The 283,896-nt window shown below is 36.7% G+C and overlaps 27 protein-coding genes and 1 pseudogene across 47 annotated transcripts; 14 read left to right on the top strand and 14 right to left on the bottom strand.

The window, feature by feature from the left end:
- Positions 1-9,527: 9,527 nt before the first annotated feature.
- Positions 9,528-10,768, bottom strand: LOC110609874 (F-box protein At1g30790). The gene is given in 2 exon segments (XM_021749699.2): positions 9,528-10,631; positions 10,634-10,768. Coding segments are annotated over 2 exon segments (1,239 nt in total).
- Positions 10,769-22,140: 11,372 nt separating this feature from the next.
- LOC110608990 (luminal-binding protein 5) lies at positions 22,141-25,611 on the top strand. Its single transcript, XM_021748281.2, has 8 exons — positions 22,141-22,353; positions 22,834-23,101; positions 23,191-23,405; positions 23,505-23,747; positions 23,884-24,363; positions 24,497-24,651; positions 24,734-24,816; positions 24,898-25,611. The coding sequence occupies exons 1-8, from the start codon at positions 22,299-22,301 to the stop codon at positions 25,391-25,393; spliced, it is 1,995 nt and encodes a 664-aa protein (XP_021603973.1). The 5' UTR covers positions 22,141-22,298; the 3' UTR covers positions 25,394-25,611.
- A 2,179-nt stretch (positions 25,612-27,790) lies between these two features.
- LOC110609637 (glutamine-dependent NAD(+) synthetase) lies at positions 27,791-34,269 on the bottom strand. The gene is made up of 13 exons (XM_021749373.2): positions 33,889-34,269; positions 33,511-33,816; positions 33,187-33,410; positions 32,893-32,996; positions 32,586-32,720; positions 31,808-31,976; positions 31,142-31,277; positions 30,486-30,624; positions 29,882-30,058; positions 29,060-29,227; positions 28,456-28,551; positions 28,244-28,372; positions 27,791-28,160 (listed from the first exon to the last, which is right to left on the bottom strand). The coding sequence occupies exons 1-13, from the start codon at positions 34,080-34,082 to the stop codon at positions 27,936-27,938; spliced, it is 2,202 nt and encodes a 733-aa protein (XP_021605065.1). The 5' UTR covers positions 34,083-34,269; the 3' UTR covers positions 27,791-27,935.
- Positions 34,270-35,869: 1,600 nt separating this feature from the next.
- Positions 35,870-40,418, bottom strand: LOC110608555 (glutamine-dependent NAD(+) synthetase). 3 transcript variants are annotated; one of them, XM_021747813.2, is made up of 14 exons: positions 40,205-40,418; positions 39,920-40,121; positions 39,462-39,767; positions 39,151-39,377; positions 38,882-38,985; positions 38,562-38,696; positions 38,262-38,430; positions 37,653-37,788; positions 37,430-37,568; positions 37,097-37,273; positions 36,747-36,878; positions 36,576-36,668; positions 36,357-36,485; positions 35,870-36,272 (listed from the first exon to the last, which is right to left on the bottom strand). In XM_021747813.2, the coding sequence occupies exons 2-14, from the start codon at positions 40,111-40,113 to the stop codon at positions 36,132-36,134; spliced, it is 2,082 nt and encodes a 693-aa protein (XP_021603505.1). In that variant the 5' UTR covers positions 40,114-40,121; positions 40,205-40,418; the 3' UTR covers positions 35,870-36,131. The 3 variants fall into 3 exon arrangements, with proteins under 3 accessions (XP_021603505.1, XP_021603503.1, XP_021603504.1); XM_021747811.2 differs by having other exon boundaries at positions 36,576-36,878; XM_021747812.2 differs by having other exon boundaries at positions 36,576-36,878; positions 39,920-40,115.
- A 4,466-nt stretch (positions 40,419-44,884) lies between these two features.
- Positions 44,885-52,575, top strand: LOC110609139 (ABC transporter F family member 3). 2 transcript variants are annotated; one of them, XM_021748499.2, is made up of 18 exons: positions 44,886-45,230; positions 46,435-46,647; positions 46,920-47,109; positions 47,273-47,481; positions 47,590-47,748; positions 48,071-48,199; positions 48,316-48,417; positions 48,507-48,653; positions 49,190-49,252; positions 49,339-49,385; positions 49,510-49,569; positions 49,845-49,927; positions 50,091-50,185; positions 50,527-50,613; positions 50,807-50,894; positions 51,164-51,249; positions 51,980-52,042; positions 52,139-52,575. In XM_021748499.2, the coding sequence occupies exons 1-18, from the start codon at positions 45,027-45,029 to the stop codon at positions 52,259-52,261; spliced, it is 2,148 nt and encodes a 715-aa protein (XP_021604191.1). In that variant the 5' UTR covers positions 44,886-45,026; the 3' UTR covers positions 52,262-52,575. The 2 variants fall into 2 exon arrangements, with proteins under 2 accessions (XP_021604192.1, XP_021604191.1); XM_021748500.2 differs by lacking the exon at positions 46,435-46,647 and having other exon boundaries at positions 44,885-45,230.
- Positions 52,576-58,640: 6,065 nt separating this feature from the next.
- LOC110605391 (trehalase) lies at positions 58,641-62,762 on the top strand. The gene is made up of 11 exons (XM_021743957.2): positions 58,641-59,357; positions 59,593-59,712; positions 60,367-60,482; positions 60,554-60,654; positions 60,763-60,872; positions 61,020-61,092; positions 61,179-61,346; positions 61,438-61,525; positions 61,878-61,977; positions 62,050-62,263; positions 62,379-62,762. Exons 1-11 carry the CDS (start codon positions 58,813-58,815, stop codon positions 62,460-62,462), a joined length of 1,719 nt encoding a protein of 572 aa, XP_021599649.1. The 5' UTR covers positions 58,641-58,812; the 3' UTR covers positions 62,463-62,762.
- Positions 62,763-67,174: 4,412 nt separating this feature from the next.
- Positions 67,175-69,526, top strand: LOC110610003 (short-chain dehydrogenase TIC 32 A, chloroplastic). Its single transcript, XM_021749858.2, has 8 exons — positions 67,175-67,582; positions 67,681-67,912; positions 68,020-68,099; positions 68,174-68,330; positions 68,424-68,505; positions 68,654-68,741; positions 68,973-69,019; positions 69,123-69,526. The coding sequence occupies exons 1-8, from the start codon at positions 67,462-67,464 to the stop codon at positions 69,318-69,320; spliced, it is 1,005 nt and encodes a 334-aa protein (XP_021605550.1). The 5' UTR covers positions 67,175-67,461; the 3' UTR covers positions 69,321-69,526.
- An 8,112-nt stretch (positions 69,527-77,638) lies between these two features.
- Positions 77,639-79,096, bottom strand: LOC110609171 (transcription factor MYB1). Its single transcript, XM_021748558.2, has 2 exons — positions 78,687-79,096; positions 77,639-78,566 (listed from the first exon to the last, which is right to left on the bottom strand). The coding sequence occupies exons 1-2, from the start codon at positions 78,817-78,819 to the stop codon at positions 77,935-77,937; spliced, it is 765 nt and encodes a 254-aa protein (XP_021604250.1). The 5' UTR covers positions 78,820-79,096; the 3' UTR covers positions 77,639-77,934.
- Positions 79,097-79,238: 142 nt separating this feature from the next.
- Positions 79,239-83,263, bottom strand: LOC110609170 (WD repeat-containing protein 44). Of its 2 annotated transcripts, none has more exons than XM_021748555.2 (8): positions 82,853-83,263; positions 81,332-82,542; positions 81,103-81,193; positions 80,795-80,952; positions 80,649-80,700; positions 80,425-80,504; positions 80,230-80,323; positions 79,239-79,992 (listed from the first exon to the last, which is right to left on the bottom strand). In XM_021748555.2, exons 2-8 carry the CDS (start codon positions 82,514-82,516, stop codon positions 79,421-79,423), a joined length of 2,232 nt encoding a protein of 743 aa, XP_021604247.1. In that variant the 5' UTR covers positions 82,517-82,542; positions 82,853-83,263; the 3' UTR covers positions 79,239-79,420. The 2 variants fall into 2 exon arrangements, with proteins under 2 accessions (XP_021604247.1, XP_021604248.1); XM_021748556.2 differs by having other exon boundaries at positions 81,332-82,412.
- Positions 83,264-92,248: 8,985 nt separating this feature from the next.
- On the top strand, positions 92,249-94,675 carry LOC110609848 (dof zinc finger protein DOF4.6). 3 transcript variants are annotated; one of them, XM_043953868.1, is made up of 4 exons: positions 92,249-92,494; positions 92,899-93,316; positions 93,422-93,734; positions 93,936-94,675. In XM_043953868.1, the coding sequence occupies exons 1-4, from the start codon at positions 92,471-92,473 to the stop codon at positions 93,967-93,969; spliced, it is 789 nt and encodes a 262-aa protein (XP_043809803.1). In that variant the 5' UTR covers positions 92,249-92,470; the 3' UTR covers positions 93,970-94,675. The 3 variants fall into 3 exon arrangements, with proteins under 3 accessions (XP_043809803.1, XP_043809802.1, XP_021605364.1); XM_043953867.1 differs by having other exon boundaries at positions 92,252-92,494; positions 92,899-93,734; XM_021749672.2 differs by having other exon boundaries at positions 92,255-92,494; positions 92,899-94,675.
- A 1,354-nt stretch (positions 94,676-96,029) lies between these two features.
- On the bottom strand, positions 96,030-99,805 carry LOC110602629 (ORM1-like protein 2). Its single transcript, XM_021740200.2, has 3 exons — positions 99,378-99,805; positions 97,589-97,737; positions 96,030-96,456 (listed from the first exon to the last, which is right to left on the bottom strand). Exons 1-3 carry the CDS (start codon positions 99,552-99,554, stop codon positions 96,318-96,320), a joined length of 465 nt encoding a protein of 154 aa, XP_021595892.1. The 5' UTR covers positions 99,555-99,805; the 3' UTR covers positions 96,030-96,317.
- An 8,612-nt stretch (positions 99,806-108,417) lies between these two features.
- LOC110610111 (transcription factor LHW) lies at positions 108,418-113,954 on the top strand. Its single transcript, XM_021749984.2, has 10 exons — positions 108,418-108,844; positions 109,372-109,461; positions 109,634-109,733; positions 109,861-109,902; positions 110,004-110,063; positions 110,521-112,158; positions 112,574-112,675; positions 112,783-112,929; positions 113,022-113,147; positions 113,245-113,954. The coding sequence occupies exons 1-10, from the start codon at positions 108,750-108,752 to the stop codon at positions 113,431-113,433; spliced, it is 2,589 nt and encodes an 862-aa protein (XP_021605676.1). The 5' UTR covers positions 108,418-108,749; the 3' UTR covers positions 113,434-113,954.
- A 1,448-nt stretch (positions 113,955-115,402) lies between these two features.
- LOC110608607 (aluminum-activated malate transporter 10) lies at positions 115,403-118,626 on the top strand. 4 transcript variants are annotated; one of them, XM_043953865.1, is made up of 7 exons: positions 115,403-115,580; positions 116,456-116,771; positions 116,863-117,003; positions 117,100-117,372; positions 117,451-117,545; positions 117,642-117,785; positions 117,880-118,626. In XM_043953865.1, exons 2-7 carry the CDS (start codon positions 116,657-116,659, stop codon positions 118,351-118,353), a joined length of 1,242 nt encoding a protein of 413 aa, XP_043809800.1. In that variant the 5' UTR covers positions 115,403-115,580; positions 116,456-116,656; the 3' UTR covers positions 118,354-118,626. The 4 variants fall into 4 exon arrangements, with proteins under 4 accessions (XP_043809800.1, XP_043809798.1, XP_021603568.1 ...); XM_043953863.1 differs by having other exon boundaries at positions 116,220-116,771; XM_043953864.1 differs by lacking the exon at positions 115,403-115,580 and adding an exon at positions 115,728-116,330.
- Positions 118,627-119,225: 599 nt separating this feature from the next.
- On the top strand, positions 119,226-121,676 carry LOC110608610 (zinc finger HIT domain-containing protein 2). The gene is made up of 5 exons (XM_021747878.2): positions 119,226-119,494; positions 119,569-119,641; positions 119,717-119,873; positions 120,376-120,417; positions 120,631-121,676. The coding sequence occupies exons 1-5, from the start codon at positions 119,409-119,411 to the stop codon at positions 121,500-121,502; spliced, it is 1,230 nt and encodes a 409-aa protein (XP_021603570.1). The 5' UTR covers positions 119,226-119,408; the 3' UTR covers positions 121,503-121,676.
- A 340-nt stretch (positions 121,677-122,016) lies between these two features.
- On the top strand, positions 122,017-125,846 carry LOC110608608 (plant UBX domain-containing protein 10). The gene is made up of 4 exons (XM_021747877.2): positions 122,017-123,118; positions 124,567-124,737; positions 124,917-125,120; positions 125,378-125,846. Exons 1-4 carry the CDS (start codon positions 122,282-122,284, stop codon positions 125,603-125,605), a joined length of 1,440 nt encoding a protein of 479 aa, XP_021603569.1. The 5' UTR covers positions 122,017-122,281; the 3' UTR covers positions 125,606-125,846.
- An 846-nt stretch (positions 125,847-126,692) lies between these two features.
- On the top strand, positions 126,693-130,211 carry LOC110608612 (annotated as a pseudogene).
- A 1,731-nt stretch (positions 130,212-131,942) lies between these two features.
- LOC110608611 (protein yippee-like At4g27745) lies at positions 131,943-133,548 on the bottom strand. 4 transcript variants are annotated; one of them, XM_021747879.2, is made up of 4 exons: positions 133,390-133,546; positions 132,949-133,004; positions 132,701-132,846; positions 131,943-132,426 (listed from the first exon to the last, which is right to left on the bottom strand). In XM_021747879.2, the coding sequence occupies exons 3-4, from the start codon at positions 132,791-132,793 to the stop codon at positions 132,199-132,201; spliced, it is 321 nt and encodes a 106-aa protein (XP_021603571.1). In that variant the 5' UTR covers positions 132,794-132,846; positions 132,949-133,004; positions 133,390-133,546; the 3' UTR covers positions 131,943-132,198. The 4 variants fall into 4 exon arrangements, 3 of the variants coding, with proteins under 3 accessions (XP_021603571.1, XP_021603572.1, XP_043809801.1); XM_021747880.2 differs by lacking the exon at positions 133,390-133,546 and adding an exon at positions 133,214-133,356; XR_002486902.2 differs by having other exon boundaries at positions 132,372-132,426; positions 132,673-132,846; positions 133,390-133,548.
- Positions 133,549-136,289: 2,741 nt separating this feature from the next.
- LOC110604745 (oligopeptide transporter 7) lies at positions 136,290-140,938 on the top strand. The gene is made up of 7 exons (XM_021743036.2): positions 136,290-136,797; positions 136,901-137,445; positions 137,552-137,649; positions 138,969-139,538; positions 139,625-139,880; positions 139,981-140,163; positions 140,242-140,938. Exons 1-7 carry the CDS (start codon positions 136,737-136,739, stop codon positions 140,851-140,853), a joined length of 2,325 nt encoding a protein of 774 aa, XP_021598728.1. The 5' UTR covers positions 136,290-136,736; the 3' UTR covers positions 140,854-140,938.
- Positions 140,939-153,672: 12,734 nt separating this feature from the next.
- On the top strand, positions 153,673-158,711 carry LOC110609534 (N6-adenosine-methyltransferase MT-A70-like). 2 transcript variants are annotated; one of them, XM_021749159.2, is made up of 7 exons: positions 153,673-154,933; positions 155,216-155,314; positions 156,179-156,262; positions 156,820-157,226; positions 157,316-157,532; positions 157,744-157,823; positions 158,219-158,711. In XM_021749159.2, exons 1-7 carry the CDS (start codon positions 153,785-153,787, stop codon positions 158,496-158,498), a joined length of 2,316 nt encoding a protein of 771 aa, XP_021604851.1. In that variant the 5' UTR covers positions 153,673-153,784; the 3' UTR covers positions 158,499-158,711. The 2 variants fall into 2 exon arrangements, with proteins under 2 accessions (XP_021604851.1, XP_021604852.1); XM_021749160.2 differs by having other exon boundaries at positions 153,675-154,933; positions 156,820-157,175.
- Positions 158,712-158,890: 179 nt separating this feature from the next.
- LOC122723098 (mavicyanin-like) lies at positions 158,891-161,318 on the bottom strand. The gene is made up of 2 exons (XM_043953862.1): positions 159,993-161,318; positions 158,891-159,863 (listed from the first exon to the last, which is right to left on the bottom strand). The coding sequence occupies exons 1-2, from the start codon at positions 160,183-160,185 to the stop codon at positions 159,472-159,474; spliced, it is 585 nt and encodes a 194-aa protein (XP_043809797.1). The 5' UTR covers positions 160,186-161,318; the 3' UTR covers positions 158,891-159,471.
- Positions 161,319-161,564: 246 nt separating this feature from the next.
- On the bottom strand, positions 161,565-167,797 carry LOC110609535 (molybdate-anion transporter). 7 transcript variants are annotated; one of them, XR_002487053.2, is made up of 10 exons: positions 167,510-167,797; positions 166,855-166,999; positions 166,595-166,763; positions 165,990-166,260; positions 164,388-164,653; positions 164,087-164,302; positions 163,816-163,924; positions 162,919-163,058; positions 162,563-162,829; positions 161,565-162,012 (listed from the first exon to the last, which is right to left on the bottom strand). XR_002487053.2 is itself a non-coding variant. In XM_021749161.2 (8 exons), exons 1-8 carry the CDS (start codon positions 167,658-167,660, stop codon positions 161,957-161,959), a joined length of 1,383 nt encoding a protein of 460 aa, XP_021604853.1. In that variant the 5' UTR covers positions 167,661-167,796; the 3' UTR covers positions 161,565-161,956. The 7 variants fall into 7 exon arrangements, 1 of the variants encoding a protein (XP_021604853.1); XR_002487055.2 differs by having other exon boundaries at positions 162,563-162,817; XR_002487054.2 differs by having other exon boundaries at positions 162,942-163,058.
- A 2,112-nt stretch (positions 167,798-169,909) lies between these two features.
- On the bottom strand, positions 169,910-172,905 carry LOC110610145 (MYG1 protein). The gene is made up of 7 exons (XM_021750018.2): positions 172,542-172,905; positions 172,120-172,266; positions 171,911-172,009; positions 171,365-171,556; positions 171,088-171,207; positions 170,689-170,760; positions 169,910-170,340 (listed from the first exon to the last, which is right to left on the bottom strand). Exons 1-7 carry the CDS (start codon positions 172,827-172,829, stop codon positions 170,116-170,118), a joined length of 1,143 nt encoding a protein of 380 aa, XP_021605710.1. The 5' UTR covers positions 172,830-172,905; the 3' UTR covers positions 169,910-170,115.
- A 2,130-nt stretch (positions 172,906-175,035) lies between these two features.
- Positions 175,036-176,458, top strand: LOC110609474. The gene is made up of 3 exons (XM_021749064.2): positions 175,036-175,544; positions 175,664-176,003; positions 176,104-176,458. Exons 1-3 carry the CDS (start codon positions 175,143-175,145, stop codon positions 176,289-176,291), a joined length of 930 nt encoding a protein of 309 aa, XP_021604756.1. The 5' UTR covers positions 175,036-175,142; the 3' UTR covers positions 176,292-176,458.
- On the bottom strand, positions 176,403-185,454 carry LOC110609475. The gene is made up of 6 exons (XM_021749065.2): positions 185,225-185,454; positions 184,931-185,140; positions 184,769-184,848; positions 177,008-177,083; positions 176,764-176,892; positions 176,403-176,668 (listed from the first exon to the last, which is right to left on the bottom strand). The coding sequence occupies exons 1-6, from the start codon at positions 185,324-185,326 to the stop codon at positions 176,528-176,530; spliced, it is 738 nt and encodes a 245-aa protein (XP_021604757.1). The 5' UTR covers positions 185,327-185,454; the 3' UTR covers positions 176,403-176,527.
- A 488-nt stretch (positions 185,455-185,942) lies between these two features.
- Positions 185,943-194,196, bottom strand: LOC110609075 (serine/threonine-protein kinase BLUS1). 2 transcript variants are annotated; one of them, XM_021748404.2, is made up of 21 exons: positions 193,895-194,195; positions 191,932-192,186; positions 191,697-191,821; positions 191,575-191,619; positions 191,066-191,147; positions 190,876-190,944; positions 190,509-190,679; positions 190,363-190,428; positions 189,812-189,880; positions 189,625-189,699; positions 189,175-189,515; positions 188,769-188,905; positions 188,522-188,616; positions 188,414-188,452; positions 188,269-188,328; positions 187,785-187,886; positions 187,597-187,648; positions 187,450-187,505; positions 186,961-187,025; positions 186,829-186,880; positions 185,943-186,617 (listed from the first exon to the last, which is right to left on the bottom strand). In XM_021748404.2, exons 1-21 carry the CDS (start codon positions 194,066-194,068, stop codon positions 186,549-186,551), a joined length of 2,199 nt encoding a protein of 732 aa, XP_021604096.1. In that variant the 5' UTR covers positions 194,069-194,195; the 3' UTR covers positions 185,943-186,548. The 2 variants fall into 2 exon arrangements, with proteins under 2 accessions (XP_021604096.1, XP_043809796.1); XM_043953861.1 differs by lacking the exon at positions 188,414-188,452 and having other exon boundaries at positions 193,895-194,196.
- A 46,593-nt stretch (positions 194,197-240,789) lies between these two features.
- Positions 240,790-241,943, bottom strand: LOC110608450. Its single transcript, XM_021747670.2, has one exon. It carries the CDS (start codon positions 241,720-241,722, stop codon positions 240,922-240,924), a length of 801 nt encoding a protein of 266 aa, XP_021603362.1. The 5' UTR covers positions 241,723-241,943; the 3' UTR covers positions 240,790-240,921.
- A 3,449-nt stretch (positions 241,944-245,392) lies between these two features.
- Positions 245,393-253,539, top strand: LOC110609732 (metal-nicotianamine transporter YSL1). Its single transcript, XM_043953860.1, has 8 exons — positions 245,393-245,860; positions 245,952-246,124; positions 246,321-246,415; positions 246,502-246,636; positions 246,734-246,923; positions 246,989-247,106; positions 247,189-247,249; positions 252,024-253,539. Exons 1-8 carry the CDS (start codon positions 245,497-245,499, stop codon positions 252,889-252,891), a joined length of 2,004 nt encoding a protein of 667 aa, XP_043809795.1. The 5' UTR covers positions 245,393-245,496; the 3' UTR covers positions 252,892-253,539.
- LOC110609731 (protein HLB1) lies at positions 253,261-260,058 on the bottom strand. Its single transcript, XM_021749512.1, has 14 exons — positions 259,581-260,058; positions 258,796-258,921; positions 258,454-258,523; positions 257,942-258,055; positions 257,418-257,501; positions 257,102-257,152; positions 256,941-256,970; positions 256,686-256,748; positions 256,475-256,540; positions 256,218-256,346; positions 255,946-255,981; positions 255,251-255,370; positions 254,213-254,395; positions 253,261-253,538 (listed from the first exon to the last, which is right to left on the bottom strand). Exons 1-14 carry the CDS (start codon positions 259,901-259,903, stop codon positions 253,428-253,430), a joined length of 1,506 nt encoding a protein of 501 aa, XP_021605204.1. The 5' UTR covers positions 259,904-260,058; the 3' UTR covers positions 253,261-253,427.
- Positions 260,059-283,896: the final 23,838 nt, after the last annotated feature.

The raw sequence follows: 283,896 nt of genomic DNA, 5'->3' as shown, positions 1-283,896 counted from the left end.
CGACGTGCCTCCCATCGGATACTCTGGGCCCTGTGGAAAGGGTGGATAGCCAAACCCCGAGGCCTGAACGCCTCCCTGGGACTCCCCCATACCTTCTTCTGACCTTCCTACACCCATGCTTGCATCTCTACTCTGATCCTCTTCCCTCACACCTCTTTCTTCTACTGACCTTCCCCCTCTGCTTACTCCTCTCCTGCTCTCGTCAGAAGACCTTCTAGGGTCTCGTGACGTTCCTTCCCTGCTTGACCTGTGAGATCTTGCCCTTGGCAAGGCAGGTGGACGAGCAGCTGTACCCTCACTTACAGGTGGGACTCCAGTCAATCTCGTGGATCGACGAGTTCCTCGCATCTTCACTCTCTGGGAAACAACAAACACATAAAACATAAGCAACACATCAAAAAAAATGCACATGCATAACTCATGGCATTGCACAACAGCATCTAGACAGGACTGACATCCTATCCTAGTGGACATGTTTTCCTATGGTGCTTGACCTGCTAAACCTCTCTATGAGCCCAACTCTCTCTCTATAGGTCCGACCATATGAACCTAGGGCTCTGATACCAATCTGTAACAGCCCGGAAACCGAACTGCCACCGGCACTAGGATCCAGATCGACTTAAGGTCGCCGGGACCCGTAGTAAGCCTGCTAACCTGTCTGTATACCTGTGAAATCCCATACATGATCATACATTTGCTGTAAAACATAAAACTGTTCTTCATTCCAAGGCTTAACCTGTGCATGCACTCTCTCTGTGCTTTACTAATCCCTACTAGAGCTCCTCATGGCTCTAGGCGGATCAAACTCATAATGTTAAGCCTGGTTTTGCTCATAAACATACAACAATATATGTAAACATAAACTGATCATGTGAAAAGAACAAGGGATTACAACTCTTATAGTCAAGCACCATTCTATACACTATACATAAACCTTATCTCTTTACATTTACATGTCCACACTAGCTATTACAAGACTCTGTACTCTTCCTGTACCCTGCTGAGTTCTCTCTGATCTCTGAACCTGCACAACTGGAGTTAGGGGAGAGGGATGAGCTACGATAGCCCAGTGAGTAGAATAGGTAAATATAGGTGATAAAACATGCTCTCATGGAATGCAACACATAATCACATAACCTCGGCCGGACGGATCAAAACTCCCTCTATCTCATCTGGGGTACCTACGTACCATGTGCCTGGTCCCCGTAGGGCTGTTCCAGGTCTTTCTGTGTGTGCCTGGTCCCCGTAGGGCTGTTCCAGGTCTTTCCTCTGAGGGCTAATGAATCCTCACGAAGTCCGTGCCGTCTCACATAAGCAATGTACAAGGAGCAATGCCAAGTACAAGGATATATGCAATGCATCATCTTTGTGTACACTAATGCACTCACCCTAAAGCATAGTCATGATGCATGAAGCATGAGAAAATATCAGTTATCATATTAAAACATTAAGTTAAATTCCACTCACCTGTAGTTCTCTCTGAACTGACTCTGCAGGTTCTGACTCTGGACTCACTGCTGATGTCCCTGATTCCTCTGGTCCGTACCTACACAGGTGGACTCAAATGAGGGACTAAACTCACTCAAGAACATCTCTAAGAAACTCCCCAAAACCCCTCTAAACAATCCTCAAACCATCACATAAAACATGCAAAAGGAAGCTGGACAGGGCACTTTCGGCGGCAGGTTCGGCGGCCGAAACCCCTCTCCAGAGACGAAACTCATGCATGTTCGGCGGCACCTTCGGCGGCCGAAGGTCTCGTCCAGAGACGAAACTCACACACTTTCGGCGGCCGAACTCCCTCTTTCGGCGACCGAAAGTCTCTTTCTAAACCGAAAGCCTAGCTTTCGGGGGCAACCTTTGGCAGCCGAACTGCCTCCACAAAGGGTTCGGCGGCCGAACCTTCCTTCGGCGGCCGAACCTGGTTTTGCCCGAAGGGCAGAACCCTGCTCTGTTTCATGCAGACTTTGCCCAAAAACCTACCAACATGCACATCAACTACTCCCAACTAGCATATACACATAGATATGCACAAAGGGGTCTAAAACTATCCTAAAACCCCAAACAAACATAACACACAACACTTAATCATGCTGGAACACCACAAATCACCAAAAACCTCACCGAAACCTAAACATGCATACTACCCATACAAACTTCATAAAACCTTTCAAAATCAACAAAGAAGCTCAGGATCTTCACTTACCTCTTACACAACTTGAGGATGAAGGATCCTAACGTGGAGATATGAAGAAAAGCTCTTCCAAAGCTCCAAGCTTCAACACTTACTTCTTTTGCTCAAAACCTTCATAAATCACCAAAACTCTTAAAACTCTTGAAAGATTTGATGAAAATCATGGAAAACATGAAAGTCAACGTAGGAGAGGCTGAAACTCACCTCTGGCTGCAAGTGGAGGAGAAATAACCTCCTTCCACCGACCCTTGGCCCTTTTATAGGTGGCTGGCCAGACCACCTTCGGCAGCCGAACGTGAAGCCGCAACCATGCAATGTTCGGCGGCCGAAAGTGACCTTCGGCGGCCGAACCTTTGCATTTCTCCCTTGTTGCTTTTCTTTCAAAACTCAAGTCGTTTAACACTTCAAAACATGAAAACAAGTGAAAATACCTTAAAAACATATGTATTACCCTTCTCGAGGGTTCCGACACCCGAGATTCCACTGGACTACAGGAATTCCGATGCCGGACTCGAGCCGGGTATTACACGAGTCGAGTGCTTCTCCAGTTGAGCTCGGCTCTGTTACCGTGGCCAAGTATACCGCCCTTGCTTCTTCCTGGCTGCCCCGGACCATTCCCACTCCTTCTTCCGTTGGGAACTTGAGTGCCAAATACCTGATGCTAGTGACAGCTTCAAAGTCGAACAACGCCGGTCTCCCCAAAATCGCATTGTAGCTCAGTGGGAGTTTGACCACCAAAAACACCTCATGATGGGTGCGAGCTCTGGGTGCTTCTCCCAAGGTAAGAGCCAGCTTCACCTTTCCTTCTACAAGTATCGGTGCTCCTCCGATCCCCTTGATTGGTGACTGGTCCCGAACCAGCTGTTCCTCTGGAATTCTCATCTGCTGAAACACTCGGTATGGCAGCAAGTTGACTTTACTCCCATCATCCACTAAGACCTTCTTTACCCGATAATTATGAATGACGGCTTCAATGACAAGCGCGTCATCATGGGGCATTTGAATACCCTGAGCATCTTCTGAGGAGAAAGTGATGATCATGGGAGAGTGGTCAACGATTTGCATGACTTCACTATTGCTGGTCTCTCCTTCCTGGTTTCTCTTCTTTCCTCGACGGCTCATCCGTCCTCCCGTTCCTCCAACAATCATGTGGATGGTCCCACTGGACCCGTCATTCACTGGTCCAGCTCCTATTCTCCTAGGCGTCTGAGTTGTCGGACCAGGCTGAGGCCTCTGTCCCTCTGGTTTCTTCACAAAGTTTTTGAGGTGCCCCCTTTTTATCAGCCTCTCAATCTCCGCGATTAACTGAAAATAGTTATTCGTATCGTGCCCATGGCTCCGGTGGTACTGACAATACTTGTCAGGATTTCTTTGATCTGCTTCCGACTTCATGGGTTTGGGCCACTGGAGGAATTCCTTATCCTGGACTTCCATGAGCACTTCGGCTCTGGAAGCATTGAGGGGGGTTGGTTTCTCGGGAACCCAAGGAGGGAGCACTCTTGGTTCAAGAGCCCGAGGAGGAGGAGGAGGCCTTTGATCCCTTCTCTCCCAGGCCTGTTTGTACGGCTCAGGCCTCTTTCCATGTTTCTTCTCGTGTCTCTCCGGCCTCCTCTCCTCCGGGGCTTTCTCTTTTCCTGCCATCCCTTTGGCAAATCTACTCGTCACTAAGGCGTCATCCTGCCTTATATACTTCTCCGCCCTCTTCATCAACTCAGCCAGTGAGGTCGGAGGTTTCCTGCTTAAAGAACCAAAGAACTCAGCAGAGGTTGTTCCCTTTTGCATGGCCTCCACCGCCCTTCCTTCATCTAGCTCGGGAATCTGCATGGCCTCCATATTAAAGCGGGCGACATACTCTCTGAGTGATTCACCTTCTTTCTGTTTCACTGTTTCTAGATAGCTCGTCTTCCTATCTGCTGGCACCCCGGCTATGAACCGGCTGATGAAGCGGGTGGCAAGATCTCCAAAACTTTTAATGCTTCTGGCCTCCAGGCTGTTGAACCACGCCCGCGCTGGTCCCGAGAGCGTTGTTGGGAACACCTTACACATTAAGGCATCTGACAGGGTTTGCAACTCCATGAAGGTCTTATAGTTCATGACATGCTCTCTCGGGTTACCAGCTCCATTATAGGCCGCCATCGGCGGCATCATAAACTTCTTGGGAACGGTCTCCTGCTGCACTATCTTTGAGAAAGGAGAAGAGGTGGGCAAGGAGGTTTGGCTCTAATCTTTCTTACCTAGCTCGGCTAAGAGCTGCTCTTTCAACCTTTTCAGCTTTTGGTTCATTTTCTCGTCTTCCGGGCTGGATCCTTTGCCCAAGCTGTATTCCTCCTCCTCTGTTTCAGTTCCTGTTTCCCTGGTTGTTCCGGCAGAATAGTTGTCCGCCTCCTCATTTTCTATCAACTCTCTTACCCTTCTCCCATGGATTCGGGCCTCCGGTTCTTCCTCTTCCCCGGCATCGTGGCTGTTAGTTTGGAGGCGGTCAGAGGTAGGTCGGGGCTCATTGGTTCTGGGTTCCTCCACTACTGGGAGTGTATTTACTGGGGTGCTAAGGCCCCTCTGTTGCATTATCTGCCCCAACCAGTGAGCAGTAGTCTGTAGCTGGAGAGCCATGGTTTGAATGTCCTGGTTAGACAGAATCATGGTGGAAGTATTCCCTGCCAAGCTTAGCGAGGGATTAAGAGGAATAGGCGTTTGGTTATTCAACGTTGTAGGGCTAGAAAAGGAGAACTGCTGCCCATCTTGGGCAGAGCTCAGGTCATTTGGAGTGTTAAGGTTACTTTCTTGGTGGTTTGCCATCGTGGATCTCAGTGGGTTTTGAAAGTGAAAACTCCGGTGATGAAAAGATCTCCTTCGTTTCCCACAGACGGCGCCAATTGATAATCTGAGATCCAATAGAATAGGGTTTTACAAGGGTTTTGGTATTGAAAAAATAAACTTTTTCTTTCTGGGGAGGGGACTCCCCTTTTATCCATTTCGCTATGCTTGCTGGTGACGTGTAAAGGCCTCTCCATGATTGGGACACGCGTCTTTGACATACAGATTCGGGCGTACGAGGGTATCAGCCGCCTGCTCCATGCGTAACGGCCTCTGATTCTCCCCGTGCGTACACTCGAGCGGATCTGCTAGGCTGTCTGGGTATGGCTCTGGATACTGGGCTGGGCCGAGAGTTGGGCCGGACGCTGAGCCTGAGAGGAGAGGGCCTGCTGGTCGCGGACTGGGCCGGTCTGAGTAAAGAAGCTTGATTGAGCCCGGCCTTGAAGGTTGAATGAGCCAGGCTTGTTGTGCATATCAGGTGCGTGGGCCTCTACGTTATGGGCCTTTGATTGTGGTCAAGCCCCTGGTACGGAGTGAAGAAATCCAGCGGTCATCAATTTCATTATCCAACAATCACCCGCACAATATGTAAAATAAAAATTAACCAGCAATTGAATCTATTTCTATGTCTATATTCCTTAGCCCGTGGGAAGGAGAGGGGTAAATAATAAGAATGCCAAAAATACCCATAGTTAAATTTTTTTACTTACAATTTTTTTTATTTTAGTTGGTTAAAAGTTATTATTTATAAAATAATCCTTAATTGGATAACTTATTTAGATTATTTTGTTATTTAAATTAAACTCTATTCTACTAATAATTACCTATTTTTTAGAAATTTTTTTACAATTTATTAATATATTTTTAAATTTTTAGTTTTATTTATTATTAGTTAAAAAAATCGTTATTATACTTAAAAAAGAAATTTTTATTAAAAAATTAAAACTGTTTAAATTAAAATGTTAGATTCTATTTTAAAAAGTTTTTAAATAATTTTTTATAAAAATTATTTCAAAATAAATACTTTACAAATTTTTATTAAAAAAAGTGGAGTGAGTCAGTTACTAAAGGTGTGAGTGTAGTACCAATATACAATTGTTGCGTATATATTCCACAGCAAAAGAAGTCGGCTTTAAAGGTTTGTGGAGCTGAAAAAAGGCGGCATTTGTTTTGCTACTCCAATGATTTTAACGGCTCATATTGTATAATTTTCAATCATATGTAGGTTCCGTGATACTCGTGACTGATATTGTAGTAGAAGTGATTTCATTTTTTTGATTGGCAAGATTGGTTGATAATGTGCCCACGAAACTGATGGCGGCAAATCAGTTAAGTTAAGTTAGCTCTGACTCGGTTGTTTTTTCTTACTTTTTTTTCTTTAAAAAAAATATTTTTTATATAAAAAAAACTCTTAAATGCAAGTTTTTTCTCTTTTTTTAATCATATTTCTATTTTAGTTTTGATATGAATTTAACTTGGATATTGTTCTCCAATATTATTTATCAATATAAAGTATTTCTTTCATTTTAGATGAATCATATATCAAACCAAAGGATTGTGGTTGAACTTATATATATATGAATGGATTTAAATTTAAATTAAATATTTTATTTAAAAATTTTAAAAATATATATATACAATTGAATTTCATTAAATTTAATATAAATATATAGACTAACTACATATTTAGATTAATTTAAATTTAAATTTAATAATACACAACGTATTCATGGAAAGAAAGTTGAGTGTTTTAAACAATTAGTCTAGTAATTCAAGCCATACATTGTTTTAACAAAAAAACCAATAGATAAAAGAAGACATCTATAATTAAAATATCGTGACACTGTTCTTAATTAGCATAAGTTAATTTGAAGTTATAATTATCACGAATTAGACTAGTTACAATCTATTTATTTAAAAATCTCCCCTCTGTCCCTTAATCCGAGTAAGGCTGCGATTTCATTATCCAATAATCACCCTCACAATATGTAAAATAAAAATTAATCAACAATTGAATCTATGTCTATGTCTATATTCCATAGCCCATGGGAAGAAGAGGGGTAAATAATAGGAATGCCAAAAATACCCATAGTTAAATTTTTTACTTACAATTTTTTTTATTTTAGTTGGTTAAAAGTTATTATTTATAAAATAATCCTTAATTGGATAACTTATTTAGATTATTTTGCTATTTAAATTAAACTCTATTCTACTAATAATTACCTATTTTTTAGAAATTTTTTTACAATTTATTAATATATTTTTAAACTTTTAGTTTTATTTATTATTAGTTAAAAAATCGTTATTATACTTAAAAAAGAAACTTTTATTAAAAAATTAAAACTGTTTAAATTAAAATGTTAGATTCTATTTTTAAAAAGTTTTTAAATAATTTTTTATAAAAATTATTTCAAAATAAATACTTTACAAATTTTTATTAAAAATCAAATTTTTTATAAAATATTAATTTAATGAATATAATATTGAACAATGAATAATTATAGAAAGAATTGAAAAAAAAATAAAATTTTACCTTTTCTTTAAACTTGCACGTTCATATCAAAATAAAAAATACTTTATCCAACTTTTAAAAAAAATAATTTTAGAATATATGGAATTTTTTCAAATCCGTTTTTTAAATATCATTTTAAAATAAAAATATAGATAATATATATTAATAAGTAAGATAACATATGATTCTATTTATTATTTATAAAATTAAGAACAAATCACATAATTTAACTTTTAATAATGTGTTATTTCTTTAATAATTCATGATATTATATTTTATCAGTAATATATATATATAAGTAAGAGAAGAAAATAAATAATAAAATTAGCAAAAATGCTCCTGATAATTTTATAATATAGAAATGAGAGAATAATTTTATTTTTAAATTATTAAAATTAATTTTTATTTTCTTAAGTAGTAATATAAAATTTTAATTTAACTTTTTCTTAGGAATTTTTGCATATTTAGAATTGAAAAAGAAAAAATTGGGCAATTGGTCCAACTTTAATAGTCAAAATTCCCACAACAAACACTAAAACGAAGCGCTAGCCCTTAAATGCTCAGCCTGGCAGTTTTTAAAGAAGCGCTAGGTTGAAGGCTTTAACTATTACCTCTCGGAAATTTATGGGAGGTAATCATTGGAAATATTTAAAAAATTATAATATTAATATATTTAATTATTATTTTAATATATGTAATTGCTATACATTTTAAAATTTATTAAAATCTCATAAATTTTAATAAATTAATAGTTTGAGTCATTTATATTTATTAAAATTTTAATTTATCAATTAATTCATAACATTTCAATAACTAAAATTTTATAATAAAAAAATAATAGTCAACATAATTATTTTAATAAATTTAATTTAATAAATAATAATAATAATAATAACAACAATTAAATTTAATTATATAAAATTAAATATAAAAATATTTTGAATGACCTTCAACGATGACTATAAATGATCGCCCATATCACACTGTTGTGATCTCTTATTATGAGAGCGCCTTATATTGTACCAGTAACCGTCAAATGATGGCACTTATTGAATTTTCTCAAAATTTCTAACATTATCGTTTGTTATAGATAAATTTAAATTAAGAGATTGAGATCGAGACCTAAAAGTTTTTCAATAAATAAATTTGAGTTGTAAAGTCAAAATCTTCTGAATAAGGAGTTGTTTTCAAGAAAATCTGTTAAGATGACTTGAGAGATCATTCAGTGATTATCGAAAAATGCAGAAAAAATAAATTATGATAAAGTATGTGTATACAGGACAGAAAAAGTCAAACCACCTGCTAGTCATGCCTTTCCTCTAGTCTAATCGTAATTATAAAAAATTAGAGTAAATAACAATATCATCTTATTCATTAAAAGATTATAATAAAATATCCAGTAATTATATTATTTATTATTATTAATAATTAAATATAAAATAAATTATTAAAAAATGTTTTTAAATATTAAATAATTGAAATAAGTATTATCAATAAATTTATACATTTTATAAAAAATTATTAAAATATTAAATTATTGGAATAAGGTTGAGACATTATATAGGTTCAAAGTTAAAAATTCTTACTACTATTATAGTTAAATTTTATATAATTTAAATTTATAAATAAATATATATAAATAATTCATAAATAATATAAAAATGTGAAATACACATTGAATAAAGCTAATTAATTTAAAACAATGAAGAAATCGCATTTTAATAAGTTCAATTCTAGTACCACGTTAGTAACATTAAGATGAACGTAAATTTAGTAAAATTAGAAAATGATTAATATAAATATATTATAATAATACTAATACCAGAACTCGAAGGCAAACTCCAACAACAGCTTATATATATTCGTACAACACCCACATAGTTTTGCAATTAAACTATACAAACTAATCATAGCAAACATGTAAGAGTCAGGCAGCTATCCGCGGTATCCTTGAAGCCAAAACAGTTTGTTGCTGATAAAGAATGACTAGCTAGCTTGTTACATTAATTAAGACAATGGCAGAATATTCTCGACATAATTAGTGATAGCGACATTATTACTAGACGTATCAAAAGCATCATAATCAGGCAACCCAAATATTTTGACACTTATAAAATGACCTCTTGATAAATTACAGTAGTACACATAGAAGGGTGTAAATGGTGCGGATAAGCATTGTGGTGCCATTATGATCTCACCTGTATCAATAGATCCAGAGACAATAACATTGTGTCCGGTTATCGTTTTCTTCAAACATAAAGGGAAGAAGACGTAGTGTTGGGTCCAAATCTCATTCCAGTAATCCTCTACCACCCACAGACAGTAACCCTCACTATCGATTTGATAATCAGCTATAATCAAACGCCCTTTCAGTTGAATTAAAGAAGATGTAGCTACATTGTATGGTGCACCTCTAGGAAGATTAATTACTCGAAAACTTTCAGTTTGGACATCAAAAGAAACTAGAACTGCCAACCCACCATTGGTTCCTAAGGTCGTCCAGCTCCTAAAGAAGATAATCCCACCTATGCAAATGCTTTCTCTTTGAGCAAAGAAAGCGGGGCCACCATGCACTCGTCGCCATTTTCTTGTCCCTAATGTGAAAACCCTATATTCCGTCGTACCCAAGTTGTAATTCCCCCACGAATTCAACACTTTGTACTGCTTGTTGTTGGGATTGAACCCTAAAACGTTTACGCAGAAGTAGGTGTTGGAAGTAATGATAGAGGTTTTTGGACAAAGGAATGGGAGACTAATAGCTTGTCTAGTACTGGGATTGCAAATTGTTGCACAAATGCCAAAATCCATGCACACTATGCCATTAACTGATTGTGTCGTATAGCGAGAAAATCGAGGAGGGACAATTAAGCAGCAAGTGGCTGGGCCGCCATTCTGACTCGCAGTCGCAGCAAAGAAGGTCTGAGCTAATTGGAGTCTGGTGGCACAGGTGAAGAGGAGACCTGGTTTTGGCCGGGGGTAGGGTTGGTGCACAGTTACAAATGATGGGTGGGATATGGTAATGGAGCAAAACTTGGACACGCACCTGAATCGGATGAGGGATTTGACTGGAAGTCTTGTGAAAATACCAAATATGAGATCTGGAGGGACTGGTTTGATGATGGTGATGAGTTGTTTCTCACCTCTGATATTGATTTTGATGGTGAATATGGTGTCGCCTTTCTTCTCTTTGTTTCCCTCACTCCAATGGCTGGAGCGGTAGGCTGCTTATCCGACTTATTCTCTAACATTGCTACTAGTTATGGTGCAAATATTCTTTAATACAATTTGTGTTTTATGAGTAAGAAATTTATAGGGAAAAATCAATGAAATATATAATTTGTAAATAGTTACCTTCTAATTATCAAATTAATGGTGATAAATCGGTTTTGACAAAAATAATAAATGGCAGATTAACGAGTATGATATATTGAAAAAATTATTTTTTTTTTTTTTTACAAATTGCTATATAAGTGTGGAGCTAATTAATGCATAGGATATTATTTTATTTAAGTTGAAAAACTAAACTGGATGGTTTAATTTTATGTTTTCTTACTATTTATCATTTAAATATTCAACATTTTTATTATTAATATATATATATATATATATATATATATATATATATATATATATAAATTGGCTTTGATACTATAAAGATGTATTCATTGAATCAAGCCAATTTCATGGTGTCATATTATATCATAAAAAAAAAGTTACCATATATGTAGATCCTAATTCCAAACATCAAGAATACACTTGATATCTTATTTTTCTCCTCTTTTCCTTTATTCTTTTAATTTATTTATTTTGACTTACATATGAATTTAAAAAAAAAAACAAATAATTGATATCGTAGTTGAATAAAGTATAGTAGGTTTAATAAAAAAAAATTGGCAGGTATTCAATGAATGCCAAGTGATAAAATGAATTTACACAGCAGCAATCCATGTATGGTAAATGCAACCAATTTTTTCGGAAACATGGCAGGTGGAATTCAACATTCCCATAACTAATAATTTTCAAACTAAATTATTCTTTTATATGAAAAATATTTTTAAGTAGTATTACTTTTTAAGAAAAAAATTTATATGAATATCAAAATTTTTAAATAAAATTTTCTTTTAACAAAGTAAAGCTATTTTATTTTTCAATTTCGTAAGAGAATTTATTTCATAAGAGAATTTACACTTAAACAAATCAACCTTTTAAGTTGTATAATTTGATTGCACTAAATGATCACACTCTAATTTTTTAATAACTAATTTGATCAGAATTAAACCTAAAACTTCACAATTTTAAAAATAACTTCAATACTAATAAATTAAAGCAAACAGACAATAACCTTGTAAATTTTGTCTTAAAACAAATGTGTAAAAGTTATTTGGGCTTTAGTATAGCCCAAATATGCCGGCATCTCTAAAAATTTCCAACGGCAAGGAGAGGGAAGGAAAGTAAGGCAGCACCTAACGATTTTTAGCTGCAAAATTAAATTAAAATTTTTATTTGTTGTTTATTACTGATCAAGCATAATTTAGCCACATTTTTATTATATTTATTACTGTTTATTTACATATTATTTAGCTTAATTTATAGTTTTTACCTTGTTTTTACAGAAAAGGAAGAAATTGGAAAAATGGAGAAAAAGTGCAGAAAATGACAAAAAAGTGATTGGATCAGTGATTTGCCCAAATCACTGCCCAAATCAAGCTGAAGCAGAAATCTGGAGGCAACAGGCAGAAGTGATTGGGTAAGTGATTTGCCCAAATCACTCGTAGAAACTGGTCAAATCACTCGCAGAGACAGAGACAGAGACAGAGACAGAAACTGGACTGAATCCCAAAGAACGATTGGGGCAGATTGAGCGAGTGATTTGCCCAAATCACTCGCAGAAACTACCCAAATCACCTTGACAGCAGAATTTACAGCAGAGGCGGGAAAAGAGCAGAAAATCTAAATTCAAAGAAAAGAAGTCCAAATCCACTTCAAACACCACAAGATCAGTCCCAAGAGCCACGCCCTTCATTTAGAGAGTTTCATTCTCAATCAAATACAAAATCCAAAGAGGAATCAAAGACTACAAAGAAGACCAAATCAAATTGAGATTCCAAAACCCTAATCAAATTGGAATTGGGATTCTCCAGCTATATAAGGGCAGCATCCAAACCAGCATATCATCATCCCATCTTCAACAATACTGCAGAAAATTACAGCAGCTTTCTTCCTTTCTTTTCATTTCTTTCTTTTGAGATTTTGTCCACCATGAGTGGCTAAATTCCATCATTTTCTAGTTGAAGTTGGTGAATTTCAGATTTTGTGATGAATTTGGAGATTTAAATCTCCATTGTTAAACTTCTATTTATTATCAATATTTATGCAATTTGAGCTTTCCATAATTATTACTTTTCTTTTAGAATCAATAAGGGCCCATTGCTTTTAAATTGCTTAAGTAATATTGTTTGAATGATTTAGGTCTGTAATTGCTTAGGTTGTTCAAATACACATTTAATCAAATTGCATAATTTAAACTTGACCACGCGGTTGGCAAGGATAGAATTGGGTTTCTCTAAGTCTTAATGCAGTCAACAGTTGTTCGATGCCAAAGGCCCCAAGGACGTTCCTTGGCAACTTGTTAACTAGTGTTTGATTAGCGAACGTTTCCTAATCAAACTAGAACTAAGGAGGAATTTGGATTGTGAGAAGCGTCTTCCACATCCTAAACTAATTTGTTGAGATAAATAGGAGTATTAAAGAATCAATGATCAATTCTAAACAATCTGAAAAATATCCATACTTCAACTAGAAGCTTTTCTCTTATTGATTTACTCATCTTTAAATTATTGCTTTCTTTTACTATTTAGTTTTAATTCATCAAATCAAACCCCCCTCTTTTATTTACTTGTTATTTACTTGACCTAGTCATTATTAGGAAAATCATTGGTGTCAATTCTCTGTGGTTCGACCCTATTGCCACTATCTACAAGTTTATTGTTGATTGTTTAATAGGTTTATTTTTTACGGCTTCGACAACCGCTATCAAAAATTGGCGCCGTTGCCGGGGAATTGATCTAACTAACGTATTTTTCCCTTTATGACCAGGTCTGGCCGTAAAGACACTCTTCTTTACGATCCGGAGATTGAGAAAACTGCCAAGAGCTTAAGGAAGCAAGCTAACTTGAGGAACCAAGCCTCAAAAGCATCTTCATCAGTAACGCCATCTCACATATCACCTACTGCCCCTACTGCAGAAATTTCTGCACCAGCAGAAACTTCCCTCACCGCACCAGCTACTGTTGTATTTACACCAGAAACTGAATTTCTGGCTATGGCAGAAAATCCAGCAATGGCTCAACAACCTGCTGTCCGTGAAGAAGCTGAGAATCTGCTTGTCCCTGTCCAAGCACCACAGCCACAGCCACGGGAAAGAACTCTCGGAGAGCTAGCTGAACCAGCAGGAGACCTAGCACCCTTATGCATTGATTACCCCCCATTGACAGCACCTTTTGAGCTTAAGACAGGTCTGATTCATCTCCTTCCCAAATTCAGAGGCCTAGAAAATGAAGACCCTCACAAGCATTTGAAGGCATTCCATGTTGTGTGCTCAACCATGAGACCCCAAGGTATTCCCGAAGATGATATCAAACTTAGAGCCTTCCCTTTTTCCCTTGATGACTATGCCAAGGAATGGCTATTCTATTTACCACCCGCATCCATCACATCATGGGCTGGTATGGTGAGAGCATTCTTGAGAAAATTCTTTCCTACCTCAAAAGCCATAGGCATCCGTCGAGAGATAAGTGGCATAAGGCAAAAGCACTCTGAAGGCTTGTATGAGTATTGGGAGAGGTTCAAAAAGTTGTGCACAAGCTACCCTCAGCATGATATTTCTGACCAATCTCTTATTGAGTATTTCTATGGAGGTCTGCTACCCTCAGAGAGAAAGTTTATTGATGCAGCTTGTGGAGGATCGATTGAAAGAAAATCACCTCGAGAGATGAGGGAATTAATTTCCACCATGGCTGCAGCTTCTCAGCAATTTGGAGACCAAGAGCTGCCACCAAGGAGTATAAATGAGGTGAGTACATCCATTTTAGCATCCCAAATTTCTGATCTCACCAATGCTGTCCGTAGCCTTGTTGTGGGTCAAACCCAACAAGTTCAGCAGATTCAGCAGCCCAAGCCATGTGGAATATGTGCCAACAACCACCCAACTGATCTATGTCCATCCCTTCAAGAGGAGGACCAGCAAGTCAATGCTGTTGGAGGTTTCAATGGGCAAGAAGGTATGATCCCTATGCAAATACTTATAATCCAGGTTGGAGGGACCATCCAAATTTCAGTTATGCAAGGGGAAATCAATATCCAAGGGGAAATCAATATCCAAGCTACCAGCAAAGGAATCAAGCTCAAGCTGCACCTCAGAACTCCAATGCACCTTTTGAAGAGATTGTGCAGAATTTAGCAAATACTGTGCAAAGTCTTGAGAGACAAGTGAGTCAAATAGCCTCTTCAATGAGCAAATTTGAGTCTCAAGGGAAGCTACCCTCCCAAACTGAGATAAATCCAAGACAAAATGTTAGTGCCATCACATTGAGGAGTGGAAAAGAGCTGCAAGACAGCAAGGTTGAGAAATTGAAGAAACAGGCCATGGAAGAAATTCTGCCAGAAAGTGATCAGGGCAGTCGATTTGCCCAAATCACTAACCCAGTCGCTAGGCAGACTGATCTGCCCAGCAGTGATTTGCCCAAATCACCAAACGAATTGCCCAAATCACCAGATCAGGCAGAACCCAGTCAAGGGCAGAAACAGCAACCAGCAGAGAAATTCAAGGTACCTCCTCCCTTTCCAAAGAGATTTGCAAGGTCCCAAAAAGAAAAAGAGGAGAAAGAGATACTTGAGACACTCCGCAAGGTGGAAATCAATATACCTCTACTTGATGCTATCAAACAAATACCAAGGTATGCTAAATTTCTCAAAGAGCTATGCACCAATAGGAGGAAACTTGCTGAACATGAAAAGGTAAGTGTGGGGGAGTGTGTTTCAGCTGTTATCCAAAGGAAACTTCCAACCAAATGTAAGGATAGAGGAATGTTTGCCATTTCATGCAAAATAGGCAACATAGGGATAAAGAAGGCCATGTGTGACCTTGGGGCATCAATCAATGTTATGCCACTTTCCATCTTTAACTTGTTGAATGCAGGTACACTCAAGGGCACCAGCATAGTAATCCAATTGGCCGACCGATCGGTTGTTTACCCCAAGGGAGTCCTAGAAGATGTGTTGGTACAAGTTGACCAACTAGTCTTCCCAGCAGATTTTTATGTGATTGACATGGAGGAGGATAAGGGCAACATCACCTCTGACATCTTACTTGGGAGACCATTTTTTAGCACAGCAAGAACCAAAATTGATGTGCATGATGGCACATTGACCATGGAGTTTGAAGGGAAAGTTATCAAATTTAATGTTTATGATACCATGAAATTCCCCAATGATGTTTCTCCTGTTTATGGCCTTGATGTTATTGATGATTTAAGTCAAGAAATTTTTGATTTTGATCAAAAAAACTTACTTTATGAAGGTCTTTGCAGGAGAGAAGAAGTGGACAGCAACACCAATACAGACCAGATGGAGTACTGTTCACAGCTGGTGGCGGATGATTTGTCCAAATCACTGGAGTAGACAGACTTGACAGAGAGTGATTTGCCCAGATCATCGGATGATTTGCCCAAATCACCTAAGCAAACAGACCCCGTCTCGCCCAAGTCACTGGAGCAGACATGTAACGACCCGAAAATTCGGACCGCTACCGGCGCTAGGACCCAGGTCGGCTTAAGGCCGCCGGGACCCGTAGCAAGCCTGACATGTAACCTGTAAACCTGTTTAATCCCATACATGATCAACAACATACATAAAAATTAAAACTTTTCTTTCATACATTCTATCATACACCAAACTCAACCTGTGTATGCACTAAACATAATCATAATCATAAACTTGACCCCTCTGTGGGATCTCATCAATGCCCCCAATGGGCGATACATCATAAGTTGAGTTGGTTTACATCTACATCATAAACATCTAAGATCATGTATTAAAAGGGATAACAATATTCATAGGGTCAAGCACAACTTCTAATCCTCAATATTTATATACATAACATGACTATTCAACTTTACATCATTATACGATTTATCATGTCCACTTTCTATCTATTACAAAGATAAGACTTTACTCTTCTTGACTTCTCTGTCTAGCCTGTACCTGCAATCCTGGGGGATTAGGGAAAAGGGGTGAGCTACTAGAGCCCAGTGAGCAGAATAATAGAAAACAACATTTAAAATCTCATGTCATCATGTAATGCAACACATCACAACAAATCACATCTCGGATGGTATTGTCACCAATAGTCCCCTACATTCCAAAGTGCCGGGACGTAGAATGGGTACAACCGGTCTTTCTCTTAACATAACATATCATAACATTCCAATGTGCCAGGGACGTAGAATGGGTACAACCTGGACTTTCTCTTACATAGTGCCAGGGACGTAGAATGGGTACAACTTGGACTTCCATACCATATCATGCCGTAACATCATCATATCATATGAGGACTAAAGGATCATCCAATAACCAATCCACATCAACATCATAAATGCAATGCAACATATTCGTGATTTCTAATGCAAACAACCTAATTCATCACATGGCATTCATGATGCATGAACATGCTCAACTGTATAATTCATTTGCTTTAAAACATAAAGGTTTATTCTACTCACCTCTGGCTGAAGCTCTACTGACTCAGAAGCAGCTGAACTCACTGCTGGGGTCCTCGGTTCCTCGGGTCCGAACCTACACAGGTGGACTCAAATGAGGGACCAAACAACTAGAACATAACTCTAAAAACATCCCCCAAAAACCCCCAAAAACACCTTAAACAATCATGCAAAAACATGCAAAGGAAGACTGAACAGGGCAGGTTCGGCGGCACCTTCGGCGGCCGAAAGTCCCTCCAGAGCCGAAACCCAGGCAGGTTCGGCGGCACCTTCGGCGGCCGAAAGTCCCAAACAGAGACGAAAGTCTCTTTTCGGGGGCAACTTCGGTAGCCGAAAGGCCTGCCTCCCCAGCCATATTCGGCGGCCGAAAGTCCTTCGGCTGCCGAACCTGGTTTCCGCCAAAGGGCAGAAACTTGGTTCCCTTTGCACAAAAACTTCTCCTTCCCATTCCAACATGCATATAACTCATTCAAATCATGCAAATATACATACATTGGCTCTTAGGGGCTTCAAACCATCATAAACCCTATCTACAACACATCAAGCATCCACATTGTTCAAGAACATACATTTATACCCATAAACATAACCATAACCTAAACATGCATTATAACCCATAGATCTACTTAAAACTTACTTAAAACATGCAATGAGCTTAAGATCGGCTCTTACCTCTTGAAGATCGAGAGAGAGACGACCTAAACTCGGAGTTGGGAGAGATTGGGTTCTTGAACCTCCAAGCTCCAAAACTTTGCTCAAAAGCTCAAATCTTCAAAACAAAGTTAAAACAAATGAAAATCTTGAAAGATCTAGAGGAAAAACATCAAAGATTGGTGAGGAACGGCGGAGAGCTCACCTTGGCCGAAAATGGGGAAAAAGCTCGCCCGTTTTCGGCTAAGGGACCCTTTTATAGTGGCTGGCCAGGCCACGTTCGGGGGCCGAACGTGCCTCCGCATGCATGCCATGTTCGGCGGCCGAACCTGGACTTCCTCACTTATGCCTTCGGGGGCCTAAGGCACACCCGAAATGCCTGTATGTTCGGCGGCCGAACCTGAGTTTTCCTCCAAGGTTGTTTTTATTCAAAAACTCATTTCCTCTTTACTTAAAATCATAAAAAACATTAAAACATTTTATGAAAACATGGTTTTACCCTTCTAGAGGTCTCCGACATTCGAGATTCCACTGGACGGTAGGAATTCCGATACCGGAGTCTAGCCGGGTATTACAAGACAGACTTGACAGATAGTGATTTGCCCAGATCACCAGATGATTTGCCCAAATCAACACCAAATCTGCCCCCATCAGCAAGCAGACAGCAAGCAGAGTCCCAGACAGCAACTACACCAGATCTGAAGCCCTTGCCCAGCCACCTCAAATATGTCTACTTGGGAGCTGGAAATACACTTCCAGCAATTATTTCTAACCAGCTCAGCCAAGAAGAAGAGGAAAAGCTCCTTGATGTATTGAAGAAGCACAAGAAAATAATTGGGTGGACCTTGGAGGACATAAAAGGCACTTCAAGACCATTCGGTGGAGGCTCATCTCACCAGAATCAGAGACAGGATGCAGCACATGGAGCACCTGCTGGACCTATTGTAGACCATTTTCTGCCCAGCACCGTGACAGATAGTGATTTGACCAGTGATTTGCCCAAATCACTGGCCAAATCACCCACAGGCCAGGAAGTCTTTTTCCCTTTTCTTCTTAATTTTTTATATATATGCTTACACATTGAGGACAATGTTTGTCATAGGTGTGGGGGTATTGTTAGGTTATTTTTGCATTGATTTGCGTTGATTCCATCATCTTTTAATTTCTATTTGTTTCTTTTTGTTTCTTTTTTTTTCTCTATTTGTTTCTTTTTGTTTCTTCTTGTTTCTTTTTGCATTGTTCTTACCCCTTTTTGCACACACCAAAATTTTTTTCACACTTTCTGCACACACACACAAAATTTTGTCTTAGCTTTTGCTCTACTCAACATAGATAACAAAGTTAAAAGAGTTTCCTTGTCTCATGACTCCATTGATTTGCCACCCCTTTAAGCCTAAATTGAATCATTCACAGTATGTTACCTTCACTTAGGGAGTTTTTATCTTGAATTGAATCCTTAAATTTGCTAAGGTCAAGGGAAATAAAAATACAAATACATGCAAACACAAAGTTAGTGTAACTCCCTATGAGCTGATTTGCCCAAACTATCATGAAAAGAAAATAAAAAGAAAAATCAGCACAAAGCACAAATCATAAACCTGTTTCAATGGCCAAATAAGCTATGAACAGAGCTAGTAGCCACTTGAACAAGTAACTAACTGAGTAACCGGGGGTGTATCACCCATGTACACAATCGCGTAAAAAGGTTAGTGACTTTTTCAGGCAAGGATAAGAATAAGTGCTGCTGAAAATAAAAATAAAAATAAAAATAAAAATAAAATAAAAAGGAGAAAGAGAGAAGAAAAGATGGCAAGTCACTCCTAGGGGTTGCATTAAACCTAACATAAAAGAATAAGCATGATTGAGTCAAAAACTTTTCTCTTGACCATGGTAGGTGAGGGGAAACAAGGAAAAGAAGAAACAACCTTGGTGCATGTACTCTATACTGTGATACTTCAATTTAGGAGTCTAGGGGGGCTGATTAAGTGGTACTTAGGCTCAAAAGAAAAAGGAGCTTGATTGACTAAGTTATTTGTTGCTTGAGGACAAGCAAAAAGCTAGGTGTGGGGGTATTTGATCGAGCATAATTTAGCCACATTTTTATTATATTTATTACTGTTTATTTACACATTATTTAGCTTAATTTATGGTTTTTACCTTGTTTTTACAGAAAAGGAAGAAATTGGAAAAATGGAGAAAAAGTGCAGAAAATGACAGAAAAGTGATTGGGTCAGTGATTTGCCCAAATCACTGCCCAAATCAAGCTGAAGCAGAAACCTGGAGGCAACAGGCAAAAGTGATTGGGTCAGTGATTTGCCCAAATCACTCGTAGAAACTGGTCAAATCACTCGCAGAGACAGAGACAGAAACTGGACTGAATCCCAGAGAACGATTGGGGCAGATTGGGCGAGTGATTTGCCCAAATCACTCGCAGAAACTGCCCAAATCACCTTGACAGCAGAATTTACAGCAGAGGCGGGAAAAGAGCAGAAAATCTAAATTCAAAGAAAAGAAGTCAAAATCCACTTCAAACACCACAAGATCAGTCCCAAGAGCCACGCCCTTCACTTAGAGAGTTCCATTCTCAATCAAATACAAAATCCAAAGAGGAATTAAAGACTACAAAGAAGACCAAATCAAATTGAGATTCCAAAACCCTAATCAAATTGGAATTGGGATTCTCCAGCTATATAAGGGCAGCATCCAAACCAGCATATCATCATCCCATCTTCAGCAATACTGCAGAAAATTACAGCAGCTTTCTTCCTTTCTTTTCTTTTCTTTCTTTTGAGATTTTGTCCACCATGAGTGGCTAAATTCCATCCTTTTCTAATTAAAGTTGGTGAATTTCAGATTTTGTGATGAATTGGGAGATTTAAATCTCCATTGTTAAACTTCTTCTATTTATTATCAATATTTATGCAATTTGAGCTTTCCATAATTATTACTTTGCTTTTAGAATCAATAAGGGCCCATTGCTTTTATATTGCTTAAGTAATATTGTTTGAATGATTTAGGTCCGTAATTGCTTAGGTTGTTCAAATACACATTTAATCAAATTGCATAATCTAAACTTGACCACGCGGTTGGCAAGGATAGAATTGGGTTTCTCTAAGTCTTAATGCAGTCAACAGTTGTTCGATGCCAAAGGCCCCAAGGACGTTCCTTGGCAACTTGTTAACTAGTGTTTGATTAGCGAACGTTTTCTAATCAAACTAGAACTAAGGAGGAATTTGGATTGTGAGAAGCGTCTTCCACATCCTAAACTAATTTGTTGAGATAAATAGGAGTATTAAAGAATCAATGATCAATTCTAAACAATCTGAAAAATATCCATACTTCAACTAGAAGCTTTTCTCTTATTGATTTACTCATCTTTAAATTATTGCTTTCTTTTACTATTTAGTTTTAATTCATCAAATCAAACCCTCATCTTTTATTTACTTGTTATTTACTTGACCTAGTTATTATTAGAAAAATCATTGGTGTCAATTCTCTGTGGTTCGACCCTATTGTCACTATCTACAAGTTTATTGTTGATTGTTTAATAGGTTTATTTTTTACGGTTTCGACAACCGCTATCAATTACAAATTAGAAAATTCCGATTTTTTATTTTATAATTAAATTTAATTAAAAAATTAAACTAATCAAATTAATTTATTTTCATCATTTGAAATATCAAACATTATTTTATGATTATATATATTTATATATTGCATGCGTCGTGCTAGTGCCGTTTCCACTCTCAAAATCACGTCTTTTCCCCGCCCCCTACCTTGGTTTTGAATCGTATAATGGCGAATCGCAAATCTTTTTTTTTTTTTAAATTTAACTGTATATATATACATATCTTTATATATTTACGTGTGTGTATATACATATATATTTGGAAAACAAGTACATTCCGTAATGAAAACATCGGAATTGGGCTTAGTCTGTAAACAAAGTAAGCCCATCCTGAAAATTGTTTTTCGGGTTTAAAGAAGTTTCAAAACGGAAGCAAGGGAGCGAAAGGCAGACACGTAGACCTGTCCAATAATCATGAACGGCCACGATTCTACCAACACGAGGACCAATTTAATTGGCTGGACTCTCTCATTTCGAAAACTGATTGGTCCACGTCATCACAGATGACATATTCCTTTCTCTTCCATTTCTCGCAAAAGAAGCGGCATCGCGCTCAGTCTAATTTATCCTCTATAAGAAGTTGAAGCCTCTCACGCGCTATTTTGCAGAGAAACTCGCAATCAAAAATAGCAATAATCATTGAAACACAAACACACGGCTTGAAGGTTGAAGCTGAGATACAGTGAAAGGTAAGGGGGAAGAGTTGCTCTCGAGTTACTCTCGATGGCCGGCTCGTGGAGATCTCGTGGAGTGGTTGTATCAGCAATCGTCTTGTTCGGTGAGTGTTGCTTTTCACAGATCTGATTTTCCATGTTTCATTTTCGTTTGTTGTTTGTTCTTGTTAGAGTGAATAACTGTCACAGGTCGGATTTGATTTCGAGTGTTTGATTGCTATTTTCAGCTATTGACTGATTCAGTAATGCTTTAGATCTGTTTGGATTTAGTTGTTTATGTTTGACATGTTTGTTGTATTTACAGTAATAAATAAGGTTATTGAAGATACATGCGATTACGGTGTTATGTGTCGTGCTAATAGTGTCGATTTCCCCTGTTTTCAAGAATTTTGACTGAGTAGTTATTGCGTGCTTGATTTAAAACGTAGTGGCTGATATAAAGCCATCATGAACGCGTCTTTCTTAACTTATGATACATATATATATTTTTCAATTTCCCTGTTAACGCCGCTGCAGTTAATAGTTTTAAGTTCAGTGTCGTTGGAATTTGTCCAGTTTTTAACGTAGTTCTGTCTGAATTTTAGGATGTCTCTTTGCAATTTCCATTGCAAAAGAAGAAGCTACCAAGTTGGGAACAGTCATTGGGATAGATCTTGGCACTACTTATTCCTGTGTTGGTGTTTACAAGAACGGTCATGTTGAAATTATAGCAAATGACCAAGGAAACCGTATTACCCCATCATGGGTTGCTTTCACTGACAGTGAGAGGCTTATCGGTGAGGCTGCAAAGAACCAGGCAGCTGTCAATCCCGAAAGGACCATCTTCGACGTCAAGAGACTTATTGGAAGAAAGTAAGGATTTCTACTCAGTTTTTTAATCTACGTTTATGTTTATGGGAGATTGCTGAGTTGTATGCTTATCGTGGCTTCTCTTTTTGAAGGTTTGAAGACAAGGAGGTCCAGAGGGACATGAAGCTGGTTCCATATAAGATTGTGAACAAGGATGGCAAGCCTTATATCCAGGTTAAGATAAAGGATGGGGAGACCAAGGTCTTCAGTCCTGAAGAGATCAGCGCTATGGTACTGACCAAGATGAAGGAAACGGCTGAAGCATTCCTTGGGAAGAAAATCAAGGATGCTGTGGTCACCGTTCCTGGTTAGTGCAACTTTATTCATACTTTCCTGGTCAGAAAAGTTTCAGTCAAATGTTCTATCAGTTTATTTTACTAATATTGTCCTCCTGTATATTGTGCAGCTTACTTCAATGATGCCCAGAGGCAGGCTACCAAGGATGCTGGTGTTATTGCTGGACTGAATGTGGCAAGAATTATTAATGAACCGACTGCTGCTGCTATTGCTTATGGTTTGGATAAGAAAGGAGGCGAGAAGAACATTCTTGTCTTTGATCTTGGTGGTGGAACATTTGATGTCAGTATCTTGACAATTGACAATGGTGTTTTTGAGGTTCTCTCGACAAATGGAGACACACACTTGGGAGGTGAGAATTTTCTATGCATATTTTCAGTTACTTTTTTGTTTTGGCTCTATTATTACTAGGCTATGCATGCTTTTATAATCTTATTGCTATAATTTTCAGATGTAATGAATGTTCGCCATTGTCTTTTATCTTCCAGGTGAGGACTTTGATCAAAGGATTATGGAGTACTTCATTAAATTGATCAAGAAGAAGCATGGGAAGGATATCAGCAAGGACAACAGGGCCCTTGGAAAGCTCAGGAGGGAAGCTGAGCGAGCAAAGAGAGCTCTTAGCAGCCAGCACCAAGTCCGTGTGGAGATTGAATCACTTTTTGATGGAGTGGACTTTTCTGAACCTCTCACCCGAGCTCGCTTTGAAGAATTGAACAATGATTTGTTCAGGAAGACCATGGGACCTGTGAAGAAGGCCATGGAAGATGCTGCATTAGAGAAGCGCCAGATTGATGAGATTGTTCTTGTTGGTGGCAGCACTAGAATTCCAAAGGTTCAACAGCTCCTCAAGGATTATTTTGATGGAAAGGAACCTAACAAGGGTGTAAACCCAGATGAGGCTGTTGCTTATGGTGCTGCTGTACAGGGTGGCATCTTGAGTGGAGAGGGTGGTGATGAAACCAAAGGTAAGTGCTCAGTGGTTCTCATTTAGTGCTCAACAATAGCGTTGCTTATGAAAATAATGTTATCTTATTGTGAACTGAAGACCACAATGTTGACCTATGACTGACAATAGACCCTGTTACATACTGGATGCAGATATCCTTCTTCTGGATGTGGCTCCCCTTACTCTTGGTATTGAAACTGTTGGTGGGGTGATGACCAAGTTGATTCCTAGGAACACTGTTATCCCTACCAAGAAATCTCAAGTTTTCACTACTTACCAGGATCAGCAGACTACTGTCTCCATTCAGGTATAACTATTGTTTTATTTGCTTGCCTTTTGATGGATTGTGTGCTTGAACCTTACCTCTGTTGCTTCTTGTTTAATACCAGGTCTTTGAGGGGGAAAGGAGTCTCACAAAGGATTGCAGACTGCTTGGGAAATTCGATCTGACTGGCATTCCTCCGGCTCCAAGGTCTATGTCCCTCCGAAGTTAAATCTTTTTGAACAAGTTCTCTTGCTAGGAGTTTAACATTTTATTTCTTTGACTAAACAGAGGTACCCCGCAAATTGAGGTTACATTTGAAGTTGATGCCAATGGTATCCTAAATGTCAAGGCCGAAGACAAAGGCACTGGTAAATCAGAGAAGATCACTATTACGAATGACAAGGGTCGTCTTAGCCAGGAGGAAATTGAGCGAATGGTGCGTGAGGCAGAGGAGTTTGCTGAGGAGGACAAGAAAGTGAAGGAAAGGATTGATGCTCGTAACGGTTTGGAGACCTATGTTTATAACATGAAGAACCAGATCAATGACAAAGACAAGCTAGCTGACAAACTTGAGTCTGATGAAAAAGAGAAAGTTGAAACTGCTGTAAAAGAAGCCCTTGAGTGGCTTGATGACAACCAGAATGCTGAAAAAGAAGACTATGAAGAGAAACTTAAGGAGGTTGAAGCGGTTTGCAACCCAATCATCACTGCTGTATATCAGAGATCTGGCGGAGCCCCAGGTGGTGAGTCAGCGGAAGACGATGATTCACATGATGAGCTCTAAGAATCTTTGGTTCGGAGGGGGAAAAATGAGGATCTAGGTTAGGCGAGGTTTAATTAAGATGCTGCAATTCTCTTATGGTAGAAAGGTGAAGGGAAAGGAATTTTCCCATTCCTCGCATGTTTTTTTGGAGGTTAAAACACATTGAAGAGATTCCTTTTTATGTTCTTTAGTCTAATTTTATACTTTCTTACATTAAAATCTGTTTCAATTTGATTTGAGATCTCGTTTCAAGTTCCAAGCCATAGGTTTGGTGGTGAGCGAATATATAATTGAATGAGCACCATCGTTTTGGTTTAAAAGGTTTGTTAATGAATCGTGGCAGTTCACCTAGTTCATTCAATTAATGATTAAGTTTTGAATTTATTAGATTTATTTAATTGGGGTAATCAAATCAAGAAAGTAGCATTTGATGCTATTTTAAATTAACTTTCTCAAAAATAGTATAATTTAATGAGACTAAGTTGTACTTTCTTAATTAGGAGGATAAAATTTAGTTTTATAACTTAATTATAAGTGATTGATTGATTGATAAAAATTGATGTGTTTAGTTAAAAATAATTTATAAATTATCATTTTATTAAATGAGAGTAAATATTTTTATTTTGAATTTTTAATAAGAATAATAATTTAATTAGAATTATAACTACTTTTTAAGTATCGAAATAAATAGTTGGAACCAACTTATTATTATTATTATTATTATTTTGTGTTGGTAAACTTATAAACTTGTGCTAAACATTTTTATAAGTTTTATTGCTTTTATCAATTTATTTTTACTAATTTATCTTTTAATTTATAAAATAATAAAGGCAAAAAGCAGTTTATTGATATCATTAAATAAAGAATGCATTTAGCAATTTTTATAAATTTTTTTTAAAGATCTATTCTAATTGAATACGCTATTGATACCACATATTATACTTCCTTTGTAATAATGTTTATAATTAGTAACAACACAAGGGAGCAAATTATTCATAAAGTTTCTTATATGTATAGTTTTTGTAAAATTATGAAGTGTATAGAGGTTGGATAATAATTTACTTTACTATAGAAATTATATATTTTTTATTATAAATTTACATAAAATGAATTTTGTTTTTGCAAACTGATCATTTTGCATAAAATATGTAAACACAGTGAGAATCGAGGTTAAAATAAATATATTTTTATTCAAACTAAAATAATAAAAATTATATTAAACAAATAATAATATTATTAATTAAGAATAATATTTTATTCTATTATTTAGAAGAACGTATTATTATTTTTATATTTAAGTCATTGTTTTAGTTAGAACATTTTTTTATAAAATAATTACTTTATATCATCGTATATAAATTTATAAAATCTATAATTCAAATATTATAAATTTCAATTTTTAAATTCTTTTAAAAATATGTGTATATAATCTTTAACATTATTTCCGATTTTGATATCACATATTTTTTGTAATATGATTGATTATGAATAATTAATTTACTTTTAAAAAATTTATAGTAAACTATAAATTTTTTTGTGAAGTATGAATTATTCACATAACAAAGTAATTGTAATTGTTCCTTTGTTTTGAGTAAAGTCCTATATTAATTATAGGCATTTACATAAAAGTATTATACAAAATCAAGCAACTTTTTTCTAAAAACAAAAATGAAATTATTATTATTGTAAAAGAAATCATTTCGGTGAAACTGCTCGACTGATTTTTCAAATATTATATTTAGTTTTTAAATTAAACATTTGGCAGATCTAAATTGAAAGTCCCGTTTATAGTTCATAATCATAGCACATTTATGAAATCCGGAATGCCATTCATTTAATTACTGGGGCAATAATTTGATTAATGGATCACTAAAAATCAAATACGTCTTAATTAACTTACATTTATTAATATAATAAATTTAATATTTTTTTTTTGCATTTTTAGAATCAAATTTTCAATATTCATTAGATTATAGATATACGCTAGAATTTTTAATTACTATAAAATGAAATAATAATATTGTTATAAATAATTAATATAATATTATAAAATATTAACTATAAAAAATAAACATATCATTTATAAATATTATAAATTTTTATTTCTGAAAATTTATAAACTTATAACAATTCATTGATTCAATAGTTTAAATCTTAGATAATAAAATGTCAAAATTATAAATAAATCAGATCATGGAATTATATATTATTTATTTTCAAATCATCTTCTTATTAATATTCACTAAAAAAAAAAAGGCCTGCTGATTTTATACACGCATCAGCAATTTACCGGGTCAGCCTGACAGGCCAGTCCGGTTTTTTACAACAGTGAAATACACTGCTGAAATTGATAGTTTATCAAAATGCCCGAAACGTTGAAAAAGAAGAAAGTTGGGTTTGGCTTAGATAGTCGAATAGTGGCAAGAAAACTATGTTGTATGCCTTTGATTTAAAAAATCAAGATGGACACTAATTTCATCACATTTTCTTTTTGAATGAAATGCTGCAAACCATTTTTTTTTTTGCAGATTATTAGCTGTGATGAAAGCTACTACCTCGCTCTTCAAAATTGAAGGCCAGCTTTGGGATCACCTGAGCCTGCGGCTACAACCCCCATCCCTACCCCGTTTGAAGAAGCTCCCAGTTTTTCCTTGTCATCTGATTTGAGAGCAACTTTGTGCCCATCTAATTCCTCAACAATTTCATCAATCTTACGGAATTGATAGGGCCATCTCGCATTGTACAGAAACTGACGAAGATCAAACCTATTATCCTCTGGTGAATAACTCTGCAAACAATAACAGGTGTAAATTCTTTGAGCAAAGATTTTGATAAATGAAACATTAAATACTCTCTTTGACATTGAAATACCTCAGCATGATAGGAAGGTGTTAAGACGGTCATTTTGTGGCGATTAATGGAATAGTACTTGAAGAAGTGTTTCACTTTATTAGCCACCTCTAATGGAGTTAATCTTGAACCCCATTTGTAGCAAAGATTCTGTAAGTCACCATTATACCCATCAAAGTGAGATTTTTAGCACAATAAGCCATTCATGAAACATGGTAAGCTCAGAACCACACCTCAAACATTGACACCGGTCCACAGCGGAAAATTTTTCGCAACCTTCCATAAACTGAGAGTTCCTCATATGTCATTCCCATGTCAACTTCATCAAGCTGTTCAATGCAGCATACAGTATTAGAGCTACAATTACTCCTTGACTAAAAAATGATGCTTCTGGAGTGAATAAATTGCCACATTAGCCAATTCCAGTAAGATGATATACATATATATATATATATATGAAGGGATGGATGGAAGGGAGAATTTTGGCTGTTGAAGGACAAAGGAATAATCCAACTGCCATTGATTTCCCCCTATTTGAAAAATGATGGTGAATAAGACTAGCAGCATGTGTGAAAGTAATCACACCATCTAGCTAAATTGTCCATTTAACCTCGTATATGCTGGCTACCAAGGAAGTTCAGCCATCATTTGGTATTGAACATAAAATTTGAGCCTGATAAATATGCAGATGCAGAGAATACCCTATAAACAAGTAAAATTTTTTAAATAGCAAGGGAGTTTTGTATGGTCGGACTACAAAGAAAAGAGCAAACAAGGGAAAGGGAATGGGCAGATAATGATTCTTGACACAGCAAAATAGTTGAGGATAACCAGTACCTGACTGTAGTTCGAACGTATAGGCTCCAATTCAGCAGTTGGAGGTGCTGCTTCAACTTCTGCCAAGGATGAGTAACCAAGATGGATGGCAGCCCATCGCAGAAATGATCGAAGATCCTGCTTGCTAATACTTCCAATTGGATTTATATCAGCCGAGCTACAATCATACTGGAAAAATAAATAAATAAAAGTAAATTCTTATCAGAAATTGTTGCAAATTAACTATTGATTGCATCAAAAATAATATCATGATCAGCCAGAAAAAATCAATGCCCAACCAATTCGGCTTATTTTCAATTTTTCATCCATGGTAACTCATCTATAATGTCGTTAAGCTTCAATTTGTATCAACAAAATCACTTATCTTTGATTTTGTTTAAGATCATGACTGCTAGATCTTTACATGATCAAGTATTTTTCTTTAATATTCCAAAAATTAAATATCGATTTAGTACTTTGTCAACACAACATTTTTATTTACATTTCTATGAACAGTGACAATACTGACTCTACTGAAACAAAATCAAACTTTAGTATTTTGTTGATACAAATTCGGGGCTAATGGCTGTATAATATTTTATTGATCTGTTTAGTGATCACAAGTAAAATTAAACCTACTAATTTTTTTTTAAACAACTTAGAAAAATTGAACAAGATATTTGAGGCAACATAAGACATTTAAATGGTTAAAAATATTTGTGAATTATATCCATCAATATGTGCGTTAGAAATAAAGTGACCAAGTTTGCTAACAAAGAAAAGCAATTTGGCTTCGAACCAAAAAACAACTGAAAATTATTCAATTATTAAATTGGGTACTACCTTTGTCAGGTAACCACGCAATCCTTCATCCACATTAGAGCTACCCAAAACAAGATAAAATCCTGTTTTATTATGAGCCCAAGGCAAGAGTGAGGCTAACATAAATGCTAGCACCATTCTGATCCGAGCTTGAATATTCTGCAACCCCAGATTCTCAGTGTTGGAGCCACCATCTATCTGTGGAAAAAAAATAATAAAAAACTTCAATGCAAAGGTTGATGAATGATGAGCTCACCCTAAATCAGGCAACCATGGCAATGATTGAAACACCATAACAAAAAAAAAAAAGGAAAAATAAAAGGTTTTAGTTCTCAGAAAGAGAAGTTTGAAAACAATGTTCCTATGTTTAAGACTTCTTTGATGAAATGAATAATCAGTGGATGATGCAGTATACACACATAAGAACCATAAGCTATACACAATTAGAAGCAAAAGCATGAAAACAATGACTAAAAAAGTAATAACCTCCAATCAAGCTAACTAATGCTTAAAGAACCATAAGCTCATAGAGAAGCTCTTGAAGCATAAGCTCTGAAAGAACTTTAAAATGTGGATTGGGTTGGAGAGAATAATGAACTGAGGGATGATCTATAAAGATTTTTACCTTATAACGGGGCCGCTTTCCAGTTAGAGTTTGAAACAAGGATAGCAATGTAGAAATAACACCATCTATTGACACATCAAGGTGCCATGAACCAATCTCATCTGCTAGAACCTTTGCCCGCTGTCTTGTAGCTTCAGAACTGCAGAAAACAAATTCTTTTACTGCAAATTAATGTCATCAGCACATTGCAAACAATATAAAACCAGAGAAGTTCTTCATTTAGCAACACAAGTATAATACAAATAATTAAAAAGTTGTGTGGTTGTCTCTGATACTATTTTGATAACTATGATATTCCTAATTTGAATGCAAGTCTAAAAACACCACAAAATAATATAGAAGGAAGAAATGTGAAATATACTGTCATCAGAAATGCAAAAAAACCACAATTAATTAATGTCATCAGCACATTGCAAACAATGTAAAACCAGAGAAGTTCTTCATTTAGCAATACAAGTATAATACAAATAATTAAAAAGTTGTGTGGTTGTCTCTGATACTATTTTGATAACTATGATATTCCTAATTTGAATGCAAGTCTAAAAAAACCACAAAATAATATAGAAGGAAGAAATGTGAAATATACTGCACGTCTTAAAAAACCAAAAAATAATATAAAAGGAAGAAATGCAAAATATCTGTATGCATGTACCAACCTGTTCTCAGACCCCATAAATACAGTATAAAATATGCGCTTTGCAAATTCTTTGCTGTCGGTAGGAAATTGCCCATTGGTGTAATGTCCAATTCGTATTGCATCAGCTTTGACTTGTTCATCCCCATTTGCAATCTCTACAAGTCATTAGGCCAGCCAATGAATAATAATGATGAGATTCATAATTGAAGATCATAGAATAGGAATAAGCCTTTCTATCTCTGCATTAATTGGTAGTTTGGTACTCCTGTAGCAGCCTCACAAACAATAAATTCAAGGCTCTTATCAGCTTCACCAGAAAGCCAAGACTTTATTCTAAGTTACTAAAACTGGACCCAAGAGTTTTTCTGAATCATTCCTCCTATTATCCCTTCCAAATTCTCCCTCACTGGTCCCCTACTTTCAAGGACCATCCATTAGTTTGGATTAGCTACAAGGATCTGTTCTGCCTGCTAGTTGACTTGGCTTCTGAGTTCAGTGCTTGTAATCAATTACTATCTAGCCCTTAGTTCAGTTTATCTTGGCCATAGCATTGCTCCTAGGTTGAAAACTCAATGCAATGCAATGCAAGCCCCTAGATTTATAAGTTGCTCCTAGGTTGAAAACTCCAGAAATTAAGATTCAGTACTAGGACACTTAACCAAAACATTAACTTTATACAACTGACCTTTAACAACAAGTTGGCACATGCAGCCAACAATAGCAGCCACAGAGGAGCTATCTGCTCCGCCAGAAAGAGGAAGCAGAAATCCAGAAGCTCCACTTCTTCGCAGATAGTCCCAGAGCCAGCAACCAGGGCCAAAGGCTATTTCCTCTTCAGGAGAATGATAGTTGATCTACAGATCATAAATCATAGGTTATTTTACCACACTTTGATTGTTGACTTACAAATGCTATAATTACTATTTTATTGGTTGGTGTAAATGAAGGATTGTTGAACATAATAATTTCCACATACAAGGGAACTAAAAATTATTCAAGATTACAGTACTTTTAAAAATTGATTCTTCTACTGTCAAACAGTACATTTCTGTGAAGGCTTCAAGACGTTATATACATGATCAGTTTCTGTAGTTGGTCTTACTATATCAAGCAAATAAAGAGTAGTGTGGCCTCTGTGTTCTATTGCAAACAATCTTTTTTACAGAAATTTTAAGTTAGCACTAAAGCCAAGTTCTTATCTTTTTAAATGGGTTTGCAGTAGGAAGGACCAAAAACTGTGAGCCGTGTCATTCCTAAAGCATCAGCCAATGCTAACTCAGAAGAATAGATGAGAAAAAAAAAGGAAGAAATTTTATAATTTTCAAAAATTACATTGGAAGGCATGATAAGGACAGTAGTTTCAAAAACAAACTTGACTAAGAAATGTAGAGAACATAGTAGCAAAACATTTTGGGTGCGGCATCAAGTAATCTTGATTTAGCAATGTTGCATCAAGAACAAACCTTAAGGGGACTGGAAAGAGACATTTGAAGGTTAAAGGGCTGACAGAGATTGTACGGCACTGCTATTGATAATACTCTGGTTTTGCAACTTGCTTGTTCTTGAAAACTACTTATAGATCCTCTTAGGCTAGCAACCTGCCATCAAACAAGAGACCAGATGTATTACAGCCAAATCTTAATATCAATCATGAAAATATTACAGTGATAAGTCTCAAATGTTACAAAATTGCATCCAGAAAATTTCATTGACAGTTTTATGCTGCAAGATCTTTAGAGAAAGCAAGCTCTCAAGTAGCATATAGCATACCGCATCCAGATCTAATTGGGCAACTACGACCTCAACATCCCTTAAAGAAAATTGTGATCCTTGAGCAACCACTTCTCCATTTACAACAATGCAAGAACATCCATCTACAACAAAGATACTGTTAACATGCTGATGCATTTAACAAAAGGATAGTTACTGAAGGCAATAAATGGCAGCAAACCAAAAAACAACAAGGATGTAATGCTTGATCGACAATGTGTTGTAGAATTTTGAGATAAGCAGAAGATCAACAACATGAAATAAATATATGCCCAATTAAGAGCATTTATATACCATAATAAAGGCGGCCACCATCGCATCCTTGGTGATTACTGTACATGTAAACTCCTCCTCGGGTATGAGTAGCACCTATAAAAGCACGAAGACGTAGATCAAGCTTCCTCAATTGGTGGTGACTCCCACTCGCATTCATAAATACTTCAACCCCATTAAGGGCAAGCTCAGCATGAGGAGGGATAGGGGTGAAAAGTTCTTCACAAACTTCAGCAGCAACAGCTCTAAGAACAGAAATGACAGTAACTTCTTGCTAAGCAGCCATCAGCATATGAAAATAGGAAAAACAAGAAAGAGATTCTCAAGATAATCTTTATTGCTTACGTATCTAAAAACTGAATGAAAGCATAACCAAAAGGCACTGAATCCTGATTTATAGCCTTTGAAACTTCATTTGGGAGATGAAAGTTCACAAGCTGATCATTGTGCTTCCACGCAGTGAACCATCGAAGCTCCCTGTAATTACCATCATTAGCAAGCCACATTTTCGGGCGTATCATTATAATTTGCCTGTTCAAACACAAAACTTGACAGTTGTAACGTTCTGATCCCATAATAACAGGCATCCCGAAGCTGCACAATATCCCATCTGTCCAATCCCCGAGCAGAATTTCTTTCAAGCAATCCCATCTGCAGTCAAAATGACCCTAATCAAACATAATACATAATTATCCATTGAGAATTATTGCTTAATTGACTTACGCGTGAGTGACAGTATCGAGCTCCAAGAAGTGATCTTCACATCCATAGCCAGTGATTTCAAGCTCAGGTCCGAGTCTAATAACGGCACCAGCTTCTTTGGCCTTAGCAATGGAGTCCTTAATGTTCTTTAAGTTGCAGTCGAAGTCCATCGCCCACTGGTTCAAGTTACAGGTAGCTACCCTCAACAGCCTCATCTTCTACTCCTTAGAAATGGCGATTTTTGGCTGCGGATACGAAATTTGAGGGCTATATGGTGGGCGGTAGGCCTCAGCGTGTAGGAAGAGAAAATCAGTGGCCTTGTTTGCTTGGAATCGTTAGAATTGCATCCGATATTGGGAATTTTGGAGGGACTTCCAAAGCGTTATATAGGAAAATTTTGAGACCCTGCATTTGATTTAATTTGATTTTAACGGTGTTTGAAATCTGGTTCCCGGACCCTTGGGCGGGTTTGGCCAGAAGAAGATTTGGGCTTTTTTGACACGTTTTGGAAGGTTGAAACGTGTCAAACTCGGCATTAACTATTGTTCTATCAGCTTCTTCTCTTTCTTTTATCATGGAATATTTTCATTGAAAATAAAAAAATAAAAATCTAATAAGAAAAGAGATCGAAAACATTACCAAGAAAGATAAAACGTATCCATAAAGTAAATTAAAAAAAAAGACATATTTGTGACACAAACTTTGTGAAGTACATAAAAAAATAATCCGGACTTTTTATTAATTTGGGATGAATTAAAAAAATTATTAATTTAAATAGCATGATGCAACTGTCAGAACATTATTTAATGTTTTAATTATTAATATATTATAATAATATATTTATATTATATTAATTTAATAATTTTATTTATATTATATTTTTATGATAATAAATTTTTTATAATATATTTTATTAATTTTAATATATTATTATAATAATATTATAATTAAATAATATCAATTATAAATTTATTTATTAATTATAAATTTATTAATACATAATTATTATATTTTATTATTTTTAATATATAAAAATATTATAAAATTTGATAAAAAAATTATATAAAAAATATTTAAAATTAAAATATTATTTTGTTATTAAACATATGTATAAAATCACTTAATTAAATAATTAAAAAAATTAATTAATTAATTAATATAAATATTTAAAATTATAAAATTAAATTTACATTTTAATAAATTGCTCTTATATCACTGTATACGTCTAATCACATAATAATATTAATTTTATACGTCTAATCACATAATAATATTAATTTTATAATATTATTATGTAGTGGTATATATTTAATCATAAAATAATATTATTTTATAACATTAAAATTATATAGTATTAATAATATTTTTTATTTCAATATTAATAATAAAATATATTAATATTTTATGCTTAAAATATATTTAATTATATTAATATATTTTTATGCATTTACTTTATAGTATTTTTATATATTAAAAATAATAAAATATATAAAATATAATAACTACACATAAGTAAATTTATAACGACTATTATTTAATTATATTATTATTATAACAATATATTAAAATAGTACTTCTATACTTATTATTAATTAAATTGATAATTATTTTTAAATTTAAATATGACATTATTATGTGATTGTGTAAATATAATATTTAATCACAGTATTAATATTATTATATTAATATGTTAAAAATAATAAAATATATTATAAAAAATAATTAAAAAAATTATATTATCAGATAAATATGTATGATATCACCAAATTATTTTTATATATTTAATTGTAATATAATATTAATTTTATAATAGTAGAATTATATAGCATCAATAATTTTTATTTAAATATTAATAATAAAATATATTAAATATTGTATATTAAAAATTATAAAAAATATTTGTTAGTATAAATAATATTATTAAATTAATATAATACATATATATTATTATAATATATTTATATTAAAAAATAAAAATATATATATATATATAAACTTTGTCTTGGCGCAACGTCGGCCAGCACATATATTTGAAAAAAAAAATATTCTAACAGGCGTAGGCGTCTCCAACTCCAAATTTATAAAAATTTTCTATCTGACCCTAAATTGATAAATTATTTTCTCCTCGACCCTTAAATGGGCAAAAAGCCCAAGAAGCTGTGGGCAAGCTTTTGTTTCCTACAAAAGGTCGGTTTAATAATGCCCTATTAGCCTGCTGCCACAAAACAGTCCTGTGATCAGCCAGAAGAAGCTCAAATGTCTTCCTAGTTACTTGATTGCGTGATGCCAACTTTATCACCATCCAAGTCCTGAACAATTTCATCAATCTTACGGAATTGATAGGACCATCTTTTATTGTAGAGAAATTGACGAAGATCACATCTGTTATCATCTGGTGAGTAACTCTGCAAGCCATTGGATGGTTGTAAGTACGAGTTTATTGAATAAGAACACAAGTCTCTGAAAGTTGACGTTCGACTTTGAAATACCTGAGCATGATAAAAAGGTGTTAACACTGTCATTTTGTGCCGATTAAGGGAGTAGCACTCGAAGAATTTCTTCACTTTATTAGCAACCTCAGCTGGTGTTAATGTCGAACCCCATTGGTGGCAGAGATTCTGTAACAAGCATTGTATATTTATTAAGAACAGCACAAGTCTTTGAATGCCATGGGCCTTTCAGAGACAAAGGGCAAAAAGGCACGCCACCTTAAACATTGATACTGGACCACATCGGAAATTTTTTCTCCATTTCCCATAGGCAGAAAGTTCTTCAATTGTTCCCCTTTCAGGATCATCAAGCTGTTTTATGCAAAATGTAGTTTTATGATTAGCAAATGGGCGATTGATTATGCAAATCACAACAGGAATTTTACTGACAGTTGGTAGAGCTGCGTCAATATCTGCCAAGGATGAGTAACCAAGATTGGTGGCAGCCCATCTCAGAAATGCCTGAATATCCTGTTTGTTGACGCTTCCGATTGGATTTATATCAGCTGAGCTACAGCCATACTGCAAATCAAATAAAAAGTGAACTCTGCTTAGGAAATATTTAGGACAGATTAAAAGATGCATTGGTCACATCTACATTAAAAGGAGAAGATCTACCCAAGTATAACAAGTTAACAACATAACTGGGAGTACCAAGACACTAGTTTAAAACAAGAATCCATCTGGAGTTGATCAAAATGATGGAGAAATCAAATTTACTGAATAAGATAAATGAGTACCTTTGTTAGTTGCCCACTTAATTCTTTGTCCATATTAGAGCTGCTCAAAACAAGATGAAACCCTGATTTCTTGTGAACCCATGGCAAGACTGAGGCTAAGGTTAGTGCTAGTACCATCCTGATTCGTGCTTGAATGTTCCGTAACCCTCGATTCTCAACATCAGAGCCCCCATCTACCTGTGAAAAAGCAAAACATATTAACAAAAGCTAGAAAGATAGTGTTTACTATAATTCAACCAGCGACGATGGCAGATGGCACGTTGCTTGAGAACTTCAATATAATCAGAGGACAGCAGAAAAAGCTTCTAAAGCCAATATGATAATTTCTTTTACCTTATTTAGTGTTTGCTTGCCTATAAGCGCTTGAATGACTGATAACAGTGCAGAAACAACAATGTCTATTGAAACATCTAAATGCCACGAACCAACCTCATCTGCCAGAACCTTTGCCCGTCGTCTCGTAGATTCAGAACTGCAAAAAATGGAACCTTTTCTGTAATGTCATGTCAAACAATGTGTTCATCAAGTATATTCTTGTCTGCATATGCCTGCCAACCTGTTTTCAGAGCCCATGAATACAGTATAAAATATGCGCTTTGCAAATTCTTTGCTGTCTGTGGGAAATTGTCCATTGGTATAACATCCAATTCGAACTGCATCAGCTTTGACTTGTTCATCCCCGTTTGCTATCTCTGCAAGCTATTAACCATTGATTACCAACCATAAGATTGCAAGAATAAATTTTCCAAATTCCTACAATGTGACAGAGCTTTCCAGTGTCTCTACTGCATGCAAATGAACTCTATAATACTTCACAGAGATAAATTCAAAATTATCAGTTTAATGCCTTTGCTAGAACTATTGAGAACCGAAATTCGCAATCTAATTCAATATTTTGAATTCAATGATAGTTTCTTAGGACTTGCATCTATGTGGGACAATAGAAATTTCTTTATCATTTATTTACTTGGGAGACAGCCATCACATGTCTGCCACTAGCAAAGAATAACATGATAACTATCATCTGCTCCACCTCCTCACAGTAAAAAATAATTTATAGCATAAAGAAACATATGCCTCTTGATTAATAAAGTTGATAGGAATGAAAAGAAAAAAGGACCAGGGTTAGATTAATAAAAAAATACATGAACTTCATAGAGCTGACCTTTCACAACAAGCTGGCACATGCTACCAACAATAGCAGCCACAGAAGAACTACCAGCTCCACCAGATAGAGGAAGCAAAAATCCAGAAGCTTCACTTCTTCTTAAGTAGTCCCACAGCCAGCAAGCAGGGCCTAAAGCTAGTTCCTCCTCAGGAGAGTAAGGACTGATCTACGAGTAATAATCAAGACCAGTTCAGCAAACTTGGATAGTTGATTCACAAGCGTCAGAATAATTAAAAACGAGAAAAGATTGATCAACTCAACTAAACTGTCCCAAACTAGTAGTGCATTGCAACAAACCTTCATAGGGCTAGAAATGGGCCTTTGCAGGTTAAAAGGTTGACAGAGTTTGTATGGTGCTGCTATTGATGGTACTCTGGTCTCACCACTTGCTTCTTGTCGAAAAATACTTAAAGAGCCCCTTTTAGCAGCAACCTGCCATTAAGCAATAGACTAGTGGACATAAAAATGGTAGGTTTTGAAATGCTAGATGTTGATGCTTTATGATTTTTCACTTCAAACAATTCTAATTATCCCCATTCATTTCGAGTCTACACCTATCCAAATTCTAAAATCCATTGATAGTGTTTTCAAAGTATAGATATTTAAGCATAGCATACCGCATCCAAATCCACTTGGGAAACCACAACCTCAACATCCTTTAAGGAAAACTGTGAGCCTAGAGACACCACTTCTCCATTTACAAGAACACAAGAGCATCCATCTGCAATAGACAACTATTTACAACAACATTCAAAAAGCATACTCAAATAAGGATTTAAGGAATGAAATTCCTCCTCCTTCCTCTCACTCATTTGATGTCCAAACAAGAGAATTTAGAGAAAACTTTTCATCTCAAACAAAAGGCATAGCTCTGTATAATGTGTACCGTAGTAAAGGCGACCACCATCACATCCTCGCTGATTGCTGTACATGTAGACTCCGCCAAGGCTGCGAGTAACACCTATCAAAGCACGGAAACGAAAATCTAGTGCCTTTCCCACTTGGTGAATGCTTGCACTCGCGTTCATGAAAACTTCAACTCCATTGAGTGCTAGATCATCATGAGGAGGGAAAGGGGTAAACAGCTCTTTGCAAACTTCGGCAGCAACAGATCTAACAGGGGACACAAAATACAAATCTGATATTACCTTACTATATCTGTAAGCATATCAATTAAAACAAATCACTGTTCCTTACGTGTCTAGAAATTGAATGTATCCATATCCAAAAGGTACTGATTTCTGGGATGTTGCCTCTGTAATTTCAATGGGGAGTTGGTAATCCACTAACTGATCTTTCTGTTTCCATGGCTTGAACCATCGAGGCTCCATGGAATTGTCGCCCTCTGCAAGTCTCATCTTTGGGCGTATCATTATAATCTTTCTGTTCATACATAAAACTTGGCAATTGTAACGTGCTGATCCCTTGATAACTGGCATTCCTATGCTGCATAATATTCCATCCGTCCAATCACCAACAAGAATTTCTTTCAAGCATTCCCATCTGCCATTTTTGCATGATTATCAAGATCATCAGTTCAAATGCTCAAATCTTTCACCAAGAACAATAGCACACATATAAGAAATGCATTTCCACAACCCTGTGGACTCATGGGCTCTCTTTGCAAAAATAAGAATATAGAAGAAACAACTTACGAATGAGTGACAGTATCAAGTTCCAAGAAATGATCTTCACAGCCATAACCGGTGATTTCAAGCTCAGGACCGAGTCTAATAACTGCACCAGCTTCTTTAGCCTTAGCTATGGAGTCCTTTATGTTGTTCAAATTATAGTCAAAATCCATTGACCACTGGTTCAGATTACAGGTTGCTACTTTCAACAGCCTCATCTCTAAATCTTGAAAGTGAACAATAAAACAACTGAGCATAAACATAACATGTAACATGAAAATAAATGCAAAATTGACATCTTACTCTTACTCTTATTTTGGTAGTACACCGCAAGTGACACAAAAAGAAAACGAATATAGCCGTATGTTTAAACAGCAGGTGACAGCAAGAAAGGAATAGAAGAAGAAGAAGAAGAAGAAGAAGAAGAGAAGATTGAACTTTGCACAGCAGGTGACAGCAGCAAAGGAAGAAAAGGAGAAGAGATGAGAATCATGGGTTAAGTAGCACTAATACTGTAACACAGCTATGTAATTTTTATTAGTCTGTTGATGATATTTGAAAATTTAGTTGTCATTAAGATAACTCAAAAATAGTCACGTGTAAAGTAAAATATGTCAATAAAAATAATAATAACAAGTTTGTTGTTTTTATTATTCATCAGTACTGTTTATTAATACCTTGCCTTGAGATCTGTGTTAGTCCAGTGTAAATTAACCTAACGAGAAGCCAACCCGAGACTTTACAGTATTAAAAAAAGAAACTCCAGTATCAATGGGTTATAGTGTATTTATGAAGGAAAACAGTTTGGATATATTGGCCAACGTATTTTAGCTTTGCAGATGTTTATTATTTATATCTGTATATGGTTGGAGAAATATTCTTATTAGCTTTTGTGAATGAAATTAATTTCATTCATTGAAGGATCATGATACATTTGAAAATAAATAATTTTAAAATGTTAATAATAAGAAATGAGAGCGTCCATTTTTATTAGATCCAACAACTAACCCTATTCCTATTGCACCACATGGTTTGTGTGATCATTATTGACTTGGTAATCCACTAACTGATCTTTCTGTTTCCATGGCTTGATCCACCAATATCATTAAATATATATTTCAATCAATGAAAATAAATGAGAAATTTAATTATAATAATTTTTTATTTTTTATAAAAATTTATTTTATACTCTTTTTATTTTATAATTTTTATCCATTTTTATTTTTTATTTTATTGATTTTTTAATTATATTCATTTTCAAAATATTAAATTTTATTAAATATTAAAAAAATATTTTGAATATTTATTTAAAAAAATAATAATTAATGACAAAGTAAAAACCTTCTTTGCTTGAAATGCCCAAATATCCTGCTTCTTGATACTTCCCGTTGAATATATATACGAAGAGCTACAACCACACAATGAACTTCCGTAGTGGTAAGGACCGCAACTTGAATAAGATTTTTGAGTTTACACTAGCATTTGTAGACATAGAAAAAACTCAATAAACACGTTGTTGTTGTTTATAGTTGTACATATAAATAATACTCTTATATAAATAAACACAATAAACACGTTATTATTTATAGTTGTATATTTAATAATACTCCTACATAAATAAACACAATAAACACATTATTATTTTTTTTTTTTTGAAATAGGGGTGGGGAGTCGAACCTTTGACCTCTCACAAGACTACAAGGATACACTTTCCATCATGCTAAACCTCGGAGTGCAAACACATTATTATTTATAGCTGTATATGTAAATAATACTTCTACATAAATAAACACATTGTTATTTATAGCTGTACATATAAATAATAGTCCTATTCCAAATCGATATGGGATTGAATACACTACATTAGCCCTGATGTCATATTAAATTTGGATCAAATCTAACTCACCAATTTAATGGACATGCTATTCTTGTAGGATTCAATAATATTAAAGTACATAGAAGAGTATTAAGAGCCTTTATGATTCGGTACTTGCTTCTATTTCGAAACAATATGTCATTCGTTTAATCGCATACAACTTCTTTCAAACATTTCTATGTTTTATTTTTGCATGATTATTATGATTATCATTTTATTTTATTTGCAAATTAATGTATTACATGACTGCTCAAAAGAAAGTAGCAAGATTTACAAAAGAAGAGTGAACTCTGAAGGAGTAACCACTAACCAATCACATGGCAAAATATTACTCAAACAAGATTTGGCTACAATGTCAGCAAATCTTTTACTCTGTTGTACTATTTAAAAGCGAGACTAAGTAATGAGAATGTATAACTGTAATAGTAGTCAGAATTGCTATAATGTTTGAAGAATGCGAACGAGTAAAATCAGTTGATGCTAAAACAAGAGGTATCTACATTTATAAAACAAATAAGTTGTAACAGCCCGGAAACCGGTACCCTCTTTGTAACGGCCCAAACTGCTCGGCACTAGGATCCAGATCGGCTTAAGGCCGCCGGGACCCGTAGTAAGCCTGCTATGAACTCTGTGTACCTGTTAAAATCCCATACATGATCCGACTGGACTATTACTTTTTAAAACTTGTCTTTAAAACTACCAGACTTAACCTTTTAAACACTGTCCTATAGGTCCAATCATATGAACCAAAACACGTTCGGCGGCCGAACCCTCTTTCGGCGGCCGAAGCTGGGTTCTCCAGTTAGGCAGAACCTAGCTCACCTCACGCACAACCTCCCCCAAACCTCACTCAACATGCATCTCAACACACATAACAAGCATATACTCAACTATATGCACAAAGGGGTCCAAAACTACCTAAACACCCCAACAAACAACACCCATAACACATAAACATACTCATGCATAAAAACCCTCAAAAACCTCCTTGTACACCTCACCATGCAACTCTTCCCTTTCCCTCCATAAAACTTACTGAAAACACTATAAAACATACGGATCAACACTTACCTCTTGGCTGGTGCGATCCTAGCTTCAAAACATGGAGAAACCAAGCTCCTCAAGCTTCAAGCTCCACAACTTCCTCTTTTGACTCAAAACCTTCAAACCCAAGTGAAAACTCATAAAAACCTTGCCATTTAGAGGAAAACATCATAAAAACATCCAAGGAGAACCTAAACCCCACCTTGACCACAAAGAGAGCTTCCAGCACCCTCCATGGCCAGTCAACGGGGCTTAAATAGGTGGCCAACCGCCCTTCCTTCGGCTGCCGAAACTGCATGCAAAACCATGCAACGTTCGGCGGCCTAACGTGAAGTTTCGGGAGCCGAACCTATAGCACTTTCGGCGGCCGAACATGACCTTCGGCGGCCGAACCTGCATTCTGCCTCCTTGGTCTTGTCTCGTCAAAACTCATTCCCTTGCCTTTCAAAACCGGAAAACACTTAAAACATAACCTTGCTAAAACCTTGTAAAACCTTTAGTGTCCCGTGCAATGCCCCGCAAAACGACTCCGACATCCGAGATTCCACCTGACGGTAGGATTTCCGATGCCTGAACGAGCCGGGTATTACATAAGTGATCATTAGTCTCTAACCAAAACTAATTGGAGAGCCTCAAGTATTAAATTTCAAGATCCCATTAAGAGAAAGTAACCAGACCTCGTGTCAAAGAGAGCGCTGAGAAGTGCAGGATGAAGGAGTGTCAAAAACATCATATTGCTAAAGTTCCAAGTGGCTTAGAGTAATACTAGATGAAGTGGCAAAGGAATATGGAGGAATACATTTAAATATTTTTTTATTATGTGTCTTCCATATATATATATATATTATAGAGAGTGAGAGAAATAATCTGTATAATAATTGAACAGCGTGGTTTATTCTAAAAAGAGTCTCAAAGATTCTTCTACCATACTGAAAAGCTTGAAAATCCCACAATATCCGATTTATTAGAGTAAGGACTAATAAATCGGATGGCATAGGAACAAAGAAGACGAACATGCTCTAATGTTTCTACTTGTGCAAGCAAAGGAAACACAAGGAAAAAATTTTAATTCCACACAATACTAAATCATGCAAAAGAATCGATTATGCAATAATCACAAATTTCTTTTTTTTTAATTTAGACCGAATAAAAAGAGTTTAAGTTCTTTGCCAAAGAAATTTTGGAAAGCAATACAAATTAAGAATATCTGTAGGAGCCACTAATATAGAGAGAATAGTGTGACCTTGAGTCAATAAAAAAAGATTCATGAGTTCACATTCTCAAATACTCTATCAAGAGCATCAACACTAGGGATGGCATTTTTAGGTATCCGATCTCATTGAATTCTAATAGTATAGATTTAAATAATTATAATCGGGTTTAAAATGGATTCAGATTTGAAAAATAATACTCATAACGAGTTTGGGCTCGAGTTTGAATTTTATTTATGATGTATCCATTCTTTGGATCCGTTTATATAAATAATCAATTTAATATAAAAATATATATTTTATCATAATATTTATAAAAAAATTTATATGCTTTTATTTAAAAATTAAAATTTAAATGTTTTTTGAAAATATTAAATTTTTAAATGAAAATTATTGATAAAAAAATATTTTTATTATAAATTATTAATTAAAATATATAAAATTAAATGAATTCAAATTTATTCAGATAATAATTAAATTTGAAATAAATTTAAATAATTTATATTAATTTTTAATTAAATTGAAAATAAATTTATAATTTAAATCGAATTCAAGTTGAGTAGTTTAATTTTCGCAAGAAAACTATCCGTTGATATCGTAGTCAACACATAACAAATACACTTCTACATGTGAGTAGTGACGTGAACTTTGACAACACAATGGGGAATTGTTTTGCCCTCTGGTTCATGAAGTGTCAGTCCAAGCCCATTAAGAAAGAGGCCTGAACCGGATTCCTTAGCAAATGGCCAAGTAGAAGAATGTTATGCAGCCCTTCTCCCAACAGTATTAAGCCCAAATCCTCAAAAGAATTCGGCCCGCAACATCAGATTAGCCTCTGTCTTCTGGTTCTATATTTCATAAGGTGGGAGTGGATTATCGATTGCCCAAGTTACCAAAACGCTCCCGATCCGTCATTGGACGGCGTGCATCCGCTCTCTGGAAGTAACTTTACCTACTATCCGTCTTTGCAAAATTTCTTCTTTGTTTTGAGGATTTGGCCATGACTGAAGTGGCCAGCTCAGTGGTGCACGAGGTGCTCGGCCGCCGAATCCAGGATGTGGATCAGCCGATCATCGACTACATCGTCAACGTCCTCGCCGATGATGACTTCGATTTCGGCGAGGAAGGTGAGGGTGCCTTTGAAGCTGTAGGTGAACTGCTAGTCGGTGCTGGCTGCGTCTCCGACTTCGCTGAGTGCCGTCAGGTAAGGAGCTTGCAATTATTGCTTTCTGCATTTGTTTGGTTTTGCTATTCAATATAGAAACGGCATGTTCAGCTACTATACGATTGATTTCATTAGTCTTTTTGTTGGTGGGTAGCCACCATATTATATAGAGAAAGATAAGGGATACCAAATTGCGTGCTTCGTGTTAGTTAGCTTATTAGAGACCTAGTTGCTGTGTCTTTGGCCTTAGCTAAGTTAAATAACAAAGCATTTTCTTTTTACTTATTTGGTGGCTGAGAATATTTGGAGAAATGTAAACCATTAGAATTGGGGAGTAATATTGCTGATATTAATAGGAATCCAGTGCTTCACTTGCTTCTTCTTGCAGGAATTGGGAAAAACGTTTATTAAGCTATACACTCATGGATAACATATTTCAATATAGGCCTTTGTTTTACAAAGAAGTGGATACATATGTAATTTATGATAACATATTTCAATATAGTCCCTTATTTTGCAAGAAGTGGATACACATATGTAATTTATGTGGTGTGTTGAATCACACATCTGTTTGGATGTTTGGAAAGGGATTTTGGCACTTTTAACCCTGAGCTAGCTTTTGGGGTAGTTTCTGGGTGTGTTAGGATTGATTCGAATTTAACATGCTATTAGAGCCTCCATCCCATATTGGGTCTCACTTAAATATTTACTGTCATAGTCAGCAGCTTCAGCTGCTTGCTTGCATAGATTCAGCTGCAAGGGAACCACAATACCCGAGGTGGAGCCGCCCGAGGTACTAGCGAACCACAATACCCGAGGGTTCGGTCCTGGTTAGCAATTGTCATAGATTCAGTTGCGACGAGGACGTCGCAAACATTTAGCGGGACCGAGTGTGATAGTCAGCAGCTTCAGCTGCTTGCTTGCGGATTTGCTGTGCAAATCCGTCCCACATCGGAAGATTTGAAGGAAATTGAATTGTATATGATAGCTAGCACAGAACTACTAAATAACTTGGATTAACCATTTTGGGCCAAGTGGAAAGTGGGTCCAAAAGTTATTTGGGCCAGTTCGAGTCCGGCTGTTTCATTTACATTGGTTTGGGACAGGGTTATAGCTTTAGGCACTCCTCTCCTTTGAGTTGGTTTTTTTTTTGGAGTGAGTTAGGTTTGGCCTAAATTTAATATGGTGACTGTCGGGTTTACTCTTCATTTCCCCTTTGTCATAGTTTTGGAATTTATGATAGGTTTGCAGTAAGCTATCTGAAAAATTTGGGAAGCATGGGTTAGCGAAAGCAAAACCAACAGTTCGGAGCCTTACAACACCCTTAAGAATGAATGATGGAATGGATGAGGAGGTTCCAAAGAAGAAGCCTGAGGTGATGGATGGTCCTGTGCTGTCTGAGCGTGACCGTGCAAAGCTAGAAAGGAGAAAGAGAAAGGATGAGCGCCAAAGAGAGGTAAAAATGATCTCATCCTAAAATTGTGATACTACAATAGCAAGCAAGGCAATGACACATGACAATACTCATCTTTTATTTTACTATGTTTATTGTACAAGGTGCTGCTTCTAAACTTATGCTTCACATAATTTTGTTTTGTTTTATTTTAATTTTGGGAATTCCTATCAGATATTAAGCTGTGTTGACAGCTCACTCTGTGTATAATATATGATCATAATGTTTACTTTGGTTTGCATCTTTTTCACGTTTGACTCTTTCTAATTCAACAGGCACAATATCAAATGCATCTAGCAGAAATGGAAGCAGTTAGAGCCGGCATGCCTGTTGTATGTGTGAATCATGATGTTGCTAGTGGGCCAGCTGTGAAGGATATCCATATGGAGAACTTCAATATCTCAGTGGGTGGCCGTGATCTCATTGTAGATGGTTCAATTACGCTTTCTTTTGGAAGGCATTATGGTTTGTTTTCTCTCATTTTCCATGTAAGGTAGTTTGCACTAGTGTCAAAAATAGAAAAGGTGAAAAAGAAAAAGAGAAATTAAAGAAAATAAGAAGGAAAAATAATTTCTGTTAAATAGGGTTTCTCATAGTTATCAACTTGATAATATGTTTTGCTTGTCAGGCCTTGTCGGAAGAAATGGTACTGGCAAAACAACTTTCCTCAGGCACATGGCTATGCATGCTATTGATGGTATTCCTGCAAATTGCCAAATCTTACATGTTGAGCAAGAAGTGGTTGGTGATGATACAACAGCTTTGCAATGTGTTCTGAACACTGATATTGAGAGAACCCAGCTTTTACAAGAAGAAGCTCGTCTGCTTGCACAGCAGGTGAGATTGTAACTTTCATTTTCAAGAAGGCTATGGTCACAATTTATTTAGTGTGCTTGACATGATCAGTCCTTTTACTCTTGCTGACATATTGAGATTTTCCTGAAGAGAGAATTTGAATTTGAGGGAGAAAATGGAAATCACAAAGGGGATCAGAATGGTGCAATTGAAAAAGATGGTATCTCACAAAGGCTCGAGGAAATATACAAAAGGCTTGAGTTCATTGATGCATATTCTGCAGAAGCACGTGCTGCTTCCATTCTTGCGGTCAGTTCTCTGCTCTTTCTTTCTTGCAGTGATGGTGCTTGGTTGTTGTAGACCTCTAACTCATGCTGGAATCCTGGAACTAAAAGAATAGTAGAAGCAGTAGTCTATAAAAAAAAGCTTTGGATTGCTGATGATGAAAATAAGGGGAATATGAGGATTATCTGAATTTTTTTTAATAAAAAAGTGACCTTATGAATGGCGAAGAAATACCTGCTACAATTCCAAAAGCCTGTAATCATCTGGTTCGAGTTATTCAGTATGACCCATTGAAAACAGATCACCTCATTTTCATATATTCTCACCATTCCTTTAACATTTGCAGGGCCTCAGTTTCTCTCCGGAAATGCAGAAGAAGGCCACTAAAACTTTTTCTGGGGGATGGCGAATGAGAATAGCACTTGCTCGTGCTCTTTTTATAGAGCCTGATTTATTGCTACTTGATGAACCTACAGTGCGTGATACATTTTGCTGTTTGAGAAATTTATTTTATTTATTAGGATTTGATTTATAATTCTTTATTCTTATTTAGTAGGATTTGATTTATAATTTTGTGATCTTTTTCTGCAGAACCATCTTGATCTTCATGCTGTGTTATGGCTGGAAACTTACCTGATGAAATGGCCAAAAACATTTATCGTTGTTTCTCATGCTAGAGAATTCTTGAACTTGGTAAAACTCATGCTGCTTATTTAGTATTTATGGGTTGCCATGATATCCTTTGCCTTCTCTTTCTGTAAAACTTAGGTTTGTTGTCTCAGGTGGTCACAGACATTCTCCATTTACATCAACAAAAGTTGACTGCTTACAAGGGTAATTATGATACATTTGAGAGGACGCGAGAGGAGCAAATTAAGAACCAACAGAAAGCATTGGAGGCAAATGAACGATCAAGAGCTCATATGCAGGTCTTCATCTCAAACCAGCAATATATAGATATATATGCTTTCACTTCTCTTTCTGTATCCCTTTTTTATGTTACTTTGTATTTGTATGGCAATTTAGCATTGAGGAATTAAGATAAAGTTTGACAACTTTTATTCTTGAACACACGTGAATCATATTTTACTTTCATGAAGTGCATTTTCCATAAATTGATTCTGCATGAAGCTTTACATGATGCTTTTCTCCCTTTTCTGTTGTGGTTGTTCAAGATACCTGTTTGCGCGCTTTTCATTCTTTTGGTCCACTAATTAGACTCGGTCATCATTTCAGTTATCAGGTCCTAAAAATTACAGTAATGTGAATGTCGTTTCATGATGTCATATCTGCAATATACTGATAATTTACTATCTTATGATCTCCTCAACTTAGCCTTCCCTTTTCTTTTTCTTTCCCTATGCTTAGTGCTCTTTTGAAAATTAGCATGCAACATAATCATTCTAGGATTTCTGAATTATATATCTTATTTTTAACTTGCAAATGTTATTCTTTCTTCATGCAGGCCTTTATTGACAAATTTCGTTATAATGCAAAGAGGGCATCCCTTGTCCAATCACGAATCAAGGTGCTTAATATTTTATGGCAGATGACCTCGAATTGAAGATTTCTTTTAATTTGATTGATCTACATTCTTTTGCTGGACCTAAACAGGCACTGGAGCGAATGGGTCATGTAGATGAAATTGTTAATGATCCAGAGTATGTATTGCTCTCACATATCGCTCTGGCTAACTCATATTGATTTTATATTTGACAGAACTTTTTCTTTTAGTTTACCTCTGTCTACTTAATCTGCTTCTTTTTTTTATTTTTTATTGTGCAGCTACAAATTTGAGTTTCCTACTCCAGATGATAGACCAGGTCCCCCTATAATAAGCTTCAGGTTTGATTTGCAGCTTGTGTGGCAGAATTTGAATTTACTCTTACGTGTTGCTCATGGAATTCTTAATAATAAAGGTGGAATGCATTGCTTGCAATTTGTTGCTTTTTAAATCACTGCAACTTCAAGTCCCATGCTTCATGTTTCATTTATTTGAAGGAATGGCCTTACTAAATTACTTCATTTGATTCAAATTTAAAAATGTTACTTTTACTTCTGCTTAATATTGCTGTGTTTGACTAGGATCAAGAGCTTATGTTCATTGAATGTGATTGCAGCGATGCATCATTTGGTTATCCTGGGGGGCCCTTATTATTTAAGAACCTGAATTTTGGGATTGATCTGGACAGCCGCATTGCAAGTGAGCATGTTTTTCTTTATATTAAATATTCTGTTGTCCAGCCTGTACAGTGTCCATAAATGTATTAATGTCTAACATATAAGAATTAGAGCAATTAATGTATTAACTTATACTAGGCATAGTCGGCAATAATCTGATATGCTGTTTTTCCTCATTTATATAGTGGTTGGGCCAAATGGCATTGGGAAATCAACGATTCTTAAATTAATAGCTGGAGAACTACAACCAAGCTCTGGCACGATCTTTCGTTCAGCTAAGGTGTCTTGCTTTTTCCTTGTGATTCCACTTTTTGAATATCAATTTGCCATTAATACTAAAACCTCCATCATACATCTATGAGAGTTTGTTCTTCCAGATAATGTCTCAATTATAGAACTTTGTCTCTTTCCAATGGGGGGAACTTGAGAACAGAAAAAAGCATCCTGTTTACACTGTTTGGTGATATGGAAATTTTCCTCCTCTTTTTTTTTGTGGGCTACTGCTTTGTTTATCAATTTTCTTTATAAAGATTGTGCTATGCCAGTTATAGTACTATTGACGACTGGAAGTTCGCTTTCTACACGTGAATCTGATGGGGACTTGTATTCTTATGTATGAAGGTTCGCATTGCTGTGTTTAGCCAGCACCATGTTGATGGACTTGACCTATCCTCCAATCCCCTTTTATATATGATGCGCTGCTTCCCAGTGAGTCCTTAATTTTACCAATTACAATTTTTATCATGATTTTCCCTGAACATTTATTTCCTAAAATTTCCTCTCAATCCATGGTTTAATGAGGATATTGAGCAAGCTGTTTGGTGAGTGGTTATGAGAAATGAGGTCCTCAGGTGTTTGGACCTTTCTTTGTTCCTTATCTGCTTTGCATGCCTCTTTTTAGGGGGTGCCTGAACAAAAACTACGAGCTCACTTGGGTTCTTTTGGTGTAACGGGAAATTTGGCACTTCAACCAATGTACACATTATCTGGTACATTCTTTTACTCATTGTTGTGCATTATTTATATTGTAGGCTGAAGATTAAATTGATCCGCTGGAATTTTCAAGGTGGTTTCTTTGTTGGTTGGTTGGTTGTTTGGTTGTGTGACTTTAGTTAAATGCTTACCATGATGAATATGCAAATCACATATTGTTTGGGTGCTATGTAGAGCCAATCTCAGTTGTGACTTCTTATTGCTCTTGGATGAAGCTTTTCTGAGATCTTTGCTTTACATGTGTTTGTAACTGCTTATATATTAGGTGGTCAGAAAAGCAGGGTTGCTTTTGCAAAGATAACTTTCAAGAAACCACACATAATATTGTTGGATGAGCCATCCAACCATCTTGTAAGTCATCTTCTCCTCTTCCACTTCAAATTTTTTCGCTTACACCAGACATTGTTTTTTGCTGGGGCAAGACAGCTAAGGTCTGTTCTGAACTTTTGCTTTTAGTTTTCATTTTATTATTTGGCAAGTTATATTATTTTAAAATTGATGGGATGACTCTCAAGGATGATGTTTTTTTAATGCAAACTGCGTTACTCTGCAACTTCCACTAATTAAACTGGAGAAACAGATTTCAAACATGGCATATAACATTTGAGCTTGTGCTTTACCTAATTATATCTTTGTTTAATGAAGCTTTCTTTTGATAGATAGAATTAGAAACTTTGCATATATCTTTTGTAGGTACAACTCTTAACATGTTACTTTCCTTAATGCGAATGCTTATTTAGCAAAATCTCATATTGTTGAAATCAAACATTTTTGTGTGTTTTTGGCTGATAAGGACGCACTGTTAAGTAGTTACTAATCCACGGGATCCAACTCGCACATATTTGTCTATCCGTTGTTGGATTGCAATTTCATTTAGGCCAACCTGTATGGAGTCACCAGTTCATTATATAAATTCTCCAATTGAAAATTTCTGGGATGTAAACATGTGGGACCCGTGTATTAATAAGTGGATCCCTCCATGCATATTGTGTCTTGGTCTATGTAGACCAAATGTAGAAAAGAAAAATATTGAAAAGAAATTCAACTGCTTTTTGACACACGGACACACGTTAAAATGTAGGACTTGGATGCAGTGGAGGCATTAATCCAAGGCCTGGTCTTGTTCCAAGGAGGCATTCTTATGGTATTGTACCTGTTGTCCTGAATCATTTCCATTTTCTGATTCAATTTCTCAAAGTAATAATCAAATTCAAGCAATTGGTATCATTGTTGCTTTCAGGTTAGTCACGATGAGCATCTAATATCTGGAAGTGTAGAGGAGCTATGGGTGGTTTCACAAGGAAGAGTGGCACCATTTCATGGAACATTCCAGGATTATAAGAAGATACTCCAATCCTCTTAAAACACATTTTGTCCTTTCGTAGTTATTCTTGCTGCAGTTGGCAAGAAGAAATATAGATTGATTGCTGCTGCAAATTACATAAGATGACCACTTCCTGCGGTGTAGCAGTTTTGAGTTTGTGCTCGTCATCGTCATTGGGTGCATTAGTTTTTCTTTTTCTTTTTCTTATACAAGAATGAGCTTTTCTATCCTGCCGTTTGGCATAGGTATCCGGGTACCACATGATTGGAGTCGGTATTTTAACTTCCTAAAGCTTGCTTTTATGCTGCAATATATCGCAAATTATTGGGAATTGAATAAATCCCAACTCCAAATCAGAAATGTCTTCAGAGTGGAAGCTGAAGAATGAATCGTGTCTCAAAAATTGATCATTGAAACAGAAGTTTCTAAAATCGCTTCGATTCTTGAAGCTGTTTCGCCATTCTCCAAAAGGAAATTTTGTAAGGTTAAGGATCTGTTTGTTTTGTAGAGTGGAAAATATTTTTCTAAAAAGTAACTAAGTTTTTGTTATTTGCTTAAAATGTCAAGAAATAAAGGATGGTAATCGATTTGTGTTCAAGTAGATTCAGTGGTCTCTTTTTAAAATTTAGAAAATAATATATCAAAAAGTACATTTTCTTTTAATTATTTAATTTCGCCAACTTTTTTTTTGGGGGTTAAGTCAGTTCTACAAACGCAGCATTTCGACAAGGAAGTCACCCCTCGACCTTGTCTTGGTCGGCAACCAATATGCCAATAGTTGACTCTGATATTTTAATTTTAAAAATTAATTTCATAATATTATTTTTAGAAAATCTACTTACGGGGGCATTTTAAATATAAATATATATACATTTTTGTTACAAAATTAATATAGAAGTATTATTTTTAAGTAAGTAATAAATAAGAATAATAATATTTATATTTTATTGCTAAATGTAATTAATTAATTTATTGTTATTAATTTAAAAAATGATATTTTAATGATTATTTATAAAAAAACATTATGATAGTATGATTTAATTTTTCATGAAGTGATCCTTCTTCAGTTTTTTTTTTTTTTTGGAAAGGATTAGTTACAAGATAAATCGATTTATCTATACAATGTGTATCATGAAATATAAAATTTTATAAAATTCATGAAGAAAATAATCATGAATTTTTTTTAAAGAATTTATAATAAAAAATAAAGGATATGAGGTCTTCATTTTTTAACAAAATAATTTTTTTTTTGTTAATAACCACTATAAAAAAAAAATAGAGCAAAATCATAACATATGGCTGAGAATAAGCATAATAAGAAGAGAGTGATAGTAAAAAGCACCAATAAAAACGGAGATAACATTAAGGGGAAAGTTAAAAAAAAAAAAAAAAAACTGATTATACCCATTTTTCATTTTAATATTTGCAGTCTATTTTATAATTTGTAATTTATTTTTATATTAAAATAATATATTCGTATTATTAATAAATGTTTAAATTTTATATTAAATTTATATTATAAATATTATTTTAATATAATATTAAATTACATAATTAAAATAAAAAATTAATAAAATTATATGGTATTTTATTATACTTTTTCTGATAATAGGTGAAGTAATTAATTTAACTAATGGTAATTACAGCAGAGATTAAGGCGCTGAGAATATTGAGACCGAAAAAGGAAAACATATTTCTTTGTGTTCACAAATCACAACCGAACCCCTCCCTTTTGACACTGCATGTCGGATCCCTACCGTCTATGCGCTTCATACAATTAGGTTTAGCCTTTCCAAATTCCTTTCCCAAACAACGAATTTCATTCCATTACTGAAATTATCAGATCATACACAATGGAAAACAACAACAACGCCCCCACAAACACCACCGCCATCGTATCCATGGAGAACCTCAATCAGGTAGCTAACTGGGTTAGCGCCACCGTGATCTCCGCGTTCTTCTCGTCTCTCGAGCGCTTTTCTTGTGTTAATGTCGCTACCAATGACCCAGACGACGATGATAATGAAGATGAGGCCAAGGTCCGCCCTCTCACTCTCTCCAACAACTCCCACCAAGGCGACGATGTTTCTGACCTTCCAGTTTGATTATCCAATCAAAACTTGTCCTCGGTATTTGTGGTATCGCTTCCCCGCTTATCCCCTCTCCAAAACCCTCAGCCCCCAAAGTTTCAACATTTGTGTTCTGTTTGTGGATTTTCGGGGTTTTATTAATACAAATCATTATATCGTGATTGTTGTTATCATGATTGTTACTCGTGTGAATGTTGAATTCGTTTACGTTATTTGTGGGCTCGATGCTTAATTGAGCTTCTTCTACATTGGTTTGTTTCGATGGTTTAGTTTTCTTTTTAATATATATACTTCCCTGTTCTAGTGGAGTTAAATATTTTTGACAATTTTAGGTTTTCATTGCAAATTACTTGTCATTAGTCCTTTTGTCCTTCTCTAGATGATAGGCTAGCAAGAGCTGGTTATTATAAGTTACTATATGTCTAAACGTGGAATTACAGTGAAAATAAATTGAATTTCATTTGAATTGACTATCCAGTTGTCGGGGAAATTATTTACCATCTAGTTTCTGTTGTAACCTGATGATGTTTGAAATGAAAGGGCACAAATAACTTTGTCATCAGTCACATGAAGCATCACAATATCAACTGGCAAGAGTCATGTGAGCATGTGTTTGTGTTTGTGTATGTGTGCGCTTGTGAGAGAGAGAGAGAGAGAGGGAAAGAGTGCGCTCTTGGTTTCATGGACATATGACGTTAGTAGTGATACAGAACATGGGAAAGCAGTAACGTGTTGAGTGTCCAAATATATTATCATTAATATAAATGAGGAAAAATTGTGAACCTCGGCTAGCCTTTTTACCACAAGATGATGCTATGGTGATTTTCCATGATTTATTGCTGAAGGTTTGTTAAAACAAACTCCCTCCTTGCTTGATTAATCTTTAGGCAGGGTTATCATGTACAAGTAGCCTGACCTAAGTGGTCATGAATCTAATGGCCTGGGTTACCCTACCAATGGATTAATTCTTGCTAAGAAATGTTTGAGTTTGATTTCATCCTGAACGGGAATAGAGGATGATGTAGAAGTTATGTCCACTTAGGCAGTTACGTTACTATTACATTTGTCTCACTTGATTTTTTTATTTATTCTACCCACTTCCTCTTCTTCTTTCAGATTGTTTGCATTTGTTTATCACAAGTAGCATCTACACTGTATATGGGTATTATTCTGTTTTACTGATGCAGCATTACCCTTATGATTATGCCCTGAGAAACAAATTACCGGGAAAAACCGTTGAACTTTTTAAAATGAAAAGTGAAACAAGAGTAGACTTATGCTTCCAATATCATTTGCAACTTAAAGGAGTTTTCCTGGACTTGCTTACTACTGCTTTGCCTCTATAAGCATTCATATCACTTCCTTCTCTCTCCCCATTGTATGTGCGCAATGTTCCTAATTCCTAGTATAACTTAACAGAAGTGCTACATACATGTGCTATTCTTGAGCGAGACGCCATTCCGATGAATGTTCAAGGTACCAGCATTACTGATCCTCATGCTTCTTCCAGCAAAGCAGCATAGTGATGCACCGTCTGATTATATACAGCCTTGCTCTCGTCCCTTTCATGCCCCTTTTCTTTTGCTGAACTTCGGTTTCCCTCTTGGGGGAGGTAGCAGCTTTCTTGCTCTTGGAAGTCGACAATTCCATGGAGTTGACTCTTCTTCAGGTGTTTCTTTCCGTTTTCTGCCACTTCCTAGTTTGCACTTGTTTCAGTCTTTATAAAGACTTTCTTTTTTCTTCCTATGGGAATCTTCTGAAGCAGTTACTAGAGTTTACATCGGTTTTACTTTGAAATCAGTAAATAATTGATGAAAATAGAATGGCTGAGTTACTGACACTACTTAGCTTTTGCAGTCAACCAGGGAGCTGGTTTTCAGTCATCTGCTTCCCTGGTTTAGCATCCAGATTTTCGGGGTTATTGTCTCTTGTATTACCCAAGCCAGTATTCTGCTTCCAAGATTTATTGCCTAAAAGACAAATGAATTGCTTTGCCTTCCATACACGTCCAGCAAGTATTGTCTATCTGGTGTCATTTACATTTTCTTTTATATAGTTGATGCACGAATACCTTGGCTGAGTTAGGCCTAGCCTTTTCCATGTCAGAAAAAAGGCAGTGATTTTCTTCTCAGGGAAGTGATTTTTACCAGTTATATTGAAGGAATTTTATTTCCTTTGTCCAGAGAATTTGCGTGTTGAACTTGAGTTTTCTGGATGCTAAAACTGCTGTATAGTTTGGTTTCTATACCGATAAAATTGAGTTTGCAAGCATGAGAGAGATATAAAAATCTCTTGTGAAGTACATGGTGGTGGTGATTCCAAAGACTTTTTTCTGGTGTGTTTAGGGGAGGATCTTTTCCAATGTTGTTCATAATGAGTTGTGGCATAGTTATTTGTCTGGAAGCTTCCACAGAATTGTTTTACCAACGCATGAACCTAAACTCTCGTTTGTGTTGATTTATCCTTAGGCAGGATAAGTGGGAGAAATAGGGGTTACAATGATGTCTTCACGCAGGGAAGCAAGTACAGTAGTTTCCTTTGCACCTATGTCTTATAAAGATTAATGTGACAAGTGTAGAAGAAAATAACTAGACGATGGCAGGCATCGTGATGGAGAGAGATGGCGGCCCTGGTATTGGGTTTAGTAATGTGCGAGGAAAAAGAAAAGGTATGTTGCTGAGTGAGGGAACGCTGTGCTGATTTCCAGGGAGAGCCATTTTTTGAGGGTAACACTTCTTGAACTTTGAGGTATTCAATTCCCTCTCCTATGCCTATCTATATATGTTGCTTTTTTTTTTTTTTATCTGTTCTTCAAAATGGGTAAAAAAGAAAATCACGTCTTGCTCAATTTGAGACGTTAATGTAGTATCAGGTTAAACTTGAATATATAGAGAAAATAAAATTAAAAAAAATCAGAATAAAGAATAAAAGAGCAGTTTAGCATTAAATGGAGATGGGTATGCATATGATGTGATAAAGAGAAGTTGTATTGTACGCTTCGCACAAATACATACAATTAATTATACAACATGGCTTTTGTAATTAATCTTCTCAACTGCCACAGTTGTTGGATGCCTTTTGTTTTTTCAGTTGGGATCATCACGTGGTTGTCATGTGATTTTCACATGAGATCCTCCGAATATATTTGACTGTAGGTTCAGTCCCAACCAATTTCGAGCATTTTAGTTCTTTTTTTTTTTTTTCAAAAGCAACTATTTTAATTCAATGATTCATCGGATTTGAAACCGACTTGTAGGATGTATCATTATTATTATTATTATCTCGTTGATAATTTAAGTTCGAGTTTAGCTTTGTGTAATTTTAAATTTGAATCGACAGTGACTAAGCGAGCTCACATGACTAGCAGGTAAAAGGGAAAGTGTCTGGTCGGTGAAGTTTGGGCCTCTTCGCCCATATATATACACTTAACAAATGGAGGATGTTTGAGGCCGAATACTGTGCGAGGACATTTGGGATTAGGGTTAGGGTTTTTTCTCTTATGAAATTGAGTTTTCATAAATAGCTCCAGTGATGATTCCAGCAAGATGCCATACGTCGTTCCAATTTCTGAAGCTTACCCAGCATGAGCTGAATATTAATGATCTGAGGAGCTTTTTGTGATCTTTCCTCGTCTCTCTCTCTTTCTTTCGATCTCTGGGTTTGGCCTTCTCGTCTAATCGAGATTCAATAATACAGTTGGTCATTTTGGTTGTTTAAAATGATGGAATTCTGGTCTCTAATTGATTCTTTCATCCATCTTCTCTTCGTTTTTTGGAGATAAATAATGCTTTTTATGGTTGTTTCGTAATAGTGCTATTTTCTCAAAGGCTATTTCAATAAAAAGGTATTTTTCCAAAGGAAGGTTCAACGAATGAATGCTCATAATGATCGTCCACCCAGTGATCAAATGAAATTTCCCTTTTGACTGGAAATTCGTCTCATGAAATTTGTGAAGCCGCTAAAGTTAAGAATTGAAACTTTATTCCCTATAAAAAAGACAAAACTTCTCTTCTAAAAAAATCGAGTTGGATTAAATATGTATCAATCAACATGAGTGCTTAATTATTTATATTAATTTTAAGATTTATTTAAATTACATTAAATATTTTGTTATGATTAGAAGTTTTTTAATTATAATTATAAAATAATTCTCGCAACCAACTTCAGCACTACTGAGTGATGTAAATTTTTTACAGAAATCTGTGCCTACTTTTCAAATACAATGCATTCATGTGCTTTGGGTCACGATCAAACTTCAGGATATTTATAAATTATTGAAATTTTTTAAAAAAAAATCGTTTGGTTCGATTTATATAACTGCAAAGTTAATATGATCAACATGAATAAATTCCATCACTTGGTATAGTTCCACTACTCTTAGGAACAGGACAAAGAGTCAACTGCTAGCTTCCTATTGAAATTCCACTCCATTTCATGCACCCAAATCCAATTGCTTAGCTCCTTCTCTAATCAAACCTTCATTTTTACTCTTAATCAATAATGGCAAGCTCCCATCATTCTCAAAAGCTTGATCTTAGTTTTATAAGCAAGGGCATTGGTTCTGTAGTTCCCACAACGCCCTTGGTTACCTTTCTTGAACATGTTCAAGAAACTGCACAATCCACCTTTGTGGACAGACACTTTGATCCTAAGCGTTACGTTGATTTGTCCTTGAAGTACAATCTCTCAACCACTGAGAAGGCCTTCGATGAGCTTCCAAGGACTGAAAATGGGACTGTTTCGGTTAACGATTTGGAGGATTTTTTAACAATGTATTTTCTGGATGCAGGGAATGATACAGTATACTATGACCCACCGGATTTTCTGCCGAAGCCTGATGGGTTCTTGCCCAGAGTGGAGAATCCAGAAGTGAGAGCATGGGCACTGGAAGTTCATTCTTTATGGAAGAATTTAAGTACAAAGGTCTCGGATGAGGTTCGAAAGCAACCTGAATTGCATACTTTGCTTCCCTTGCCGGCGCCAGGCGTCGTACCGGGCTCACGTTTTCGAGAAGTTTATTATTGGGATTCCTATTGGGTGATCAGGTTAGTCTTAGTCACGTTATTTTGTTTGTTTTTATATTTGTTTACATTTTCTCGGACTTCCTGCGTTTTTCTCTGTTATTGGGCATAGTTTAGGAATTAGTAAAGGGTTTAGGTTTAATTCTGGCCATTTGCATACTAGGATTTCTTCTGAAGAAGGGAATAAGGGTTTTCATTGTGGTGTGGGTTAAATTTATTGGTGGAAATCAGTCTGATGCTATAAAGACTTATCTTGCAGGGGCTTGCTTGCAAGTAAAATGTACGAGACTGCGAAAGCAATTGTGACTAATCTGATTTACCTTGTAAATACATATGGCTACGCCCTTAATGGAGCAAGGGCCTATTACACCAATAGGAGGTAATATTTCTATAACTTCTTTTTTTTTTTTTTTTTTTTTTTTTTTTTTGGGGGGGGGGGATGTGGGGAGGTGTTTGTCTGGATTTAACTCTGATACAGCAGTTGTTCCTTTAATTGCAATATATATGGTTTCTATACTTAGCTCTTTCTCATTAATGCTTGTCCTGTTTCTCTCTGCCATTCAATTTAATCAACAATTTGCTAGCTCGAAAGCTACTTTTCCTATCCCATCTCTTACTTGTATTCAAGTAGAAATTGCTGCCACAGCCACTTACATGTAAAAGGTGGTCCATAGAGACTGAATGTGAGCCGCTGCAATGCTAAGCTTGCTTGCTCCATTATGACTTGGAGGTTAAATCTTGTAATATGAGAAGTCTAAAATATTGATCACTGAGACATCCTAGACTTTTGCAACCCTTACAGGATATATGCTCTCTGTTAACATGTAAAAAGACTTGGTTAGATTTAATGGTTTTCATTTGATTTTGGGTTAAGACTTGGTTAGATTTAATGGTTTTCATTTGATTTTGGGTTAACTCCATTCTTTGTCTAAAATTTTATTACCTGACATAGCAAAAAAAAATTGACATATTTCATTCTTTCTTGAACTAGCATATCTAACTACTAGTTCCACAACTGGGGTACTTTTTGCAGCCAGCCTCCACTCCTAAGTGCAATGGTATGTGGTATATATGACAGGAATGGTGATATGGAATTGGCTAAGAAGGCGTTGTCCGTGTTGATTAAGGAACATCAATTTTGGAATTCTGGTACTATGTATTGCCTTTGCTTTGCCTTCTTCGCTTCATTTTTGAACTTAAAAGGCATTTTCTTGCTGCAGAAATACACAAAGTCACAATCCAGGATGCTCAAGGTATAAATCACACACTAAGTCGGTATTATGCAATGTGGAATAAACCTAGGCCCGAATCTTCAGCCAAGGTGTGTTCTCCCCTCCAGCTTAGTTACCTTAGCATGTTTTTCGGAACTTTGAACAATATGGCGTGGAATCTTGGAGGTACAATTTGTTAACTTACATCTTCTTTGCAGGACAAGAGATATGCTTCCAAGCTCTTGAATGACTCTGAGAAACAGCAATTTTACCGAGAACTGGCTTCAGCTGCTGAATCTGGTTGGGATTTCAGTACAAGATGGATGAGGTACATATGCTCATGAAAACACCAGCAGTGCTCAATCCTACTCTGCTAAGTTTGCAGTACTCAGGCCTGAGTAAAATTTCACATTAGAAATTTAGAATACCCACAAATTGAATAAAGACGTCCAATTGTTTTGTTTTACTATTTCAGGAATCCTTCTGAGTTTACAACATTGGCTACAACATCTATCTTACCTGTTGATTTAAATGTATTCATACTCAAGGTATGACTTGAGTACAGGATAGGAAGTCTCAAAATTATTACTTTCTGCACTTTGGATGACAAAGTATATTGTCTCTAATTATGCAGATGGAACTAGACATTGCCTTCTTGGCAAAAGAAACTGGAGAGGAAGGCATAGCAGAGAGTTTCTTGGAAGCTGCTCAAGCAAGAAAGAGAGCAATCAACTCTGTTTTCTGGAATGAAAAAATGGGACAGTGGCTTGACTACTGGCTCCCTACTGGCACCATATGTCAGGTGTTATACTCTTGAACTGCTGCTGAAGCCGTATCTGATAATTGTAACATCTCCTGCAGTTCTTTTGCTGATTCTTTCGTTTATTATTCAGGAAACTCAAATATGGAATGCTTGTAACCAGAATCCGAATGTGTTTGCTTCAAACTTTTCTCCTTTGTGGATTGATGTGTTCAATTCAGGTTACTTACTCTCATTATCCACTTTGAGACACTGTATGTATAAGCATGACAGACCCTTCCAGCATATTTTGGAGTCTTTGTCTTGAGGTTTCAGTGGAAGTTCTGTAATTCAAAGCGCAATCCTATATAAAGTGCAATTAAGATCATCTTTCCTAAGCAGTGTTTTCAGCTTCACAGCCCCAGAGTTTGATGAGCACTATAGCTAGATAACTCATAATAACTTAGTTGGAACTATGAACTAAAGCACTTTGATTGATGAGATAATAATTGAAATATTAGTCTATACCAACTTACAAGTATATATTTGTCGGGTGAATTCTGATTTATGCTTTTGGTTTGCACATACGCAAAGATGGTGATTTGGTGAAGAGAATCATGAGAAGTCTTCAGAATTCAGGCTTACTTTGTGCTGCTGGAATTGCCACTTCTTTAACCAATTCAGGAGAACAATGGTAAGTAACATATTTCACACATACCTTGTCTGGGTCCAGACACTAATTTTCAATGTTGCAATGTATCAACAGGGACTTTCCAAATGGTTGGGCTCCACTTCAACACATTATAGTTGAAGGTCTGACAAGATCTGGATTACAAGAAGCAAAGTCACTGGCAGAAGACATAGCTATGAGATGGATTAAAACCAACTATGTCACGTACAAGAAAACGGGTGCTATGCATGAAAAATACAATGTAGAAAAGTGTGGAGAATTTGGAGGAGGTGGTAAATATTTACCTCAGGTATATACAAAATCCTAAACCGAACTGTGGAAGAGCATATATTATAGATTTATGTAATGACCTTGCTGCTGATGTTCTACCAACTTCTTAATGTCTTTGGTGGCTGCGAATGCAGACTGGATTTGGTTGGTCAAATGGAGTTGCATTGGCTTTTCTGGAGCAGTTTGGATGGCCTCAAAATCATAAGATAGATTGCTGATTTGGCCACCTATGCTGAGAGATGACAAAAGGAAAATAAAAACCATTAATCAAATTGTCTGGTCTGTAGATTATCTTTCTTGTGGTTATGATATGATGATCATTTTAACCCAAGAAAATTATGCAAGAGAATCCTATAGCAAGTCGTCCAGCTAATGTTGTTAATTGGAGAATATTAGGTTTCCTGTTCCTGATCATGTTTGGATATGCTCTAGTAGAGAGTAAAAGCATTGATCACACAATAATGCTTCCAAAGCTGGTGGATTTATTTCTTAATATTTAATTATCAAGCTTATGTCAACATCTTAATTAACAAATGAAACTGAAAACAGATTATGTTAAGATTTGCGGATGGGCTAGTCGAACTCCCAACTAAACATATGGCCATCTTTATGGAATCCCTTACCTGCATATCATGAAATTCGTAAACCTGAATTGTGTTAGGACTGGAAAAATATATTTTAGATTTTGTTGAAAAAGGGGTAAATTGAGAAAGGTTGTTTTCTGTCAATTATTATTCTCTCTTCTTAATTAATTGCTATTCATTATATTATTCAATTAACAAAATAAAGAGTGTTTTTTTTTTTTTTTTTTTTTTGAAATGGAACAAAATGAAGAGTTTTAAATAGCTATTTAAAAAAATAAAAAATTGATTGTAATTGGTATGTTGAATAAAATGAAGAGTGTTAAATAATTATTTAAAAAAGTTGATTATAGTTGATATTCTTTATAGATATATTTATATGTGCTTTTATATATATGAGTTGGGAAAATTACTTTGTAGTCCTTGAGATTTAACGTAATTAACACTTCTATCCCTCTATTTTGGCGACCCAACACTTAAATCCCTCACTTTATTTTCTGTCCAACTTCGTAGTCCTTCCGTCCAAAATAGCCGTTTGGAACACGTGAATTGACAAAATTAACCCTCTTCTTCTTCTTCTTCTTCCCCTTTCTGCAACTTTTTCTGCAACTTCTTCTGCAACTTCTTCTTCTTCTTCTTCTTCTTCTTCTTCTTCTTCCCCTTTCTGCAACTTCTTCTTCTTCTTCTTCTTCTTCTTCCCCTTTCTGCAACTTCTTCTTCTTCTTCTTCTTCTTCTTCTTCTTCTTCTTCTTCCCCTTTCTGCAACTTCTTCTTCTTTCTGCTCTTCTTCTTCTTCTTCTTCTTCTTCCCCTTTCTGCAACTTCTTCTTCTTCTTCTTCTTCTTCTTCTTCCCCTTTCTGCAACTTCTTCTTCTTCTGAAATTTCACATTGAAAGAAGGGTATTTTTGAAAAAAATTATCACATCTCACCTTTGACTCTTTGACCAAACGGTTTAAATGGACGGAAGGATTACGAATTTGGACGGAAGAGAAAGTGAGGGACTTAAGTGTTGAGTCGCCAAAATAGAGGGATTATCACATCTCACCTTTGACTCTTTGACCAAACGGTTTAAATGGACGGAAGGACTACGAATTTGGACGGAAGAGAAAATGAGGGACTTAAGTGTTGGGTCGCCAAAATAGAGGGACAGAAGTGTTAATTACGTTAAACCTCAGAGACTAAAAAGTAAATTTCACATATGAATTTCACTGAAAGAAAAATATTTATTTAAATCAAATCTATATAATTAAAATTAATCCATATAATTTTTATAAATTGATCTTTAAATAGTTTATCTGACTTAGTATATTTATGTCTTTTAAAAGTTAACTATTTAGTTTTTTAAATATTTAAATTTTTAATATATGTGAAATTACTAAAATATTATCATTTTTATTAGTATTTATAATTTTATACATAACTATTTACTTTTATAACTTTATAAATAATAATTATTTAGTTTATTTAACTAATGGTAAAAATTATTTAACATATATTTTTCACAAATAAAAAATAATTAAGTTTATTAAATTATATAAATTAAATAGTTATGAATTATTTTATTATACATAGGAACCTTTTTAGCTCTTTAGGTACCGGCAGTTGTCAAAGGGCTCTATACCTCACCTATCCCTAAACCAACACGCTTTAATGCAATGCAATAGATACTCGTGACCCAACAAATTAATTATACACTCTTCTTTCACCCGCTTTTCTTAATTTCCTTTCCTTTTTACCTTATATGATAAAATCATAATCTATTAATAAAATTTTAACATATAAAATAAATATTTTTTACTTTTTGTTATTTTTCATCAAATGACCGTAGTATATATAATTATGATTCCATATATCACAACTGTATAAAATATGGTGTTGACTATCTATATTAACCAAAATAACAACGGATAAACTTATTCATAATAGGTTAAAATCATTTGTATCATGTATTTTAAGAATTGTATTTTAATTACAAGTGATCTCGGATGAGGCAACATTAAGATTAGGAAATAATCTCTCAAGAATACTAAATTGAAAAATAAATTAATTACATTTCTCTGATTAGCTATCCTAAATATATTTGTTTATTTTGGATTTATTGTTTCAATTAATAAAGAAATACTCCACTATATTTGCAAATAACCAAAGGGGTAACTTCATTACAACCCAATGAAATGCCAGATTCTACGCCGTAGGATTGACCAATTTGCAACCCTCACGTGCGATTCTTCTTTGACTATATACTCACAGTCACAGTCTGCCACCTCTATCCTCGTGCCAACGATTTCTCTCCTTTTTATTAATCGCCGACTCATCTCAACCAATCACTAACACACACTTGCCTAAACATATCAATTAGTTTATTTATTCCTTTTTCTCACTATACATATAACTTTTTTTTTAAAATCTAAATTTTACTCGAAATCGAACACACGCATTAATCTTTTTAATATAATTATATAAAAATATAAAGACTCAATTTAATAAAATAATAAAAAATAAAAATTTGAAATCTATGTGAGTATGAATTTAATGGTACAAACTACTCATATATACAGTTCAAACTTATTGTTTGAGTACAGGATGGGATTTACGGTAAAATGAAATTGAAATGGAATTTTTAACTTGAAATTTGAAAATAATGGCTCTTTCAATTGAGAATTATTTTAATGAAAATAAAATTAAAATAATTTATTCATTTATTTTAATATAAAATAAATTAATTAAAAGTGATATTTAAATTAAAATATATCAAAATTAAAAATATGATCTTGCTTAACTTGGCTTAATCCATTGACTAAAAAAATACAATTCACCTCTTAACATATAACTCACCTAATAGACTACTCCGTTCTCAACTGAAAAATTGAGCTTCCAATTTTAGAAACTAAATTGGACCAACATAATTTTATAGATATTTTAATAAATTATAATTTAGTAATAATATGCACAATATTCATTAAAGTATATCATGAAATATTATCATATTACTCTGTCATACGATAGAATTCTAATAAAATGATATTTGAGTATGAAAGTTTTACGCGAAAGAAAAAAGATTTGAGTATTATAATAATTGATGTACGGAATGACAGAAGACATGTCCTCTATGAATCAATTAAATTTTTTATAACATAAATTATCATTAAAAAATAAAATTTAATAAATTTATGTCACGTTTATAATTATAATGTCTCTTATCTATTAGTTAATATAAGATGAATTTTTTAAAAATTCACTACTAATTCTATTTTTTTATAGTATAAAAACAAACATACATATTTATTCTAAGTTCAAACTATATTTTTATAATAAATTATTAATTTATGCGTCAAAAATAACTGTTTATAGATAAATTACTTCAATTTTTTTTATAGATTAATTAATTATTTTTCAATTTATTTTTTAACAGATTAATTAATTATTTTTTTAATTTATTTTTCATCCGTAATTAGTGTCCCATTTATAGCATCATTTTAGTTCAATGAATTATTAATATTTATGAATATTGAGTTTAATTTGTAATATTGAACTATGAATTTTACATTTTTCAATTTATATACGGCATTATTTAATTTATTTTTTAAAAGTACAATTTAAAAATACCTTCATTCTAAACACTAGATTTATCTATTGATCTAAAATAATACTTTCAGTATAAATAATCCTTTTTTTTTTTCTGAATCTTAATTTAGTTACTGTCCCAACTAAGCAATTATTTTGTATCTAATACATCAATTCGCATACCCCCTATATGCAATCATGTATAGAAATGATTTATATATACAATTTAATATAGAAAACAACAAAAATAACATTCATCTAGATACTATATATATCTAAAAATTTGAAAGATGACCAATGATATACTAAAATATAAAACACTAGTAATATTTTAAAAACAAAAAAATTAAAATGATAAATCTCAAGAATAAAATTATAATTTAAAGTTATTTATTTTTAGAATATAATAACTAAAATTTATTTATGATTAAATAAAAAGTAACTAGGGTAGAAAATTGAAAGATGGAAAATTTTAAATTTGAATTTACCAAATAAGATGTATGTTTTTTCAGCAGTTAGACACTATGTTCATTCTCTTAATATATGAATTATTATTGCATCATTTACAACGTCATCTGGTGTCACTAACGAATAAGCCAAGTTTATATATACGTGGTGAAATCAAAATTGATGATTCATTTTGGTTCAATCCCCGAGGATAACTATACTTGCCATTACCCTCCAAGTCTAACAAATCAATTGCCGATATTTTAAAACTACGATTACTCTTTGATCAAGTAAAACACTAAACTCAATCACTAATCAATGAGTGACAAATACATAATCCTCTCTCCACCTGATACTTTTATAAAATCCATACCCCAACTTCTCTTTTCCGTTAACTCTCTCTTTCTCTCTCTCTCTCCGAGTAAATGCGAAGCGGCGTGCCTTGGCTGCGAAATCTCTGACAAAAAGACACAGGCTTTTTTCGCTGCTTCCCCAGCGCTAGCACCACTCTCTATCTGTACCTGCGAAACACGTACTTTTCTTCTTCATTTGATTCCATATCACTTTCTCAACGTACCTCCATTACTTGCGCTAACCTAACCACCCAGAAGAGAAGAGAAGAGAAATGCTGCAAACTGTCAAGTACCTCATCGGCTCAGCCGGCCCCACTGGCTTCGGCTCTAAGTCCACCGCCGACCAGGTTACCGCTGGCTGCGATCTGCGTTCCATCACTGCCATCATCACTGGTCAGCTAGTCGATTCCACTTTCCACCTGCACCTAAATGATAATGTTATCTTGTCTTCGAGTTATTTGTTTATATCGTGTGTGTGTTTGGTTTTCCAGGAGCCACTTCAGGGATAGGAGCCGAGACAGCGAGAGTGTTGGCGAAGCAAGGGGCGAGACTGGTACTCCCGGCTCGGAACATGAAAGCGGCCGAGGATACCAAGGCGCGTATAGTTTCCGAGTTTCCTGATTCTCAAATCATTGTTATGGCGCTTGATCTTAGCTCTCTCAACTCTGTTCGAAGCTTCGTTAGGGAGTTCGAGTCTCTCAATTTGCCTCTCAATCTCCTCATGTATCTCCACGCAACCAACTCCAATTTGTTCATATGCAAATTTATTTTGTATTTGGTCCCTAAGAAAAGGAAGGAAACTGATTCTTTTTTTCTTCTTTTCACATCAGAAATAATGCCGGAAAGTTCCCACACGAGCATGCAATATCGGAAGACGGAATAGAGATGACATTTGCCACTAATTATCTTGGTAAATCATGCAATGAAAATGCATGCTTTTATTAGATAATAATGTTCAATAAACAAATTTGATGGATTTTTCAGGTCATTTTCTGTTAACGAAGTTGTTGCTGAGGAAGATGATCGGAACAGTAAAAGAATCTGGCATCCAAGGTAGGATCGTGAACGTTTCATCTGCCATTCACGGCTGGTTTTCCGGCCACATTATCCAATATCTCCAAGAAATTTCCCGAAATAAAAGGTGAGGACCAAATAATTATTTTTTAGTACGTTTGTGGATCTCTGGTTTGACCTTTTTCTTCTGAAATTTTTATATCTCTCTCTCTCTATCCAGTCAGTACGATGCCACACGTGCTTACGCTCTCTCGAAGCTGGCTAACGTTCTGCACACGAAGGAGCTTGCCCAGAGATTGAAGGTGCGAGCTCAATTATTATTTTTCTATTTATTAAATGCTGAGAAGAAAAGCGAAATTTGTTGTTTTCTTTCATTCTTTTTTTTTTTCCCCTCTTCCCTGCGAATTAATTGTGCCATTAATGCTTTCTTTAATCGTATAATTAATGCAGCAAATGGAAGCCAACATTACCGTCAACTGTATCCATCCAGGAATAGTGAGAACCAGACTCACCCGCGAAAGAGAAGGCCTACTCACAGGTCCCAAACAAGTCCCTCTAACCAAGACATGCTTATTTCTCATTTGGCGTACTCAACTGAATTCTGCAATTCAATAATAATAATAATAATAATAGAAAGGATTATTTATTTAATTATTTAATTTTTATAATTAAATTATTAAATTTAAATTTTAAATAAATGATCAATATTTTCTAATTGACACACTTTTCTGGTAATTATACTTTTATATCAATTTTTTGGCATATGCAGATATAGTGTTTTTTATGGCGTCAAAGCTCTTGAAGACAATTCCTCAGGTGATGATAAGTTAATAAATGAGGGAAAAATTAATTAGATTAATTAATTCTTATATTTTGATATAAAAACATGTTGGAGTAATAATTTTGTTGCGGTAAATAGGCTGCTGCTACAACGTGTTACGTAGCAACTCATCCGAGACTGTTGAATGTTTCTGGAAAGTATTTTGCGGACTGTAATGAAGCTTCACCGTCGAAATTCGGATCCAGCTCAACTGAAGCTGAACGGTTGTGGTCCGCCTCCGATATCATGGTTTCTAGAGACCCAAAAGCAGTTTTTGATCCGCTCAATACCACATAGCATAGTGTATAAAAGAGAAAAAGAAATAGTAGTAGAAACATATAAAAAGAAAAAAACACAAACTTTAGAAAATAAATATAATGTGATATTTATGAGTGATAAGTCGATTGAATAGATCAAGTGTTGGTTAAAATTATAATAATTTCTACTTATTAATATCGTATTGATTGAAATATGTAAGACATATGGTTATATAATACATACTTTGTTTAATGAGTTTGGGATAAACAAAATGCAAAATGATGGAGCCAGAATCCATATTCAAGGATTATTAACATGTGATGTTTCTAGTTGATTTTGCATTAAAGTATAGGGAAATGAGAAGAGTAATTGGACAATAAGAACATGGTGTGGGTTTGCATCATGTGGTGGTTGACATAGAGAGTATCTTCAAGGTAATGATGCATGGGGCCCTACTCCTGACTAACATGACCCAGGTGATCCAGATTTGGAGGGAAACCTGTTTTTGAGGAAACCAGATTCATCAACAGCACTTAGCATGACCAGGCTCGACCTTGGTTTCTCTCTTCCTTGTGTTAATAACTAGTGCGTCTAATTTCAAATTGGACCTACACTTCCTCATAACACAGGAGGAAGAACTGTCGGTGTTGGATTGCATGTCCTTTATGCACATGCATTGTCCAAATTACCATTTCTCCTATTTTGCTTACTTGTTTAAGGACAATTAAGTAAATAGCATTGTAAAATTAGTTTAAATTTCAAAAGACTTTATACTCATTAAAAATTTTATATTCGTTGAAAATTGAAGATTTTATGATCGTTGAAGATTTTATAGTGATTAAATATTTTATTTATGAGATTTAAATATAATATTAAATATGTCCGTTATAATTTTATTATATTATCTCAAGATATTTATAATCATATATAACGGTCGGTTTTTCTACTATAAATAGCCTCCATTTACAAAGATAAGGATCCTATTTTTTCTACTTTATTCTTTCTCTTCTCTGTGTTTTTTGCTGGATTATAAATTAGAGATAAATTTTTGTTGTCCTAATTCTGGAAATTAAATTCCATAAGAACCTGTTTAATCCTAGGGATTACAAAATAAATCCTTAAGGACAGTATTCAATACGATTCAGATTTTATAATTTTATCCTATTTTTCCAACAATTTTAAGGATTTATCTTTACATAAATGGAACTAAATGTTGTCATTGTCTCTACTTCTACACTGTCCGCTTCCAATGACATTATCATTGTCTCTGTTTCTGTAAATAGTAGGTCTCTTCTACCTGCTGTTCCATACGCCAAACCTTTTCCTCACATTTCAAAAATTGAGAATCAAGACCTGTACCTACTATTGATCCAAAGTTGCATGAAATCTTAGCCTATTCTAATAAGGTATGTAAGCATACAATTATCAGTACTCTTTCTAACAATCTCTTTGATAGCTACTGTTCCTACAAGGAAACCAAAGAAATATGGGATTCAATGAAATATGAGATTCAATAAACCTGAAATATACTGCTGAGGATGCTGGCTACAAGAGTAAATCTTGTACAAGAAAAAAGTATACAAATTAAATAACAGGTATGAAGATAAGAAATTTGATTACAAACCTAAGTTTAATAATCCCATCTTTAAAAAGAAAAGATATTGTCTTGTATGTGGTAAGTCGGGTCATGATGCACCACAGTGCAGGAAAAGAGTGATAAATGACAATCCTCCTAAACCAAAAGTGAATTTAGTTGAAGGAGATGACATTATTACTACGGTTATTTCTCAAACTTTTCTTGTAGCTAATGTGCAAGAATGGATAGTAGATTCTGGTGCTACTAGGTATATCTGTACAAACAGAAATGCGTTTACCTCCTACTCTACTGTGGGAGAAGGAGAAGAACATGTGTATTTGGGTGATTCTAAGATTGCAAGTGTCCTTGGTAAATGGAAAGTTCTTCTCAAACTCACATCTGGCAAGACCTTGGCACTTAATGAGATACTTCATGTACCTAATATGATAGCTAATTTAATTTCTGTAGTTCTATTGGGAAAGGCTGGAATTAATGTATATTTTAGGTCAGACAAAATTATAATGACTAAAAATGATATTTTTATTAGAAAATGTTATTGTAATCAGGAACTTTTTGTTCTCAATATTTTTGCAATAACAAATGGAAATGCATCCTCTTCTGCTTGCTTGATTCTTTGATTTATGGCATGCTAGATTAGAACATGTTAATACTTCTTATATTAAAAAAAATGCAATATCTTGGTATAATATTTGACACTAGTAATACATGTTTACATAAATATGATATTTGTGTAGAATATAAGTCAACCAAAAAATCATGTTCAACTACACATAGAGAATCTGAATTGCTTAGTTTAATAATACACAGGGATTTAAAACAAACTATGACTAGAAATAGTAAAAAAAAAATGTTATGTAACTTTTATTGATAACTATTCTAGATATATTAAAGTATATTTGCTTAGAAATAAAGATGAAATATTTGATATGTTTCAATTGTATAAAGCTGAAGTAAAAAAAATCAATTAAATAGGAAAATAAAAAGGATTAGATTATATAGAGGTGGAGAATATATCTTATTTAATGACTTTTGTGAAAAAAAAGGAATAAATCATGAATTTACTCCACCCTATTCACCTGAATCTAATGGAGTAGCAGAAAGAAAAAATAGAATATTAAAAGAAATGATGAATGCTTTATTAATAAGTTCTTTTTCACCTGAATCTAATGGAGTAGTAGAAAGAAAAAATATAATATTAAAAGAAATGATGAATGATTTATTAATAAGTTCTTCTTCACCTAATAACTTTTAGGAGGAAACTTTATTATCTGCTTGTCATCTACAAAATAGGATACTCTATAAGAAAAAACTGATAAAACACCCTATGAACTTTGGAAAGATTATACACCTAACTTAAAATATTTAAAAGTGTGAGGGTGTCTTGCTAAAGTAATTCTTCATAATCCTAAGAAATGAAAAATAGATTCAAAAATTTATGATTGCATGTTTATAAGTTATGCTGAAACTTATAAACTCAAGTTTATAAGTTTGTTTTAGCTTCTATACATAAACTTGCTTTAGCTTCCTGAGACAGAATTTCTTCTATTAGAATATTAATTATTTTAGTTTCTATACATAAACTTGTTAATCATCAAGATGTTAAAACAACTTTTTTAAATGGAGACTTCGAATAAGAAATTTATATAATACAACCGGATGGTTGTATTATTTCTGGTCAAGAAAGTAAAATCTGCAAACTTCTTAGATCATTATATTGTTTAAAATAAGCCCCCAAACAGTGGCATGAGAAATTTGATCAAGTTTTGTTGAATAATGGTTTTACCTCTGTTGAAGTTGATAAATATGTATATACAAAGCGTATAAATGATGAATCTGTGATTATTTATTTATATGGGGATGATATGTTTATTTTTTGTACAAGTTACGATATAGTTTGTAAATTAAAAGTTTTCTTACCTCTAAATTTGATATGAAAGATATGGGAGAGGCAAACGTGATTTTGGGAATTAGAATCATAAGGAAGAATGATAGTCTAATGCTATCACAAGAGCATTATGTTGAGAAGTTTCTAAGGAACTTTGGACATTTTAATATCAAACCAATGAGTACTCCTTGTGATCCTAACTGTCAATTAAAGAAAAATAGAGGTGATTTTGTTGTTCAATCTGAATATGCACAGATCATTGGGAGTCTGTTGCATTTAATGAATTTTTCACCAACACCATCTGTATCAATGCGTTGTGATTGCCAACCGGCAATAGCCATTGCAAAGAATAAAACTTTCAATGGTAAGAATAGACATATTCGTATGAGACATTGTAACATTCTAAAAAAAAAATAAATAATAAATTAAAAAAATAAAAGAAAATAAAATAATCATAAGATAAAAGAAAAATTAATAAATAATAAATAAATAAAAGAATAAGAATAAAAAAAAGAAAAAGAGAAGAGAAAGAAAAAAAAATAAGAAAAGATAAATTAAATTTTAATTTAAAGCCAAGTGGCACAACCAAATAAAAAGAAAAAGAAAAGAAAAAGAGAAAAAGAAAAGAAGAAGAATAAAAAGTTAGCAGAGAAGGAAAAGAAAAAGCTGGGAAAACATCTTATTCAACTTTTTTTCCTCTCTTTCCCGTGAACCCAAGAGAAGACCCATTCCTCCATCTTTTTTTTTTCACACCAAAATTTCTTCAAAATTCCATCTCCAATCAACTACCTATCTTCTCCCAACACCTTTTCAAAGAAGAATTTGAAGAAAAGAAGGGAAATCAAAGAGAAAATTCAAGGTTGAGGGAGAATAAATAGTAACCAAGGATTTGGAAATTTAAAGAAGTGGAAGGGAAGAGTGAAAATTCTAAAGGAAAAGGAAGATTAAGAAATTTTAAACTTGTGAAAGATTTTGGAAAGTAGGTTTGTGCTCAACTCCATTTGAATAAATTCAAGAATTTGTTAATTAGATTTTATTTGAAATCCTTACTGCCTTAGTAGAACTAGATCAAGTGAATAATATTTTTGTTATATGCCATGATTAAAGTTTAAAGGCAGAGTTGTAATATGATAAAGTATTATAGTTTGAAAAATTGAAAGTTACACTATATTAAAATTTTTTTCCTCATGTTTAAATGTATAAATTATTTGAAGTCTGACCCCATTAAGTTTGGTGGGAATTGTGAGTTAGTTTAAGGGTGTGACATGCCATATACAGATCTTGCAGTACTGCACTACAGTTACACGGATTTTTGGGATACAATGAGGTACCCTACAATTATAGACTCGGCTTTTGAGCCATACAGTTATAGACTCGGCTTTCGAGCCATACAGTTATTTGGCACTTTGTGCCCTACAGTTACAGTTTCCTTATCTGACTTAACAGTCCCATTTAAATTTATAGGGGCCAACAGAATGAAGAAAAAGAAAAAGATTATGAAATGAAAATATGTATATATGTGAAATAATAATATGATTTAGATTTATTTCAAATTATTTGCTATATAGTTTACTGGTATTTGTTTAATTTACTGTGGTTAAATGCATGTTGATTTAAATATTTTATTTATAAAAAAAAAGGTTGAGCACCACTAAGCAAATTGCTTAGCGCGTAGGAATTTATTTTTCCTCGCGCAGGTTGTGGATCCAAGTAGCAGCAGATCAAGATCTGCATCAACGCAGTCAGAGTTACATCATTAACTACATTGGGGTATATTTTGTAAATGTTATATAAAATTACTTTTGGAAAATATGGCATGTACATAAAGTTTTCGAGCTAAAGTCGAATATGGTTTGAAATGGATATAGTTAAATATTTTAATTTTGGTGTAAATGTGGATGATTAGTATAAGTCTCTGTGTTGAGATTAATGAGGTAGTTTATGAAGTGTTTGATTTGAATTGAAATTGTGTTGATGTTGAAAGGAGTTTGGGGGTTACGGTTGAAATTGATAGAAGTGTGATATTACTAGTCACAGGTGGAATTAAGTCCATAGTTTAGAGGAAACTCTGCCGAATTTTCGGGTAAAAAAAAAAAAAACCATGACTTACATGTTATAAAATAAAAGGAAATATAAGAGATTTGTTACAGAATGTAATATCTCCGGCTCAGTTAATTAAATAACCGGGTAGGGGGTGTTACGACATAATGTTATTAAGCAGCTGCTGAAAGATGGAACTATTTCATTGATTATGTGAAGTCAGAAGTGAATTTGGCCATTACTCTGACAAAACCTTTAAGGAGACAACTAATAGATAAAACATCGAGGGGAATGGGACTTGAGCCAATTTGAAATTAACAGTGATGGAAACCCAACCATTGTGATTGGAGATCTCATGAAAAAGGTTCATATGGGTAATAACAAGTCACTTGTTAGTTCTGTGACTTGTTAGTTCTGATAACACTGTTTATTGTTGTCCCTTCCTATGGTGTGAGAAGTGCTAGACTGCATTAATGGGAGGATGAGATGGAAGCTCTTAATAATATTCATATCCCTTATGGGTGATGTATAAGTTGCAGTATACACTTGATGATATCACTTATATAAGTGTGAAGTGGGGCCGCTTCTATGAGATTGTGGCATAATCTCTAGAGCACTTATGAACTACCAGGCGCGCGTATGGCCGATTAGAGCAAAACAGCGTTGACAACAAGATTAGGGATGTAAATGGGTAGGGTACCTGCAAAATTAAGAGTACCCAAACCCGAACCCGATTATATATACAATTCCCGAACCTGTCCCAAACCCGTTTAATATTTTAATTTTATTATCCGAACCTGTCCCAAACCCGTTTAACAATACCCGTACAATACCCGAACCCGATTTTTTAAATTCAATTCAATGACAAAAACTAGCAAATAAACTACTTAACATTTGCACAACCCAGCAAACCCAGCAGTAAAAGGAGAAATGTTCAATGACAAGAACAGCAACCCAGCAAATAATGATTTATAACCAGATAATCAAATTAATTGTTCATAAATTCTAAAAATCAACAGTATTACATTAATCAAATAGCAAATAATTAAAATTTTTAAAAGTATCTAAATAATCAATTCAATGACAAAAATTACCAAATAAACTAGAAGGAGAAATGTTCAATGACAAGAAACAGCAAACCCAGCAACTCAGCAAACCCAACAACCCAGCAAACCCAGCAGTAGAAATTAGTTCCAGTCAAAAAATTTGATTGCAAACTCAGCAAACCTAGCAAACCCAGCAGTAGAAAGTTCCAGTCAAAAAATTTGATTGCAAACCTGAAGAAAGTTCCAGTCAAAGGAGATGTCGCCGACAACGATTGGGGAGAGGCAAGGGTCCAGCATCAGTGAAGTGGGGGAGAGAAGCGTCAATTGAAAAGAGTAGATGTCACCGACTGGAAGAGAGAAGGAGATATCGCCGATGCCGACTGGGGAGAGGGAAGAGTTGTCTCCGACTGGGAAGTGGGAGATGCCGCCGCTGGAGAGAGAGAAGGAGATATCGCTAACTGGGGAGAGAGAAGATTTATCGTCGTCGTCGACTGGGGAGAGAAAGGAGACGTCGCCGGTGCCGACTGCTGGCACTCGTCAGTGAAGTGGGGGAGAGAGGCTTTGACTGGGAAGTGGGAGATGTCGCCGACTGGAGAGAGAGAAGGAGATATCGCACTGTGGAGAGAGAAGATTTATCGGGGAGAGAAAGGAGACGTCGCCGGTGCCGACTGGGCTGCCGGCAGTCGTCATGAAGTGGGGGAGAGGCGTCGACGAAGAGAGGAAAGGGAAGCAAGGGAGGGAGAGAGGCGCCGACGAAGAGAGGAAAGAGTAAAATGAAAAAGGAAATTAGGGTTAGTTTTGTTAATATAGGTAATCGGGTTCGGGTAACGGGTATCCGATCACCTAACCCCGAACCCTATCTGAATCCGAAACGGGTAAAATTTTTCAAATCCGAATCCGCCCAAATCCGTTTTGTAAAAACCCAAATTCGTCCTAATAGGGTTTGGGCGGATCGGGTACCCGTAAAAACCCGCCCGCCTGACATCCCTAAACAAAATCTATGGAGTATTATGAGATTGATGGGATATTAGCATACAAAAAAGAGTTTTTGGTTCATAAAAACAAAAGTTTCACCAATACTCTTAATGTTAAGTCTTATTAATCTAGGTTTAGTTCATAGTCTAAAAGACACTAGATTGGAAACATATATACTAAATTTCGAAATCCAGCAATGAAAATTCTTTTGAAATCTGTGGGGGATTGTTGTAAAATTAGTTTAGATTTCAAAAGATTTTATGGTTATTAAAGATTTTATGGTTTTTGAAGATTTTATGATCGTTAAATATTTTATGATAGTTGAAGGTTTTATGATCATTAAATATTTTATTTATGAGATTTAAATATAATATTAAATATGACCGTTATGATTTTATTATATTATCTCAAGATTTTTATAATTATATATAACGGTCGATTTTTCTACTATAAATAGACTTTATCTTTATAAAGATAAGAACTCCATTTTTTCTATTTTATTCTTTCTCTTCCTTGTTTTGCTGGATTATAAATTAGAAATAAATTCTTATTATTCTGATCTTGAAAATTAAATTTCAGAAAAACATGTTTAATCCTGAGAGATTACAAAATAAATTTTTAAAAACAGTGTTCAACACGACTTAGATTTTATAATTTGATTCTATTTTTCCAACAATTAGCACCCTTCATAACTCACGATGGATTCATAGACCCGTAATGGTCCTTTCAAAAAACCAACCTATCAAGTCTACATTTGTAAACAACTTCGGAGGATGTTGACAAAATTACTAAGGTTTCTCATCTTTTCTGCAGATACAACAAATAAGCATAAACTTTATTAGGTAAGATGTCATGTGCCTAAAGGGAAAAAGGTATGTACATGTCCTGCATAATGTTCTTAGGTTATTTCTTTCGATTTTATTGCACTTCCCTTTAAGGTACATAGTGATAGGTGATTTCCAGAGTTTTTGTTTTACACTCACAATCACATACAGAATGATGATGACCTGGGAAGATGAGGTTCATTAAGACAAGACTACTAGCAAGTGAAACCTAAATAAAGCAGGCTGTATCAATGCACACGAGTTTTTCTTTTATTTATTACTCTGATCAAGCCAGCAGGGAATCGATAAAGGAGTCCAATTGGGCATAGTTATCAGTCCTGAGAAGCTGCTCATATTCCTCAAACATCTCATCCAGCATGTTTTCATTTGTGGGCATGTCGAGATCATCATGATCTTCATTGCAAGGTAAAGTCTCTCCATCATTAATGATACCATCTCTAACCTCAAGATTGGGGCAAACCATTTCCAACCAAGGAAGATTGTGAACTTCTGCATGAGTTTTTGAGCTGCCTCTCAAGCTACTTGTACTGCTTGTTCTAGTAATTGAGACTGAAGTAACCCTAATTGCCTTTGGGAGATCAATCTTGCTCTTTGCAGCCTTCCCATTTGCACCATCTTTATTACCCTCCTTATTTTTCTTCTTGCTTTCGCTGCTAGAACTTCTCGTTCCTGAGGTTTTGTTGAGTCTTTTGCTGAGATGGGAGTTCCAATAATTCTTGATTTCATTATCAGTTCGGCCCGGTAATCTTCCGGCAATGAGAGACCAGCGGTTGCCGAGAAGGGAATGGAGGCGGATGATAAGATCATCCTCATCAGGAGTGATGTTTCCTCTCTTGATATCTGGCCGGAGATAATTCATCCATCTTAGCCTGCAACTCTTGCCACATCTTAGTAGCCCTTCACGTAAATTAACACACAGAAACAAGAAACCTAACTTAATTTAGCTTAAATGAACATTAGATGATGACATGAAGAATGAGAAATGAATCTGTTACAAGCAATGATCTAACTTAATACCAGCTTTCTTGGGCAGAGATCTCCAGTGGCCTTCACCATGCGCACGAATATAGTTAATGAGAAGTTTGTCTTCTCTAGGAGTCCATTGACCCCTATGCAAACCCACCTTAGAGCAGCATGGAGCTCTTCCCATTTTTGAGTCCCTGAGCAAGAACAGAGATATAGAGAGAGGCTGCTCAAAGAACACTTCTTCTTCTCCCTCTCCTCCTGCTTTCTTTATAAGGAAATTTAAAGAAAGACACACCCAGATGAGTCTCTGAATGCAATCGACTCCACCATTATTGTATGCCCTTTATATCCATGATTCATGAAGGTACGTGTAGGTCTGGTCTGGATATTACTGTTTATAACTTTGGATTCTTTTCTAAAAACTAAATATTCGATGACCAGATTAAACCTACACGTGAATTTTAACTAGTATATATGGAATTCGTTTCTTTTCTTAGCAAGTGACAATGGGATATATCATATGAAAAGGCTGTAAATTTCATCTTCAACTTAGGTACTATACTGTCTTTTTTATAATTAAACAAAAAAAAAAAAGACAATCAGTTTCTGTACACGAATCAAAGAATCATGTTATTAACATGTGTATTAAAATCCAACAAGTAATTAAACCCTCGGTACCCACCAGAGTTATACATAGATATGTTGCAATTTTGTATTTCCATTCCACCTAAAATGACCTACTTTTAACTATACTACCTTACCTTCGATCATTGATCGAGAAGGTATCAAATGCGTAGAGGTAACCCATAATTGAGGTATGTTCTAATTCTTCCATCCCAGCCAGCAGTTACAATCACCAGACCCCACAGCTGAGGAGAGCTCAAAATGTTATTGCAGGCATTCTTCAAAAACTTGTATTCAGATTTACTCTTTGTGGTTGAAATGGCAACTGGGTTTGAATCACTCAGTACCTCTTCAGGCCAAGTTGCAGATCCCCTTGTCAAGGAATCCGACAAAAACCCACGAGTAAGAGAGAAACAATCCGATGAAGGCTCCCCAAAAAACTTATGATGGCTATGCCCATGCTTTCCATTACTTCCATGTATATCCCTAGCAGATGGGGGAGATACAAGTGTTCCTGGCCCATTTTCAATGCCACACCAAGGTATAGCAATCGATACATTTTGAGACATGAAACTTTCACAAGACTGGATGTTTTTCCCCCGAGAAGAACTCTTTTCCTGGCTATTGTAGTTCCAAACATAGACACTAGAATCTTCGCTTGTTGAGACAACATGTTTCCCATCTGTGGTAAAAGATGCCGACATTTGGTTCGCTGAAATACCAATGCTAGACGCTGAGAGGGAAAACAGGTTAAACAATCAAAACATAACACAAACTGCAACGCTAATATAATCACAGTATAACATCCTGGAACATCATGATAATGTGGTAAAAAAAAATGCATATTTCACACTAGTGGCATTACCTAATATGGTAATTTGCAAGACAACCTAGAGGATTATCTCACAAGCAACACCAATTTAAGAAGTAACAAACCAAAAGGAGCAAGTCAATAGGAATAGATACAAACCTCTAAACTTGCATATGACATCCATGCCACTCAATACTCGTACTATTGAATCAGCAGAAGTTACTAGTACTTTAGTTGGATCACTTGGGGAGAACTGCATGATAAAATTTGAAGAGTTGAATCATTACCTATTAGCTAACTAAAATCAATATCAATTAAGTTGTGTTAATAAAAAAGAGGACAAAACTTGACCACCTCAAAGCCAGTAATCCTCCTGCCTGTTAACTTCTTTTTGCCCTGTAAAGATATTTGAGCATCCAGTTGCAAGCGATTCTCTGGCAACATAAAGTGAATGGAAAATAGAAATCAATCAATCTATGTCCTTATCATTGCAAAACCTAACAACAATTTGTGGCATCACGCAATTTGCCCAGTCATGAAGAACAAATCAAAGTGCTTTAGATAATACAAATGCACACCTATGATATCATAAGAGAGACAGTTTCCAGTCAATGTGCCCACTATTCCTCCCTGCAAAATTTAAGCAAAGAAATTTTGAATTAAATTAATCTGGATCTTCCATAGAAAGATTTGTACACCTGGAAGCTAAAATTAATATTCCTACCTTTCCATCAGGCCGATATGACACGGCGGTTACAATTTCCCTTATAACAGTATAGTCAACAACCTGGCAACTAAGCACTTCCCAAATGCGAACTTTTCCATCTATGGAACCACTGATGAAATAATTATCATCAGCAGGATTGAAGTCAACACAAGTCACTGAAATAAAAATGACAGCAGTATTCAGTTATCTGAATATCAGTGTAAAACAGCCAAATGAAAACCGACTGAAATAAGTAAACCAAAATGTGACTAAATGGTTTATCATAAACATGTTACTGAGAACTTCAAGATATGCAAGAGGTGCACCATAATTATTGTGAGAAAAAACTCTCAGGCATCTGTCATGTCCCACTTGCCAGAGCCTAACTGTCTGATCAATGGAGGATGATAACAGAAACTGCAGTACAAGACAAAGATTAAGGCTTCTTTCAGTCAAGGAAACTTTATCCAAGTTTAGAGCATAGCAACTAAATTAAATTTATTCAAATTCCAGAAAACCAATTGCAATTTTATCCTAGAATACGTGGATACTAACCCTTCTTTTAGACCATGAGAGATCCAAAACCTCACAATTGTGTCCCTGAAACTCATGCACAGGCTTCTCCAATACTTTGAAAACCTTAGGTGGAAAAATAACACAAGTGGAGTTTGATGATATGTGCCTCTTTGGTTTATCAACTTTCACTGTATCCACACCAAGAGAAGCTATCTTGGATTGATTATTCATTGTGAAATATAGAAACGAAGGATCATCAGGTGGCATGTGAAATTGGTCCAATCTATCATCTTCAATCACCCTCCACACACGCACAACACCGTCTTCACCACCAGTTGCCAAGTATTGCCCATCATGACTGAATTTCATGGTCAAAATTGATCCATTATGTGCTAAAAATTCCTGTCCAGCATAAAGTGAAGACAGTTCCTTAGACCGCTTTTTGGATGGATGTACTTTGACTCTTTGCATCTTTGATCCAACAGTTGATTCATAGTCACAGGGCTTGAAAGCTGCTGCCCCATGTCTCTCAGCAATTGGTGCTGCAAGACTTAATCTTCCTAATCTTCTTAACCAACTCCTCTTTGCTTTCTTTTTAGCTTCAGTCATAACCTTGGCATCACTTGCATATTTATTCATAAGTCGCTGAATCAAAGGAGATGCCCCAGTAATCCTCTCAAACTCTTCAAAACTAAGAGACTGGTCGGAGCCTACTCTACGTAGTCTGCTAAGCATCCCATTTTGATCAAGTTCATCCACTACAAACTCTGTCCCATTATCCAAATTTCTAATTTTACACACAGAATTATCCTCATCTGTACCACTTTCAAATGAATCCCGGGTTTCAATTAAGTGAGAAGACGATGGAGACCGAGTCGACAAAAGACAATCTTCAGAACTCGACGTCCTCAACACTGCCCCACTACTATCCACCATTCTATAAATCCCCGGTTGGCTTTTGGTCAAGCATTGAATAGCTGACTCCTCCTGGACGATTGAATTTTGATCCGAACTTGAACCCACCCAATCTAGGAACCTACTGCGGCGATCATGAATACTTTCTGGTATCTTGAACCAAACCTCGTACTTAGAAAAATCATTGTCAATCTCAACACTAGAACTGCAATCGTCACAATTCGAACCCGAATCAGACACAGAAGAAATATCATCGCGACTATCAAAAAATAGTTCCTCTTCCTCTATCTGTTCGCTGTAACTCCCCATTACATCAATTATGAACACATAAAATCCTGAATAATTCGAGGGGGAAAAATATATAGCATTAAACCATTTATTTCGTTCAAAACTCTCGACCATACAGTACAGATTGCAATCCAAAACACAGAATCATGAAATCATATAAAATCCAGGAAAAAAAAAACAGATTTCATAACGAGGAAATTAGCCTCTTGAGGTCTGAAAGGATTTTTTTTTCCCACAATTATTAATCGACATCCAAACAAATAGGAGTTATCAAAATCATAACAGAAAAGGGATTGCTTGCGATTGAAAGCAAAACAAATAATTAATGCATAAAAAAATAGGAAGAGATTTGCACACCTTGGTCACCGCGAAAATTTGGGTCAAAACCCAGAAATCAACAAGCAGCCCGTCTCTTCCTCCCTTCCTCCCTTCCTCCCTCACAAGCCTGGATAGAAGTTTCTACTTGGGTAAGCAACGAAAAGAATATATGGGAAATGAATCCTGAATACCGAATCCTGAATCCAATAAATAATAATAAAATGAAAAAGGAGATGTTAAATTAAGAATTGAGGAAAGAGCAGAAGGCCTCGTAAGCAGTGTCGGTACGAAGAAAGAAAAGGGAAGGGACGAGGGAGAGGGATGGAAGAGATCCGAAACAGAGAAAAACTATAAGAAACTTGTTTTTTTGCTGAGTCTGGCTCTGAGTCTCCAGTGTTTTTCAACAGATTTAACGTTGCATTGGTCCTTAAGGTTGTTACGTTTGAGGTTCCGGTAATGCTATGCTTTTACGACCTTTTCTTTTCCATTGGTTCCTTTCGTTTCACGGTTTTTTACCTTTTCAGTCCTTCAAATTTTGCTACTATTTCAATGTGACCCTGTCCTTAGCCCCAATCAAACGCAGCCGTTTACCTCACTGGAAATTGCCACGTTGACTTCAAAGCCATGTCATGTCACCACAACAATGAATGCTTTGTTGACTTGGATCAGATTTTCACCAACGTGTCATTTCACGAGTCCCACTTTGAACTTTCAATTTGAAGTGGTCATCTTAAATTTTATTATTTTTATAGAATTATGATTAATATAATTAAAATAATAAAATTTTGTTATGTTTTATGCAGCATACATTCATATTATTTCATTAAAAAATTCTTTATAACGATTGCAAGGTAGTATAATTTAAATTTCATAAAATACAATTTTTTTTATCTTAATTTTTACTAAGTAATAAAAAAATTATTTTAAATTACAAATGATATTATATAATTTAACTAGTGTAAAAATTATCTTAGATAAATTAATTTTAACATGCCCCCGGACAACTTCATTTTACCAATTTTTTCTTAGTTTGATTAAAGCCGATGGAATAAGTTTTTTTTTTTTTTCATTAGAATTTATTTGATTTTAATTTAAATTAATTCAATTTAAATCCAGCAATGGGAAATATACTCATTACTTCTCTAGTAAGGTCACCAACCGTGAATGCAATGCTTTTTATTTTTGCCCAAACTTATGTTTTTTAATTAAATTTATTTTTTTTCAATTTATTAGTTATTTTGGGAAATTTATTAATCTCATCCACTTAACAAGCGGGTTTTAAGAGATAGCAATTAAATTGCTTGAAGCACTTAACTACCATCCGCCTGTCACCCACCCCAACAAGAATGCTCCCATACTCTTATCCGATTTAATTACAAATTGTTGATCAAAGTTGACTGTTGACTTTGCGTATCAGTTATTTTGATCACTCCATAATACACGGGGTAATGGGCCAATCCTAGCTTTAGCCGACTACTTAGTTTCTGTGTTGAAATTTACATATTTAAATTTGGTTAATCATAAATATAAAACATGATTTAAAAAATATAAATAATATAATATAAAATAGTTTTGTTTTTCAAATATAAATGATTCAATAATAGAAATTCAAAATATAAAAACTGCATCTTATATTTTACTAAAGTATAAGGACTAAATTATAGTTTATTCTAAAAATATTATAAAAATAATTGATTGATATATTAATTTTTTAATTAATATTATATCTAAATTAATGAAAAAAAAATAAAAATAGAAACGAAAACTAAAAGAATTGGCTAAGCAATGGATCCATGAAAAAGCGAGAAAATTAATTAGAACTGAAGCCCAACTAGATGTAGTGATTGTGTTGTTGGGCCTTGGTGGATCAAAAATGTTGTTTGATCTTAGCAGTATTTTTATGACCATCCCAAGTAATATATTTTATTGTTATTATTACATAAGAAAATCATCAAACAAGGCATTAGATTGTCTTGAAATTCCACAGCCTTGCTTAGAGAATTGAATTGTAATGCATATATGGACAAATTCAGAGATCAATAACATATGTACATTTCTCCATTGCCACCAATTTTAGTTTCCCTTTTTTTCTAAAAAAAAAAGAAAAAAGAAAAGAAGACAAGCCTGTTCATCAGTTTCAATCTAAAATAAGACTGATTTAATTAAAAGTTGAAAATAATTAAAATTAATGTTGAATCGAATTGGGTCTAAATTTATTAATTTGATTTGTCAAATAATCAATATCAAACTGAAATAGACTTCAATTCCCTTAAACTTGAATCAAACCCATCAATTTCAGCCCATAATTAATTTGAATCTATCATATGAAATAAGTGAGAATCTATAGACTGAACACCTTATAATGAAGCACTTTAATTGTCTATTGATTCACCAAGTGAATTTTATTTTATTTTTGAAAAAATGAATAGTTGAAGACCTATAGCAGAATATTTTGGATTATAATGAAGTTTATTAATGGGCGGACAAGTAGCTAGGATGCATTGATTTCTTCCCCAATGGCATGGCATGGCATGCACGTTTTAGAGATGAAAAGCAAGCAAATACAAAGAGATTAGAAGTTTGTATACTTACGTTACCCATGAAAACTCATGATTCTTGAATTATTGCCACCAACGAGAAGGTGTGGGTTTAAAGCTACTAAACCCCATTTAATGCATAAATTTTCAACCTTTCTCTCTCTCTTTTTCCTACTGTTTTATTTATTATAATTATTATTACTACATAAACCCCAGAGAATAATTTTTTGAAAATAATAATAAGTGGGTAATTTTATAAATATTAAGTGAGTAAATGTATATAAATTCAAAAAAAATCATTTTTAATTTTAATATTATATACGAGATCCACCTCCTGATTTAATTAAAGATAAATTATTCGTGCTAAATTTCTTTTTTTTTTTAAAAAAAATTAAGATAAAGAGCACACTGAATAAGGTGAAAATAAATTCACTAGCCACTTTCAAGTTTCAACTAACCTTTTATTAAAAAATGGCCATATTTTCGGTCAATATAGACAAAAAGTAACACCATTAATCCATTCATTTAATTAATATTATAAAGTCATTGATTGGCATTGGAGAAAATTCCAAGTTAACTCTATATATTGAAGCCTACAAGTAGAACTCACTGCCACTCGTTTTAAGTTGTTTTCTTCTCCAACCAAAGGCCTTGTCCACGTATACATCCAAGTGGTCCCCCCCTTTTTTCAGAAGCGTCCGCTTTGGTCCGTCCATGGTGCACCTAAAGCCGCGTTTGGCTCACTACAATTGTTCTCACTATAAAATTCAAATATTTATTTAGCCATATGATACACAAGTCATTGCCTAAACCTAAATCAATTCAAATGATTACATTTTCTTTTAAATTATGATAATTAGAGTTATGGTTGCATAAATTAATAAATAAAAATAAGATAATGGGAGTAGAAATAGACATAAAAATGTAAACGGACCGAGATTTAGTGGGTCCTCTGGGAAAATATCCAGTACACGTTCCAAAAGAAGAGCGGAGAGGGCGTTACGTGGAAATGAGTAAGCGAACAATCAAATCCAGTTGAGATGGATTAATCTACTTTGACTGTATTAGCATTTATGGGTTGCAAATTGCTTCGAGTTTTTAAAGTCTGACATGTATTTTTAGCTGCTGACGTGGAATGCACTAGTCACATGCTGGATGCTGTCCACGTCAATCGCTCCACCCTATTGGCTATTTGATTGGATTGGGTGTTTTCTTCCCATCAGACGGTTCTCCTTAGATTCTTTACTTGGTCCGGTAGGTTTTTGAATGCAATTGGAAATTTTCGCATGCGCATGGTGTGGATCCCATCTACTTGGACCCCACCACCGCCGCCCACCACTCTTCCTCTTTTACTTTTAAACACCACAATCCCCACGTTCACACCGTTAATTTTCTCCTCTCTCTTTTGTTTTTTAAAAAAAAAAATACTACTCTCCATTTCGTATTTTTTAAAATTTATTTTTCAAAAAAATAAAAAATATTTTAATTAAAATACAAAAATTTTTATTAATTTTTCAATTTTATATATTTTTAATAAAAAATAAAGACATTAAATTTTATTAAAATAATAAAATTATTATTATTATTATTATTATTTGAATTAAATATTAAGATATAATTTAAATTATTATTTATAAAATAAAAATTAATTTAAAAATAAAATAAAATAAATCAATTCATATACTAATCATAATAAGAAAAATGAATAATATTTTAAAATAATAGTCGATAGAAAGTATAAGGTAAATGAAGTATTAAATAGTTTTTAAACAATTTTAAAGAGTTTTATCATAATTTTTTTACCCAAATTTATTCTTAAATAAATCGATAGAATATTATTAAAAAGACCACATTAATTTATTTAATAGTTAAATTTTATTTAAGAAAATTATTATGATTTTTATGTATGACATAATATTTAATTTTTATTTGTATCATCTTAAAATTTTACTGTTTAAAAATAAAAAATTATTGTTATTGAGTTTAATTTTTCTTTTTTATCATTAAATTTATTAAAATCAATACATATATTCTATATTTTATAATAATAAATTATTTATTGTTTATATTTAAAGAAATAAAATAAAATAAAAATATCATCCATATTCAAAAATAATATAATTTCTTTTCAGTTTAAAAAGCCAATGGACAGTTAGATTAAATTTAATACAGTTTAATGAATAATTCTAATTTATTTTAATATTGGTTTTATTATTTCTAAACAATTTAAAAATTTTACAATAAAAGTAAATGATTTTTTTTTAATTCGATGTATCGTGTAATCTAAGTATTAAATATGTTTTTTTGAATTAAAATTTTTAGATGATTGAGAGAGTTATCCTTTATTTAACTTTTTATACAAATATCAACCGCATCTAATTACTAACTCTTAGAAGTGAATGTATATATATTAATTTTGATTTAGGATATATATGTTTTAAAATACTTAACTGAGCGGTTAATTGTTGAATTAGAATATTTAATAAACGAAATTTTATATTAATTTTAAATTTATAAACAATATAAAATTATATTTAAAAAAAAATCAAAACTTTGGATTATTAGTTTTTATCCATCAATTATTGACAGCGGCAGAATTAATTAAAAAAATATATTTTCTCTATTTTATAATTTTTATTGACTTTATTTTTTTACACATGAAAAAATATAATTTTTTTATTATTTTTTTAATTATATTCATATTAACTTTTATTAAATATTAAAAAATATTTTTTAAAATTTTTTGAAAATAAAATAAAATAATATTATAATAATCAATTTTTATATTATTATAATTTAAAAAAATATAATCAATTTAAAATAATAAATATATAAATAAATAAAAATTATAATACAGAATGAATATATTTATTTTTTTTAAAAAAATTCACTTCTGTTTGAATATGAATAAAATGAATAGAAAGGAAAATAAATGGTAAAAAAAAGGATATTTTTACTTCATCTTATTTAGAAATGGAGAGAAAAATAAAGAATGAAAATAATATAATTTTTATTTTTTTCTATTTATTTTCTTTTTAAATTAGAAGAAAAATTATGAAAAAATATGAAATTGTTTTCTCTAAAAAAATAAAAATTATTTTTCTTTCTATCTTTTATTTATCCATACATTATAAAAAAAAGTAAATGTATTTTTTCTTAATTATTTTTTCTCTCTTAAAATTATTCAAACAGTACTTTGATTTTTGTAGGATAAAACTTTTTTTATTATGCTTGATAATGAATTATATTATATTCTGAGATAGGAAATTCGAACTTAGACACTCAGAATCGGCTTGATCTCTTAAGTACCAGATTAAAAGAATTAATCGTGTTGCCCTGCCAGTAAATTACGAGACCGGAAGCTGCAGAAGCCAGATGGAGACTTCAAAAATTAACGGGCACCATTTTTTTTTGTTTTTACCCGCTCTCTACTTATTCCTGTGGGGTCAACATCAGAGGACACGTGTGTTCAGCCAAGCCCTTATTGGTGCTTTTCCCAGGTGGGTCCTCGTCAGAGAAGATGCCCCACATCTGACGGCTTCTATTCGCCGCCACTTTCTGTCTCTGATATTTTACATGGTACGCAGCTGGTTGTACTACAGTTTTTTTTTTTTTTTTTTTTTAAGGTGTATGATACTAATCAACGTAATACCTCGTATTCAAATGTCCTTTGAGGAAATTGTTGACGCGAAAAAATAAATTAATGGCAGCAATGGTAAGACTCTAAAATTTGAAATTTTAGTTAAAGTTAATCTAGTGTGTGATTAAAACGATTTTTTAATATAATTTTTATAAATTTGATTTATTTAATTGGCAAATTTTTATAATGTTAATTTTGGTTTTAATGGATTAATATAAAATTTAAATATTTATTTAGCCATAATTTATATGTGCAAATATGCATGTAGTAGAAAGGTAAGGTGGCATGATGTGAAGGAGACCATATAATTGAACTACATGAAGCCACTGGATGTTGTCCACGTATGCAAATAGGAGGGGCATGTTGGAATTTGAATGAAAATATATACAGTAAAACTAAAGGAGAGGTGGGATGATGATATGATGGGGGTTTGTTAAAAAGGCAAGAGAGATGGGGCCCAGTGTTGATAAATCAAATGGAGGAGGAATTAAATCAAAGCAGGTGATGATTAGTAGGAGAAATAGAGGCAATCAGCACCGTTTAATCATTCAAGCTTAGGGGAGGATGTGACCACACATAGCACATGAGGATGAGGCTGTAGCTGCCTTACAAGATGAGGAACAACACTGCTCTTTTTTGTAGCTTCAGTGACAAGTCAAACTAGTGTGCATGTGACTGTGAGTGGTCAGTTTGGTAGGAGTCTTAATTTTCTCCTAATTATTTTAATTTATTTGTCTTTCAATTTTTCAGCAAATTTTTATGTATAATTTGTTTATGTATTGAATAAATACGTAAATGGTTTGAGTTTTTATTTATTTATTTATTTATTTTTGGGGGGGTAATTAGGTAATTGCAGCTTGGGTGAAAGAAGAAGAAGAGGAAGATATGTGTTGTTTCCATGATTGAAGGATAAATTCAATTAGTTAAGTTAGGAAGTCTATTGAATTGCCTCAAATGTCCGTACGACCATATTATAATATCTTTCTTCCAATAACCTTTTCCCTTTTGGGTTTTAGATAAAAAGGAAATAAGAGATATGTTTTCCGATTCAGGATTTCAAAATTGCAAATTTTTTTAAAAAAAGATATAAAATAGATATTGAAAGCCATGGTGGTAATTAATATATAGCAAATACTTTGATTGCAAGTCTTCAATTTGTGTAGTTTTTGGTTAATTCTAATTGCTGAATTTCTCTTCAAAACCTAATTTGATTCCTTTGACTTCTAATGCCAACACTCTTCAGCTTCAAGAAACCTAGCTAGATTCTTTACTTAATTAGTTAGATATAATTTCATGAAATTTCAATTTTATTTTCATTTTGAGATACGCGTTTTATTTATTTATCTATTATTTCTGAAAATGGAAATCTTCATAAATTTTTTTTCCAGATGACCTCAAAATTACTCTTTTAAGTTGATTAATATCTTAAGTTAAATAATAATAATTATTTTTTTTCAAAAAATAAAGTGAAAATAACAGTTTAATATGTCCTTAGTGATTTGAGGAACATAGTCGTTTCTGGAAGAACAATTCAAAAGTCGTATGACAATCATAATAGATACATTGAAACATCACAACATAGAGTAATTAGTGGCTAGTTTTTACATGATTAGCTATAAAATTAACCTCAGGTTCTTGTTTTACCTAACCAAACTTTTATGAGATTATTTTTTATGAAAAATAATTTAATTTTTATGAAATTTAAGCAAGTATATATTGCCCATTCAAATTTTAATTATGAAATTGAAGTAAATATGACATGTTTTTATAAATATTAATTTATAAGTTGATAGATAAATAAATAATAAAGTAGATATAAAATTGAGAAAATAACTTTTTATAAAAAGATAAAAGAGTTATGGTTTAATTTTATGATTAAAATAAATTTAAATTGAAATTATAATAGAATCGATTGAAACATACATGAAATTAAACCTAAATTTTAAGTGGAACGCTTAACCTCTCTAATGGGTAGGTTCATAGAGTCGTGGTTGTGAGAAAAACCAAAATTGAAATTGGTCAAATTAAAGGTTTGACATGGATTTATTTATTTATTTGTTTACTTAAGATGCAAATCAAGTCACTTTTCATGCCTATTTCTTACGCTTACAGTGGTAAATCTTGCGTTTCAATTTATACGATTCTCTCCGCATATTCCCATTTTTTTTATAAAAATACATACTTCTTTCCTTCTATTATTTTTATATTATAATAACATATAAATTAATTATTATAATACTATTTAATTTCATTTTATTTTTAAATAATTATTTAAAATACTTTTTAATATTTAATAAAATTTAATATTTTTAAAATAAAAAAAAATGAAACGAAGTACTGTATGTCTAATAATAAACAGAATTATAAATTTTTAAAATAAATTAAAAAATAATATTGGAAGGATTAAATAATTTATTATATAATATAATTAAGAAACATTATATTTTAAAAGATAACAACAAACATCAAGTTTATTATTTAAAAATTAATTATAAAGCATACTTAAAATATAAAAGATTAATATATTATTTTTTATACCAATCAATACAATAAACATTTCATAAAAATATTAATATAAACATTATTTTAATTTTAATTTGTAATTATTATATATTAATTAATTATAGTGGGAAGTTTGACAGCTTCAAATTGAGCAAAACAACGTGATTTATGATTTACTTGTTTTTATCCCTGTTTCTCACTTTTTTTTTTGTTTTTTGGTTGCCAGCAAGTAAAGTATTTAGAGTATATAAGGAAGATCCTATAGTTATTTATTTATTAATAATAATTTGTTGTGCGTGTGGAAACATTTACTACGTGTACACATATATGACTGTTTTATTTTTAATCTACTTTGCTGTTTTTTTTTTTTCAGATTAATTTTAAATGATATAAAAGTATAAATATATATTTTAGCATTTTCATGTTTAGAATATGTTAGATACATTTATTTGAGGGCAATATTGGTACGTAAATTTAACTCTGTGAAAAATAAATTAAGTTATATAGAAAAGGGTGGCGAAATTTCAGTGAATGGATGTTATTAGATGTTTAATTAACCGAAAGCTTGAAGGAGGAAAACAGAAGAAGAAGGAGAAGAAATGAGGGAAATGGATCTACTGACCTGAATTCTGACTTTGTCTCAGTTCTATGGTCAGCAAATTTTTCATAAATCACAATGTGAAACTAAATTATTTATATTTATGCGCAGACAAATATTCCCCACTTTACAATTAAAATGCCAAATTCTTCTTAGTGTAATAAGGAAGGGGATATTATAATTAGAGGCCTCTCTCTCTCTCTCTCTCTCTCTGGCGTCTACATACCCACACAACTCATAAAGCAAGGTGGTACACACGCATAGAGCTTCCACTCAAAACCATTCCAAACATTCCTTCTTGCTTTTGAAACCCCCCCACCCCCAAAAAAAAGTGTGTTTTTATTTCTCCTTCTTTTTATCAACCTTCCTCAGTTTCATCCATGGATACTGCTCAGTGGCCACAGGTAGATGGATCTACTACCTGCCTCTTCATCTCTTTCTTTAGGAAGCCTTTTTTCCTTTTGGGTTTTCATGGAGAGTGCTGGATTATATGGTTTCTGGTTTATTGGCTTCTCTTTTTTTCAAAAGGGATGATTGGTGTTCATGGCTGGTGCAAGTCCCCACTCATTTGGATTTAGTTTCTTCACCACATATCCCACTTTATCTTTCTCTTTTGGTTGAGTGAGAAAGAAAAAGAAGAGTGCTATTTTTCCTTTTTTCTTTTTAATGGCCTGATCAAATGTTGAAAAGTGTAAAAGTTGCTAAATTGTTTTTATTTGTTTGTCTATCTTTTCTTTTAATCTTTGAGTTGTTTGATCTTTAAGCCATGGTGTTTCTTTCTTTATGTTCTTTGTTTTCTTTTTTAAAGGAGATAATGGTGAAACCAATAGAAGAGATAGTCACAAATACATGCCCGAAGCCTGCAGCAGCAGCTTTGGAGAGGAAAGCGAGACCTCAAAAAGAGCAAGCTTTGAACTGTCCAAGGTGCAATTCAACCAACACCAAGTTCTGCTACTACAACAACTACAGTCTCACTCAGCCTAGATACTTCTGCAAGACTTGTAGAAGGTATTGGACTGAAGGTGGTTCTCTCAGAAATATTCCTGTCGGTGGTGGCTCCAGAAAGAACAAGAGATCAGCTTCGGCTACTTCTTCATCTTCTTCCTCCTCTTCGTCTAAGAAACTTCCTGATCTTGTTACACCTTCAAGATTGTCCCAGTCTTCTACTCAAAACCCTAAGATCCATCAAGGCCAAGATCTCAACCTTGCTTTCCCATCTACTCCAGGTATAACAAGTTTTTCTGAATTAATTCAACTGCCTAATATTGAAACCAACAACAAGAACAACCAAATCTCTACTTCTTCTACATCCACTGCATCGCAACTTTCAGCTTTGGAGCTGCTAACTGGAATCTCTTCAAGGGGTCTGAATTCTTTCATGCCTATGCCAGTTCAAGATCCAAACTCAGTTTACACATCAGGGTTTTCTCTTCAAGATTTCAAACCAACCTTGAATTTCTCTCTTGATGGGCTTGGAAGTGGTTATGGTAATCTCCAGGGGGTTCAAGAGGCTGGTGGGAGGCTTTTGTTTCCATTTGAAGATCTAAAGCAAGTCTCAAGCACATCTGATATTGAGCAGAATAGAGAGCCGGGAGATTCAGCTGGATATTGGACTGGAATGTTGGGTGGAGGTGGAGGATCATGGTAAGCTACACAGTTGAAGAAAATAATTAATATGGGTGGGTCTTATTTTACTTTGGATTTTTTAAAAGAAACTTTTTATTAATTTGGGTGACCTGTTTGGATTTCTTCATTACTAACAGATAGGATACATGGGTTTCTCTATATTTGCTTTGTGATTTTAATCTCAATTATCTTCTTTACTATGTTAATTGAACTCTGGAGGTTTGAAGCTTCTTTTAGATTGGCTTCATTTTAAGGGGGAAATGGGGTTTGTATAAGACAAAAGAAGAAGAAGAAGAAGAAGAAGGAAGAAGAAGAATAGATCAAGCTAAGCCCAGAATTTTTTTTAGGGTATGCAACGAGTAGAAGAGGTCATGAACTACACATGCCCTTAACTTCATATCATGTCTCTTCCATCTCACGAAATCAAGAGCTAGCAGGAAAGCTTACCCATCTAGCTATTACGTGTCATTGGTTATAGCTTGGTATTAAAAAAAAAAAGACGAAATAATGTATGATGTGAAAATTTGTAAGAAGTTCTATGGATGAAAGGCTTTGTTCATTATTAGTTTCTTTCAATTTCTCAGACATGTTAATTAGTATATATATATATAATTACTATGTTAATACATATTCTTGTAACCTCGTCAGATATATTTCCAATGGTGGCTTTGAACTATTCCTTTTCCCCTCCTCTCCTGTTCTTTTTTGAATATTTGTAAACAGGCTCTGAGCATACATGGTGTCATCAGGACTCAGATTTTTACAGACATTAGAAGCAAATCATGGAGCAGGTGGGAGAATTGGAGATCATGATGAACCAGGTAGCATAATCTCACGGCTAAAACTGAAAGCCTCACCTACTGACTTCCATATCCAAGCACTCTTCAAAACACAGTCACATTGCCCATTTTTCCCCGAGTGATCATTGATCCCAGGCCACCTTCTATTTTTTTTTTTTTTTTTTAAAAAAAATTAATTTGAAGATTGAGAAATCTCTGACAAACCCTTCTTTCTTTGGTCTTGGTTTTGGGACCCACAAACATTCTCCTAGGCAAGTGTGCTAGAGAATAATTCACCCCACTATAATTCTGATCCATCTAGATCTAGACTCTTTATAAAATTTATATAAAATTAGTTCATTTTTGTTTCTTTGCTGTAACCCACTTAATGTGCATAATAACTAGCAAATATGTTAGATAGACCACCTCCTCAGCCCCTCTATCATGGGATTGGAGGGGTCTCTTTCCTGCCAGTTTCAGGCCTCTATTTTATTTATTTTCTTATATGACCCATTAACCCTACCTTGCTCTTTTTTTCCTTTCTTTTTTCCTATGGGCTTGGCAACCATAATAAGTGAATGTATGCATACATATATCCCAATAACTGGTCCAAATTTACAATTTCATTTTCTTTTGGTAGAGAGACAATTTCATTTTCCTTTGATGCAAAGGATAGAGCCTTTAATTCAAAGTTTCCTCAGCAAGATAGCTATAAATGGTAAAAGATCAATATGAAAGGAAGGGTGGAAACTGGAAATGGGGTGAGGGGGGAAAAGCATCTATACTGTTGTTAAGTTGCTTTAATATGCTTTTTCCAAAAGGATTTTTAGTTTTTCGTGTTAATGCATTATTTCGGACACAAAACAATGACAAGCCTAAAAAAAAAAAGCAAGTTTAATATAAAGCACCAACTACTTGGGAGGATGTTTAGCTGTTTTAATGGCATTAAGGATGGAAGGATTGAGCATAAGATGTCTATACTCTAGAGGAGCTAGACCACATGTTAAAGTAAAGAGAAATTGCCAAACGAGGTATTTATCTTTAGGATTCCCTTAGAAATGGCAGTTGAGCTAACATAATTGTGTTGTAGGTCACATTGCTTAATCCAGTAAAAAGAGCCTGTCATCTATTGCCAGTTAAAGATGTGTGCATGTGCTTTATCATGAGAGTAGATAAGAGTAGTTAGTGCCAAATGTATGGCCACTTCCCTTGCTACTGCCACAACAATATTCCAACTACTTGGGCCCTTTAAGCCTTTCATTTGGCTCCTAATGTACCAGCTTTGCTTTTCAATTGGTAAAAAAAAAAGCAGCCGCAATAATTTGCAACATTATGGTTTTAAAGGGCAGGACAGGATTAAAGAAAGAGGGAAGGGGGAACGACTACCTTTCCTTTTAAGTTCATAACTAGTGAGCAATGCAACCCAATTAAACCAATATTCAATTCCCTGTTTATCTTGCAAGCTTCAGGAGAGTATATATCTGAGAAGAACAAGAAACAAACTAAAATAGATTTTGTAGCCTCAAATAAGAAATAGCAGTAAAATAGATTATATTGCCTCGAAACAAGAAATAGATATACAACACAGAAAAGCGTTCAAGGGAAGAGAAGAAGGAGCAGCAGAAGCAGGAGGTGAAAGAGAAATTATATTGACCATCCGCATGTAATTGAGGGCGTATATATATTTGCTTCATAATGAACAAATAGTGATAAGTGATAACCCTTCACAGTTCAGTATCTGTACAGGGATAATGTCGTTGCATCAGAATGCCAAAGAGTTGAATCTAGTCGCGACTAGATCAAACATGAAGATTTTTGTATTTCACTGATCAGCATTGATTCCGAATATTCGAACCTTGTGCATGTGAGGGAACTTAGCTACCACCAATACGAATACTGCCAATGTGTTGAAGAACAACATTGGATTTTGATAATCTGTTGTGTGTGAAGCTATCAAGTACCTGCCAAATGGAATATGATGTGAGCGAAAGATAGTTTAGCTAATTAAAACTATTAAGATTTTGCATTCTTGGGGAAGTAAGAGTTGCAGATACAATCAACTAATAATTCCCAACTATCTAAACTACTCGATAGGCCTTTGCATTACCCAACACCACAGATCTCCAATCCCCACCCAAAAGAAAAAGGTAGTAATAATAATAAAAGAAAAACCGAGCAAGTTTTCATCAATTTTCCACCACCAGTCCCAGATTGAAAGCAAGCACACCATGCTTATGTCCTCTAAAGTTTTTATTTTTTTTAAAAAAAAAAAAAAAATAAAGTCTAAACAATTCTAGGCTGGGAACCATGGGAGCAGGCAACACACTTTTAGCAAGATGACTTTTCTTAGAAGAAAATAGTGCTTCAAGAATAGCCAGCAAAAGGGACCATCTAATTATGAGAAGCAAAGCACTTGTCCAGTGACAAAGATATATCAACTTTTGAAACAATCATGACAAGTCATTCCTATCAGCCTTTCAGCATATGCTTTGTTTGCCAAGCAGATAAAAGTCAAAATGTCAAATAAACAGGCAAAGTTCACATAAAACATATTAACAACTGCTTTACAAGAGAGTTCATTTCGACATAAATAAACTGTGTACATGCGCTTCATTTGTCTGCTGCCAGTGCATTCAATGAATGCTTTTTCAGACCTCTCTTGTAGTCTGGTCCAAAGAAAACCCTGACCAATTCAGCTGAAGGAATGAAACAAACTGGGGAACAAAAGAGCATCCAGAGAAATAGATTTCTACCACTGGGTTTTATGATAAGTAGTATGTCTACTATGAAAGAAGGGAAGGGACTGTTCTCAAATTCAAACTCAGAATATGAGGGACCAGGCTGGAGGTTTAAACAATTGCTAATAACAACAGGCAACACGACAAACTTATCCAGAAACTCAGAGAGATCCTATTTTTCCAAATATTACACAAACTATTCTCTTATAATAGGTGACATAAGCTATCCAACAACAAGTCATTTCATAATCAGTGAATATTGTATATCATTTTATTGTCTCTTACCAACCACTAGTGCATATATTTCACATTTTTGTTTCAGTGTCCAATTGAGAGTTAAGAGCAAACTACTCACAACACTACAGGTGCAACAGTCAAAAACTTCCTATTGCGAGTCAGTTGCTTGCCATTTTCTATCTGCTCCCACCAAGTCAACCCATTGTAGATGCCCTGGTCATCAGCAAATGGAGTTCCTTTCTTCCAGTGAAAGAAATGATAGGTAATCTGAAGCAATATATAACAATTAACAAAAAAAAAAAGTGAGCATGAAGAATTTAAGACTGCAAAGAGAAATGCAACAATTTCTTGCCCTAGCTTTGCCTGCTACAAACAACAGCAAAACTGATATCTCTTGCAGATTAAATTCTTCTCTCTAGAAGGCACAATTATTCGAAGTAGCATGTGAAGAAAGCACAAAAAAGCAGATTTTTATGCTAAGAATCACCCAAAAAGGCACGAATCCCATTCATGCAAATAAGTTTGCTATAAGACATTAAGCTGAAGAGTCAAGAAAAACAGAGTCATTAAAGAACATCAACCAATAGAAATAAAGATATAAATAATTAATTTGTTATTATCCTAACCATCTGCATCCTGCTAGGTGGGCAGGAAAGAAACGCATGATAAAAAAGAAAAAGAGACTAATAGCAACAGATATATGCTAAACACTAGGCTGCTTGTTGAGGTCTCTTACACATTGGAATTTTTTGGGGGATTTAATATTCATCCACTTTTAAAAGAAGAAAATGCTGATTCAATCGTGAATCAAACAGCAATCAAGTTTATAATTTATATGCTATGCCAAAACTAATAATAATAATGGTGGAACTATAGACTAAAATCGTTCTTAAGTTGGTGACTTGACGTATGCACAATGTTTTGCCAATAATATAATTCGAAGAATATAAACACAAACCCATTTTGAGGAAGGTGGAATCCACACTTGGATCGGTAAACTATCAAGTGGATTAACTACTTTCCCAAGCTTAAATAACAGGAAACTTTGAGCTAAGTAAAAAAAAAAGATCTAAACTTCATGCACTCAATGCTGATGAAACCTTCTTGATTCTCCAATAGAGTCTCAAACAAGTTCATGCCAATGCTTACTAAAATTGAAGAATGGTTCTCTGGTTGTTAAAATCAGCTTCCTGAGTGGCTGAGTCTAAATCTTAAAACGTAAAACTTGGGCTTGCCCTGGGCGTTGTCGTTTCCAGAAATACCTGCAGCCCAACATCTAAAATGAAAATTGCCAGCGTGCTAGTCGTTGGGAGTATATCTAGCATATGTAATTGTTAACTAGATGCAGGAAGTTGCAGGCAACTAAATAAGTCTCAGTTTAGAAATCCGGATAGAACCTACTAAGGCATTCTGAAAATCAAAATCAAGAAAGATCAGCTGCAATACATGAAAAGTGTTTGCATATGCAGTGCGAAGAAGAATATGATAAGAGAATATCATATCTCTTACCATAATCCTTCATTGCTGTGTTAAAGAAATGCAATTATTAGCTAACCAGAATAAAAAAGACATTGATAATTTTGCGGGCTGTTGCATCAATCAATTTCACTAACACAGGATACAAAATTAACATGCAAGCCCAAACTCCATGATCAGCTAATCTAGACCTCTAACTAAACAATTAACGTTCAGAACCAGAAATTGCACATTCTAAACAAAACATTGAAACAGTTCAATCAATAGCATCCTAATCCAACAGGCAAACAAATCCATAATAGTGTTATGAGCATTAATCGTCGAACACAAATTTAAACCCACTAAAGAAAACTAGATAAATGAAAAGGATAGAAGCCAATTTGGAAAATTTTTGGAAAATTAGGGGTGAAAGTAAGAAAATAAAATCTTACAAGGAAATGAGCGAGGTGGACAATGGTCCAGGCCATGCCATGAGAGCAACCAAAGAGGGAAAGAACGATAAGCCAAGACATTAAAACCATGAGGATATAGGTAGTCCATACACCTGGGTACGTGAACCACTCGGTGTTCCTATTCAAATCCGTCGGTGGAACCGCTTTTACATACATTCTCTGTATAGTTGATGATAAAAACAAGAGGTTTTGAAAGAGAGAGAAAATTAAGATTGGCCAGAAAAGGGGACGGTGACCCAGTCAAAGATCGGATTTGGTGATATCTGGTCGCCCTTATAGCTTCTCAGGTCGTGACGTTGAAAGAAACGAAAGCGAAGATCTTTCTACAATGGGCAGGCTTCGAGCCCATAAAATATCGCCTAATTGATAGCGAGTTTAGATATACGTGGGGAGAAAGGAGAGGAAGGGGAGGGTGTGAATGGGATGATTAAAGAAAGCTAATTGGTCGTTAAAGATTGCTTAACAAATACGACAATAAATACCAAACGACAAATAATAAATAACCAAAGATATGCCGTTTGAAAGACGCAGGAAATAGCCAGACTTGTTCTTCTTTTAAACAACGAAAACAAATGACGATAATTAGAACTCCCCGTCGTTGTATTGTTCTCATCTTTATGTTTTGTTTCATAAATCATACGAGTTAGATTAATGAGTTTTAGTATTGGAGCTGTAAAATCTCAAATTCTAATCGTCAAAAAAGAAAATAAAAGAAAAAGTTTCATCCTGGTGAGAGCCCAATTGCTGGGAGGTCGACCAAAATGTAGAAAAGAGTTAGCGAATGACAAAGGCCCATAATTAGTGCCTTTAACTTAAAAGTTAAAACCGAGGTTGGATCCTGACCATTATGGGCATAGCTATTGGACCAGTTATGAACAACTGGCCCAAGGATCAGACCACTCTAAGCCCAACTCCCATGAATGCCACTTCTATTTCACGTTCGAATATGGCACGTTTCCAATCCGAAAGACAAATGGAGCAGCGATGACGTTAACTCTCATCATCGTACCTGACACACTATCATTCCACCCAACACCATCCATGACGTGGTGCCAAAATATCCAATCACCTCTTACATCACCATCTCGACTGGGCCCCCACAAACAGTGAGCCCTTCGCCACCATCTGCACCCTCCGGCTACTTGTCCCCTACATCGCCGGCGCCTACCTCCTCAAAAAAACCGCCGTTAGATTCTAATGGACGCTTCAATCAACATCAGAATCACAAGCCACGTGGCTGGCTGTCTTTGGGAAATTTCATTTTCTCGAGTCTCGAGTAGCACGCAAGCAAATGGACCAATGGTCCATGGAGATGTGTCTTGGTGTGGTCCGTAGCCTGACGGGCCCTGTAACCCGGAGAGGATTCTCTACCGCTAGACCACTAGAATCTGTGGTGAGGAGAGAAGGGCTCAGGAAATGTATGAAAGAGAGTAGACATTCTATGTAGAGGATACTGAAGCCGTGGGCCTGGTTGCAGAGTAAAGCAGCACTTTGAGTAGAGCACAAAACATAGTCATGATTGGTTCATTAGTGGTTGATAGCTCCGTAAAACTCCACCACTTTTGCTAATAAATGCTTCTGGGCCTTCTGCAGTTTTTGTGTTTTTATTTTCACTCGCTCCTTTTTTTTCTTTTCTTTTTTTTTTTCCATATTCTTTGCAATACAGTACTTAAGAAGTGTTATTAAGCCTTGATTAGCGAGGAGACACTGATAATTAAGTCTCAACTTTTTCTTAGCGTCTGCATTTTCGTGCATGAAAAAAAGTTGGTTAACTTTGAAATGGGACATGAATGACATTTCCAGTTGGAGTGGTCTGTAGTTGTTTGGGCACACAATCCCAATATAGTAATCATAATGCACACTTCCTACCATGGCGAATAAACATTCACCATTTTCTTTGGTCTCTCAGCTACTGCTGCCCAGCTTTCACCCACACATACATAGGCCATAGTTAGATAAATATTATTGGATTATTAGTTTCTAATTCACCATTTACTTTTTTTTTTTTTTTCAAATTCATTTACTTTATATTATATGTAGAGGGTTGAGCATATATATGTAGATGACGAAAGAAAAGTGAGTAGAAGGGTATCCGTGAGATTAGCATTAGTGTTAGGCTTTTATTGGACAGTGTAAAGCTTATGTGGCAAAGGTCAATTGAAGTGTCAGCTTTCGCTTCCATTGCTTCCAATAAAAGGAGTGAGATTCCCTGTAAGCTTTTCTCGAGAGACAATATTTCTATAGCGACAAAACCCATTTCCTTTTCATTGAGACAAATGATTCAGAGAATGCCTTCCATTTTCACTTTTTTTTTTTTTTAATTTTAAAGAAAATATATATCATTAACTAATACGGTATTCCGAGAGTATAGATACTATATATATTGTTATACCATCTCTCATAAGATCATCATATATAGCTATAATGTTTAAAAACCCTATCATTATGCAAATTTAAAAAATAAAAAAGGGTTTGTGTCTATGTCATTATGTCAATAATTAATTTTCTGAATTTATGACATACAAAGGGGGAAAGGGATGCTTCTTTTTGTGAGATGTTATGAAATGATTGAAAATAAGGAAGTGTTTTGAGGATGCTTATAACTATGTGGGTAGAAGTCAAAATTGCATTTGAAGGGTTTGGATCATAAAGATAAATTTGTAATAATCTCATTATAAATGGTATTTGAGCATGCAGGATTCTCGTAGAAGAGCATCTACAGCTTGACAAGAATCATAACAATGCATGTTAAAGACACCTTTGACTATGTTTGTGCTTTAATTTTTCCTTTTTAATGTCAAACTTCCTTTTGTATAGTCCATGCTATACATGTTTCTAACGTACCTCTCATGTCATCAAAAGTTACATTCTTTGTATTGAAGGAAATTATTGGTAAGTATGCATAAATAACTTTAACTTTTTGAAGCATGCAACCAGTATGAAGATTTCTAAATTTTGTTTAAGAAAAAGTATGTGATATTAAAAAATTTTAAATATTAGGGTATCTTAATTGCTCTACATGCACTTTAGGGTAATAGAAATTAAAACACATCGAATCCAAGTTTCTCATATATATATATAAGTAATTAACAAACTTTGTACTAAAAAATAAGAGAGCTTACCCAATTCATTAATGATAAATATATATATATAAATAAATTTTTTACCCTAAAAATGAAAATTTTATCGTGGGTAGCAAAGTAGGTTTCAGCTTGAATGATCTGCAGAAATATTTACCACCATCCTATTTATGATTGTTATTAAATTTGGTTCCCGAGGATGCATGAAGAAGAGATAATAATTAACTTGAAATTGCCTTTATTGCAATTTGCAAGTCAAAACTTACAAAGGCGAGGAAGCAATCACTGTAGCCCGTTGGCCACTGTCAGGGTAGGGCAAAGCATATATATATATATATATATATATATATATGTATATGGAGATGAATAAAGCGTAGACATCAATGGAGTATCCAACAACACGGAAACAAAATGTTTAACCATATTTGATGTTAATCAATCATCATTTATTATATATGGTATATGGGTATGGTTTTCAAAAACACAGAAAGAAAAGGATGACAAGCTAAATCTTGGTGTTAGATTTAAGTTGTAAAAGGAGTGGAGAAAAGAAAAGAGAGAAAGCAAAGCTGTTCATTGATGTGCCGTTGACTTACTTCTCAACGGCCATGATTAAGCGTGTGTTGTCTTCAGGAGACAGAATCATAAGCTTTGCTTGCTAGAAATGAAGGGTTGTGATGGTGAGAATAATGGTGTAACTTTGCGTCTGCAATCACTTGGTGGGTCTCTCTCTCAGTGACAAATTCCCACCCACTAAAACAAGGTGTGGGCAGATAGGGCATTAAAAACCCAGACCTTATAATTGTAATGTTAACTAACTAATGAACAAGGAAATTAGTAATGTTTAGAAAACCCTGTGTTGGGATAATTATCAATCATGTTTTGGGCATTAAGTGGGTTTTTCTTTTCATTTATTACCAAAATCCAAAAGTGATAATAGTGGTCCTTGGATAGGTGAAGTCATTGGACCAGGGAGATCACAGAATGGGAAATCCAAAAGAGGGTAAAATTAAAAAGAAGAGATTTAGGGTGGTATAGATAAGTCAAGATTCTCAGACTAGACTGAGAGATATGTGAATAGATGGGGACCCATTGCCCACTTATACCCCATTCCTCATGCAATAGTTCCCTTAATTAACCCAACATTCCTTTCTTCATATTATGGAGATAAATGCATGCACAGTTACATGCCCTCTCTCTCTCTCTCTCATATATATGTATATACACACATGAGATACATCTAATTACTAGTATAATCATAAATTTAATTGACTATACACCTGATGCATTACACTGGATATACTAAATAATTCCCTTAGTATAATTTATATTGGTAGTTTATAGACATGGAAAGTGTACATATGAACCGTGCGGTTATAGATTACTTTAGTATAAATAAATTATTAGTAAATTTTAATTTAACAATTGATGTGATTTAAAAAAAATTAAATTGCAGTCTTTAGTATAAATAAATTGTTAGTAAATTTTAATATCATAATTGATGTGACTTGAAAAAAATTAAATTAAACTGCAATCAATTTGTAAAAGAGAAAAAATTAGAATATTCAGGTTAATAAAATTTATAAATTGGATGAATATAATATATTGCTTTAAACTTAGAATGAGGGTATAAGACTATGTATTTTGATGTCTGTATATATTTGTTTTTATATTATAATAAAATAAAATTAGTTATTAAATCTTCTGAAAATTCGATTGATATCGCTTACTAGATAGAAAATTTTGTATTTATAAACGTACTGAAAATCTATTAGATTATATTTCGTTAACGGTATTTTTCCATGAACATTCGACTTGCTAAAGAGAAAGAGTTTTGATAAAGGATTGAGTATTACCGTATCCTGATTTTTTTTCTATGGATGAAACTCGTACAATAACTTGAAATTTATTAAATACTTATCACGTGACTCTATATTATAATACAATTTATAATTTATTTTAAATGATTATTATTTTGCATCTGTAATATTATAATATTATAGATTCAAATATCCACTTGATCGAATGAAATGGGAAAAGGAAGTATGAATATTATATACATTTATTTAACTTGGTGTTTAGTTTTAAATTCAAGTATGCCCTTTCTTTCTTTTGCAAACTAAAGCGAAAAAAAAAAAATGAAAAGGGTATGAAGAGAAATTTGGATAAGTGCCATCTGCCTAACCGTATATGAGTGTATGAAGTTCACACTGTACTTAATCTTATATCCTCTTCCTCTTTATGTTTTAGGGCAGCAGTTGAGGATAGGCACAGATAGGCTTTTGGTTTTATACTTGTACTTGTGAGTGAGTGACTGCATTTTGAAAGGGAGTGTGGACTAAGAAACAGACATAGATATATATATATATATATATAGATGATGCGAGCAAGCCCAAAATTAACAGTTCATACCACTGTCAAATGATGACGCGTGATGAAAACGAGTGATGCCTGAGTGGTAACACCTATAGTTTCCCTAGTTTTTTTTTCAACCTTATTTTACTTGAATACTTACATAAAGTGAATATATATACAGGTAAAGTTTTTTTTTCATAATTTTTATTATTTTAAAATTATTATTTAAGTAATATATAAATTAACTATTATAACTTTATTTTATTTTAAGATATTTTTTAAAAATATTTAGTATTTAATAAAATTTAATATATTTAAAATAAATATTTTTAATATATATAAAAAAGTATAGTAGAACAAATTATAAAAAAGAGCAAATAGATATTTACATACGGGATGTGGTAGAGATTGATATTACAAATATTTAATTAAATTTGATGGTGAGATTTTAGATGTGTGTAGTAGTGGGATTAACCTAAGGTTATAGATCATTTGACCACGCTGGCTTATTACTTTAGTGACCACTAATTAATTCAAATAAACAATATTAATTAGTTGCAGTAATGAATTTCAATTTCAATTTCAAATTCTCAATTGTAAGCAACGAGGCGAGGAGGCAGTGACAGAAGGTGGTATCAGAAAATGATCCCTACAAACCCCACAACCCCTTCACAAGGGGACCACTCATCACATTTAACCTTTTATAATGTTTCAGTTCCCGAGGTGGGACCCTCCTCTCCACAGACCCACCTCCCTATTAGCTAGAGAATCCCATTACCACCGGAATATTCCTTGTGGCCGATCACCACTGTCTGCCTCCACAGCCGCCACCATTTCCAACACTGCCCTAAATAGTAGACCCTCTGCCACTGCCACTATCGCCATTGGGAGCCTTAAAATGCACTCAACCTTCAAAAGAAATTAATATATTTTTTTTTAGTAATGTTTAACTGCAAGGGTCAGACAGAAAAGATGGTAGAATAATGCAGATTCCAAAATAAAAAATAATAATAATAATTAAAAACGATGGATATATTTTTCCAAAATTTCGAGCTTTCTATTGGGTATCTCATACTTCTACATGGAAATTTAATCATTTTGTTCAATAGATATAAATATGATTTATTTTTCTGTTGCCCTTTACTTTTTGAATTTTGCCAAAATTGACGACTTGAAATTAATAAAAGCCATGTAGTTGTTTTTTATGTGAATAAATTATATTAATGTCCAATTTATGGTCTATGAAAAAATTATAGTATATATCAAATTAAGGTTATATATACAATTAAAACTATGATATAAATATTAGTAATATGCTCTTGAATTTATTTTTATATAGAGTCAAATTCATAGCAAATCACAAAAATAAAAATCAAAATCAAAATTGGGTGATTGTATATTTGAGTGGTCAAATAATTACACCATGGAAACAATGAGAAAAGCTTCCATCACCATATTACTTCGTGAAGCTATTATTGTAAATTGAGCCATACAAAATAGCTACGGAAGTAAGCTTCCAAAAGTTGCATGAAACAGTTTAATTTATTCTATTGTTTTCATTTAATTATTTTATTTTTCTTTAAACATTAAACTAAATTTACAGTAAAATGAAATAAATAAACAAAATTAATTATTGTTAAATTTTTATTTATCGCTATATCAGCATTAGAATATCATATACTTTTTAATGTTTTAATTTAATTACAATTTCTAAATAATCCCATATAGAATTTGGGTTTTCTCTAAGAAATTTCACCTATTTAAATTCAAGTTGTGTATTATGCATTTTTAAATAATATATAAATTAAAAAAACAAACGCATAATAAATTAGTAATCAAATGATGATATTTTATATGGAATTATGTCAGTCATCACTTATATTGCAAGTCTCATTATTATTGTGATAAAGAATGATGGAGAAATTCATTTAACCATTTAATTATTATTTTATATTTAGAGTATTATTATTTGGAATTTGTTTTAATAATTATAGAGAGAAAAAGCACGTAGATTAAATTCATGACTCTACCATAGCTATAGCCAATCATTTTTTGTTTTAAAAAATAAATTACAATATATTTTAATTAATTACGTAATTTCGTTACAGTAGGAACCAAATCTTAAGTGGTTGAAATTGTAATAAAGTGCGAGATTGTTAGAAATAGAGAGTCCACAAAGCGACACCGCCCATGTCCTTATTTTAGTTGGAGATGCTAACTTGCACCGTGCCTCGTGTCTAAGTTAATAAATTTTGAGATGGGGGCGGCGCATATTAGCATGAACGATTTCTTTTTTTTTTTTTTTTTTTTTTTTTTTTTTTTAAAAAGCTCAGGCCATGATGATTGTTTTGTTTTTTTTAATTATTTAATGTGTATTTTTTAGTAATCATAATTAACAGGTAGAGATTTGCATAATATTTTAGCCATTAAATTCTTGGCTGACTGGGCAGGGGACTTTGAGAATTATATAATAAAATAGTAATGTAAGATAAATATTTTATATAAATATAAAATAATAAATCAATGCCATTTTAATTTGTGTTCAGCAATAAAGCTTATATATTTATTTTACCTTTTAATTATAATTTAACAAATTCATTTTTTATTTACAAATTTAAAATAATAATTAATAAATTCTCCAAAATATATTTCATTTTAAATCAATTATTTTTTAGTACCTTATTATTTTAAATTAATAAATTATTTATTACTTTATTATTAATTTATCTTTTACATAATATACAAATATAAAATCCCAGCTTTATTATCGACAAACATTTTTTTTTCTAAAAAATGTTTTATATATTATTAGTTTTATTTATGAGAAATGGTTTTTGGAATATTAACATGTTCTAAAAAAATGATTAATTAATTAATTTTACTAAACCATGAAAATTAAATTCTTACTAAAATATAAAATATTATTTTAACTAAAAAAGGCATTACTTGAGCTCATCAATTGAATTATTAGCAAAAAAAAAAGATTTATAACATAAAATTAATTTATCTAATCAGGCCACCGGTTTATTGTTCATATTCTCTTAATTTCTTTAAAATAAAATCGACACTAGAGATATGTTTTAATTTTAATTAAAAAAATTATGCAAACTTTATTTAATAAAGTAATTATACATATGGAATTTATAACAAAATAAATCGTCATTTATTAACATATAGAATTCTGAATATTCCCAAAATTAAATCATAAATCCCAAATCCAAAACCTAATGAATACCAATCATAACAATTCAATACATTATTTATGCATCATATTTTAATTACTCCATATAATCTTAATCTTAATACACAATAACATCAGCGCACGAGATAATATATAAATATCTCGTGAGATATTAGACACAAAAACCAGACGAGAAAGCTAACTACCATGACCGGCTACAGCCGGTAAAACGACAAAGAAAATAGCGAGACAAGATCCAGATGGGACCGGTCGCCGGGAAAAACGAAGACAAAGATATTGGCACAGTAAATGCTCAAAGATCTCCATTTTTTGTCCCTTTGAAAGCAAAGATAGATAGAAAGAAAGAAACGTTTTTGCATATAGGAAAAAGAGAAAGAGAGGAAAAGAGAGACAAAACTGAAAACTACCCTTCATTTCTTATATATATATATATATATATTAACACATACACACAAGCCCATTTGCTTTTAATCCCTTACTCTCTCACTCGCCGACGATTATCTGTTTTCACATTCTCTTTCAAGAAAAACACTCTGATTTCCAATAACAGCTTTCTTTGGAACCCTTCACAGTCCTTGCTCCATTCTTGGTTTTGGTTTCAGTGTTTTTTGTGCCAGAAGGCAGTTTACTTTTGAGACAACATTTGAGCTGGTTGACTGAGACTGGGAAATGGAGTGCTAAGTTCTGACCTTGAGGTCGTGAAGTGAAACTCAAATGGGTTCGGTGTTGAAGGACACGCTTAAGAGTCTTTGTTGCAGTAATGGATGGTCTTATGGGGCTTTCTGGCGCTTTGATCAAAGAAATTCCATGTAACTTTTCTTTTTAAATAGTTCTGCTTTTTGTTTGCTTCTTCCAAGTTTTGAAGCGTTTGGTTTCCGAGTTCTTTTAATATGTAATTCTCCCTAATTTGCGATCTCAGTTCCTGGTTTTTTTAAGCTCATGCTGTATGCAGGTTTAAACTCATGTACTAATTCTTGATGGCCAAAACTTGATCTATTCTTGTCTTTATATTCTAAATATATTTACATGGAGCAGTGGAGAAAAAAAGCCTAAAAGTTGGTAAAGAATGACATTTTAAGCAAGACATGCTGGTTTACAGTAAATAAAGTATTCTACTCATGTGTACTCTAGTTTTGGTATAAGTTCACTGAGCCCAGTGACTGCATTATTTACAGGTTCTTTCTGAGATCAGGCCCTTATATGAGCAAGAAAAACCTTCACCTTCACTGTCTGAACCCAACCCTGAAAGTAGCTTATGGTTTCAGATTTGACATAGATTTTTGCTGAGTATGGTATTTTGCTTACCTTAAAAATTAATTCTTTGAGATGTTACCAGGTTGTTGACTATGGAAGATGCCTACTATGAAGAAGAAATGGAGGCAGTAATTAACAATATGCTTCTACAGGTCCACATCATGGGTGAAGGGTAAGCTCAAATTAGTGTTTTGTTCCAGTTCTGCAATTATTGCTATTTTTTCCTTTTTGGGTTGATGTTTTTTCCAAATTTCCAAAATGCATTTCCTCGGACTTGGGAACATAGTTGTTCAGCAACTTATTTAGATTTGAAGTGCTAATTTTGTTGTCATTGTCTAATTCAGATTTGTTGGTCAAGCTGCTTTGTCTGGGAAGTACCAATGGATTTTCTCAGATGATAACAATAGAGGACGAATTCCTGCTGGGAGTAAAGATAAATACGAGGTGCTTCACCTTTTCTTTAAAATATTTAGGCATTAACTAGCACGCAAAGTATTTGTGTGTGGGAGTTTTTGTCAAATTGATCATATCATGGCTATGTCCTCTTATTTGAAGATTTATTTCTTTGCAGGATGATTCTGAGGTTACTTGTCAATTTTTCACTGGACTAAAGGTAGCGTTTAAAATTTCTTATTTCTTACAGCCATTTGAAGCTGTATTAGTTTCATCCAAGATCGTACGGCCATTCTCACTGACAGTTAAACCAATTTGCAGACGATTGTTGTAATTCCTGTGGAATCACAAGGGGTGATACAATTTGGATCCACTCAGAAGGTATGGATACTGAAATCATGTCAATTAATATTATTCACTGTCATGCAGCTGTATACTTTTTGGTACATTTTTGTCAAGTAACTTTTCCATATAAGCAATTTAATACATTCTGGGGGATATGGTTTTCAGTCATTTAATTTGTCAGTGGGAACTAACTATTACTGGGGCTTCAGGCTTCATGCATGGGAGCATTTTGTCTTCCACCGATCCCCAAATGACCATGCTATCTAGATCTAGTTGTTCTTGAATGGGTTTCATTGCAACTGATGTCAAATTTGCTACACAAACAGATCCTAAATTAATGTCTGATTTGCATGGACAATTCAATCCTGCTTGTGCACGCCTTTATGTATACAGTTTGTATCCAAGACTTAATGATTTATGGAGCATATATCGTTCACTTAGTTACTATGCCATCAATGAGTGTCAGTAGATTCTAATGCTATAACCATTGCAGATATTGGAGATTCCAGAATTTATAATTCAAGTAAAAAGGTTGTTTGCTGAGGTGGGAAATATTAATGGCCTTGCTTCCCCAGACAACCCAACTTCATCTTTGAACTATGAAAATTGTGATCTAAATGAGTGGTTTACTTCCTTCTGCAATGGTAATATCACACCAATGCATGGTGGCAGCAGCAATGAACTCATGGAGGTAGCTTATACTGCTTCAACAAATCTTACCCAGTCCTCTGGTCCCATTTCAGATTTTCAACAAGAGAAGACAAACCTATTATGTTTGGACACATCTCATCTCATTAGTCAATTGGAGACAGCTGACGCTGAAGCTCAAATGATATTATCCAGCAATCCTGATACTATGCTTCACTGGTTGTCTTCACAATCTGCCATTTCTGTTGAGAATTCAGCTGCAAAAACCCCTTGCATTAGTACTTGGAGTAGTGAAAGTTCTATACTGACTTCGTTGGAGTCACAGTTGCCATCTGAAATGGGGATCCTGGATTCTCAAAATGTCTCTTCTAAAAAAGAAAATATTCCGGTGTTTTGTGGATATTCAAAGCAGGATTTTCAAGGGGAGTCAACGGTTACTTCATTGCATAGCACAGAGGGATTGGTTAATGTAGAAAAAGCTATTCAACAAAATTCTGCAAGATCTCTGAGCAACTGTCATTATGCTTCATCATATAATGCTGAAAAATGTGGATCTCAGGAAAAAGAAACTAGCCTGCAGAAATTCACAGAAGAGTTTAAGCTAGATGATTTTGCAACAGATCTGTCTAACTGCTTTGTAGTGGATAATCTTTGTGAGTGGTTTTTGTCTCCATCAGAGCATGGCATCACAATGACTGAAAGTCTCTTACAATCAGCAGGAGTTACTTCAATGTCATCTAGCTTGGTTGGAGATGCATTACATGAAATTCCATTCACACAACCAGCTAATTCAGTGCAAAGTTCCATCACTGATGCATTTATTTGTGATGGACAACAGAAACCTGTAATTATGAATGATGCTGGCACTAATCTGTTTGATGGTTTGGGATTGGATTATGGGTGTGGACAAGCTAGGGATTGCCAAGAAAATGGAACAAAGCCTGTTGTGAGTAGTGGTCATGTAGCTAGTTGTACTGGTGTTTCAGAATGCATCTCAGAGTTGGATTGTAATCCTGGGGCTGGCCGCCGGAAAGGATTATTCTCAGAATTAGGTCTTGAAGAGCTCATAAATGGAGGTAATCATTCTAATTACATTACCAACTCTAGCATTGATGATCAGCTTTCCACTGCCAAGAGAAGAAGATTGGAAACTTCATCTTGCAGTCACGTTCAGTTAGGGAGCATTTCTTGCTCGGGTGGCAGCATGACGATGCAGCCGTCATATTGTAAAGGCACGGGAAGCGATCCTCTTTCAAAAAAAGAGGTTTTCCCAAAATCACAGGCAGGCTTATGGATTGATGATAGCTATAGCATCAACAATGGAGGTGTTGTTCTAACAAAATCTAAGAAGCCTGAGGAGCCTACAAAGGCAACTAGGAAACGAGCCAGACCTGGGGAAAGTACTAGACCAAGGCCGAAAGACCGTCAACAGATCCAAGACCGCATGAAAGAGTTGAAAGGAATCATCCCTGATGGTGGAAAGGTATGCAATCTTAAGTCTTTGCTTTAAGGAAATAATCCTCAAAAGAAGTGTGTCCTGTTATTCAGAATTTTATTTTTGTCAAAAAGAGTTGGGAATGTATTTGCCTTCTTGAAGGATGATATACATGCTTCCTGATAAAACCTTGTCTCCATCATTTTCACTCTTTGGATTTTCCAAAACTTATTGAATCTCTTGCTCATTAAGTTATGCTAGATGATTATAAATGTATCACACGTTTGGCACCACATTTTTGTTTAAAGAAGCACATTGAGCAAGGGATGCATCGAATTGAAAACTTATCTTTTCATGTCAGCACTATGTCGCTTGTCAATGGTCAACGCAGCAATGACATACATGTTGATGCTTACAACACCATATAAATAATTGACGTGTGCTTGTTTGGTTAACGTAACAGTGTAGCATTGATGCTTTGCTGGATCGCACTATCAAGTACTTGCTTTTCTTGCAAGGTGTAACAAAATATGCAGACAAGCTTAAACAAGCTGATGAGAAGAAGGTAAATAGTTGGTTTATCATTATTTTTTTTTTCTTGTATGCAGAAAAGTAGACAATGTTGGATTGATGATATAATTGACTGATTTATGTGAAATTGCACTTCTATAGCTCATTGGTGAGGAGAACAAAACGGGGTTGAAAGACAACAGCACAAGTAGTGGTGGTGCTACATGGGCATTAGAAGTGGGAGATCAATCAATGGTTTGTCCTATCATAGTTGAAGATCTCAGTCCACCTGGCTTAATGCTCATCGAGGTATGCAAGAAAGAGCAAAAAAGTGTTTCTTGATAGTAGCATATCAACTTTCGGCATCTGAATGTGTGTGTGTGTGATCTACTGTATTGCAGATGCTTTGTGAGGATCGAGGATTCTTTCTTGAGATAGCTGATGTAATTAGGGGATTTGGATTGAATATATTGAAGGGAGTGATGGAAAGTCGAGAGGATAAGATATGGGCACACTTCATTGTTGAGGTATGCAAATCAGCATTAGATCATTTTTTAATCTTCTTTTTGGTAAAACAATGACATAATAGGATGCTAATGGAGGTGAGATTATAATGTATTGCAGGCCAAGACACCTATAACTAGGATAGACATATTATGGTCTCTTGTCCAGCTTCTACACTTAACGTCCACAAGTGGGATGGACTCAACAAATCAGACAAGTAACATTGTGAATGGCAGGGTTCCTCTTTTAAACAACTGCCAGCAACCTGCAATGCCCTGTCCTATCAGCTTGGCTGAGACACAAAAATGATTGATCTCATGAATAAGGATTTCTAGAACACCTTGAGCAATTCACACATTTTGAAGTACTGCTGTGATGGGTGTCGTGCTTGTAACAGCTGAGGCTGAAGTTGGAAGGGAGGCACTAGGTAGTCCATTCCATTTCGGCTGCCTTAAGAGGTGGAAAAAGAAATGTGAATACGTATGATAGAGGTAAATACTTTCAAAGGAATGGCAAGTGATCATCTTACTCTTTATGTATTTCCAATGGATACATATGGAGCATACCGAATGCAAGACATGATGTGCGCCCTTGTGCGTGATCGGTGATCCTGACGAGTGTAGTGGATCTCATTTGCATTATGACTGAAACAAACGTTAGAGATGTAGATTTGTTTGTGCTTTTAGTTTTCATTAGCTTGCTCCTGCCATAACCTCTTTATAGCATGAAGGTTTTAAACTAGTTAGTCGTAGGCTGACCTCTTATTTGCTTTGTGGCCATCTCTTGTTATTTCACTAGACTAATAATAGGAATTTGCTATCCTTCTCTCACCTTTTTTTTTCTCCCATAAGAATGTGCCAATGCATTGAGCCGCTAACACGCGCAATAGCTTCCTGGGTTGATCTCTCATGCTTTTGCTTATCGGTTTCTAAATTGCCATTGGATATTAAAGCTTTTGGCAAGATTGTACTTGATGAAAATGTGATGAATCATTTCTCTAATGCTATTGAGTTACCCCTTGTTCAGTAATATTAGCGATTCTAGCCGCTTTTAGCTTTGTTACTAAATAGAGCCTTAATCACATACTCCAAACTAACAAATCGGCTCAATTAATCAACAGTCTTCTACCACTTGTACATATATTTTTAACAGAAATCACATGTCATTTACTAAAACAAATTGGAGTAGTAAATGCAAGATCAAACCCCAGCCCACATGAAATAGAGACTTTTAAACCAAATTTGAGAGTAGAATAGTGATAAGAACATCAAACATCGAGCTAAGAAGTTTAATCTATATGGAAAACAGCCTTTGTGGTGAATGAAATGATTTTTCAAGGCATGTTTTGTGATTGATAACAAGTGTGAAATGTACAATACATCCTAGTGCCTTCAAGTCCTCTTACCAGCTGGACCATGATTTCTCACTCACAGCAACCATACATTTGTAGACTAAGGATACAATCCTGATGAGTGATGAATATTTTAAGGGTTGATCAAATAACAATTATGAAGAAGCTGACCCTCCAAAGGTCATTATCAGCTTTTGGGACACTCTTAAAGCAAAAGCTTTAGTACACAATCTACACTTGTGGGAATGAGAGGCAACTTCAGAATTTGATAGTTGAGTGTGCCTTTCAAATCAGTGCAGTGGTGGAGAGAGCTCCAACTCTATTAAGGAGATAAGTGGTCTTTCCATTCAAGTGAAAATCACAAGAGGCGAATTAAAGACACTGTCTAAATCCAAATGCTCCAATTTTATTATAAAAAAAATCTTGGTAAGTCCTAGTCATGACCTAATTTCAATGAAAAAGGCTTATAGTAGCACAGTATTATAAGCTTGGGAGCACTAGTTGGACATTTTCTATTCCACATTACAGATGATATTATATCCTAGAATTTTCTAGACCTATATTGGCCTCTCCACTTACACTCTATATTATCAAGCATGCTTAAACAAGTTGCCTTAATTAACACTTGGGTCATTTTCTTACCCATTTTAAATATGTATCTTAAATTATTACCAAAAAATGATAATACTAAATTTTGAGTTCAAATTTCAGTTAATTGCAGGCAGATATGTAAAAAAGAATATCTTATGTAGGTTCAAATCTCTGCAATTTCAGTTTATATTATAAGATAAACACTCAATTAATGAAATATTTATATTATAATGTACGTATAGATTTTTTTATATATTTTAATTTTTTATGCATGAAAAAAAAGAAGAAGCATAAATATATATATATATATATATATATATATATATATATATATATATAAAATAGGGCCACAAAGAATTGGTAAACATAGAAAAATATCAAGGAATATTAAAATGGATTTTATCTTAAAATGGTGCTCTTCCCTAATTTTCTTATCCAGCTGAGACAAAAATGAGAGGAAGCTGATCAAAGCCCCACTTACAACAAACATCAACACTACAACACACAACTTAAGGTTCTTATAATCCAACTCATCACCTTTTAATTTTAGGTCATATTGGATTTCTCTCCCCCACCATATTTGTATATTTGGTTGCATAGCAATTTTTTTAAAAAAATAATATTTAGAATTTAGAGATGAAGAAAGTGTATTATTAATTTTTTTCATAAGGCTTAGTTAAGTATAATAAAAAATAAATATCAGTTATTAAAATAATTAGCTGCTACTAAAAATAACTAATATTGCAAAACAATGCATTATAGTCCTTTTTCACTAAAAATACAAAACTTGTTATATATACAATTAATTAATTGAATGTTTACCCTAGAAAAACCTGTTTCTTTTATAAATAAAAAATATAGGTTTAAATGTTGGATTGTTGGCAGCCTTATTTCCTAATAATATTTTTGAAGTAAAATGAAAAAGGAGGGATGATTTTGATACTTTTCTTTAAAAATGTATAAAAAAAAAAGGTACATAATGTACGTCTAAGAGAGAGATAGTGCTGTCCTACATAATCCAGACCTTACCTACCAAAAAAAAGGAATCAAGAAATCACACTATGGAATTCCCTTGCTATTGGATCTTTTTTCCCATTCCTTTTATATTATCTACTTTATCTCTGTTTTATTTTTTTGGTTTTTATTAACAAAGTCAGCAACAGATACCAGCCTTTAAATATGTGCTGCAGCAATTACTCATTAGCCATCAAATTATTCCCTTGATCTGCATGGCATGAAGAGGCTTGGCCACTAGCTTTTTCAGGTCATCTCACTTCTCATGCTATAATCCTTTTTCCCCTTCTCATATATATAAGCAATCCTGTTTCTTCATTGTTAAGACAAAACCCAACAAATATATAACTGTAACTAGCTTGAATCATGGCTCAGGAGAAGAAGGCAAGTGGAGTAGAGTGGAGGATAAATGTGGAAGATGGATCATCGAAGATTTTGGTCCAGGAGGCAGGACTTGCCGCTAGAGCCTGGCTTGGTCTAAAAGGTTTGGTCTTGAAAGTTGGGAAATTTTTGCAGAAAGCATATGATGTTGGGGCTAATGATCCAAGAAAAGCGGTTCATGGTCTAAAAGTAGGGATGGCGCTCACCGTTGTCTCACTGTTTTACTATATGAGGCCTTTATATGAAGGGGTTGGAGGAAATGCTATGTGGGCTATTATGACAGTTGTGGTAGTCTTTGAAAACACTGTGGGTAAGTTTTTTTTTTTACATAGGATTATGTCAGCCTAAACCTAGCTAAAAACTTAGTTAATATTAATTAATTAATTATATGTTCATTGCAGGTGCAACAATATCTAAGAGTTTGAATAGAGTGTTTGGAACTTGTCTTGCTGCATTGCTTGCCTTCAGTGTCCATTGGGTGGCTTGTAAAGCAGGAGAGAAATTTGAGCCTTGGATAGTTGGAGCCTCAGTTTTCTTACTAGGTGTGTAGTTTTTCAAGATGACTCAACTGTTATTTATTAGTTGTTTTTCCATCTTGAAGGAGAATATAAAATTTACTCTTGGTTGCACTTGTTCAGCTTCTGCAACAACCTTCTCTAGATTTATTCCCTCCGTGAAGCAGCTGTTCGATTATGGTGCAATGATCTTTATCCTCACTTTCAGCCTGGTTGCTTTCTCGGGTTATCGTGTCGACGAATTGTTTGAATTGGCTCATCAAAGACTAGCTACCATCATTATCGGCACTTCCTTGTGCATTCTTGTGAGCATGCTCATTTGGCCCATTTGGGCTGGTCAGGAGCTATTTGCTTTAATCAATGGCAATATGGACAAACTTGCCAATTCCTTAGAGGGTAAGTGCCTTGGCAGATACACATTTCAATCAGAAATGAAAATATTTGCTATTTTTATTGAAGAATTTCCCATTTCAGGTTATGTAGCCGAGTATTTCAATCCTGATGATAGTAACAAAAACTTGCTTGCTTACAAATGTATTTTGAACTCAAAAGCAAGCGAAGAATCTATGGTGCGTTAACAAGATTAATACAAGTTTTAACCATCATGTCATCTTGCACGAGCTTTAGATGAATTTGTGGTTAATTTGGTATGTGTATTTGGACAGGCCAATTTTGCCAGATGGGAGCCGGCTCATGGTTGCTTCAGTTTTAAGCATCCTTGGAAACAGTACCCAAAAATTGGTGCAGCCATGCGCAGCTGTGCTTACTGTATTGAGGCACTCGGAAGCTGCATTGATTCAGAAAATCAAGTAAGCCATGTTCCTGAAATCTTCCTTAATGCATGATTAACCCACACAACCTTTTCAAGCTCATACAAGCTGCAATTCCTTTGTCTGAAAACAGGCCCCTGAATTCATAAAGAAGCATCTAAGTACTGCTTGCCTGAGAGTGAGCTCGACTTCCTCCAGTGTTATAAGAGAGCTAGCAGAAATTATCAAGTCGATGAAAAGATCATCCAATGTAGATTTTTTTATTGAAGAAATGAACATTGCAGTAGAAGAGCTCCAAGAAGCCTTAAAATCACTTTCTAAGCTTCCCAATCCGCCTGAAAGCAAGAATACAGAGACAGCCGCCTCTGTGGCAATTGAGACGGTCCCTCTAGTGGAAGTTATGCCAGCGGTAACTTTTGCTTCTTTAATGATAGAAATTTCTGCAAGGATCAAAGGCATTGTTAAGGCAGTGAAAGAATTAGCAAAGGTAGCTGAATTCAAGGTCGCAGTTGAAAACAAGTGCAAAGAAAATCAACCCAACAACGGACTGGTAGTGCAAGGTCTGAGAAAAGACGAAGAGGCAATGAAGGTTCTTCAAAGAGTCTGAGTTTCTCTACAATGTTTCTTGGTTGAGTATTAGAAGGACATCATATATGACTGTAATGTGCTTGAAATTTCCAACTTGATTGGAAAACTGTTTCCAATCTTATTAGTTAGATGTCAGGGCCTTAATTGATTGATTGTACAGCCATAGTCGATAGTCCCAGCAGACTTGCAAATGGCCTGAAAAGAATATCGGACAGGTGCTGGAAATAGTTGTAAACATTTATATAAGAAACTCATGACTTTGAGGCATATTTGAGTTTAAAAATAATATTCATTACGAGTTTAGATTGAATTTTATTTATGAGATATTCAGAGTTGAAATTCGTTTATATAGATAATTAATTTAATATAAAAATATATATTTTATAATCATATTATAAATTTTTAATATATTTTTATTTAAAATTAAACTTTAAATATTTTTTAGAAATATTAATTTTTTTAAATGAAAATTATTAATAAATTATTTTATATAAATTATTAATTAAAATATATAAAATTAAACTGATTCAGATTTTATTTAAATAATAATAATTGAATTTAAAATAAATTTAAATTAATTGAGTTGGCATAATTTAATTTTTATAAATACACTATCTATTTACATCCTAACAAGACGTGATAAAGCTATATCGATGAGATTCACTGTTTAATTTATTATTGTTATTATTTTTCCATGATTAAAAAACAAACCAATTAGAAGGGCTCAAGCTCTTGCACTTTTTTATGGGTTTAGGTCTTGTTCAAATCCATCTGTAAGAGTACCGAGGCCGGGTATGGAGTTTTTTCATTGAACCCAACTCAGTTCCTTTATGATTGATAAAGAAAGCCCATTTGGTTTTCCGTACATGAGATTCAAATCTATTCCAAAGGCCAAACCCAAGCAAGCCGAGTCACAAGATCACCCAGAATTTTCTAGGGTTTTTGTGAATTTTGAATTTCTTTTTCTTTTCTTTTTTCCTTTCCCAAAAACCTTGATAGTTGAAGTCGATTTATCAGAGCGAGAAAGCTCCAAGGTTGATGCTGCTTTTGCTGTGGTTTTAGTGGGGTAGTAACATGGCAGAAACAAACACAATCCTCACCTCTGAGAAACATTCCGTTCCTTCCCCTCTGAATCCTCCCTCTCGCATTATCTGTCATGTGTAAGTTCTTCTGCTTCTTCTTCCTATGTTTACTATGATTTTCTATAGTCCTTATGTCTATTTTCATTATGCAGGTGTCAGAAGCAATTTTCACTCTATACGTGCCCTAGATGCAATTCTCGTTACTGTTCACTTCACTGCTACAAGGTAGGATTTGTACATATCGGCATTTCTTATTTGTGTTTCTGTATGGATGTTGGTTTTATTCCCTTTCTTATACAGTCGCATAGTCTTCGGTGTACGGAATCATTCATGAGAGAAAACGTAGTGGAGGAGCTTCAACAAATGCAATCTAATGACGAAACCAAGCGGAAAATGCTAGAGATTTTGAAACGGCTTCATCTGGAGGAGGAGATGGATAGCATGGATGAGGAGGATGGTGGGTTGTCCTTGCTTTTGCTTCGCTAGGATTATGCCAAGTTAATTGCAATTAGTTTTGCTGATATAGGCTTATTGTCTAGAAATCTCTGTTGCGATATCTTGAATGAGGATTATGCAGTGGATCAACAATCTACAAAATGGAGGTCCTTTAGAAGACTTTTGTGTGCTTTATTATGTCCTACGCTTTACGGTCCTGATGAATATAATTGTGGATAGTAATTCAGCAAGTGAGTTGCAGAATTGATGGACATTGATTAATGAACAATCTGTGTTAATAGATATTAGTGTTAGTTAGGGAAATCTTGTAACTCTGGTTTCAGATTGATGATCAAAATGCTAACTAGCTACTAATATTGGGTAAATCATCTGAATTGTATATTTGGTTTGAGAATTAGCAACGCATAGAGTTCTGCTCTCTTTGTCATTACAGCATTTTGTTGTGGCGTTGTTGGCTGAGTTTGAGGGGCTCTTACTTGATATTGCTCTTTTTTTTATGGCAGATTGTCTTCTGTCTGAGGAGACTGTTCAAAAGATTCTGTCTGGTACGCCCCTGTAGATCTTTTCTTTTTTCCCTCCTCTTTAAACTAGCTTTCATTTCCTTCTGCTTGCTGATAATTCCGTTATTATGATTTTTCTTGATTTCCATATTAAAAATATTTCTAGATCCTGAGCTTGGTTGAGAATTAACATGAACTTTTTTTTTCCATTGTCTAGGTGCTGTTGCCTGAAACTAACAGATCTTGTTATTGCTTCAGGAGGTTCAATCAGTTTTGATGATCTATCTGCAGAAGAGAAGAAACTATTCCAAAGGGCTGTGGCATCTGGAGAACTTAGCAAGCTGATTGAGCCTTGGGATCCATGGTGGTTGAAGCCTTCTGCGAGAACAATCTCTCTCAGTAAGGAAGGGACTCAACTTGTCCAACCTGTTGTTGAGCAATCACCTCAAGATGATGGTGTTGGAGGCCAGTCTTGCGAGATACCTCCTGGCCCTGAAGCTCCTTTAACACCAATTAAAAAGCTTCTTCCCTCTGCAGAACCATCACCATTGTTAGCTGTTCACTTGGTTGACATTATATATAGCTATTGCTTTACACTACGGCTCTACAATGGAGATTGGCAATCAGACGCCACAGGATCAGCTATGGTGGTGTTGAGTATATCATCTGTCTTGAGTCAGGGAGGGCAACCAGAAACCGTGATGGAAGCTCTGTCTTACTGCTTGGAACAAACTTGCTCTCCAAACTACAGGCATATGGGGGGATTGCAATTTGGATTGGTTCTGATCAACGATGTGATAAGCCTGCTATCACTGGGGGGTCCTGCTTTAATCTGTGCACTCTGTGATCTGCGGAGACTAATTCAGGCTGGGGAGAAGGAGGTGAAGGCTGAGAAATCAAGAACTTCAAGAAGGTCAGAAATAAGAAGCAAGCTGAAGGTTGCTGATAGAAAGGTTTATTTCATTATATGTTGGGTGCATGAGCAACCGGGGGAAGCTTGGTCTTCCTTAGCAGCCATTGCATCGGCAGAGAGAAGAAAAATCGTGGTGTATGGAAAAGATGCAAATTCGGCAAGAGTGAAGAATAGTGCAGAGAGAAAAAGAAAAAATTTAATTGAGGAGATGAAGTAAGCTAATCAATGTTGTATGATTGGTGCAAGTAAATGGTGTAAATGTAGTTTGTATACACCTGGCTAACGCCATTCACTGTGAACTAGCTAGGATGAATAAACTCCTGCACGCGTTGAAAAAGAATGAACTCTGGTGTAAATTAAGGCTTCTGCAAATAGATTGGATTGCTAATTACCTTCCTCTGCCATGGGGCGCACAAGGACTTGGCACCGAGGTATTATTATCAGCAACAGTAATGCGACCGAGAAAGCCCATAACACCTTGGAACTCGTGGACTTCCACACTATTGGCCCTAAAGTGTGAACGGATGCATATTTTCTGGCCTGTTGTACGTCCTACCGTTTTGAAAGTCGACGTCGGTCTGCTTCCCTTTGGACTGTTGCACGATTTTGCGCTGTTTTCCGTATAATTTTTTAACAGAATTAGCAGAATCAATTAATTTATTTGTTTTAAGGAGCAGAGATAGAAAGGGGGGGGGGGGGGGGGGGGGGGCATTCGAATCTGGCCATTTAATTTAAAAAATTTCACTTTTCATCATTTGACGGACAATGGTACTTCCGTAATTTCAAGACGAAAGCACGCCCATTTCCGGTATCTATCTTAAAACTTATATGATGGCATCACTGCCTTCTCTTCGACGATTAACATCATAAAGGCTTAAACCCCCCAAAATGTCCCCATTTCGAGTCACATTCCAGTACTTCTGCAGATAACAAGGAAGATAGAAGCTATATTCTTTACTTTCTATCCAAAGAAACTCTTGAGAATTCTGCGATATAATGGTTGATGTAGCTGATAAATTGGCTTATTTTCAAGCGGTTACTGGACTTGAAGATCCCGATTTGTGCACAGAGATTCTCCAAGCCCATGGCTGGGACCTGGAACTCGCGATCTCCTCTTTTACATCCATTAACAACAACAATAATGAAACTGATACTAACGCCGCCACCACTACTACAGGTTCCACCACCGACATCGGAAGTTCGGCAGTGGAATCCTCGAATTCAGCCTCTCGTGATCTCTTTGACCGCTCCGATTCTGGTGTCGGAGCTGTGGCCGCTGCTGCTCCCGGTTTAGCCTGGAAACTAATTACTTTACCATTTTCCGTCATTTCAGGCAGTCTAGGGTTAATTTCCGGTGCTGTTGGCCTTGGCTTATGGGCTGCTGGTGGTATTTTGTCTTATTCGCTTGGAATGATCGGGCTGGGACCAAGTGCGGTTCGGAATGGGGAGTCTTCTTCGCGATTAGTTTCGGTGTCGGCCGCAGCGAGAGAGGCGATGGACTTTGTATCGATGTTTGAAAGGGATTATGGTTCTAGAAGGCCGAATTTTGTAACTGAAGGGTTTATGGACGCCTTGCAGAGGTCGAGGAACGCCTACAAACTGTTGTTTGTTTACTTGCACTCTCCAGATCATCCAGACACGCCTGTGTTTTGCGAGAGGACTCTGTGTTCGGAGGTTTTCACTACGTTTGTGAATGAGAATTTCGTGGCCTGGGGAGGCAGCATTAGAGCTAGTGAAGGATTTAAGATGAGCAATAGCTTGAAAGCTTCTGGATATCCGTTTTGTGCGGTAGTTATGCCTGCCACAAACCAGAGGATCGCTTTGCTTCTACAGGTAATGAATGTACTGAGTTTTTAATCCTTTGTTTTAGAGTGCTGTGTCGTGGTGAAATGGTTAATAAGTTCAGTTCTCTCTTTGCGGATTGTCCACACTCTTTTCAAATTCTGATTGTCCTACACTCCTTTTTACTTTGATGTTGAAGTCTTGGTGTCTAATATGGGAATTTCCCATATCCTTGTAATTTTGCTATAGTTGAATCATAATTTTGATTTGAAAGAATGTAATGTGCTTTCGTTGTGTGTATGCGTCCTCATTCTTGAAAAACTATTAAATAGTACTGCTAACAAAGTTTTTAATGCTTGACCTGAAGAGACATACTGCCTGCAATCCTACAAGGATCAAACAAAGATTCATTGGGTTGCCTGCCTTTGATTTATTACAGTTAACATGCTGGTCTATGTAATAGTTTCTTTGGTTGTCTGGGAAATTTGGGAGGGTTATGCTTCATTGAAAATGAAATAGCTGTGGGGTTGAGTGATTATCTTATGTTAACCTTTTGATATCAATTTGAAGGAAAAAACGTCAGTATGGATTTATCCCTGGATGTAGCTATGTTCTCTACTCAATCCTGTATTGGTAGATGGAGTGGTTGAAGATAGTAGCCCAGAGTTCATGCTTGAAGTCTTATTTTTCTGATGCAAGTTTGTTAGATGAACATGTTGGGAATGTTAATCATTTTGGGGTTTTTCTCCCTTTCCGCAGGAAGAGCTGGTAATTCAATCTCGTAGTTGTCAGTTTTGTGAATGAGTAAGGGGGCACTTTTTTTCCCCTTCCTCTGCTAGCAATGAAGAATGCAAAGTGTTTCTGTTGTGTCTGGATTTGTTTAATATTTTGAGGTTCAACAAGCATTTTGGAGAGAGAATGAATGAAGTAATTTTTTACTTGGTATTGACTGAAAAACAGATATATCATGGAAAAAGTTCATGATAATTTTTTTTTTGTTTGTTACAAATGAGGGGGAAAGATAGCTATGTATGGTCGTGGAACTGCATTTGAATATGTATGGAGGGAGCATTTGGCCAAGGTTTTTACTGGAGAAGGCGTGATATTCTGAAAATTTAGGAATTGAATGGTCTTAGCAGTGAATGTAAATTATGAATCTTTCTATCTTATAGATCTGCGGACAAGGGTGCCTTTAAATTTTTCACTTGTTCCAAATGACCTTATTGCTTTGTATTTAAAAACCAAAAGAGAGACAGGTTTCACTGTCAAATAAGCAACTAATTGTGCAGTCTAGCATTATTTTCTTATTTATTCGGCTTTATATTTTTTCTATTAGTAAATCGTGTTTCAGTACCTGCTGCATGGTCCGTCAAAGTTGTTGATAGTCTCTTTCTTTTCCTTTATTTGTTTGATTGACTTGGCTCCGAAAGAAAGATGGTTTTGATTGATCACTTCATAGTGTAAATGATAAGATTGTTGTATTTTCTCTTGCTCCGTAGGTTGAGGGTCCAAAATCTCCTGAAGAAATGCTCATGATGCTACAGAGAGTGCTTGAAGAAAGTGCACCTGTCCTTGTTGCTGCAAGACTTGAAGCAGAAGAAAGAAGAAACAACATGCGTTTAAGGGAGGAACAAGATGCTGCTTATAGAGCAGCTCTTGAAGCTGATCAAGTACGTTGTTCATAGATAGATCTTTTTTTATTGCACATATTATTTTAGTAGAGACCAGATACGGTGTTCCTTTTGGATTTCTTCCCATTGGCTAAAGCTTATGAAGCATGTGGTTGATGATTTCCTCACTGACTTCTCTTTTTTACCAATTCTCTTGGCCATCATTTTGGTCATATTAGGCCAGGGAACGGCAAAGGAAAGAAGAGCAGGAGCAATTAGAGAGGGAAGCTGCTGAAGCTGAGAGGAAGCGCAGGGAGGAAGAAGAGGCTCAAGAGAGAGCAGCTCGTGAGGCTGCAGAAAGAGAGGCTGCTTTGGCTAGAGTGCGGGAGGAGAAAGCCATATCACTTGGTGCTGAACCTGAAAGAGGACCTGATGTTACTCAAGTAAATCCTCAGCCTTTAAGTTGTTGTGTTGCATCATTACAGCATATGCTTTTTGATCCATCAGTACTTCGTAGGGGGATTTTTTTTTTCTTTTTTGTGTTGGTTGATCAGTTGTGTATTAAAAACAACTGCGCTTACACGAACTTGTAGGCAAATGCACTTTACTACCTATACCTAGGCCCTAATATTAGTAGTCTTGTGGTCGAGATGTGAATATTTATAAACTAATATATCATTTTGATACTTGGATTAATCAGGTTTTGGTTCGCTTCCCAACTGGAGAACGGAAAGAAAGAAGGTTCCAAAGTACCACCACCATCCAGTCTCTATATGACTATGTTGATTCTTTGGGTTTCCTAAATGTTGACACATACAGCCTAGTCTCAAATTTTCCGCGGGTTGTCTATGGTTCAGAAAAACTCTCTCTGTCCTTGAAAGAAGCCGGATTGCATCCTCAAGCCAGCCTTTTTGTGGAGCTGAACTAGGGAAGTGTAATGCCAAGTAGTGTGATCAAAAGTAGTCCAAAGCGGGACATGCAAGTAGGGTACTTTGGTGTGTTTTTCTTTCCTATTTCAGCTTTGATTAGCAATGATAGTCTGTCAGGCTAGATAGGTCCTTGGCTGCTCGGATTTTATATTTTCGTTCAATGCAAAGATTCAATCTAAAGAAAAGTAACTCAGGGGTGGAAAACGGGTTTGCAATAATGATTTACTAATTCTGCACATATATCAATTTGAGAAATTCTATTATTAGCCGTCCCTTATTACTGTTAGAAGGAATGGACTGGAACCCATTGATTAATAATTCAAGTGGTTTGCGTTGCTGGACTGGAAGTGAAGGATACTATGTTGAAGTATGATATCTCTACAATTTAAAGATACGCTGTTCTTTTCCCAGGTTAGAATATTAGGATTTTTGTGAAATGCATGTTAACCATTCTTGGTGTTGAGTAAAAATATTTTAATTATTGGTTTTTTTTTTTGTTGAAATTAATTTAATAATTTCAAGTTAATATATCTATAAATATATTTTTATCAATGATGATGTTAACTCATATATATATAATTAAAAAACTAAACTATTATAAACTTAACATAGTTTACTTATAACAATTTATAAAACAATTAAATTATTTTTGAGACCCCAATTGCAACCCATTCTATGCTTAACATATTGTTTGCTTTGCTTGTACTATAATGCCTCGCTACTCGATAATATCTACTCCGTTTTTTTATTTTTCGGAGAAGAATATCCACATCCGGTTTGAATTGGATGATAAATCATAATCTTTTTTGAACTTTATAAATCATAATCTAAAACAAAACGGTAACTTTCTTATTAACATGCGCCTTCTTTTATAATAATATGAATTTTCTATTTAAAAATTTTAAAACCCAATGCTATGCTTTTTAACACTTATTATATTTTATGTGTAATTTCTCTTACGACCGACTAAATGAAGGAACTTTTGGATGGTGGATGTTTCATCGTCTTTTTGGTATTAGTTTTATCTGCGGTAAACCTTGATTTGATTGTTGAATGAAATTAACTTCTGAATCGGAAAAAAAAAAGGTTAACTTCTGAAAAAAAAAAGCGTCGGCCTCACGCTCCTTCGGAAAACGCGTGGGCTTTGTTTGCCAGACGCATACCTTAGAGCTGAGTTATTTTTCCATCTTCCTCTCCCCTCTCTTTTCGTTTTTTGAGTTTCTCGCTAATTGACTTCTGAATTCCGCTGCTCTGTCTTCACTTATTTCAAATTCTGTACTTTTTTTTTTCCTTCTTTTTTGTATTTAGGGTTTTCTTTGCTAAGCATCATCAGAATTGAGGGAACGAACAAAAGATGCGGATTTCGAAATGGTTGAAAATAGGTTTGGAATGAAGATGTGCAAATCGATTCTCGATAGGAATTTGCTTATGGAATTGAGGTCACGGGAATCCCAGATGAGTTTTTTCATATTTGTATACCGATTCCGGTTTCAATCGGCTTTCAATTCCTTTTCGGTGGCCTGCGAGGCTTTTTCTGACCAGGAACAGCGTCACTTTTATTCATCTTCGCCTCCGATTAGTATTAAATTAGAACTGCTTTCTTAGGGTTCTTCTTTTTCTTCTTTTTCTTTTTCTTTTTCTTCTTTTGGGTTTTTAGGTTGTGTTTGTTTGGCTTTGGTATTGCTTTTTCTGAAGGCGCTTTATTTTCCTTTTTGTGGATAATGGATTTCGGTTCGCGTGAGGATGATGTTGAGATTGCGGAGAAAGACCCGATTGGTCGATATTTTCGGGTATGTATTCTGTCATCTCTCTCTCAGGATGGTGGCCAAGAAAATTGAAATTTGAAGATAAAGTGGAACTTTTTTTAAAAAAAAAATATTTTGTTGCCGTGGCCAAATCAATTTGACATTATGCGAATGGTTGTTTAATCTCAGCTGAACAGAGATTCTGGAAATGATTTCGGAAATGGGAACTAGTTTATGCTCAATGAATGAAACTGAAGTCAGTGTTGAATGGATTTATGATGGTTGGCATTAAATTCAATGTCTTTGTTTGTCTCGCTGGAATTAATGTTTTGGTGAATTGCATCTTTTCGTGTACTGTATTTAGTGATGCGAGCTTTATTTGTTCTTTCTTTCTTTTTTTGTTTTTTGTTTTTGCTGGATCAGTATGATGAAATATTGGGGAGAGGTGCATACAAGACTGTGGTTCTATAACCCATCTTCTTAAGTTTCCTTTATTTTTAACTTTACTGATTTTCTGTTCATCTCTTTAGTTATTTAAAGGGATCTATTTGTTGACCCGGCCTTTATTCTTCTTTGGATCACTTTTTATCGTGATTAGATATAAAGCATTCGATGAAGTTGATGGAATTGAAGTTGCCTGGAACCAAGTGAATATAGAAGATGTGTTGCAATCCCCCGACCAGCTGGAAAGATTATATTCAGAGGTTCATCTGCTGAAGTCATTGAAACATGAAAATATCATGAAATTCTATTACTCTTGGGTGGATGATAAGAATAAGACTATTAATATGATAACAGAACTTTTCACTTCGGGGAATTTGAGGCAGTGAGTCATTTTTGCTTTTTAATATTTTTATTCCACTTTTTTAATTCGTCTTCAACTTTTGCTTATATAATTCATGGGTACCTTTGGAACTTAGGTACCTCAAGAAGCACAAGAATGTCGACATGAAGGCCTCCTTCGAGGTTTACAATATTTGCATAGTCACAATCCTCCTATCATTCATCGTGGTTTGAAATGTGACAATGTCTTTGTTAATGGAAACTATGGGGAAGTTAAAATTGGAGATCTTGGACTAGCAATTGTCATGCAGCAGCCTACAGCTCGAAGTGTTATAGGTAATGTAATGGATTTTGTTCTCTATAATACGTAACTGTAGTCCAACAACCTTTGGTTGTAAATTGCAAGAGACTGAAAATTGCAATTTATTGTTGATTTTGCAGGTACTCCTGAATTCATGGCTCCAGAGCTATATGAGGAGGAATACAATGAACTTGTGGACACCTATTCTTTTGGCATGTGCATGTTAGAAATGTCACCTGTGAATATCCATATAATGAGTGCAAGAACCCAGCACAAATATTTAAGAGGGTTACCTTGGTATGTTAAAGATTTAAGGCCGTCTGCAATTAGCAAGTTAGTTTTCTTTTACTTGTGGTTGGTTGTCTTACTATCTCTATTTTCTTTTATTGCAGGGCATAAAGCCTGCTTCTCTTGGTAAAGTTAATGACCCCCAGGTTAAGCAGTTCATAGAGCAGTGTCTAGTTCCAGCATCTATGAGATTGCCCGCAACAGAACTCTTGAAAGATCCATTCTTAGCGACTGAAAATCCTAAAGAAGTTGTTTCCGTATCTTTGTAGATACCAGCTCTCATGTCCAAACAAGTCAACACCCTGCAATCAGAGTCCCATCCCACATATATTGACAATAACATCAAGAAACTTTCAATAAGTTCTTGTATAAAAAGTATTAATGAGGTTCTGCCATTCTCAACTTTAGAACTGCATAGGTTCACAGAGATCAATGAGTTTAGGTTAAGAGGGGAGAAAAATGATGAAAATACAATTTCATTGACTCTGCATTGTGGAACAATGTGGTCAGTTCATCTGCTTCACAAACTGGACTTTTCCCCATTTAACTGCAATCTAAGAGTTTATTTTTATTTATTTGTTTTGTAACGGGTGGTGGGGCAAAAAATATCCATTTTACTTTTTATCTTGATACCGATACTGCATTTTCAATAGCTGAAGAGATGGTTGAACAACTTGATTTGTCAAATGAAGACGTGGCTATTATTGCCGAGTTGGTTGATGGCTTGATAATGAAACTTGTTCCTTACCGGAGTCCCTCATTTCGAAGTGCATCTCGCATACCTCATTGTTCTTCGGGGGGCGAAAATGGTGCAACTTCCAAGGCAGTTAGCGACCATGATCTCTTGCCTTCGGTTAATGTGATTGGCCAAGGGACTCAAGAATCATTCAGCTCGGTCGTATCTACTGAATGTCATATGACTACAACCTCAGATGCCAGCACTAACAAGCCCTTGGAATCGTCCCACTGCACTATCGAATTGAACACAGCTAATTGTGGTTCTGATTTTTTTATGCATGTTGATGGTACGCCTAAATATGACAAAGATCTGGAGAATATTTTTTCTGAACTAAAGCTGGAGCTTGATGCCATTGATATGCGATATAATCAGTGCTTCCAAGACCTCTTGAGGACGAGAGAGTAAGCAATAGAAAATGCTAAGAAGTGGATAACAAAGAAGAAGATACTCGTAATGTAATGGGCTTGATTGCTTAGGATTTGATTTTCTCCTTTGCTTTACGGGTGAGACAGGCATCACTGGAAGAGGCCGTTTTTTGGCTTTCTTTTCAATTTTATTTTTGTTTGGATGCTTGTTGTTCATAGCTATTTTCTTGTGTATAGAGAATTGGGACACTCAAGGGTGCAACTTAATTCAGTCGTTAAGGGTTGATTTTTATCCAGCCATTCTTCCAAAGGATAAGTTATGTATTAGCATTGAATGTACTGTTGATATTGAATTAGAATTGTCTGGAATTACATAGAGCCCCTGTAATGCAATCATCGTCTTCAAAATTACGGTGTCTTGAAAGAGATGTAGTTGACTATTTGCAAAAGTAAATATTCCCTTAAGAAAAGTCATCAAAAAGCTATGCTATCTTATTGGGGATGGATACTTCGTCCTCCACACTTTTAGGTGCTTGATAGTGATAGTTGAATATGTAAGCCGTGATATCAAATGAAGTTTTCATTTTTTATTTTTTAATAGTTCTTTAATTGAAGATTGCTTTTGTCACATGTATCAGTACTTTAGCCCTTTCATGCTACTAACGGTGGCAAGTGTACTAAGCATTGGACGGATACATGCATAGCGGTCAACTTCAAAGTTTCTAACCAAGAGGAGGTTCACCAAACGGGTTCGTGTTCTTCACCGATGACGGCTTGAATCTATCATCCAGATAAACAGAAACGAGCCACAAGTAAGCCCCTGCAAATGGAATGACTCTGCAAGTGGAAGAAACAGCAGGGATAGATAGAACCATAACACTAGACTGCTACAATTATGCCAAGCAATAAACATGAACAAATCAGCATTCCCCTTGGCAAGAGAACAAGCAGAGTATCATCTGCCGAAACCTTTTACGTCAAATGTGAATGATCTTGCATAAATGTCCTGTTAAATGATCTTGCATAAATGTCCTGTTAAATGATCTTGCATAAATGTCCTGTTAAATGATCTTGCATAAATGTCTTGTTAAATGATGAAGCATCAAGTATCTTTCGACAATGATTTAACACTAAGGCATGATGAAGCATCAAGTGCAGTAAATATAATAGTCTTTCGACAATGATTTAACGCTAAGGCATGCCATTATTGGCGGCTCCAAAGTTTTCAGCCCCACAGTATGTGGTTATTGACCAAGGCAGAAAAACAACCCATTCAAGGAATTGACGAACAAGAGATTGCTCATTTACATTGAACCTAAAATATTCTCCAAGTACTTACTGATGACCATTCCGAGTTTTGAACTAACACTGATCTACAAGCAAGCAAGCTAGATCGAAACTTGATGAAGAAAGGTGTCTTCTTACTTCCCCAAAAATCAATATCTTGCACTAGTTAAATCTACAGCAAATTCACCTTATTAAGCAGCAAGAATATGTTCCACATCAATATACTCTAGCATTTAACTTTGGACACACATACAAGCCTTATAGTACTTCACACTATTGAGTGCTTCTTATTTCAAATTTCCATTGCACTCGGTCTTACACTTCTTTTTTTTTTTTTTTTCTCTCTCTTACAAGTTTTCAGTGTGAACAAATTAGTACGCATTCTCAAATGGGTTTAACATACCTAAGAAGAGCCATGTTGTTTTAATATGAAAGTCTTTGTTTATTCTTTACTAGATATTATTTTGCAAATCATTTAGCACATCATTCCAGGAAACAGCCTATTGTTATGACATTATCATCCTCATTTGATGGTAAGCTCTCTATCAGTCCCTTATAATGTCTCCAAGTCACAGATAAACAAATACAACTGGTCGAGACAACTTCTATACAATAGTCACTAGTGATCCACAGGTGATAAGTCTGTAATTACTCCTCCAGAGTAGAAGTTAAGACAAACTGCCAAACTCCATTACTTACATTCCAGTTAAGAGAATAACATATTGAGTTAGTCATGCAAACATTTCAAACATCCAGTATTACTAATCCATGATAGGTGCATCAAATAACTCATTTTAGGGGCTAAAAATTCAAATTCAAAAGAATAAATAACAACGCAACACAGAATTATTCACAACTTATTGACAAACTAAAAATCTTCATACATAATTTCAAAAAATAAAATAAAATAAAATCTTCATACATATCCACAGGAAGAAAACAGCAAGAATGCACATCGAGGAACAATGAGAGAATATTTGCAATTGATGAGATTTTCTTGGTCCTAGACAACATGAATATGTAGTAGCATCCATACACTTGCGCACCGACACAATGAGGTGAACAGAATGCTGCAGGCATGCTGCTACCAGTTTTCCTTGACTATTTTGGACTTCTCGAGTATGAACTTCCCTTCCTTGTACTTTTGAGTTTCCTCATAAGCTCGTTCATATTTCCAACCAAGCACCTCATGACAGTCACAGCAATAGACATCAGCAACTGTATGGAGGCCAGTCATTAGCTGCCTGTCTTCCTTTGGCCCGACCATAATGTTCATGGCATGAGAGAACAGAAAGGCTCGGCCGTGTCTTCCCTAAGATGATAATATGAGAATTTATTGGATGCAATAAAAGAAGTTGATCATGTAGGTCAAATTATCTCCAAGTGATGGAAAATAGACAAAACTAATATTCATACACTATAAAAGCCTCAGTTTGGTTCTTCATTCTGTTGGGAGCCCTGTTCTAATTTAATTGTCATTGCTTTTGTTCTTTCACTTTTTAAACAGTTCTTGTTGCCAGTTGTTGAAACACGAAAAAAGGTTCCATAAAAAGTGTACCTAAATTAGAATCAGCTTTAAGCTTCACCTGAAAAGCCTTGGAAATAACATCATCGTGAAGGGCAACATGGTTTCTACAATTACAGCAACTGTACAATCTTGGCCCAATCAACTCCGCCATTGATGCCAATTTAACAGCAGTCACCCACCAACCAGTTCCTCCAAATTAAGATCCTTTAAAAGGAAGACATCCAAATACGCACAAACAGCATCAATCCATTGAAAAATAATTGAATCAACAACGCATAAAAGACCTAAAAACTAACAGAAATTTACTTTCTATTTCAACCAGCAATACGACGCATCATTTTAACTTCTCCTTGACAAAACATCTGCACCCAGAGATAAAACAGAGCAGCGAAAGAAGACGAAAGATCAAAATTTGAGTTTACGAAATAATCAATGTACAAAAGCAGTAAAAATAAGAAGAGAGCCAAAACAAAAACACCCAATTGGAAATGACACGTGATCAGGACTAAGAAACATATCAAACCCAGAAACTAAGACTACTTCTCTAAAGAGAGGCACTTTAATCATATACCAAAAGAATGAACTTTTATGGAACTCTGCTGAAAAATTATGAATTGGATAATATAGCGATCATCTCATCAATGAACGTAAAGATCTTTAGATACAAAAGACATGTACAGATTTATCGTAATAATGAGATCGATTAAAAAGAGTTGTGATGTGGAATGTATTAAGAAACAAACAAACCTGCCCACTGAGACATGGATGAGTAAGTGTGAATAAGCCAGAATGTTATTAAAGAGAGAAAGTTTTAGGCTTTAGGGTTCTGGTAGCTGTGGGTTAAGTTTGTGTTTGAGTTCGGTGAGTGCCTGATCAGAAAGATGACAAGTTGCATTTTGGAGTTTGAAGGAAACTTGACACTGGATTGTGCACAAAATTACAAAAGCAGCCATTATCTTTTTCTTTTTTTCTAAAAAATGAAAAATAAATTATCCATTAAAAATCTGCCACCTGGCTAATGCAGTTCAATTCAGTGTGTCCGTAATGTCTGTTGACGGTGGCTTTGCCTGCCCATGCTCAGTTACTGGTCTCTTTCCTTGTTGTCCTCATCCATCTCTCTCTGCAGTCCTCTGGGAACCGACGATAATACTTTAGGTGTTTTTTTTTTTTTTTTTTGACAATGCCCCAATGGGCTCAGATCAAAATAAGAAAAAAGTTAGACCCATACATAAAGCTTAACTTGAAAAATTAACTCAATTCCACCTGAATTTAACAAAAGCAACAATAAAAAAGAGAACAAGCATGCACCTAAATTAACGCAGCAATGCCTCATTGTTGTTGGCCACTAACCATATCATATACACATGAAGACGTAAAAATTGGAAAGAGCACAGGGAGAGGCACAATCAAAAGAATGAGAGGACAACCAAAATAATAAATAGTCCAGAAAACAAAATAAAAAAGATTAACACCAGAATTGATTACCATTTAAACATGCACTATAAATTTTTAAAGGCCATGAACATCCGCCTTTAAAGGCTAAGTGCATCTACTACTTTTTCCGGAAAATAATTTAATTGAGTTATGAAAATTAACTTAGATATTAAAATATAATTTTAATTTTTTAAGAAGTTAAGAAAAAAAAATAAAATTTTAATATTTCTTCACAATTTAAATTTTTATAATTAAATTTTCAATTAAAAATAATAATAGATCGAGTATTTTAAATATTTAATCTGATTGAATTTTAATAAAATAAATTTAAATTATTATAACTGATTTTGATAAGAGTTTGAATCGGACTAAAATTTTATTTATAGATACTCATTATTTAAATTTATTTATATAAATAATTAATTTAATATAAATATATATTTTTTATAATAATATTTATAAAAAAATTTATATTTTTTATTTAAAAATTAAAATTATTTTTTAAAAAATATTAAAATTTTAAATAAAAAATATTTTTAAATAAATTATTAATTAAAATGTATAAAACTAAATAAATTTGATTAATAATAATTAAATTTAAGATGAATTTAAATAATTTACATTAATTTTTAATTAAATTTAACATTAATTTAGATAAATAATTTAATTTTTATAAATACTCTATCCATTTATAATTTTATTCTCAATTAAATAATGACTTTGTAATTATTTTTTAAAAAATCACTGAATTTTACATCACATAGAAGTCAACTGTTCTGTTCTTTTAATCGTATTTTAAAATACTTGAAAAATATAAAATTTTCCTTTTTTATTTTTATGAATGTACAGACGCTGGACGCTAAAACACCATTCAGTAAATATAAATCATTTTCTTTTCTTAGATTCGTAGAGAATTAATATACGCAATTTAATTCTTATTTTGTAATACTTTTACTTGACTTAATTTATAAGTATTTAGTATTTATAAATTATTTAAAATTTTATATATTTTTTTAAATAAAAATAAATTTTATTAAGTTTTGAGAATAATTAATTCAAAAATATAATTAGAAGATGGAAAAAAAACTTCAACTAAATTATGGCTAGTTCAATTAAAGGTATGAGTTATATTATTAATAAAATTAATAAAAATAAAATTTATATATGAAATTAAAAATTTATGATAAAAAATAAGGTTATTGAATTTTGATAATTAGAATTAGTTTGATTTAAAAGTTTGAGTTATATGTTTAATTAAAAAATATATATTTGACTAATAAAAATTAATATTTTTAATAATAAAATAATTTATAAATAAATTTATTATTAAAATTATAAAAAGTAATAATAAAGAAAATATATTTTAGAATTAAATGAGAGTAATAAGTCATCAAAACATATGATATTAGTATTTAAATGCATGAAGATGAAAAGTTAGTTTTAATTTATTTTTAAACTTATAAACAGATTTAACTGATTTGTAATTTAAATAAACACCATTAAAACCTATCAATCAGGGTTCCATCACTAACTAAAACTAAATTTAAAAAAAAAAAAAAGAAAGAAAAATCTTGTTGATGAGTAGACCTATGATGAATGATGAAATATCCAGCTATAAGCTATTTATGGCGTTTTACATTCATCAAGTTGATCAAGTGGGCTCGTCTACATGGTTGTCTCTTGCACATTATTATAATTTAATTTGGTCCCCTTCAAGCATTGTAACGCTTTGATATTTTTTTTTATTCACCCTGCAAATCACATGTCCCATTTTGTCTACTAAAAACATATTCTATTCTTAAATTCTCATACACATACACATTTGACATGTATGCACCATTACTTTCTTATAATTTATAGAGTAAAACGTTTAAATATATTTATTTTTTTTATATATAATAAAAAAATTAAATATATCACATTTTTATTATTAAAACTTAAAAATGGCTAAACAAGCTTGATCATAGTTGCAACTTGAACAGTAAGAAGTGGTGTCCGAGTACGCAACGTGGCTCTACAGCACTGCCCATAAAAGAGAAAAAAAAAAAAAAGAAAACAGGAATCTGATAACACTTGTAGAATCCTAGGGTATATAATATTTGAATAACCATTTTGACCAGCAAGTATACCTGCCAAAATATAAAGTTAGTTGGGAAAAATCATGCTGTGACTTCTTTGTTTGGGATCGCCTAAATCAAGAGAGCTATTATAATATCAAAAACTTAAATTGGGATAACAATTTATCAATTACATCAAAGCCACTCATAATCATGTAATTTTAAGAGTGAACAGCTATATCAACTATCTTAGATGAAGAGATATCAACAAATTCCAACCAAGAATAAAGAAAAGAAAATCAGAGACGTTCTAATTTCAGGCTCCAACCTGTATACATTATACACTTTAAGCCACCAACCGGAATGACTATGAAAAGGGAAGAAAAAAAAAAAAAAAAAAAAAAAAAGCAAGAATCTTTGTTTGGCAAATAGCTAGATTTCAATATCAACATATATGCTGGAAAAAAAGAATCTTGCAATTATATATATACTGCATATTCATCCTCTCATTTGCATGTTTTACTTGTAGTGCTAAAATATATAACCAAGGAAAATCAATCGCTGAAGTTAAGAAGCAACAGTCAACATTTTGAGATCAGATCCATGAAAGAAATGGAAAGCAGAACCATGGAAGAAGAAACACATGAGATGAGCACCCCTCTAAGTAAGTCTCTTGCTGCTTCATCTCCAATCGGACTCGGTTCTTTTTTGTAAAATATGTTAATCACTAATTGTTCCTTCTTTTGGGTGTTTATCAATTCTTACAGTAACCAAGGATGAGAAAGTTGAAGATTCTAAAAATATCTCATCTGCATCTTCCTCATCGTCAGAAGCTATAGCAGCAAATTCTAAATCTGAGATCCAACAGCTACAAGAAACAGAAGAGAACTCACCAGTCAAACAAGTTGCCTTAACAGTGCCAACCACTGATGACCCTTCTCTACCAGTCCTCACATTTCGGATGTGGGTTTTGGGCACCGTCTCTTGTGTCCTGTTATCATTTCTCAACCAGTTCTTTTGGTATCGTACAGAGCCTCTATCAATCACAGCCATCTCTGCGCAGATTGCTGTTGTGCCCCTTGGCCAACTAATGGCTGCCAAGATCACAGATAGGGTGTTCTTCAAGGGGACTCGCTGGGAATTCACCTTGAATCCTGGACCTTTCAATGTCAAAGAACATGTTCTTATCACCATCTTTGCCAACTCTGGAGCTGGAAGTGTCTACGCCATTCATGTTGTTACCGTTGTTAAGGTGTTCTATAAGAAGCATATCACATTCTTTGTTTCCTTGATTGTAATTATCACAACCCAGGTTTGTTCCTGCTTTTATCATTACCATATTACATTTTTTTTTAAAAAAAATTTTCTACTTAGTATTTTTTTTTTTTAATTATTATTTGATGGGGTTTGAATTGTAGGTGCTGGGGTTTGGATGGGCTGGGATTTTTAGGAGGTACCTGGTGGAACCTGCAGCTATGTGGTGGCCAGCAAATCTTGTTCAAGTTTCCTTGTTCAGGTAAGTCTTCGTCTGCAATAAGTTAATGCTTTCTTGTGCCTTGTTCTTCTTTTGCTTCTCTTCTTCTTCAAGAAAGAAAGAAATATAAAAAATCATTTCTGGTATTAGAACTTTAATCATCATCATGGTTATTAATATTTTAGAATTCTAATAAAAATTGAGGATTGAAGTGAGTTTTGCGGGCAAAGACTAGTGATATCAGTAGTTAATATCTTGAGATGATTTTGTTTTTATTCAAATTAGAGCAATTTCAGACCAAAGAATTTTAAATGAGATTTTTCAATTTTTATATTTCACAATGAAAAGTTTAACGGGTAGGATGTTATTTTCAATTCAAGTTGTGATGTAATGAAAAAATTATTGATAATGAGTTTATATGAATATATATGTCGTATAAAATAATAGTTGATTTATATAAAATTTTATATATTTATAAAATTAGCCGTTAATTTATGTATTTTGTGGATTTAAAATATTTTATAATAAATAAAGTTGAACCAATCATATTAATTATTTTTATTTATTTTTAATAATATAAATAGATAGGTCTATTAAAATAAATGTTTCATTGTTGAATTAAAAAAAAGGGAAGACCTACGATTTTTCATCAAAACTATAAATTAATTTAATGAAATCAAATATAATCAAAAATATATTTTAAATTGATTTCAAATTATAAATTTAAATTTTTGCTTTTTCATAACTGCATTTTTATGGATTGTTTGTAGATGTTCAACCTATTCAGTTTATACATTTACTGAAATGGGTTTGATTTTACATGGTTGTAAATTTTTGTTAGACACTTATATTTCTGTTAGATGGATTCATCATCATATCACTCTAGCGGCTCATACTTTAGCTAGAAAATTTATTAGGTGTGATTGTTTTTCAGTTTGGAATGATATCCATCTTTATTTAATAAAATTTTATTAAAATAATTAATAATTTTTCTTTAAAAAAATTAATAAGCATGTATTTTAAAATTATAACACATTATAATCTATTATCAAAGATTTATTTATAAGAATATTTATGTTGTAAAATAATATTTTTTTAAAAATAAAATTATTTTGTATTCAAATAATAATCATCCCATATAACAAAAAAAACAAACGTAATTAAAAAAAAAACATAAATTCTTCTCGCTTTTTATAATCGAAAAATTAATTAAGAAATGTTGTATTCAATAATAATATTCTAACAATTGATATTTATAATTAAGTAAAAAAACTCAATAGAATAAACTTTACAGTTAAAATAGTCTATCTAATTCTATTGAGCTTGTTATTGGGCTTGAAAACTGACATGTGGTGACACAGGGCTCTGCACGAGAAGGAAGAGAGGCCCAAAGGTGGCGTTACTCGTATCCAATTCTTTCTGATAGCCTTCACATGCAGCTTTGCGTACTATGTGTTCCCAGGCTACCTCTTTCAAATGTTGACTTCCCTCTCTTGGATTTGCTGGATATACCCCCAATCTGTCCTTGCCCAACAACTGGGTTCAGGCCTTTATGGCCTTGGAATTGGTGCTCTTGGAATTGACTGGTCCACCATCTCCTCATATCTTGGAAGCCCGCTCGCTAGTCCATGGTTTGCCACCGCTAATGTGGCTGTAGGATTCTTCTTTGTCATGTACATTTTGACCCCGTTATGCTACTGGCTTAATGTGTACAAGGCCAAAACCTTCCCCATTTTCTCAGATGAACTCTTTACATCAACAGGGCAGGAGTATAACATTACAGCTATAATCGATTCTCATTTCCACCTTGATATTGCTGCCTATGAGAAGGAAGGCCCCCTCTATCTCAGCACATTTTTTGCAATGACTTATGGAGTTGGCTTTGCTGCACTTACTGCCACCATTATGCATGTTGCTCTCTTTCATGGAAGGTACTAAGCTGAAGCCTCAAGGTAAGTTTGACATAAAGGGTACGTGTAAATGCAATCAACTTATTTAATTCAATTGTGAAATGTAGGGAAATATGGGAGCAAAGCAAAGCAAGCTTTCAAGAAACCAAAATGGACATTCACACAAAACTGATGAGGAAGTATAAGCAAGTTCCTGAGTCGTGGTTTGTGTGCATACTTTTGGTTAATATTGCAGCCACCATCTTCGCCTGTGAGTATTACAATGAACAACTTCAATTGCCATGGTGGGGTGTATTACTAGCTTGTGGAATTGCCATTGTATTCACTCTCCCCATTGGCATCATCACTGCAATCACAAATCAGGTACTTTTTACCATCACAGCCTGAAATGCAGGAAACTACAAACCTTGTGTGTTGAGATCCCTTATTTTCTTATTACATAATCTCACTATTCTGATGTCAGACACCGGGATTGAACATCATCACTGAGTATATAATTGGGTATATCTACCCAGGATACCCAGTTGCCAATATGTGCTTTAAGGTGTATGGGTACATAAGTATGACACAAGCAATAACTTTCCTGCAAGACTTTAAACTTGGCCACTATATGAAGATTCCTCCCAGAACAATGTTCATGGCACAGGTTAATATTTTGCATCACATTCCCATTTCCTATACCAATTAGTTTTCCTCTAATTAATTTGTTTTTAACTTTGGTTAGATTGTGGGAACTATCATTGCCTGTCTTACCTATCTGGGTACTGCGTGGTGGTTAATGGAAACCATCCCAGATATGTGTGATACAACAGCCTCCAATAGCGTATGGACTTGCCCGAGCGACACTGTGTTCTATGATGCATCTGTAATTTGGGGTTTGATTGGACCTCGCAGAATTTTTGGAGATTTAGGCACCTATGAGGCAGTCAACTGGTTCTTCCTAGGTGGAGCAATTGCACCTATTCTTGTGTGGTTAGCTGCGAAGGCATTTCCTCAGCAAGAGTGGATTAAGCTTATAAATATGCCAGTATTAATAGGCGCAACAGGAATGATGCCACCAGCTACAGCAGTTAACTACACTAGTTGGATAATTTTGGGTTTCCTCTCTGGCTTTGTTGTGTACAGATACAGGCCAGACTTGTGGCAGAGATACAATTATGTTCTTTCAGGGTCACTGGATGCAGGACTTGCATTCATGGGTGTGCTAATATATCTTTGCTTGGGGCTAGAAAATATTAGTGTTGATTGGTGGGGAAATAACCTTGATGGTTGCTCCCTAGCTACTTGCCCAACAGCTAAAGGAGTTGTTGTTGAGGGCTGCCCTGTTTTCAGCTAGAGATTGAGATACTGTAATTTGTTTATTTTTAATCAGAATTTCAATACCAATATATAATAAAGTATACCTGTAACTTCTTTTTATGCCAGAAGGTGAAAAAATTTCATTGATAAAGAAAGACTAAGATAAAGTTAGATTTTACACAACTCTTACAAATAAAACAGGCCTGTAGGATTTTTTTTTTAAAAAAAAAAAAAAAATACAAAGTCAGCTAAAAATAAACATTGAAACAAGGCCCACTGAAATATTAGAAACTTGAAATCCACTTGATTCGAGAAAGAAGACTCAGTGGAAGAGGCAAAACGCACGACTAGTTCTAAAAGATCGCAAGCCATAGAGGCAAAGTTGGATCTCCTACTACAGTGGCTATAAAAGCCACTTTGAAAGATCTACTTAACAACCTGTTGCAACCAAAAAGAAAAGACCCATAAAAACAACACGTAACCAGGCACCTTCTTTGGCTCAAGAATCGCAGTGGATTAAGCAAACATAACATGTAAAAGAAAACGAAAAAGGTACAAACAAAAGAGAAGACTAAGACGTCAACCAACTTGGATTTGGTATTAGCAGACATCAAGCACGTCGCTTATAGACCGGGGCCAAGCCCTCGACCGCGGCCCATCGCTCAGAAGCCCACATATCCTCTGCACTAATAGGTCAGGCCCTTTCGAGCCTTGATACCGGAGCCCCTCCGAATTTCTCAACCAGGCCGGCCTCGCCTTCACTGCACCTCGGGCCGATCTCCTTTGGGCCCAGCTTTGCTCCTATCTTCCGGCCCAGTCCAGAACCAGAAGGAAGACTCATTCATCTGCCTTGTGGACCCCTCTATACACGCACAAGGAGAATCAAAGGTCGTTACGCATGGAGCAGAGATCTGATTCTCTCATACGTCCGTATCAATATAGCAGGGACAGGTGGACCAACGATATACGTTCTGTTAGCACGTCACTAGCAGACAAAAGGAAACATATAAAAGGAGAAATACTCTCCTCTAGGTCTAAGTTTTTTCCAGTTTTACAGAACCCATTGTAAAACCCCATTTTCTGAATCTCAGATCATCAATTGGCGCCGTCTGTGGGAAACGAAGGAGATCTTTTCATCACCGGAGTTCCACTCTTAACAAAACCCACTGAGATCCACGATGGCTAATCACAATGAAAGCAACCTTAACATCCCAAATGACCTGAGCTCTGCCCAAGAGGGGCAGCAGTTCTCCTTTTCTAGCCCTACAACACTAAACAACCAAACACCCATTCCTCTCAATCCCTCGCCAAGCTTGGCAGGGAATGCTCCCACCACTACCTTATCCAACCAGGACCTTCAAACCATGGCCCTCCAACTGCAGAACACCGCCCACTGGTTGGGGCAGATAATGCAACAAAGGGGCCTCAACACCCCGATAAATACACTCCCAGTGGTAGAAGAACCCCAAACCAATGAGCCCCAACCTGCCCTTGACCGTCTTCAAACCAGCAGCCGTGGTACCGGAGAAAGAGGGAGAAGAGCCGGGGAAGAAGAAGAACCGGAGGCCCGAGTCCATGGAAGGAGGGTGAGGGAGATGATAGAGAATGATGAGGCTGACAACTATTCCGCCGGGACAACCAAGTGGACGAGAAGTGAAGCAGAGGAGGAGGAATACCACCTAGAGAAGAAACCCAGGCTGGAAGATGAGAATGTAGACCAAAAGCTGCAGAAGTTGAGAGAGCAGCTCTTGGCCGAGCTGGGAAAGAAGGATCAGAGCCAAACCTTCCTGCCCACTTCTTCACCTTTCTCGAAGCGGGTACAGCAGGAGACTGTTCCAAAGAAGTTTATGATGCCATCAATGACGGCTTATGACGGAGCTGGAAACCCACGAGAGCATGTCCTCAACTACAAGACTTTCATGGAGCTGCAGACTCTGTCAGATGCCTTGATGTGCAAGGCATTCCCAATGACGCTCTCGGGGCCAGCGAGGGCGTGGTTTAATAACCTTGAGGCTGGAAGTATCAGCAGTTTTGGAGATCTGGCCACTCGCTTCATCAGCCGGTTTATTGCCGGGGTGCCTGCGGATAGGAAGACGAGCTACCTGGAAACAATCAAGCAGAGAAGAGACGAATCGCTCAGGGAGTACGTCGCTCGTTTCAATACGGAGGCTCTGCAAATTCCCGAGCTCGATGAGGGAAGGGCGGTGGAGGCCATGCAGAAGGGAACGACCTCTGCTGAGTTCTTCGGCTCACTAAGCAGGAAGCCTCCGACCTCACTAGCCGAGCTGATGCAGAGGGCTGAAAAGTATATAAGGCAGGATGATGCCTTAGTGACAAGCCGATTCGCCAAGGGAGCGGTAGGTAAGGAGAAAGCCCCGGAAGAAAGGAGGCCGGAGAAGCATGAGAAGAAACATGGCAAAAGGCCTGAGCCTTACAGACAGCCCTGGGAACGAAGGGACCAAAGACCTCTCCCTCCTCGGGTCTCAGAACAAAGGCCACTCCCTCCGTGGGTCCCAGAGAAGCCGACCCCACTTAACGCTTCTAGAGCCGAAGTACTCATGGCCGTCCAAGACAAAGAATTCGTAGAGTGGCCCAGACCCCTGAGAACAGAAGCCGACCAGCGAAATCCTGACAAATACTGTCAGTTCCATCGCACTCATGGCCATGATACCAATAACTGCTTCCAGTTGATCGCAGAAATCGAGAGGCTGATAAAAAGAGGGCACCTGAAGAACTTCGTGAAGAAACCGGAAGGACAAAGACCTCAGCCCAATTCGGCAACCCAAGCGCCGAGAAGAGCGGGAGCAGTGAATGATGGGTCTAGTGGGACCATTAACATGATTGTGGGGGGCACAGGAGGTCGGATGAGCCGTAGAGGAAAGAAGAGGAGTCGAGAGGGAGAAAGCAGTGGCGCCGAGGTCATGCAGGTCGTCGAACACTCTCCAGTGGCCATCACTTTCTCTCCGGAGGATGCTCAAGGTGTTCAAATGCCTCATGACGACGCCCTTGTCATTGAAGCTGTCATCCACAACTATCGGGTGAAGAAAATCCTAGTGGATGATGGGAGTAAGGTCAACCTGCTACCCTACCGGGTCTTCCAGCAGATGGGAATCCCTGAAGAACAGTTGGTCCGGGATCAGGCACCGGTCAAAGGAGTCGGAGGAGTCCCAGTACCTGTAGAAGGGAAGGTGAAGCTGGCTCTCACCCTAGGAGAAGCACCGAGGACTCGCACTCATTATGCGGTGTTCCTGGTAGTCAAACTTCCTCTGAGCTACAACGCGATCCTGGGAAGACCTGTGCTGTTTGACTTTGAGGCCGTCACCAGTATCAGATACCTGGCGATGAAGTTCCCAACAGAAGCAGGGGTGGGAATAGTTCGGGGAAGCCAGGAGGAAGCAAGGGCAGTGTACCTAGCCACGGTAGCAGAGCCGAGCTCAACAGAGGAGAGGCTGGATTCAGAAGTCCTGGAGGTCCGAGACGAGAAAACAGAGGCCAGGACAGAACCGGTAGGGGAACTGGAGATTTTTCCCTTATCAGAAGTAGAAACAGATAAAGTCTTCAGTCTCAACGCCGGCCTCACCAAAGAGCAGAAAATTGAGGTCATGGCCCTGATCCGAAGTCACGCATCAAGCTTCGCCTGGAAGCCTTCTGACATGCCCGGGATTGACCCAAAAGTGATGACGCACAAGTTGAATGTCCTCCCTGAAGCTAGACCGGTAAAGCAGAAGAAGAGGGTAGTAGGAAGGGAGAAGCAACAGGCTACCAAGGAGGAGGTACTGAAGCTAGAAGAGGTAGGCTTTATTAGGGAAGTCATGTACCCACAGTGGTTAGCTAATCCTGTACTAGTCAAAAAAGCCAATGGCAAATATAGGATGTGCATAGATTTCACTGACCTAAATCAGGCCTGTCCTAAAGATTGTTATCCCCTCCCTGATATTAATAAAATGGTTGACTCTACGGCCGGTTTCGATTACATGTCTTCTTTGGATGCTATGTCTGGCTATCATCAAATCCCAATGGACAGGTCAGATGAAGAAAAGACCTCGTTCATAACAGAAGATGGGACATACTGCTACAAAGCCATGCCCTTCGAGCTAAAAAACGTCGGGGCAACATACCAAAGACTGATGAACAAAATTTTCAAAAGCCAGATCGGCAGAAACGTAGAGGTTTATGTAGACGATATGATAGTCAAAAGCCTAACTTTCCAGCAGCACATAGCAGATTTGAGGGAGGTATTCGGAGTATTAGACCAGTACAGAATGAAGTTGAACCCAGCGAAATGTGCCTTCTTCATCAGAGGAGGAAAATTCATGGGGTACATGGTGAGTGGGAAAGGCATCGAGCCCAACTCAGAGAGGTAGAAGGCCAGGATCACCAAGACCTCCTAGCACCAAAAGATCTCACTGAGATATAGAGATCTCAGAGAGATAGAAGACCTCACTGAAGATATAGAGATCTCAGAGAGGTAGAAGGCCAGGATCACCAAGATCTCCTAACACCAGAAGATCTCACTGAGATATAGAGATCTTAGAGAGATAGAAGACCTCACTGAGATATAGAGATCTCATAGAGGCAGAAGACCTCACTGAGATATAGAGATCTCAGGGAGGTAAGAGACCAGGATCCCCAAGATCTCCTGGCACCAGAAGATCTCACTGAGATATAGAGATCTCAGAGAGATAGAAGACCTCACTGAGATATAGAGATCTCAGAGAGATAGAAGACCTCATTGAGATATAGAGATCTCAGAGAGGCAGAAGACTTCACTAAGATATAGAGATCTCAGGGAAGTAGAAGACCAGGATCCCCAAGATCTCCTGGCCCAAAAGATCTCACTGAGATATAGAGATCTCAGAGAGATAGAAGACCTCACTGAGATATAGAGATCTCAGAGAGATGAAAGACCTCACTGAAGATATAGAGATCTCAAAGAGGTAGAAGACCAGGATCCCCAAGATCTCCTGGCACCAAAAGATCTCACTGAGATATAGAGATCTCAGAGAGATAGAAGACCTCACTGAGATATAGAGATCTCAGAGAGATGGAAGACCTCACTGAGATATAGAGATCTCAGGGAGGTAGAAGACCAGGATCCCCAAGATCTCCTGGCACCAAAAGATCTCACTGAGATATAGAGATCTCAGAGAGATAGAAGACCTCCCTGAGATATAGAGATCTCAGAGAGATGGAAGACCTCACTAAAGATATAGAGATCTCAGAGAGGTAGAAGACCAGGATCCCCAAGATCTCCTGGCACCAAAAGATCTCACTGAGATATAGAGATCTCAGAGAGATAGAAGACCTCATTGAGATATAGAGATCTCAAAGAGATGGAAGACCTCACTGAGATATAGAGATCTCAGGGAGGTAGAAGACCAGGATCCTCAAGATCTCCTGGCACCAAAAGATCTCACTGAGATATAGAGATCTCAGAGAGATAGAAGACCTCACTGAGATATAGAGATCTCAGAGAGATGGAAGACCTCACTGAGATATAGAGATCTCAAGGAAGTAGAAGACCAGGATCCCCAAGATCTCCTGGCACCAGAAGACCTCACTGAGATACAGAGATCTCAGAGAAGTAGAAGACCTCACGGATCCCAGGGAGGTAAAAGGACATAGTTCCGACCTCCCACAAAAGATTAGGGCAATCATAAGAGGCACCGACCTCGAAAAGTGACCGCTAGTCCTAAACCAGCTCAACTAGCCCAGAGAGAGGTCTAAACAGCAAAGAACCCACAAAACGCTCAAGAGTAGGCAGCTCGAAAAAAGAAAGGTTAAGTCCGACCTCACAAACGAGCTCGGGGCACCAAAGCGAAAAAAGCAAAATTTCGAACCCCTGAGCTCGCGAAATAAGCAGCGTCACGGACTATAGGCATAAAAACCTAAGCAAAGAGCAAATAACCGAGCTCCCAGCTCGGATAGACTCGCAACATGAAACACTCCGGTAGAATGAAAGCTAAGTATAGAGGAAATAATAGAGAACCGAGCTCCCTCTTTGAAAAGGCCCATAAATGCAGGAACATATAGGAGGATAAAGGAGGGCAAAGGACTGTGCTCACAGCTCGAGTCAGTTTGCCATGAACAAACATTTAGCAAAAATAACCCAAGAAGAAGGAAAACGACAAAGGCCGACCTCCCCGATCCAGTGGAGCACACAGATTACATTGCACCGCCTGACGAAAGGTCACCTCGAGGAGGACCAGACAACCGAGCTCACAACCAGAAAAGCAAAGTAAAATCGCCTAAAAGGAAGCCGTGCAAGTACAAATAAAGTACAGGGATTTCCTCCCTCACTATTTATGTCATAAATACTGAGGAAGTAAAGGGGCAATCCGAGGAAAATCTAATGACACGAAGCAGATAAAACCTCAGCTCCAGTCTCTGTCAAGACAGAACTAAAGGCAGAAAGACGAGTCCTGCTCATCATCGAGACAGGTACATGATCTGATTTATTATTACTCAGCAAAGGTTGTGCGCCCGAGCTCACATTAATAAAGTAACGAGACAGAACTCATGAGTGCAGCTAGCCCAGAAAGAGCTCACGGATGAGAATGCCTGGTGAGATTAGAAAAGTTTATAAGTCAGAGACTAAGTCCCTGGTTAAAATTTTCAGCCTTGATTAGCTGAGAGAAAAGGAATGAAAAATGATGTAGTCAATTCCTTACAAAGTTTATTAAGCACAGCGTAAGTCTTCTTCGTCAAAATTTTAAAATTTAGACAAGATAGACTGTTTAACATAAAAAGTAGTCCAAGTAAGGACTTACATTTCTAAAGATATTACAACCTATTTATCTGATGAGGTCGAAGGAAAAATAGTCCTTAAGGGACTTACATTTCTAAGAATGTCATCGCCTACATTATCTTTATTTACATTTGCATCTGAAGGAGATCGGACACCCTCCAATTCAGATTTCCCAACGCCCACAACAGGCGCATTCTCCAGCCCTGGGCCGAGGTCAACCCCTTCAAGCTCGGGGTCATCTCCTTCAGTTCCTAGGTCCTCCATATCTTCCCCGTCCAGCTCGGATTCTTCCTCAGGAGACCCAGCTGCAGTGCGAGAGGTTCCTCTAGGCAAGGAAAAATCATCTTCCCCATATAACACATTCTCACCATCAAAATCCACTTCGGCAACTCGAAGTTCTGCCAGAGGAGTATCAGGAGCATGTCTGGCTTCTCTTAAACCCCGATTATAGCCAGTCCTGAACATGCGGAAAGCTTTCTGCCAAATAGCAACCTTCATCTCCGCAGAGGCTTTATACTCCGCAAGCTGTGACTCACATGCCTCAGCTATAACTGCCTTCAGCTCAAGGGAATCCTTGTAGTCCTGGAGGTGAGCTTCACAGGCCTGCTCAATCTTTCTTTTTAGCTCATCCGACTCCTGATACTCCTCCAGACGCTTCTCACACTCCAGTTGGATCTTGCCCTCAGCATGTCTGGCTACCTCGAGCAGGGCCGAACATTTACGTTCTAGAGTCCTGACTTCATGGCTAAGCTGTTGATTACGAAGTTTGGACTCCTCCGCCGATGAAGCTAGATCTCTGATACGTTCAGAATTTGTGCTCAGCTCCTGCTCAAGGACCTCCACCCGAGCTAAGGCCATCTCTTTTTGAATATTCACCTTATCCAGGTGAACTTGAAGTCTTCCTAACTCAACCTTCAGGGCCTCATACTGGCACTGGACCTCATCCTTCTGGCTTATGGCCTCATCCCTCTCACGAAGGGCCCCCACCATGGAGGACAGCTGCTTCAAAACCTCCTCACAGCGGACCTCAGCAGCAGCTGCCCTTTCATCTGACTCCTTTAAAATCTCCCGGGTGCGAGACAACTCTGCTTCTAGGGATTTGGCATGTTCATGCGCCTCGGCTGTTCTCACATCAGCCCTTTTGAGAGCCTCCAAAGCTGTATGTAGCTCGCATCGGAGAGACTCGGAGTGCTCTCGAGCAGCTGTGAAATTGCCCCTAGCGTCGCCGGTAGCAGATAAGTTCTCTTCCAGACGCGCCTCCTCAATCCGGCGATTCACAGACTCCCGGAGAGAATGGTCGCGAGCATCTACCTCCATGAAGAGGCCCGTCACCTAGTACAAAAGAGCAACCATCAAAAGAAAGAAATAAAGAGAACCAAAAGAGAAACAAAAAAACAATTTACCATCAGAAGCATCTCCCTAATTATCTCCCCGAGCTCCTCTCGAGATCGAGATCGGAACGACGCTTGTTCCCTAGTAGAACTGGCTAGAAGACCAATGAGAGCAAGCAGGCGTTGATCTGAGGCCTCCGTAATTCCACCAAACATCCGTTCTCTAAGGATTTCGGCGACTACACTAGCCGGAGATTGATGGGTGATGTCCTCCGCATTTAGAATGTCGTTGTCAGGAGCAGACAACAGAGGAACAACGGGAACATTTTTCTCTTTCCCAATAGGAGGGAGGGCTGGAGATGATCCTTTGGAAGCCCTGTGCTTCTTCCGAGCAGGAGCTGGGGCAAATGTTTTAGGAGGGGAGGGACGCTTATCCCCGGCCTTCGCTACGACGTCCCCGGACCCAGATCCAATCCCCACTGGGGCAGGGGCATCTCTGGTAGGAACCTCTGGGACACTGTCCTCAACAAGAATGACCTCCACCTCAGCTCACTGGTTAAAAACAGAGCTCACGAGTACGGTTAGTTTAGCTCAGAAAGAGGCTACGAGTCCGAAGTGATGAGGACGTCGTGGAATCATACAAACCTGTGGGTCAAGACCTCAGCTCACTGGTTAAAAATAGAGCTCACGGGTACGGTTAGTTCAGCTCAGAAAGAGGCTACGAGTCCAAAGTGATGATGACGTTGTGGAATCATACAAACCTATGGGTCAAGACCTCAACTCACTGGTTAAAAACAGAGCTCACGGGTACGATTAGTTCAGCTCGGAAAGAGTAAATCGAAAGCTCAGTTGGCTAAATGAACTCTAGTTCCGATTGGCTAGAAGGCGAGAAGGAAAAAATGATACAGCGAATTCCTCAGGAAAAATTACGAAGCACGCAGTCTAAATACTTCACTCATGATAAGGAAAGAACAGCTTGAGTATGAACGAAAAACAAAAATTTCATTAAAAGAAAAATACATTACAGCATGTTACAAATACCTATATTACAGGATAGAAAGCTATCCCTAAAGGATTTACATGCCCGGATACATCATCATCTATGTTTACATCACTGTCACCTACCCCACCATCTTAACTTTCTATTCAGAAGAATTCTCATAGTTCGGAAGATGAGCTTCACAGGCCGGCTGAGCTCTGTCTTGTTATTATAGGGGAACTGAACAAGTTGATCCCTATAAGCATTTCTCACTATTCCATCATAGGCAGGCTTCCTGCCGCCCAAGTGTGATGCACGATACACTCGAGCAAGCCGAGGAAAACTGGCGAGGCATTCTGAAGAGCAATGGAACAAGTGAATGTTGCAAATCTACACACATACTATGTTGGACTAATTTTAGCAGGTTACCCTTGCTAATATTACGTGTGTAGACAGCATCTCGTATCTCATAATAAGCCTCAAAAACCATGTTATTCCATGAGTTCGAGTCAGGAGCAGACATCAGGGGCACCACGAGAATCTCCTCCTCCTCCCCGGAAGAAAGAAAAACAGGGGCCCGGGCAGGAGCAGGGGGAAGAGGTCGTCTGGACGACCTGGAAAACATGATTCTGGCAACTTGTCGAATAACCTCCCCCACCGATCGCCCCACTAGGAAGACGTCCGAAGCAACGTTCAAGCTTCCCATGGGCAGCGTAAGAATCTTAGGGGGCTTAATCCGCTTCATCTTCATCCCAAAGGCTGCAAAAATCACAAAAGCAAGGTTAAAACAGACCCCATGAGAGACAAAGCATATTCAAAAGAAATAAGGGAAGGGAAATCGTACCTCTTTCGCATGACAAAGAAAACTAAACTTGTATCTTTTGGGAGATTGATCGAACCAGAGGAAGGAGGATCGAAAAGAGAGATCCCGTTGTCCCGGTAATGAGCCCAAGGATGAGAAGGAGGTGTTATTAATATATAACCAGAGGCTGAGATTTTAATGTAAGACAGGGCGACCTTATACTCTAGGCTAGCGGCATCAGAATCCTTAAAGGCTATTCACAAAAGAGGAAAGAAAGCGTATCGGGAAGATAAAGGCAGGAAAGTGAGGATAACAGTGTGCACAAAGAGCAGAAGAAAGCTAGAAATAGAAAAAAGACGGAGAAGATTTAAAGCTACATGTGACAAAAAGATGAAAGGGCGTCATGGAGCAAGCCGAATCCAAACAGGCGCGGTCATAATAATTCTCGATGTTTACCCCCTCGACAGTTGGGGCAATAACTGTCGAGGAGGTAAAGGGGCAATTGATGACCACTATATTTCTCCACCCCAGTCAGGGGTCAAGCCCTTGACCGCGGCCCATCGCTCAGAAGCCCACACATCCTCTGCATTAATAGGTCAGGCCCTTTCGAGCCTTGATACCGGGCCCCTCCGAATTTCTCAACCAGGCCGGCTTCGCCTTCACTGCACCTCGGGCCGATCTCCTTTGGGCCCATCTTTACTCCTATCTTCCGGCCCAGTCCAGAACCAGAAGGAAGACTCATTCATCCGCCTTGTGGACCCCTCTATACACGCACAGGGAGAATCAAAGGTCGTTACGCATGGAGCAGAGATCTGATTCCCTCGTACGTCCGTATCAATGTAGCAGGGACAGGTGGACCAACGATATACGTTCTGTTAGCACGTCACTAGCAGATAAAAGGAAACATATAAAAGGAGAAATACTCTCCTTTAAGTCTAAGTTTTTTTCCAGTTTTACAGAACCCATTGTAAAACCTCATTTTCTGGATCTCAAATCATCAGACCCAAAACTGTCCTCCCTCTCTAGTAAACACAATTAGTTTTTAACAGAACCCATTATTTGCAAACTCCTACTTTTTAGTATTCATTTTTTTTTAAATAATAATAATTTGAGATCTCTTCCTTTCCCATTTTTTAATTTAAATCTATAGTTTTTTATGGGGAGAAAGAATAGAAAATAAACTTAGACGAGAGGATTGAAGATAAAAATAATTTTTACTGTGGTAATTCATAATCCTGCCATAACAGGTACATAGTTTTAATGATAATTATGTTTGAAAGTATATAATAGGTGATGACAGCTGGATTTCTCCATCCCATTACGAGACCGGGCTGATAGTAGCAGTCCACAATCAGAAGGCTCCTAAGCCTCCGAATAGGCCAGGTCCAACCCGTTCCTCATCCTGATCGGACTCCTATTTAAGTCATTCAATCAGATCGGCCCGGCCCATTTCAGCCTTAAAGCCGGCCCTTCCCTAGGTTCCGATTCTTTTTTCTCAAATTCGGTCACAAGAAGAAAAGACTGCGGGTCCAGTCATTTTGCAGCCCTGTCCACTCACACGCCGAAGGGAATTAAATGCTTGCCCGACACAAGGAAAGTCCTGGGGTTATCCATACGTACGGACCTGCACCAAGGGTAGGTAGTCCTATAGCGGAAAGGCCATTTCGCGTGAAGGAGAAGAAAGAGGATAAAAAGGAGGAAACACTCCCATCTGGGGCTAAGTTTTCTAATTTCGTAAAACTCTTGTAAAATCTTATTTTTCTGAATTTTAGATTATGAATAGGCAAATCCCTTTAACAACAAGAAAAATCTTGATATAGTTTAGGCTCAATATATTTTATAAAGTGAAAAGTATTTATTATACTAATTATTATTTTCTTTCTATTTAATTAGTTATTGGGCGATATTTGTGTTATGAAGGGTTGGAGTTATAAAAAATCACTTAAATTAGAAAAAAAAACTATTTATATGAAAATTTTAAAAATTTTCACAATTTTATAATTTAATCTAAAATTTTAAAAATTAATAAAACTATTTAAAATTATAAATTTTATTAAAGAAAATATATTTTGCTAACGCGTAAATAAATATTATTAATATAAAAATTTAAAATTTTTTGTTATTTTATAATTTAATTTAAAATTTTAAAAATTAATATAATTCAACTCAATATTTTTAAATTTATTCTCTTTAACTAATAAATTTTTAAAATATTATTATTATATTTTATTCATATTTGTATAGTACATAAAATTTCTTTTTATTTTAAGTGCAAATTTATATTATTAATAGGTGTAAACAATAAAATTATAATTTTTATTTTTTATTACATTGATATGATTTTTTATATTTATATAATTAAAATAGTAAAATTTATTGTGATGAATATTTGATAAAATATTTAAAAATAAAAAATTAATAAATATGAAATATGTTTATAATTTTTATTTGAATTAATGGTATATAAAAAAAATTTTAAATTGTATTTTTTATATTAGGTCAAACTGGAATGAAGTGAAAAAAATTTAAAGATTTTGAACTAAATAATATTAATATTCAAAAATTTAGATTAAATTATAAAATAATAAAAAATTTTAATTTTTTAATATTTATTTATATTATATGAGTATATAAAATATTATGTTAACAAAAACATACCGTTCTCAATTTAAATTTTAAGATCAGATATAATTATAGTTAAATTTATAATTTTAAATAATCTTATTAAATTTTAAAATTTTAAATTAAATTATAAAATTATGAAAAATTTTAAAATTTTCGTATAAATAGAAAAAAAAAAATCTGAAATGTCACCAAGGAAAACAGAGGGAGTTAAAAAAGAGAGGCCTAATAGTAATTCCCTTTGGACCACTGTTACGTCGTGCTAAGGGAAATTGAGTGGGCAAATTAAAGCGGTTGAAAAGAAAGGGCCGCTCACCGTTACCGTCACCGTCACCGTCACCGTTGTGTATTACGACTCTTAAACCCTCACAAGTCAGGACTCAGAACCCCAAAATAAAATCTTCAAAGCATTCATTTTTCTCTCCCCGACCCCCAAAATCAGTAGCTAAACACAGCAACTGAGACTGAGCAAAGAGAAGCAAATCAATGGAGAACCAATCAGATGGCCTCAACAGCAGCAACGACGAACCTGCTGTATCCACCATCAAGAGCCTACGTTCTCAGCTGGAATCTCGCATAGAAACCCAGCATGGCACCCAACTCGACCTAATAGCCTCTCTCCAATCTCTGGTCCCTAACATCGTCTCCTCTCTCGATCTGTCTCTCCAAATCGTCTCTTCCTTCAATCACAAACCCTTTACCCCTACGCCCCCTCTCCCTGCCCCAACTAAAAAAACTGCCGAAATCGCTAACCCAGCCAGAAGTCCCTCTAGTCCTCGCACTGGTGTGCGTTCTAAGTCCGCAATTTCGAAGCTTGAGTTCTCTAAACCGACTCAGTCGAATGGGAATAATCACAAATTTAGTATTGATGACAGTGGAAGTCCTTTATCGGTGGTGAGGGTGATGGTGGCGGAGTGCTTGTTGCAGAGGGTGCCGTTTGATCCGATAGATTCTTCGACAGTGTTGAGGAAGCTGGAGAATGATCAGAATGCGACTCCAGCAGAGAAGGCGGCGCTGAGGGAGGTGGGTGGAGAGTCTGGCGCTATTCTTGCTGTGGAGATGGCTTTGAGGTCCATGGCGGAGGAGAACCGTGGGATTGAACTCGAGGAATTTGTGGTTAGTGGTAAGTCTAGAGTTATGGTGTTGAATATTGACCGCAATAGGTTAGTTAAAGAATTGCCTGAAAGTGCACAGTATCAACAACATTTAGACTCGTCAAATTCTGGTGATTTAAATCAGAATCAGAGTAATAGCGGCAACAATGGAAGTGGTGGGCTTGATGTGAATAATAATGGAGCTTTCGGGATGGGAGGGCCGATGGTGAGACCAATGCCGGCAGATATGTGGATGGGTGGCGGTCCTGGTGGAGACTTGTGGAATGGGCCACCGAGGGGAGGAATGGTGGGTCCTAGAGGAATGATGATGGGGCCTAGAGGGATGATGCAGAGGCCGCCTTTAGGGCCATTGGCAATGCAGCAGCAGCAGAAGCCAAGAACTGAGGAGGATGATATGAAGGATTTGGAAGCTTTGCTCAATAAGAAGTCATATATGGAGATGCAGAAATCAAAGACTGGGGAGGAGCTTTTGGACCTCATCCATCGACCTACTGCAAAGGAAACTGCTGTGGCTGCTAAGGTACTAGATTAGTAGCCTTCAGTTTCAGTTGGTTTAAATTAGGAGTTGCCATCAATTTTTTTTTGTTATTTAGTGCTTAATGATGCTAATTAATTAACTTAGAAGTGAAATTTTTGAACTATTTTTTGTTTTAATTTGTCTAAGTGGGATTTGTTCGCCCAATAGGGATGTATAAAATGTAAATTCACTTTAGAATAGACATCTTTTATAAGTCTGCTTTCTCTAGCTTTCTTTTGTCACTTGTTTCCCTCCTGCTACTGACCATGTCATTGGGAGTTTCAGTTCAAAACCAAAGGTGGCTCTCAACTGAAGGAGTACTGTTCTGCTCTAACAAAAGAGGATTGCAGGCGTCAATCTGGTTCCTTTATGGCTTGCGAGAAGGTCAGTTTTAATCTTATTGTTTCTATTGTTTATTAGCATGATTCAGATGTTAGTGATCTGGCCATACTATATCTTCATTGGCATACAGGCACCTTGCCAAAATCTGTGGATTCACTAATCGTCCTTGGGCCAAAAGTATACTCTAAATTATCTGCTAGTTATAAAATGGGCATGAGAGGATCCTCAATTTGGTGTTTGTTTCTATCTTGGATGCAAAGTTTCTTTGACTAGAAGTTTAAATTTTTTGTCTCTCTTAATCCAATGCCTATATCCACATCTCAATTTTTTATATGTTTGCTCGAGTTCTGATTGTCAGTTAAGCTGAAGGTTTGATAAGATCATAAAAAAACAACCATTCAATTTGGTTTCCTTGTAAAAGAAGTGATTACTTTTCTCTAATAAGTAGTTTCATAGCTAACTAAAAAAACTTTGGATTGAAGCCAACTGATACAATAAATAGTTTCCTGAGCACTTACCATTTATTATTGATATACGGCTAATTGTATGAAAAAAAGTGAAAGAGAATGCAATGATGCAATTTAGAAAAGAAAAAGTGATTGCATGACTAATATGAAAGAAGGTGAAGAGATTGAATGTTAGAACTTCCTAAAGCATCTAGAGATTAGTTGGTTATCAATCAAACATTAAGCTACATGTTTAGAGTTTCTTGCAGTACTTGGGAGATTGTCTGAGGAGAATTCTCATCTGCAAACTGAAATTTGCTTCATTTAGTATTATGTTTTTATTGAACTGAGCCGCTAGTTGCACACCAGCATCTTTTAAATTAATTTTTAACCTTTTGGTTTGACCCTAGACTTCATTTAATTATGTATTTGGCATTTTGGATATTTAAACTATTTACAGGTTCATTTTCGACGAATTATTGCTCCTCATACTGATGTCAGTCAAGGGGACTGTTCTTTTCTAGACACTTGCCGTCACATGAAGGTAAAGTTCTTCTTTCCCACTTATGATTGTTGTGATGGAGTTTAGGGCTGGCTGCATAATAAATGGTTATAACTGAAAATAGAACTATATATATATATGTATAACTTATGCTATGTTAGATTAGCAATGTTTTCTCCTGTGTCTTCCACATGTGACACCTCCTCCACAGGCTCATGCCACTTCTCTGTTCTCTCTGCAACTTGTGTCTCACTCACTCCCTCTGTCTTCACACACACACCCAAAATAAATAAAGAAATAAATAAAAATAAAAACAACACACCCACCTTTGATTTCTTAACAAAAAACAGATAAAATAATTTGTTTTAACGGCTGAATTGGTTTGCAGTAGGGAAAATGTCTAAACTTGAATATCAATCTGAACTGAATTAATCAAATTCTGAATTAGTCCAATTATTTGCACACCTTTGTGGGAGCCTCATGCATTGGTTGCCTTCTTCATCTGCAGTAACTTTAAAATTTTTTTTATTCATCTTCCTCTTCTTTCTTATGAAATATTTGCTACCTCTTGAGTAATATAATTCTTGTTTCTTTGATAGACATGCAAGTATGTCCATTATGAGCTTGACCCTACTCCTGATGTGCCACCTATGATGATGGGTGCTGCAGCTCTTCCTCCCCCCAAACCTTTAAAGCCCCAGCGTGCAGAATATTGTTCAGAAGTGGAACTTGGTGAACCACAATGGATTAATTGTGATATTCGCAATTTTAAAATGGAGATTTTAGGGCAATTTGGAGTCATAATGGCTGATCCACCATGGGACATTCACATGGAACTACCTTATGGGACAATGGCCGATGATGAAATGCGGAATCTTAATGTTCCTGTTTTACAGACTGATGGTCTGATTTTCCTTTGGGTTACAGGACGTGCAATGGAGCTTGGTCGGGAGTGGTACATGTTTATATTTGTCCCCTTGTTGCTAATTTTGAACTATCCTCTTTAGTGAGTAATTATTTTGCCTGGGAGGCTTGAAAATCAAGATACGTTTGAGTACTCTCTTGATTGAATGCATGTCATGATGGCTCTTGCAGTTTGGAACTTTGGGGGTACAAGCGTGTTGAGGAACTGATTTGGGTGAAGACTAATCAACTTCAACGTATCATTCGAACAGGCCGGACAGGACATTGGCTGAATCATAGCAAGGAGCACTGCCTTGTTGGAATTAAGGGAAATCCAGAAGTAAATAGGAATATTGATACTGATGTCATTGTTGCTGAAGTTCGAGAGACAAGTCGCAAGCCAGATGAGGTTTGCGTATGCATGTCTTAAGTTCATTGTAGTCCATCCATTTCTTTTGTGATTTGTCGTCTTATATATATAAGGCTTTCTGTTAGTGTCTTTGTTGAAGGCCCTACTTTCCTTTGAATTACTTTCAGCTGCTATGTTTCTAAAGTGCTTTTGAAATAATCAGAGTCCAAATTTCTAGATGCATACTCGATTAATTATTAAATTGTTGCAGATGTATCCTTTGCTGGAGAGGATAAGTCCAAGGACAAGAAAGCTGGAATTGTTTGCTCGCATGCACAATACTCATGCTGGGTATGCCTTTTTTGAATTATAGTTATGCTGCTTGGTATAAGATCCTTTTAGTAAATATTTTATACACTGCAGCCATATACAGGCTCTGGGCAGAGTTAAATGTGATGAGATTAAGTTTCTAAGAAGATAGATATTGATCATCTAGCTATAGCTTGTGGGGTCCCAAATTTGACAAATAATTAATTATCATTTCTGATGATATTGTTAGTATAACAAAGGTCTTTTACTCAGGAGGAGCCGATAACCCAAGCGCATGACAGTTTTTCCTTCTACATCTTGTGATCTCTCTGCTATTTAACTCACCTCACATCTTACCTGATAATGATAATAATAATATTGAAACCGACCATTGTCTCATTAGCCCCTTTTCAGCACTTATTTTAATTTTCCACCAGGTGGATGTCGCTTGGTAATCAGTTGGATGGAGTCCGATTGGTTGATGAAGGTCTGCGAGCTAGATTCAAGGCTGCTTACCCAGATGTGGTGGTGCAGCCTCCCTCTCCTCCACGGGCATCTGCAATGGAAATTGAACCTACAGCTTCTCAAATGAGGAGTCCTTATGCAGTGACGGAATCCAAGGCCACAATGGTTCCGATGGCAGAGCATGGAGCTGCAGGGACAGCTTATGCTTCTGAAGAGAAGTTCGTGGGTGTAGATGCTGATATGGCAGGCTGAATGCACTGTAATTTAATCAGACTTCATTACGTTGTACTCCAATTAGTTTTTGGTACTACGATTGCACGTGATTATATAATTCTATCAGTTTATGAGGTATTGTATTGATGCCCAGTTTGGGCTTTCTGTTGAATGAAGCTTTATGGGCTCATTTTGATTTAGAAGAAAAGACGTGCAATTGCAATTCCTTTTAACATGTTGGACAGTTTTCTATTTGGTCATTTATCCCTGCGTTGCTCCAACTCGAACACGATTAACCTGGAAAGTTATTAAGATAATCTGGGAGCATTTTTTATTAAAAGCAATTGCAAGTGGTGGCGTTATCTCGCATATCGATTATTGCTAGAGGATTATAAGGGTTCCAATGCCGTTCTTTTAGCATATCGTTTGAATTGGTCTCAGAATATCGCATCCATATATGATAGTGAAGCAAAAAGTTGATTGCTGCCTGCCATATTACCACAATAATTTGGTGGTGAAAGCGTACCCAAAGTAGGGAAAGAAGGAATTTATAATAATAATAAAATAAAATAAAAGCATCTCAATCCTCGTAAAAAGGGAGAAAGACAGACGACGACGACAAGAAGAAGAAGAAGAAGAGGGGACTGTCGGCTGTCGGTACAAAGCTCATGAGTAGCTGGCTGACGGTAAATCAACCCAAAACACCAACTGGGATAGTGTCTCTTCAAGCCAATAAATTTCATCTTTTTGTCCGTGGAGATGGCTGTCTATTGGCATCTTTTTATTGGACTAACTGCTAAAGGCTTCTTTTTCACTTGTACAATATCGCAGATCCCCTCCCCTCTCTCAATGCGAAGCTCAAACAAGCAACAACAGAAGTGAACCACCATTTTATTCTCTCTTGAATCACTGAAAAGAATGTCAAAACCAAAATTTTATATATGAATCAATATGCTGAACATGAAAACCAATTAAGCATCGATCCTTCTTTGGGTCCTGGTAATTATGTCTCTCACACGATGGCATTGATGACTGCAGAAATACCTGCGCCAATAACAGCAGATAACAAGATGGAAAATCTGTTTGCTGGTGAAGAAGAAGGTGGCAATGGCATCGTCCCAAATACAGTAGGGTAAGAGGGTGCTGCACTGTCTGGCAATGCACTAGGACCATAAGAGGGAGAGTAAGCTGAACCATTCCCAGAGAGCACAGATATTCGTAGCTTCTGCTTCTTTTCACAGTGCCCTGGAATCCCACTGGTGAAGTAGAACACCCCGTGTGTAGTGATGTTAAATAAAGAGTTGCCATTTTTCATATATAAGAGTGGGGCTGTCAGGTTGCAGGAGATGTAGTTTTGTTCTGTGACTTGAATCACGGAATCTTGACTTGGTGGGTACAAGAACACTGGAAATGATGAGAAAAAAGATTATGAGGGCAGGCTAATAATCCTTTATATGAAAAACAGCACAAAAAATGTGTTCATTTCGATTTTAGAAGATCTCAAGGGAAGAAGGAAAATGAAGAGGAGCTTACAGAGAGAATCTCCAATCTGGAAGGTGTGGTATTTGGACCAAAAAGAGTAGACTTGTGGATTTGCAGAAGTGGGAATACCCCAAGCATCTAAATCTCCAACCTTGAACTGATAGCAGGAGACCTGGATTTGCACCAACACAAATAACTGAAAAGCATACAGGACCAGGACTTTAGGACTTCTAAGATTGGCCATTTCGCCTGCTCTGAAGTCAAGTTTTCTCTTTCAAATTTAGGAGCAAAGCAGGACACGGGTGAAATCTAGTTGATCCAATATCCGTAGATAGAAAAGAACAAGCTGATGAAGAGGATGAGTTCTCTCGATTGCCCCTCTTCCCGGTTAAGCTAATATGCTGCTCCTTTTGATGGTCAAAACCTTAAATAGTGTGAAGTACATATATCAAGGAAATGAATGGTGAAGACGTGGGAATCACACTCCTTTAGCCAGTCTTCATATGTCAGATCTAAGATATTGGGTTGAGGATAGAAAGGGGAAAAAATTCAAAGTTTGGAGGTGTAATATAGATTCAAAACAACCATAGGACCAATAATGGCACGTGAGCCAGCTGGCAATCACACTCCCAAGTTCCAACTCCAACTCTATTCAAAATGGGCATTCGGTAAGGTTAGAGGAAGTGGGGATGTTGCATAAAATGTCCAAAGATCGGTCTCTCACCTTCTTTTTAGTCTGTCCTCTCTCAATTGCCTGTTTATTTGTCTTGTCCTTTAGTGCAGGCGAAGGCATTTTTTGCCTCATGGCCCAGATCTTCTCTCCTATTGTTACTTTAATAAGTCAAAGAGACCAAGTTCTTGCTGGTATAGTTTTTTGTGCTCATAGTTGTCTCTCTAGGTTGGGTGGTTTGCATATCTTCAAGACACTAGCGCATGCTCGGCGGTGCTAGATGGTTCTCTTTCCCTCCTGGCGGTGAAGTTGGTTGTCTTTGAGATCCCCATGAAGCAAGTAGAGATAGCAGAAGAGGTGATAATTCAAATTCGTGATCATTTTGCCATGCGTGAGAAGAAGAGAGAACTGTCAGTATTGTCTTCCATCAAAAGCTTCCTGGTTGGGTACTGAGGTTAAGCCATCGGCACTCTCCAATGGCTTCTTATGTTTGGAAAGCCAATATGTGCACTCTGAAACCAAAATTTTTGCGACATAGCAGTCGATCAGGTATCGCCTGGCAAGTCGAGTTCCTCCATCATATTAATGGGAACTTCACATGTGAACTCCTCACAGGAGACCCAATTTTCTGTGAGATAATAGAAGAATTCCCTGCCTCTAAATGACACTGCCCTACTTATTGAAGATAAGTAGGAATGGAGCTACCTGGATCAGTAACGTGGCTTGTGGGTGCTGAGCAATTGCTAATGTCATCTTGCTCAATTGAGTTCATTTATTGCATGAATAAAAATCTTTCCAGTAAACAGGTCCGTATCGACAATGCTCGAAATTTTGATGCCAGTGAGCAGGATATGCAGTGAAAATCCCACATCGTCAGAGTAGAAAATACATAATGTAACTGTTGATCCATTAAAGGATTGCTCCTAATATGTCCTTTTGTGTGAACAAAAATGAGGTAAAGAACTTGCCAAATAACAAATTACGAAAACCTTTTGTTTAATTGTTAAGACTTTGACACCATAATGTTTCTAGCATTAATCTCGACGGTAAAGATATCCAGCACTAATGAAATGCCAGATTACAATAGCACCAGACCATCAAGATTTTAAAGCAATGACTTTCATACGTTCTATGCGCCTAAAAATCATTTCTTTACTGTCAACTGCCTCTTAGCCCGCATAGAATACTCTACAACTCTTTTCAAGTAGGACTTAGCCCACACTCATCTGTTATTTTTTGGATCGCAAAAAGCTAACCAAGTTGCAGCTCCAGCAGCTGATAAGGAGCAAAGGCGGCTGCCACAATCTTCAAAAAAGTTTTAAGAGGTTTATTCCTCCAAAATCAATCATGCATTTAATGGCTCCGCTTCCACATCTTTCATTGCTGCCCAATCTTGTGATCCTGCAGTGGAACAAAGCACTCATAAGTCATAAAAACACTTGAAATAATTATAATAAGGGGTAAAAACCATGAAATATAAAGGAATACATGAATTTTAAAACTAGAGGAGATGTTATGATAGACTTGTCTTTATTTTTGGCCTAATATATAAATTTGCCATGAAACTAATTTGGAAAAGCCTATTATACACGATCTTTTATTTCAACCAATTGCACCTGTAGGTTTTATTTTTTTGCTATTGAACCATTAAGATATTCTTCTTTTTTTTAATTTTAACCAACAGACATGCATACTAGTAACCATATAGGGCTGTGAACTTGGGTGACTTTGTATAAGCTGTTTAGGGTATTTTTATATATCAAAAAAGGTAGGGAGATCTGTATTGCCATTACTTACAAGTTAATTCCTACATTTTAAAGAACTCATTAAAAGGTTCCTATCTTTTCCTACCATTTACATTTGATCCTTCCATCCAATTTTCCGTGATATTGCTGTTAAATTACACTGAAAAGACTAGTATGCCTTTTTATTTAGAGAAAGAATAAAATACCTTTCCCATTCTCAAAATCCTTAATTCGCTCTATCTAGATTCAACTCCTCTTTTCTCTCACGCAGACAGCCTCCCCACCATGAAGGAACCAACCTCTTCTCTTCTTCCTCAATCTTGACTTCTTCTCTCACTAGCAACCTCTCACTACTTTGGCAAAGAAAAACCTCTCACCACTGAAACACCCTCGTCTCTTCTTACTGGCGGTTTCCCCTTCCTCATCTTGACAATCTCGAAATAGAACCCAGCTTCACAATACTGTCAAAGATACTATTTCATCACGCAAATCATTTCCTCAATCACAATCGCTTAGAGTCAACATAAAACAATCATCTAAAACAAAAGCACTCAACTCTCACATGCAAGCTAATTTTCTGTGCACCTTTGTTGATCAAGTAGCTCTAAGACGAAGAGGAAAATTTCAGACCACAGCTGCTAATCTGATACGTTTTGCACTTCAGGTTTCATTTTTTGAGCTTTCATTCCGAGGAAAATCAATCTTGCAAAAGCGATGGAAATATATGTAATCAAAAGCAAGCAAATGGTAATCAACTTTCCACATGAGCAAAACCATAATTCTGGCTTAGGAGAAGTTTTTTACATTTGAGTTTAAATATTTCCTTTAATATCCCACGATCTGCGGTACACAACAGTATTGCCTTCTTATCTCCATTGAAAAAGTTGGAAAATGGTTATTGGTGCTCCCCATTGTTGATTCAATGTGTGACATTGTGCACGTATTTGCATGATTATCTACTATTTATGAGAATTTATTCTGGTAAACAGAAATTGAGCAATTCTGCTCTAACTGACAACAATTTTAATGGAGCTGGTTCAAATGAGGGCTTCAACCAAAAGTGCCGAGAATTGGCAAAGGAGGATAATTTTGGATTTGAAAAATTTTCTCTTATTTGACCAAGTTTTAAACGGCAAAAAGAGTGAAAATAGATGGAATGCCTTTTTTGTTAACAGTTTAAAACTATAGAGACGTTTTAATAGATTTTTCAAAATGTAGAGATTGACCTGTAAATAATGGCAATACTAAGGAACTAAATAGTAAATCTCCTAAAAAGGTATAGATGGAGTTTCCTGCTTACATTCTTTTCTTGTCCAAAAAGGTACAATTAAAGAGGAATTGCAGATCTAGTTTGGTCTCAGAATCTCAAATGTGACAGATAAGCCAGAATCAAATCAACTCAGCAGGTTATGTCCTCGTATGCAAGCAGAAAATAGAGTCCAAGGCAACCAGAACTTACTTGGTTTTTGGCTTTCGGCAATAACCAGAAGCCGCCTCTGCAAAAGAGATGCCACAAAGAGGAAAATGGAGCACATGCCAAACATGACAATGATGGGAAATGCATCGACCTTCAAGAAGCAAGAGACAAAACAGATGTTAAAATATATGGAGAGACTGACAATGTGATCCATGAAGAAGACCTTCATGGGACTTTGCCTTAAGTACTTATTCCACAGTAGCATTTTCCCAAAAAGTGACAGTGATGAAAGTACATAAAGGAAGAAACTCACGTTGTACAACACGACACACACAAATATGTTGAGAGGAATGCGGAAGAAATTCATGATGGTGCTTCTAGCCTCCTCAGGAATATATTGGGACCTCATCTTCATGATAGAGGGCCAGAATATACCCACACAAGCCTCGAATGTGCAGAAGCCAAGAAGCTGGACAGAACCAGAAAATGAGATGCCTCCACCTTTCTCTCCAGTTGGAACTATCAAGAACTGTTCAAAACCCACAGTAAAATTTTCTTCACTACAGGCTTTTGTACGTTAATAATAAAATGGAAGAAAATGAAGGAATACATACACTTGTTATAACAGGAAGCAGAAGGGAAGCCGCAGATATTACAAAAACAATCTGCATATAGCTCTCAACTTTGAGGAATGAGCGAGCCAGCAGTCGAGATGCAATAGAACTTCCCAACATTGAAGCCAACATGAACGTTGCAAAAATGAAACCATGAGGAATGTCCTCACCATTTGGGCTCAGAGCAGGAGTCCATAGGAACACAAAGGTGTACATTGAACCTTCAAATAGGGACTGTATTGCACCCAGCAACGCAATTTTCTCATCTGATTCCACATGGAACATAACATCAACAGAAATACCCAGAAGTTGGTAAATTAATGAGCATATTATGTAAAAAATTGAAATAACTTTACATTATTTGTATGTTCTTTTCTATGTTTCACGTAACTACAGTACAGATTATACAAACACCGTTTAGTAAAAGGAACTTAATGGAGAAAATTCCAGGCAATCACCTGAAGAATGATACATAAAATGCCCTGACTAATACTTATGATCAAACTAATGAATATTATGTTGAAAATGAGTATCACATACCAGCTCAAATGAAGGGGCAGAACTATCTTATGACCAGAGGGGGCCTTGGCCCTCCAACTTGAATTGAAATAATTTTTTTCAGTTAATACTATGTAAACTTTTACTATTATTAATTCCTACAACTATTCTAATTGGAAAGAAATTATCTTTTCATTATTATAAGTTTTGTGAAAATTATGTCAATTTATAAAATAAATTAGATTGACATGGTAGTTAATTATTCACTAGTAGATAATGTAGTACTAAAAAAATATTGACATGGTAAAAAATTTTCACATGGTAGTAGCTACTTACTGTTTTGCTCTTAACATTTTTATTTTAAGGGAAAAGTACAAAAAAATACTTTGTGGTTTCATCGGTTTTTCACTGGTATATGATTTAATTCAGAATATGTGGTTCAACCTTGTGTCTAAGTAATATCTTATAGTATCATGCCATTTGCAAATAATGACAATTTTTAGACCCATGCCCGTACTATTTTGACACAAAATTGAACCATACATCCCAAAGTGAAAAACTAATAAAGTTGGTACTTTTTGTACTTTTCCCTTATTTTAATTGTGCAATTTTTTGTATTTCATATATAATTATAACTTTTTTTATCTAGAAAAGTATATCTTAAATATCAGAAATTTTATATATATTTAATAAATAAAATTTTAATTTTTATCAATAACATTTTTTTTTAGTTTTCATTCAATAAAGTAAATATATAATGGCCACCACAAGGAAAATGTCCAGGCTCCGCCACTGCTCAAGTGGTATCCTCATCAAAGAATATATTTTAGCTTAACAAGTGCACAAAAAGAAGTAACATTATTAGAATTTGATAATAAAATCAGGTCATTTTTCCCATTTAGCCCTCTGAATCCCCTCTTCACGCACTGGAATTAAGCCGAGTTGGCAATGACAGGGACATGTACATCTAAACTTTCGCTTCTTACTCGTATTAACCAAAAATGCAGATATGGCAATGATGACATAAATTTTCAATTGATATTAATTTAATTAGACTATAGTATGTACCAATATAAAACAAGAAATAAAATGTTAGAGAATCACCAGAAGCAATGGCAACAGCAGCAACCTTGAATTGGGTAAGCAAGTCCTTGTTTTCTGAAGCATCTCCATAATTTTCAGTCCATGATGATAATATAATTGCCATACCAATTGCAAGAAAGCAAGCAGCAGCATCAAATGGAGCAACAGGACCAAGCCCCAAGGTATCTACTAGTACATTACCAAACAACCCAGACATAATGGCAACCAAACCATTGCCAAGAAATATTGCTTTTGAGAATGTTATTGACAACCATTGTTGATCAAAACCCCTCTGCAAAATTGAAAGGGAGCAATAAGATATATAATGCACTTAACATGTCAAAGTACACTTCATGGGTCTTAAAAGTCAAGTGAATTGCTTATGGCAATTCACAGGCAAAGAGTGGTCCTAAGTGAAACAGTTGAACCTAACTATGTTCTAACTATTAATCATAGGCTCACACCAAGTAGCAGCATTATCCCACAATTTACATAATCCAACTCAAGAAGTGTCTAATCCAAAACCTCTAAACAGTTAACAAGAAAGTATTCAATTAGAAATGTAGAATACGAAACCTTATCAACAACTAAAATTAATAATAATAAAAAACCAACTCCTCACAAACCTTAAAGTGTTCCGCCACAAGCCAAGACTCGAAGGCTGAAAAGAGTAGAGAAGTGGCAATGCCTCCCAACACACGTCCCAACATTAAGACTTTGTACTCGGGAGAATGTTTGGTGATGCAGCTTAGAATGTACGTTATGCAGTAAGTAACACATGCTCTCCTTCGACCTCTGAATTCACAACATAAGATTACAAAGGGCTCTAGAAAATGGCAAGTAGTTAATAAGCAAAAAAGTAAACCAAATAAAAATGATATCTTACTGCTTATCAGCAAGAGACCCAACAATCGTCCCAAACAACATAGAAGATCCAAAGCCAGCAATAAAAAGCTGACCTATCTCTCCCTTTCCAAACCCATACTGACTGTATAGATAATACACATATGGACCCTGCAACCAATCCCCAGCTGTCACCACAAATCAACTAAATTAGTTCTCCCCAAAAATAAGTTACACAGATGCCAATTACTAATGAATGCATATCCTGATAATCTCTTAAGTTACAATTTAAGTGATGGATCTAGACATCCCCACCGCAAAATTAAGGCATTCAATTATGGAAGAGACTTTTGATCACAAAAGCCAAGAGAGAGCATGCGGAGAAAAGGTTGATCTGCTATATTAACAAAGAAATCAAGCTGACATTCTCACCACCCAACAATCGTCCTCGATAATTATGAAGTCCTTAAAGGGAAGGAAATTCTCAGTGGTAAAAGGGGAAAAAAGGAACAGGAAAAAACTTGCAAACATATATCTATTCGCTGAGACTTCGACCCGAAGTGGAGTGGTAGTGGAGCAAACCCACATCGAAAAGACAAGCATGCTGGCATTGGCGCGAATTTGATGAGAAATGGGAGCAAAAGTCATGCGAGATATAATGAGGTAAGAGAAATGAACAGATCTAAGAAGGAACATACCCATCATGAGAGAATAAACAAGAAGATAGTTGTTTTTGAAGGAATTGAAAACAGAGGGTGCGTTGATGCGATCTCTGCTTGTTTTGCTGAGTTCAAGCGCTGCCACCACGGCCGTTAGGCCACCAAATACCATGAAGTAGAAGATCTCCATTGTTTGGTCTCTTCCTCTTTGGAGATGGATCTGCAAAGACAGGAAGAGAGAGAGGGAGAGCGAGAGAGTAGAAGAGAAGTTGAGAATTGAGCGTTAAGGAGATTGAATCCCAAATCGTTGTTTTCATTTGCCTGTGGTTTGGTTTTAGAAACAGACTAGACCCGCTTACCCGAACCGAGTTACCCATTTCAGTTTTCCAAGATTACATATGTATTTGAAATTGTTCTTTAAATACGTCAATTTGATTTGGTTGTTATTTTTTTCTGATTTATTAGTTTCAAATATAATTTAAATTTAATATTTGACTGAAATTAAAAATTATTAATAATATCTATTTAATAACAATAAACTTATCAATTGCTTGCAATAGTATTTTGGTATAGTGTTATATAATTTTTGAAGTAATAATATTATACACATTATCCATAAAAAGTATTGTAGGTTTTTTAGTCGTATTTGAATTTATTTACATTTAATTTGTGATGTTTTGTTTTTCATTTTAAAGAAAAATTATGACTTTCAATCGAACCAAATTAAATTTAAAAGCATGAACACGTGACAATATTTCTTTGTTTTTAAACATCTCAACTGACACATACCTTATTTTAAGCTCATGAGTCCATCGTAGTCCGTAGAGAGTTTATCTATTTCTCAGACAAGCTTTGAGCGAGGGTTTTGCTTTTTGGCAGTGGAGGAAGCAGCAATGGAAGGAGGCTTTTGGTAGCGGAGAGAATAAAGGTTAGGGCATGATTCGGAGTTCTTGATAATTGAGACAAGAAAATTTCAACTACCAAAGTTGTCAAAACACTAACCGACAAATTCACGCTAAGGTCAAGGGGCTATGGCATTACCTATATATATTTAGGTATTGTTTTTTAGTTTAAATAAATAAAAGAAAAATTATTATTAAATTTTTAAAAATTTATTAATCTGTTTCTATTTAAAAATTATATAATTAAAATATTTTTATATTTTATAAAATTAAATTCTTTAATTTTTTATAAAAAAATTAATTAATCTATTTTAAATACTTATATTATTTAAGTCATATAATTTTAACTATACATATTATTTAATAAATATAAGTTTATATATATATATATATATATATATATATACTATTTAATTTTATTAAATAAAATCAATATAAAATGATTAATAATTATTTTAATAAATTATTAAATAATTTAATTTTATAAAATAAAGAGATATTGATAAACGTTTTAAAAATAACTTGATAATGATTCTCTAATAAATAAAATCATAACTTCAAATATTATTTTTACATTAACAATCTTACTTCTCTATGTTTTTTCAATTTAAAAAATTCACTTCTAATATAAGATTTTAATTTCAAATATACTTTTTTTTAACTATTAATAAAATAAGTATTTATTCGTTATTTAATTTATTTTTATACACTCATTTTTTATAATTATAAAGTGATAATTATTTTTATTTATTTATATTTATATGATTAAAATTATATATTAAATTATTTTAATTTATAAAAATAAATTTTAAATTAAAAATAAAAGAATATTACAAATAATAATTAGATTATTTAATGAATTTAATAAATTATGAATTAAATTATTTAAAAAACACTTAAATATAGATAAAATTAAATAGAATTTATATAGATGATAAGTTAAGTTATTTAAAAAATTTTAAAAACTTTCTATATACGACAAACTGATTTAATTCGTACATACTAATTTAACTGTGCAATATTTTATTCATGTGAATTTAGACATACTAATTTAACTTGTAATATTTTATTCATGGGAATTTTCTTTGATTAAATTGCCTCTCAATTTCAAAACTTTATTCATAATATATATGCATAACACTTTTTACTGAAATAAATAAAATTAGACGAAAAAATAAAATTAAATCTCTAATCTAAATTTCTAGATCGCCGCTACACGACCTGTTCGAGTTCATTTCTACTAAGCTATTTAGAATTCTATGGCATTGAATTTGTTAAGCAAAGGAAGTGTGCTTGTATTGTTGTATTTCACTATCTTTCTCGGACAATGATAAGTTATTTTATAATATTCAAACCCACCTTTAGCTGTTGAAAAGCACCTAGAAATGCATGATCACGTCTCTTGATTGCATGACCAGCCATTTACCGGCCTTACGTTCAACTACTTTTACCGATGAACCAGGTGATAATCAAATTATTACCATAACTTTGAATTTGAGCAATTAGAATTGAAGAATAAATGTGTTAGACGGTAAAATAAAAGACCTGAAAAACCTCCTAGTCAGGATATAAGATTGAAATGGGAAATAGTTCTCATACAGTCATATGAAAGAATGCCAACTATAAGATCCCAGTAAAAATTGGACAGCAAATCTACCTACCCGCAAGCAATACAAAATATTGATAAATTCTGGAGTTTTCCCTTGATCACGGCAGCAATGTGATAATCTACTCTTCTATGTTCTACAGTTTCAGTGCAGTTCTTGCCATGGTCAGAGCTCCCTCATAAGTTTGATTTCCACCAATGAATCCGCTCATATGGACAAAAACACACCCTGGGATTCCAGACTCTCTTGACAACTCATCATCCCTCAGACCTCGCCAGTTAGCTGGTAGAGGCCTCCGGCTTTCAAATCTATCTGGAGCAATGGCCACTGCCTGCACTCGCCAATGTTTGCTCCTATCATCCTGTACATTTATTTGTTGAGAGTTTGAAAGCTCATCTGAGACAAACTTTATTTTCTTTTTTGGAGGAGGAAAGCGAGGGGAAGGGAAAGAATGGCTATATCTAAATTCATTTTTAAAATTAAATACACTCATCCTCGTAATACCAACTGAACAAATAACAGGACAGTGAAAAAAATGTTCTCCTTCATAAATACATGCACAAAAATACCAACAAGGAAAGAGAATAATTAAAAACATATTCTAATGTTTTGATATTTGCCAAGAGTGATTTTTCAATGTAATGGACAAATTAAACACTAAGAAAGGAAGAGTCACGAATTAAATAAGTAATGCACAAACATGAAATACCTGATAAAGAACATATTTAATTGAAGGGTCAATCTTCAATTCCTCCTCAAGCTCAAATAAATGAAGTTTCCACTGTAGGAAACAAAATCTAATTAGAATTTTCTTGCCAAAGTTATATCCCCTTCAAGAATCACCAATATCAGCCAAACATTTCCATCCACTTAACAGAAACACACATGCCAAATTGCAACTTTTTTCAGATCACAGGTGCCACTACTCTTTGATAAAAAGAAGAAACCAAATGCTCTGTCCTACCTCTTGAGGTTTCAAGCATTTCGGTTGCGCAAATGATAATTGTACTAATATATCACATAAACAAATGAAAGTGCAACATTATTGATAGCATCACTAAAATCTTTGCAGCACATAAAGATTGCAGCAGCTGCACAGCACACTTACAGGACAAAATGTAGCCAAAACCATAATTTCACCGGTAGGGTGGATGTCAAATCTAGCTGCAAGACACTCCATTACAATTGTACGTGCCGGTAACCAAGACCTGGCGTGATATCGAACACACTGAAAATAACATATATTTTGTCAATAGGCAAGTAATAGCAACTTTATTTCTTCAGCTCAGACTATAAAAAGGGAAAAAGAAAATATTAAATATAACATCCACATAATTCATACAACCTACAAGAACAAATGAATTTCAATTGAAATGAAAACTCACATCTAAAAACTCACTGCCAGCCAGAGCCATTGCTTGTTGGAAGGCCTGATTCTCCTTCTCTGGTGATTGATCAGGCTGTATCCAATCCAAATTCAATCTCCCAACCCTTGAAGATAAATGTGTATTATTTACATATCTTGGAGGCTGGTCTGTATCGTACTGATTGATTCCATTGTCAATTGCATCAATTGCCTGAAGAAGGAAAATAAAATGTCCACAAATAAGAGGAGGATGGCAGAGGTAGAGGAGTTAACCAAATTGAAGCAATACTATCAGAACCATGTATGGTACAGGTCAAGCCTGAAGTCATATGTAAATACTAAATAACATTATATGAGGAGAACAGTTATGAATGGCTTTAAGGCCATCACCTAGTGCCATGATTCAAACTTCATTACAAATAAGAAATATGGTGCAAAGATAACAACCCAGAATCTATCAGAGAACAGCAGAAACCCACATATTCAAACACTTGTGTCTAAAATCCAAATGGTGTTAATAAGCACAACAAACATAAAGTTACCAAAAGTAAACGGAAGTTAGCACCTCCATGAAGCTCTTGTAAACAGCCAAGAATAAACGATGCACATCTCGGTGCCCTTCATCAACCTGAAGTTCCTTAGCTATGATTTCCTTCCCAAAGTGCTAAAGAAAGAAACAGTTAAGATACATTAAATGAATAATCAAAGTATCATATAACTGCCACAATGAAGTGAAATCTCCCCCGCCCCCCTTTCTTTTGCAGAAAGGATTACCTTGTAAACAAGACCAGCACTACTGAGCTTGGTGGTGAAACCGTGTCCAAACTCCTCTTCAAACCCCTTTTGATGGTGATCATACCGGTCCCGTCTAGGATCATATACACCCCCAACATCAAGCACAGCATCCAGACCCTCCAACACCTGCATTTCGCCATCAAATCTCATACAACGTTCAGTATAGCGAAATTCTAGCTTGACCACTACGAAGGACGAAAATTAGCATGCATTTCATCACAAACAGCAAAAGAACATAGGTGAGATTTTTTTTTTCTTTCAGTAAGAACTAAACCGTCCAAACTGTGAAATCCCTCATCATATGGATTCCAATAGTCGCCTATGTGAATATGTAAACGGACCATCAAAGCTGCTGTTGCAAATTTGCAATGAAACAGAAAAAGGATCAAGCTTATTGAAACCTGAGGGTCCCGAGAGCGGACAATTTCGGCGTTGGAGAACTTGTTGGTGAGGCGAATCATGAAGCAGCCAAGAGCCTCGTCGCAGTGGAAGCTTCCGTTGTGAGTGCCTACTCGCTTAGGAGGATCTTGGTAAGGGGAGCCAGTGGAGTAGGCGGGAGAAGAAACAGTGGGAGAAGCAGCCATGCGAGGGAATAAGAAAGAACGAGCAAGGGTTTTGGGGAAGTGGAAGTCAGAGAAGAGCTTGTGGTTAAATCCCCTGTTTATTGCCAACATAGCTCCCGTCAACATTTCTATTTTCTAATGTCTCGCAAAACCCTAAATTTTCCCCTGATCCTCTCCGTTGTTCCCCTCTCCATAATTTTTTTTTGGTAATTTAGATGAACCTCTGACAGTTTTCCATAAAATATTTAATAATAAATTGGCCTTTAAATTTAGTTTTCATAAAAATATAAATTATTATTAATTGAATATTTTATATTTTATGATTAAAATACTTTTTTAAATAATCAATATTTTTAATAAAAAATTATTTTTATTCATTATTTTAATAATAAAGAATTAAGAAATTTTTATTTTAATTTTTAAAAATTAGTAAATTTATGGTTTTATCTATTACTATTATTTATTTATTATTATTATAAATAATTTTAATTTTAAAAATATAAAAATTGATATTCAATAAGTATAAAAATTTTATATTTATAAAAATTAATTTAAGCATATTTCAATTATAATATGCAAGTATGAAAATTAATTTTTAATTTTATTAAATATAAAAATTTTTATATCTATAAAAAACAATTGAAACGAATTTTTAAGCATAAAAATTAATTTTTAATTTTTTAATTAAGTATAAAAATTAATACTTAATTTTTAAATCTGTTATTTTTATACTTACATAATATACAATTAATTTTTAAAAAAATTAAAATTATTCATTATTAATTTTTATACAAAACATTAATTTTATACTTTAAAATTTAAAATTATTCACTATAATAACAGTAAAAAAATAATCGATAAAACTTATAGATTTATCGATTTTTAAAAATTAAAATAATATTTTTTTTAAAATTTTATTATTAAAATAATTAATAAAAATAACTTTTATTAAAAAAATTGACACTTAAAATGATATTTTGATCGTTAAAAAACATAAAATTTTTAATAAATAATTAATTAATAGAAATTTATATATTTTATTAATGGAATGACTATTTTATTAGATGAAAATTAAAATTAAAAATTAATTTATTATTAAAAATTAAAAAAGACTACTCAATAAATTTTATTTGAGTGTAAATTATTTAGTTTTTTGTTTTTTTTACTTAGTTTTATAGAATAAAAAATTTGAAATAAATATATCAAATAAAATATTAATCGTCTTAAATATCCATACTGATTATATATATTATTTAATTTTTATAATTTTCAATATTTATGTTATTTAAAATTTAACTAACACTAAAATAAATTTTGCTACGTGCTTTATAATATTGATTTTATAAAATATATGCATATTTTAATTAAATAGTTTTTAAATAAATATAAATTAGTATTTAAAAAAAATGTCGTACGCCTGATAACAATCCTCTTAAAAATTATTCTAAAAGTAGTCAGAATCTCTACCTTCCTGGTCTAATTAAAAAAAATATATTCATAAATTATTTAATTAATGTATTGATAAAAAATTTATTTTATTTTATATTAAACATGTATATAGTTAAATATAAAGTAGAATTAGACATTAAAAAATTATAAACAATTTTATTATATTTTTATAGTTGTAAATGCATCAAACTTTTTATAAGTTATTTAAAATTTGGTTTGATAAATATTCAATTTAATTTTTTTTATATGAACTAAACTTGATTCTACTTAAATTCATCTAAAAATAAATTAAACTCAGAGCTTAGCGTATTAAAATTTAATTAATTTAGCTTCGTAATTTTGTTTATTTAATAGATTTATAAATTTAGAGTAAATATATTGTTTACCTGAAATTATTTAATCTTTGCAAATTATTTGAGATTTTATTTGATACATCTCTTTTAACCCTACTTTTTTTTTTAAATGAAGTGCTCTTATTCATATTCAGCTCAAGTTCAGTAAATAGTCAAATTTAAAGTTAAGAAGCTTTTAGGCATGAACTGTTCAACAATTGACTGGGCTTAATCTTAATTTATTTTGAAATGTTCTTCCTTTTGCTTTTCTTTTCCGCATATTTAAGTTTAGTCTTTTATAAATTGTTTTATTATTTTTTATACACCTGTTCTGATATATACATATATATATTTTCGCATATTTAAGTTTAGTCCTTTATAAATTACTAGCTTTGCTATTCTCTCCTAGATTAAACAAATACTTGACTAGTAAGTGGTAGTTAGACAAAATCTACTCCAACCTTAACAATGGACGAAATGGGGTTTTAAACGACAGGTCGCTCGTTGGGAACAAGCATGTGCCTTTATTTCCTCTTAAAAAATCGAGCCCAACGCTTATGAAAATCAAAAACCAAAAAAATAAAAGATAACGAAAAGGTCACTCGCACGTAGAAGACAGGGAAGACTGTCCTCCTAGCTCATCCAGTTGAACAGCGTCATGGCCACCGTAAACAATCCTTCTCCTCTCCACTCTCCAATTCTAAAACTCAAATCTCTCCTCGCAAAACCCTTGTGCATCATCTCACCTACATACCCAGGATTCCTCCGCAGAGCCACTACTTCGCTGCCCAAGCCTCTGCTCTCAAAATGCAGCAGCAGCAACAGCTCACGGGAAAGCGAAACCAGTAACAATTTGAAAGATGCGTTATCTGGTATGGTGGATAAACAAGTAGAGGATCTCTTGAACAGAGAAGACAATAGGGCATTGTTTGATGGGTTAGAGAAGGCATCGCAGAGGGTAGAACGGGCAAAAAGAGACCTTGCGGAGATTGAAAGACAAGAGCTTGAGGCTAAGCAATTGAGGAATTATATCAATCAACTTGAAAGCCGAGCTTCCGAGGTCTGTTTTGCTCATCTAATTAGTATTTATTGTTTTTCTTTATATAAAAATATCAAAATGCAAGCAGAAACTTATTTTCAAATTTGCTCTAATTAACAAATTTTGGGCAAAAAAAAAAGATCGCCGAATGTCAGCAGGAGATCTTAGAGGCAAAAACCAAGGTTGAAGAAGCAGAACAGTTCCTGTCAGAGAGTATAGGCCGAGAGGAGGGGACAAACATAGAACCAGAAAGATTGGAGTCCATAAAGGCAGCTTCTATATCTGCAGTTGTTGGTACCCTTGCAGGTCTTCCTTTTTTCTTCACTCAGGTCACAGATATTGTGCAACTAGCGCTTCCTTTGGCAACCACCTTTATTAGCTGTGCCTTGTTCGGGGTAACCTTTCGCTACGCTGTGAGAAGAGATTTGGAGAATTTCCAACTCAAGTCAGGGACCTGCGCAGCTTTTGGATTTGTGAAGGGTATAAATTTTCGGCTATGTTCAAGAGGAATGGAATTAAGTGCAAACATGAGGTACTAAATAGTTTAGGTATTGATCAGAAAGTTTGATTTGCAATGCAGGACTTGGTACACTGGCCGGAGGACCACCACTGGAGCTAAATCCTGCAAGTTTATTGTCCCGTGGTTTTGATGGAGGAGTTTATGTATCCGAGAATCTCCTGATCTTTGCCTTTGCTGCGGTTAGCCTGGATCTCTGCTTCAAGATGGGGCTTTTAAGCCCCTTTCCTATGCAGCAGCAAAATTCATAGCGTGGCTGTATATTTCAGATATCATTATAAAACCATCAAATTTTCACACTCTTGTCAAGAAATTTTAGATGATAACATGACTAGCTTTTTCTGTTATGAACAACTGCATACTAAGAATGTAAAAAGATGATTTCTTTTTTTTGGAAGCATATAATCACTATAATCAATGTCTGCAGCTGGTTAATAACAAAACTTGCAAGCAATGAAAAGTTATATATTGCAACCCAAGCAGATTTCTATAGTTTCCTGGGATCATCATCCCAATCATCATTTAGACGTTCATGATGTTCTGAGGGCTTTTTGGGGACTCGCCACTCCTGAATCTCATCTCGTAATTGCTCTTCAGCAGATGGTAGATTCCTTGATTCTTGTCTATTCTGATGCCACGAGGTCAAAACAAAATACTTTCATATAAGCACATAGATTGTAAAGACTGAAATGAAAATGTACGTATGACTTCATTGACTGATACCTCATCAAATAGTTCCTCATGCTCTTCCAAATTAATATCCTTCTTTTTCATCATTGATGAGAGAAAAACTGAAGCTCTGTTGAATAACTGAAATCCCTCGATATCTCCATTTTTGATACTTGCTTCCAACTGCAAGAGGAAAAGCAGTGTTAGGAGCACATGAATATATTGCTTATAAACCTGTAAGAGTCCTGTAACAAATATCTGGCTCAAATGGGTAAGGGTAAATGATGAGAGTTATTACCTGCACGTGAATGATACCAAGAACAATGCTTGCAACAGGAAGCCAACTTTCCTCAGGAGACAACGACATATTTGACCTATTTAGTTTAAGCAAAAATCAATCATTCAAATTCTTTTACCTATTAAATGACATATTTAGATAATATGATATCAAGTAGGCAACAAAAATCAAAGAAGAATGTAGAAAGGTAAGAAATATTTATGCGACCTCAAAGTACATGGTAAACAATCTAGCATACCTATGTTTTATAGGCAAACTTCCGCCACTAACACGTCTGCCCTTTGTTAGGATATAATTGCTGCAATTTATTATAGGCAATTTTTGCTTCATTGTCTATCAAGCATCTACTTTTCACTATCTAGATACTAGGGCTGCTCACTTAGTCTGATATGTCAGTTTGAATATCAGGTTCGGATTGGAATGGTTAATTATTTTCAAATACTGACTTCTTAAATCGGTTGAGAGAAATATTTCTTGACCCTATTCTCACTTTCTAATCCCCAACTTCTTCTGCAATTTCACAACCTCCAGCTTCCCCAAATAATCAAAACATTACATGCCAAAACAACCAGAACATAATAGCACAGGAGAAAAAAAAACTCAGCCAAAACAAACGGCTATACCACAAAAAAATAAAAAAAAGAAAAAAAGAAAAAAAAGAAAAGAGAGTTCTAGAGCAAGTAGTCAAAACATAATACCAGCAATTCCATGCAAGGCAACAATTGACAGACAACACGAGATGATAAAAAACAAATGTAACTGCTTAGAATCTCCCCAAAGCATTTCAGCAACAACAAGAGCTTCTAAACCATCAATAATCAAGCAATAGAGGGAGAAGCAGCACAACCAAGGATGAGGCACCAAAGAGGAAACAGCAACAGAGCAACTATCCAAAGACTGGAAAATGAAAATCTGAAAAACACGTCAATAAAATGTGATCTAGTTCACTCCTTCAGATTAAACTGACCACTTTGATCTTAAGAACATCAAATTGAACCATGTAAAAGATCTCAAACATGCACCAATCTGACAGACAAACTCTTCACTCAGTTTTCAGAATCTGTCGATGGCTTTTCATTTTCTCTTCCTGGAATTGGGATTAGTACCAAAGTGGTAGAGAGAAAAAATTTCTTTAAGCCCCCAAGAGCATTAAACCAAAAGCAAAGACACTTGAGAGAAAGTAAACAAAATGGCTAAAAAAGGCCCAAAATCAAAATGGCTCTTTAAATCAGCCTTATGAGGAAGGGTCTAGGATTGGTTCGTTTCCAAATGGTTAAGTGAGATAATCACACAAAATTCATTCAACCAACTCAATCCAACAAGTTATAGTTGTCAGATTGGGTCGGTTTAATTAAAAGAAGCTAAATTGGGTCAGTTTGGATGTAGGTTCAAATCCAAACCAACCTAGGAACAGCTTTACCTTTACTAGATACCATATATATGTGACAACATTCTTTGCCAGCTACATTTGTGGTTCTTCCAGAGAAGACTTTTGAGCTTAAAATAGAACAATTATAATACATCACTGATCAAGCATAATTTAGCCACATTTTTAGTATATTTATTACTGTTTAATTACATATTTTTCTAGCTTAATTTATGTTTTTGTTATGTTTTTGTAGAAAAAGAAGAAAATGAAAAGTTGGAGAAAAAGTGAAGAAAAAGCTGGAAAAGTGATTGGGTCAAAGTGATTTGGCCAAAACACTGCCCAGATCAAGCTGAAGCAGAAACCTGGAGGCAACAGGTAGAAGTGATTTGGGCAAGCGATCAGCCCAAATCACTCGCAGAGACAGAAAGCTAAAAACTGGACTGACTCACGGAAAAGCGATTGGGGCAAGTGATCTGCCCAAATCACTGCCCCAATCACACTGACAGCAGAAACAGACAGCAGAGGTGGGAAAAGTGCAGGGAACTGAAATTCGAATTTTGAGAAGCCCAAATCCAACTCAATCACTGCCAACACAATTCCAATAGCCACGAAAGAGTTTCTCACCTAAGGAATTCCATTTGCAATTAAATTCAACATCAAAAGAGGAAACAAAAACCAAATCAAAAAGGGATTTCAAAACCCTAGATGGATGGGATTCTTCAGCTATAAAAGAGCAGCCTCCAAACCAGCAAAGGGACATCATCTCAGCATCTCCCCACCTTCGGAAAATCTGCAGAAACTGAGCAGCAAGCCTGCGGCAGTTTCCCATCTTCTTTTCTCCTTTCTTTTGTGATTTTGTCCACCATGAGTGACTAAATTCCATTCCTTTCTAGTTGAAATTGGGGAAATTCAGATTTGTGATGAATTGGGAGATTTAAAACTCCATTATTAAACTCTTATTTGCTTTCAATATTTATGCAACTTGATCTTTCTATAATTATTGCTTTGCTTTTGGAATCAATTTAAGCCTATTGCTTTTAATTGCTTGAGTAATATATTGTTTGAATGATTTAAGTCCGTAATTGCTTAGGTTGTTTAAACTCAAGTGTAATCGGTTGCACAATCTAAACTTGACCACGCGGTTGGCAAGGTTAGAATTAGGTTTCTCTAAGTCTTAATGCAGTCAACGGTTGTTCGATGCTAAAAGCCCTAAGGACGTTCCTTGGCAACTTTTGACTAGTGTTTGATTAGCGAACGTTTCCTAATCAAACTAGAACTAAGGAGGAATTTGGTTGTAAGAAGCGTCTTCTACAACCAAAACTAATTTATTGAATTAAAATAGAAGTATTAAATAATCAATAATCAATTCTAAACAAGCTGAAATAGATCCATACTTCAACTAGAATCTCTTTCCCATTGAAATTCTCATTTATTTAAGTTATTGCTTTCTCTTGCTATTTAATATTTACTCATCAAATCAAAACCCCCCTCTTTTAATTATTTGTTATTTACTTGTCCAAGTCATTAATAGGAAAATTCGTAAGCGTCAAATCCCTGTGGTTCGATCCTATTGCCACTATCTACAAGTTAATTGTTGATTGTTTAATAGGTTTATTTTTTACGGTTTCAACAACCGCTATCAATCACCCTTCTTGAATCAGCATTCTCATACTAGAAAGAGTCCCAAATATGATTATGCACTTGAACCTATCACAGGTTAAGATAGTGGAAAACTAATGAAACACACGCTTGCACTTTCCTCATCCTCCTCTTTTGTTTTTCGGGTGCGCATATGATCATTGCTAATAAGTTAACTCAAAAATACTTATTTAAAGGTGATAAGTCTAAGATCTAGTGGTACAAGAAGATGTGGACATGTAGGTAGGGGTTTGATTCACGGGAAAGTAAATGACCCTAATTGGGTGGTTGAGAGTTAATATTGTTGAACCTTGGTTCGAGGATGTTAAGGTTTGCAGGGTGATAACATAAAAATAACAGGATCCGTTGAGATCATGACATGTATACATAATATATGAAAAGATCCATTGTATCATACAATCCGGTTTAACTAGGCAGGGAAATGTCTGACCTATAAGATGTGAAGATCGGACTCCCAATCCCACTGACCTCACAAATGCCCGGAACAAGCAAGTCGACCTCTTCAAAGCCCGAAGACAACGAGCAGACCTCTTCAAGGTACGCAGAACCCCCTACAACCATGATTACGCGTGCCGTAGGGCCGACAGATATGATGCGTGAGATAGACAGAGATATGGGCCAAGTGGCTCAGCATTTATTAGCCGACTTAGCCAACTGCCCACCATTAATGAGCCACTTGACACATCGGCCACGACACATTACCGTCCAATCCGATATGACATCTGCCAAAGTGTCCCTTTATGATCAGGGTATAAATGCCTCTGAGCCAACCACATTAAAGGACAGATTTTTAGCCACAACGATTCCCAAAGCATACAGTCTCTCTTCCTAACCTCAATCCCCACGAACCATAAACTTTAGCCCTATTAACTCTCAACCACCCAAGCCCTATTAACTTGAGACCACCCAATCAGATCCATTAACTTCCTCGTGAAATCAAACATTTGTCCACGTGTCATCGTCTCCTTATTTTACTAGATCTCAGACTTATCAATTGGCACCGTTTATGAAAAAAAAGAGAAAGATTATCCTAATCACCAGAGTTTTTCAAAACTAAACTCATTGAGATCCACATCGTCAACCAGGAAAACAACCCATCGACACCTGTTGAAAATGAAAATCCAACTCCAGAAACTCAGGGATTTCCCATGACATTGTTCCCATTTCCTCTACTCAAACATTGCCTAACACAACTTCCACCAATAATCCTATTCCAACAAACACCATTCCTCAAACTGACATGTCAAACCAAGACCTACAAGCAATGTCAATACAATTACAACAAACAATGATGTGGATGAGTCAAATAATGCAACAAAGGAGTCTCACCCCACCCGTGGCCGTGAATCCAACACCCATCACAACCCCTAGTCAAATACCCAGACCAACTTTCATCACGGAAATAAAAAACCATGACCAAGCCACCACAGTCCTTTTGACCCGAAAAGAAGGAAAGGCAAATCTGTCAGGGAGCCTACAACTAAATCCAGGAGCCGTACAGTGAGGAGCCTGATAGACGAAGATGTTGACTTGCCGAAGAGATACGAGGTAGAAAGCGAAAAAAGAGGGTGCTAGCTCAAAAGCCCCGATGACCAGCGGGAAAACTAACATGAAAGATGGAGTGACCGAGAAGCTAAAAAGGCTGAAGGGAGAATTGTTAGCCGATTTAAATAACCAAACTGGAGCTCACACGAGCTTGAGAACGACCTCTTCGTTTGTAGCTCACATCCAGGAGGAGACTATCCCAAAAAATTCTTGATGCTAACTATAGGGGCGTATAATAGCACAGGAAACCCCTGGAATCATGTGATCAACTATTAAACTTTTATAGAGTTACAAACTCACTCCGATGCCTTGCTCTGTAAAGTGTTCCCAACCACTCTAACTGGGGGCAGCCCTAACCTAGTTCAACAACTTGGAGGTAGAAAGTATCAAGACCTTCTATGACCTGATCAGCTCGTTTATGGGGAGATTCATAGCCAATGTCCCAGCCTAAAGAAAGATTAGCTATCTGGAGACAGTTAGACAGAAAAAAGATGAAACTTTGTGGGAATACATGGCCCGTTTTAATGCGAAAGCTCTCAAGATCTCGAACTTGGATGAATTCAGAGCAATAGAAGCAATGCAGAAGGAGACCACATCCACGGAGTTCTTTGGATCTCTAAGCAGAAAGTCACTGATCACGTAGGCAAAGTTGATGCAGCGAGCTGAAAAATACATTAGGCAAGATGATGCTCTAATGACTAGCCGATTTGCTAAGAATTTTCGAGAAAAAGACCAGATGAGAAAATGACTACAAGATCGAAGAAGGAAGCATATAGACCGGAGGCCTGACCAAAGTTTGGAGGCTTTGAACAGATACCGAGATAATAGGGAAGCTGACCACCGACCTAGACCTCCTCCTCATCAAGACATTACCCCTCTGAATGTTTCCATGGCGGAAGTCCTAGTTGCTAACATGGCCACAACTTCTACGATATGATCCTAGGACTAGAGATCCGAACTAGTACCGCCAATTCTACAAAACCAATGGTCATGATACAAACAATTGCTACCAGTTGAGAATGAGATAAAGAAACTAATCAATAGGGGTCATTTGAAAAACTTTGTAACTTTGTAAAGAAGGAAATGGTGCCCGAAAACAGGCCAGAAAAAAGAAGAGAGTCCATCAGGAAAAGGGCGGTGAGGCCCATAAACGATGGATCCAGCGGGATCATCAATATGATAATAAGGGAAGAGACGGGGTAACCTCCCTGAACTAACAGGAAGAGAAAAAAGGGTGGCAAGTTGAAAAAAGTGGAAGTCATGCAAATTGCGGAACACATCTGGGGGTAGTAAGTTTTTTAGCAGGGAAGGAATCGAGATGTCACACGATGACGCCCTGGTAATAGAAGCCATTGTTCACAACTTTAAAGTCCAGAAAATTTTGATGGATAATGGGAGTAAGGTAAATCCTTTATCATACCGAGTGTTCAAAGTAATGAAAATAGTAGATGAAGATATGGTGAAAGACCAAGCGACATGAAGGACATAGACGGGATGCTTGTGCCAGTGGAAGAGAATCAAACTGTTGATCGGACCTTTTGTCTACATGCTCCCTTTTCCGATCTTTTGGTTGTCCACTTGACTAGTCTTTTTTTCAGAAATTCTTAGCAAATCGATTGGTCATTAGCGCATCATCTTGCCTAATGTATTCAACTCTGCCAACGTAGTCGGTGGCTTTCTGCTTAGAGATCCAAAAAACTCAGTAGATGTGGTCCCCTTCTGCACTGCTTCCACTACTCTGGATTCATCCAAGTTAGAGATCTAAAGAGCTTCCGCATTAAAACGGACCACGTATTCTCGCATTCTCGCAGGATTTTGTCTTTCTTCTGTCTAACTGTCTCCAAATAGTTAGTCTTTCTCTGGGCTGAGACACTGGCTATAAAACTTCCCATGAACAAGCTGATCAGATCATAAAAGGTCTTGATACTTTCTATTTTCATGTTGTTGAACCAAGTTAGGACTGCCCCAGTCAAAGTGGTTGGGAACACTTTACAGAGCAAGGTATCAGAGTGAGTTTGTAACTCCATTAAAGTTTTGTAGTTGATCACATGTTCCCTGGGATTTCCTGTGCCATTATACGCCCCCATAATTGGTATCGGGAATTTTTTAGGGATGGCCTCCTCCCAGATGCGAGCTACAAACGAAGAGGTTGTTCTCAAGCTCGTGTGAGCTCTAGTTTGATTTTTTAACTCGGCCAACAATTCTCCCTTCAGCCTTTTCAGCTTTTCGGTCACTCCTACATCTTTCATGTTAGTTTTCCCGCTAGTCATTGAGACTTTTAAGCTAATACCCTCTTCTTCGCTTTCTACCTCATATCTCTCCGGTAAGTCACATCTTCCTCTATTAGGCTCCTCACTCAGCTCCTAAATTTGATTGGAGGCTCCCTCATAGATTTGTCTCCCCTGATAGATTTGTCTCCCCTTCTTTTTTGCGTCAAATGTACTGTGGTGGCGGCTTGGTCATAGTTTTCTGTTTTCAAGATGAAAGTTGGTATAGGTATTTGGCTAGGGGTTGCAGTGGGTGTTGGATTCACGGCCATGGATGAGGTGAGACTGACATTGCTTGTAGGTCTTGGTTTGATATGCGAGTTTGGTTTGATATGTGAGTTTGAAGGATGGTGTTTACTAGAGTGGAATTGCTTGTAGAGAGTGTGTTGGATATTGTTTGTGATGAGGGAAGTGGGAATAGTGTTAGGGGAAATCCTGAGGATTTGGAGTCTCTGGAGTTGAGTTTTCATTCCGGTGGGTGTCAATTAGTTATATTCTATCCTTCGCACGTGCCATATCTATCTACAATTATGACCATAAAGAGGCTCTACGCACTTCGAAGAGGTCTACTCTTTAATTCTAGTTTCAAAGGCGTCAACCTACTTATTTCGAACATTAGTGAAGTCAGTATTGAGGATCTGGTCTTCACATCCTATGTAGGTCAGACCCTTTATGGCCCGATGGCACGATACAGGGATTCTTCTACCTCTCGCGTATACCCGGAATCTGTAATTATTATGTTATCAAAAGAAAACCCTGAAATTGCCAAATCAGTAAGATGATTATACGTCTAATTGAATTGCCAAAGCTAACCTCAGTTGTGAACACATAAAATTGTATTGTAGTCAATGTCAGCTATCATTGGCGGCAGATATACAAGTACGCTACCCATAAACTGTTAAAAGATTATAAAAACCAAACCTGAGGTATGGAGCCATGTATACAAGAGCATAGACAGCATATCGCCGGTTCCCCGTGTCAAGCCATGCAAATACCCAACTCTATCAACATTAAAGACAGAGTTGGAAAACCATATGAACAGAAGACAGAGTCTTTTCTATAAGAAGAAGAAATAAAGTTCACCAGCCAATTAAAGTAAGGAATGAAACTGATGATCCCCATCACGGTCAATCTGGCATCAGTCGAATCAATGGCGGATTCACGATCTTCGTCCATCTGAGCAGTGTTAGGCAAAAGCAGCGAAGACAATATAGACGCTCCAATAGCCACAGCAAACGGAGCGTCCCGGGAGAACTCCGCCCTGCATATTCCGTTGTTCTTAAAAGCCTTCCTCTGTAGCAGCAAAACTAACAAGAAACAGTAAGAAGAAAAAGAAAATTAAGAAGTGAATTTCAGGCGAGTATCAGTAATTAATACCTTAATCGGGATGTTACTATGGTGATTAAGTCTGGAGACTGGAGGCTTGAGAGAGAGCAGAGTGAAGGAAGAAGGGGGTGAAGTGAAGATGAGAGTTATCATAGCTACAGAGAGGAGTGGAGGCTTGCTCTAACATACGCCCGCACGCGATGGAAGAGAACAAACAAAGAGGAGTTAGAATCTCGAGCTTCGCACTTGTTGGGAATGGTGTTCTACGTGAAATATATGTATTTATATATTAATGTGTATATATACACACATATATAGAGAGAGAGAGAGAGAGAGAGAGAGGAAGGAATAACCGGGTCCGGGTTTTCTAACATGGAACCGACATATTCACGCACCCTATGTTGGCATTGGGAAAGAGGCAATTAGACTCGGCAGGGCACGTTCAAAACTTTAAAAATAAAATCAACTGAATTAAATATATTTCATTTTAATAATTTTAAAATAATTCATTATTCTTAAAACATGTAAAGAAGTAAACTTTTTATATAAAAAAAAAAAAACTTTCGACCTTAAACGGGACTTGGAAGGTGTGATAGTTTAGGAGAAGAGAACTACCAGAAAATATTACGATTCTAGCGTAAAATCGCTCCATGCTTAAAAACTTGCCAAAGTTTTTCCAATAATAAGAACATACAAGCACATAAAATTACAGAAACAATCCAACAAGTAGCCAAGGTCCGTGATTCAGTGTTCATGAGATACAGAAACGAGAAATAATAGGTTGACGACTTCATTGATTAACATTCTCAAATAGCTTCCAAATTCCAAACTGCTGTCTCATGTTTAGAGCTTGCGCAATTTTATAATAAAAAGGAAAACGCTAGGTTCTACCATCAACATATACAAGGTCAGGTCACTATGAACAGAATAATACACTTGAATAAACACTAAATAGAAGATGTTGATATGAACACTCAAAGCTTTCTACTCTCTCATGGCAACTGCTTCCCAGTGAGGGTGAAAAAAAATGTTACGTTCTTTTTTAACCATTGGATACTATTTCACACAAGTGCAGGAGGGAGCTCAGTTCGGCTTGAATTGGATAAAATGAATGAAAATACATTCTGATGTAGCTGTAGAGTTTGCTTATGTGTCATTAAGGTGACTGGAATCTGCAAGAAAATATGTATAACAGAGTTGCAGAAGAGATCCAGAACCAGAGGTGCTGTCCTTTGCTTTCCTCCATAATTTCCCGCAGCCAAAGATGATTGGATACCTCGCCCGAGAAAAAAAGGATGATGTATATGCATGATGAACAGCTCTTCCCTGAATTTACATGATGGTTTCCCTTTACAGTTGTAAGCATTTTCAGCTTTCAGGCATCCAGTTCCCTCCTGTCCCCATTTTCTTCCTGACCAGAAATGGATTTCAGCTGCCGTTGTAACTGTAGACAGTTATCAAACAACCACAAAATTAATCCCCTACATACTGTATATAAAATATTTCAAGGTTGAAGTATGCTTCCACCATCTTGGAGTTGGGTGAATCCTATTAGATGTCAACACCACCACCATGAATCATCCTTATTCCCAATGCATAAATATAAGAGGGGCAAAACAAAAAGAGACAAAAATCAAACCTATTGGACAGCTCACCTGTGCATATCTCAGCCTTTCAGAATTAAGTTCATCAGTCAAATTGATCATCCTGAAAATGATATGGACCACAAGACAGATTAATATGTTAAAATAGCTAAAGGAGAAAGGCAGATCACCACAATGATTAACCTAGTTTGAAGCTCTGAAATTTTCATCAACAGCATTCGTTCCCTCTCAGAAGGCGCTGCATCAACCTGTATCATTAACAAATCAGATGTGATATGTCAATCAATGATAAATCACTAGCGGAAATTACTATATCACACAACATTATTCAATCAATCAAATCATTACTAATGAACACCTATTTATTTATTTGGAGATTGGCAGGAAGATAAGGGAATAGAACTTTTTTTTTTGGGTTTTGGAGGAGAGTCCAAATTAGAAAGTTTTACCAAAACATCCTATTTAAAGGGATATCCTCTGCAAAGGTCTATGACCCAAGAAAAATGCCTAATAAGTTTATTAAAACACAGGTAATCATGCAATAAGTTGTTTGTCCAACTCTAGATGTCAAATTCAATAACTTGATAGTTGATAATCTTCACTTATTTTGGTATTGGGAAGAAAAAAAGAGTTGGAAGAGGAAAAAGCATGATGGGGGAAAGAAATACTTACACTTCCATTATTCTCTGAACTGCGGGGCAATGGTGGCAACTTTCCATTCTGTGCAACTGACACCAAAGCATAATTTTTTCAATTGCTCTTTCCAGAATATAATTACATCAAGCATCACACAAACACAATACCAAAACTTTTACTCACCATCTAAAGCATCAGCTGGTTGCAAGCTGTTGAACAAATTCATAATAAGATCCTGCAATCAAATGAAAATTTCCAATTAGGAGAAAGGCCACGTTTCACATTTATATGCCTGATGGTAAGCAAAATTTCTACTGGAAAAATATCTTGTAGAAATTTGTTCCCTCAATTGTATGTCATTCTGCCTTTACCTGCTGAATTGAGGTCTGCTGAAAAAGGTTATGCAGGTGAGGCATAAGGAATGATGCAGGTAAATTGTTATTGCTAATCTCCTTTGGGGACAGACTGGTAGACTGAAGAAACAGAAAAGGACATGATATTCATTGAATAAATAACTGATTATAACAATGGCACAAATGATAAGGAATCTAAAAACTCAGCATACATGATCCCCCTCCCGTCTCCATACTTGTGTATGGAACTGAAGGGGAGAGGAAGAGAGACACTGACTGTGAAAAACAATAATATCAAACTTTAAAACTGATGAATGCATGGGCATCTGAATTAAAGCATCTTGCTTGCTTACAGATTGCAAACAGCGAGACACCCAAGCACTAGTTCTTTTTTCCAAACCATTTGAATTATTACAAGCTTCAAACTTAATAAAGAAAATGAGGCAATAATTTATTTAAATGAAGAGCTAGATTATGTTAAAGCCAGAGTTTTACGACAAACCGTTTGTTTGGACTCAAATATCCAATCACCAACACTGGCAGACTTTCTCAGTGGTGATCCCTGAAAATCATAAGAAGAAACATCAAGCTAGAAATAGACAGCATATCTATTTACCTGAAGTACTAAATAAAGACTGGCAACCTACCTGGGAAGATCGACGCGGAACTGTACTTAGTGGAATATCCTAGGGCACATTATTTTAGTTAGTGACAGTCATATCACAAGAAATTATACCATAAGAGTTAAGCCTTACTTTTACAAGATCTAAATTTTCTGATGTTACTGAAAATCGCCCCTTGATTTGCACCAGATTAGCCTTTGACTTCTCATCCAAAGAATCTCTAAATCCTATTAAGGACAAATGATCAACGAAATAGAATTTTTAACCCCCGTGTAACAACAATGACAATATTTAGTATTTTAACCAAAAACAAGGGGTGGAAAAAGAAACGGCAACAACAACAATTATAATCTTCAATGTACACTGCTTGAGTTGTTACCTCCTGAAGATTTTATTGGGGCTGATAAACTGTTGGCAGAAGCCCGGTTTGGAAGCATCAGTGGACCACTAAAGCTTGGAGCTTTTCGAACTTCACAAGTGGTTTTCTCCGTTGTTGGCTGATTGTCAATCTCAGACCTAAAAGTTCACAAACATAAGCTCAAAGAATTATTAGGTCTTTGTGATTATACATCTCAAAAAAAATCCATAATGCATTTGAAATTAGAATGCATTTGCATGTGAATTTTATAAAGGAAACAATGATAATATTAGCAAATTTAAGGAGCGTAGCAATTATACATCTCGACAAATAATAACACCACACATGCAACAAGCTCTGCATCACTCCAAACATCCCTATACATAATAACTGCTGCAATACAAAATGAACACTGAAATACACAAACCTTTCCCAAAACCGCCCCTTGTCTGATAATGAATGGCCAAGCACAGCACCAGGCACAAGTGGCCCACTCTGAGTTTGACGGCCCTTCACCATTTTAGCCTTAGCTTGTGTCATGTCCCTTTCTGAGGATGATGCTTTTTCATCATTGGTTGCTTCACTTTTCGTCCCACTTTTCTCTAGTGTTCCGGTCTGTAGAGTGTCACTTTCAAGGAGCTTGCCCTTTCTGATTAAGCTCTCAGCTAGCAACAATTCATCCGCATCAGTATGTGTTCTGCACTCAACTTGCTGTATTTCACTATTTGAATTCAGTTTCACAGAACTGGATTGACCATCAGATACAAGCTGCCAAAAATAAACAAGAAAATCATAAAAGAATAAGTTCAATGCAGCTGAGCACAATGACTGGGAAGTTGTAAAATATGTATGAGGTAGTTAAACACGGATTTATAACCTTATAACTACCAAATGGTTTCATGCATTCATCTTCCTCCCTTGTATCAGGCATATCATCATCATCATCTCGCACCTATGGAAATGGTGTAAAATATTAGTTCAGATTCCTAAATGAATAACCAAAGAGAAACTGTTATTTAAAAGCATCATCTAAAAGAAATAAAAGATCAAGATAATTCACTTACAAGTGATGCTTGAGCTTTTAAATCTTCCAGGTCAAAATTCCATGCACTAACTCCTCTCTGATACTCACTCTAATGATAATAAGAAGACAAACTATTAACACAAAAGATCAAACTGGAAAAAATAACATAATACAGAAAGTACCAAATGCAAATACATTAATGTTACTTGTCCCATTAATATATTCTCTACAGGTGGAACTAGCATTTTTGTTTGAGCTGCTATAGAGAAAAGTACTTTCTCAAATATGTCAGCAAGGGGCTATTAAAAGTTATGATTATATGTAAGTTTAACACATACTTTAGTAAAAACTCCAAAATAGCTAAATGGCCATTTCAAACTGCCTTTTTCAATAAGTGCATTCAGGGAGATAGACATTTAATTTATGCAGGTCTAACTATTACGAAAACTTTCAAAAGGGAAAAAGAAAAGGAAAAGTAACTTCCTCCGCCTATAAAGTACAGAAAATATATAACATCAAGTGAAGACAAAATAAAAATAAACGTCCATAAATCAGATTCAGCATCATGAGATTTTCAGAAATGTCTCTAACCTGGGATAAAGCTTCTTGCTCTGCTGAAGGCATTTTTTTTAGAGCTAGCTGCGCAGCATCTTTAAGCTGCAATATTTTAGCAACTCCATCAAATAACTAAACCCAATTACCATGTGAAAGAGAAGAAGGAGGAGGCACAAACAAACCTGAAGGGCTTTCACACGATTCCAAAGTGGGGGCAAATCAGCAAATAACTTTTTCACAGAAAGCTCTGGAGGTTTAGCATGCTTAAAACAGGAATGCTTTAATAACTTCTCAGCTGTTGGCCTCTTTGTTTGATCTTTCACCAGGCACATTGCAACCATTTCTTTAAAAGACTGATCACAACTGGAAATGCTCTAATAAGAATCTCAATAAATATGACAGGAACATCACTAGCATCAATTACTTTAAAGTACATTGAACATCTTACCAGGAAATGGCATAGACATGATACCAACTTATTTTATACATGCACATAGGTGCAGAACAATCTTATTCCTACAATAATTTAATCAGAAAGAATTCCAGTACCTTAGAGAACTTTTTATCTCGATCATAATCAAGTCCAGGGGGAGCATTCTGTATGGTCATCAGAAGAACCTGTCAAAAAGAAAAAGAGTAAGGCAAACACAACATTCATGAAGCAATTAAATAAAGTTTCCCTCAAGCTTAAGCAGTATCTAAGTGAACATTTTGGTGCAATCCCAATAAATTGAAGTACCTTCATTGGAGGGTATTTTGAGAAGGGAGCATGACCATGTGCCAACTCCAATGCTGTTATACCGAAAGACCAAATATCAGCCCTGTACAAGAATGACCAAGGAGACAAAGTAAAAAATCAAATATGAGTTTTCTTTCTCAATTTTTAAGTTGAAACATGTAATCATTTTGTTTCACAGATCAAGACTGACCGGTAGCACTTGCAATTTCTATACAGATAATAGTGTGTAATTATAACACATCATGTTAGGCACACTTTTAGGTTGTTGGTAGGGGGGAGGATAAACAAATGCACCAAACCAAGACACACTAAAGGACTGTAATCCATAAACTGTTGTTCCCATATTCTCAATGGAGGAGTACACAATCAATAACAAATAACACAGATACATATACATATACATGTGCATCTGTGAGCGTGTGTCATTGCAATTTTGTTTTTGTTGCAAATATAACTACTTCTTGAGAAATCTTAACTTCATAAAGAATGTTTTAGATAAAAAAGCTCACTTGGAATTATATCCACTTCCTGGCTGCAAAACCTCTGGGGCCATCCTGCAAATTCAGAGATAAAATCCAAGGATCAGAAGTTCAGAATAGAAATTACTTTTAGAAGAATTCTTAAGACATACCAGCATGGAGTCCCCACAAAAGTATTTCTAGCACGTTGTCTATCACCTGTATCAAACATGCAAGCTGAAACGCCAAAATCAGCAAGCTTTACCACCCCATTACTGTTCAGAAGTATGTTTCCAGCCTGTAAGCACAATTGAAACAAATAAGAGCTAATAACCAGGCATACAGGCATAAAAATTAGAAATATAAATAAGCCAGTAGAATAATGTGCAAACTTAGTGCTTGACTGACCTTAACATCCCGATGAATATGCCCTTGTCGATGCAGGTAGTCCAAAGCCTTGAGAGTTTCTTTCAGAATGGAACAAATAGCAGCCTCTTCAAACCCATCCGGATGGGCAATCTTCATGAGATGTAAACAAGAACCCTCATCCATGAATGGCATCACCACCCAAAGATTTCGGTCAACAACAAAAGAGCAAAATGCCCTAATAACATTTGGATGGTCTATCAAACGCATAGTCTGTGCTTCCCTTCGTATGTCATCCTATAAAAGAACATAACAAATCAGATAGACAAGATAAACACCAAGGTGGATATGCACATACGGAAATATCAGCAAGAAAAAAATTATTGTAATTAAACTGCTGCAATTTGCTATCATAGAAAAAAAGGTCATAATTTTAATATGAAATAATTAAGTTCTAAGAAATATATTTAAATTTACATATTTCTTGATCAGTTTTTTCTATATGGTAAGCATATATTATTTTCTTCTATAAAACTCAGCCCATTATCAAGGTCTATAGCCAAATTAGGAAGAAATGATCCCTGGAAATAACCATTCTCTGTGTCTCACTATTTAGATTAGTTTTTTTTCCCTTCTGTCCACTTCTGTTGTACACCAAATGAAATAGCATAACATTTCCTAGGAATATGCTTTGCAATAAGACCAGGTGTTTGACTAATAAGTAGATCTTGGAAAACAGATCCACCTTACAAACAAGCACATATCTTTTACATAGTTCTAGTCCCTAGAGAACAAATGACAGTTAATCTATCCTCCAATAGTTTATAGTTGAAAAGCTAGAAGGTCACACATCTCCCATACAAGAAAATGACACAAACGCATGAAAAGATGCATAGCAAAGACAAAGGATAGAAGATGAGACAAAAACAGAGAAATTAAAGAATAATGCTTCCAATACTAAAGGATGAACCATGAAAAGCCTGAAACGTTTTTCCATGAAAAGATGTTTAACATTTTTGTCTCACTTCTGGCTGAATTTTAGTATGCGACCTTCATTTTATCAAGATACATATACATGATACACCTCTTTCTGTGAAAATTGAAACCATGCTCACATGCATACACACAGAGAAAAAGTCACTTCCAATTATTAGATAACCTGTATAGGTATTCTACAGATAATATTTTTGGGCCTTTATGAAGTTAGATAAAGTGGAAAAGATGTCAAACAGAGTTCCCTTCATCGACACATCACTATATAACTAGAATACAAGATTGGGCTTAAGACCAGGAGATGTTTATTTTATAAATATGGGTGATGAATCCAGGTTAAACTTTGAAGTGCTTGACAAATTTTTGGCCTAAATTAATTTTACTTGCACTTATTTCCTAAGACTATCTTATTGAGCATGCACAAAACTTATTAGACATAATACTTCTTCGAACAAAGACTAAGATCAAAACTGCTGAAGTTCTAATTTAGTCCAACAATATTTGTATGTTAACAGAAAAATTCCGAATCCAATATATTGGAAATTGTAACCATAGGTCAAAACTCTGCAAAGGATCCAGATAGAACTCAAATACCAAAAACCCTTAAGCTGCTACTTTACTCTCAATTATCTCATTTAAAGCAATAAACAACATGGGAGTACATACCATTCTACACAAACAACTCAATCTTTAAGAGTGAAAGAAGGAGAAATAAGAGAGAACTCCTATGAACAAAAATCGATTAATAAAGTGAAATTTGCACAATTCAATTATCTCTATTGTATCCACTAATAGAGTCAACTAAATAATATTAACTCTAATTAGTCGAATCCAGCTATGAAACTCTCTGCACCAGGCATTCCAATTAAATCAAATCAAATCAAAGACCTAAATCCACACCAAATACAAACAAAATCGAATCTCAAAAATAATTTCGATCAAACTAAACCTAATTGAAATATACACAGTCCGTCAACAGAAGTAAATAGCAAGTCAAAACAATATCACCAACCAGATTGCTATTGCACCGATCGAGATCCAAGCACTTAACAGCGACAACTTCGTTGAAAGGAAGATAGATCGCTCTATACACAGTAGCACTCGCGCCATAGCCAACCTCTTCTAGAAGCCTATAGTCATTGGGATTCGCCGAGTACGTCATCTGACTACCCCCCATCCTCCCCATGCCCTACAAAAACAGCCCTGAAAACCACCAAGCAGCACAGGAAACCTCTTCCCAGCAATCGAGAAACCAGTAGAAGTTAATAATTTTTTTTCCCTTGTTATGGTCTGGAGCATATGGACTGAATAGAATTTAGAAGCTGTGCGGGATAAAAGCCTTTCGAGTAGGGACATGTTTTTTTTTTTTTTTTACCAGTTGACCGTCAAGATAACCGCTGTTCGGAGTAACTTTATTTGTTTTTTAGATATTTAAATAAAAATATTTATGAATTTAGTATATTAATAATCATGCTGACGTGGTGCAGTGTTGCCAAGCTTTTGCATGCCACGTGTACGATTAATAGTATGAGACGGTAACATTTCTCTTTTTTTATTATTTATTTAGCAAGATTCACTTTATAATAAAATAATCCAAATAAATTTTACAAAATCATTTGATTTCATTTCCTTTTCAATAGAAATTTTATAAATTAAAAAAATAAATCCCTCTATTTTAAATAATAAAAAAATTAAAATTTTATAAAAATTTTAATTGTAAATAAGAGATTAGTGTTTATATTTCATAATTTTACTAATTAAAATGCAATTTGGTAGAAAAAAAGCTTTATTAAATAATTAATATTTTTCCTGTTTAGACTGGCGAGTGATGTAGGATTCCGCAAAAGCTTCAAAGAATAGAATATTCCTACAAAAGCTAGACTTATCCAAATGAACCAAGAAATGTTAGAATTTTATAAAAAAAAAATTTAAGACTTATTAACCAAAAATTTAATTAGGCCAAGTAAATTATCATGGTCATGTGCAGCCTTTTATGTTATAAAAAATGCTGAAATAGAAAGAGGTGCACCCAGATTAGTAATTAATTATAAACTATTAAACAAAGTTCTAAGATGGATAAGATATCCAATACCAAACAAACAAGATCTTTTAAATAGATTATATAAGGCTGAAATTTTTTCAAAATTTGACATGAAATCAGATTTTTGGCAAGTACAAATAGATGAAAATGATAAATACAAAACTGCATTTACTGTACTTTTTGGACAATATGAATGAAACATAATGCCATTTGGATTAAAGAATGCACCAAGTGAATTTCAAAAGATTATGAACGACATTTTTACACCGTATGATTTTATAATAACATATATAGATGATGTTTTAGTATTTAGTCACGATATCTCCCAACATATTAGACATTTACAAATTTTTTATAAGACAATAAAAAGAAATGGATTGGTGTTATCTAAACCCAAAATGAAACTATTTCAAACAAAAATTAGATTTTTAGGCCATGAGATTTTTCAAAATACAATTATACCAATACAACGAAGCATTGAATTTGCAGACAAATTTCCTGATGCAATAAAAGATAAAAATCAATTACAAAGATTTTTAGGATCATTAAATTATATTTCTGATTTTTATCCTAATTTAAAAATATTTTGCAAACCACTTTATAATAGACTAAAAACAAATCCAAAACCATGGAGTGAAGAACATACAAAAATTATTCAAGAAATCAAAAAATATGTTAAAAATCTACCATGTTTAAACATTTGCAACCCAAATTATCCAAAAATAGTTGAAACAGATGCTTCAGACCAAGGATATGGAGGAATACTAAAACAAAATATAAATAATAAAGATTATATAATAAGATATTATTCTGGAATATGGAATCCTACACAAGAAAAATATTCTACAATAAAAAAAGAAATTTTAGCAATAGTTGTAATACCCGGCTAGATTCAGACATCGGAATTCCTACCGTCCGGTGGAATTTGAGGATGTCAGAGGTCTCTGGAAGGGTACGAGAAAGTTTTCTCAAATGTTTTCAAGTGTTTAAAAGGTTTAGGGTAGAAAACGAGTTGAGTTTTGTGGAGAATTGGCCAAAGGAGTTTCTGTCATGTTCGGCCCCCGAAGGTTAAGTTCGGCCGCCGAAAGTGCCCAATGTTCGGCCCCCGAAGGTTATGTTCGGCCCCCGAAAGTTGCATGGTTTTGCATGCAGTTTCGGCAGCCGAAGCTGAGGTGGTCGGTTAGTTGTGCATGCTCCTCAGTCCGTGGTTTGGCCAGGTGTTCACCTCCAGATCATGACCAGAGGTTAGGCCACGTCTCCCTTGACTCATCTGCAAGCTTTTAAGCAGCTCATGCAGAGGGTTGCTCGTTTGCAAGAGAAAAGAGAGGTTTTGGTGGTTTGAAGCTTGTGAAGGGGATTTGGTGAGTTCAAGTTGTTCCTCTTCTAGTTTCAGGAGGTAAGAGAGGTCTTGATACTTGTTTTATGGTTTTAACAGCTTTTAAAGCGGTTACGGGTAGAGTTGTATGTTTAGGGTTTAGAGTTTAGTTTTGATGTGTTAATGGTGAAAGCATGATTATGTGTTGTGTTAGTTGTTTTGTTGGGGTTAATAGGTAGTTTGGGACCCCTTTGTGCATATACCAGAGTATATGTGAGTGAAGACGCTGAGTTATGCATGTTAGAGTGTGTTGGAGACGTTGTGCATGAGAGGAAGCAAGGTTCTGCCTTCTGGAGAACCCAGCTTCGGCCGCCGAAGTGAAGATTCGGCCGCCGAACCCCTTGTGGAGGTAGTTTCGGCTGCCTAAGGTTGCCTCCGAAAGAATGGACTTTCGGATCTGTCATGCACATTCGGCCGCCGAAGGTGCCGCCGAACATGCATGAGTTTCGGCTCTGGAGAGGACATTCGGCCGCCGAACCTGCTGCCGAATGTGTTCTGTCCAGCCTTCTTTTGCATGAGTTATGTGATTATTTTCAGAGGTTTAGAGGGGATTATGGGGATTTGTTTAAGAGTTATTCAAAGTATGTGTGACACCTCATTCGAGTCCATTTGTGTAGGATTGGACCCGAGAGTTCGAGGAGGTCATCAGAGTTAGAGATATCAGAGTCAGTACAGTATCTGCCAGAAGAGCAGAGGTGAGTGGAACTAAACTGAATATTTTATTTTGAGAAATGACACGATTCTAGCATGATCCATGCATCATAAACTGCCATGTTATGTATTAGGTTGTATTGCATTAGAATTCACGAAGATGATGCATTGCATAAGATGTTTATGTGGATGAATGTTGGATGATCCTTAGCCCTTGACAGAGAGCAGATACAGATTTATGGCATGAGATAGCCATACCAGGTCGCTCCTGGATAGTCCAGGTCGCTCCTGGTACTATGAGTGAGACAGCTGGGCTGTCAAAATCAGAGTTAAGTGTAGACCAGGTGAGACCTCGTCTCCTTGGCACAGTTAGTCATGTTGTGATATCAGAGAGCTAAGTGTAGACCAGGTGATGACATAGTCTCCTTGGCACAGTTGGCATTAGTATAACATGTAGTTGAGGGTTATTGGTGACAAGTTCATCCTTTGATGATATGTTTGTGATGTGATGCATTTCATGAGCGCATGTAATGAATGAACTGTTTTTATTGTTCCTCCTCACTGGGCTCTAGAGCTCATCCCACTCCCTTAACCCCAATTTTGCAGGTTCTGAGATAGCTATGGGAAGTCAAAGTCAGCAAGAGTACAGAGGAAAGTTATGCATGAATGTATGTTTGTAATAGCATAGTGGACATGATATACTTAAAAGATTAGTTGTAATGTCATGTATAGCTATGTACTGTCATATACTGGATAGACTTAACAAATGTTTTCAAGTGTTTTAAAGGTTTAGGGTAGAAAACGAGTTGAGTTTTGTGGAGAATTGGCCAAAGGAGTTTCTGTCATGTTCGGCCCCCGAAGGTTAAGTTCGGCCGCCGAAAGTGCCCAATGTTCGGCCCCCGAAGGTTATGTTCGGCCCCCGAAAGTTGCATGGTTTTGCATGCAGTTTCGGCAGCCGAAGCTGAGGTGGTCGGTTAGTTGTGCATGCTCCTCAGTCCGTGGTTTGGCCAGGTGTTCACCTCCAGATCATGACCAGAGGTTAGGCCACGTCTCCCTTGACTCATCTGCAAGCTTTTAAGCAGCTCATGCAGAGGGTTGCTCGTTTGCAAGAGAAAAGAGAGGTTTTGGTGGTTTGAAGCTTGTGAAGGGGATTTGGTGAGTTCAAGTTGTTCCTCTTCTAGTTTCAGGAGGTAAGAGAGGTCTTGATACTTGTTTTATGGTTTTAACAGCTTTTAAAGCGGTTACGGGTAGAGTTGTATGTTTAGGGTTTAGAGTTTAGTTTTGATGTGTTAATGGTGAAAGCATGATTATGTGTTGTGTTAGTTGTTTTGTTGGGGTTAATAGGTAGTTTGGGACCCCTTTGTGCATATACCAGAGTATATGTGAGTGAAGACGCTGAGTTATGCATGTTAGAGTGTGTTGGAGACGTTGTGCATGAGAGGAAGCAAGGTTCTGCCTTCTGGAGAACCCAGCTTCGGCCGCCGAAGTGAAGATTCGGCCGCCGAACCCCTTGTGGAGGTAGTTTCGGCTGCCTAAGGTTGCCTCCGAAAGAATGGACTTTCGGATCTGTCATGCACATTCGGCCGCCGAAGGTGCCGCCGAACATGCATGAGTTTCGGCTCTGGAGAGGACATTCGGCCGCCGAACCTGCTGCCGAATGTGTTCTGTCCAGCCTTCTTTTGCATGAGTTATGTGATTATTTTCAGAGGTTTAGAGGGGATTATGGGGATTTGTTTAAGAGTTATTCAAAGTATGTGTGACACCTCATTCGAGTCCATTTGTGTAGGATTGGACCCGAGAGTTCGAGGAGGTCATCAGAGTTAGAGATATCAGAGTCAGTACAGTATCTGCCAGAAGAGCAGAGGTGAGTGGAACTAAACTGAATATTTTATTTTGAGAAATGACACGATTCTAGCATAATCCATGCATCATAAACTGCCATGTTATGTATTAGGTTGTATTGCATTAGAATTCACGAAGATGATGCATTGCATAAGATGTTTATGTGGATGAATGTTGGATGATCCTTAGCCCTTGACAGAGAGCAGATACAGATTTATGGCATGAGATAGCCATACCAGGTCGCTCCTGGATAGTCCAGGTCGCTCCTGGTACTATGAGTGAGACAGCTGGGCTGTCAAAATCAGAGTTAAGTGTAGACCAGGTGAGACCTCGTCTCCTTGGCACAGTTAGTCATGTTGTGATATCAGAGAGCTAAGTGTAGACCAGGTGATGACATAGTCTCCTTGGCACAGTTGGCATTAGTATAACATGTAGTTGAGGGTTATTGGTGACAAGTTCATCCTTTGATGATATGTTTGTGATGTGATGCATTTCATGAGCGCATGTAATGAATGAACTGTTTTTATTGTTCCTCCTCACTGGGCTCTAGAGCTCATCCCACTCCCTTAACCCCAATTTTGCAGGTTCTGAGATAGCTATGGGAAGTCAAAGTCAGCAAGAGTACAGAGGAAAGTTATGCATGAATGTATGTTTGTAATAGCATAGTGGACATGATATACTTAAAAGATTAGTTGTAATGTCATGTATAGCTATGTACTGTCATATACTGGATAGACTTATGCTTTCCCTAGTGTCATTGCGACAGTGTGATGTATGATTAATCCCTTGTACATAAATCCTGTTTTACGTTTCTTGATGATAAATGTGTGAGGTAGGCTTAATGCATGGCTTGGATGAGATACCATTGGGATGTGTTATAGATTAAAAAGGGTTTCAATCCCTTGAGCCACAGCAGATGGTAGTCCCTGGTATAGGCCCTGAGGGCCATTTCAGATTGACATATCTGAGTAGCAGTAGTTAAGCCTACAGAGTTGTCCAGGATTGTTGAGTCGTTCTGTATCATGTATGGGATTTATCAGGTACACAACAAGTATAGTTGGCTAACTACGGGTCCCGGCGGCCTTAAGCCGATCTGGATCCTAGTGCCAGTGACGGTTCGGACCGTTACTGTGGGGTACCGGTTTTCGGGTCGTTACAATAGTATTATGTGTTACAAAATTTCAAAGTGATTTATTAAACCAAAAGTTTACCATTAGAGTAGATTGTAAAGCAGCTAAAGATGTTTTAACAAAAGATGTAAAGAATTTAGCAGCTAAACATGTTTTTGCAAGATGGCAAGCCTTTTTATCTATATTTGATTTTGACATTGTTCATATTAAAGGAATTAACAATTATATTGCTGATTTCTTAACCAGGGAATTCTTGCAGGGAAAATGACTGACAAAGGAAAGGATACTGAAAAGATCTCCTTGAGATCTCAGACAAATGTTACTAAGACAAATTTGATAAATGTACAATTATTTATTTCTGGACAAACTTCTGTTACTAGACCAATTTATACTAGTACTTCAAGTATTATACACAGACCAATGAGTCCCATGTCAAGTGCCCTTATTATTCAACCAAGTTATCCAAGGCCCAGGTCACCAAGGCCAAATTTTGTTTCACCCAACAAATTCAGCCCACTCAGTAAATTTAGCCCATTACAAACTCCTATCGAACCAATAACACCTTTTACTTTCAAACAAGCAGTCACAGGGCTATCCTCTTCAAACCCAAAACCAATGATCTCACAAGACCAGCCTCAATTGGATTACAAATATAAATCTGTTGAAGATTATATTCTAACCATAGAACCTGAATATTGGGCTCAAAATCCCAACTTAAATGTATACCAACTCTGTGATTCAATTTTCCCGAAAACTCATTTCTATATACCAGATAATTTCCATAAATCCCAACAATTTTATGAAGTCATTCTGATCAATACCAATTCCATTATCATTCATAACAATTTTGATCCAAATATCTCAAATAAATTGAGATACTGCAAAGTAAGATTATTGAAAATCTGGACTCTCACAGACTGGGGACAAGAGCCCCATAAAACGAGAGAAATGACTATGACAAATGGACAAATGAGACAAAGTGTTAAATACAATTATTATGATTATCAAATTGCTTGGGAAAGAACCTTCCTAAAGCAGAATGACCAATTATCAGTTTCTTTCTTTTTCTTCTTTTCAGACAATTTCGCATATCCATTACCTTACTGGTTTCATCAATGGTGGAACAAATTTGGTTTAAATGAGGACATTATCCCTGACCAAATTAAAATAGCAAAAGACCAATTCTTTGATAAAAACCAATTACCTGATACTATTATTTATTCACCCCAATGGCTAATTTATTGTCACTATTTTCATATACCATGGATCCTTATGATCGAATATCAAATAAAAGATCAGACCATTGACAATTTCCAACTACCCATCCTAGTCCGTAAATATAAAACCAAATGGTGGAATAAAACCAATTTGCAGGCCTGTGGCCCAAAGGCCATAGAACAATTCTTTTCAGAATATCCACAATACTGTAAAATTTCAAGCCCATCTACTATAACCAAACACGAGACTTTCCTAGCCAGAAAACAACAAATAATATCACAGATGGCTGCCTGCACTTCAGAAAAAGAATATGACAAATTATTAGAAGAATTAAAAGAGACAAGAAGCTCCACAGCATCACCAGTAGATCTCTCCGACGACAATGATGATTTTTTCACCCAAATTGAAATGTGATGACTCAGCAAAAATTATTCAGCAAAACGACAGATGACTCAACAGCAGTGGCAGACACGGAAAAGACAAAGACAAAAGAATTGGGACCCACACAGTGGCCGACAAAGACAAAAGAAGATACCCGACAAAGTGGCCGACAAAGACAAAAGAACTGGGACCCACAGGGCACTTACCAGATGACCGCTCAAGCGGATTGCATACCATTTGAAGTCCGGACCGCTCAACAAAATTTGATAAAATTTTGGCGTCCGCGTCTATAAAAGGAGGCATCTGGTTCATTGAGAAACACACCGAAATTTCTCACGATCAAAATTTCTTTCTATGTATTCAAAGTTTAGTTTAGTTCATATTTCAACAATTTGTAAGGAAACCGAAGTTTACAACAACTCGGTTGTAGCAGTTTCTGTATAATTATTTGTATTACAAGTAAGTTTGTATTTTGTATTCAGTATTTAATATACTTGTATTTTACCAACTGTTACTATATAAGTCCGTGTTGACGGCAACTATTCTCTCTCTCTTCGATTACCACTCTGACTTATCTCTGAGGATCTCAAGATAAGGTTGCAGGAACCTTAACCAAAATTAAAATATTGCATTCATGATAAGTATGCTCTGTGGTTGCAGCTTAGGCTGATCTTCCACATCAGAAATTGCGTTGCTCATTTGACTAAAATTAAAATGGAAATTGAAATTACTGTTTATTATTGTTATACCTGTAGATGTTATTATACTGTAGTTACCATAGTTAATTAATTACTGTTTGTTTTATTACTGTATTGTTAATTACTGTTTGTATTGTGATTCGTATATCTGCATTTTATTTAAATCGTACCTGGGTTTGAAAAATGGTATCAGAGCCAATGAAGAATCTATCTATCTTAAACAAACTCAAATTGAAATTTTAGGATCTAGACTGTGTCTTGATTGTCGTAAGTCAGGCAGAGAGAGTGTAAGTCCTGCGGAAATGTTTCGAGAAGGAAGTGTATGTTGAAACCCTAGGATTTTAAAATGAGTATGTTTAGGAGAAATAGATCTTTTAGGTCCAGACAACCAGATGAAGAACTTATGAACGATTTAAATATTAATACAGATAATAATAAAACAATACTGTCTAGAGAAAGTACTTGGAATAGTCAACAATTAGCTAATTGGAAACCACCTACCACACCTATATCAACAATATATAAAAAGGGTATATTAGATTTTAAAGCTGCTAGAGCAATTAAGACCAAAGAAAAAGTTGTACCTTTATATTATGAAAACCAATCTATGAGTCTATTAAGTAAAAAGACAATATTAAAATATATTAACCAAGGTTATAGATTTATGCACATAGGTTTGGTACAAATTGCAATTAAACCATTAACTGTAGAAGATTTAAATACTAGTATGCATGTAGCATTAAGAGATTGTAGACATATAAATTACAAAGACTCTTTATTAGGATTATTTGAAACAAGTTTAACAAATGGACCAATATATTCAAACTGTTTTCCTAATTTTACAATATCCTTAACTGACCCACATATTATGAAAATATTAACATTAGATATTTTAACACATAATTACAACATGTTAAAAGGATCACATATATATGAAGTATTTTATAGATTAAATTATAAAATAATGAATACAGGATTATGTCCAAATGCTATTGACCATAATAGATTAACAGTAGAAACAATATTTTGGGAAATTGACCAAACTAAAACAAATATAACTATACCAAAAACCATACAATGGAAAGATGTAAGTTTACCAGAAAGTTGGAAATATCCAGTAAAAACTATATCAAGATTACCTCCAAAAGAAAATAAAGAAATAGATTATATTATACAAAATGATGATGGATCAGTAGAATTAAAATTTAAAAAATCAAATTCTTTCAGGCAAACCAATTCTAGCATATACCAACCCTCTAGACATTCTTTAGAATCTTCCAGAAAAAGACATAATATAGAAATACAAACAGATACAAGTATATCAGAAGAATCTGCTATTCCTCGTTACCAAGGACCCTTTGTTGGAGAAACCTCAGGTATCAAACCATACCACAACCTACCACGAAAGGTATAAAAATACAAGAAGGTGTATTTAGACAAGGCCAATTTTATTTTAATAATAATAATGTAATATTTGTTTTATATTTAATATTTTTTAAATTATACTATAAAACTTTGCTAATAATAAAATTATTAATCACATTATTTTTTATAATTATTAAAATATGTTTAAAAATAATTTACAATTGAATATTTATTTATCATCAAGATATGAAATATGATTTTAGTAGTTAAATTTTGAAATTTTTAAATAAAATTAATGTAAAAAATAAGACGTCATATACCTAATTTTCAAATTACCTTACGTGCATGTCCAGTTTTAACTTATTTATTAAAATTCCTTAAGTACCTTTTATATACAATGATAAGTTTCTAACTTAATACAAATAAAATATTATTTCCTTAATCACATCATCTGTTGTATTTTAATATTGTCACTCAATTTTAATATATTTTTTAAATTTTTTATTGTTTCTCTTTTCTTATATATATAAATACCAATAGGTTTAACATGTAGATTTTCCAAAATTTAAATTTTAAGTTCAAATTAAGTGTAATATTTTTTTTTTATTATAATTTCAATAAAATCATTATTGTTGTTGTTCTTTTTTATTAAAATATAAACAACTATCATAAAGACCTTTAACAACTGAAGGATTCACGTTCACAGTGGGGTTAATTTTTTAAATTATATAGGTGTGCTGTTAGTTTTTCTTTAATTTTAAATAAATGACAAAATATTTATTATTAAATTTCTAAATTTTTAAAAAATTTATTAGTTTATTTTTATTTAAAAATTATATCATTAATTTATATTGAATATTTATATTTTTAATACATTAATTTTAATTATATATATTATTTAATATTTATAAATTTAAATATTTATACTATTTTATTTTTCTAATTCACAAATATTTTTTTAATAAATCACTAAATAACTTAATTTATAAAACATAAAAATGCTTTTAACTGTAATTTTAATATAAAAATAAATTAATAAATTTTTAAAAATTCAAAAATTCAAAAATTTAATATTCATTCTCCTATAAAAAAAATCGCAACAGTAAATATTATTTTATAATAATAAACTATTTTATTTTATTTTAATCTAAAAAAATTACTTATGATTTTAGATATTTCAATTTTAAATATACTAATATTTTTTCTTTTAAAAATATTTATAATCTAAGTTATTCATATTTATTTTTTATAATGACTTTTTAACAATAATGAGCGAAAGTTATTTTTATTTATATGATTAAAATTACACATTAAATTATTTAAATTTATAAAAAATTAAATTTTAAATAAAAAAAATACTATGAATAATAATTAGATTATTTAATATTTTCATAAAATATTTAAATATATAAAAAATAAATTAAAAAAAATAATTTTAATAAATTATGAATCAAAATAATTTTTTAAAATAAATCATAAATATAAATAAAATTAAATAATATTCATGTAGATAATAAATTAATCTATTCAAAATTTAAAAAATTAAATGAACAAATTCATTTAACTGGTAAAATATTATCTATATAAATTTTTTTTTCAGTTAATTTGATTCTCAACTTGAAAATTTCATCTTTAATATTTATATTAATAAAAAAATTAAAAATAAATAAAATTAAAAATTTTATTAAAAAATAAAATTCAATCTTATTTAAATTTCTGGATTCGTGTCACTGCCATTTAACATTTCTTTTCGGTAATCTCAGTTTAAATTTCAGTATTCTTTATTATCATAATCTTTTTACTGTGTAGGAAATTTTTGTACCGACTCCAAACGAGAAATTATAGCATGCGGATTCACGTCTGTAGGAAATTGTTAATTTGTCACCAAATAAGCACGTAAAGGCTTTGTTTGGTTCGTGGTTACTCAACTCATAAAAATCTAAATTCTCATAAAGTATTAAAAATTTATTTATTTATTTATGTGGCCATATTTATTGAATTTATATAAAATACACTGATCACATACATATAAATAGAAAGGATTTTTCCTTAGCTTTGAAAATTATCTCATTAATTTTTTGTCCACTTAAAAATTATGTAACATACGCATACACAGATCACATATTCACTAAAAAAATAAATTTTTAAATAAAAAATTTATTTAACAATAATAGATCAAACAAATAATAATAAATTATATAATAAATAATTTTAAATAATTTTAAATCATATATTATTTTATATATTTAAATTTTAATTTCATAATTTTTTTCATTATGTAAAATATTTTATTTTTTTAATATTTTTATTTATTTATAATTTTTATTTTCTTTTAGCTCTATAAATTTAAATGAAACTGTTAAGTGCAGATAAAATAAAATTATAAAGTGCCAAACAACTGAATGACTCAAAAGTTGAATCTATAATTAAATTAGTTGTCGTACCTATAAAATACCTCATTATATTCCAAAATTCAGTATAACTGTCTACAAAATCTATATATGGCATGTCATATTTTTAAACTACCTCACAATTCTTAATAAATTCATTAGAATCATATTTTAAATAATTTTATACATTTACATATAAAGTTAAAAATATAATATAATGTAACATTAAAATATTTAATCTATAATACTTTATCATTACAATTATTATTTTAAATATTTTCATATTATGTAAATCTATTACGTTAGAAATAATAAATTTATAATTAAGTACTTAATTAATTAATTATTATTTATATATATTCATCTAATTTAATATATTTTTATATTTATCATATTTACACCATATTTCACTTTTTTTATTCCTTTAATTTTTATTTTTATTTTAATTTTTTAATTAAACCAACAGCTCTTATAAAAATTTAATTATGTTCATTCAAGTCCTTGAAAAAAATTACCTTTAGTTACATAACTTTTTAACTTATATGGATTTATTTCCAATTTAATTTTTAGTATTTCAATCAAATATCTAACCCATTGCAAAAAAAAAAATTTCTAATAATTTTCTTTTTAACTCTAATTTAATTCAATTTACAATGTTTAACATATAAAAAATAACATTTATTATTTAGTTCAATTTTAACACTTTTTTTTTAACAGAATAAATTTTTCTCTTTCAAATTTTCCTTTCTTTTTAATTTTTTTTAGTCTAATAAATTTTATTGTCACTATATCTTTAACTAAATTACATTCCTATCAAAGAAAATAGAGATATTTCATTTGATCCATAACTTGAATTTTGATCAAATTACATATTAATTCTAAAATTTTTTTATCTATCAAGTCTATCAATTCTTCAAAATTTGATCATACAATATAATTAAAATATTATTCACTTAATTTAATTATACTAAAGTAGTAAAATTTTCAAATCTTAAACTTTAAAAAATCTTCCACAAACTTTAATTTTCTACTATTCCTTTCATTTCCCTTTGTAATTTCTACTGTTCCCTCTATTTATTCTTTATAAAATATAAACAAATAAATCATATTAATATAATATTATTCATAAATATTCACATGAAAATTATAAGAAATATTCATATATTAAAATCGCTAACAAACCTTTAAATTTTTCAACACTTAATTGCTATTCTTTCTTCCTCAATCTTGAATTTTCATCTTGATTTCTTTTCTGTTTTTTTCAAGTTTTATTTTTTTTTTCAAGTCATATTTTGAAAAGGTATCGAGAAAAAATAGATAATTGATTTGAGGTAAAAGTTTAAAAAATTATTGTGTAAAAAAAACAGATGGAGAAGATGAGAGTCTTTCTCCTTGAGTCATGGTAAGAAGAAGAAGAATGAAGAATGAAGAAAATAGAAAATGAGTTTATTTCTTCTTTTCTTTTGTTTTCCTTTTTTTTAGAAAATTCAACGCATCTTTAAGAGGTAATAGGCGTATCTTATAATTTATGAGATAATTTATTTATCGCATAGAATTTATGAAAGAATTTATTTATTTTTTTTATTTTTTAGAATGATCTGATGACGCTCACAGTGACATCAGGTCATATTTTTTTTTAATTATTAAAATATTATAATTATATTAATTAATATTTTATTTTTATATTATATTAATTTAATAATTATATTTATATTATATTTTTTTATAATAAATTTTATTAATTTTAATATATTTTTATAATAATATTATAATTAAATAATATTAATTATAAATTTATTTACTTGTTATTAAATATATATAAAAGAATATTAAATTTAATAATTAATAAAAGTAGATAAATTAATTAATTAATACGGATATTTAAAATTATAAAATATTCAAACATAATTACAGAATAATTTTAAACGTATATAAAATTATTGGTATTATTTAATTACGATATCATTATATGAATCTATTAAGATATAATAAAAAATTATTAGAATAAAAAATATAATAAAAAAATTATTAAATTAATATTATATAAAAATAATATATTAATTAATTAATATAATTATAATATTTTAAAAATAAAAAATAAAAAAATAAATCTGATCTCTTATAAATAAAATAAAAAAATAAATAATAGCTGAGTCACGTCATACCTTTATTTTTTAATGATTAATATATTATAATAAAATACTTATATTATATTATTTTAATAATATTATTTATATTATATTTTTATAATAATAAATAATTTTTATAATTTTAATATATTAATATTCAATCATTTTTATTATTAATTTTTAAATAAAAAATTATTAATATTATATAATTTCATAAATATAAAATTAATATTACATTGCGTTTAAATATATAAAAATAATTTAATTGCTATTATATATAAATAAATAATTTAATAATATTATATATTTTTATTCAGTGATAAAATTTTTTATTATTTTAATAAATTAATATAATAATACTGTAATTAAATAGTGTTAATAATTTTTTAATTATATAATAATGTTGTTTTATAATTCTAAAAATTACTAGAATTAGTTATAAAGAGTTATTATATTTTATAAAGAGTTATTATATTTTACAAAAATATTTTTAATACATAATAATAAAATGACTATATATAAAAATATTTAAAATTATAATATTATTTTGTTATTATTTTGCTATTCAATATTATATGAAAATACTGAATTATTTATAATTTATTAAAGAGAAATAAATAAATAAATTAATCTGATTGTAAAATAAATTAATTAACAGTATAATTTTATTCTATAATTTTAAATATTAATACGTTTTATATATTAAATATTAATATATTTTATATATTAATACTTAATATATTTTATTATTAATACTTAATATATTTTATTATTAATATTTAAATTAAAATATTATTAACTCTATATAATTTCAGTATTATAAAATTAATATTATTTTATAATTATATACAACTCCAATCTAATAAAAAATAAATTTAATTTTTATAATTTTAAATATTTATATTAATTAATTAATATATCTATTTTTTATTAATTATTTAATTTAATATTTTTATATATATATATTTAATAACAGGTAAATAAATTTATAATTAGTATTATTTAATTATAATATTATTATAAAAATATATTAAAATTAATAAAATATATCATAAAAATTTATTATAATAAAAAATATAATATAAATATAATTATTAAATTAATATAATATAAAAAAATATATTAATTAATTAATATAATTATAATATTTAATAATTAAAAAAATCATGGTTTGCCCCGTGTGACTGGCACAAACCATTCTTAAAAATTTAAGAAAAAATAACAAATGATTTACCTACACTAGTCGGGCTATTCTTAAAAATAAAAATAAAAATTAATTCTCCCACAGACACCAGAATACGCTTCTTAAAGCGGCCTTGGAACTCAAATTTGACTCGACCCTAAATTCACAAATATTTTTCTTTAAATCTCTAATTTACAAATTAAAAATCTCACCCCTAAATTGATAAAAATACCTGAAAAGTTATTGGGTTTAAGTGGCTTATATTGAGCTCCATATCCTTAATTTAATTTTGATTTCTCTCTGTTTTTTTCGTTCTTCTTTTTTTATTTTACACTTTAAGCAAAAAATTAATTCATTTAAACATTTGCCCCTTATTTTTATTTGTATACCTAAATTTACCCATGTAAAATTTGACTAAAATCAAACCACGATATCTTTTAATTTAATTTCAAACTTTTCCAATAATACCTAGTAAATTCGAAGATTAATTTTTCGTTAAGGTTTTTCATTATTTTAATGAACTTATTTTAATTTTAAATTAATTATTTGACCGTTATTTGAATAGTATTATTTACGGATAGTAAAAGTATTGTACACCTTTCGGGTGGTACTATTCACTTTTCAAGAGTGGTACTATTCACAGCTCAATTTTCAAGGTGTTACATATTCTCTTCGTCTTTATCCATTTCAAATTTATACTTTTGATTTTGCTCTCGATTCTTCTTACGCTGCTTCTGTTAACTTGCACTCCTCATCTATAATATCTATTTTCTCGCTTTGAGGTATATCACACTCTTTTCATGGCTTTTGTTAGAATCCCTGATGTCGTGGGTTTAGTTTCCTCTATTACCTCTTCTTCTCTCTTTAATTTCTTTTTTAGCGAGTACGCTGACACCACTATTTATAGGATTAGGGCTCCCCTTCCTAATGAGAGAATTGTTCTTCCCAATCCACCTCTGACGAGCTTAATAGACGTTCAGTAAGGACGTAGCTTAATTTTCTTTGTTAAGCAGTGCAATTTCGGGCTGACATTCCTTTTCACCCCTTTCTTCATCGAGATCTTTCGTCACTTTGGAGTGATCCCTCGTATGTTGTCTCCCAACTCCATCATCTTCATGTGCTATTTCGAGTCTGTTTGTTTGCATTAGGGTTTTGCTCCCTTTGTCGTGTTGTTTTTCACCTTCTTTCATCTCGTTAAATCCAACCATGGGTTTTATTATTTTGGTCCTCAGAGAGGGTTGTCTATTTTCGCCAGGTATAAAGACTCAATAAAGGTCTGGGTTGAGGCCTTTATAGTAGTCAAGCTGAAAGAGAGCTCAGGGATCAACTGGGATATTGATCTCTCTTTGAGGAAAGTTCCTCAGGGCTGCAATGACTTCCCCAAGCTGACCCTGTTGGACCAAGTCTGCCTTCTTTGATTGACCTCTGTACGAAAGAAGTATGACATCAAGTGCATGTTCATGTCCAACCTCCGGGACTACCGGGAAGCCGGTACTACTAACTATTATTTTTTTACTTTTCTTCCTCGTTGTGCTTTCTTTTGTTATTCTAAGTTCTAATCCGAATTGATATCTCTTTTTCAGCTTCTGTCATTCCCATGGATAACATTAAGCTCCCAAAAAACTTCTCCCTGTCCCGGGAGAGCATGAAGGCCACGCTGGATGCCTTTAAGGCTGGCAAAACGGTGGCGGACGTGACCCGATAGGTTTGTCAGGCCGTGGCCCCTGCTGCAGCAAATCGGACTACTGCCCTAACTTTGACATTGGTACCTATCGTAGGGGGTTCTCGATCTGCGGCTTCAAGGGCCTCCATCCCTGTTAAGGCGCCGGCTCTAGCCAAATCCCTGGCAGCTCCTAAGTCGGCCTCCAAGGGGCCTATTGCCATCAGTGAGTCTGTCAAGAGCGGTTCGAAGGAGGGCACTGGGGTTGCCCTTTTGGATGTCCCACCTCTCTAAGCTATGGTGGCCATTGTGACTGAAGGGGCAGCTAGTAAACGAGCCCGGACCTCAGAGCTTGCTATTAAAGGCAGGGCTGCCCAGCAAGCTCGTGCTATGGAGCCTATGAATATAACATTTCCCCCTCCACTGACAAAGGGAAGAAGGCAGTGGAGAGCTCTTGAATGCTGCCAAAGTGACTCCTGAGTCTATGCCGAGTTCGACAGCGAAGATGCTCTGCGATAAGATGTTTGGGGGAACCCTAGATGCTTCAGATCCCCATTTCCTTGCCCTTGTTAGCCACCTTACTCACTCCACCAAGCAACAGGCTGCGTTCAACTCTCGTTCCTTGGACAATCTCGGAGACAGCTTAAGGGAAATGTTTCTCATGGTGAGTCATCTACTCTTCTCAACGATATTTCTGAGTTCTTTGACTTTCTTAACTTTGTTTTTCCTTTTCTGTGGTAGGCCTTTGGGGTGTTCCTTGAGATCGACGCCAGGAACTGGTCTTTTTAGAGCTCGGTGGAGCAGCGCATAGCAGAGAAGCACTGGGACAAGAACATCGTTACCACTGGTGAGACTCGTGGACAAATCATTGAGTTCAAAGGGGTTATTGAGGACCTCACCAAGCAACTAGGGGAGATGAGGGTGGAGGTTGCCTAGGCCTCCCAATGAGTTTCTGCGACTGAGTCTCAGAGAGACGAGACCTTAGTACAGGTGTCCTCTTTAGAGGAGTCTTGCCGTCAACATGATGAGGTCGGGGCCCAACATGATGAGGCCTTAGCTCGCACTGCTGTCCTCCAGCAGAAGCTCAGTAAGTACATCGAGGATCTGAAAGGCATGGCTTTGGCGGCAGAGGAGTCTCGTCTCCAACAACAATAACTCCGCCAAGAGGTCACTGCTCTGGAGGAGAGGTGTTCCACATTACTAAGGGATGCCGGGGCTACAAAAGATAAGGTCCAACAGGCATGTGAGGAGCACTTGCAGGAATATAAGGACTCCGTTGAGCTGAAAGCCAAGATCCAATAGATCTGCAAAGCACAACTTGAGGAGTACAAAGCCTCTAAAGAGATGAAAAAAAGAATATACATGGAGGCCTTTCGCATGTTTGTTTCGAGCTACAATCAAGGCCTTAAGGCAGCTAGGGATGCCCCCTCCACTCTGTTAGCAAACCTATGAGCTCCTGAAGTGGACTCCAATAGTGAGAAGGTGTGCTACAGAGAGGACGACAACCCTTTGCCTAAAAAGGCTCATCGCTTGCCTTCTGGACCTTAAAGGGAAGACACTATAAATAAGCCCTTAAATGACTTAGTTCTGGTTTCCCCTCCCCTGCTACCTTTATAACTCATGCCAACAATCAATAAAGATTTATATTTTATTATTTTTTCCCTGTTTATTTTTATTTTTTATACTTACTGAATTTATTTGTATGTTTGTACTTGAGCTGTTAACTTGTGAATGTTACTGAGCTGGAAGATCATTAATTTTAATTCATCTGTGTTTGTATACTTAGACTATTTTTGTATGTACAACCTGAGAGCTCTGTCGGGCTATCAGCTCGTTCATCTTGGCTTATGCATATTGTGTCTTTCCTATTGTGTTATTTCTCCTTTTTATTGAGAGTCTTGACACTTTTCGCTTTTTGTTTTCTCAAAACTTTTATTTGGGCTAAAGTTTGGTTTTCTTACAGCTCTTTATTTCAGCTCGTACTGCCCTTTAGCTAGCTGAGTTTTTTAAATTTTTCTTTATGTACTTGTTTATGGAGCTTAAAAATAAGGCTTATTTTTATCTTAATTTTGCCTTAGTTTTATTTGCCTATGGGCCTTAAGGGCACCGGGCTTGTTTTTTAGGTTGGCTTGGCTTTTTAGCTTTGTGAACCTTGAATTAGCTTTTCTATAAGCAACACCGTTTCATGAAGTGGGCATTAGGATTCCTTAGGTTATGTATATATTTATTTTTTATATACGCCGAGCCTTTTTGTGAGATCGGGATATCATTATCCAGTGGTTTGAGCCCTATAACTAGGTCGAAGCTAAGCTTTCTGCTGGTATTGCTGCAATTCGCGTCCCTGGTGGGTCGGGTTCGAGTTTTTCACTTGTGTTTTTGTGGTTCGATCTTTTGTGTGAGGTCAGAGCTAGGTTATTGTTTGTTATTTCTGTGCGATCCGAACTCTTTTTGTGAGGTTGGAGCTAGGTTTTTGTCTATTTACTGAGCCTTATTCGTGCCGAGGTCTTTTCTTAGATCAATTGCGTATTTTTCAGTTTTTCTTCCTTAGGCTTATAGCCTTTGTTGATGTTGAGCCTTAATTATTTAGCCTTTGTTCCTTGGCCGGTTTTGTGGTGCTAGCGGTCATATTGCTAGACCACTCACCTACCTCACGGGTCTTCTTCTCCTTAGTCGATTTTGTAGTGTCGGCGATCATGTTTCGAGACCGGTTACCTACCTCATTGAGGACTTCTACTCCTCAATCAGTTTTTTGTTGCTAACGGTCATGTTCCGAGACCGGTCACCTACCTCACTAGAGTCTTCTTCTCCTCAGTCGATTTTTTGGTGCCGGTGGTCATGTTCCGAGACTGGTCACCTACCTCACTGGAGTCTTCTTCTCCTCAGTCGGTTGTCGGTTTTATAGTGCTAGTGGTGATGTTTCAAGACCGGTCACCAACCTCACTAAGGGCTTTGTCTCCCTAGCTGATTTTGTTGTGCCAGCAGTCATGTTCTGAGACCGGTCACCTATCTCATTGGGGTCTTCTTCTCCTCTAGCGATCATGTTTCGAGACTGGTCACCTACCTCACTGAGGCCTTCATCTCCCTAGCCGATTTTATGGTGCTGGCGATCATGTTTCAAGATCAGTCACCTACCTCACTGGAGTCTTCTTCTCCTCAGTCGGTTTTGTGATGCTGGCAGTCATGTTCCGAGATCGGTCACCTACCTTTCCCTATTGGTGCTCTGGTCACTAAATTGGATTTGGTGAGTGGAATCTGTAGCTCTATGGGGACTACCACTTCCGTTCTAAACCCCAACAAAAATGGTGTCTCCCCTGTTGGTGTCTAAGGTGTAGTCCAGAATGCCTATAGGATGCTGTGTAGCTCATCAGCCCAGTTTTTCTTAACACCATCCAATCGCTTCTTTAGCCCTTGGAGAATAGCCCGATTTGTCACTTCAGTTTAGTCATTTGTCTACGAGTGAGCTACTAAGGAGAACTTGTGCCATATGCCCGTGTTTCTTGTGAAGTCTTTGAAAGATTTACAGTCAAACTGCTTCCCATTGTCCGATATAAGTATCCTGGGCATCCTGAATCAGCATATAATGTTGCTCCAGATAAAGTTTATTACCTTCCAGGCTATGATAGTGCGCACAGCTTCTACCTTAGGCCACTTAGAGAAGTATTCTACTGCCACTATCACGAATCTCTTTTACCCTACAGTTTTAGAGAACGGGCCCAAGATATCTATCCCCCATGGTGAGAACGGCCATGGACTAGATATGCTCGATCGTGGCGTGGCCGGGCTGTGAATAGCGTTGGCAAACCTTTGGCAAATGTTGCATATTCTAACGAACTTTTCTGCTTCTTTTTAGCCGTGGGCCAGTAGTACCCCTGCCGAAAGATCTTATTTGTCAATGTAGTTGCCCCTTCATGAACCCTGCAGACCCCCTGATGTATCTTTCAGACTACCCTGAGGTCGGTTGCCTCCACTCCCAAAGCTATCTGCATCCCATTTATAAGGGCTTCGTACTCTTCCATGTTGTTGGATGTGAGGAACTCGAAACATAAAGTATAACACACTCTGAATCCATCTGGCCCTTTCAACAGTACCCCTGCCCCACTGCCTGTAGAGTTGGATGCTCCATCTACAAATAGGTTCCATCTGAATTCATGTGGCCGTTGATCCCCCTCCTCCTCTTCTACCAAGCTCGGTGATGCTTCCCTCTGTTTTTCTTTATTTGAACTAAAGGAACATTCGGCTATAAAGTCAGCAAGGGCTTGGGCTTTGATGGCTATCCGAGGTTGGTAAATAAGGCAATACAAGCTGAATTTCATGTACCAAGCTGTAACGCCCCGGAAATCCGGACCGCTACCGGCGCTAGGATTCAGGTCGGCTTAAGGCCGCCGGAACCCGTAGCAAGCCTACATACATCCTGTTTACCTGTTTAATCCCATACATGATCAACAAACATACATAAGAATTAAAAACTTTTCTTTTTCTTCATTCACCAAACTCAACCTGTGCATGCACTATGTTCATCATATACATAAACATTAATCCCTCTGTGGGATTTCATCAAAGCCTCAATGGGCAATATATATCCTGTGTTGAGTTGGTTCACATATACATCATAAACTAAGATCATGTACATACCAAGGGATTAACATATACTATGGTCAAGCACAACTCTATCCTCAATAACATAATTACATAAACATAACTGTTCAAAACTTTACATTACATTCTTATCATTTGTCATGTCCACATACTCTAGCTATTACATACATATGACTTTTCTCTTCTTTTCTTCTCTATCAATCCCGTACCTGCAAACCTGGGGTTAGGGGAGAGGGGTGAGCTAGATGCCCAGTGAGTAGAACTATATAAAAAAATATTTAAAACGTGCTATAATGGAATGCATCATTGCACAAACATTTCACATCATGGACGGACCGACCCAAAAATCCCTCAGCTCCATGCCCGGCCCTATTATGGGCACCACAGGACTTCGTATTGCCCGGCCCTATTATGGGCACCACAGGACTTCGTAAATCGGAGCTATTGCCCGGCCCTATTATGGGCACCACAGGACTTCGTACACAGGACTAGTGAGTCGTGCAATGTCCCTCCTCATCAACCACAATATAATAATGCAATGTAGCATATTCGTGATTCTAATGCAAACATCCTATATTATAGCCATGATGCATGAAACATGATAAAATATTCACTTTCTTAATTTAAAAGATTAAGTATAGTTCCACTCACCTCTGGCTGACTCTGTCAAACTCTCAGCAGCTGGCTCACTGCTGGGGTCCTTGGTTCCTCGGGTCCGAACCTACACAGGTGGACTCCAATGAGGGACCAACATATATAAACATAACTCTAATATGTATCCCCCAAAAACCCCCTAAAACATCCTGAAATCATCACATGAAAATATGCATGGAGTGGCTGAACAGGGCACTTTCGGCGGCACCTTCGGCGGCCGAAGTCCTGGACAGAGACGAAACTCGGGTAGGTTCGGCGGCACCTTCGGCGGCCGAAAGTGCCAGACAGAGACGAAAGTCTCTTTTCGGGGGCAACTTCGGCAGCCGAAAGGCCTGCCTCCCCAGCCATGTTCGGCGGCCGAAAGTACCTTCGGCTGCCGAACCTGGTTTCTGCCAAAGGGCAGAAACTTGGCTCCCTTTGCACATTTCGCCTCCAAATCTATAAATCATGCATATTTTTCAACCAAAGCATGCATACAAGTTCCTAGGGGCCTCAAACATGCATATACCCCATCTACAACACTTCATTCATACACAATCAAGCTACATTGTTCATCAAAGCATCAAAACCATAAACTCATCAACAAACCTAAACATGCATCTCTACCCCATAGATCTTGCATAAAACTTGTTTAAAACATAATGTAAGCTAGAGATCGACTCTTACCTCTTGAAGATCGAGAGTGGAGGCGATCTAACTTGGAGTTGGGAGAGATTGAGCTCCTTGGGTCTCCAAGTTCAAAACTTGCTCAAAACTCGTTTCAAAAGCTTAAAAACTTCAAAGCAAGATGAAGACTTGTTAAAACCATGAAAGATCTAAAGGAACCACTCAAGATCGAGGGGAGCGGCGGAGACTCACCTTGGCCGACAATGGGAGAGAAAAAGCTCGCCCGTGCGGACCAAGGGGACCCTTTTATAGTGGCTGGCCAGACCACGTTCGGGGGCCGAATGTGCCTCCGCATCCATGCAATGTTCGGCGGCCGAACCTGCACTTCCCTCACTTAGACTTTCGGGGGCCTAACGTGCCTCCCAAAGTCCATGCATGTTCGGCGGCCGAAAGTGAGTTTCGGCGGCCGAACCTGGGTTTTCCTCCAAGGACTTTTCATGCTAAAACTTATTTAAAATCATACTTAAAAACATTAAAAACATGAAAACATTTTATAAAAACATGCTTTTACCCTTCTAGAGGTTTCCGACACCCAAATTCCATCGGACGGTGGGAATTCCGATACCGGAGTCTAGTCGGGTATTACATTCTCCCCCCCTTAAGAACATTCGTCCCCGAATGTTCCTCAACTAGTACATGCATAGCAAAACAACATAACATACATATAAAACACATAGAGACTAACCTTAAAAGAGATAGGGATATTGCTGGAGCATGGACTCCCGTGTCTCCCAAGTACATTCTTCCATATTGTGGTGGTTCCAAAGGACTTTCACCATCGGGATTTCCTTGTTCCTTAGCTTTTTGATCTGAGTGTCAAGAATCCGCACTGGTTGTTCAACATAAGTGAGATCCTCTTGGATCTCCACATCAGGCTCACTAAGAACCTTGCCCGGATCTGACACGAACTTCCTCAACATGGAAACATGGAAAACCGGATGGATTCTCTCCATAGAAGCAGGCAAGTCCAGCTTGTACGATACGTTCCCAACTTTTTGCAAGACCTCAAAGGGTCCGATGTACCGCGGAGCTAGCTTACCCTTCTTTCCGAACCGAACCACCCCTTTCATTGGGGACACCTTGAGCAATACTAGATCCCCCTCCTGAAACTCTACCTGTCTCCTGCGGATGTCTGCATAACTCTTCTGCCTGCTAGTAGCAGTCTTGATTCTTTCTCTGATCATGGGTACCACTCTGCTGGTGATCTCTACAAGCTCAGGCCCTGCTAAGGACCTCTCTCCAACCTCTTCCCAGCAAACAGGTGACCTGCACTTCCTCCCATACAAAGCTTCATATGGAGCCATCCCAATGCTAGCATGATAGCTGTTATTGTAGGCGAACTCTACCAAGGGTAGATGTTGCCTCCAAGAACCGCCAAAATCTAGCACACACATCCTGAGCATATCCTCTATTGTCTGGATGGTCCTCTCTGATTGTCCATCAGTCTGGGGATGGAAGGCAGTACTGAAATCCAACCTGGTACCCATAGCATTCTGCAGACTCCGCCAAAACCTGGAGGTGAACTGGGTCCCTCTATCTGACACTATAGAAACTGGGACCCCATGCAGCCTGACAACTTCATCCACATAAACCTGCGCTAACTTATCCACAGAGTAGTTGCTCCTAACAGGGATGAAGTGAGCAGATTTGGTGAGTCTGTCCACAATCACCCATATGGAGTCTAGTCTGTTGGATGTTGCCGGTAACCCCACTACAAAATCCATAGCGATATTCTCCCATTTCCACTCTGGAATCGGCAGTGGGTTAAGCATTCCAGCCGGCTTCTGATGTTCCAGCTTCACCCTCTGACATATTTCGCAGGCTGACACGAACTGTGCCACTTCCCTCTTCATAGCTGGCCACCAATACACTCCCTTCAGATCCTGGTACATCTTGGTGGCTCCAGGGTGAACACTGTACCTTGCATTATGAGCCTCTCTCATAATGTCTCCTTTTAGCCCGATGTCATCTGGTACACATAGTCTATTCCCATAGCGGAGGATCCCCTTACTATCGAACCTGAACTCACTGTTTTTGCCTGACTGAACAGTCCTGGCAATCTTTACTAACTCTGGGTCCTCATGCTGTTTCTGAGTCACCTGCTCCAGAAACACGGGTGTTACTTTCATCTGCGCAATCAAAGCACCTGTACCAGACAACTCCATCAGTAGACCCTCATTGATGAGTTTATAAAATTCCTTCACCACCGGTCTCCTCTCTGCCGTGATGTGGGATAGACTGCCAAGTGATTTCCGGCTTAAGGCATCAGCTACTACATTAGCCTTACCCGGATGGTACTGGATCTTGCAATCATAGTCACTCAACAGTTCTACCCATCTCCTCTGCCTCAAGTTCAGCTCTCTTTGGTTCAAGATGTGCTGCAGGCTCTTATGATCTGTGAAGATCTCACATTTTACCCCATAGAGGTAATGCCTCCACATCTTGAGGGCAAAGATAACTGCTGCCATTTCCAGGTCGTGTGTGGGGTAATTCAACTCATGCCTCTTCAGCTGTCTAGAAGCATAAGCGATCACCTTACCATTCTGCATCAACACACAACCCAGGCCTACTCTGGATGCATCACAGAACACTGTGAAATCCTCATTGCTGTTTGGCAGAGCTAACACTGGTGCTGAAGTCAACCTCTTCTTGAGCTCCTCAAAGTTTTCTTCACACTGATCGGTCCACTCGAATCTCTGATTCTTTCTGGTTAATCTGGTTAAAGGAGCTGCAATCTTAGAGAAGTCCTGAACGAACCTCCTGTAGTAGCCAGCCAAACCCAAGAAGCTTCTGATCTCTGTCACTGAGGTGGGTCTTGGCCAGTTAGTCACAGCTTCAACCTTCTTGGGGTCCACTTCTATCCCATTCTCTGACACTATATGCCCCAAGAATGATATGCTCCTTAACCAGAACTCACACTTGGAGAACTTGGCATACAAGCCATGTTCCCTCAAGGTCTGTAATACAATCCTCAGATGCTGGGCATGCTCCTCTGCATTCCTGAAATACACTAGGATATCATCTATAAAGACAATAACGAAGTGATCCAGGTATGGTCTGAATACTCTGTTCATGAGGTCCATGAATGCTGCAGGGGCGTTAGTTAACCCAAACGGCATTACAAGGAACTCATAGTGCCCATATCTGGTCCTGAAAGCTGTCTTTGGTGTGTCTTCTTCCCTTATCCTCAGCTGATGGTACCCTGATCTCAGATCTATCTTGGAGAAACAACCCGCTCCTGCTAGCTGGTCGAATAGATCATCGATCCTTGGCAATGGGTACTTGTTCTTGGTAGTGACCTTGTTCAACTGCCTGTAGTCGATACAAAGTCTGAGGGATCCATCCTTCTTTCTCACAAAAAGCACTGGAGCACCCCAAGGTGAGGTACTCGGTCGGATGAAGCCCTTGTCTACCAGATCTTGCAACTGTTCTTTCAGTTCCTTCAATTCTGCTGGTGCCATCCTGTAGGGAGGGATAGAGATCGGTCTAGTTCCAGGCATCAATTCAATCTCGAACTCTATCTCCCTAGCAGGTGGTAGTCCTGGAAGCTCTTCTGGAAAGACATCCAGAAATTCTCTGACAACTGGCACTGAGGCTGGCTCCCTGACCTGACTATCTAGCTCTCTTACGTGAGCTACATACCCCTGACATCCCTTCCTAAGCAGCCTACGAGCCTGTAGGGCCGATATCAGACCTCTAGGCGTACCCCTCTTGTCTCCTCTGAAGACAACCTCCGACCCGTTCTGATCTCTGAACCTGACTACCTTGTCCCTGCAGTCCAAGGTAGCACCATGGGTAGATAGCCAATCCATCCCTAGAATGACGTCAAAATCTGTCAAATCTAGAACCACAAGGTCGGCGGAGAGGCATCTTCCCTCAACAAACACTGGACAGTACCGGCAGACTGACTCTGCCGCCGTCGGGTCACACTTGGGTCCACTGACCCATAGGGGACACTCTAACCCAGAGACCATCAACCCTAGCCTCTCAACTGCCCTCGGAGAAATAAAGGAATGAGATGCACCCGGGTCCATTAATGCATACACATCAGAACACCCAATGATGAGATTACCTGACACCACGGTGTTGGATGTGTTCGCCTCCTGCTGAGTCATTGTGAAGATCCTGGCTGGAGCTGATGGACCTTCACCTCGGGAACCAGAAGAAGAGGCTGCCCCTCTCCCTCTACCTCTGCCACTGCCCTGAGTTGTGGCTGGAGCTGCTGGTTGTGCCACACTACCCGAAGCTGTCTGTTGGGGTTGGCCCATGAAAGGTGCTCTAGGACAATCCCGAGCTATGTGTCCCTCCTGGCCACATCTGAAACATGCATTGGTCCCCCATCGACACGCTCCCTTGTGTGGCCTCCCACACCTTTGGCATTCTGCACCATCTGAGCCTGAACTCGAGCCACCGCCAAATCCTAGACCGGATTTCAGCTTATTCCAGAACTTATTCTTCTTGGGCTTCTTAGTGCTACTCCATCTCTTACTACCTGAACTCTGAGTAGAGGGTCCTGGCCCTCCTCTGCCTGGGGTCTTAACCCCTGAAGACTGGGTCACTGACTGCTTCACTGACCCCTCAACTATGGCACTGGCCTCCATTCTTCGAGCCATATCTACCACTGTGTGAAAACTCTCCCTCTCAGCTGATTGAATCAATGAGGAGTACCTGGACTGTAATTTCATGACATATCTCCTGGCCTTCTTCACATCTGTATCTAGAGCTTGCCCTGAGAAGGGTAATAGCTCCAGAAATCTGTCTGTGTACTCCTCTATGCTCATGTCTTCTGTCTGTCTCAGTTGTTCAAACTCAATCATCTTCAACTCTCTGGAACTATCTGGAAATGCCCATCCAGCAAACTCATAGGCGAATTCCTCCCATGTCATACTGTCTAGTCTCGGGTCCACATAGCACTTGAACCATTCCTTTGCCTTTTTGCACTTCAGGGTGAACCCTGCCATCTCAATGGCTCTTCTATCATCTGCCCCTAGCTCATCAGTGATCGTCTTCACTGCTCTCAGGTATTCAAAGGGATCATCCCCTGACTTATATTTAGGAGCATCCAGCTTAAGGTAAGCTGTCATTTTCACCTTACTCCCACTGGCTGAGCTAGGTCTAGGAGGTTGAGTATCTGGGGCTACTGGTTCTGTAGGAGGTGGAGGTGGGGATGCGGCATTCCCCGAGGTGGGGTTTGCTGGGTGAGGATGGAAGGATGAGGGTGGATAGGCTGGGTACTGTGGGTACGGTGGATAGAAAGGTGGATAAGGCATGTGGGTAGGGTAGGGATTAAAGCTGGAGTAATCCGTCGTACTTCCTATCGGATACCCGGGACTCTGTGCATAGGGTGGGTAATAGGGTGGAAAACCATACCCCGAGGCCTGAGTGCCTCCTTGTGACTCCCCTGTCCCTTCTTCTGACATGCCAACATCCAGATTCCCATCCCTTCTCTGATCTTCTTCCATAACCTCCCTCACATCTGAAGAACTTCCTCCTCTTTCTGTCCCCCTTCTGCTAGTATCAAAAGACCTTCTAGGGTCCCTTGATACTCTTTCTCTGTTTGTTCTGCATGTCATTGCCCTAGGCAATGTGGGAGGACGGGCGCTTGTGCCCTCATCCTCTGGTGGGACTCCTGTCAATCGTGCAGATCGACGAGTTCCTCTCATTCTGTTTCTGAAAAACAGCACATAACTCACAAGCATTAGCATCATATGGTTCATGTGGAGTCACATGAACCTACATCACGTACATGGCAAACATAGCATAGCATATCATCAATGCACATGTACAAAATCATGGCATTTCACATTATCATGCAAGACAGGACTCAACATCCTATCCTAGTGGACATGACCTTCCTACTGTGCTTGACCTTCTAGAACATCTATGAGCCCGACACTCTAGGTCCGACCATATGAACCTAGGGCTCTGATACCACTCTGTAACGCCCCGGAAATCCGGACCGCTACCGGCGCTAGGATTCAGGTCGGCTTAAGGCCGCCGGAACCCGTAGCAAGCCTACATACATCCTGTTTACCTGTTTAATCCCATACATGATCAACAAACATACATAAGAATTAAAAACTTTTCTTTTTCTTCATTCACCAAACTCAACCTGTGCATGCACTATGTTCATCATATACATAAACATTAATCCCTCTGTGGGATTTCATCAAAGCCTCAATGGGCAATATATATCCTGTGTTGAGTTGGTTCACATATACATCATAAACTAAGATCATGTACATACCAAGGGATTAACATATACTATGGTCAAGCACAACTCTATCCTCAATAACATAATTACATAAACATAACTGTTCAAAACTTTACATTACATTCTTATCATTTGTCATGTCCACATACTCTAGCTATTACATACATATGACTTTTCTCTTCTTTTCTTCTCTATCAATCCCGTACCTGCAAACCTGGGGTTAGGGGAGAGGGGTGAGCTAGATGCCCAGTGAGTAGAACTATATAAAAAAATATTTAAAACGTGCTATAATGGAATGCATCATTGCACAAACATTTCACATCATGGACGGACCGACCCAAAAATCCCTCAGCTCCATGCCCGGCCCTATTATGGGCACCACAGGACTTCGTATTGCCCGGCCCTATTATGGGCACCACAGGACTTCGTAAATCGGAGCTATTGCCCGGCCCTATTATGGGCACCACAGGACTTCGTACACAGGACTAGTGAGTCGTGCAATGTCCCTCCTCATCAACCACAATATAATAATGCAATGTAGCATATTCGTGATTCTAATGCAAACATCCTATATTATAGCCATGATGCATGAAACATGATAAAATATTCACTTTCTTAATTTAAAAGATTAAGTATAGTTCCACTCACCTCTGGCTGACTCTGTCAAACTCTCAGCAGCTGGCTCACTGCTGGGGTCCTTGGTTCCTCGGGTCCGAACCTACACAGGTGGACTCCAATGAGGGACCAACATATATAAACATAACTCTAATATGTATCCCCCAAAAACCCCCTAAAACATCCTGAAATCATCACATGAAAATATGCATGGAGTGGCTGAACAGGGCACTTTCGGCGGCACCTTCGGCGGCCGAAGTCCTGGACAGAGACGAAACTCGGGTAGGTTCGGCGGCACCTTCGGCGGCCGAAAGTGCCAGACAGAGACGAAAGTCTCTTTTCGGGGGCAACTTCGGCAGCCGAAAGGCCTGCCTCCCCAGCCATGTTCGGCGGCCGAAAGTACCTTCGGCTGCCGAACCTGGTTTCTGCCAAAGGGCAGAAACTTGGCTCCCTTTGCACATTTCGCCTCCAAATCTATAAATCATGCATATTTTTCAACCAAAGCATGCATACAAGTTCCTAGGGGCCTCAAACATGCATATACCCCATCTACAACACTTCATTCATACACAATCAAGCTACATTGTTCATCAAAGCATCAAAACCATAAACTCATCAACAAACCTAAACATGCATCTCTACCCCATAGATCTTGCATAAAACTTGTTTAAAACATAATGTAAGCTAGAGATCGACTCTTACCTCTTGAAGATCGAGAGTGGAGGCGATCTAACTTGGAGTTGGGAGAGATTGAGCTCCTTGGGTCTCCAAGTTCAAAACTTGCTCAAAACTCGTTTCAAAAGCTTAAAAACTTCAAAGCAAGATGAAGACTTGTTAAAACCATGAAAGATCTAAAGGAACCACTCAAGATCGAGGGGAGCGGCGGAGACTCACCTTGGCCGACAATGGGAGAGAAAAAGCTCGCCCGTGCGGACCAAGGGGACCCTTTTATAGTGGCTGGCCAGACCACGTTCGGGGGCCGAATGTGCCTCCGCATCCATGCAATGTTCGGCGGCCGAACATAAGGTTCGGCGGCCGAACATAAGGTTCGGCGGCCGAACCTGCACTTCCCTCACTTAGACTTTCGGGGGCCTAACGTGCCTCCCAAAGTCCATGCATGTTCGGCGGCCGAAAGTGAGTTTCGGCGGCCGAACCTGGGTTTTCCTCCAAGGACTTTTCATGCTAAAACTTATTTAAAATCATACTTAAAAACATTAAAAACATGAAAACATTTTATAAAAACATGCTTTTACCCTTCTAGAGGTTTCCGACACCCAAATTCCATCGGACGGTGGGAATTCCGATACCGGAGTCTAGTCGGGTATTACACAAGCTAACATTCGTCCTGAGGTCTTAGGCCTGTGTAAGATTTTCTTCAGGGGTTGATCAGTCATTACCACCCCTTAGTGGTTCTCCAAATATATTCTAAACTTCCTCACTGCCAACAACAAGGCAAATGCTAGCTTCTCAATACTCATGTATCTGACCTCGGTGTCCTTGAGTACCCCTGCTTCCTCTCTTACCAATACGACACTCACTACCTGTTCAGATGCAGTCAAGTAAACTAATAGTTCCTCTCCTGCTAAGGGGCTGCTAAGCATATGTGGGGAGCTGAGGTACTACTTGAGATTTCTAAAGACTTTCTGACAATCCTCTATGCTTTCAAAGTTCGGGACCTTCCTCGGCTTTTTGAAGAAAGGCAAGCATCTCTCTGCTGATTTGGACATGAATCAGTTGAGTGCCACCACCCTTCCTGTAAGCCTCTGCACATCCCTTAATAGGTTGGCTTAGACATTGTTAGTATAGTCTCTACCTTCTCTAGGTTTAGCTCTATACCCTTTCCACGAATCATATAGCCCATAAAATATTCACCTTTGATAAAGAAAGCACACTTTGTTGGGTTCAATTGTATCTTGTAGTGCTGTAATACTCCAAAGACCTCTTTTAAGTCGGCTAGGTATTGTTGGAAGGTCTGACTTTTAACCACCATATCGTCAACATAGATTTCCACATTTCTTCCTATTTGATCTTTAAAGATCTTATTCATCAGCCACTGATATGTGGTCCCGATATTTTTTAACCCGAAAGGCATAGTCCTGTAGCAGTACATCCCATCTTCAGTTATGAAGGAGGTCTTTTCTTCAGTCGACCTGTCCATAGCGATCTGGTGATATCCTGACATAGTATCTAAGGATGATAAGTAATCAAAACCGGCCATAGAGTCGACCATTTTATTAATAACTAGGAGGAGATAACAATCTTTTGGGCAGACCTGATTTAAATTAGTGAAGTCTATATACATTTTATATTTCCCATTATCCTTTGTTACTAGCACAGGGTTGGCCAACCACTGTGGGTATATGACTTCCTTAATAAACCCAACCTCCTCTAGTTTCTGCACCTCTTCCATCGTGGCCTGTTGCTTCTCATTCTCAAACACCCTCTTCTTCCGCTTTACTAGCTTGGCCCTAGGGAGAATGTTTGATTTGTGGGTCATCACCTCATGATTGATCCCTGGCATGTCTAAAAGCTTCCGGGCGAAGATTGAGGCATGTCCTCTAATAAGAGCTATCGCTGTCTCCTTTTGGTCCTTTTCAAAACCTGAGTTGATGCTGAACACCTTGCCACTTTCTTCCTCGGATAGTGAATAGGTCTCCAGCTTATCTACTAGTTCAGTCCTGGCCTCCTTCTTTTCATCTCGGACCTCCATGATTTTAGGGTTTATCTTTTTTGGTTGGGTGCTCGGCTCTTCTACCTTGGCCAAATATACATCTTTGGCTGTAAGAAAACTCAGAGATTACTGCAACCCAAAATTACACAACGAAAAAATAGAAGGTCTTTGTATCCTTTTTTGGATTCGAATGCTTCATTGAATTTGAAAGGAAGAATAAAGAGACTAATCTTTTAGACTTGACAAAAAGAAACTGTTCCGCACTGATGGTGCTGCTTCTGAAACGAACACCCTTAATGGTATCCATGCAAATGTTTCTGTCTAGAGTGTTAGCTCTCTGAATGGATGGAATAGCTATATGCTCCAAATCTGCAACCCAGAAAAACAATTATAATAATCCTCCTCATACTAAAATAAGGTGTTTTATATTCACTCATTTTTCTCTTAATCTTTTCGTTTTCCCATACTTCTTTTCATTTTTCCACATTTCTTTCCGTAAAAGAGTTGTGTTCATCACAACCGTCACAGTATCGCTGATACAAATATATCTATGCGATAAGTCCTTTTCAAAAGAAAACGAAAAGATATTTTATCTGTAACAGTTATAAATAGATTACAGATCTTTTAAATATTATTATCTTATAATAATAACAAAAATATTAATATTAATAATAATATCTTTATTAATAATATTATTAATTATACTAATGGGCTATTAGTCCATTAATATGACATAGCACATTAATGACATTTTTTTGTGTGTGACCTAATAGGTTCACATTAATTGGCAATAGGCCCAATCCAACAAGACCTGTAAATTATAAGCGGCCTCTAGCAAGACATTATGACTACCCAATTAATATGAGAATCGATAGTCTGATAAAGCCTAATAAACATAATATGTATTAATCCCTTTGTCACACGATATCTAGTTTGAACATAAGTCACAATCAATGTCAAACTTATAATGTTCAAACTTATAATGTTCAAACTTATAATGTTTAAACTTATGATTTCTCGATCTCTAAGCAGACAGATAAAACCAAATGATATTGATCACATTATCAATTCATTTGAGCACGACTATATATTTCTCAGTCTCACTTATCGAGGGGTTCAGAATATATCTCTTTCAAAGAGAGAGACAAATTCTATCTTGATTGTTCAATATCCTCAACATAATTTCTCTTATATTCAATCATAACCTTTATGATTATCCGATTAAAGACAATGTTTGGTTATGTCAAAACATAACAATCCTTATGTTGGAAACTATGACAATCTCAAGTCAAAGGATTAAAATATAACTATTTTGAGATTCACTTATGACAATAACCCATGTAGTGATCTTAATGTGGGTCCATCCAATACTTTGTTCTCTAACAAATATCTATGATTATTGATTTATATCAACATATATATAATCATCTCATGATTATCAATAATAATTATATTAATCATATTTTATTATTATCATTATAATAATAAGTCACCAAGGATGTTAATCATTATTAAATAACATACAAACAAATAATAATGATAATAAAATCTCTTTTATTAATAAATAAAATGACATACAAAAGGTCCAAGATAATGGCTTAGGGCAAATACACTAACATTGACTTCCTCCTGTCTTCCTCGAACTACCCCCACCCCTGCTTCTGTCGAGAATTTTATGTTTAGATACCGGATACTGCTCACTACTTCAAAGTCATACAGCATCAGCCTTTCCAAGATGGCATTATAATTCAGGGGGCAGCTTCATCACGAGAAACACTGCGTAGTGAGTTTGATATAGGGATGGTTCTTCCAAAGTGAGGGCTATCTTTACCTTCCCCTTCACCGCCACTGGAGTCCCTCCTATTCCCTTAACTGGGCTTGGTCCCTGTCCAGCTGTTCCTCTGGTATGTTCATCTGCTGGAAGACTCGGTAGGGCAGTAGATTCACCTTGCTACTATTATCTACTAGAACTTTTCAGACCTTGAAGTTGTGAATGACGACTTCTATGACCAGGGCATCATCGTGGGATATCTGCACTCCTTGGGCGTCCTTCGGAGAGAAGGAGATGGTCACTGGAGAATGCTCCACTATTTGTATAACTTCAGCACTGCTCCCTTCCTCATTTCTATTTCTCTTCTTTCCCTTTTTGCTCATACAACTCCCAGTTCCTCCCACGCTTATGTTGAATGTCCCGCTGGAGCCATCATTCACTGGTCCTCCTATCTGTCTTTGGGGCGTTTTCGTCGTTGCGTTCTGCTGTGGTCTGTGGACTTCTGGCTTTTTTACAAAATTCCTAAGGTGTCCCCTTTTGATGAACCTTTTTATCTTATTTATTAACTGATAATAGTCGTTGGTGTCGTGGCCATGAGTTCGGTGGTACTAGTAGTACTTATTCGGATCCCTTCTGTTCGCGTCTACCCTCATTGGCTTGGGCCACTGTATGAAGTCCTTATCTTGAACAGCTACGAGCATCTCGGCTCTGGACACGTTCAGGGGAGTAATCACCTCAGGGATCCGGGGTTGGTATGGTCTCTACTCCTTTCTCTCCCACCGGTGTCTGTTTAGTGCTTTAGGCCCTCGGTTTTGTCTCCTCTCTTTTATGTCTGACCATTTGTCCTCCACAGCCTTTCTCCTATCTCTTGCTTTCATGGCAAATCTGCTAGTGGTTAAGGCATCGTCCTGCCTTATGTATTTTTCTACTCTCTTCATCAGCTCTGCCAGGATAGTGGGTGGCTTTCTGCACAACGATCCAAAAAACTCCGGGGAGGTGGTTCCCTTTTGCATGGCTTCTACTACCCTGGCTTATGTATTTTTCTACTCTCTTCATCAGCTCTGCCAGGATAGTGGGTGGCTTTCTGCACAACGATCCAAAAAACTCCGGGGAGGTGGTTCCCTTTTGCATGGCTTCTACTACCCTGGCTTCATCGAGCTTGGGGATTTGCAGAGCCTCCAAGTTGAACCTAGCCATGTAATCCCTTAGGAACTCATTCCTCCTCTACCGGACTGTTTCTAGGTAGCTTATTTTTCTTTCCGCTGGGACCCCGACGATGAACTTGTTGATAAACACACTGACTAGGTCCATAAAACTTTTGATACTTCCTGCTTCTAGACTATTGACCATGCTCAGGCCGGTCCGATAAAGGTGGTGGGAAAGACTTTACACATTAGGGCATCCGAGTGAGTTCGAAACTCCATGAACGTCTTGTAGTTCAAGACATGCTCCCGGAGGTTCCCTGTACCGTCACATGCGGCCATTACCAGCATCATAAACTTTTTGGGGATGGTTTCCTGCCGTACCTGTAACAGCCCGGAAACCGAACTGCTACCGGCACTAGGATCCAGATCGACTTAAGGTCGCCGGGACCCGTAGTAAGCCTACTCTGAACTCTATGTACCTGTGAAATCCCATACATGATCATACATTTCTGTAAAAACATAAAACTTTTCTTCATTCCAAGGCTTAACCTGTGCATGCACTCTTTCTGTTCTCTACTCATCCCTACTAGAGCTCCTCATGGCTCTAGGCGGATCAATCTCATAATGTTAAGCCTGGTTTTGCTCATAAACATACAACAATAAAGAAACATACAAAACTGATCATGTGACTCCACAAAGGGATTACAACTCTTATAAGTCAAGCACTATGCTATACACTGTACAGATACACGATCTCTATACATTTACATGTCCACACTAGCTATTACACCACTCTGTACTCTTCCTGTACCCTGCTGAGTTCTCTCTGACCTCTGAACCTGCACAACTGGAGTTAGGGGAGAGGGATGAGCTACGATAGCCCAGTGAGTAGAATAGGAATAAATAACAGGTGATAAAACATGCTCTCATGGAATGCAACACATAATCACATCACCTCGGCCGGACGGATCAAAACTCCCTCTATCTCATCTGGGGTACCGGAGTACCATGTGCCTGGTCCCCGTAGGGCTGTTTCAGGTCTTTGTGTGCCTGGTCCTCGTAGGGCTGTTCCAGGTCTTTCCTCTGAGGGCTAATGAATCCTCACGAAGTCCGTGCCGTCTCACATAAGCAATGTACAAGGAGCAGTGCCAAGTACAAGGATAAATGCAATGCATCATCTTTGTGTACACTAATGCACTCACCCTATATTATATTCATGATGCATGAAGCATGATAAAATATTCAGTTCTCATATTAAAACATTAAGTTAAATTCCACTCACCTCTGGTTATCTCTGAACTGACTCTGCAGGTTCTGACACTGGACTCACTGCTGATTTCCCTGATTCCTCTGGTCCATACCTACACAGGTGGACTCAAATAAGGGACCAAACTTACTCAAGAATATCTCTCAGAAACTCCCCAAAAACCCTCTAAACGATCCCCAAACAAGCACATAAAACATGCAAAAGAAAACTGGACAGGGCACTTTCGGCAGCAGGTTCGGCGGCCGAAACCCCACTCCAGAGACGAAACTCATGCATGTTCGGCGGCACCTTCGGCGGCCGAAGGTCTCGTCCAGAGACGAAACTCACACACTTTCGGCGGCCGAACTCCCTCTTTCGGCGGCCGAAAGGCTCTGTCTAAACCGAACGCCTAGCTTTCGGGGGCAACCTTTGGCAGCCGAACTGCCTCCACAAGGGGTTCGGCGGCCGAACCTTCCTTCGGCGGCCGAACCTTCCTTCGGCGGCCGAACCTAGTTTTGCCCGAAGGGCAGAACCCTGCTCTGTTTCATGCAAACGTTGCCCAAAAACCTACAAACATGCATATCAACTACTCCCAACTAGCATATACGCATATATATGCACCAAGGGGTCTAAAACTACCCTAAAACCCCAAACAAACATAGCACATAACACTTAAACATGTTTGAACACCACAAATCACCAAAAACCTCACCTAAACCTAAACATGCATACTACCCATACAAACTTCATAAAACCTTTCAAAATCATCAAAGAAGCTCAGGATCTTCACTTACCTCTTACACAACTTGAGGATGAAGGATCCTAACGTGGAGATATGAAGAAAAGCTCTTCCAAAGCTCCAAGCTTCAAAACTTGGTTCTTTTGCTCAAAACCTTCATAAGTCACCAAAACTCTTAAAACTCTTGAAAGATTTGATGAAAATCATGGAAAACATGAAAGTCAACGTAGGAGAGGCTGGAACTCACCTCTGGCTGCAAGTGGAGGAGAAATAACCTCCTTCCACCGACCCTTGGCCCTTTTATAGGTGGCTGGCCAGACCACCTTCGGCAGTCGAACGTGAAGCCGCAACCATGCAATGTTCGGCGGCCGAAAGTGACCTTCGGCGGCCGAACCTTTGCATTTCTCCCTTGTTGCTTTTCTTTCAAAACTCAAGTCGTTTAACACTTCAAAACATGAAAACAAGTGAAAATACCTTGGAAAACATATGCATTACCCTTCTCGAGGGTTCCGACACCCGAGATTCCACCGGACGACAGGAATGCCGATGCCGGACTCGAGCCGGGTATTACATTCTCCCCCCCTTAAGAACATTCGTCCCCGAATGTCCCTAACACAACATAAACACATAGAAAAGGGGAAAACTAACCTTAAAACAGATATGGGTATTGCTGGAGCATGGACTCCCGAGTCTCCCAAGTGCACTCTTCTAGGTTGTGGTGGTTCCACAGAACTTTCACCATTGGTATCTCCTTGTTTCTCAGCTTTCTGATCTGGGTGTCAAGGATCCGCACTGGCTGCTCTACATAGGTGAGATCACTTAAGATTTCCACCTCAGGTTCATTAAGAACCTTCTCTGGATCTGACACAAACTTCCGCAACATAGAAACATGGAATACCGGGTGAATTCGTTCCATAGAAGCCGGTAAATCTAGCTTATACGACACAGGCCCGATCTTCTGCAAGATCTCAAAGGGACCAATGTATCGTGGGGCCAGTTTACCCTTCTTCCCAAACCGAACCACTCCCTTCATCGGAGACACCTTAAGCAATACCATATCCCCCTCCTGGAACTCTATCTGCTTCCTACGGATGTCTGCATAGCTTTTCTGTCTGCTTACAGCTGTTCTGATCCTCCCTCTGATGATAGGTACTAATTTGCTGGTAAACTCAACTAACTCTGGCCCTGCAAGAGTTTTCTCTCCTACCTCTTCCCAGCAAACAGGTGTTCGGCACTTCCTCCCATACAGAGCTTCATAAGGAGCCATCCCTATGCTAGCATGATGGCTGTTGTTGTAGGCAAACTCCACCAGAGGTAGATGCTGCCTCCAAGAACCGCCAAAGTCTAACACACACATTCTCAGCATATCTTCAATGGTCTGGATGGTTCTCTCTGACTGACCGTCTGTCTGTGGATGGAAAGCAGTGCTGAAATCCAACCTTGTGCCCATTTCCTTTTGCAAACTCCGCCAAAACCTGGAGGTGAACTGAGGTCCTCGATCTGATACGATCGACACTGGAACTCCATGCAACCTTACTATCTCGTCTACATACACCTGCGCCAATTTGTCCACAGAGTAGTTACTCCTGACTGGAATGAAGTGAGCAGATTTAGTGAGTCTATCCACAATCACCCATATGGAGTCTAATCTGTTCGACGTTGCCGGTAACCCCGCTACAAAATCCATAGCTATGTTCTCCCATTTCCATTCTGGAATCGGCAGTGGGTTAAGCATTCCAGCCGGCTTCTGGTGTTCTAGCTTCACCCTTTGACATGTCTCGCAGGCTGACACGAACTGTGCCACTTCTCTCTTCATTGCTGGCCACCAATACACCCTTCTCAGATCTTAATACATCTTGGTGGCTCCCGGGTGAATGCTATACCGCGTATTATGAGCTTCCCTCATAATGTCTGCCTTCAACCTGCTATCATCTGGTACACATAACCTTGTACCGTGCCGAAGAATCCCCTCACCGTCAAATCTGAACTCTGCACTGTTGCCAGACTGAACAGTCCTGGCAATCTTCACTAACTCGGGGTCTTCGTGCTGTTTCAGAGCCACTTGCTCTAGAAACACTGGTGTCACTCTCATCTGTGCGAGCAAAGCACCTGTACCAGATAATTGCAACTGTAACTCTTCTTCTACGAGCTTGTAGAAATCCTTCACCACCGGTCTTCTCTCTACTGCAATGTGGGATAAACTGCCAAGTGATTTTCGGCTTAAGGCATCAGCGACAACATTAGCCTTGCCCGGATGATACTGAATCTTACAATCATAATCACTGAGCAATTCTACCCACCGTCTCTGCCTCAAGTTTAACTCTCTCTGACTTAAGATATGTTGCAGGCTTTTATGATCCGTATAGATCTCACATTTTACCCCATAGAGGTAATGCCTCCACATCTTAAGTGCAAAGATAACAGCTGCCATCTCAAGATCGTGTGTCGGGTAATTCAGCTCGTGCTTTTTCAGTTGTCTAGAAGCATAAGCTATCACTCTGTCATTCTGCATCAACACACAACCTAATCCCACTCGGGATGCATCACAGAACACTGTGAACTCTTCATCACTGATCGGCAGAGCTAACACCGGTGCTGAAGTTAATCATCTCTTTAACTTTGTAAAACTCTCCTCACATTCCTCTGACCACACAAACTTCTGATTCTTTCTGGTCAGTCTGGTCATAGGAGCAGCTATCTTCGAGAAGTCCTGAACAAACCTCCGATAGTAGCCTGCCAAACCCAGAAAACTCTTGATTTCTGTCACTGTAGTGGGTGTAGGCCAGTTGGCTACGGCCTCTACCTTTTTGGGATCTACTGAGATACCTTCCTCTGATACGACATGTCCCAAAAAGGAAATGCTCCTTAGCCAGAACTCGCACTTGGAGAACTTGGCATACAAGCCATGCTCTCTCAAGGTTTGAAGCACTATCCGCAGATGCTGGGCATGGTCCTCTGCATTCCTGGAGTACACCAAGATATCATCAATAAAGACGATCACAAAACGATCCAAGTACTCCCTGAAATCCCGGTTCATGAGATCCATGAATGCTGCAGGGGCGTTAGTCAACCCGAACGGCATCACAAGGAACTCATAATGCCCATATCTGGTTCTGAAAGCAGTCTTGGATACATCTCCTTCCCTGATCTTCAACTGGTGGTATCCGGATCTCAGATCTATTTTCGAAAAACAACCTGCTCCTGCTAGCTGGTCGAATAGATCATCGATCCTGGGTAAAGGATACTTGTTTTTGATAGTGACTTTGTTCAACTGTCTGTAGTCGACACAAAGTCTAAGAGGTCCATCCTTCTTTCTGACAAATAATACTGGAGCACCCCAGGGTGAGGTACTCGGGCGGATGAAACCCTTCGCTACCAAATCTTGTAACTGCTCTTTCAACTCTCGCAACTCTGCTGGTGCCATCCTATAGGGAGGAATAGAGATCGGTCTGGCACTGGGCATCAACTCAATCTCGAACTCTATTTCCCTAGCTGGTGGTAGTCCTGGAAGCTCTTCAGGAAACAAATCTGGGAAGTCTCTAACAACCGGTACTGCGGATGGTTCCCTAACCTGACTGTCTAGCTCTCTCACATAAGCTAGGAACCCCTGACACCCCTTCCTTAACATTCTACGAGCCTGGAGGGCTGATATCAAACCCCTAGGTGTCCCTCTCCTGTCTCCTCTGAAGACACACTCTGACCCATCCTGGTCTCTGACACTAACTACCTTGTCTCTACAGTTCAGGGTAGCATCATACGTAGATAACCAGTCCATCCCTAGAATGACATCAAAATCTGTCAACTCTAGAACCACCAGGTCAGCTGGAAGGTATCTACCCTCTATGCACACTGGACTGAACCGACAAACTGACTCTGCCAAAGATGGATCACATTTGGGTCCACTGACCCATAGAGGACACTCTAACTCAGACACCATCAGACCCAACCTCTCTGCAGCTCTAGAAGAAATGAAAGAGTGAGAAGCACCGGGGTCCATTAAAGCATACACCTCTGAACACCCAATGATGAGAGTACCTGACACCACCGTGTTCGACGTGTCTGCCTCCTGCTGAGTCAGGGTGAAAATCCGTGCTGGGGCTGACGGACCTGCACCTCGGGAACCCATCCCTGATGAAGAGGCTACCCCTCTTCCTCTTCCTCTGCCACTGCTTGGTGGTATGGCTGAAGCTACTGGCTGTACTACACTGCCTGTACTCATCTGCTGGGATGGTGCAACTAAAGTCGCCTGAGGACATTCTCGTGCATAATGTCCCTCCTGCCCACATCTATAGCAGGCTGTGGATCCCAACTGACAAGCTCCTCTATACTGTTTGCCACACCTCTTGCACACTGGAAAATCTGCGCCAGAACTGGAGCCACTACTCATTCCCAGACCCGACTTAAGCCTGTTCCAGAACTTGCCTCTCTTTCCTCTGAATTTCTCCCATCTCTTCTTACTTGCACTTGCTGTACTCTGTGAGGAGGAACCTGGTTTAACACCAGAAGACTGTGCCTTAACTACACCTTGACTTATGGCACTGGCCTCCATCTTTCTAGCAGCATCCACAATAGAGTGGAAACTTTCCTTCTCCGCATGAAGAATCAAAGAGAAATACCTGGGATGAAGCCTTGTGGCATATCTCTTTGCCTTCTTCTGATCTGTATCATATGCCTGACCGACATATGGCAACAATTCCAGGAACTTATCTGTATATTCATCAACGCTCATCTCCTCCGTCTGTCTCAACTGCTCAAACTCCACAACCTTTAGTTCCCTGGAACTGTCAGGAAAAGCTCATCCAGCAAATTCGTTGGCGAACTCTTCCCATGTCATACTCTCAAGTCTCGGGTCCACATAGTTCTTGAACCATTCTCTCGCTTTCTTACACTTTAAAGTGAACCCTGCCATCTCAATGGCTCTACCGTCATCTGCTCCCAACTCACTTGTTATCATTCTGACTGCACTGAGATACTCAAATGGATCATCTCCTGTATTGAATTTAGGAGCATCCAGCTTTAAGTACTCGGTCATCTTCACCTTACTTCCCCCTGAAGAACTGGGTTGCTGTGCTTCCACAACAGGGGCTACTGGTTCAGGAGGTGGTGGTGGAGGAACTGGTTCCCTCACTACAGGCTGTACTGGACTTGGATGAACAGGTGGGGGTGGATACATGTGATATGGTGGATAAAAGGAAGGATAGGGCATATATGGCATGTAGGGTGGATATGGGGCAAAGTTGGAGTAATCCGACGTGCCTCCCATCGGATACTCTGGGCCCTGAGGAAAGGGTGGATAGCCAAACCCCGAGGCCTGCATGCCTCCCTGGGACTCCCCCATACCTTCTTCTGACCTTCCTACACCCATGCTTACATCTCTACTCTGATCCTCTTCCATCACACCTCTTTCTTCTACTGACCTTCCCCCTCTGCTTACTCCTCTCCTGCTCTCGTCAGAAGACCTTCTCGGGTCTCGTGACGTTCCTTCCCTGCTTGACCTGTGAGATCTTGCCCTTGGCAAGGCAGGTGGACGAGCAGCTGTACCCTCACTTACAGGTGGGACTCCAGTCAATCTCGCGGATCGACGAGTTCCTCGCATCTTCACTCTCTGGAAAACAACAAATCACCTAACACATCAGCAACACATCAAAAACATTCACATACATAACTCATGGCATTGCACATCAGCAGAACATCCTATCCTCGTGGACATGTGTTTCCTATGGTGCTTGACCTGCTAAACCTCTCTATGAGCCCAACTCTCTCTCTATAGGTCCGACCATATGAACCTAGGGCTCTGATACCAATCTGTAACAGCCCGGAAACCGAACTGCTACCGGCACTAGGATCCAGATCGACTTAAGGTCGCCGGGACCCGTAGTAAGCCTACTCTGAACTCTGTGTACCTGTGAAATCCCATACATGATCATACATTTCTGTAAAAACATAAAACTTTTCTTCATTCCAAGGCTTAACCTGTGCATGCACTCTTTCTGTTCTCTACTCATCCCTACTAGAGCTCCTCATGGCTCTAGGCGGATCAATCTCATAATGTTAAGCCTGGTTTTGCTCATAAACATACAACAATAAAGAAACATACAAAACTGATCATGTGACTCCACAAAGGGATTACAACTCTTATAAGTCAAGCACTATGCTATACACTGTACAGATACACGATCTCTATACATTTACATGTCCACACTAGCTATTACACCACTCTGTACTCTTCCTGTACCCTGCTGAGTTCTCTCTGACCTCTGAACCTGCACAACTGGAGTTAGGGGAGAGGGATGAGCTACGATAGCCCAGTGAGTAGAATAGGAATAAATAACAGGTGATAAAACATGCTCTCATGGAATGCAACACATAATCACATCACCTCGGCCGGACGGATCAAAACTCCCTCTATCTCATCTGGGGTACCGGAGTACCATGTGCCTGGTCCCCGTAGGGCTGTTCCAGGTCTTTCCTCTGAGGGCTAATGAATCCTCACGAAGTCCGTGCCGTCTCACATAAGCAATGTACAAGGAGCAGTGCCAAGTACAAGGATAAATGCAATGCATCATCTTTGTGTACACTAATGCACTCACCCTATATTATATTCATGATGCATGAAGCATGATAAAATATTCAGTTCTCATATTAAAACATTAAGTTAAATTCCACTCACCTCTGGTTATCTCTGAACTGACTCTGCAGGTTCTGACACTGGACTCACTGCTGATTTCCCTGATTCCTCTGGTCCGTACCTACACAGGTGGACTCAAATGAGGGACCAAACTTACTCAAGAATATCTCTCAGAAACTCCCCAAAAACCCTCTAAACGATCCCCAAACAAGCACATAAAACATGCAAAAGAAAACTGGACAGGGCACTTTCGGCAGCAGGTTCGGCGGCCGAAACCCCACTCCAGAGACGAAACTCATGCATGTTCGGCGGCACCTTCGGCGGCCGAAGGTCTCGTCCAGAGACGAAACTCACACACTTTCGGCGGCCGAACTCCCTCTTTCGGCGGCCGAAAGGCTCTGTCTAAACCGAACGCCTAGCTTTCGGGGGCAACCTTTGGCAGCCGAACTGCCTCCACAAGGGGTTCGGTGGCCGAACCTTCCTTCGGCGGCCGAACCTGGTTTTGCCCGAAGGGCAGAACCCTGCTCTGTTTCATGCAAACGTTGCCCAAAAACCTACAAACATGCATATCAACTACTCCCAACTAGCATATACGCATATATATGCACCAAGGGGTCTAAAACTACCCTAAAACCCCAAACAAACATAGCACATAACACTTAAACATGTTTGAACACCACAAATCACCAAAAACCTCACCTAAACCTAAACATGCATACTACCCATACAAACTTCATAAAACCTTTCAAAATCATCAAAGAAGCTCAGGATCTTCACTTACCTCTTACACAACTTGAGGATGAAGGATCCTAACGTGGAGATATGAAGAAAAGCTCTTCCAAAGCTCCAAGCTTCAAAACTTGGTTCTTTTGCTCAAAACCTTCATAAGTCACCAAAACTCTTAAAACTCTTGAAAGATTTGATGAAAATCATGGAAAACATGAAAGTCAACGTAGGAGAGGCTGGAACTCACCTCTGGCTGCAAGTGGAGGAGAAATAACCTCCTTCCACCGACCCTTGGCCCTTTTATAGGTGGCTGGCCAGACCACCTTCGGCAGCTGAACGTGAAGCCGCAACAATGCAATGTTTGGCGGCCGAAAGTGACCTTCGGCGGCCGAACCTTTGCATTTCTCCCTTGTTGCTTTTCTTTCAAAACTCAAGTCGTTTAACACTTCAAAACATGAAAACAAGTGAAAATACCTTGGAAAACATATGCATTACCCTTCTCGAGGGTTCCGACACCCGAGATTCCACCGGACGACAGGAATGCCGATGCCGGACTCGAGCCGGGTATTACAGTACCCATCTCATGAACGGGGATGAGATTGGTAATAGGGGGTTGTTATTGTCTCGTGCCCCCAGCTCTGCTAGGAGTTACTCCTTCAGTCTCTCTAGCTTTTGATTTACAGATGCCTCTTCTCTCCTTGGCCTTTTTTTCAAGTGGTAGTTTCTTAGCTCTTCGCTTTCTAACCTTTTCGCCGGCTCAGAATAATAGCTTTCGGCCCCATCATTCTCGATGAGCTCCCTTACTACCCAGCCTCTTGTTCTAGCAATAGGCTCATTTCTTTTGTTGGCCTCTCCGTCTCCATCACCTGTCCTCCTGCTGCTTTGTTGAGGGGTTTAATGGTTCAGTGTGGATTGGGACTCGTTAACATAGAATCCTTCAGCTACTGGGGGCATGCTCAATGGGGTATTGAGTCCCCTTTGCTACAGTATCTATCCTAGCCAATGAGTAGTGTTTTGAAGTTGGAAAGCCATGTTTTGTAGCTCCTGGTCAGATAGGGTAATTCAGGGTATAGTCCCTGCCGAACTTGACGAGGGATTAAAAAATACAGGTGGTTGGTTTAGTGGGGCGGTGGGATTGGAAAATGAAAACGGTGGTCCTTCTTGAGCAGAGTTCAGGTCGTTTGGGGTGTTTCCAGCGTGATTTTCACCGTGATTGATTATGTGGATCTCAGTGTGTGTAATGAGAATGAGAGCTTCGGAAGATGTCCTTCTTCCCCACAAACAACGTCAATTAATATTCTGAGATCCAGTCAATGGTAGGATTAGGATGTATATGTGTGAACTTAGCCTGAATGGCTCACGCCTTCCTTCCTTCATTCTTTTGCCATTTTGTCATTTAGTGACGTATAACCACCACCTCACTACAATACAACATGTTGTTATTACGAAAAGTCGTACGTACGGACGTACTATATCTTTTTCAATTGTCAGGCGACTATTTAATTCTCTCTAGTGCTTGTATTAACATGATCCCAGATGTATAGGGATTTGTTGCCCCACTGACCCATCAAGTCAATTGAATTGGAACCCTCTCAGTTGAACCCGATTCTTACTCTAACTGTTCTGCTGGCGCAGAGCCTAAACCGCACTTATATGGGTGAACTGATGTGTTGGACTTTCACAAGGTTATGATCTAGTCTTTCCTTATGAACTCAGCTATATCCTGAATATCCGAAACCCAACTGTTATGACGGTTATATATAACAAAGATTCCTAATTAGAGCAACTCAAATTAACTTCAAATTGTATTGTTCATTAAGGCCGACTTCTATTGATTAGTACTAATATATTAATGGTCGCTTAATCGACTATTGAGAATATATATAAAAGAATTTTATTGGCCATTTATTTTCTTTTCATAAACTGATCAACCAATCGTGATAGAGAAACAAGGCGATAGCTAACCCTAAATACTAAAATAAACTAAACCAGCTATTCCGCCTAATTTATTTTCTACCAATTTCAAGATGAACCCCAATCTTCATGCATCCCACCAAAGAAACCATTAACCTTGGTGCTGGAAGTGGACTCTATTGATGGATCAATTCGCAATAAACAAGCTCATCTGCCGGGATAAAATGTAATTGCCATTGCATGTAGCCAAAATTTCTCATAATATAAACAAAATTTGAAGTAATGGATTATTTGAAATTTTTGTCATCTTTAGTACAATTAAGAATCAAATAATGGAAGGTGCAAAGTTTTTTTTCCCTCTCCCTTGAAGGCCTAAAAGGACAAAAATGGGCTAAAGTAGCCGCAGCCTCAGACGTCTCAAGCTCCTAGCAGACGCCTTGGAAACCAAGTATCCTACTCCCAAACACATGACCCAAATCCCCACATCAACGGCCCATCTCATTCCTTCCAAATCCATCTCCATCAGATTGCAATCAGGGCCACACACTTCATCTAATTCTCCACCGTTTGATCTGCGATTTTTGCAATCACAACAAAATTCACCGAGAGATTCATCATCCGCCTCTTCTTTCTCCTCTGGAATCACCTCCAGTCTGTCAAACCCCACCTTCCTGTTCTTTTTTCTCATCGAAACCATCTCCACTCTCCCACTCAACGCAACATGCCCCTCTAACGCAACGCAAACGTCTGCCCCTACCGATGCCACTTCAGTAGTACCGCCACCACCGGCAACAAGCTCACTTTCAAGCCCACACCCACACTCCAACTTCCACTCCTCTTCGTCTTTCCTAAAAATCCCCTCCAATACCCTCTCCTCTCCCAAGTAAACTTCGAAGCGGACTCCTCCGCTCGCCCAAACCCGCTCTCTTGATCCAAATATCGCCTCTCCCTTCTTCGTCTTGACATTAACGACCCGATGGAGCGTCAAGAACGCAGGAGAATCGGGGCGGACCTTTGACCCGTCTACGAGGAGTTCGGACCCATTAACGCGAGGGAGATAGAGGAGCGTGAGGGAGTCTGGCAAGGACTTGCATGATTTGAAACCCGAAAAGCGGACAAAGAAAGCTTTAATTTTCAAGCTGTTACGACCTCTGGGCTGCATCCCAAGTTTAAGTTCCATGCTTCTACACATGACAGCTTCTTTTCTGTAATCTTCAAAACTCAGTGGCTGCTCCGACTTGGAGGCTTGGGTGGTTGGGAGAAGAGATATAGTGGGATTTAATAAATGGGGTTGGCGAGTGGCGGCCGTGAATTGTCCTATAGCCTGTAGGTTTTGATTCGAATTCAGGGGGTGAAGAGCACGCGGTTTTTGCTGATGGTGCGGTCAAAAAGACAAAACTGATTTTTGGTTTTTGGCCAGCTATATATACACGTTTTGTACATCTTTGCCGCGTGCATGGAGACCTGGCTTGGGGCATTCTGGAGGGAGGGTTTTGCATGTGATGTGATTGCATGCGGATTGGGTAGACGTGCGGGCGGGCTTCATCCATAGACGGGGTTTCACTGGATAATTGATGGACGGATGTGATGTGATGAAATCAATACGAAAATTATATCTGATTGTTGTTGACTCATATTCTTTATGGAGAAGGTTTCCACTCTCCTAATTAACCCAACCAACTTCTTTTTTATTTTTTATTTATAGAAAAGAAATCGATCCAAAAACTTGGTTGCATATTTTGTCCCCTGCTTTAATAAGTGGGTTTGTTAGTAATTCAATATTTGATATTCAAGTGGTATTCCCTCCTCCCTCTTATGAATAAAGGAAATTTACAATTTCAATTGTGCTTTCCATTAAAAAATAAAAAATAAAAAATAGAAGTGGTATAATGTACAAAACGATTAGACAATTCTTAAAGTTACATAGAATACATATTTAATGAAGCGTTGCTTTGTTTATTCTCATATGAGAACATGATATTTGCACTAAGACAAAAGCTTTCAAATTAGTCAAAATTGATAAAAAAAAAAAAAATCAATTTTAAAGAAAAAAAAATAAAGATTTCAGTATTAAAAATAAAAGAATTTTCAAATAAAATATTTATACATTAAGTTTAATGAAATCAGAACTGAATCATAACCAAACAAAAAACAAAGGCTAAGGCCTTACTATTAAATTATGGGGTTATTAATATATTAAATGATTTGTCTTTTAGTACTAGCAAGTAGGAAAAATTATACAATAACTGAGTTACACCATATTATCAAATGGCAATCCACTAACTATCTAACACAAATTAAATATAGTTATTTAATTTATTAGATGCTATTTTATGTAAAATTGCTCACATGAAATTGTGATGTACAGTAAAATTAGAGAGCGGAGCCGAGGGAGGCAAGGGGAAGCCCAAGAGCAAAGCTCTGGGTATTGGAATTTGGAACTGTGTTGATTAGTGGGTTATTAGTTTATCATTGGCTCTTGTATTAGGCCGTTTGTTTTCAGTTTCCTATTTCAACGGGCCAAACCATACCTATTTTACTTGAATATTTTATAAATTTAGATACTAATAATTTGACAAACCAAACCACATATTTTTCTAATATATATATATATACTAAAACTCTAAAATAAATTATAGAAAAATTAATAAATAGCATACTTAAATTTATATACTTATTTCAAATGATATTTTTAAATTTATTTATTTATATCGGGTGACCACCTAATATATTTTACTTTATTTATTTTTCAAATCATATTTTCATATTTAATAGTATTATTAATTAATATTTTAATAATTAATATAATTTATTATTTTTATTTGTATAATTTATGTATAATTTTTAAATTTTTGTATTATTATTAATATGTGAATTTTTAAAATTTTTACAGCTTTTTAAATATAAATAAAATAAAAAATTTAACGTATATATTTTATTTTTATTTTTAATAATAAATAAACTGTAAAAAAAATTATAATCAATATTATTAATTAATTGATCTATATGTTTTTTATTTTTTATGTGAATAATAATAAATATATGAGAAATTGTATATAATTTTTTATATATTTATAAAAAATAATAATTAATATATATTAAATATAATTTATTATTTTTATCATCACTATTAATATACAATTTTTTGATTTCCTATTTTTAATATAATAAGTATTGTTACTCATTTTTTGTTTTCTACTAGTTTTAATATAATATATTATTAATATTATAATAAAAATTCTATTATATTTTATTATTAAAAAATTTATTATATTTTTATTTTAATAATAAATAAAATATTAAAAATATATTTATAAAAATAGAATAATCATCATATAAAAAAATATTTAGATAATAAAATAAATTATTGTAAAAAAATATATAAATTCATAATAAAATATTATATAAATTATCTCACAATAGTATTAATTTATTAATTTGACATTTTTTTAAAATTATATTTAATATAATTTAATTAATAAATATGATATATTTTTATTCCTCTAATGTAAATAATTATATATAATTAATTAAAATTATTATAAAAAATATTAATTATAATAAAATATAAAACAATTAAAAAATTAATAGAATTAATTGCCATTAAATATTATTAAACTAAAATTTTATAAAAAATAAATAAATAAAAATAATTAAAGTATAATAAAAAGATTAAATAAGTGTTACGAATTTTGAACAATTAAATTATTAAAAAATTATTATAATTTATTATATTAATAATTGTGATAATATTCATATCTTTATTTTATATGAAATTCATTATACAATCCTCATTTTATATAATTTTTCACATAACTCAATCTCATCCATTGTCAAATAGGTCATATTTTGAATTTATTATTTTTTTTTTTATTATTCTGTTGGCATCTAGCAATAAATATAAATTGTATAAAAGTCATTCAGATTATTTGATTTAAACCGCCACTACAATTCTACTATCATTATTCACGAAATTAAAATTTAGTATTAATAACATATGATAATAAATATTAAAATTTTTAATTTTTTTGATACTGTTAATGCATAATTTTATATTTAATTAATACTTAAATTGAAAATAGTTAGATTTCTAATTTTGATAATAAATTACATATTTAATTAATAATTTTTTCGTATATTATTTTAAATTTCAAGATATAAAATAAAATACATAATCTATTCTCTTCAATAATTTCAAGTTCAAACACTGTGTATAAAAATAAGCAAGTAGATTTATATAAAAAATATATTATTTTATAATATAAAATGTTTTAACGAGTAATTAGTGTTATAGTTTCGAGCAGTAGTTTTGTCGGTAGACTTCAATTAGTATTTTTAATTAAGGCATGGATAATAATTTATATTTTTAAATAATAATAACAATTAATAATAATGACATATGAAATTCTGCAACAACCCGGTTGTTATTTGATATAAAGCCGTAATAGACTCAACTGTTTTCAAACGCAGTTGCCTTTCACTCCTCTAAACAAGGTTAGCTAAAATCAATCAGATTTAATTTATTTATATTATTCAAACTATTTCTAAATTCGTGAGCTCTCAAGTTCAAATTTATTTCAAACAAAAATTTTACTTAACCAGAACATACTTATTTGATAACATGAAAGATTTAAAAATTTAAAATTCAATGATTATTTAGTAGTCCATGCATGGGACAGTCCTCTCTGTCCAATAGAAGGAAGCTGCCGGGTGGTTGGGTTTTCATGGAAGGTATACAGATCCAAAAACAGTGGAGGGAGAAAGGGATCAGAAACAAAGAGGACATGCCAGAATTTTTTAATATATATATATTACAAATTAAAAATATGTGAAGAAATTAAGAATCTCCTTCAATGATAAGAACCTCAAAGAACGGGGAGAGATTAATGATAACTTGGTAAGTTCATCTCTCTGTTCATCTCAGTGAACTCGATCATAATAAGAGAAGCAAGGCGAGTCAAGTTTTATGAATAGCGTACCTTATCAAGGTATGAGCATGGAAGAAGCAGAAGAAAATAAAGAGATTGAAAATGAGAAATTGGAAGAGCCACATGATGAAGCTGAACCATGGACAAAGCAAATCACTGTAAGAGGAGTGCTAGTGAGTGCTGTGATTGGGGCCATGTATAGTGTGATAGCTATGAAGCTGAACCTCACAACTGGGCTGGTTCCAAATCTAAATGTTTCTGCAGCACTTCTCGCTTTTGTGTTCATCAGAACATGGATAAAAATGCTTCATAAGGCAGGATTTGGAGCCAAACCCTTTACCCGTCAAGAGAATACTATGATTCAAACTTGTGCAGTCGCTTGTTATAGTATAGCTGTGGGAGGTCAGCTTTCATCTCTTGTAATTAGACTTGGCATCTTTGCCAATTAGGTGGCTTGCTTATTTCATTTTGGATATTTATGAGTTAATGGCAGGTGGGCTTGCTACTTATCTTTTGGGATTAAGCAGGAAGACATATGAGTTGTCAGGGGAAAACACTGAAGGGAACTCTCCAAGAGCTATAAAGGAGCCTGGATTTGGTTGGATGACTAGCTTCCTCTTTCTAGTTTGCTTTGTTGGCCTTTTCGTCTTGATTCCACTTAGAAAGGTGTATGACTAGTTTCTACGTACACTCTACTATCTTCTTGATTTCATAAATTACAAAAGTGATGTTACTTTCTTCCAACACATTTTCTATAAATTTTCTGAATTAAAAAGTTGAATTCTGGCCTTTTGGTTGCAAAGTGAAGTATTGGTTTTAGTTTATTATCTCACAGAAAGAGGGCTTTGTTGTTGTATCCCAGATCATGATAATAGACCTCAAGTTGACTTATCCGAGTGGTTTGGCAACAGCAGTTCTTATCAATGGCTTCCATACCCGAGGAGATAAGATGGCTAAGTACACTTCAAACTTTGCTGTTTCATTTATTAGTTATTGAATTTCTAACATAATGTATTGTATATATTTAACAATTGTTATTGCAGGAAACAAGTTCGTGGGTTCATGAAGTACTTCTCAATCAGCTTCTTGTGGGCATTTTTCAAGTGGTTTTTTGCAGGGAAAGGGGCATGTGGATTCGGACAGTTCCCTACTTTTGGATTGCAAGCTTGGAAGCACACGTATGAAACTTTTGGCTTGGTCCTCTGAATCATTGTTATCTCTCCAGTTCATGTGTAGTGATAAATGATACTGATCATTTCTCTGTTGGTTTGTTAGCTTTTTCTTTGATTTTAGCGCCACTTTCGTGGGAACAGGGATGATTGTTTCTCACCTGGTGAACTTGTCTTTGATTCTTGGGGCCCTCCTCTCATACGGGATTATGTGGCCTCTTATCAATAAGCTCAAGGGAGATTGGTTCCCTGCCAGTTCAGGCGAAGCTGACATGAACGGTTTGGATGGTTACAAGGTCGGTCTCTGATTTCCGTTCGTAATTTTCTAAAACTTGTATTAATCTCTGGTTTATATTGGCAGGTTTTTATATCTATTGCTCTGATACTAGGAGATGGGCTATACAATTTCGTTAAGATAATTAGTTTTACTATCATTAATATCCATGGCAGATTAAAGAGCAGCAGCAACCTCAGCACAGGTAAGTATAACATTCTTATTTTCACTTTCACCTATATAAATCAACACTCAGGACTCCTTGTTGATGACATTACTTTTGCCAGAGGCTCTGGATGAGCAGCGCAAGTCAAATGATGATTTAAAACAAAAAGAACTCTTCGTCAGGGATATTAGATAACAATACAGCTGTGATTAGTTATTGTAGATAAGTCTCTTCTGTAACTGAATAGCTTAGAGTCTTATCCTTTGTATTCTATAAATACTTATAATTATAGAAGTAATATACATCGAGACTAATATTCTATAACCATTTACATGGTATCAGAGCCCTATTAGGTATCAACTCTTTCCTTTCTTCTGTTTTTTTTTTTCCCTGTTCTCGTTGTCTTCGTCATGTCTTCCAACACAACATCCCCTTCTCATCCTGCCGAGTCTTCCACCCAACCTGCTGTTTCCAATTCTTCTCTCCATCCATCTTTTGGAGTTTCTAATATTAAAAATTATGTCAATGAAGCTCTCAATTTCACCAACTACCTTTTCTGGCGTTCTCTCATTATTCCTGTTTTACAGGGTTATGATGTGTATGATCACGTTGATGGTTCAGTTCCTGCACCACCATGTGTATTAACAAATTCTAATGGTGAATCTAAACCAAATCCAGATTTCTTATTATGGAAACAAATTGACCGTCTCGTTTTATCTTGGATTCAGGCTACTCTTAGTCCTGCTATATTGCGTAGTCTCATCAAACCAAATGTTGTTCTTACTGCTCAGCAAGCCTGGGAAGCTATCGAAACTCTGTTTCATGATCAAGCTCATGCAAAACTTCTTCAACTTAAAGCAGACTTTTACAGCACTGTTAAGGATAATTCTACCATTGATGAATATCTTCAGAAATTAAAAACTGTTTATGATTCACTCTGTTCTATTGGTCATGCTATTACTGAGGATGACTTAGTTATGCAGATTCTGGATGGTTTGCCTGTTGAATATGAAAATGTTGTCATCAATTTGACGGGAAAGAAACCTCTTCCTTCTTTTGCGGAGACACGTACTTCTTTATATCTTCAGGAGTTGCGATTGCAAAGTCGCGCAAAGAAACAATCTCAGCCAGTTCCAAATCCGGCAAATTCGCAGACAGCGTTAGTTTCTACTGAACGCAATTCTTCTTCCAATCAACGAGGCCGTGGAGGTCGAGGTCGTGGTGGCCGTAATTCTGGTTACTATAATAACAATGGTGGTGATTCCTATGGCAGAGGGGGTCGTGGTGGTCGTTCTGGACGAGGAGGACGTGGATATTATTACAATCAATCATCTTCTATGTATCATCCTGGATCCAATTTTTCAGGTTCATACAATGGTGTGCTTGGTCCTCGACCCACTGGTTTTTCTTCACAATATGCTGGTTTTCCACCTCAATCTGCTGGTTTTTCTCAACCCACACAGTGTCAGATTTGTTTAGAATATACCCATATAGCAAGAGATTGCCCACATTTTACTCGTTCTGGACAATTCTCGGGTGATCGTTCCTTTGCTGCGGTTCAATTTCCTGAACCTGTGCATTCTGCGTGGCTACCAGATACAGGTGCTACTTCCCACATGACACCTAATCCAGGTATACTGTCTTCGTGTCTTCCAACTCCCGTTTCTAATACTGTTGTGTTTGGTAATGGACATTCTCTTCCTGTCACTCATATTGGTTCAAATTCTTTTCCATTACCTAGTCGTGATTTACTTTTAAAAGATGTTCTTGTCGTCCCTTCTTTAACTCATAATTTAATTTCTGTTAAGAAATTTGCTCGTGATAATTCCTGTTCAGTTGAGTTTGATCCCAATGGTTTTTGTGTGAAGGATCTCAAGACGCGGACTCCACTTCTCAGTTGCAGTAGTCCAGGGGACCTTTATGAGTTCTCTCCTTCTTCATTTTCGTCTTCTTTGTCTGGTGGTTCTACGAGTCTGATTGCTTCGGCAAATTCATTCGAGTTGTGGCATCGTCGTTTAGGACACCCTAATTCTTCCATTTTGTCAAAGTTATTTCGAACATCTAGTTTTAATAAAGTGTCTTGTACTGCTTGTCGATTGGGCAAGCATACTAAGTTGTCGTTTTCTCATTCTCATGTAAGAGCTTCGGCTCCTTTTGCATTAATTCATTCTGACGTTTGGTCTTCTCCTGTTTCATCTTTTAGTGGCTATCGATATTATGTGGTGTTTATGGATGATTACTCTCGATATGTGTGGTTATATCCTTTAAAACGAAAGAGTGAGGTTTATAATTATTTTGTTTCATTTGTGGCTTTTGTGAAAACCCAATTTGGTGTTTTGATTAAGTGTTTGCAGTGTGATGGAGGTGGCGAATACATTAGCAATCATTTTCAACAGTTTGCTTCTAATAATGGTATCCGTGTGCAATTTTCTTGTCCATATACGCCACAGCAAAATGGCGCGGCTGAACGATTACATCGCACATTAATAAATATGGTCAGAACTTTGCTTACTCAATCCAATTTATCTTTGCAATTTTGGGTGGAGGCTGTGCATATGGCGGTACATTTACATAATATTTTGCCTAGTGAGACATTACAATTTCAATCTCCTTATGAACAATTACTGGGTAAACCGCCTTCTTATACTCATTTACGAGTTTTTGGCTGTTCTTGTTTTCCTAACATAACAGCAACAGTGTCTCATAAGTTGGAAAATCGCTCAATTCATTGTATTTTCCTTGGGTATCCTGATACTTACAAGGGATTTCGTTGTTATAATCCGAAAACTGGCAAAGTGATTATTTCTAGACATGTGCTGTTTGACGAACATCAATTTCCCTTTTTACAGTTCCAGCAACATGTTTCTGCACAACCAGCAGCTTCTGTGCAACGTGGCTTCCATCTTCCTTCATTTCCACGGCAAGTACCATTGTTACAAAGTTGTTCGAGTAATAATAGAGCTCAGAATCAGCAAGCTGTTACCGTACAGGACTGCCGTTCTCCTGTTCATTCAGACCCAACGGATACTGGAAATCAGTCATCTGCGGCTCATTTCGATACCACCAGTCCTGCTGTTGCGGATTCTACACCTATTGTTCCTAATGAAACAAATAATGCCTTGACTCTTTTTCCTGCAGATTTGGCAATTACAGGTACCTCAACTCAGACTTTGCATCCCATGCAAACTCGTCTCAAAGATGGGATTCGAAAACCAAAGAAAATTTTCTCCTTGACTGCTCATGGTGATCAGAATCAGATTTTGCCCGAACCTCAAACCTATACAGAAGCTCAAAGCCATCATGAATGGAGGAAGGCGATGTCTACTGAATATGACGCATTATTGCGCAATCAGACATGGAAGTTGGTCCCTAAGCCATCCAATGTTAATATTATAGGTTCGAAGTGGGTGTATAAAGTGAAACTTCGATCCGATGGAACTCTCGAACGGTACAAAGCCCGTTTGGTTGCACAAGGATATGCTCAGAAGCCTGGATTGGATTATGATGAAACTTACAGTCCGGTTGTCAAACCAACAACAATTCGGACTGTACTTTCTCTTGCTGTTTCGAGACAATGGCCGGTGCATCAACTAGACGTCAAGAATGCTTTTTTGCATGGGGTTTTGAAAGAAAATGTCTATATGAAACAGCCACGGGGATTTATACATCCTGATTTTCCAGAATATGTATGTCAGCTTCAAAAGGCTCTTTATGGATTGAAGCAGGCGCCGCGGGCGTGGTTTGAGCGTTTTACGAATTTTTTGAAAATGATTGGTTTCAAAGGAAGTCGTGCGGATTCCTCGATGTTTGTGCTGCGTGAGGGACACCACATGGCTGTGTTATTACTTTATGTGGATGATATAGTATTGACAGCATCGTCCCAAACTTTGATGAGTCGGCTATTACAGGTTCTTAAATCGGAATTTGCTATGTCTGATTTAGGAAGTTTGCACTATTTTCTTGGTATATCCGTAAAGCAAAATTTGGATGGGTTGTTTTTGCATCAATATAAATATGCAACGGATTTATTAAAGAGAGCAGGAATGGAGATGGCTAAACCTGTGTCAACACCAACTCTTAATGAGTCCTTGTCTTTGTCATCAGATAGTGCTTTACTCAGTGATCCACAACTATACAGAAGCCTTGTTGGCGCTTTACAGTACTTGACTTTTACTCGGCCGGACATTGCTTTTGCTGTTAACCAGGTGTGTCAATTCATGCATAATCCAAGAGAGAAACATATGCTTGCGGTAAAGCGAATTTTACGATATGTCAAGGGGACTGTACATTATGGTTTGCAATTTTATAAGGGTGGTTCGCAGACTTTAACAGCTTATTCTGATGCCGATTGGGCAGGTTGCCATGATACTCGCCGGTCCACTACAGGTTTTTGTCTCTATTTTGGTAAAAATCTGATTTCTTGGTCTGCCAAGAAACAGCCGACTGTTTCACGATCAAGCGCGGAAGCAGAATATAGAGCAGTAGCTAGTACGGTGGCTGAACTGACTTGGATTACTAGTTTATTGCGTGAGCTTGGAATACAGCTTGAAGAGCCACCTGTGGTGTTTTGTGACAACATTAGTACTACATATATGTCAGCTAATCCCATTCAACATGCACGAACTAAGCATATTGAATTGGACATTCATTTTGTACGCGAAAAAGTCATCTCTGGACACCTACAAGTTCATCATATTGCAAGTACTGATCAAACAGCTGATGTGTTTACTAAAGGACTTTCTGGGACACGTTTTCGTTTACTCAGAGACAATCTATGTGTTATGCCACACATTGATTGAGGGGGGATATTAGATAACAATACAGCTGTGATTAGTTATTGTAGATAAGTCTCTTCTGTAACTGAATAGCTTAGAGTCTTATCCTTTGTATTCTATAAATACTTATAATTATAGAAGTAATATACATCGAGACTAATATTCTATAACCATTTACAAGGGAGAAGATACCCATGTGGATAGGGGTAGCTGGATATGTCTTCTTCTCCATTATATCCATAATCGCGGTCCCAATAGTATTCCCTCAGCTTAAATGGTACTATGTTGTCGTTGCTTACTTTCTTGCTCCATCTCTGGCATTTTGCAATGCTTATGGAGCTGGTCTTACCGACATAAACATGGCATATAATTATGGCAAAGTTGCTCTCTTTGTGCTAGCTGCATTATCTGGGAAAGAGAATGGTATCGTTGCGGCTCTTGCCGGATGTGGCCTTATTAAATCCGTTGTCTCTGTTGCTTGCACTCTAATGCAGGATTTCAAAACAGCCCAACTGACTTGCACATCCCCAAGAGCGATGTTTATGAGCCAGGTTATTGGCACTGCTGTTGGATGTGTGATGGCTCCTCTCAGCTTCTTCGTCTTCTACAAGGCATTTGACGTTGGAAACCCGAAGGAAGAATTTAAAGCTCCTTATGCTCTGATATATAGAAACATGGCAATTGTGGGTGTTCAGGGGTTCTCAGCTTTGCCTCACCATTGTTTGCACCTTTGTTATGGCTTCTTTGGTTTTGCAGTAGCAGCTAATCTCGTGAGAGATCTCTCGCCACAGAAACTTGGACCATGGATACCTCTTCCGATGGTCATGGCACTGCCTTTCCTTATTGGTGCTTACTTTGCCATTGATATGTGTGTTGGAAGTTTAATTGTTTTCGCATGGCACAAAATCAACCACCCCAAGGCAGAGTTGATGATACCATCAGTTGCTTCAGGATTGATCTGTGGAGAAGGGCTGTGGACTCTACCTTCCGCTATTCTTGCTTTGGCCAAAATAAATCCACCAATCTGCATGAAATTTGTACCTTCCTAGAGAAACCTCATCAACTGGCATCCCACTACCATGATGCCTTTGATTTGGCAGACTCCAAATTTATACCGGATGTCATCGCCAAATTTGCCATAACATAATATATTACTCATCTTTTTATCCGCTATGATTGGACATTCAATGTTTTCTCCTGCAAATGTTTTGTTTATTTTCCTTCCTTTATACACGACATGAAAAGCAAGAAATTGCAGGGACAATGGTCCTTCCATCTTGCAAACTTCCTTGTGAAATCAACAGCTATTAAGTAGGAAGAATTTTGATAATTTTTGCTACAATTTTTAGTTTACATATTCAACTCATCCCATTTGTGTCCCCCATCCCAAGTCTGAACAAAATCATTCATAGGCTGTATAAACAAAAGAATCTACACTTGATATATAATGCAGATTTTATAAACCTTACGCTATGCCAAAAACTTCAATATACAGAATTCTTAATGAAATGACCAAATCTGAATACAGGAACTGTAAACCTTGAAAATTATATTGCCCTGGTCACGAACGTAATAATAATTATAATCAACTTGTGACAATAGCTGCTAGGACTTCACTTTTACCACGTGCATAGATTGTGTAAACTAAACGGATTGCATCCAGCCATCCTTCCAGGGATTCCCATGAGTCAGCTACCTGAATGATCATTGAGCATATTTTAATATTCGGGTTCTTGATGTGAAAAAGCTGTAAATTCCATCCCAAATTTCATTCTCAAAGACATACAAAAGGCAATCAAGAATGAAAAAGGAAGAATTAAAAAAGGAAAATTCTGCTTTCATCTTCCACTTACTTTCGCAATACATATTGCAGAAAAAACTAAAAAGAATGTGATTTTGATCACAGATATTTGTAGAAAAACTTGCACATAGGTATGAGCTTTATTTGCCTAAACTCTTTCAGGTCCTACTTTATCTATAAAGCAATGCAATTATCCAACCACAGTGCATTTCAAAAGCAACGTTTCTCAGTTACAGCAGAGTAAGAGAATGAATTATGACTGTTATCTCATTGACTAGAGACAGACAATTTATTAGCAAATGTTGGCTGTGCTTGGTAATGCAAGTCTATGTGTTTCTCATTCACACAAGGACATCATTTAGATAATATATCAATTGGCTATTAGATAGCAACCCTATGAATAGAGGAAATATAATCTATAATGCACTTTTTTTTTTCACAGCAGGATGCTGATAGATGTAATGTGCAAGTGCTAAAGACAATCCGTTCGAGGGTAAGAATCCAGACGCAAGAAAACATCATTCTATTCATTCTATGTAAATTTCAAGTAAAATAAAACTAGTGCCTACCAAGAAAAATGGTCCATGAATTGTATCAATACAGAGGCCTGCACCAGGTGGTAAAGTCAGATCAGCACAGGCTGATACAGATGTTATATCTGATATATTGACTTTGACAGCCCTTTTTTCACCATTTGTCATAGCTGGTCTACCAGAGAGGCTCTGCGTTTGTTTTTGCTCTAATTTGTTAACCTGCTAAATAAAAGATTTTTTTAAAAAATGAAGGAATAAGAAACAAAATAGTGGTTAGCACAAGCAGTTTCATCTAAACTCAAAACGGATTGTTTGATTGCCAAATTAACACAAAAATAAGAGCATAATAAATATGCCACAGAACTTAAAAAAAAAAAAAAAAATCCATTCCTACAGTTCTGCTCAAGCAGCCCCCTGATATGGTTTTGTTTGGTCTCATCCCCAAAACAGGAGTTTCAAAATTTTATTGGCAAATTTCCCTCGACTCAAATTCTGCAAAGGCTGGAATGGCAGTGATCAGCAAAAACTCTAGATGCCAGCAGGCCATGGATATGCAGAAATTAAGGGAGTTTATTCAACTCTTGCTAAGCTGTTTCTGAGGAAGTCAATTTAGCTAGGAGAGTGGAAGCAAGGAAGAGTACTTTTGAGACTGATCCTCTGCAGCTCAAGGAAGCACTCTTTGATGATAGTGTTTGCATTTATTGGGAGATTCAAAGCACCAGTCATAAATGTATAAGCCACCGAATTTCCAGAAGTGTCAAGTTCAGAGGTTGCATTTGCAAATCTTATTCCACCAAAATATTCAATGGAATCCAGGATGAGTCAGCATCTCATATAAGCAGGTAAACCATCAGAATAGACAACATGTTGGAACCTTGATCATTTTCAATTTTCAATCTTCCACTCTTTATGATCCTTCCAGAGTTAAGCAACCAAAAATACCTTATAAAGGATTAGACAGGGTGTATTGTCATCACAATAACATAACAAAATCAAATTGGATGAAAATTTTACTTGACTATAGAATAAGCAGACACCAACTTTTCATATGCACAATAAGAAAACGAAAATTACCTGTTGAAACCCTTCATGATTTAATACGAACTGGGATCTCTTCCAGTCACTATGTGGTGCCATTGGTTTCCCTGCTGGTGGTGCAGTCAAGTACCCAACTTTAAGATATGGCAATGGTAACTGTCAACAATTAATTCCTGTCAGATTTTTCATACAAAGAATGATTTTCTTCAATTGGATCTCACAGCAAACCTTACAGAACAATAACAACAGCTTTCAGAATGAATGACACAAATTTTATAGCTGAGTCATGTTCCAGCTGCTGAATTTAAAGCCATGTTAAAAAGTAACTTGTTTACTTGAACTAGAGAATAAGTTTCTTCCAAAAGTTCACCAGGAGCCAAAGGCAGGAAAAGAATAAGGTTTGTACTATGCTAATATTCTCTACTAAGACCTTTTTTCCAAGATACAGTAGCTTTAAGGTGAGGGTACAATGGTTTAGGTCATGATGTAACATTGGTCACATAGAGACAAAATCTAGCAGATAGTCCAAGGTCTAGTTAAAAATCACTTATCAACTAACAAAAGACCAGTGTAAATTACATAAATGCAGAGGTGTCTGTCTCATCCAGTAAAGGTCCAGGAAAAGATAAAGACAAAAACAATCCTAAATAGTTAGGCACTTAGGAATTGGCAAAAAATTAGCATTTTAGGATTGAAAAATGCAATACATCACAATAGATAGTAAAACTAACCATTGAACGCACAAGTCTCAAGGCACTGTTGTATACCTGTAATCATGGAAATGAAATCAAATAGAAGCTTAGCCTACTAATCAATATTATCGTCCTCTTGCAATTGGATAGTGCAATATCATGAAAACGTGCATTATATGTGTTATATTTACAAATGAGCTATAAAGCTGATAATCTATGCCATTAAATCACAAAAGAATATCAAAAGAAAATGGGAGCCTGTGATCCCTGAAAAGGAAACTGATTAAGAACCAAATATACCCAACACGTACAGAGTAATTTGGTTTCAATGCATGAGCAGCTGCAATGTAGATAGCAGACTGGCTATACAACTCAGTGGGGGAAACATCTTTAGGATTTGTTGCACCCCCAGTTCTTAATGTGTCCTCTGCTAATCCATACTGTAATGAAGAGCACAAAGAATATACCATAAACACCCCATCTGATTTACATGAAATGATGAGACGGTAAATTATATCTATTGAGAAGATGTGGCATTCCAAATACATATTGAAAAGAAAACACTGACCAAAACAGTTCCAAGGTTGTAGATTGCTCGGTGGAAATCAAATTGCAACCGTATTGCTGCACGAAACTGCATTATAAGATGAGCAAAAGGCACGAAAAAGACACAGGGTATTAATAAACCTCATTCTTAGGACACATCAGATTCCAGATTACTTTGCTTGTTCCTATGCATTCATCCAAATAATCTTAAGTCTCCTGAGTGGCTTTTGTACCTTGCTAATGGCAGTTCTTACAATTGTTTGCTTTTCACGTGCAGGAACAATTGCACTGAGTTCCTAAAATTGTGGAATAAAAACAATATGTTAAATAAAACCAACAGCACCAAACTAAGGTACTTTTCAACCATTCATCCAAACAGTAGCTCCACATAAGTAAGAAATTTAACTAATAAAAATTGCTGAAAGAAAAGAGAGAGAAGGATAATCAAATGTGGAACCAGGAGCAATCTAAATTTAACTTTAGAGTACCTGCAATGCAAGTCCCCAATTGTTAAGTGCCTGTGACAAAATTGCATATGAGGTTAGAATCAATAATAATCACAGACAAAGCAGCTTAAGAAACAGACAGAAAGATGTGGATTCAGTATAGTTAAAAAATAATAAAGAACTCGAGAACAAATAGGGTGTACCTGGGGACTGTTCCAGTTAAGTCGGACAGCTTTTTCATAATTTTTTGTTGCCTGAAAAATCACATTACATACTTCAGAGTGCTTAACAAGGACAGCATAGAAGAGGAAATGAATTTTGCATGAAGCAGTACCATTAGCTCCTTTTTAATGTCAAAAAAGCCCTAACCTTATGGATGATTATAAATTAAATAGTACCATTTCAACTAATTTTCAAATGGGTAATTCTAAGGCAAGCAATTTTTCCATCTTTTCCAGCTAATAGCAATAGCAACAGCAACAAGCAGCAAAAGCTTTGCATGCGCATGTTATAGTCTACCTGCTTCCACAGTTCTTCAGCCTCATTTGTACGACCACGCATTTTTGCGCGATCAGAGATTGCAATAGCCCAATTGTAGAAAGCCTGCCATCACAGAAGTTTCATCAGGAAATCACCAATGCTGATTTGTAAGCTCATCGACATAAATGAACAAGGTGCAAACATACTTCTGCAATATATGAAGTATATGATTTGTAACTGTGGAGGCTCACTTGAACAAAATAACCAGATGCAGAATTAACAGTCAGTGGCCCTAACCTAGCTAGTACTTCATGTAAATTGCACCTTCAGACCTTCTTATTGCTCTACCAGGAAAAAAAAAAAAGTAGACATATATACAAAACTTCAGCCATCCAAAGCACCAAACTAGTCGCTACTCCAATAATATTGGAAGAAATATGTAAGTCTGGAATAGATCTCACAAAAAAGCATCCTCTGCAATATTTCTTATCTTATTTCTGTTGTGGCCAGTTAAATGCTTGTCAAAAGTTGATCCATCACAAGGGAAGGATATGGATACATACATCATGAAGTGTAGGACAGAGACGGGTAGCCTCATCATATTTTTTACAGGCCTCCTCAAGCAAAGCATCTTTAGAAGGTGAGGTGGAATCTGGACTAACATTATCTGCACTTTCCTGCAAAACAAATGAGGAACATGTTAATTTGCTGGGAAATGACTATAACATGAACATTTCTATCACAACAGAGAGAGTGAAACATTTCAACCTCTTAAAACAGTTTCTAAGAACATGGTTCACATATTAAAGGACCTTTTAATGCATGAAATAAAACACACTTGATCCTCCTTCTTGCCATATCTAGAACTTAACAGAATAACTTGCTATTTGCTGTCATGTAAGAGTATTACCCTCTTTATATGCATGAATAGAGATATAAAAACAAGAATTCTGTAACCATATTAATGGGAAAAACGTGCCTATTAGAAACACACATAAAATAGATAATCAATCAAGCAGCACGATGAGAGATATAGAATTCTAACAGCACAAGGAACCAAAGAGATATTTCAGACCTGAAGAACCAACGCCCAATTGTACAGTGCATCATAGTCTTCCGGATTTCTCTCTATTGCACTAGCATACCTACAGAATTTAAGCAGGGCTTTTGCAAATTAGCAAAACTCTAAAACAGTTAATGTAAGGAAAATACTTTTCACCAAAATTAAGTTAAAAATGAAATTCTTCCAGTTTTTGCTTCCATTTTTTTCATCTTAATTCGTGTTTTAATCATTCAAAATTTCTGAAAGGAAACAGAGAAAACCTTCCATAGATCTTAATAGTAATTCCAAGACAGAGGGAGAGAGACTATGAAATCCATAGCCAAGTGGGAAAGGAAGAACCAAAGGAAAAAGCACCTTTTGGCAGCAAATGCAAGAATCCTTTGGCGAGACTGACCCTCCTCATTAGCGCCTGTAATACTATTAATCAATTCCATAGCTGCACTAGTTTGCTCTGCTTGGTGGTGCGGTGTGCTTTGGTGACTGAAACAATTAAAAGGCATAGAATGAAAATGGTAAGGCTCCTGCAGAAGGATAAACACATTCACACAGACGGGAAAAGATCTCCTTATGACATCAGTATACAAGAAGATTAAGGTTACTTAAACAAGACATAACACATGGAATTTCAGTAGTGAAATTGAAACGACTGGGATGATAGCTTTAGAACTTAATGCCCATCACGTAACATTCCAGCAAGAAGAGACGAATATAGACAAAAAAAAAAAAAAGGAGAGAGACACGAGGAAATAAAAAAGAAAAAGACTTGCCACCAAAGGTGGTTTATTGAGGAAAGAAACATTTGAAATAGATCAAGTTAAAATTCACAGTTATGTGCTACCAAAATCAGTGATGGGATAATGCTATAACATGGTGCTTGAATTATATGCAAAGATATTTCAAAATGAGATCCTAGTATCACCAGTGGTATCATTTCAATAAAGGATAATGATGATTCACAAGCTTCTGATATCAAAAGGTCTAGTCTTTCAATGAGTAACTGTGCTCAGCTCACCAAGTCCTTAACATTGCGGTTAATTCAGTTACAGAAAGAACCAGGTAATTGCTAAGAAAAACTGATCAGCGAGCTAAACATCAGTAATTGAAAATGCACAATTCAACTCAAAACTTTAAGACCAAACCTTTGAGGAGGACTGGCATGGTCTCCTTCTCCGGTTTTCAATTCAGTAAGCAATTCCCTCATCGTGAACGTCCTGCTCCCTCCGTCTTTTCGCAGCTCGGGACGTGCATTTTGCTCGTTGGATTGAGGATTGTCCGCTTCGTTTGATTGGATCAAAGAATCTCTCGGTCCCTCCGTATCGGGATCCGCATCCTTTACTACCACCGCCGCAGACTGAGGTTCAGGTTCTGATGCTGGTGCGGGTACAGACTCAGGTACGAAATTTGGTTCCGGTATGGGTTCAGATTTACCTCCATTTGGCAATTGGAGTTCTTCAGTGGACATTGCAGGGAGAGGCAAGGGAACTGGGTAATGGAGAAATAGATGAGCAGGTTAAAGTTGGAAGCAGGGAGATCTATTGAAAGTGAAAGAACTAAACAAGGAACGGAGATATACTGTTGAAGATGAATTCCGTTTCGGCAGAGATCACTGATCAGCGTTGGACGCAATCTGGTGGCCAATAATATGGGCCTTAACCTCCTTGGAGCCCAATGTTCCATCTGAGGCCTTTATGGGCTGACCCCTTGCACGCGTGTGTTTTTTTTAAACGTATAATTAATCCGTTTTATAATTTTTTAATTTTTTTAATTATTTTAAAATTATTATTTAATTTTTAAAATTTTAATAATATATAAATGGATTATTATAATTTTATTTTATTTTTAAAAATTCTTTTAAAATATCTCTTAATATTTAATAAAATTTAATATATTTAAAATAAGTATAATTAAAAATTAATAAAAAAATTATATTTTTAATATATATAAAAAAATAAAATAAATAAAAAAAATTATATATAAATAAAAATTATTAGACCAACGGGGTGATTCAATAATGTCCCAAACGAAGTAATTGTTTAGGCTTTTTTTTTTTTTTTTGGTGAAATTGTTTAGGCTAATTTTCACAACACAAATCAGCGTCCAAATATTCACATGCAAGCAGCTGTCATCCTTTGCTACTTAAGACAGACGTGTCATGACGCTGTTTTGCAACCCCCACAAAAAAAAAGTTGTCAGTTCTCGGGATTGTGGTTAAAACTGTTATTCATAGAAAATTGTAAATTATTTTCTAAATAATGGTTCATTTATTAATGTATGGAAATGCCTCTTTGAAAAATAAAACTAATTTTAAAAATAATTTAACAATATGAATTGTTTTTAATTTTAATATAGAATCTATAATATATTAAAAGAAGGGAAGTAAATTTACTACTTTAATTAAGTCATATAAAAATAGAAGTAAAATTATTCTTATGATATGAGTTACGTGATTCAAACGTTTTTTTTTTTTTTTTTTTGAAATGGTAAGTGATTCAAACGTTAAACTATTATTAAACTTATACATTTTGTTTTTCAATGGAAGGAATGCATTATTATATTAAAACGTATTAGTTATGAATTGTTAAAAAAAACTTAATAAATTTACATACTCTAATTATAAAAAAAAAATATATGAAACAAATAATTATTTAATAAAAATGACGTAGCTTAAGTCCCTTGTGGATGTTTTAGGGCACATGGAATCATGATGTTAGGTAAAAGCAAACCCATAACCCATTATCTACGGGGTTTGGATATTTCAGCAACGTGCGCATGAGATATTTCATACTTTAATATTTTATAAAAAATAAAAAAATAAAATTAACTTTTATTTTTTAAAAAATATAAATTAATTTTCCTTGAAAAATTTACATAATTTTTATTTTAATTGAACCTTTTTTATTTATTAGCTTTTCTAAATGTTTTAAATCTAAAAAGGGTAAGAAGTATCTTTCTCTCAAAAAAATATTTATGATAAGAATTCTGTATGTGCTAAATGAAAAATTATCTAATGAATTTCTTTTTGCAGAAGATTATCTAATGAAATTAATCTATATAAGTAAATTTATTAAAACTATTGATGGTAATGGATTTTTTTAGAGTAAAAGAACTTTATTCCACCAAATTAAAGGTGGGATACATCGAGCAACACTAAATGAATAATTAACAATTAAAATAAATTTACTATGGATTTCATTTATTTTTTTTCCAAATCAGAATTTAAATGAATTAAATAACTATTAAATATTAACATAAATATTTAAAAATATAAAATTTTAAAAACTTTCATTTTATTTTTATTTTTTCATATATGTTAATAAAATGCAGTTAATATATTTAAAATAATCAATTTTATTTAGTTTTTTTTTTCCTTTCCAATAATATTATAGAAAGCCCAAACTCATACAATAATTAAATTAAAGTGAATTTAAATTTATTCTCAGATTGAGTTTATATTAAATAAATATTTTTTTAATATACCATCTAGTTCTATTGACTACCATAAATTAAATAACTAATACTATTAAATTTATTCCAGTACTCATGAATTTTTTTTCTTTCGAAATGAGTAGTCATGAATTTTAATTTTGAACTTATGTTAAATAGGGTTATATTTATAAACAAATAACTAATCTATTTTCTTAAAAAAGAAATTTTGTATATAAAATGAGCAATTTTTTGTGAGACCAATAAATTAAAGTTTTTATTATAAAATAGGTTTATAAGTAAAAAAAAATCATAATAAATTGAAGGTCGGACTTTCTAATTTGTTATTTGTCAGAATTATGCTTTTAAATTAATTTAATTAAATACATTATAATATTAGTTTAACTTAATTGTTAAATTTCATCACAAATCTCGTTTTTGTTTTAAACTGCATATATATGAAATGTGTCAGGGTCATAGAGTTTTCAAGAACCAAAACTGTAATTTTCCAACATTGGAATTCCCTGAAAGTAATAATAGGATAAATTAGTAGAAATTAGTAAGAAGATAAGAGCCGAGACAATTTGTTGTAATTCCTTTCCATGTATTTATTTTGGGGGTGTCATATGAGACATATTGATGTCTCCTCCTGTCACAAGCCTAGTTGTTCCTAAGGCTCTTTAGGGGGAGTGACTAGTTGGCCACCAGCTGGGGCTGGACTCAGTTGGCTACCGTAGGCCTAAAGATATCCTGAGTTGTGCTTTCACTCCTTGTAGACCGTCCCCCTGTCTACAAGGGAGGTGAGAATTATTGTAACGAGTGCGTTGATGATAATGTATAATTACTATTTTACCCCTGAAATAAAATAAGTAGCCTGTTCATGAATTTCCATATTCAGTTCTTATTTTTTGTGCCTACTGTGAGGCTTCTGATGGAATATTGTCTGTTGGCTTCGTTGTTCGTTTATATAACCTTGACTAATGTTCACAGGATATTGGGTGATTCGTAAGGCTGACTTGGCTTGAAAGTGTTCAAGTCAAGTGCCGCACGGTTCCAGGCGATTGCTAAAATCTGAAACCGTGACAATTGGTATCAGAGCAAGAAAGATCTGCGAGCAATATAAAGGAATGACGAAGTTTGGCATATGCACGAAGACCATTGAGAGAAGGGTGTGAATCGTGCTGCCTGGTTGGTTGTCTATACCACTTAAGAGGGGAAGGCGTTGGAGATTGATTCTGGTTAGAAGTGCTTTGAGGCACTAGAAGGAAAAAAAAATTGAACGTTGTTGGCTATGATAGCCAAATTGACGAGAGATTGAGGCCATCCAAAACCTCTTTCATGTGAATGACACCCAGTGGGGTGATCTTGAGCGTAAAGTGGTGAAAGGGGGAGGTAGTGACCTCCCAATTATGAAGCTACGAGGAGTAATAACACATTGTGAGGCAAAGAAGACAAAAGCATGAGCCTTCGGGCTAGACTGGCCATATTAACTAGAGGTGCTGCACGCTCCATAGGGACACCATTGGGAGAGAGGTAATGGCCTAGTACTGCACACTCCATTGGAAATGTCTTTTGGAGAGAGGGTAATGACTAGGTGCTACCTACTTCCTTTTAGTGGCCCTTGGAGAGAGAGTAATGACCTCAGGGTATAGTGATAAGGGGGAGGATGAGCCAATAGAGCTTGAGGCCATCTGAGAATTCCGAGACCATTCCACTCAAAATTGAGGCAAGAGGCCTCACGAGACAGAATTGAGGCAAGAGGCCTCACGAGACAGAATTGAGGCAAGAGGCCTCCTGAGATAGAATTGAGGCAAGAGGCCTCCTGAGACAAAAGTGAGGCAAAAGCCTTTCATGTATTTTTTTTTGTTTGCTTGCAGGAATGGTGCAAGAATATTAAATATAATATAGGAGAGACTATGAGCAATCTTCAAAAGTGAACCAGAGGAACATTTATCAATGGCCTGCATTACAAGCTAATGCCTATGAAGTAGGCCAGGGTGGAATCCCAGAACCTCAGTCCGTGTCGTGGGATGGAGGTAAATAATTTTCTCTTTAATATGAACTTATTTATTAATATTTTGGGGAATTGTGACTGTGCAGATATATAAAGAACAACATTTATGTGATCGAACTATAAAGCTAAATTTATTCGAAGGATGAAAGTGTAAAACCCTATGGATAGAGAGCGTTCCCACTAGACATGAGAAAAGGGATAGGAAATGAGTAAGCGGATTGTGACAATAAATTCAAGAGACATGACGGAGCTTAAAACCTTCCTGAAGAAGGTCGAAACCTGGAGGAATATAGTGTAGAGAAAAGGGTGACCAAGATTGAATTGGTTCAATTACCAATGAGTTAAAGAGATGTTCAACTCTGATGTCTGATTGATAGCCGCATAAGAAGAGGGGCCAAAGCAGTATGTAATACCCGGCTAGAATCCGGCATCGGGATTCCTACCTTCCGGTGGAATCTAGGGTGTTGGATCTCTCTAGAAGGGTAGAATGTGTTTTCTAAAAATATTTTCAAATGATTTTAAGGGTTTTAATTGAAAGAAAATTTAGTTTTGAAGAGAAAAGACCAAGGAGGCGTTTGCCAGGTTCGGCCGTCGAAAGTGAAGTTCGGCCGCCGAACATGGAAAGGCTTCGGGAGCGCCTTTGGCCTCCGAAAGTCTTGTTTGAACGAGCCAAGGTTCGGCCGCCGAAAGTCAAGTTCGGCCGCCGAACATGCATGAGTTTAGGGGGCACGTTAGGCCGCCGAAGGTCTTCGACCAGGCCACCTATAAAGGGCCTTCAGATCGGAAATGGGTGAGTTTTCTCCCCATTCTCGAGCTCAGGTGAGTTTATGCCTTCCTTTGGTCGTTTTCGTGTTTTCTCTACCCATCTCTCAAGTTTTTCATGATTTCTACCCTTGTGTTTGAAGATTTAAAGCTTAAAAGGAGTTTTGGGAGCTTGGAGCTTTTGGAGCTTGGATTCTCCACACCTCCGAGTTAGGGATCACACCACCCTCGATCTTCAAGAGGTAAGTGTAGATCCTTGCTTCCCTAGTGTTTTCATGAAGTTTTATGAAGGTTTTGATGGTTGAGTATGGGTAGATATGCATGTTTAGGTTTATGTGGGTTTTATGCCCAATGTATGTTATGTGATGTTTGTGTTGAGGAGTTTATGTTAGTTTATGCTCCTTTATGCTTGTGGGAGTGAGTATGCATGTTTGGGAGAGAGTATGTAAGGATTTGGGTGTATTGAGTTTGGTTTTTGGCTTGGCAGAATCGGACCTGTCGTCCAGAGGGGACCAGGTTCGGCCGCCGAACCTGCATGGGAGGCAGTCTTTCGGCTGCCGAACGTGCCCCCGAAGGCTGAGTTTCGTTTCTGTCCTGGGGTTTCGGCCGCCGAACCTGCCGCCGAACCTACCCGAGTTTCGTCTCTGGAAGGGGCTTTCGGCCGCCGAAGGTGCCGCCGAAAGTGCCCTGTCCAGCCTTTTCTTGGGTGTTTTCCATGCATGTTTCTATGATGTTTTAGGGGTTTTTGGGGGTATGTTTATGAGTTGTTTAGAGTATGTTTGGCACCTCATTCGAGTCCACCTGTGTAGGATCGGACCCGAGAGACCGAGGAGGCCAGTAGTGTTAGCTGTGCAGAGCAAGTTCAGCGTCTGCCAGAGGTGAGTAGAACTAACTAAATCTTTTATTTTATAAAATCAAATGCCTAAAGCATGTTCATGCATCATGATTATATGTAATAGGCTGATTGCACTAGTTTCACGAATATGGCGCATTGCATTATTTGATGTTGATTCAGGAGGTTTGGACCAAGGCGACTTCAATAGCCCATTTCTGTCATTGAGTCTTGGGTAAGTCCTTTGAGAGCCGGACAAGTACATATAGGAAAGTCCTGGTGAGCTCTCTGTGGATTTGGTACCCTGTCATGTATGTGAAAGTCCTGTGTGAGCTTCCTTGGGGGAGCCGGGCACCGACAGAGGGATTTTTGAGGTCATGTCTAATCCTTGAGAGTAAAGGATGCTAGCAAAGAAAGGAACTCTCAAAAACAGTCCGTGGGGAATATTTATTTGCATGAACCCCGAGACGGACAAGATACAGTTATGTGATTTCTTTGTGATATGACGCATTTCATGAGAGCATGTAATTAATGAACTGTTTTCTATGTTTCTACTCACTGGGCTTTTTAGCTCACCCCTCTCCCCTAACCCCAGTGTTGCAGGTTTGAGGTTGATTGGGAAGTCTCAAGAGCAGAGATTATGCTTTTGTAATAGTTATAGATTAGTACTGTTAGTGTGGACATGATGTAATGTAACTGAGTTATTGAAATGTAAGGTTAATTGGAGTTATATTTATGGATTAGTACTGTGCTTGGCCCTGAGACTTGGTTGGTCCCTGTTTAATACATGATGTATGTTTTGGTTTATTGTTGAGTTATGTTTGAACTAATCTTGTGGCATGTGTTGTTTACCACGCTATGGTAATGGATGAGGACCCTAGAGGAGGTCTTATGTTTGTGGTTTGAGGCATGCACAGGTTAGGTTCTAGTTCTTTGGATGTAATCCCAGCTTGATGTATGTTATGTTGACCTAGCTAGAGTTTTGATGAGGGCTCTAGTAGGGGGTCCTTTTATGTTTCAGTTATGTTGCATACAGGTCGAGCTCGGTAATTACATCAGATGTTCCAGTTTTTATGTTAAAGTTTTGATCATGTATGGGATTTGACCAGGTGATAGGAGGTATGTTTGGCTTGCTACGGGTCCCGGCGGCCTTAAGCCGATCTGGATCCTAGCGCCGGTGGCGGTTCGGGCCGTTACAGAGGGGTATCGGTTTCCGGGTCGTTACAGAATGGTATCAGAGCCTTGGGCCTCGAGAGTACGGTGTGTTGCACATCGGAAAGAGGTTGGCTTAGAGGTCATAGAAGGGTAAGCACAATAGGCAGAAATCATGTCCACTAGGATAGGATGTTGAGTCCTGTCTTATATGAATGATGATGTGGAATGCCATGAGTTTATGCATGGGCATTAATGTTATGTATGATATGCTATGTATGCATGTATGTTGCAGGTTCATGTGTTTTCATATGAACTGTATGATGCTAATGATTGATTGTATGCTTGTGTGTTGTTCTTCAGAGGAGCCAGAATGCGAGGTGCTCGTCGATCTGTGGAATCGACTGGAGTTCCATCTGAGAGGGAAGGTATGGACACCTTTCCTCCTGCTCTGCCAAGAGCGCAGTCATGGAGAGTCAGCAGATGGGGAACATCAAGGGACCCCGGAAGGTCTTTTGATGTAAGCAGAGAAGCAATGGCTCCAAGAAGGATGTCAACTAGTGTGAGGGAAGTCGAGTCGGATGTTCAGAGAAGGGATGTCAGTTTGGAAATCAGAGTGTCAGAAGAAGGTATGGGAGATTCTCAGGAGGATGCTCAGACTCAGGATTCCAGGATCTCAGGTTCAGGAGGGATTGATCCCTCTACCCTGAGTACAGCCTCCACGAAAAGGAAGAAGTGGGGCAGAGGCCTCAGAAGGTCGAAGAAGAAGTTTTGGCAGAATTTGAAGGCTAGTCTGGGTTTTGGTGGTTCGAGTGCTGGCTCAGGCAATTCAAGATGCTTGAGGTGCGGAAGGCCGCACAAGGGAGTCTGTCTGATTGGGACTAATCTATGTTTTAGATGCGGTCAGGAAGGGCACATGGTACGTGAGTGTCCCATTGCGCCCAGGTTGGCTCAGTCCCAGCGAGCAGCTTCAGGTAGAGTAACTCGGCCAGCAGCTCAGGCCATGTTTCAGGATAGTGGTCGAGCCAGAGGAAGAGGGGCAGCCTCTTCTTCAGCAGGTTCCCATGGAGAAGGTCCGTCAGCTCCAGCTCGGATCTTCACCCAAGCTCAGCAAGAGGCAGACACATCAAACACAGTGGTGCTAGGTATGCTCACTTTTGAACGTTCTGATGTGTATATTTTTGTGAACCCTAGAGTATTCTCTTTCTTTAGTTGCTCTAGGAACCGTCGAGAGGTTGAGTTGATAGCTTCTGGGCTAGAGTGTTCTCTTTGGGTCAGTGGACTCACGTGTGATCCATCTGTGGCGGAGTTAGTCTGCCGGTCCAGTTCAGTGCCAGTTGCTAGAGAGAGTTCTTAGATGTCTTCCCAGGCGAGTTGTCAGGTTTACCATCTGTCAGGGAGTTAGAGTCTGGTATAGGAGTGGTGTCTGGACGCAGAACCATTTCTATCCTTCCCTATAGGATGGCGCCTGCGTAGAGAGAGGTAGTAGTCAGAATAGAGGTGAGGCTTGGTAGATAAGGGTTTTATCCGACCTAGTACCTTACCCTGGAGTGTTCCAGTGTTGTGGTGGGAAACGGAGGATGGATCCTTGAGACTTTGTAACAACTGGTAAACCCACTACAAAATCCATGGCTATGTTCTCCCATTTCCACTCTGGAATCGGTAATGGGTTAAGCATTCCGGCTGGTTTCTGATGCTCTAATTTCACCCTCTGACAAACCTTACAGGCTGTCACGAACTGCGCCACTTCTTTCTTCATGGCTGGCCACCAATAGACCCTCTTCAGATCCTGATACATCTTGGTGGCTCCTGGGTGAACACTATACCTCGCATTATGAGCTTCCCTCATAATGTCTTCCTTCACACTACCTCTAGCTGGTACACAAAGTCGACTCCCATAGCGAAGGATCCCTTTGCTGTCAAATCTGAACTCTCCATTATTGCCTGACTGAACAGTCCTGGCAATTTTCATCAACTCAGGGTCCTCATGCTGTCTCTGAGCTATCTGCTCCAGAAACACAGGTGTCACTCTCATCTGTGCTATCAACGCACCTGTACCAGACAACTGTGCATGCTGTAACAACCCCAAAATGGACCGTCACCGGCGCTAGGATTCAGGTCGGCTTAAGGCCGCCAGAACCCGTAGCAAGCCTGTTATCCTCTCCGTGTACCTGTAAACCTCATACATGATCATATATTTTCTGTGAAAATAAAACTCTTTTCTGAACCAAGGCTTAACCTGTGCATGCACTATCTCTGTACTCTGTACTCATGTACTCTATACTCTGTATCCCTGACTAGAGCTTGCTCTAGATGGGTTAACTCATACCTGTTAAGCCTGGTTTTCATATACAGGAAAACATATATACATATACAGATTATGTACAAAACATACATCACTAGGTCAAGCAACAACTATTACATCTCTTTAATATTACATGTCCACTCTAAGCTATTACAGATCTCTTTACTTTTCCTGTACTTTGCTGGACTGTCCCTGTACTCTGTATACTGAACCTGCAAAACTGGGGTTAAGGGAGTGGGATGAGCTCTATAGCCCAGTGAGTAGAACAGTAAAACATCGCAATAAAATATGACCTCATGAAATGCACCATATCACAGACAAGCCACATCAAGAGTAAACCTGTCACCACATAGTCCCAGTAACTCTGTGCCAGGGCGTAGAATCGAGCACCTGGTCTTCCTGTCGTATATGTATATGTGTATATAACACCTCTGTACTTACCATTGCCAGGGCGTAGTCAAAGGCTCCTGGACTTTGCTATACCTGCCAGGGCGTAGTCAAAGGCTCCTGGACTTCGCTATACCTGCCAGGGCGTAGTCAAAGGCTCCTGGACTTCCTGTCTGAGACTATTGGATCATTCAGCATTCACTCACATCACCAAATAACGATGCAATGCAACATATTCGTGACTACTACTGCAATCAACCTATGGCATAAACATGATGCATGAGATATGCTAAAAGCAGTTTGTGGTTCAATTAAAAGTCATAAGTTTAGTTCCACTCACCTCTGGCTATCTGGACTGACTGACTCTGCAGGCTCTGAACCTCTGGAGCAGTACTCACTGCTGCTCTCTCTGGTTCCTCTGTTCTGTACCTATACAGATAGACTCACATGAGGGACCAAACTAGCTTATGACCAACTCTATTAAATTCCCCAAGAATCCCCTTAAATTCACTCTAATAACCATGCAAAGCATGCAAAAGAAAGCTGGACAGGACACTTTCGGCGGCAGGTTCGGCGGCCGAAAGTCCTCTCCAGAGACGAAACTCAAGCACCTTCGGCGGCCGAATCCCCCACACAGAGCCGAACATGCAAAACTCGCGGGGGCAAACTGTGGCAGCCTAAGCCACCATGCAAGAGGTTCGGCGGCCGAATGAACCTTCGGCTGCCGAACCTGAGTTCATCCAGAACTCAGCTTCAACGGCAAATCCTCTTCTCCTTCCCTTCAACCACTCAAACCATAGATACTCCAACTCCTCAACACACATATACTCACGTATATGATCACAGGGGTCCAAAACTATCTAATAACCCCAAACAACAATTCAAACATAACACAGAAAACACAGAAACATGTATACTTGCATCACGCATCAAAACCACTACTTCTCACTAAAACATGCATCTCTCTCCCTTAACTTCCATAAAACCTTCAGAAAACACATAAACAGGTTCAAGAGCATTACTTACCTCCTGTACCAAGAAGTTGAACACTCTGAACTAAGGAAAACGGACCAACTCTCCTCACACTCTCAAACTCTCACAAACTAAGCTTTTTGCTTCAAAACATTCAAACCCTTGTGAATGATCAAAACACTCTGCATGAGCTGCTCAAACTCAGCAAATAAACCAGGGGAGACGTGGCCAAGTTTCTGGCAACAAATTGGACATAACACCTGTCCAAAATGCTGACTAAGGATGCCCAAAGGCTAGCTGGCCAACTCAGTTTCGGCTGCCCAATCGCATGCAAAACCATGCACCATTCGGGGGCCGAACTTACCTGCGGAAGCCGAACATTGGGCACTTTCGGCGGCCGAACTTATCTTCGGCGGCCGAACTTGGCTCCTTTGCCTTGGTTCATTTCAACTCAAAACTTGGTTCCAGTTACCTGTAACACAATAAACCACACAACATGCGTGAGCAACTCACATCTCCTACCCTCTAGAGGATTCCGACATCCCGGAGTCCACCGGACGACAAGAATTCCGGTGCCAGACTCTAGCCGGGTATTACATTCACCCCCCCTTAAGAACATTCGTCCTCGAAGGTTCCTAAAACACACAATTAACACATGAAACGGAGAAAACTAACCTCAAAACAAATATGGATACTGCTGGAGCATAGACTCCCGCGTCTCCCAGGTGCACTCTTCTAGATTATGGTGGTTCCATAGAACTTTCACCATCGGAATCTCCTTGTTCCTTAGCTGTCTGATCTGCGTGTCCAGGATCCGCACTGGCTGCTCTATATAGGTGAGATCCGTATGAATCTCCACCTCAGGCTCACTCAGAACCTGATTCGGATCTGACACAAACTGTCGTAGCATAGAAACATGAAATACCGGGTGAATTCTCTCCATAGAAGCAGGTAAATCCAGCTTATACGACACATTTCCGATCCTCTGCAACACCTCAAAGGGTCCAATGTACCGTGGAGCCAATTTACCTTTCTTTCCAAAACGAACCACTCCTTTCATTGGAGACACTTTCAGCAATACCCAATTACCCTCTTGAAACTCTAACTGCTTTCTGCGAACGTCTGCATAACTTTTCTGTCTACTATGAGCTGTTCTGATTCTCTCTCTGATCATGGGCACCATTCTACTGGTAATGTCGACTAACTCTGGCCCTGCAAGAGCCTTCTCTCCTACCTCTTCCCAGCAAACAGGGGATCTGCACTTCCTCCCATACAAAGCTTCATAAGGAGCCATCCCGATGCTCGCATGATGGCTGTTATTGTAGGCAAACTCCACCAAAGGTAGATGCTGCCTCCAAGAACCGCCAAAGTCTAACACACATAGTCGAAGCATATCCTCTATGGTCTGGATGGTCCTTTCTGACTGTCCATCAGTCTGTGGGTGGAAAGCAGTACTAAAATCCAATCTCGTGCCCATCGCACTTTGCAGACTCCGCCAAAAGCGGGAGGTAAACTGAGGTCCTCTGTCTGAAACTATAGATACTGGAACTCCATGTAATCTCACTATCTCATCCAGATAGACCTGTGCCAATTTATCCACAGAATAGTTACTCCGTACTGGAAGAAAATGAGCAGATTTCGTGAGTCTGTCCACAATCACCCATATCGAGTCTATCCTGTTGGACGCTACTGGTAAACCCACTACAAAATCCATGACTATGTTCTCCCATTTCCACTCTGGAATCGGTAATGGGTTAAGCATTTCGGCTGGTTTCTGATGCTCTAATTTCACCCTCTGACAAACCTCACAGGCTGTCACGAACTGCGCCACTTCTTTCTTCATGGCTGGCCACCAATAGACCCTCTTCAGATCCTGATACATCTTGGTGGCTCCTGGGTGAACACTATACCTCGCATTATGAGCTTCCCTCATAATGTCTTCCTTCACACTACCTCTAGCTGGTACACAAAGTCGACTCCCATAGCGAAAGATCCCTTTGCTGTCAAATCTGAACTCTCCATTATTGCTTGACTGAACAGTCCTGGCAATTTTCATCAACTCAGGGTCCTCATGCTGTCTCTGAGCTATCTGCTCCAGAAACACAGGTGTCACTCTCATCTGTGCTATCAACGCACCTGTACCAGACAACTCTAGCTGTAATCCCTCGTCAAAGAGCTTATACAGCTCCATCACAACTGGTCTCCGCTCTGCTGCTATATGGGATAAACTGCCTAGTGACTTCCGGCTTAGGGCGTCTGCAACAACATTCGCCTTACCCGGATGATACTGGATTTTACAATCATAATCACTGAGCAATTCTACCCATCTCCGCTGTCTCAAATTCAGCTCTCTCTGACTCAAGATGTACTGTAAACTCTTGTGATCGGTGAAGATCTCGCATTTAACCCCGTAGAGGTAACGCCGCCACATCTTAAGTGCAAAGATAACTGCTGCCATCTCTATGTCATGGGTAGGGTAATTCAACTCATGCTTCTTCAACTGTCTAGAAGCATAAGCTATTACTCTATCACTCTGCATCAATACACAACCCAATCCCACTCGAGATGCGTCACAGAACACTGTGAACTCTTCATTACTGACAGGCAGAGCTAACACTGGTGCTGTTGTCAATCTCCTCTTGAGCTCCTCAAAGCTCTCTTCACACTGGTCTGACCAGATAAACTTCTGGTTCTTCTGAGTCAATTTGGTCATAGGAGCTGCTATCTTTGAGAAGTTCTGAACGAACCTCCTGTAGTAACCTGCCAGTCCCAGAAAGCTTTTAATCTCAGTCACTGTAGTGGGTCTGGGCCAGTTAGCTACAGCCTCTATCTTCTTGGGGTCTACCTCAATACCCTCTGCTGATACCACATGTCTCAAGAAGGCAATGCTCCGTAACCAAAACTCACACTTCGAGAACTTGGCATATAACCCATGCTCTCTCAGTGTCTGCAGAACGATCCTCAGATGCTGGGCATGCTCCTCTGCATCTCTGGAATACACTAATGTAATACCCGGCTAGAATCCGGCATCGGGATTCCTGCCTTCCGGCGGAATCTAGGGTGTTGGATCTCTCTAGAAGGGTAAAATGTGTTTTCTAAAATATTTTCAAATGATTTTAAGGGTTTTAATTGAAAGAAAAATTGAGTTTTGAAAAGAAAAGACCAAGGAGGCATTTGCCAGGTTCGGCCGCCGAAAGTGAAGTTCGGCCGCCAAACATGGAAAGGCTTCGGGAGTGCTTTTGGCCTCCGAAAGTCTTGTTTGAACGAGCCAAGGTTCGGCCGCCGAAAGTCAAGTTCGGCCGCCGAACATGCATGAGTTTAGGGGGCACGTTAGGCTGCCGAAGGTCTTCGACCAGGCCACCTATAAAGAGCCCTCAGATCGGAAATGGGTGAGTTTTCTCCCCATTCTCGAGCTCAGGTGAGTTTTTGTCCTCCCTTGGCCGTATTCATGTTTTTCTTCATCTCCTTCATGTTTTCATGAGTTCCATGGTTATTTTGAAGAGTTTTCAAGCTTAGATCAAGTTTTGGGAGCTTGGAGCTTTTGGAGCTTGGATTCTCCACACCTCCGAGTTAGAGATCACGCAACCCTCGATCTTCAAGAGGTAAGTGTAGGTCTTTGCTTTCCTAGTGTCTTTCGAAGTTTTATGAAGGTTTTAATGGTGTTTTAATGGGTAGATATGCATGTTAGGATTTATGTGGGTTTTATGCCCAATGTATGTTATGTGATGTTTGTGTTGAGGAGTTTATGTTAGTTTATGCTCCTTTATGCTTGTGGGAGTGAGTATGCATGTTCGGGAGAGAGTATGTAAGGATTTGGGTGTATTGAGTTTGGTTCTTGGCTTGGCAGAATGGGACCTGTCGTTCAGAGGGGACCAGGTTCGGCCGCCGAAAGGAGTTTCGGCCGCCGAACTTGCATGGGAGGCAGTCTTTCGGCTGCCGAACGTGCCCCCGAAGGCTGAGTTTCGTTTCTGTCCAAGGGTTTCGGCCGCCGAACCTGCCGCCGAACCTACCCGAGTTTCGTCTCTGGAAGGGACTTTCGGCCGCCGAAGGTGCCGCCGAAAGTGCCATGTCCAGCCGTTTCTTGGGTGTTTCCTATGCATGTTTTAGTGATGTTTAGAGGGGTTTTTAGGGGTATGTTTATGAGTTGTTTAGAGTATGTTTGGCACCTCATTCGAGTCCACCTGTGTAGGATCGGACCCGAGGGACCGAGGAGGCCAGTAGTGCTAGCAGTTGCAGAGTCAGTCAGCGTCTGCCAGGAGGTGAGTAGAACTAAACCTAATCTTTTATGTACGAAATCGAATGCCTAAAGCATACTCATGCATCATGATTATATGTAATAGGATGATTGCACTAGTTTCACGAATGTGACGCATTGCATTATTTGATGTTGTTTTCAGGAGGTTTGGACCAAGGCGACTTCAATAGCCCATATCTGTCATTGAGTCTTGGGTAAGTCCTTCGAGAGCCGGACAAGTACATGTAGGAAAGTCCTTGTGAGCTCTCTGTGGACTGGGCACCCTGTCATGTATGTTACAGGCCTATGCGAGCTCCTTTGGGGGAGCCGGGCACCGACAGAGGGATTTTTGAAGTCATGTCTGATCCTTGAGAGTAAAGGATGCTAGCAAAGAAAAGGAACTCTCAAAAACAGTCCGTGGGGAATATTTATTTGCATGAACCCCGAGACGGACCTAGTTATGTGATTTCTTTGTGCTGTGACGCCTTTCATGAAAGCATGTAATTAATGAACTGTTTTCCATGTTTCTACTCACTGGGCTTTTTAGCTCACCCCTCTCCCCTAACCCCAGTGTTGCAGGTTTGAGGTTGATCGGGAAGTCTCAAGAGCAGAGGTTATGCTTTTGTAATAGTTATAGATTAGTACTGTTAGTGTGGACATGATGTAATGTAACTGAGTTATTGTAATGTAAAGTTAATTGGAGTTATGTTTATGGATTAGAACTGTGCTTGGCCCTAAGACTTGGTTAGTCCCTTTTTAGTACATGATGTATGTTATGCTAGATGTTGAGTTGTGTTTGAACTAATCTTGTGGCATGTGTTTTGTACCACGCTATGATAATGGATGAGGACCCTAGAGGAGGTCTTATGTTTGTGGTTTGTTGCATGCACAGGTTAGGTTCTAGTTCTTTGGATGTAATCCCAGCTTGATGTATGTTATGTTGACCCAGCTGGAGTTTTGATGAGGGCTCTAGTAGGGGGTTTCTTTATGTTTTCAGTTATGTCGCATACAGGTCAGGCTCGGTATGTACATCAGATGTTTCAGTTTTTATGTTGTAGTTTTGATCATGTATGGGATTTAACCAGGTGATAGGAAGTATGTTTGGCTTGCTACGGGTCCCGGCGGCCTTAAGCCGATCTGGATCCTAGCGCCGGTGGCGGTTCGGGCCGTTACGGTAGGGTATCGGTTTCCGGGTCGTTACAACTAAGATATCATCGATAAACACAATGACAAAGTGATCCAGAAACTCACGAAATACCCTGTTCATGAGATCCATAAATGCTGCAGGGGCGTTAGTCAACCCGAACGGCATCACTAAGAACTCATAATGCCCATATCTGGTCCGAAAAGCTGTCTTAGGCACATCTGCCTCTCTGACTCTCAACTGATGATACCCAGATCTCAGATCTATTTTCGAGAAACAACCTGCTCCAGCTAGCTGGTCAAATAGATCATCAATCCGAGGTAAGGGATACCTATTCTTGATAGTGACCTTGTTCAACTGTCTGTAGTCGATACAAAGTCTAAGGGATCCATCCTTCTTTCTGACAAAGAGCACTGGAGCACCCCAAGGTGAGGTACTAGGGCGGATGAAACCCTTATCTACCAAGTCCTACAACTGTTCTTTCAACTCTGTTAACTCAGCTGGCGCCATCCTGTAGGGAGGAATAGAGATAGGTCTAGTATCTGGCAGTAATTCAATTTCAAACCCTATCTCCCTATCAGGTGGTAGTCCTGGCAAATCGTCTGGGAACACATCGAGAAACTCACGGACTACTGGTACTGTGGCTGGTTCCCTCACCTGACTGTCTAGCTCTCTCACATGAGCTAGAAACCCCTGACAACCCCTCCTAAGCAAACGATGAGCCTGAAGGGCTGAAATCATACCTCTGGGTGTACCTCTCCTGTCTCCTCTGAAGACACACTCTGACCCATCCTGGTCTCTGAGAGCAGTTGACCAAGGTCACTACCAAGGGCAGGTATTCCCATGCAGGAGGGATGATCTATGGGGACAGCTAGTAGGAGCTGTTTGTTTTCCAAGATAGATCTGAAATCCGGGTACTACCTGTGAGAGTTAGAGTTAGTTTTGGGTTAGCAGTGAGAAGAAGCCTGTTAGTAAAGATGAGAAGAGGAGAAGAGAAAGGATCAGAGTAGCGCAGAGGAAGCGTGTTGAGTTTCAGGAGGTGGTTGGGGTATTGCTTAAGGTGTCTCTTATAGGAAGGGGGATTCTTTATGGAGAAGAATCCATTCGGATTTCCATGTTCCATGTTATGGAAGTCGGTGTCAGATCCAAGTAAGGTTCTTAAAGAACCAGAGGTGGAGATCTCAGGGGGGGGTCTCACCTATGTTGAGCAGCTAGTGCGGATCATAGACACTCAATTCAGGAAGCTGAGGAACAAGGAATCCCGATGGTGATAGCTCTTGGAATCACCACAATATGGAAGAGAGTGTCTGGGAGACCCGGGAGTTTATACTCCAGTAGTGCCTGTGTCTCTCTTTCAGGAGAGAGATTTTTAGGTTTTGCTTGCTTGTTTATGTATGATTGATGCCATGTTTTTATGTATGTATGTTTGTGGAACATTCGGGGACGAATGTTCTTGAAGGGGGGAAGAATGTAATACCCGGCTAGAATCCGGCATCGGGATTCCTACCTTCCGGTGGAATCTAGGGTGTTGGATCTCTCTAGAAGGGTAGAATGTGTTTTCTAAAAATATTTTCAAATGATTTTAAGGGTTTTAATTGAAAGAAAATTTAGTTTTGAAGAGAAAAGACCAAGGAGGCGTTTGCCAGGTTCGGCCGCCGAAAGTGAAGTTCGGCCGCCGAACATGGAAAGGCTTCGAGAGCGCCTTTGGCCTCCGAAAGTCTTGTTTGAACGAGCCAAGGTTCGGCCGCCGAAAGTCAAGTTCGGCCGCCGAACATGCATGAGTTTAGGGGGCACGTTAGGCCGCCGAAGGTCTTCGACCAGGCCACCTATAAAGGGCCCTCAGATCGGAAATGGGTGAGTTTTCTCCCCATTCTCGAGCTCAGGTGAGTTTATGCCTTCCTTTGGTCGTTTTCGTGTTTTCTCTACCCATCTCTCAAGTTTTTCATGATTTCTACCCTTGTGTTTGAAGATTTAAAGCTTAAAAGGAGTTTTGGGAGCTTGGAGCTTTTGGAGCTTGGATTCTCCACACCTCCGAGTTAGGGATCACACCACCCTTGATCTTCAAGAGGTAAGTGTAGATCCTTGCTTCCCTAGTGTTTTCATGAAGTTTTATGAAGGTTTTGATGGTTGAGTATGGGTAGATATGCATGTTTAGGTTTATGTGGGTTTTATGCCCAATGTATGTTATGTGATGTTTGTGTTGAGGAGTTTATGTTAGTTTATGCTCCTTTATGCTTGTGGGAGTGAGTATGCATGTTTGGGAGAGAGTATGTAAGGATTTGGGTGTATTGAGTTTGGTTTTTGGCTTGGCAAAATCGGACCTGTCGTCCAGAGAGGACCAGGTTCGGCCGCCGAAAGGAGTTTCGGCCGCCGAACCTGCATGGGAGGCAGTCTTTCGGCTGCCGAACGTGCCCCCGAAGGCTGAGTTTCGTTTCTGTCCTGGGGTTTCGGCCGCCAAACCTGCTGCCGAACCTACCCGAGTTTCGTCTCTAGAAGGGGCTTTCGGCCGCCGAAGGTGCCCTGTCCAGCCTTTTCTTGGGTGTTTTCCATGCATGTTTCTATGATGTTTTAGGGGTTTTTGGGGGTATGTTTATGAGTTGTTTAGAGTATGTTTGGCACCTCATTCGAGTCCACCTGTGTAGGATCGGACCCGAGAGACCGAGGAGGCCAGTAGTGTTAGCTGTGCAGAGCAAGTTCAGCGTCTGCCAGAGGTGAGTAGAACTAACTAAATCTTTTATTTTATAAAATCAAATGCCTAAAGCATGTTCATGCATCATGATTATATGTAATAGGCTGATTGCACTAGTTTCACGAATATGGCGCATTGCATTATTTGATGTTGATTCAGGAGGTTTGGACCAAGGCGACTTCAATAGCCCATTTCTGTCATTGAGTCTTGGGTAAGTCCTTTGAGAGCCGGACAAGTACATATAGGAAAGTCCTGGTGAGCTCTCTGTGGATTTGGTACCCTGTCATGTATGTGAAAGTCCTGTGTGAGCTTCCTTGGGGGAGCCGGGCACCGACAGAGGGATTTTTGAGGTCATGTCTAATCCTTGAGAGTAAAGGATGCTAGCAAAGAAAGGAACTCTCAAAAACAGTCCGTGGGGAATATTTATTTGCATGAACCCCGAGACGGACAAGATACAGTTATGTGATTTCTTTGTGATATGACGCATTTCATGAGAGCATGTAATTAATGAACTGTTTTCTATGTTTCTACTCACTGGGCTTTTTAGCTCACCCCTCTCCCCTAACCCCAGTGTTGCAGGTTTGAGGTTGATTGGGAAGTCTCAAGAGCAGAGGTTATGCTTTTGTAATAGTTATAGATTAGTACTGTTAGTGTGGACATGATGTAATGTAACTGAGTTATTGAAATGTAAGGTTAATTGGAGTTATATTTATGGATTAGTACTGTGCTTGGCCCTGAGACTTGGTTGGTCCCTGTTTAATACATGATGTATGTTTTGGTTTATTGTTGAGTTATGTTTGAACTAATCTTGTGGCATGTGTTGTTTACCACGCTATGGTAATGGATGAGGACCCTAGAGGAGGTCTTATGTTTGTGGTTTGAGGCATGCACAGGTTAGGTTCTAGTTCTTTGGATGTAATCCCAGCTTGATGTATGTTATGTTGACCCAGCTAGAGTTTTGATGAGGGCTCTAGTAGGGGGTCCTTTTATGTTTCAGTTATGTTGCATACAGGTCAAGCTCGGTAATTACATCAGATGTTCCAGTTTTTATGTTAAAGTTTTGATCATGTATGGGATTTGACCAGGTGATAGGAGGTATGTTTGGCTTGCTACGGGTCCCGGCGGCCTTAAGCCGATCTGGATCCTAGCGCCGGTGGCGGTTCGGGCCGTTACAGAGGGGTATCGGTTTCCGGGTCATTACACAGTAAGTGGGGGAGCGGTCTGAAATTTGTTAAACAAGATGACATAGAAGTGGCGTAACTAAGCAGGATTAAGGGTTCTCTATGAAGAGAGCCATATTATTCTACAAATTACTTGTGCGGAAATGCTTCGAAGGTTTTGAAGGACCTAGGGAGTAAGGTAAGAGGGAACATAAGTCACAGAGTTGTCAACTCTAGGTTGTTTGTGCTTTCTTGTTCCTTCTCGCCTAAGGTAGTATTGTTCGCGTGAAGGGATTGAGCATGAGGGAAAATATTTTGGTAGTGTTGTATCCAATAAGGGACATGGGATGGAGGAGGAGATCTTCGAAGTCTTCTTGAGGACTTTAAGAGGAGAAATGAGAATCAAAGCGAGTATATAACAACATATCGTTGCCCAGTATCAGGTATATCAGAGTTGATACTACAAAGCGGGTACAGATACAAGATTTTTGGACTGTTTACACAACTGTTAAACTCATGGCTAAAATTGAAGTGGGGGATATGAGGAAATAGAGATAAAATAGACAACTTGAGTGCAGGGATTAATGTGACCATATCCTTTGAAAAACTCACTTACTCGAGGACATCGAAAGGCAAGATGTACTTCACAATTTCTCCTTTTTGGGTGAACCCGAGATGTCAATAGATGGGGCATCTCCCAGAATGACACAAGTTATCTCTGTTTCAACCAATACTTATTCCTTGATAAAGGAAAGGTAGTCGAGAATAGTGAAGAAGAAACTAGTGACTATCCAGCACGAGGTGGTGTAAGAGTAAACTCAACAAAAAAAGTAGGCATTCGTTGAAGTATTGTCTGTTTGTGCATAAGGGGGAAAAATATGATGATAATAACAAATGTGGTAATTATGAGAAATGAGTAAAGTGGTTATTAACCGTCATGATATTCTTTTATAAATTACTTGATTGTGATGCGTAACTAGTGAGCAAGTTATTGCCTTTATAATTCTAGGTATGTTGTGCCATGTTGTTAGTGCAAAAGAAAAGTTTTGAGAGATTCGTGGGAAATACTGGGATGGATGAGAAGGGGATGGATCAAAAGGAGAATAGATGGGAGTCCAGAGGGGACAAAAAGAAAACAACCATTACAAGAGTGTGAAAACAGTGTATGATAAGTGCCAATCAACCATAGTTGCCGAACACATGTTTGTGCTCTTTGAGGTAAGTAAACGTTCTGATAGGACAACCAAGAGGAATGCAGGGTAACATTTAGCGAGAGTTGTATCAAATACCGTTGGGAGCAACAACATTATGAAAGCAAATAATTCACTCATCCTACGACAAAAGGGAAGAAGGAGGATAAGGGAAATCTAACAGAAGTGAGGGCCATGGAACTAGTTAAAATGAGTATGGTGCTCAAGGTAAATATGAGATGTTGTTCTCCTTAATGATAATTCAGTACGAGAGAAGGGAATCTAATGAGAGGGAACCCTCTCACATCAGATAAGTATAATGTTTTTGTGTTTCTTGATATCATTCTTTATCTTATTTTATTTAGTTATTCATTTTCCGAGATATTTTGTATAGTATTGAGTTAGGTTCCTCGGGATGTGGGACTTGACAAGTTGGTGCTAACATATATTGTATCATATAATGTATAGCTTCCATAGAAGGGATTGAAAGATAATGTGTGGTATTGAAAGGACAAGGTTAGTCCTACATTTGTCATGGGGCAGGAAAGAGACCTCATGGCCAAACAAAATCTCTCACAAGTGGACCAATGTGGAGAAGAACCGAGATAGGTCAAGAAACACAGGTTGCTTGAGGCAAGTTGATGAGACAAGTCGATGTTGTGAGCTGTGATAAAAGCAGTATAATAAAAGGGAGTATCTTCTTTTAGTAATTTCTTAGTGTTGATTCATAATGATGGTATTAATTATTTCATGTATAGTCAATCTTAATAATTGTCTTAAGTAGATTTCTATTGTTAGTAGGTTTCAACAAGAAAATGCCACTTTTAATCGTCATGGATATTTTGCGTGTAATGTGCATCTTTTGTAGGCATTTGAGTGAACTACATTCTTAAGTAGAGAAAAGGAGGAAAAGTGTGCAGAATGCCAGAGCTCATGAAGGGGAGGACCATAAGACGTACAAAAAGAGGAAGAGAGTGCAAAGTGAACTCTTTTGAAGGCGAGGACACCGATGTCATAGCAGAATTCGCCGGGCGTCGCTACAAGTGGAAGAAGGTTGTGTTGTGTCAAGGAGATGGGTAAAGGCAGTTTAAGCATTAGTGGTCAAGTGTTGTTGGCACACCTGTTTATTCATAGTGTATTGCATTCTACATGACTTGCTATATTAATTCGTATTAGAACCTAACGTGGTTAGTACTAACCTTTCCAATGAGATTCTTATAGGTTGATCATGATGCCGGGAGGGCATGAGTGTATGCAGGTTGGTTGATTTGCTATTTGATAGCGTCATGCTTCTTGAGACAAGGAGTAAGGTCAACAGTTAAAGTCAAGTAATGGCGAAACAGGTTAAGGGGAGAAGAACCGACGATCAATGAGTTCAAGCAAAATGTTCATGCGGAGGAGTGAAATAACAACTTGTCGCAACATTTGCAATAGACCAAGGAATCAGGGACAGAACATTTTACCAACCAAAGATAGAGCTTTTGATGTTTCATCATCAATAAAAGCTAGCAGCCCACAAAGATCAATTGGGGGGCGGGAGATACCAAGAACTAAATGATCTCATACCAAAAATTAAGATTATCCAACATTGTTAATCAAGCAGAACTAAGATCAGATCACATGGCGAGCAAGCCTAAAAGCATTGAACTCGAAGATTGAAGAATCCCAACAAGCCCAGTCGACGAGGACGTCGACCGTTTAAGAGCCGAGACAATTTGTTGTAATTCCTTTCCATGTATTTATTTTGGGGGGTGTCATATGAGACATGTTGATGTCTCCTTCTGCCATTTGCCTAGTTGTTCCTAAGACTCTTTAGGGGGGAGTGACTAGTTGGCTGTAACGACCCGGAAATCGGACCGCTACCGGTGCTAGGGTCCAGATCGACTTAAGGCCGCCGGGACCTGTAGCAAGCCTAACATACATCCTGTGAACCTGTTTAATCCCATACATGATCAACAACATATATAAAAATTTTAAACTTTTCTTTTTCATCCATCAACCAAACTCAACCTGTGCATGCACTATACATAATCATGAACATTAACCCACCTTGGAGTCCTCATCAATGCTCCAATGGGGTGACATAACATGCATCAAGTTTGGTTAAACATAACTATCAATAAGAAGATCATGTACTCATGAAGGGATTACAACATACTATGGTCAAGCACCACTCTATCCTTAAGAACATCATTACATTACATTTCTATACTGTACTAATACATTACATCATATTCATGTCCACTTCTAACTAATACAATAACATAACTCTACTCCTGCTGACTTCCTGGTCTACCCTGTACCTGCAAACCTGGGGGTCAAGGGAGAGGGGTGAGCTATAAAGCCTAGTGAGCAGAATAATAAAAAATATTATATTAACATTTCATGCTTTCATGGAATGCATCACATCACAAACATATCACATCAAGGATGAACTTGTCACCAATAGCCCTCTACATATCCAATAGTGCCAGAATGTAGAATGGGTCCTGGTCTTTCTCTTACATAGCATAACATAACATTCCAATGTGCCAGAACGTAGAATGGGTCCTGGTCATTCTCTTACATAGTGCCACTGGTTTTTCATTCCATACCGTACATATCATAACGTAGAATGGGTCCCACTGGTCTTTCATTCCATACCGTACATATCATAACGTCACATCATAGGTCGAGGGCTATGGATCATCCAACATTCATCCACATCAACAACAAAATATGCAATGCAATATATTCGTGAATTCTAATGCAGACAACCTAGTATATCTCATGGCATTAATAATGCGTGAATCATGCTAAAATGTCCATTATTTACTTTAAAACGTAATGAGTTATTCCACTCACCTCTGGATAGCTCTGACCAGACACTGGAGCAGCTGACTCACTGCTGGGGTCCTCGGTTTCTCGGGTCCGAACCTACACAGGTGGACTCAAATGAGGAACCAAACATACATGAACATAACTCTAAACTACTCTCCAAAACCCCCTAGAACATCATGAAATAATCATAGAAAAACATGCAAAGGAGGGCTGGACAGGGCACTTTCGGCGGCTGAAAGTCCCTCCAGAGCCGAAAGTCAGGCAGGTTCGGCGGCACCTTCGGCGGCCGAAACTCCCAGACAGAGACGAAACTCATGCATGTTCGGCGGTCGAAACTGCCCTTCAGAGACGAAAGTGCTCTTTCGGGGGCA

Source organism: Manihot esculenta, chromosome 2 (assembly GCF_001659605.2).
Source record: "Manihot esculenta cultivar AM560-2 chromosome 2, M.esculenta_v8, whole genome shotgun sequence".
In the NCBI taxonomy this organism is placed as follows: domain Eukaryota; kingdom Viridiplantae; phylum Streptophyta; class Magnoliopsida; order Malpighiales; family Euphorbiaceae; genus Manihot; species Manihot esculenta.
This window is presented reverse-complemented; position numbering and strand designations above follow the sequence as displayed.

Coding starts and splice junctions, on each gene's coding strand:
- LOC110610003 (XM_021749858.2), top strand. CDS start 67,462: ATGCTGCAAACTGTCAAGTACCTCATCGGCTCAGCCGGCCCCACTGGC. Junction 68,331..68,423: donor GAAATTTCCCGAAATAAAAG/GTGAGGACCAAA, acceptor CTCTCTATCCAG/TCAGTACGATGCCACACGTG. Junction 68,506..68,653: donor AGCTTGCCCAGAGATTGAAG/GTGCGAGCTCAA, acceptor TAATTAATGCAG/CAAATGGAAGCCAACATTAC.
- LOC110609732 (XM_043953860.1), top strand. CDS start 245,497: ATGAATAGCGTACCTTATCAAGGTATGAGCATGGAAGAAGCAGAAGAA. Junction 246,416..246,501: donor CGAGGAGATAAGATGGCTAA/GTACACTTCAAA, acceptor TTGTTATTGCAG/GAAACAAGTTCGTGGGTTCA. Junction 246,637..246,733: donor TTGCAAGCTTGGAAGCACAC/GTATGAAACTTT, acceptor TTGGTTTGTTAG/CTTTTTCTTTGATTTTAGCG.
- LOC110609534 (XM_021749159.2), top strand. CDS start 153,785: ATGGAGAACCAATCAGATGGCCTCAACAGCAGCAACGACGAACCTGCT. Junction 156,263..156,819: donor ACACTTGCCGTCACATGAAG/GTAAAGTTCTTC, acceptor TTTCTTTGATAG/ACATGCAAGTATGTCCATTA. Junction 157,227..157,315: donor ATTTTGAACTATCCTCTTTA/GTGAGTAATTAT, acceptor TGGCTCTTGCAG/TTTGGAACTTTGGGGGTACA.
- LOC110610145 (XM_021750018.2), bottom strand. CDS start 172,829: ATGTTGACGGGAGCTATGTTGGCAATAAACAGGGGATTTAACCACAAG. Junction 172,267..172,541: donor TCCGCTCTCGGGACCCTCAG/GTTTCAATAAGC, acceptor GGCGAAATGCAG/GTGTTGGAGGGTCTGGATGC. Junction 171,208..171,364: donor CTGGCAGTGAGTTTTTAGAT/GTGAGTTTTCAT, acceptor TGTTATTTTCAG/TGTGTTCGATATCACGCCAG.
- LOC110608990 (XM_021748281.2), top strand. CDS start 22,299: ATGGCCGGCTCGTGGAGATCTCGTGGAGTGGTTGTATCAGCAATCGTC. Junction 22,354..22,833: donor ATCAGCAATCGTCTTGTTCG/GTGAGTGTTGCT, acceptor TCTGAATTTTAG/GATGTCTCTTTGCAATTTCC. Junction 24,652..24,733: donor AGACTACTGTCTCCATTCAG/GTATAACTATTG, acceptor GTTTAATACCAG/GTCTTTGAGGGGGAAAGGAG.
- LOC110608555 (XM_021747811.2), bottom strand. CDS start 40,113: ATGAGGCTGTTGAAAGTAGCAACCTGTAATCTGAACCAGTGGTCAATG. Junction 38,986..39,150: donor TGGTGGTCGCCTTTACTACG/GTACACATTATA, acceptor TGTCTATTGCAG/ATGGATGCTCTTGTGTTCTT. Junction 37,569..37,652: donor TTCATGGGCTCTGAAAACAG/GTTGGCAGGCAT, acceptor CATTTTTTGCAG/TTCTGAATCTACGAGACGAC.
- LOC110602629 (XM_021740200.2), bottom strand. CDS start 99,554: ATGTATGTAAAAGCGGTTCCACCGACGGATTTGAATAGGAACACCGAG. Junction 97,738..99,377: donor TCCACCTCGCTCATTTCCTT/GTAAGATTTTAT, acceptor ATATTGCTTCAG/ATTACCTATCATTTCTTTCA. Junction 96,457..97,588: donor ACTGTTGCACCTGTAGTGTT/GTGAGTAGTTTG, acceptor TCCATTTGGCAG/GTACTTGATAGCTTCACACA.
- LOC110608610 (XM_021747878.2), top strand. CDS start 119,409: ATGGCAGAAACAAACACAATCCTCACCTCTGAGAAACATTCCGTTCCT. Junction 119,642..119,716: donor GTTCACTTCACTGCTACAAG/GTAGGATTTGTA, acceptor TTTCTTATACAG/TCGCATAGTCTTCGGTGTAC. Junction 119,874..120,375: donor TAGCATGGATGAGGAGGATG/GTGGGTTGTCCT, acceptor TTTTTATGGCAG/ATTGTCTTCTGTCTGAGGAG.
- LOC110608608 (XM_021747877.2), top strand. CDS start 122,282: ATGGTTGATGTAGCTGATAAATTGGCTTATTTTCAAGCGGTTACTGGA. Junction 123,119..124,566: donor GGATCGCTTTGCTTCTACAG/GTAATGAATGTA, acceptor CTTGCTCCGTAG/GTTGAGGGTCCAAAATCTCC. Junction 124,738..124,916: donor CAGCTCTTGAAGCTGATCAA/GTACGTTGTTCA, acceptor TGGTCATATTAG/GCCAGGGAACGGCAAAGGAA.
- LOC110609637 (XM_021749373.2), bottom strand. CDS start 34,082: ATGAGGCTGTTGAGGGTAGCTACCTGTAACTTGAACCAGTGGGCGATG. Junction 32,997..33,186: donor TGGTGGCCGCCTTTATTATG/GTATATAAATGC, acceptor TCTTTGTTGTAG/ATGGATGTTCTTGCATTGTT. Junction 29,228..29,881: donor TGCGTGGTTACCTGACAAAG/GTAGTACCCAAT, acceptor TTATTTTTCCAG/TATGATTGTAGCTCGGCTGA.
- LOC110610111 (XM_021749984.2), top strand. CDS start 108,750: ATGGGTTCGGTGTTGAAGGACACGCTTAAGAGTCTTTGTTGCAGTAAT. Junction 109,734..109,860: donor GGAGTAAAGATAAATACGAG/GTGCTTCACCTT, acceptor ATTTCTTTGCAG/GATGATTCTGAGGTTACTTG. Junction 112,676..112,782: donor AACAAGCTGATGAGAAGAAG/GTAAATAGTTGG, acceptor GCACTTCTATAG/CTCATTGGTGAGGAGAACAA.
- LOC110609475 (XM_021749065.2), bottom strand. CDS start 185,326: ATGATAACTCTCATCTTCACTTCACCCCCTTCTTCCTTCACTCTGCTC. Junction 185,141..185,224: donor ATAGTAACATCCCGATTAAG/GTATTAATTACT, acceptor TTGCTGCTACAG/AGGAAGGCTTTTAAGAACAA. Junction 184,849..184,930: donor TTCCTTACTTTAATTGGCTG/GTGAACTTTATT, acceptor TAATGTTGATAG/AGTTGGGTATTTGCATGGCT.
- LOC110609535 (XM_021749161.2), bottom strand. CDS start 167,660: ATGGAGATCTTCTACTTCATGGTATTTGGTGGCCTAACGGCCGTGGTG. Junction 166,261..166,594: donor TTGTGGCGGAACACTTTAAG/GTTTGTGAGGAG, acceptor TCAATTTTGCAG/AGGGGTTTTGATCAACAATG. Junction 164,654..165,989: donor TGCTGTTGCCATTGCTTCTG/GTGATTCTCTAA, acceptor ATGTGGAATCAG/ATGAGAAAATTGCGTTGCTG.
- LOC110604745 (XM_021743036.2), top strand. CDS start 136,737: ATGAAAGAAATGGAAAGCAGAACCATGGAAGAAGAAACACATGAGATG. Junction 137,446..137,551: donor TTGTAATTATCACAACCCAG/GTTTGTTCCTGC, acceptor TTTGAATTGTAG/GTGCTGGGGTTTGGATGGGC. Junction 139,539..139,624: donor GTTGCTCTCTTTCATGGAAG/GTACTAAGCTGA, acceptor TGTGAAATGTAG/GGAAATATGGGAGCAAAGCA.
- LOC110608607 (XM_043953863.1), top strand. CDS start 116,447: ATGGCTCAGGAGAAGAAGGCAAGTGGAGTAGAGTGGAGGATAAATGTG. Junction 117,546..117,641: donor AAGCAAGCGAAGAATCTATG/GTGCGTTAACAA, acceptor GTATTTGGACAG/GCCAATTTTGCCAGATGGGA. Junction 117,786..117,879: donor GCATTGATTCAGAAAATCAA/GTAAGCCATGTT, acceptor GTCTGAAAACAG/GCCCCTGAATTCATAAAGAA.
- LOC110605391 (XM_021743957.2), top strand. CDS start 58,813: ATGGCAAGCTCCCATCATTCTCAAAAGCTTGATCTTAGTTTTATAAGC. Junction 59,713..60,366: donor GCCTATTACACCAATAGGAG/GTAATATTTCTA, acceptor TACTTTTTGCAG/CCAGCCTCCACTCCTAAGTG. Junction 61,093..61,178: donor TAAATGTATTCATACTCAAG/GTATGACTTGAG, acceptor CTAATTATGCAG/ATGGAACTAGACATTGCCTT.
- LOC110608611 (XM_021747879.2), bottom strand. CDS start 132,793: ATGGCGGAGTTGATTGGGCCAAGATTGTACAGTTGCTGTAATTGTAGA. Junction 132,427..132,700: donor TTATTTCCAAGGCTTTTCAG/GTGAAGCTTAAA, acceptor TTATCATCTTAG/GGAAGACACGGCCGAGCCTT.
- LOC122723098 (XM_043953862.1), bottom strand. CDS start 160,185: ATGGCCAATCTTAGAAGTCCTAAAGTCCTGGTCCTGTATGCTTTTCAG. Junction 159,864..159,992: donor CCAGATTGGAGATTCTCTCT/GTAAGCTCCTCT, acceptor CATCATTTCCAG/TGTTCTTGTACCCACCAAGT.
- LOC110609731 (XM_021749512.1), bottom strand. CDS start 259,903: ATGTCCACTGAAGAACTCCAATTGCCAAATGGAGGTAAATCTGAACCC. Junction 257,502..257,941: donor TCTGTCCTACACTTCATGAT/GTATGTATCCAT, acceptor CTGTGATGGCAG/GCTTTCTACAATTGGGCTAT. Junction 257,153..257,417: donor CTGAAGAACTGTGGAAGCAG/GTAGACTATAAC, acceptor GTGATTTTTCAG/GCAACAAAAAATTATGAAAA.
- LOC110609848 (XM_043953867.1), top strand. CDS start 92,471: ATGGATACTGCTCAGTGGCCACAG. Junction 92,495..92,898: donor ATACTGCTCAGTGGCCACAG/GTAGATGGATCT, acceptor TCTTTTTTAAAG/GAGATAATGGTGAAACCAAT. Junction 93,735..93,935: donor GGTGGAGGTGGAGGATCATG/GTAAGCTACACA, acceptor TGAACTCTGGAG/GTTTGAAGCTTCTTTTAGAT.
- LOC110609170 (XM_021748555.2), bottom strand. CDS start 82,516: ATGGGGAGTTACAGCGAACAGATAGAGGAAGAGGAACTATTTTTTGAT. Junction 80,953..81,102: donor TTTTTCTCACAATAATTATG/GTGCACCTCTTG, acceptor TTTTTATTTCAG/TGACTTGTGTTGACTTCAAT. Junction 80,324..80,424: donor GGAGGATTACTGGCTTTGAG/GTGGTCAAGTTT, acceptor TTTATCATGCAG/TTCTCCCCAAGTGATCCAAC.
- LOC110609075 (XM_021748404.2), bottom strand. CDS start 194,068: ATGGGGAGGATGGGGGGTAGTCAGATGACGTACTCGGCGAATCCCAAT. Junction 189,516..189,624: donor AACCATTTGGTAGTTATAAG/GTTATAAATCCG, acceptor TATTTTTGGCAG/CTTGTATCTGATGGTCAATC. Junction 187,506..187,596: donor ACCAGCTGATGCTTTAGATG/GTGAGTAAAAGT, acceptor CTTTGGTGTCAG/TTGCACAGAATGGAAAGTTG.
- LOC110609474 (XM_021749064.2), top strand. CDS start 175,143: ATGGCCACCGTAAACAATCCTTCTCCTCTCCACTCTCCAATTCTAAAA. Junction 175,545..175,663: donor TTGAAAGCCGAGCTTCCGAG/GTCTGTTTTGCT, acceptor CAAAAAAAAAAG/ATCGCCGAATGTCAGCAGGA. Junction 176,004..176,103: donor AGCTTTTGGATTTGTGAAGG/GTATAAATTTTC, acceptor TTTGCAATGCAG/GACTTGGTACACTGGCCGGA.
- LOC110608450 (XM_021747670.2), bottom strand. CDS start 241,722: ATGTGTAGAAGCATGGAACTTAAACTTGGGATGCAGCCCAGAGGTCGT.
- LOC110609139 (XM_021748499.2), top strand. CDS start 45,027: ATGACTGAAGTGGCCAGCTCAGTGGTGCACGAGGTGCTCGGCCGCCGA. Junction 49,253..49,338: donor TTGTCCAATCACGAATCAAG/GTGCTTAATATT, acceptor GGACCTAAACAG/GCACTGGAGCGAATGGGTCA. Junction 49,570..49,844: donor CCCCCTATAATAAGCTTCAG/GTTTGATTTGCA, acceptor ATGTGATTGCAG/CGATGCATCATTTGGTTATC.
- LOC110609171 (XM_021748558.2), bottom strand. CDS start 78,819: ATGGGAAGAGCTCCATGCTGCTCTAAGGTGGGTTTGCATAGGGGTCAA. Junction 78,567..78,686: donor ATCTCTGCCCAAGAAAGCTG/GTATTAAGTTAG, acceptor ATTTACGTGAAG/GGCTACTAAGATGTGGCAAG.